This window comes from Pinus tabuliformis, chromosome 6 (assembly GCF_031772625.1).
Source record: "Pinus tabuliformis cultivar Carrire ecotype Pingquan chromosome 6, CPIR1, whole genome shotgun sequence".
NCBI lineage: Eukaryota > Viridiplantae > Streptophyta > Pinopsida > Pinales > Pinaceae > Pinus > Pinus tabuliformis.
In genome coordinates this window covers 1,310,608,941-1,310,897,298 of record NC_142292.1, presented here as the reverse complement: position 1 = coordinate 1,310,897,298, position 288,358 = coordinate 1,310,608,941, and the positions used below count along the sequence as shown (strand labels likewise).

The window sequence follows — 288,358 nt, the reverse complement described above, 5'->3', positions numbered from 1 at the left end:
TCTTATCTTATGACTGGTATTATCAAGCAGTTTTACCGCGGAATTTATGCTCGTTAAAAAATAGAAAAGCGAGATCCGAGCAGTTTTAGCACATAGTTCATGCTCGTTAAAAAATAAACATAAGATTGAGCAAGAGTTTCCTCCAGAGTTTAAGCTCATTAAAAAATGAACCTATTCCGGTAAATAACCATTGTGATCGTAAATTTATTAGCCATAAAAAGCCTTGGTCGTGTTTTGCACCCGCCACCTCCATTCCATTTGGCCAATCGTTCACCTCCATATGATTGTTTACCTATTTTGAGGAACAGCTGCGAAGAGTGATTTCACCTAGCCATCCTTGTGACACTGCCGTGATTGGAAAATTCCAACCTGTACCTGGAATCTGCTGCTATCCCTGTTTATCACTCGTTCCTCAAAAGACGAGCCTTCTTTGAGCTCTTTTCTCCTGACTCGTAAAATATGAAAAGTTTGCCGAGTTTTGGCCTTCCAGCTCGTTAAAGTGACCGGAAGAGCTATCCCTCCTCTAGATTTTAATCTTTTTGGACCTGAGGGATTATTACACAAAAAGGTCGAGCGCTTGTTTTATTCGGCTCGTTAAAGTTATCGAAAACTCATCCCTTCTGTATCGTTTTATACTTTTTCGGACTTAAGGGATTAGATGACGAAAAAGGAATTTTGGAGTTAACTTTCTGTACCTTTTCAGACTCTCTAAAAATGAAAAGGACCGAGTTTTCCTTGTCGTTAGACTCGTTAAAATGATTAAATAGCGACAAACTTGTCTTTAGACGAGAACGAGTTTCCCTATCGCTAGGCTCGTTAAAACATAGCGATGGGCTTGCCCGAAGGGCAGGTTATAGAACAAGCATATGTTATCCTCCTCAAGCTTGACAAAAATAAAGAGGTACTGGTCAGAAATGACTGGGGAAAAATTGGGAGAACCTCAAAGCTTTAATGGTAGCAAGTCGCTCTTGAACATGACACTTTGTCCTCCGTATCACATCGGGTTGGGTTGTTTCATTCACCGGTCTCATCGCCATGGTCTTCGCCAAACCATCCACATTTGGGGTAATGCTACCGATCCATCACATCAGTGTCGTTATATGTTCAAGAGATGTTGTTCAGAAAGAGTCAACCGTGTCCCATCCACTTCCATACATTATCCTTCATCCACCCATGATCGCCACCCTGAATCATATTTCACAGATTGTTTTCACCTCCACTAAAATCATTAGCTCCGTTCCGTGTCACTGATGTGGGATTCATTAAGGCCCTCCTTTGACGGATCGCTTCTTGTCGACTTCAGCTCATTATCCAAGAAGTTGATCTAGGAACAACCCCCTCAGTACTTTGAAGCTTGCATGCCTCAATGGCAAGTTTCTCACTTCCGGCGACAGGTATACATCAATGACCTTCGACCAGAAGATTTTGCGTGGTGTTCGACGGCAAGTCCTCTATTCACACCACGTGAATTGTACTGCAGTACCTTGAGGGTCATTGTCATTATTGGTGATTCCTCTCGCGCTTGTTAACGGTTTATATTATTGACCGGTAATCAAGTGATGTCTTTCCATGTTCGACTTCAGCACAATTCTCACATGGATCGACTTGTACTTGGAGTAAAGATCGAACGAGATTGAAGACCCCGGATCTAGTTTCATCCATCCGGGCTGCGATATATATTCAAGATATAAAAACATTTGATATGTACATCATTGCAGCAGATGATCATCCTACTCAAAGGATGATAATTTCAGCAGAGAATTATCAGTCTACCATCAGACGATCGTCTGTTCTATGTACCAAAATGAATTTATAAAGCTGAGCATTGGAATGCCCGCCTCAGCTAGATCATGAAAGCAGAATGAAAAATAATGTATTGTATTGTATTTTATTACAGGGCGCCTCTCAGCGATTGAATGAACTTCGGATCCTCCTGATAAAGCATTTCACCCGATAAACGACCTCATACTTTAGGGGGCAACTGTTATAGACATTTTTGTGCCTTACAGCATGAAGCATGAAATGTCGATAATCTGAGGGATCCAAAGTCCCTAAACATGTTGTTCCTACCCCTAGAGGAACAAGGTCAGCAAACCACAGCACTAAAAATTAGTTCTCCACCTGAAAACACTCAAAAACAAGCTAATTCTGGATCATGTCAGCTGCTCCACTGAGCATCTGCGCTGAATGTCAACTGCTCCACTCTGTACCTGCGCTGAATGTCAACTCTAATGAAGGTTACCTGCGCTGGGCGAGATTGGCCAAGTGGCACAGTCATTCTGCAAGGTGTCAAATGCCCAGGAAGCTTCCAAAATGACACTTGGATCAGGGAATTCGCCTTGTGATGAGTAAGAGGATCTAGATCTCCAAGTGGAAGCAAGAAACTCCAAGTGGACTCAAGAACTGAAGAATAACTGAAGTGGGAGAGGACACTAGTCAGCTTCATGCCAAGCTCAAGCTGACTCATCCTTTCTCCAAAACTCCTATATATAGAGCTCTCTCATGAGGTCTAGGGAGGCTGGAATCTTGTGAATGTAAGGAAGTGTTGTTGGTTTGAGTATAGAACTATTGGGTGATTTGCTTGAAGGAGGTGAAGAGGAGATTTCTTTCTGCTGGGAGGTGTTGCTGGATTGGGCCTTTTATGGTTGTAACACTCTCAGAACTTTACTTCTTCCATTAATAAAGCATTTGAGGTTCTTCTATATGCATGTGTCTTTGTGGCGTATTAATGCTTGTATATTTGATTTATTCTAATCCTTGAATCAATTATGGATGTATGCTTCTTGTAGTTTCCTTTTCTTGTGATTTTGCAGGATCTTTGTGTAGCTGGGCCAGTGAAAGAGCAAGGAGCTGGGAGCAAGCAGCAAAGAGGGAAGATTGGATCAACCATTAGCGGAAGATAACGGTTAGTGGATCTCTTTCTCCTCTCTCTTACATCTCATAAAGGAGTAATCTTAGATAGCTTTGCATTCGGTTGTTGCTGAGGTACTATCACCCTTAGAGTGGGATAGGGTCATTCCGTATTGGATACTTTTCCCAACAACAGGTGTGTAAAGCTGGTTGGTCGATAGAAGGGTAGAAGCAATGGAAGGCCGAAAAGATAAAACAACGTGGATGATAGAAGAGTTGGTGGGCAAATGATCTAGCTGGGAGGTAAGGAGATGGCTTAGGCAAGGCTGAGAAGGATAAGGAAACGATAGAGTGGTGTTGCGCAGTGTAAATGAAACAAATCACCTCTGTCTTGCACAAAACCGAGAATTCATCAACCTATTCTAACTGCTTTATTAAAAACCAAAGAACAGAAATGTAAGTTTTAGAGAGAAATCGTGCATGGTGCTGAAACAAAGAGTTACTGCTCAAGATCTAAATGCATGGACACTTCTACCAATGGAAATATTACTTTAAAGCTTGCATGAACATGTAAAACTGCGTTTTTTTGGTGGTTGGCACGGTCTACACTCCCAATCTCTAAACAGAGGTGGAAGTGAGTGTACGATCAACCTTTTCTTGGAACTCTGATGAATTCTAATCCTCCTACTCTAATCTAAACTGCTGAAAGCACTTTATCCATAAAACTAACCTACTTAATCACATCAAGAAATTCGAATCAGCAGACTGTGTTTTCCAAATGCATGTCAAGGCAAAGAAATGAAATGCTGAAAGGAAAGACAAGTAACAATACAAAGAAAGGAGGCCTAATGCTCTCAGGTTGGGCCCAAACCTGAGAGCTATAGCTCCTCTAAGAACTCAGAATTGAACTCAAATCTGCCTGCCTTTTATTAAAAGATCATAATCATAAGTCTAACAACATGCCAAAAATGGCTTACAAAGAGCAAAACAGAGCTATAGCTCGTGATTCAAAATCTGCAACAAAGGTTCAAAAGTTCCCATCGAAGGCTACAGCCTCAATATTTATACATTATGAGGGCCAAGCTGGCCTCCTAAATTAGTGGGGCTTGGCTGTCCAACTAAAATTAAACTGTTGTTCCTGTAGAATCCGTTGGTTGCCTTCTAGCTCGGTGGTGATAGCTGTTGGAGCTCGGAGTTGGGGTGGAGATCACGAGGAAGGTCATTCAAGGATGTGGACAACCTTCCTACAAACCCGCAATGCCACCTTGGTTGTCTCCTTGCCTCCATCTGCGTGGTTTTTGCTCCATTTAATGTCAAAAAACCTGAAATAAACATGTATTAGCCACATAGGCATAATGACTGCCCTCCTTCCTATAAATAACATGAATATACTAAGAAATGATGCATAAGTGATAAAAAATGAAGGGTTGAGCAAGGTAAGTAGGCCAAATGAGCCCAAACTGTTACCAAAATTTGGGGCTCATCAGATGGCAACTCCTTGGAGGTGCCTAGAACTACAGATCTCTAGAAAGCAGACAGTGCCTCTTCCATTGGGCTGTGGAGTCAATAACTTCAGCAAACCAAAAACAATATCTTGACTCTGAAACTGACTCAATTACAAGACTGAAAACTGATTTAAAACTGACTCAAACAATCCACACTAAATAACCAAAAACTGACATCAGACCTTCAATTTTATAGCCTTCACTTCGGGCCCCAAACTGAATGAATGATGACAGTACAAACTGACTCTAAAACTATCTTGAAACTGACTAAAACAAAAAATGACTCAAGACTTACTTAACTGAAATAAGTACTTACAAAGCTTTTTAATGGCAACAGACCATCGAGATTTGAGGGTTTCAAATCAGGATGACAACCACCTGCCTACTGATGAAATATGTACAATCATGTGAAGTGGGCCTTCCAATGTAACCAATCCAGCAGATGGCTACATACTGAAATTCTGCTCTCACTTTCCTCGAGCAGGTAGAACGATGTACATGTAGGCAACTCACAATAACAACTGAAACCAAGGCTTATGCTAACGAACCAGGCAAAATTCATCTTCTCTAATGCTTGCAAAAGAATGCCGAAGGGATCTTGAAAATCCTGAAGCACTAGCTTGTCTTGAGATCCAGCAGCAAAAATACAAGTACTCCCTTCATTTCGTCTGAAAGAACAATTGGTTGTTGATTGATAGGAAGGCATAGAGCAGTGTAAGCTTCTGCTATCTAAGTGCTAGCTGTAAATTCCTCGAGCATGAGAAATTCTGGCATGTTGTCTCTCTTAGGCTCATATTCGTCAATTTCATGATCTAGGTCATTCTTAAACAGAAAACAATCTTCAAGATTATCAAACATGACAGCCATATCATCTTCATGAAGGAAAACATTATCTGTTCGCTGATCTATAAACTAATTTCAAGATTGTCATCATTTTCAAAAGAGGAAGAAGTTTCACCAATACCTTCTTGACCATGTGCACACTGCAGACCTGCATTAGCTTGGGCTATAACCTGACCTTTAAGGAGTTGATCTATCTCATCTTCATACAGAGGAGATAATACTTTTTGTTTTCTTTTGCTCAAACAGTGATTTTCTTCATTAATTTCAAGCAAAGGAGTATACGAATTTTCCTCATACTGCTGATTCATTTCATGTAATTCCTGTTCACTATCAAGATGCAAAATTCCTTCATCTTCAAGCAAAGAAGAAGCTACGGTACACTGACTATGATCTTGTGTAACGAAGTGGCCAGTTTCAATGATTTCCTCATCATCATGATCTGAATCTTCTTCATCATCATGATTTGAATCTAAATCTAAATTGGCCAACTTGACTTTATCACATTCTGAAATTGAAACTTGACTTTCCTGCATACTGTCTTCTTCTATGGACAGATCTGAAATAAAACCTTCTCCTTCATCATTTTCCATTGTACTAAGATCTTGATCCAACTGCAAATTTTCCTGCGCATCTAGATAAATATCCTCTAAGTTCTCTTTGTGCTGCTAAAATGGATTCTCGTACAAAGCTTCCATGATCTCATCGTCCATGAAGTCATCATCTTCATAAAATTTTCAAGATTTTCAATAAAACTATAAACATGGCTACAACAGCTCTGAACTAAATTTAAGGATAGATAAGATTCTTTATACCTTTCAAAGAACATGGTATGAAAATCCTTTAAACAGTAAATACAAGCAGGCGGAAAACTTTCATACCAAGATCAGGCTTCACCTTCCAGAGTGGCCATGAATATCTTCATCAAGCAATCTTCAGGAAAATCAACCTTCAACTTGCGAATATGTATGTGAAATCTAACCAGATGTAAAGTAGCATCATTCCTATCATCATCTTTAAATGTAGGCAAATTCCTTTGCCAATCTACCTTAGGAATTTTATTTGGAAACCCTGGAATGTGATCTCGGCTCATGGGAGCATACCTTCAAGCAAACAAATCCATTTTGATAACAATGAATTGACCAAGAAATTCTTCAGGCTACTGGTTCTTGAAGAGTGGAGTTGCCATAAAAACTCTGAACCTTAGGATTTTTCGACATTGGAGTCGCCAGGTGAATGATTTTAGCCTACCTGTGTCTGATTGTTGTCCACCATCAACAATCAGATCTGACCTTGATGAATTTTACTGAAGAACATAATAGTCTGTTCCCCAGTATGGTCACCACCATGTTAGGGCCTAAATCTACCTCAGGCTGAGAAAGGCAGGTCTAGGGTAACATCAAACCACACTTAACCTAGTAACTAGCCCTACCAAGTCGGGAGAGGGCTCTCTCCTTGTCAATATCAATGAAAATTTATCAAAGAAGGCTTGAGATGACTGATATAAAAACTAATTTTAGGATAGGTATGTTTTCTCAGAGGAATTTGATTGATTTTTATGGTTGGTTGCTGGATCAGATGGGAAGGCAACTTTGGGTTTGGGAAATGAACACGAATTTGCAGAGGTTTCTGTGGGGCGAGGTAGGTAAGTGTTTTAGCACTTTGAAAGGAGTGTAATGGTGAGTCTAAAGACTGGTGAGGAGCTAGAGAGGGCATGCAAATATCATGAATTCTCTTCAAACAGTAGAAAACATGTAAAACTAAATAAACCCCAAGGTAGAGCATTGAAAAACCAATGAATTCCACCTTTCAAACTTGATTCATTTAGTTATGTAGAAAGAGAGAGATGATGGAACAAATAAACATAAGATCAACTGAATAACTGAGAAGAAAACTATGCTAATTCACATTACCACAAGAATCCCACAAAACGCTGCAAAACCCCGGTTTATTTCCTTGCCAAACTGCAGAAATGATGTACAAAGTAGCTCAATGCATCCACAAGAGTCCAACCCTGACAAATGACTAAGAAAGTACAAGATATAGGCCTCAAACCACCTATGCTAGCCATCAGGGGTCGAAGCCATGAGTTAAGGAGTTGTTTCAACAAGATCTAAACTAGGAACTGAAATATAGGTAGTGGAACATCTTGCCTCTAAAACCATGGAAACTGATTCATTCACTTCAAAACCACCTAAAAATGATGTATCTACCTCCTTAAGTAATTTTTCATCATTTTTACACCAAATTATATCAATTTACATCATAAATTTGACCATGAGAGACAAAAAATCAACTGGTAGAAAACTAGGCGAAATCCTGAGCAAATAGGCAAAATTGGCAAATTTTCCTCCTACGCATAGCGCCATTTTTCTGTGCGTAGTGCTTTTTCCAAGCCACTTTTGGAAGGCTTCATGAAGTCCAAATCAGGTGTAGGATAGCTCATTGGAAAGCTTAGTGAGTCTACTTTGCATGACAACTTGAATTTTTTGATTTGGAGTCCATTTGCCCCTCCAAAAGTTCAATCTCCCAAGACTGCTTCTTGTGTGGCAAAAAAGTGGTAGAAAGGGCATTTTTGAGGTGTTTTGGCCCCTTTGGAGGTCCAAAACTTGTCAAAACTTCCCAACCATTTCATGCTGATTCCAAATATGCTAGTCATTTTGCAAGAAGATGCCCCCATCAAAAGCGTAGTGCCGATGGCGCTATACACTTGTCAGAAAAACCTGCTTTTTGCCTCAAAACTTCAAAAAAGTCCAAAGCTTCACCAAATTTCTTGAAATTTGGCATGAGTGATCTTTGTTAGGTGTTATGCTAGGCCAATGATGCTTCAGCCAAGATCTTGAGCTTTCTCTTTTTTTCTCCTCAAAGCTCTCTTTAACTTGGCTTTTAGGTACCTTATCCTTGTCTTGCAGATTTTATTCTGGGCAAAATAGTGGTAAGCCATGTGTCGCAACATGTTCTTCTCCTTGTTGGCCTTGTCCAGCAGCTTCTCAAGGTGGACATTCACTCTTTCCAACCATGATTCTCAGTCGGCCTCTATTTCTTTCTCTAGTGAAGTTAGCTTGATTTTCCTTCTCTTTGCCAATTGTCGGTTTTCCCTTATGTTTTGCAGCTCCATGATTATTTGTTTGTCCTCCAATTGCTTGTTCTGTTGCTCAAGGTAATTAATAATCCATTTATCCCTCTCGAGGTTAAGAGATAAGGCTTGGATCTCAGCTTCTTTCTCCTTGATGACCATATCCTTGAGTCTTGAGCCTTGGGAGCCCAAATCAGTGTCCTCATCCTCAAACAAAATGAAATCCCTGTCTTGGCCTTCAGAAGGCCCTTCATCATGCAATGGTTGCTTTCCTCCGTCATGTACCTGCTCTGCTCAAGAAGAAAGAAAATCCCCTTTCACCCCGGGTGAAGATAGCATTTGCATGTTGTCTGGTGAAGAGAACGAGACCCCTTCCACCCCTGGTGGAGATAATACTCATTTGGCAGCTGCAAATAGTCTCCTTGTGCCTTTCTCATAAGTGAAAAACACTGGCACACCTATAGGTTCAGTCTCATGAACATATGGCTGGTTTGAAGGTCCTCCTTCCTCATGAAGCACTGATGGAGTCACCTGAGGGCTTTTGAAGACCTCATGTGCAATGAAAGTATCCCATGAAATATTCAGCAAGCTTAGCTGATGCAAAACAACAATTTTAATCAATGAGAAATGGTAAATGCTACTTAACTGCTGAGGAAGAGGTTTCCTTTGCACATAATGAGCCATTTTCTCAATGTTTCTGCATATGAAATAGGGGAGGTTCATCATCCTCACTCTAGTGAAGTGCGTCAGCAATCTAACATGGTAAGTATACAAATGAGAAAACCTCCCTTCATAGGTGAAATACTTGATAATGAGTTTAATAAGTGGAGCATAAGTGTCCTGTAGATATCTGAAAGGAAAGACCCTACTGATTTGCCTTTGATAACTAGCCTTGATGTAAGGCTCATAATGCTCTCTGCCCACATGCTGCCCCTTATTCCACTATTCTCCCACATTAGGAATGCATGTTGCTGCTGCAATAGTTTCAGGTGTCAAAGTGAAAGAAACACCAGCTAGGTTCACCTGGCCATTGTGAAGATGAAGAACAAATAACCTAGCAAGCTCATGGTGATATTTCACCCTCTCCACCATCTCACAAAATTGGTAACAAGATTGATGTTTAAAACATGTTACTGCAAGAGGGCAAGCTAGTAACTCTGTGAGAGTGGTGGGCTCCTCCCGGATGTGTTTTCCTCATTTATGATGTTTTCTCGGTGTATGAACCTCTTGAAAAGAATCACTGATAGTTTCATCATCCCTCTCATATGCTGAATCTGTTTCCATTCTTACAAATGTGGATTGAAGAATGATGAGTATGAAGAGATTTTCTCAAATATAGGAAGACTGTTGTTTTTCTTTTGGGGATAAAAGGATTGAATGATAGTAGGACTGTTAATGAGGGTTTTGATGGTGGGGAATGTAATGGGGGGAATAGGAAATGGGATTAGGGTTTTGGGAATGTATAGGGTTTATGTGTAGGAATAATGTATAGGGTTTAGGGTTTGGTAATAGGGAGTGAGTGCCAATGATTTTGGGAGAGGGAAAGGGGAAGGGATTTAGGGAAATTTAGTGGCAAGGGAAGGGAATGGGGTGTGGAAGATAATCAAAGGGGAATTAACAGCAGAAAACAAAACCCTATGCAACTTTGGCAAGACAATTTTAGTGATAGCTAGGGTTTGTTTTTTAGACACATAAATCACCACCAAAGATGAAAAAATCCCTTGCTAGACTAGATGTGAGGCTGTACTTACTTGCCAAGAGGTTACTTGTGCATTTGGAGGTAGAGGAGGGTGATAAAATTTGATTTGGAGCTCAAACAGCAGATGTGTAGCGCTGCCTCCAAGGTGCGTAGCGCACGACCAAATTCTAGTTCAAAACCTGCGCCAGGTAGGTGCGTAGCGTCGGTGCCCAGATGCATAGCGCCACCAAATTTTCGTGATTTTTGCCTGATTTTGCCTCTTTCTCCCACAAACCCGATTTTCTCCTTTTGGCTTACTCTCTTTGCACAAAATGAAGACTTTAAACACAAAGAAGACCTTTATATCCCCTTGGTTTTAATTTTTCATTTACAAACCCACTTTTCTAAAGTCTCTTTCACTTTGCTTTTAAAAGCTCTGTTTTGCATTTTGCAGTTTGACTCATGAATTGAACTTTGCTTGATGAATTGATGCATTGATGTTTTTGTTTCTTGCAGTAGCTGGAGTTGGCAAGGTGACCAAGGGAAATAGCTCTGAACTTATTACATATAGAAAAAATTAAAATTACATAAAATTTTATACATAAAAAATAAAACTTTGTTTTACCTCAAAACAGTGTTTTGAGGAAAAACTCACTTATTGAGCATATCATTATTGAAATTTTGATTTTGTGGACTTATTTGACTTCCTCATGTGCCTACTGACCATTTATTTAGCTTTTCCATGACTATGGTGGCAAACCCTAGACCTAATGAGACCTAAAACCCTAAAAATGGCTTTTGCAAATGTAATGACAAAAAATGACTGTAAATGACCTGAACTTGTGAAAATAGGTCATCAGGTAAAGACCATGAGGGAAATTTGATAATGAAACACTTCCATCAGTTGGTCCATGACCTAATGGAATGCATTTGATCGGATGGGACACCTAAAATGCATGCAAAAAGAGAATTTGATCACTGATGGAGGGATGATGATACCGACACTAACACCTGTAAGCCCTCCCTGGTATCTAAGTGAACTAGGATCCTCGCATATCCCATTATGCCAGTGGATAGGTATTATTTTTCATGTTCCAGGTATGTGCCCAAAGAGTTCCCGATGTGCCGAAAGATGTCTTCGGACTAGAATTGCAAGGGTAGTCCTGGTACACAGACCCATAGAGGGCGAGCACCAAGTTGCTGCCTCTCTGGATCGAAAAGGGGGTTCCACGAGTGCAGGAGGACAGGGGCTTGTTCAATGTGCGAAACCAATGACAGGACCCAATTTGTATGCTTGGCTTTGGTGAAACGCAAAGCGAACCATCCCCTGACGGAAGTTTGGATGAAAGGTAGCTCAGTCAGGTGTTGTCCCCAAACTTCTTCCATCCATTGCTTCAGCCGAGCCGCAATGTAATTTCGTCCCTGAGCCCTACCAACCAGGACTCTATCTGTTGTGTCCATAGTGTCTCCCCACTGAATATCCTTGCCCAAGCGGATGATGGTGTCATGTGTCTTGGATTTTACACACCTTTGTTTTTTGCTTGGTTTGTGCCCTGCGTCAATGGAGTCTTGCAGGGTTCCACTCGAAGGAGGGTTAGGTTGAGGGTTTGCAGGGTTTATACCCAGCCTAGAGGGGAAGGCGCCTGAAATAGGAGGAATGCCAGTGAAACTGCCGGATAGGGGGGCTGATATAATCGCCACTGGAGGATACCCTTGTGTTGTGGCGAAGGATTCGCTGGAGGGGGAAATTGAAGGATTGTGAGAACCAGCAGATGGAGGGAAAGTTGGGTAGCCTGAGGAGCAGGCGGCTAGGCTAGGGCCTATGGAACGGGCTGCAAAATGTAGGGTGGATGTCGACGAGGGCGGGGTAGAAGAAGCCAGCTAGGAGGGGGTGGCCTCTAGGAGGGTAACGACAAAGCATGAGGGCCCTGAGATCGAGGGCAATGTCGTGATGGTGTCTGACAAATCGCTGTAGAAATGGAGCAGGTCTGTCGTGTTTGCTTGGGGGTTGTCGAGATGGAGGCACCCTCTAGTGGGTCTTCCGAATAGTCCACAAATTCCATGTCCATAACTGCTCTGAAAGTCTCACTCCAACTGCTGCCGTGAAATTTTGAAGGCTCGTCGTGGTTGAGACCGAGTGCAGGTAAGGGAGGTCAATGTGAGAACGACGGATTCACGAAAGGGGTAAAAACGAAACCGCAACGGGGAAATGGCGGATGGAAGAACGGTGTCAAGAAGGTACAGTTTCAGTAAGGAATAGAATGGATCAGGTGCAAGAGGGTAACCGCATCAGGCGCTGTAGCAGTCGAACCCTAACCCTTGTCGGGCCTCCACAGCAGGAAAAACGCACACATCTCCAGCTTCCAAGTTTCAGTTATTAACATATCATTGATAGTTTAATTTTCAAAATATCATTGCTATTGAGAGATGAATACTCTCTTGTCACTAGTTTGCTTGTGAAAGAAGGATCACATTTTATTTTCTCACGCATCTTCTTGTTTTCCTTTACCTCTTCATCAGTAGCCAGGCGTTGAACACATTCTCCATGGCCTTTCGTATTCTTATTTTGTTGTAAGATGTAGTTTTATAATTCATGTAGTTTCATAATATATGTTGCTTATATTATTTTTCTTATGTTTTAATTTAGTTTATTTTGCAAATCAACAATGCCACTTTGTTTAATGTTGCAAATGTGAGCTTTCAACACTTTATCAAAGATGGTGATTTAGATTAACAACAATTTTTAAGCATTCAATTTCTAATGCAGTTTCTCGCCAAACTAAGATAGATATTGAAAAAATAAAACATGGGTTTTGTGTAGAAAGAGCCAATTTAGTTAATTACGAAAATTTCTTCAAAATAGTGCACAGTTTTTGGGATATTTGAGGATATTTCAAATGTAATTTTTTAGATTTCGTGTTGCGACCAGAAAATGTATCAATAGAAAAAAAGAATTTGAATTTTACATCAAATTAAGAAAGAGATCATTCATGTTGAACCTAAATCAATCTAGTTTTTGAAGACATCACAATTCTCTAATCTTTTTAATTAAGAAATAATTTTTATTTCAATGATCACTTATGATTTGATTTATTTATTTGTTTTAGATGTTTTATTTTCAAGCTTTTAATTCACTTCACTTCATTCTAATTGCAATCAAGCACTTGAGAAATATAAAAATACAAACAAACAAAAAAGATTTAAATTCTAAAACATTTGCACTTGTGATTAGAGTTGTTTTCTTTCATATAAATAGATTTCAAATGTTTTCTAGATTAAATTTACAAGCTTTCATAGATTAAATTTACTCACTCTCATAGATTAGAGATTTGCATACTTTCATAGATTAAGTTTATATGATCTCAGAGGCTAATTTTTCAATGCTTTCCTAGATTAATACTTCAATGGTTTTCTAGATTAATATTTAATTTCATGTCATTTAATTTGTTTTTATAGCATGGAAATTTCTTTCATTGCAATTTATTTCTTTTAGAATTGAAAGCTAAACTCCTAGCATATATTGTGTCATATAATTCACAAGTTTACAATCCCATATTGACAATTTAATGTAAAGTAATTTAAAGCACAATTAAATTACCCAACAGCTACCAATTAACAAAATATAATATAGGAAGTGGAACAAACAACCAAGGTGAATTCAAGGTTTTGTACTACTTACTAAAATATACTTTTGATAAAGGGCTTGATAAGCTTTTGGTTATAGGTGATTGATCGATGGTCATTATTTGGATGAAACGAAAACTCCAAGTATAATACAGTTCTCTCCTCCCATTAGCACAACAATTAAATGAAATATCTAATTAGTTTCTTTGGGTTAACTATATATATATATATATATATATATATATCACAACAATATTATAGATTATCTTTCAAAGGAAGGATTTCATCTACTTGAGCTTATGGCTCCTTAGAAGAAGTATAAGATAGCAATACAATGGTTTTATAATAATTTCCATTAAATGATTTATGAACTCCAATTGAACCTATAATTTGTTAGCGTATGGGACTCTTAAAGTACATTATTTGTTTTCAATTACTTAATAGATAATACATTTGATATTAGGAATGTTGTAACATCCCTTTTTAATCTTAAAAATTTGTAAAATGCAATTAAGACTGATAATGTTGGATGGCCAATATGGATATTGTGCTAGATTCTAATTGATGTATTTAATATATATTGTTGAAACTGAAGGAGAGGGCAACCAACATGGATCTCAAATCCTAGGAGGAAAGCTTAGTTGAGGGGAAGATTTTAATGGGGGTGGGGAAGTTTACTATCTACCTAAATTAAACTGACGAAACCACTAATCTAGCTATTGAACTACTCAAATTGTCAGTAGTTATGAGAATGGGGGAGAGGGTATTAAACTTTTCTAGAGCGTGGGCTACATATGTTTTGGAAGCTTTTGTTGACCCAACATCTCGAGGAGGTATTAAAACTCTCATGCTAGGGTAGCATACGAAAATAGAGAAGAATCGTGTGAGAGTAAAGACCAAAGAACAGACAAAAACAATGTGTGAACAACAGTAGAGAAAGGTGTGTGAGAGAATCAAAGAATGAGTGTTAGTTAAATCGTGAAATCTGTGAACTAAAATTGATCCACACATGGGTGTTGAAAATATTGTTTTGAACAAAGGTGGACTAAAATCCTTTTGAGTCACAACCATTTGTTGTGGTAACCAAATCTTAGTTTAATTATACAAGGAATCATTGCGCAAAGCCTTCAATCTTAGATGTAGGGACTTCTAAGAGATTTTTAATAGTTTGTTTGAATAAGGCATGTAAGGCACTGTGAAAAGGAGAAGTGCCAAGGGGATTCTAGATTAGTGAAAGGCTCCCTTTTGTTTTATATGAGCATTCGATGGCCTTATTTTACTATGTTAATAGGCCATGGCTTAGAATTTGAAGTGCACAAATCTTGAATCCTAAATGTGAAGAGGAGTGACTTTCATGTATTCTTCCTAGCAAGAAACCTTGCTAAACCATGCATGAAGCTTTCCATTAAGACATTGAATATAGCTCAAGGGTGGGAAACTATAAGAATGACTATATTGTAGCTAAGCCAAAGGTTGGGTAGAGAGTTGCTCACCCTTCTTCACTTTCCAATGAGCCTAAATGAATTATATAAGTGTATTTCTTCTTTGTTAATGAAATTATATCATTGTCTAATGCTCAAAGAATATTGCTATGTTAATCATTGTGCTTCTTTGTAATGATGAGTTGAAATTTGTTGCGATGATTTCTCGAATGTCTATGGATGAAGAGATGGAAGTATTGTAAATTTCTTCTTAGTTAATAGACAATACTTCCTTCATGAAATAATGTTGTATGCAAATGTATTTTCTAAAGTATGTTGTTTGTGATGGTTTCGAGAAATATGATCTATGAAGTGGATTGTACATGTTGATTTGAGCCTAAGGATATTATTATATTCTGTGAGTGTGAATGGCCCTTCTCATGTCATTTATAGGATAAAAGTAGTTATGATTGTCTTATTATTTTGAATGAGAAGGATTGAGGTTTCCTCTTCACTTAAGAGGAATTTTTCCCTCTAGAGATAATCCAATATACTAAGCTCTCTATTTTGTAAATGGTCCAAAGTGGAAGTTTATGATGTAGTCCCAAGGGAGTGAGCAAAAGGTCATTCAACTGGGAGAAATTATGAACATCGCCCATGGCCATCTCCTTGTATTTTTTGGTGAGGTTGAGTAGTTTCCCAGTTGAAAACACTATCTTGGATTACCCTTAGAGGTTGAGGAAGACTTCTAAGTCTTTAGAAATTTTCTAGAAAAATTATTGCCCTATCGGAGTCAATTCAACCCTCCAGAATAGGCATAGAATCGATGTCATAAGTGTTACAAATTTTGGGGTTAGAAGGTTTAACATCAACTCTTGGTCATATAGCCAAATAAGGGCCATGACCAAGAGCCAATTAGAAAGGGGCATAAGTCCCAAAAGGGCAATGTACCCAAGTATCAAGATATTGGACCTCGAGTGTCGAGCAATACAAAGAAATAACATTCATAACTTCCCCATAACTTATGAGCCCCAATATGTCAACAACTAACAGAAACTTTTTTTGTCAATGGATTTAATATTAGCCATTAGATATCAACTTATTAACTATAAGTTCAGGAGTATTAGAAATTTGGGGTTCGACCCTTCTTGTCATTGAGAATCATATAACGAAGAAGTTAGAGCTTCTTGAAAATTATAGTCCTTTAGCCTTAACCCCTAATCATATGGCACATTGGGAGTTGTGACTAGGAGCCTAACTGAAAGGGGTTAACAGGCCCTTGGTCATGAAGCACTAGCCTTCTGGTTATGGACTATCAGCAGAATATATTGGTGACTCATGGTTAAAGCCCCTAATACTAACAGAACCCACAATAAATATCATTTAACAGAAGGGTCAAGAATCATCAAAGGATGGGACCAAGGATCAGAGTATTAGGTATTAGGTATTTGGATAATAGAATTTCAAGGTTTCGAGCGTAACACCCATGTTCAACCCTTGGAATGTAAATAACATGTAAATACAAAACTAGGTTGGTGAGTTGATAGCAACTTTTGAGGGTTGTAGTGCCTAGTTGCATGTGTGTATATGTGTTATGGGGGTAATGGTGCCCATGAATGTGTTGTGTTTTGAGGCTCGTATGACCATGTACACATGTTTTATATTTTCAGGCTAGAAGGCATGATAATGTAATTATGTAACACATGGATATTAGTGAAATAAAACTCCTGCAAACCAAAAGATGAAAAGAGAATGGGGGGTTGAGACTCCATGGATGGGTAAAGGAGGAATTTATGATTTAATAATCGTAAAAAGTTCCCATGCATTTAAAAAATTCCATTAAGGGCTTGGGTGAATTCCAAGTGGTAAAAAGAAGCAGGATACGAAAGAGGCATGTTTGGGCAAGACAAAGGGGGATTACATAGGGGATGCCTACACTATGACAAGAGTACGAAATAGTTATTGTTCACGAATCTTGATATGCAGTAATGGAAGAATGGTGACAATGATGAAATGGAAGCCTGAAAGACCTATAAAGGCTGTCAAACTCTTGGCAGCCACAACATTGTTGGATGGAGGCTATCAGGCTTAGTACCTTGGCTATGTGAGCCTGGAAGGGTGCCTAGAAGGTTTGTGAGGGAAATGGAACTCCTAGAGGCCACAAGACTATTGGTTGGATGTTGTAGGTTTGGTACCTTAGATGTGCAAGGCCTAGAAGGGTACCTGGAAGGCCTAAGAGGGCAGTGGAACTCCTGGAAACCACAGGACTACTAGTTGGATGTTGTCAAACTTTGTACCTTGGTTGTGAGGCCTAGAAGCATACATGGAAGGCTTGTGAGGCTAGTAGAACTCCTGGAAGCCAAAATACTACTAGTTGGATGTTATGTGTCTTGGTATATTGGCCTTTGGTTGTTGGTACTAAGTATGTACCAAACTTTTGGCGAGTTGATTCCCATGGATTCAAAGGCTTATCTCAGGGGTGACATGTCGTTGAAAGATAATGAAAAGTGTGGTTTATCATTCGGTGAAACGTCAAAGGCTTGTAACCATTCTCCACAAGTTAAAAAGATAAGTCTATAACTTATGTGTTACTTTCCACTGCAAATGTTATATATCCATATGTTAATGAAATGTGTATATATATATATATGTCTCAATTGAAAGGGGATAATTATATTTAATTACAATTGTGCATTTCTTATGCATTTTAGTATACGTTTCATTATGTAAAATTATGAGGTGAGGATTTCCCATAAGTGAGGAATTTCTTTAGTATATAGGTTACTAGATGTAATATATGGATATTAAGCAAGAGACTGGAATGGGATGTCAAAGGGCCGAGGTATGTTACAGGTGGTATCAAAACCTAATTGTAACATTAGATTTGTATGGTTCAAGCACAAGTATGGTGTACAAGGTTGTGGATGAAGTGTTTGATAACACATTGCTTGGTGGATGCATACCATATGTTTTTCAAAATACCCCAAGGGGAATTAGGAAATTTTCCAAGGAATTCAAGGAAATTTGAAGAATTGGAACAGTGAGTATTACATGTTCCTAGCAGGGGCCGAAGATAGGGGCAACCATGGAAGAATTGGGAGAAAATTTGTGAAAAAAATCCCCAAATTTCCGACCATTTTTGGAAAAATCCTATGAAAAATGGTAAAAAGGAGTACCAATGTAGATTTAATGGGCAGATAATCGTTGATATACAATAACGCGATATCTAATTAAAGAGATCAACTTGGAGACCCCCTCACCACAAAATTTTAATGAGCGAAGGGGGCACAGTGGGTGACATTACTGAGGGTATCATCCGAGTGGTTTCACCCCATAAAAAAATTTGGTTTAAGCCCCTCTCAAATGTAGTGAAATAGATCTAATTGGAATGCATCCATAAAGAAAAGTTTCACCTTTTTGTACTAGGAAAATTGGGTTAAACGGTGAGCAGTTTGCTAGGCGAAATCTGTAGAGCATGAGATCTAATATTTGATGTTGATTGTGGGGCCCCCTTCATGGACAATGGTTAATGGGAGGGAGGGGGATCACGATGGGAAGTTGCACCATATGGGCCATTTTGGATTAACGATTAACTGCCACAGATTGACAGTCGAGATTGATTATGCCTCCGCCTGGTAATCAAAATTTAACAGGGAGGGGGGTGCAAATCGGATATGCGCCAAACTATGTAGTCAAGACTAACAACAGAGATTAATTGTGAGGCTCCTTACCCCAAAATTAAAACCAATTATGGGGTTTCTGCATTATAGGTGATTTGGTTGAGGTCATCTTCACACGACTACATGGTGCACATTAGGGTCGATGTAACCACCCCCTCCCACATGTACCCAATTTCACCAACCTACCAGGGTAAACATGAGACGAAGAGTTACCATGACATGACCTAACCTCCAAGCTTTAGTTATGGAATTGGGGTTGATAAATGATGACTCATAGACATTCCTCAAAGTTTACAGGACAACCAGGTGCCAAAGAACCACCCCGGATGACCTAACCCTAAGTTGGATTTATTTTTCATTGACCTCGGCCCACAACTGCATGAATGACAAGGAAAGGGTGTGGTCATACCACATGCACAAGCCTCATTCCCTGTGGTTATAGCCCAAAATCTTCACTTAAGAGCATGTAGTCCGGAGATCTTAGCCACCTTTCCAAGCCAACCTTCGACCACTACCCAGAATTGCTTGTAACTTCTCAGAATGATATATGACATAATGACAATGCTATTCATACAAAACTTGAACAAGAACTTGATCTAACCAAGCCTAACCATGACAGTCACTACGTCAAAAATATGGTGAACATGTGAGTTAGAGGTCATGAATGCACATCTGATCATAAGAGTTTGAACTTCATCTAACAATCATCAACAAGGTCTAACTCCCTCTCATATTAGTTGCAATAACACTTGTTAGTCCATGCATTCATCAACCATTCATATACTTATCAAATCCTGAACAAGTCATAGTTAGATAACATTACAAATCCATGCTTATAACCAAATTATTAACCATGACAGAACAACCATCAATTCACCATAATAACATGTACAAGCACTCATAGATTACAATAGGAAAATAACTCTTATTAACTTGTGTAAAAGACAACCAAGTCAAGGATTTCCACGTACCACCCTACCATAGATTGGGTTAAACCGAATCTTTCATTTAGCCAATCACCCACGTGCCATATTCCAAGCATGAATGTGGGATCTCAAGACATACACAATCAGGGCTTCCTGAAGGTTAAACCACCTCCACCCTCAGGCTACCACGATCTCGCAAAAACCAGTCAAGATATCATGAAGCCCAAACAAGCTTGGATGCCTTGGAGTTTCTTCACCATTACCTTGGGGAATTTGCTTGTCTCCACCCACCTGTCGAGGGCTTCCCGAAGATTAAACCACCTCCACCCCCAACCCTTGGGAATTTTCCTGAGACCACCTCACTTGGTTCCAAAACCTTCTAGCGATCCAAAGCTCAACAAAGAAAAGCATCCCATCACACCATGGTTATTGAGGAAATGGATAGGCAAGGCTAAAACCATTATCAAATCAGGAAAAACCCATGGCAATGACAAAAAATGAACCAAATGAACAAATGAGTGCACCGTGCATTCACACCTCAGCTAGGAAATCACACATGCAACATGCTATCTGCAACATCCTCATGTTGAAGCTACTTGATCCAACCTTCCTTGATTTTTCTTTATTTCCTTACTTGTCCTCTTCCTTCCTTTGCTTTCCTTGTCCTTCCTTTGCTTTCTTTCTAGATTTTTTTCTCTTGGTGCTTTTATCCTCTCTGAAGAAAAATCCAAAGGAAAAATGAAAAAAGGCCCCAAGCTGATCCTTTAATGCCTCTAATTTCTTCATTTTCCTTCATTTTCCTTCAAATTTCCTTCTCATGTAAATTTGTGACCCTTCATCTTCCTTTTCTCCTTTTTTTCCTTTATTTTCAAAAATAAATGCCAATTAACACCTCTTTACATTTGTTGATGTCTTTGCTAATTTCCTTAGCCATAATAAACTAAAAGTGACACCCACTATGATGTTTTGCCCAATATTAATTTTGGAATACATGTCCCGTGGCCTTGGTCTTATATTTTTTTACATGGAAAATCAACCAGGAGTTGTTATAGTCGATGAATAGGTGGATAAGTAAGCAACCATGGCAGTGTCACATTGCAGCTCCCGGTGGCGGCTGAGTTGGTAGATGAGGAGGTTGGGTGGCGGAAACTAGCGTGACTAGGCACCATCATGTGGATGTAGTGTGTTAAAATGTCATTCATTTCAACACGCAATGTGCACCATAGTTGTTGATCATAGGAAATGTGACCCATTGGATCCATCAAGAACTCTCTACACCACTAAACAACCAACAAGTTTTCACTTGATGTGCATATTTGTTGTTCGATGAGATGGCCTTGAGCCATTAGATCTATTAGGTTGATGTTTCATCATAATTATCCATGCAATTTAGAGTCTGATGTGGTTGTGGACCCTTCATCTCATTTAATCATGGTTGTTAGATATATCGAGGGTGTAATTATGTTTTATTCACCATGCATGTTGGAGCTTGATGTAAATTGTGGGCCCTTGATGAAGAGGATATCTTAACCATTAGATTCATAGAAAGGGTAACTTATCATAAACCTCTATGCATGTTCCAGCATAATATATATTTGGGCTATCAAATTGAAGGAATCTTGGCCATTAGGTTCATTAGGGGGGTAACTTGTCATCAACCTTCACGCATGTATTAATTGGATGAGAATATGAGCCATTAATCTACCCCAAGATCAACGTTTGGATCTATGAGGGAGTAAGTTTCCCATTGTGTGGAAAAGTGGGGAGTGGACCATGCGTGTATTTGTATCCAATTAGTGATTTCCATGTGGAAGGTCCCACAAGGATGATGGGGCCTAACTGTCTACCAATGTGCAAAAAGGAAAGATTGCATGCATACCAAGTGTTTAAAGGAAGCCATGTAGGCCAGTTCACATCCTATGGGAACTAAAACCCAATACATATAGATAGTTATTTTCTTGAGAAAACAAAAGGCGCATGGAGGAGGGCTATATAGGTCTAAAAAAATGATAGGATACATTTACAACTGAATTCACTGGTCCAAGGAAGTCGATGTGAAGACTTATAACTAAGAGGAATAGTATAGCTAAAGGACAAAGCATACAATCACTTTAAAAAAGAATACTCAACAACTTGTGATTAGATTCGAGCAAGAAAATAGTCAATAAAAAGTTGTCAAGGAGGAGAATATGCTTACCAACCCAAAATTTAGATTGAAGTAGGAAAACTCTAGAGAATTTAAAAACTAGGTAGATTCTAAGGAAGAACCAATATGGGGACAGGAGTATGGGGGATACTCATGGGTCTTACACCCATGAAGAACAAGTTAGATCCATGAACTTAAGCATGGGTGATGTTGGAACAAAATGAAATGGGCATGAAGAATATAGGCCAAAGGACAGGGACCTAGTCAAAATTATAAGGAGCCTCAAAATGGAGGTGGTCAACTGTAAATTAGATAATGAGAAGCTTATAAAAGAAAAACAATAGATCAATATCCAAATTTTATAGAGCTTGATCAAATTATAGAGGAGAATGGACCAAGGTTATGATTTTCAACATGCAAAGGAACATGACTTAAGAATTAGAGGGAAAGATGTTGGGGATCCAAGGAACTCTAAGAGTGGTGATAGGCATCATTATTATGCAACAAGAACACCCAATAAGAAATCCCATCTTTAATAAGGGTGAGGAATGCAGTTCAAGTAGGTCATTAAGGAGGTCAAGAAGGAAACTAGATATGGACAGTTCACAAGGGGAGCTCAGAAAAATCAAGCCACCGACCTTTAATGGTGAGCATATGAAAGACACAGAAACTTATTTGTTGGAAAATTTGAGAAAGCACCTCTAGCTACATGATTATTCCTCCAATTTAGAGGCAAACATTGTCATCTAAATCTATGGTGGGAGCATCTCAAGGAAGTAAAACAACTGGATGAAAAGAAAATTCCATGGAAGAATTTTAAAAAGTACTATGAGATAAAAATATAGGAGTTCTTCGAACTCAAGTTGGGGAACAAGAAAATGGAAGAATATGACAGAAATTTCACTGTATTACTAAGGTATGTGGAAAATATTAGAGATGAAAAGTTGAAGATACAAAGATATGTGAATGGATTTCCACCATTATATGGTGACAAGATTAAATTTGATGAATCAAAGACTTTGGATGAATCCATGAGGAAGGTAGAGTACCTCTATGAGCATGGAAAAAATATCCTAGCTTTCCAAAGGGCTTGGGATGGTAAGAAAAGAAGGAAGATGGAGCGAAGAAAGAAGGGTTTCAAACCTTCAACCTTCAATAACAATTCTCAGCCAAATCAACAAACTCAACCAACCCATAGTGAACCAAAAGGAGTTGATTTCTTAAATAAGGGACCAAAATTCCAACCCATTAGTTGTAGGGGATGTGGAGGAGAGAATTCGTATAGAGATTTCCCATACAAAGAAGGAAAAATGAAGATTCTACATCATCTACAAAGAGTTGATACAGTGGAGGATGTGGGCAGAATCATGCCCAAGATCTATACAACGCTAGACAACAAGAAAGTTGAACACCATGCACGCATGGTTGAAGTGGAAGGTAAGTTGAATAATTAGCCCATTGTTATTTTAATTGATTATGGAGCTAGTCATAGTTATTTTGATCCCAAGCTAGGTGAAAAGTTTAAATTGAATAAAACCAAGCTTAGTAGAACTTGGTTAGTTCAATTAGCCACTGGAGAAAGAAGAATAATTGAACTAGTGAAAGAATGTCCCATCAATATGAATGAGCTATAAAGAAATGTAGATTTGAACATAATATCCTTAGGATCATATGATTATCTAATTGACATGGATTGGTTGGAAAAGCATCATCCAATACTAGGCTATTACAACAAAATATTCACTTGTCTAGTTGAAGAAGGGCAATGAAGTCAAGTGCAAGGGATACTAAGACAAATTTCTATTAGGGAGATATTAGTTATACAACTAAAAAGGAATTTTAGGAAGGGGTACCAAATTTATGCATCCCACCCGGAGGAGATGGCTAAGGATCAAGCACCCATTTTGTGGAATCACCCAGTACTTCAGGAGTTTGAAGATGTATTTTTAGAAATTCCAGGGTTGCCAACAAAAAGAGACATTGACTTATTTATAGACTTGGTACCTGGAGCTACACCGATGTCCAAAATGCCAAACAGGATGAGCACACCATAACTGAAAGAGTTACAAATGAAATTGGAAGAGATCTTAGGAAAAGGGTATATATGCCTAAGTGTATCACTGTGGGGTGCCCCAGTTTCATTTGTTAAAAACATGGCACACTTAGGTTGTGCATTGACTTTCGTCATCTGAACAAAGTCATAATGAAGAATAAATACCTAATGCCTCGAATTGATTATTTGTTTGACCATCTTAGGGGAGATAAGGTGTTTTGTAAAATTGATCTAAGGTCAAGGTATCATCAACTAAGAATTAAGGATAAGGATATTGCTAAGACAATGTTTCGAACTCGATATGAGCATTATGAGTTTGTGGTGGTTCCATTCGAGTTATATAATGCACTAGGTGTTTTTATTTGCCTCATGACTGGTGTCTTCAAGAATTATTTGGATAAGTTTATTATTTTGTTTTAGTTTGATATCTTCATATATTATAAATCCGAGGAAGAGCATGAACAACATCTTAGGATGGTGTTACAAGTACTTAGGGAGCACCATATTTATTCCAAGTTGAATAAGTGCTCATTTTGCCATAAAAATATTCATTATGTGGATCATATAATTTTAGAAGAAGGGATCGCAGTAAACCCAACAAATATTAAAGCAATTGAAGAGTTTCCAGTACCCAAAAATGTGACATAGGTAAGGTCATTCATGGTTTTGGTAGGATATTACAGAAGATTTATTAGAGTATTCTAAGGATAGCCCATCATATTACTTCGTTGCAAAGGAAAGGTGCAAAATTTTACTGGTCTCATAAATGTGAAGAGGCCTTTCAAGACTTGAAGAGAATATTTTCAAGTACACCTACACTAAAGATAGCTGACATAGATGAAGACTTTCTTGTGTGCACATATGCATGTACGCAAGGACTTGGAGAAGTTCTCATGCAAAATGGGCATGTAATGTGTTATGATTCCAGGAAACTCAAGGAAAATGAAAGGAATTATGCCACCCATGATTTGGAATTGGAAACCACCATACATGTCTTGAAGATGTGGAGGAATTACCTCATAGGAAGGAGATTTGAGTCCAAAAATGACCACAACGGGTTAAAGCATTTGTTTGGACAACCAATTTCATACAAATCAAATCGTTGAAATTTTAAGTTGATTACCATTTTAAAATCAAGCATATAAAGGGGAAGGAAAATAGAGTGTTTGATACACTCAACAAGAGGGTGCACGAAATGCATGTTACAACCATAAGCACATGCGAATTTGATTTAAAAATTAGAATTTTAGCGGTCGGAAATTTAGACTAACAATACATAAAAATAAAAAGCAACCTACAACAAGGAAAAATACAACCCAAATACAAGGATTGTGAGATGAAAGAAGATGGGTTTATTTTGTATAAAGGCAGGATTTATGTCCCAAATTCCTAAGGGTTGAAAATTTTAGTGCTGAGTGAGATGGATAGAGTGTCTTATGCTTGCCACCTGGGGTATCAAAAGACAATATTACCAATCATAAAACAATATTATTGGCCATGTATGAAGAAAGAAGTGGTCAATTATATAGCCAAGTACTTCGAATATTGAAAGGTTAATGGTAAGACTTATGTAGGAATGCAACAGAATACAGATATAAACATAAACACAGAGATGCAACAGAAATAAATCTTCATTTCATTAATATCAAAGAACTTAAATATGCTTACATACAGAATGGAAATAAACTAGCTCGAGCGATGGTAGTATATCTCTGAGAAGAGATGTGGCAACTACATGCCTCTGAATTGTGTTACAATGAGGCTTCAAGGCCTATTTATTATTGAACAATGGAAAACCCTAAACATCCAAAAACATAGCCCTAGGAGATGAAGTGCCAAAAGTTTGTGGGCCCCGTTGGGTAAATTGGTACATCAACTTCTTGGGGTCGTAACTTTGGCATATGATCTTCGTTTGATGTGTACGATACCTCGTTAGAAAGATCTATTCGAGGATTACAAATTTTGCCTACAAATGTGCATCAAATACTCATTTTTTATCATTTAAAAAAAATGTCATTTAGAGCCTCAAAACGGACCCGAAAAATTGCAAAAAATAGTAAATTATGCTACAATTAATGAGATTAAAAGAAACAATGGTAGGGGTCCAAGTGGTTAAGGTGGGTGGCCACAATATCCACCTAAATTATTCCTACCCCGTTAGGAATCAATGGTCCCCATTGCATTGAGTGCCTCCATGAGATGGGGAACTTCTGCTAAACTTGGTCCCTTGTGAGCCATTTGCCTTAGTGTAGGAGTTGGCCAACTTTGACAATATGATACAGTTGGATCCTCTGTTGGAGAGTGTTCTTGATTTGTGTGTCCATAATCCTACCAGTCATGGTCTATTCAATACAACTTGGGTTGAACTTTGTTGGTGTCAGCTGCTCAACAATGTATGATGTTTCCAACAATGGGGGAAAGTATGGCCGCAGTCAGTCCACATTGAATAATAGGTGAGAGCCAAGGAATGATGGAATGTTGAGCTCGAAGGCATTGTCTCCTATAGCTTTAATTATGGTGTAATGTGCATATTGAAGTGGGTGAATCTTACAGTGGGCCCCAGCGAGGTGCTCCTTCTACAAATGTATCCAATCTTTGTCGCCCACCTGGAACTTGTGTGGAACCCAATGTTGATCATGACATTGCTTGTACTTAGCATTTGCTCTGTTCAATATGTCATGGACCTACTGAAAGATATGTTGAATGTATTCAATGAAACTGGTATCGACGTAAGCTTCTAACTGGACATGAGCCGAATTTGTCTTGGTACTTACAAGTGGTATGGCAACATCAATGGGACATAGTGGTTGGAATACCAACCCCATCTGAAAGGGGTTGTGACCAATTGAGCTATGGAGAGCTCTGTTGTAGCTATGTTAGACATAGGGGAGGATATCATCCCATGTGCATGGATGTTTTGAATTGTACATGCGCAGGATGTGCACGATCATCTTGTTGACGACCTCTGTTTGGACATTAGTTTGGGGGTGGAAGTTCATGGACTTAGTGATCTTGGTATCCAACAATGACCAAAGGCTTGACCAAAATGTACTTAAGAACCTATTATCCCAATCTGAGATAATAGACTGTGGGATCCCAAAATGTACCCACACTCATTTAAAGAATATTTGGCAGTGGCTTCTACTGTGATACTCTTCTTGCATGACACCTAAATGGCCATCTTAGATCATTTCTTGACGACCAAGAAAACACAATCGTTGCCATGCTTGGTAGAATGAAGTCCCGACATGTAATCCATGGAGATGGATTCCCAGGGCTAGCTAGGATTAGGCATAGGAGTATATATTCCTTGCTTCTTAATTGTAGGTATGGAAATGGCATAAGCAGTGCAAGATTTGATGTACTTCCCAACATTCTGTTGAAGGTTCAGCTAATAAAAATACTTCTATAGCACTGCCACTATTTTTTCTAACGCAAAATGTCTAGCAACCTCACTTTAGTGCACCTCCAAAATCATCTTTGCACGCTCACTTGAAGTAACACATAGGTGTCCCAAGTGGCACAACATTGCAGCCTAAATGTGAAAGTTTGGAACTTGCTTTCCTACTAGGAGCATCTAGTATGTGGTGCTGAATTCTAGATCACTCTTGTAAAGATGCATTGATCCCAAAGTCTTGTGTCCACAAGAGTCGAGCATAATGGTCAGCGCCATATCGATGGTCGACTGAGGTAGTCTGCAACATTATTGGTGTTGCCCTTATTGTACTTAACGTTCAAATGGAATTAATGCAAATATGTGGACCATTTCTGATGGCGATTGTTCTACAACTTTCCTTGTGTCTGTATGAACTATAAGGGTTGGTGATCTGTGGATGACCATTTCCTTCCCCAGAATGTAATGCTTCCATTGTCAGCAGACTTGCATAATGGAATACATATATTTTTCATAAGTGGGATAATTTTTTACTGTATCTGAGAGTGTCTCACTATGATATGCCACCAGATGGGTATGTTAGGTAAGAACTGCACCAATAGCATAGTCAAAGGTGTTTGTATCAATTTCAAATGGTTGTTATAGGTCTGGTAATGTGAGAACTAGTGAAGAGCATAGGTGATGCTTCAACTCAGAAAATTCTTTTTGTTGGGAATCAGACCAGAAGAAATTTTCTTTCGCTCCACCCTTGGTGACTTGACTCAAGGGCCAAGTGATATACGATAATCCTAACACGAACCTGCGATAGAAATTGGAAAGACTCAAAAAGTTGTGGAGCTCTGTTAGAGTGGTTGGGGTTGGCCAATCCCGAATAACTTGTATCTTGGTTGGGTCCACATGCATACCCCACTCATCAATAATGTACCCCATATATTGAACCTGGTTCATACCAAAAATGCATTTCTCCACATTGGCACGCAATTCCTATTGTCGCAGGGTTTGGAGGACCTGTCGAATATGGTGTAGGTGCTCTTCCCAACTCTAGCTGAAGGTCAATATGTCATCTAAATACACTACCACGAACTAGTTGGTGAAGGGACGCAAGATGTTTTCTATCAGCCTCATGAAGGTTGTGGGGGCATCCGTCAACCTGCAAGGCATGACTAGCCATTCAAAAATTCCCTCCTTGGATTTGAAGGCAGTCTTCCACACATCAAAGGATTCGACTAGTACTTGGTGATAACCAGACTTCAAGTCAATATTGTTGAAATATTTGGCCCCCATGAGCTGGTCCAGAAGATCATCAATCCATGGGATTGGATACCTATTTTAGACATTCATTTTATTTAGCACCCGATAGTCAATACAAAGCCTCCAAGTTTCGTCTTTCTTCTGTACCAACATGATTTGGCTCCCACATGGTGATGAACTTAGCCTGATGTGCCCTTTCTGTAACAACTCCTGAATTTGCCTCTTGATTTCATCATTCTCTAGAACAAAGCATCGGTAGATCGGTCCATTAGGTAGTGGCACGCTTTGGATCAAATCAATGGAGTGCTTAACCTAACAATGTAGGGGTACCCCTGTGGGTGAAGTGAACATGTCCCTATACTCCTCCATGACCTTGTCCATCTGTTAATGTCGTGCGGAGGAGCCCTATCTAGAGGCTATGGATGTGGCCACAATATTCCTCTTACTTTGAGGGTGAATCATGAGGAAGACAAATTTCTCGGTCTGGGAAATGATCTTGTTGCATCGTTTAGCAGAGATCAAAGAATAGGTGGTGGGCAACACTACCTCTAGTATCCTGTACAATTTCTGACCCAAAGTAATAATAAAAGAATGAGGTCTGGATTCATATACAGCATGACGCTTCCATAGGTATGGCTGACCTAATAAACCATCATATAATTCCAAAGGGAAAACATCGCACAATACCTCATCTGCAAAGGGATTTATGCTATAAGGCAAGTGACATCGTTGGCTAACACGAAGATCTCGCCCTTGGTGGAGCCACCCGATAATGTATGACTATGGGTGTGGCGTTGTTGGAAGCTTCAATCTCTTAACAACCTCGGTCGGGATCAAGTTCTTCTACCTTCCACTGTCAACGATGAATTGCACCGGGAAACCCTTTACCCACATCTGCAAGTGGCATAGGCACTCCCCCTTCTCCGGATCCTTAAGTTCCGCCTTTTGGAGTTGGGTGGTGTCTACAATCACAGTCAATTCACCATCAATGATCTATTTTCCCTTGTCTGGTTCTGGCTCAAAATCAGAGCATGCAACTATCTCTAAGTCTTTTAGCTTGGCCACCAACACCTATTTTGTGTGACATTCATCCGTGTTGTGAGTGGGAGTTTTATGGAACTCACACCACTTGTAAGTGTCCTTCTTCACCTTCCCATTATTTTTGGCTTGCGACTTCAAGGAGTTGTATGGGGGGTTCGCGACCTGGATTTTCCCTTTTCTCTGTGGCTTGGGGGTGCCTTTTCTTCTGCTTAAACTTCTGCTCAATCTTAGCAGCATATCAGTATGTTTCACCAAGTGAGGAGATGTCTAGGAAATTCATTTCCTCTCTAATGTATTTGTGCAAACAATCACAGTACTTGAGCACCATATGTTTCTCAGAATCTTTAATACCCAACTTTGTGCGCATGTTATGGAAAAGATTCGTCATCTCATGCACATCTCAATCCCTTTGTTGCCGCAACTTAGTCCATTGTATATACTTGTTGTCATAGCTCCTGACAGGGTAATATTGTTCCTTAATGGTGTATTGGAAATAATTCCAAGTTAGTGCAACTGAAAACAATGTGGGTTCCCTCTCATCCCTCTACTCACAATAGGTTTCCCACCAGTCCTTGACATGGGGGGTGGCTTTGATGAGTGAAAAAGTAATATTTTCCCTATTAGAAAAATCATGAACCGAAAAATATCCTTTCAACAGATTTAACCATTTATCTACGACAACTACATCTATCTAGCCTTCAAATATGGGAATTTCAAAGTTGACATGTACCTTAAAGGGAGTAGTGCCTCCAGAGTGGTTGTTGGATGAATATGCATTGCCTATGGGCATCCATCGAAGGATCTGGGAAAAGTTATCCATCATCATGTTCCTTTGTTGCTTGAGGGCTTCTTCAAATAATATTTTGAAAGGACTCTTGCTCCCTCATATTTCTTTTCTTCCACCATGGGAGGTCATCAGGGTCAACGAGGACAGCCTTGTAAAGGTTAAACCAATTCAAGCCCTAACTCCTTATACCCCGATCTCATTGGGGACATACATAGAAAGGCAAAGAAAGAGCAGATTTCTCTGATACCACTAATCCAGACTTATATATGAACACAAAAGAATACAAATATAAATATAAACACAAAGATCCAGCATAAATAAAACTTCAATTCATTAATATCAAAGAATTGAAAGAAGCTTACATATAGAATGGAAATAAACTAGCTCAGGTGATGGTAGCTTATCTCTGAGAAGAGATGTGGTGGTTACATTCCTCTAACCTGTGTTACAATGAGGCTCCAAGGCCTATTTATTATTGACAAACAATGGAAAACACTAAACATCCAAAAACCTAACCCTAGAAGATGAAGCATCAAAAGTTTGTGGGCCCCATTAGTTAATTTGGTACATCAACTTCCCAGGGTCGTAACTTTGGCATATGATATTCGTTTGACGTGTACGATATCGCGTTAGAAAGATCTATCCTAGGACTACAACTTTTAAGTCCTGCTTTCCAAAAAAACGTTGTTTAGGGCCTCAAAACGGCTCTGAAAGTTTAGGACCCGAAAAACTACCAAAAATAGTAAATTGTGTTACGATTAAGGAAACTGGAAGAAACAATGGTGGGGGTCCAAGTGGAATAGGTGGGTGGCCACCAATATCCACCTGGATTAGTTAAAACTAATCATAGGCATCTAGTAGGGTAGTTATATGCAATACCCATTCTTGAGTGGAAGTGGGAAATTGTTTCCATTGATTTTATTAAAAATCTACCCAGATCAGTGAAGCAACATGATTCCATAATGGTTGTGGTGGATAAACTCACCAAAGTTGTCCACTTCATTCCAAAGAAATCAATGTATAAGGCAACCAACGTTGTTAAGATTTACTTGAAGGAAATTTCCAAGTTGCATGGTGTGCCTAAGGCTATTATTTTAGACAGAGATCCCAAGTTTGCATCCCATTTTTTGGACATGTTTATTTAATGGATTTGGGATTGAATTAAATTTCAGTACAACTTACCATCGACAATCAAATGGCCAAATTGAAATTCAAGACATGTTAAGGATGTATATGAGGGAAAAACGATTGAAATGCGAGGAATATTTACACTTGGTGGAGTTTTAATATAATAATGGGTATAAAGCATCTTTGGAGATGAGACTATTTGAAGCATTATATGGAAGGAAATGCAACACACTAGTGAGTTGGGATCACCCAATTAGCAAGGTCATTGTTGGCACAACTTTTCTTAGGGAAATGGAAGAGCAAGTAGCAAAAATTAAACAAATTTAAATGCTTCCCAGGATAGACTAAAAAGTTATGCTGACAAGAATAGGTCAAACAGGGAATTTAAAATTGCTGATCGTGTCTTCTTGAGGATTATAGCAAGGAAAAGTTCCCTAAACTTGGGCAGTTATGCAAAGTTAACATCAATATATTGTGGATCATTTAAAATCCTAGAGAGGATTGGTTTGGCTGCATATATGATTGTATTACCAACATCCATGCACATTCATAATTTTCATGTGTCAGTGCTTAAAAAGTAGGTTTCCAGCGATAACCATGTGATTGATTGGAATATGATTCAGGTCGAGCCCAAGAGAGACTTTGAGGTCCAACTAGTGCATATTTTGGACAAGAAAGTCATGGTGCTTCAGAATTAAACCATCATCTTCGTAAAGGTGTAGTAGACCCATTTCAATCCTAAAGAGGCTACATGGGAGCATGAGGAGGTGATGAGGAAATAATACCCACATTTTTTTGAATAAGTTGTTGTATATATGTTTAGATATGTTGCACCGAGGACAATGCCTAAATGGGGGGGGTGGGGAATGTAACACCCATTTTCAACCCATGGAATGTAACTGTGGAACTAGGCTGGTTAGTTGAGATGCATTAAGTAGGTTAGTGAGTCGAGGACAATTTTTGAGGGCCATGCTGCCTAGTTGCATGTGTGTATATGTGTTATAGGGACTGTGGTGCCTATGTGCATGAATTTGTTTTGTTTTGTGTCTGTGTACACATGTTTTATATTTTGAGGCTAGAAGTCATGGTAATGTAATTATGTAACAAATGAATATTAATAAAATGAAATGGTTGCAGACCAAAAGATGACATGAGAATGGGGGGTTGAGACTGCATGGATGGGTAAAGGAGGAACTTATGATTTAATAATCATAAAAGGTTCCCATGCATATAACCAAAGTCCATTAAATGTTTAGATGATTGGCAAGTGGAAAAAAATAAACATGCATACAAAAGAGCCATGTTTGGGCATGACGAAGGGGGATTATGTAGGGGATACCTGCACTATGATAGGAGTATGGAATGGTTCATGTTCACAAATCTGGATAGACGACCATGGAAGCATGGTGATAGTGATGCAATGAAAGCTTGTAAGGGTACTTGGAAGACCCATGAAGGAAATGGAACTCCTGGAAGCCATAGGATTGTTGGTTGGAGGCTGTCAGATTGGTACCTTAGCTTTGTGAGGCCTAGAAGGGTACCTGAAAGGCATATAAGGGCACTAGAACTCCTGGAAGCTACAAGATTGTTGGTTGGAGGTTGTAGGGTTTGGTACCTTAGATGTGTGAGGCTTGGAAGGGTACCTGAATGGCTTATAAGGGCAATGGAACTCCTTAAAGACATAGAATTGTTGGTTGCAGGTTGTCGAGCTTGGTACCTGGGTTTGTGTGAGGATTGGAAGCGTACCTGGAAGGCCTGTGAGGCCAATAGAACTCTTGGAAGTCATAGAACTACTTGTTGGAGGCTATCGAGCTTAATACCTTGGCCTATGGTTGTTGGTACTAAGTATGTACTAGATTTTGGGCCAGCTGATGGCCATGGAGTCAAAGCCCCAGCTCGGGGGTGACCCATTGTTGAAAGATAATGAATAGAATGGTCTATGGCTAGGAGGAACATTAAAGGCCTACAATCGGTCTTCGTGAATAAAAAAGACTAGTGTATAACTTCTATATTTGTATGTAAATTGAAAGGGGATAATTATGTTCAATTATGCCTGTGCACTTGTTATGCATTTTAGTATGCATTGCATTATGTAAAATTATGAGGTGGGGATTTCCCATAAAGGGGGGAATTTTTTAGTATAGGGGTTCATAGGGGTAACCAACACATTATTGGGCCTCACACGAGGCAAGATTGGGTCGACAAAGGGTAAGGGCATGTTACATCAAGTCTCGAGAGATCAAGATCCAACTATCAATATTTCTTCTTGATACTGGTGACACCTAATAAAATATTGACCCTAAAATGCCAGCATGGTGGGCTTACTGATGTGGCATGCTAAGGTGGTGTTGATGTGGCATGTCCATGTGGCAAGTGATCTGTGATGGTGATGTGGCATGAAATAGGTGCCTAGTGACATGGTGTGCTAACATGGCAAGATGACATGAACAAGAGTGTGTAGTGGCACTAGGGTGTGGGCCAGGTGGCAACCAAGATGGAAGATCCATGCGAATTTCCAAACACTAATGGATCCTAATAAGTTTTTCGGTCAACGAAAATATCCACATTAGTTGATATCCATTGATAAGGTTGGGGAAAGTGTTTATGAGTGGAGTTTCCATGTTTTACCATTGGTCCAGGGATTCTGATAATTCAAGAGATAGAAAATTAACTAATGAGAATCAAAGAATGATAGTATAGAGGTTTGTCATCAAGTGCCAAGATTTCGAGAGGTTGGGACCCCCATATAAGGCTTACCCACCCCCCGGATATTAACAAAATCCAAAATGTTTGTTAGTTGCCAAATATTGGTTCCCCATCATTTGACTATTATATGGTTATTATCATCATTTATGAGTATCAAGCATTAGTAGGTTGAAACAAGGGTATCAAGGATTCTTTCCAAAATTGTTGAAATATGACAAGGAATCTTGACATAGCATGTCAAATGGTAGACAATGTGGTAAGTCATCACATTTTACAATTGTGACATCTGGACAAGGGATGCCACATGGAAATGTTATAGATGATATGTGGAATTTGGAGAGCAATATTTGAATGGGCATAACTTCTTACCCAAAGATCTATTTTGGGTGAAATTTATATCATAGAAATCTCTCGATGAGTAGAAGATGATGGTAATTTCATAAATGAGTTTTAAGAGGAATTTTTATAAACCCATATCAATAAAGAAATTTGGAGGTCGGGCCCGAACCCCCTGCATCCCTAATTAAGTATCACAAGTTGGGTGAGTTACAGAGTAACAACAAAGATGTGGTTTAAACACTAGGCCTGAAGAGTTAGAGATACACCATAGAGATGAATATATCATAGCTAAGGTTCAACACTTGGACTTAATGGACTTGTAAGGAAAAGTGTGTGTTGAATCTTTTTATTGTCAAAGTTTTGATGTAGTAAAATTATTGAAATTAAATTTATCAGCATTTATCTAACATATACATGAGTGTGATGTGCAGCAGCAACTGAACCTTAAATTTCAGACTAGATAATTTTAATACTAGTGTAACGAAGGCAAATAGATATGTTGGAATTTTTTATTGTGTTATTAAAAGTAACAAGTGTGTGTTGTTTCAACACATAAGAAGATTTTCTAGTAGTGGAAAAGGATGGAAATGTCCAATGGAATGGTACATTACAACCTAGAAAGGACTTCACATAATATAGAATATGGTTATGATGTGAGAGAGGCAATAGACCCCTCTTGATTGGATGGAAACTCTTAGGAGTTTTAGGGTTGAACTTCAAAGATTCAAGTTAGAAAATGAAATAATTAGTAAATCCCAAGAAAAGAAAGAAGTAAATGTAGTAGTGTTGCAGAGTTTATTAGATTTACAAAGGCAAAGATAACATAAAGTAATTGCTAGTAGTATGGACAAGTGTAAGTCCAAATAAGTTCCCAGTCTATCTGAAATTCAGAAATATGGATAATGAACTAGTAAAGTAGAGGTAAGTATGTAAAAAAAGAGGCATGTGAGTGTTAAAGAGGATACAACTAGTGAGAACACTTAAATAGACACGTTTGATGATGGAACTGATAGTTTTGACAAATTTTTTGGTACAATGACTAGATTAGGGCAACATAAGGAAAAGAAGAAGAAGTTTGTGAGGAGCTTATTGCCTGGAGAATTCAAGAATGAAAAGCCTCCTACCTTCGATGGAGAAATTAGGAAGAAAGAGGAAGTTGAAGCATGGATTTTGGGCTTGAATAAATATTTCAGAGTACACAATTATTCTAGGAATATAAAAGCATGGGTAGCCATTAGAATGAAGAAGATGAAGTGTGGCTCTTGGGCTTGAAGAAATATTTCATAGTACACAATTATTCCAAGAATATAAAAGCATGGGTGGCCATAAGAATGAAGAAGTTGAAATGTGGCTTTTGGGCTTGAAAAAATATTTCAGAGTACACAATTATTCTAAGAATATGAAAGAATGGGTAGTTATATTCAACCTAAGACGTAAGGTTGATATATGGTGGGAATACCTTAGGAATGTCAAGTGAATTTGAGAAAATAAACTAAGTTGGAGTAAATTCAAGTAATATTTTAGGTAGAAATCCCTATTTGAACAGTATTGTCATGGATAAATTTAGGAGTTTCACAAACAAAGTTGGGGAAGCTCACTGTGGAGGCATATACCAATAGATTTATATAACTTTGAGGTATGTACCTTACATTATAGATGGAAAATTAAAAATACAGTGAATTCATTGTGGATTTCCATAGTCCTATCATGACAAAAATGAGTTCGAAGAGTCAATGACACTCAAATATATTATTCGAAAAGTGAAGTATTGGTATGACCAATTGAAGCACAAGATCAAAAAATGTACATAATGGAGATCAAAGGAGAAGAAAATCTTAATGAAGAAAGGATCAAAATCCTCACGCTACAAATAGTCTAGGAAGAGTGTTAAGTTTGGTGTACTAGTTAAAAGCAAGTTTTAGTCGAACTTTTATATTCCAGGTGTGGATAGACTAGTCAGACCAGAAAAAGCAAAGGTAGAAGAGCCAAAGAAAAAGACATTGAAGTATTAGGGATGTGGGAAAGAACGGCCATTAAGAACTTGCCCACATAGACAATGAGATAGCAAAAGGGTATACAATGTCCAAGAGGCTACTATTTTCATTGACATGGCCAGGGTTGTACCTCGGATTCATGCAACTATGGAGAATATCCAAGTGGACCACCAAGCTTCAGTGGTGGAGATGGAAGGTATAATTTCCAACCATCCTATTTGAATTCTAGTTGACCCTGGCTCTAACATCAATTATCTTGCATTTCAAATTGTCAAGGCGTGTGTTTTACATGAAAAACATACAAAGTCATGTATGGTTCATCTAGCCACAGGGACCAAAAGGAAAGTAATTGAGGTTGTGGAATTGTGCCCGCTCAAAATGAGTTGCTTGGTTACATGAGCCACCTTGAATGTGTTCCCTCTAAGGTGGTATGTTGTGTTCATTGGCATGGATTAGCTAGCAACACACGCACGCACACACAAATTGGATTGCTATAATAAAACTTTGGAATGCAAATACGATGAAGTACAACAAAAGATACTTCAAGGACTATGAAACTTGTATATATGAGACATATTTCAGTTCTAGAATTGAAGAAATGTTGTAGAATGGGTTGCCCATTGTATGCCATACATGTAACAAATTAAGTTGAATATACCAAGCTAAAAGTTGAAGACCATCTGATACTATGAGAGTGTAAAGATGTATTTCTTTAGATACCCAAACTGCCTCCCAAAAGTGATATTGATTTTTCAATATAACACACACCTAGAGTAATGCCCATGTCTAGAATGTTTGTAGAATGAGCATGCCTAAATTGGTAGAGTTGAACATACAACTAAAAGAAATGTTGGACAAGGGATACACTAAACCTATTATGTCTACATGGGAAGTACCAACATTATGTGTTAAGAAGAAGGATGATACCCTCGAATTGTGCAATTATTGTCGATAGCTAAACAAAATGACCATTGAGAACAAGTATATGTTAACACAGGATTGATCGTCTCTTTGATCCACGAAGAGGAGCAACAATGTTCTCAAAAATATATTTGATGTTTGGATATCACCAAGTTTGACTCAAGGATGAGGATATCTACAAAACTACATTCATGACTAGGTATGGACATTACGAGTTGGTAGTGATTCCATTTGGACTAACAAATACACAAACTACCTTTTTGTGCCTAATAAGCAATATCCTTTGTAAGTACTTAGATAAGTCTATGTTGGTTTTCATTCATAATATCCTAATGTATTCAAATACCAAGGAGGAGCACAAAGAGCACCTAAAGCTAATAATGCAAGTGTTAAGGGAGAACCAATTCCATACCAAGCTCAATAAATGTGATTTCTTTCAATCATGAGTGCATTATTTGGGTTATGTCATTTCATAAGGAGTGGTAGTAGATCCCTATAAGATCAAGGCAATCATGGAATTTCTTATCCCTTGAAATGTAGCAATAGTAAGATCCTTTATGAGATTATAAAGATATTACAAAAGCTTTATCAAGGTTTTTCAAGGATTGGCCACCCAATCACTTCACTACAAAAGAAAGGGGTAAGGTTTAATTGGACATTAGAATGCACAACGAGTTTTGAATAGTTAAAGCATATTCTAAAAAATTCCCCCATCTTAAATATTGTAGATCCATATAAGGATTTCTTAGACTATACAAATGCTTGCAAGGAAGGGCTCAGTGGAGTTCTCATTCAATAAGGACATGTGATTAGCTATGAACCCAAGAAGTCGAATAAGCATGAGAAGAATAATGTAACACATGATTTAAAACATACAACCATTGTGCATGCTTTAAAAATAAGGATACATTACTTAATTAGGAGGAAATTCACATTAATGATAGATCATAATGGACTAAAGTATTTGTTTGATCAACTATGACCGAATTCCAAGCAAGCTATTTGGATGACCTTTATTGGTGAATTTGATTTTGAGATCAAGCACATTAAAGGCTAGGACAACCAAGTAGCATATGCACTCAATAGGGTCATGCAAGTGGTACATATGGTAGCAATCAATATATGTGAATTAAGTACAAAATAAAGAAGCAGACAAGCATTCCAAGGTGATAAACATTACAACCATATGGGTAAATGCTTGAAGTAGGAACCCAAGGGGACATTAGCAAAAGAGTTCCATTTAACAAAAAATGATTTACTGTTGTACATGTATATACTATACATACCAACTGTAATGGACTTGAAGAATCTCATACTGGGTGAACTTCACAATAGGCCTTATTCTGATCACCTAGGATAACAAAAGATGATAACAACCACCAAAAAGTTGTATTATTGGCCCATGATGAAGAGAAAAATCATTGAATGTATTGTTATATGTTTAAAATGTGAGTAGGATAAGGTGGAACATAATCATCCAACAAGGTTTTTGTAGCCAATACCAATCTCAAAATGGAAGTGGGAAGTCATATCTATGGCTCCATCATTGATCTACCAAGTACTCCCAAGTAGCATGATGTAGTCATGGTGATAGTAGATAATTTGAGCAAGGAATCTCTCTTTATTCGTGTAAATTCTATCCATAAAGCAATTGACATTACCCAAATTTTCACAAAAGATATTTTTAGGCTATATGCCATGCCCAAGAAGGTCATATTTTCTCAAGATGCCAAATTTATTTCAAAATTTTGGAAGTCTTTATTTACAGGTTTTGGAACATAATTTGCATTTAGCATAATCTACCGTCCTCAAACATATAGAAAAATAAAAAGTTTAAATCAAGTGTTATATGACATGTCATGAATGTATGTTATGCATCGGCCCATGAAGTGGGAAGAATATTTACCTATAGTGGAGTTTGCTTGTAACAATGGCTACAAAGAGTCACTAAAAATGAGCCCCTTTGAAGCATTGTATAGCAAAAAATGTGATATTCTAATCAACTGGGATAATCTAGTGGATCAAATCACACATGGGTCATACATATTAAGAGAAATAGAGAAGGAAGTGATAAAGATCAAACATAAGCTGAAAGTGGATCAAGATCGATAGAGGAGATATGAAAATCAAACATGGTTGATAAGGAGTTTCAAGTAAGAGGGCATGTGTATATATGGATAAAACCTAAGAGAAGTTCCTGAAAGTGGGGTCATGTGCCAAGTTGGTACCATGCTAAGGTGTACCCTTGAGATCTTAGATAGAGTGGGTCTAGCAACATACAAGCTTGTCTTACCTCCTACCATAAAATCACATGATGTATTCCATGTATCCTTGCTTAAGAAATGTATGCTTGATGTTAATCATATCATTGATTGGGTTGTGATATAGGGGGAACCCGAAGGAGAGTTCCAAATAGAACCCCAATGCATGCTTAAGAGGAATGAAACCATCCTCCAGAACCAAGTGATTGTGCATGTCAATGGCAATGGAAGCACTTTGGTGTAAATGAGCCAACACGAGAACTGGAAGATTCCATGAAAAAGACATACCCATTTTTTTTATGTATATAATTAGTTCTATGAATGGTAGAACACCAAGGATGGTGTTCCTTTAATGAGAGGGGATTGTAACATCCCCTTTTAAATTCCAGATTTTATAAAATGTAATTAAGACTAATAATGTTGGTCGTCCAACATGGACATTGTGATAGACTCTATTAGATGTAAATATCCTTTTGTTTGATATATATCATTGAAATTGAAGGAGAGGGTAGCCAATAGGAACCCCAACACTTGCGAGGGAAGCTTGGCTAAGGGAAAAAATTGCAAGGGGATGGGGAAGTTTCATATCTAGCTATGTACGTTTTGGAGGTTTCTATGGACCCTGCATCCTAAGGAGGGCCTCAAAATTTCATGCTAGGGAAACATGCAACAACATATTAGAATTATGTGAGAGAGGAGATCAAAGAGGAGAGACCAAAGAATAGATAGAAATAAAGATAAAATGACAACATAGAAAGGGGCGTGGGAGAACCAAAGAATGATTGTCAATGAACCCATTAATTCTATGAACTAAATAGATCCACATATGGTTTTTGAGAATGTGACTGTGAACAAATGGGGATTAAAAGCATTTTGAATCGCACCCATTTGGTGTGGAAGTGAAATCTTTGTTGAATTGTACAAGGAATCAGTGAGGAAGGCTTCAATTTGAGATGCATGGGGCCTGGAAGAGATTTGAATAGTTTTTTTCACAAAGGCATGTAAGGCACTGCAAAAAGGAGAAGATTTTAGGGTTCGATAGATTAGTAAAGGGATCACTTTTATGTTGTGCGAGCCTTAGATGACCTTATTTTGCTATGTTAATAGGCCTTGGCTTAAAATTTGAAGTGCATAAATCCTGAATCTTATATTTGGAGGAGAGTGGCCTTCAAGTATTCTACTCGACTTGAAGCCTTGGTAAACCTTGAGTGAAGATTTCCCTTAAGGCACTGTATCTCGCTTAGGGATTTCTAGATATAAGAAAGACTCTAGTGTAGTTGAGCCTAAGATTGGTGGGAGAGTGGCTCACCCTTTTTTAGTTTTTAACAAGCTTAAGTGAAGCATACAAGTGTGTCTCTTCTTTATTAATGAAATGATACTACTATCTAATGCTTGATGAATATTGCTATGTTGGTTATTGTGCTTTTTTGTAATGATGAGTTGGATGTTGTTGTGATGATTTGTCGTATGTGTATGAATGAAGAGTTGGAAGTGTTGCATAATTGTGATCACTTAATAGCGAGTGATTCCTTAATGAATGAATGTTCTATTCATAGGTATTATTTGAAGTATGTTTCCTATGATAGTTATGGGAGGTATGATGTGTGAAATGTAATGTACATGATAATATGAGCCTAAGCATAATCTTGTATTTTTACAGTGTCACATGGCCCTTCGTAGGCTATTTATGGGGCAATATCAGTTATGATTGTCTCACATTCTGAATGAGAAGCCTTGAAAGTTCCTCTCTTCTTAAGAGGAATATGTCCCTCTATAGATAACCAAGTACAATGGCTTCTCTATCTTGAAAATGGTATGAAGTGGAAGTTGATGATGTAGTCCCAAGGGAGTGAGGAGAAGCTCATTTAGGTGGGAGAAGTTATGAACATGGTCCATGGTCATCCCCTTGTCTTTCCTGGTAAGGTTGGAAATATTTGGCTATTAATCGTTCTTGGTTTTTCTTAACAAGATTTGTCAAGTTGATAGCAATGTCTTGGATTTCCCATACAGGCCATTGAAAACTTGAGAATCTTCAAAAGTTTGAAGGGAAAATTATTGCCCTGGCGGATTTAGTTCAAAACTTTGGAACATGCATGGAAGCATTGTGAGGAGTGTTAGAAACTTTGGGCTTAGAAGCTTTATCCTCTGCTCCTAGTCACATGGTTCGATAAGAGTTGTGACTAAGATCTAATTAGAAAGGGACCTATGTACCGAAAGAGTATAGTATCAAAATAGCAGGTTATTGGGTCCTAGGTGTCATGCATTACAAATAAATAACATTCATAAGTTCCCCAACATGAATGAGCCTCGATCCATTAACAACTAATGAAAACTATTTCCATCAATGAATTTTGTATTTCCCATGGGATATTGTCTTGTGGTTATTGGTCTAAGAGCATTGTAAATTCAAGTTTCAACCATTCTTACCTTTAATAATCATATAACAGAGAAGTTAGAATTTTTAAAATCAAAGTCATTTAGCCTTAGCCTCTGGTCACATGGCACAATGAGAATGGTGACCAGGAGCCTAGTTGAAAGGGGATATCAAGCTTGTTGACGCAAAATCTAGCAAGATTTGGAGAGGGAAACCCTACAAGGAATAAAGTAGACCAAGAGAAAACAATGGGGTAATGGCCAACTGTCACCATAGCCAAAACCCCCTGCTGTTTATGGATTTTCATCAATGGGAGGAGTACCAATATGTGATAAGGCCACCTAATGGATATTTTAAGGTTAGGATATAAGGTGACACAACAAATATCTCTACAAGAAAGGCATAATTTAGGTTCAAGGCTCCAATGGGAGGCAATTCACTTTCTTGGCAGAGGCCTGTTTGATGAGGCACATGACCTAAGGTTTGGTTGATGGGTTGAGTGTTGGAGTAACCAAAGGTCAAGGCTAGGAGAAAAAGTTTCTAGCAATGTATATTGGCAAGGCCAAGGCTCCTGAAACCTTCAAGAAGCCCCTAAGTTGAAGGAAGACAAAACTAGGGTTTCCCTCTTAGGGAAAACAACTAGACAAGAGAATTTATGGATGAAATTGAAGTGGATGCCCACCAAAAGGATATATTTTGTGGAAAATACTATCCTTTTGATGTTTAGGTTCTCTAATCCTCGAAACTCACCTTGCATAGGGATTCAAACTAAACCCTAGTTTACCACCTTAGCCTCAAAGGGATCAAAATTTAAAGGAGAGAGAAAATAGATAAGAGAGGTAGATGATCACCAACCAATTGGACCAATCCCTTGTATCTTGGGAGAATGGAGTCTAGGATGAGATATATTAGCCAAAAATGTTTCCGAGGAGGCCGAAATTTGATGCCCTGGCAACAAAATTTCAAGCATTTACCTGTGCAATGGAAAAATGGAATTTCATGGGAGAGCTACTAGGATTTCGCCATTAAGAAGATTCACGACATGTTATGTAAGAGTAATGCATGAAACATTCATCTAGATAAAATTCAATTAATCTTCAACTAATTAGTGCATAATTTACCATAAACTAGATTCAATTATTGCATACATTAGACACAAATAAACAAATATTCAACAATTAAGTGCACATACAAGACAACATGAGAGATTTCCATCCATTTCACTAAAGAATATCTCCAAATTAGAATATCCAATATCAACTCCAAATATGAAAATGCATCCAAGATATCCAATTCATCCACAAGAGAACAAGTTTGAATTCCTCTAATAAGGCTAAAAATCCAAGAGGTGTGATGATGAGAAACAAATGAAGACCACCTTTACTTATATGAGGAGGCCAAGTTCTATTTTAGCCTAAAAACCCCTCTAAAACATAAAACAATGTGCAAGAAGCACCCTAGGTCACAAACCAACCTAGTATCCTTGACAATAAATATTAATTCTCCACATGTGTAGGTCGAAATGTTGACGTCATGCTAGTGGATGCCCTTTTAGGGCTGAAGTTGAGGGAAATGGGTGTGATCATGAGTGTAGAAGCTCTCTAGGCGTTGGCCCATAGATATCTAACATTATCTCTCTGTGGACCACAGTTCCAACTTTTGGGCCTAAAGGTGGTCTTCATGGGTCTCTTAGTGATCAAATGCCTGACTCTGCTCCAATGTTGAGGCCTCTTAAGATGGTGCTAGCCCTCCCATGTCTCAAGGTATAAGACCATCCTCATTTGGACCCCATATCAATTACTTCACTTTGTGATCACTACTAAGTCAGTTGGGTGCATGATAGTCTAGGTGCATCGTCCCATAAAAGCAAATGATATAGGATGAAGTGTAGGAACGTTGTGGGTGTTGAAGGTTCCCATGGATACAAGTGATGCTCTACAATTTTGTGGATGCCCATGGTTCTCAGTGCCTCACTTGTGGGTATTAATATGTCCCTCTGGAGTACTTGGACCCCAGTTAAGTTTCCCTAACCTATAGACGAAACCACTTGTCAATTACACATGATATCCAATTTTACAACCTACACAATTAGGTACATTTAATCATTATTAAATCTAAGTGAACTGAGCTTGAAAGAAATGGGAAAATTAATGTTGCGTACTAGGCTTATCTTCCAAAATTGTGGCCTTAATCATGTAATGTTGTTACCTCCATAAGTAGGAGTGGTTAATAGATGGTCGTATTAGGTGTTCTCAACCCCCAAGGGGGTGTGACTTGTCCTTGGTATACCCTTTAAGCAATAGGTTCCATTTGAATAGTGATGGAATGGAGAGGGAAAGACTTCATGGCCAAGTGCCATGGTCAAAGGTATTGGCTATGATGGAGGCTCCACATACTGGGTGTATAGATGAGAGGAGGGAGTAATCATAGATGCATGAGTTACCAACTAATTAGCCTTCGTTTTTCACCCCTCTTGTGCCTTTTGCATTTTCTTGATTTTTTCTTTGCATTACTGCTCATAACTCAAAGGGTTAGAGTTTGCTTTGTATGATGTATAGAAATTATTACCCCCTCAAGGACGCGGCAATTCATCACCCATCAAGGGTTGGGACGTGCAAGGTTTCCTTGATTTTTATGAGATAGGGAAACATTGGCCCAAGAACATAACGATGGCCATATGAGTGAGGTAGATCTCATGCTTGGATTTTACCCATGTACGAATATTTATGTCATGACCATATTTTTCATTTTTAATATTCTTTTCTTTTCTTTTATGGCCATAATATGCTATTTCTATTTCTTTTAGCTGCATCAACCTCCTAGGCTACATTTCCAAGCCCTACCCAGGCATATGGATGTGTGGGTGCCCAATCCCAATGAACTAGTGGTGAGTTGAACCCAAAGAATGGAGGTGGATTAGGGGCTTCTAATGTAATATGGAAAGTGGTAAGTATGGAATAGGGAGATATGGGGCTACACTATCTCAATCATGACTTCCCAAGTAGTGCCCCTCTATACCCATTGGGTCATTAGGTGAGGTCCCACTAGACTAGGATTGAAAATTAACCCACCATTTAAGGTGATGGAACAAGATCATGCCCAAGACCATTCTTTCTTCCAATTTACCCCATAATCCATGTCAAATGCCCAAATAAAAACAATAATAATCACCTAATTGGAAAATGAATAATCCAGGTGGCTCTAGAAATAGAAGTGGCCTTGAAAAATCTCAAAAATCAAACTCATCGGATTGAAGTGAAACCAGGACCAGATCGTAGTGCTTGTCATCCTAATTCCAACTGTGTGAACGACACTCAAATATGAGTTTGTATGCCCAAGATATAGCCGCTCAAGCTCCTGGTCAAACTAGGCCAAGTGGCAGTCACTAACGAGGCAAAAATTTGGCAAAGGGTAGGCCGAGTGACCCTTAAAAAATACCACCTAAAATTTGACTATCGTTATCATAAAAATATATATATATATATATATATATATAAAATTTGGGGTGGCAGATCGCCACCCGCCAACAGTTCAACAGCATTGGTTATTAATATAATCAAAACATAATATGTATATGGGTCTGGCCACCAGAGACCAAGGCCCACCCAACCGTATAACAAAAGCCATGTGAAGGGAGTCGAAGGGGGTCAAACCTGCCCGACCTAGGTGGGTCGGCCCGCTAATGGGCGGCTCCAAAAACAAGACCAACCTTAACCACTGAGTAACCAATTCAAAAATCGTTAGAACAGTACAACGATATGTGCCATTTTTAAAATATGACAAAGCCATTTGGGGCATGGCGGGTTTTGAACCTGGTTCGCCCTGTTAGCTACCTATACCAATAGGTTTCATATTTCATGATTGGCAAAGAAAGTTCCAAATATGCTCTGCTTTGGTGATACAAAGATCCCATATTTCCAAAAGGAGACAAGGTGTGTACATAGCTTCATGTTGATTAAGTTTTGATGGGTAGTCCAAAAGCCTAATCTGGATCATGCCATGTTTCAATTTTTCTGTTGCAGAATAGAGAAAGAAGTGTGTCCAAACTGTTTAATCTTGGCAGACCAGTAGCTTAGGTAGAGAAATAAGGTTCCCAACTGCTTAATCTGGGACCTTGGAAGCAATAAGGGTAGCCTTGGATAGAAAATCAAAAGGAAAAAGCCAAAGAAAAGAAAAGGCACATAAGGGTCTGCAAGTCTAAGTGCACCCTCCATGAAGAAACAAAAAATGCTAGGCAAGTAGATGGGTAGGCAGATGGGGTTGCAGAAATGTCATTCCTTACAATTGAATGTGTGCTAACCTATTCACAAAGGAATATCAATGGATTGAGAAGGTCTTCTTCTCCATCATGTTGCAGCAAAGCAAAGGAGCATGTCTAACTTCACATTTTCCCCTTTCACATTCATTACTAACATCCCTTCATCAGTTGAGATTCATGGAAGAATTTGAGGTTTTATGGTGGTTTTTATTCCTTTAAAAGCCACATTTCTTGTCTAAAAATCTTTTCATTTTGATCTACTCCCTAAGCTAAGTTATCTTCACATAAACTTAGTGATTTCACTCCTCATTCACCTCTTCCATCCATATTAACCCCTAAATTCTATTATCTAAATCCCCTATGTTACCCTTTCGCTACTATTATAACACTATGGTGTATAAACCCCAAACATTGTATAAATATCCCTCCCCTTGGCATTATAGCCATATGTTCACTATCAGGGATTAAATTGACATCTGGTCAGATTAAGAGCCCTAAGCCTTACCCCTCTTCCCCCTTCAGAAATCATTTAACCCATTAAACCCTTCATTTGCTAAGAAACCTTGCGATAAACCCCTTTTTACCCCTAACCCGCTTCGTTTGCAAAATACATATAAAAACCCACTTTTTCCATTTACCCAAAGTCTTAGCGCTATCCGCATTTTTATAAAAAAAAACATTGAAAAAACCATGTAAACCGCCAAATTCCCAAGGTTCCCGCCGGGCGCAAATCTCAAAAGATATATTATTTTAATCCCGCCCCCCATCCGTATCGTCCGGCCACCTCGACGATCCGTCGACCGTCGGATTGGGCCCTTTTCATCCGACGACCCTCGTGCATTTCGGACCGGCCCCGACGTCCGAAAGATACTGTCTGAAATTTGTCAGAGGGTGACGTCAGGCCTCTGCCACGCGTCACCCCCACATCGTATCGGAGGCCCCTCTGACAATTCCGCTTCCATATGGAAGGCGGTGCGATATGAAACCGCTAACCACTTCCGGTTTCGGTGAACCCGCCTGCCAGCGTCATCGCCGCGTCGGCGCCCCCGTCCGCCTTTGCTCCACCTGTCTGCCACCTCACCATCCCAGTGGATCTCTCTTATGCCACCACGTCACCCGATGATGTCATGCTGACGTCATCCGAACTTCACCCCACCTGATGATGTCATGCTGACGTCATCCAAAAAAAAGCGCCAATGTTCCAAAAAATCCATATTTTGGCCAAATTTCGCGTTTTTTGCACTTTTTGCAAAAACGACTGTCGTTTTCTCTGCATGTTTTTCACGTCCAAACTCACGCCAACCTGCTGAATTCGACCTGGAGACCGCTGGCGCGCCATTTCCACCTGCATTCGTGACCATTGTTAACAGTTGCCAGGTATTTATCCCTGTAAATCCCTCCTGCGCCTCGTTTTGTCTGTGAATCGCCAAAAATAGCTTAAAACAGTGAAAAAACACATAATTCACCGGCGAATCCCCTGTGCCTAGTCCCCATTTGCACTGTAAGGTCGAAATTCACCAGCTGAGCGTTATATTACCAGAGTTTTCATAAAACTTACATTCTGTTCGCGCAATCGTGGACTGGTAGCCTAAACTGCACCAATTTGCTGTGAAAAAGAGTTTAAAGCCAGGCATTGGTCTTATCCATACTTTGAGCAGTATTTCAATTGCTGTAGTTAACCATTTATTCTCTGTTCATCAGTAATTCACCTTTCTTTCTAAAGAAAAACTCTTTGGTGTTGCTCTGCACAGTAACACCAGTTTATAAACAGCAGAAATCCTAAAAGTAACCATGGATCCACCAGTAGCCCCTGTAGCATTGAACATTGCTCCTTTAAATGCCCCTCAGAGAGAATATGAATGGCAACCTCTAGCAGACCTGGATTATCAAATATCAGAGGAAATGCTGATGAAGACCAAGTTCCACATCCACCTGCTAAATGAATTGAAGGCTAAACATGAGAGTGGAACAGATGTATTGGGCATATGGGACTCTTTTCTCCCTATCTTCAAGCTCCCTCAGGTCAACCAGTTTCCTGATTTAATCCACCTATGTGCCGAATGCTATGACCCTACTCAGAGGGCTGTGCTTGACCCTTCAGGCTCAGTTGTTTTCTATATCACCCCTGAAGCTATCAAAGAGATGCTGAACTTCAAGACTGAGAAGAAATTAGTTCCTTTATCACTAATAGATTTGATAAATCAAGGAGCTAGATTGACAGATGCTCAGGTCACCAAACTCAATCAGCTGTACATTGGCTCTGACTCTGTGAAGTATCCTCCTATTAACCAAGTATACCTCAACCAATTGGGCAGAGATCTTGCAGACATGATTAGTCCCATTTTGGGCTATAATTCAATTGAATTTGTTGATGAAACTGTGCTGGTGATCATGCTCATGTTCGCTCCTGGCAAGTCTCCAATCTGCTATGACTATGCCACCTACATCTCTGATAAGATACATGAGCAATTAATGAACTTGGCAAGAGAAAAGGTGTTCAGATACACCTCTTACATCTACCACTTAATCCTATATTATCAACATGAAAAGTTTTCTTTTGCTGTGAAAAGAGTGGATGCCCAAGGCAATCCAAGGTCAGTGGTCTATTGGTCCTCTGCCTTCCACTGCAAATCTGACTCTCCATATACTTACTGTGAGTTCATAGATCTCTTCATCCACCCAGCCATGTCTCTGATGATGAGCTCACCTCCTCCAAGACTAACTGATGAGATGCAAAGGGTACTTCAGTTGTCTAAATCTTACAGCATTGGGGACTGGTACTTCTACCAGAACCACACAGTTATAAGGATATATGGGTGTGAGTTGCCCCCATACAGATTGCCCAAATATGTGCCCATGAGATTGTTTGCCCTGGAATACTTCAGGCAATTTGGGAATGCTGATGTGCTACACTTTTCAGGCAGAGGCAAGAAAGCACAACTCAAGGTCAGGAACCAATTAGGCCACTTTATCTACAACAAAAGGGAAGAAGGTTGGCAAGAGGCGGATAGAATGTTAGAATCCCTTGGCTTGCAAACCAGTTTCCTTTGGAAACCTTATGACCCCAATCACTTCATAACTTTAAGAAGGGTTAAATATAGGCTGGCCAGTTATGACCACGTAAGGATTCCTCATATAGAAAAGTATGCAAATCAAACAAAGTGGAGGAGAGGAACCTTAGAGGAGCCTATCACACAAGAAGAGTTAAATCAAAGAGCACTAAGAAATCTGAAAAAGGTGGCTGACCTAGAGCTTTGTTCACAGGTGTTTACTCTTCCAAGCACTCAAGTGGGAGGAGCTGCACCTTCCTCCACAGCAAATCAGCAAGCAGCCAAAGCTACTGAGCAAACCTCTACCAAAGGCAAGGAAAAGGAAATGGAACCAGAACAGCCACCTCATGAGGAGGTACAGCAGCAACAACAACAGGTACAATAGCCACAAGAGGGGCAGCAAGAGAAAGAGCAGCCACTACAGCAAGAAAAGGCAGCTGAGGCCCCAATTTTTACTGAGCAGCAGCCACCACAAATTGTGCCTCCTAGGCAGGAAACAACAGATGAAGCCTCAACCCTCCAAACCCCACAAAAGGAGGATATAAGTAGAAAGAGGGACAGAGAGACTCCCCTCACAACAACAACAACTCAATGGGAGAAAAGACACAGAATGAATCCCCTTTCAGAAGAGGAAATGCCTATGGGGCAATCTTTGGGCATGGGCCCACCAAGTATGGAGGCCTCAGCAAGTTCCTTCCAGCAGGAACAAGAGAGGATAGTGGGAGGAGAAGTCAGCTCCTCAAGCCAGCAGAGAGAAGGTGAACTGAGCATCAAACAGCAGTTCATTGACATAAAGAGGAGGAATGAGCCAATAAAAATACAGCTATATAATCATTTGTTGAAAATGGATCCCACTAACCAGCAAAGACTAATGTCTGCATATGATGTTAATGAAGGAAAAATGATCATGAGTCACTTCATGCCAACTGCATTGCAACCACAGTCCCCTTCAGACTACTTGAGGACCAATCTTGAGGTCCTTGCCAAGGACATCCACCCAATGGACAAAATCGAATTGCATAAGCAAACGGGTGAGCTGGTATATGCCTCCTTGGGAGATAAGACATTGGATAACTACAGGCTAGAAAATAACCTAAATAATACAGCTGCCCAACTTGAGTTGGAGAGAGCATCCTCTCAAGCAAAGGACAACAGGATCAGGGCCTTAGAAGATATAATCATAGAGATTGGGCATGACCCCAAGGACATCAAGGGCATACAAGCATTATTGAAATTGAGGGATGCAGACATGGCAGCATTGAGGAAAAAGATCAAAATCCCAGCAACTATTCACCCTCAAACGGAAGAAGTTGCCCAGCTGAGACATGATCAAGATGCGGCAGCTTTGCTGGTGTCTTTATACAAACAGCTGATCCACACTCAAGAAAAGTTGGGAGAATCAGAGGCTGCACAGGCAGCATTGCAAGCAGCATTACAGCAAAAGGAAGGAGGTCAAACATCTCAGCCTCCTCCAGAAATAATTAACCTTGAGGAAGCTCCTCCAACTACTGCTCCCCTCACTCAACAAACAGAACAGACAGCACCTTCTACCTCAGCACCAGCACCAACAAAAGAGCAGGCCCCAAGCCTGGACATGCAAAAGCTGAGAAATGAAATTCAGGCCCTGGAAGCCCAAATGATAGAACTAAATGAGGCCAGGGAGAGTCTAGCCAAGCTCAATGAAAGATATGATAAATCCAAGCAGACTGTGGCAGAAAAGGGCAGGGAAATAAAGGCTCTCAAAGAAAGGATAAAGGAGCTGGAGAAGGAGCTCACACTGGATAAAGTAGTGGCTGAGCTCAAGACAGTGCTATGGGCCAATATTGGCCAATCCATCACTGATAAATGGCAATATATTGAGACAATTCATGAGCAGTTGGAGCTCATTGCAAAAGCACAGAGGGAAATCCAGAGATCAAGGGCCTCTCTAGGCAATATGCCTGAAGTTGCCAACAGGATGATCAATGTGCTTAATAATAGAACAAGTGCTCAGTTAGCAACTATGGGAATCTCCAACAGGACTGAGACTATTTTGTTAATAAAGAGGGTCCTAACACTAAGAAACCTGGTGCAGACACTAGAAAGAAGGACCCAGGACATGCAGACAGAGGTCAATAGATTCATGGACAAATTTGTGGCATTGCAAAACAGAGGTCTCCCTGGCTTACTGAACAGCGCAGGAAGGCTACTTACACATGAGCAGTATGCCAAGAGGGTCAACACATTCGCCACAAATTAGATCACTGAAAGGCCCAGCACCTCAGAGGAAACAGGGCCAGCTACAGGACAAAGTCTCTACAACAGGGTAGAAAACTTATTTTTTATCATGGGTGAGATCAAACATCTGTTTGAAGTGCCTCCCAACTTCTACAAATACACAGAGGCAGATGAGACATTGGAGGCAATTCTGAGACATCAATTGCCCACACAGGAATACTGGACCAAAATGATACAGTTGATATTATAAACCAGAGCCTGTAAATCAAATTTTCATTTTCATAGGTGATCATACACAGGAAAATTTAATAAAATCAGCATGCATGAAAAGGAAAAGTCTGGGCCAACTCAGCAGAACTAATCGGCCAATAAAGCAAGATTGACAGCTACAGGTGACAGGGCCAAAAAGCTACAACACGACAGCCATAAAGGCACATTTTTCAGAGTTAAAGCAGAACGTTCAGACCGACTCAGTGGCCTTCAAAGGTCAAAATATCTTCTGACATACATAAAGAGCACTTATTCTGTATTCAATGATGTAATAACTTTCTTATCTACTATCTTGAAAAGTTGGTGAACGTATTCATTTCTAAAAATGACTCAACGCTCCAGATATTTTGTATGACCGATTGTATATATTCCCCCCTCGCATAATCTTGCAGGGGTTGTTGTTGATCTCTCTTCAAGAGTTTCTTATGCTGTAAATTTCCAGACTATTAATACAAAAGCTGATGGAATTTCCAAAGCTCTGCGTTATCTGAGTCATTGTGGTGTTTTGCTGAATGTTACAGGATTCCTGCGTGTTTCATGAATCAATAAGTTTTCTTCAAACTCTTAGTTATGTGTTTTGTCATCTTCTCATAGCTCATTCATGTTCTGTGTTTTACAGTTAATGGCAAAGAAAAAGAATAGTTCTAGGATTTAATCACATATTACCCTAGACTCAATCTATGCTATTATAAATGTTTTCTTCAGTAACAGTTATAAAGGTGTAATTCTTAATTGCTGCACTTTCAAACTATATACTTTCACAGTGATTGTTGTTTCAGGAATTCAAGTTTGCTCCTGTGCAACATATCTCTTTCTCACACCCAGCTTAGTGGAAAATTCTTAATTGCCTTTCACTGGTTGAACACACCTCATAATCACAATTTCAGATTTGTTCCATGAGATATTTAAATGGCCCTGTAATTTCAGTAACTCAACTCAATATTCAGTCAACCTGTAGCCACAGACTCCATTGCCCAATGGACTAATACTGCCTGAAAACTTACACCTTAGATGCAGAAGACATCCCTCAACCAAAACATAAAACAAAACCCTGAACATTATAGCTAGCCTAAAAAACTATCAAAACAGAGACAAATCATAAAGAGAGAGCCCTCTCTGATTACAGTTTGGCTAGAAACTGTAATCCAAAGATTGGTTAGTGGTTACCCCGGCCGTATTCCCTTGGGAGTCAAAGGGAACAACCTGGGAGTTAACATAATTGGCGACTCCGTTGGGGACAAAGCATATTATTTTTCAACTGTGGTCTATCCAAAGACTGTGGTTCTAAAAGCTTGAGCAGTCCCTTAAAATAGTCCTAAAATATCCTAAAAATACCAAAAAGAAATCCAGAAGCTGGCTCCCAAGAAGAATCCACGATATACAAGGTCAAAACCTGACCCAAATCCACCAGCTGTTTTTGAAAATCCTAATACAATCCCTAAGATCATTAGGAAGCAGCAGGGACAGGAAACTCTTGCTGATTCAAGTCCTAAGACAGCCCATCCAAACCCTGTTCCAACTCCAATCAAGGTTCTATTTCGGTCTACCCTTGATTCCCCCAGTTCACCATCCACACCTCAAAGCCCTCCTTTCACACCTTCATCCACTGCACGTATTCCCTTGACCAACACTCTAGTTTCCACCTTTCCCACTACCCCTGTTGTACCAGTCATTCATGCTATCCCAGTTATCCCTGTCAACCCTATAAATCCTGCAAATATGGCTAATAGATATGCACCCCTGCAGTTACCTGCAAATGCTCCAGCTCTACCTCAGGATTATCAATCCAAGATCTCATATTTTGACTCCACTGGCCCTTTCACAGCAATTCAGCATGCCAGAAGGATGCAAGACCACTTTGAGAACTATGAAATAGATGATGACAGTGTGAGAATGAGAATCTTTGTTCAGAGCCTCACAGGGGATGTAAGAACTTGGTTTAGATCACTGGCCGCAAATATCATTACAACTCCTGATGACCTTTATCAAGCCTTTACTAATAGATGGGAGAAGAAGAAAGATCCCCTGCACATACTTGGTGAATATGACACAATCAAACGAGGTCCTCAAGAGACCGTTTTGGAGTATTGTGCAAGGTTCAATAATGTATATAACGCAATACCACAGAATTTAAGACCTCCCCCTGATTTAGCCTTGTACAAATTTCCTGGTGGTTTTGACCCTGATATGCCATATCAATTAAAAGAAAGGGCGCCTGAAACCCTTGAAGAAGCCCAAAAGGTTGTTGTCACAGTAGAGGTTAACCTAATTGCCAAAAGAAACAGGGCAAGATTGGAAAAGAGAACCACTTCTAAAGAAGAACCCTCAGCCTTTGATCAAAAATTGGATGCAATACTCACTGGTATGAAGAGATTGGGTGATAGAGTAGAATTAGTTGAGAGAAAGTCATCATGGGAAGCACCACAAAATAACCCTATCAGGAATCCAAACTTTAGGAGAAATCAAAACCCAAACACTGGCAAAACCGGTTCTGATCCAGACATAAGGCCTCCTTTCCAGGAAAACTATGCTGAGGCATCCACTTCGAATGAGCAAACATATGACACACACATAAACCTAATGGGCCTGAATGATGAGCAGCAAGTTTTCTTGAGTCAAGAGGATCATAAAGATGATGACATTCAGCAATTCCAAACCAGGTCAGGTGAGTCATTTGACTTTAAACAAGGATATGACACAGCTGTTTATGAAGTTCATAAACAATATAAGCTAAGAAGCAGAACTATAAATGTGACACAGCCTGACAAGACAAAGGACACTACACAGCCTAAGAAAGCTATTATCACAGAACCAAGTGACAAAACTGGTCCAATTACAGATGAGGTAACAGTTGAGGAAATAGCTGAAACCTCTCCCTCAAAACAGCAACCAGTAGATTCATCACCCTTGCAGCCCAATCCAAGTAACACTCCTCAAGAGATGAGTAAGAAGGACAAGCCGCAAGACCGAGATAAGAATCAAGAGGAAGACTTAGTGAACAAGGAAAAGACTGTCATCCACAACCCCAAAATCCAATCTGAAAAGCCCTTTGACTTAGAAGCTGAAATTGGCAAATTGAAGGTAGCTATTCCTCTTTCAGAACTAGCCAAGCATGACATTTATAGACAACAAATCAAGAAGTCCCTTCAAATTACTCGTAATAAAGATAATGTCAATGTGTTGGATGACACCCCAGAATTACTGTTCGGTCCAGAAGTTGATGGAAAAACAGCAGTCACAGGTATCTTACCTTTCTATGTCAGCCTGCATGTTCATGACAAGATACTACACAACGCAATGTTTGACTCAGGTGCCTCTCACAACTTGATGCCTAAATCAGTCATGGAGAGATTGAACCTAGATATTACAAGACCATACAAGGACCTGTTCTCATTTGACTCCAGCCAAGTTAAGTGCTTAGGACTCATAAAAGACCTCTGTGTCTCACTCGTCCAATATCCCAATAAAACAATCCTCATGGATGTTGTGGTTGCTGATATCCCACCCAAATATGGGATGCTGTTATCAAGGTCATGGGGGGCTAAACTCCAAGGCTCCCTACAATTAGACATGTCATACGCAACCATCTCAGTCTTTGGTCAACCCAAGAGGTTATATAGAGAGTCACTTATGAAATACATGGTCAGCAGTGAAGAAAAACCTCAAAATTTTCCCATATATGCTGTCCATTCTGACATAGACTCATACATTCTTTTCAATGACAATACAGGTCTTACAAATAAAGATGTTGAAACCAAAACACTTGAACAAGATCAGGACATTAATGAACAAGTTGCTGCCCTAGAAATAGAGCTGATCCAAACAAGTAATGAGACTGTCCTAAAAGACAAAATAAGTGAAAAACCAGAACTTCAACTCACTATCCCAGATCACAGAGAAGTTATTAAATCTCCCCTAGAGAAAGAGAACCTATGGTTTCTAGAATTTGATGGGTCAGTTAACAAATTAGGGGCAGGAGCTGGGGTTTGGATACATAACAAGCAGAACAATCATGCAGAAGGTCGAGCCTATAGACTAAATTTCAGATGCACTAATAACATGGCAGAATATGAAGCTCTCTTGCTAGGCCTTAAGCTAGTAAAATCCTTACAAGCCATAAAAGTTTCAATTATGGGAGATTCAGACTTGATTATCCAACAAGTAAAGGGAAATTTTGTTACTAATGATAAAAGACTGAGATCTTATAGATCTGCTGCTGCTGAACTACTACAGTCTTTCACTGAATTTCAAATTACCAAGATTCCCAGGACCCATAACCTGCATGCTCATAGCTTGGCCACATTTGCAAGCACCTGCAAGTTACCTTTTGAGCCCCACCATTGCTTTACAGCTGAGGTAAAACACAGACCTTCTGTCCCAAACAATGTCAAAGACTGGCAAGTATTTGAAGATGATGCACAAATAAATAATTTCCTGACCCTGCAACAAGAATTTGCAGGACTAAATATTGACATTGAGAGAGCAAGTCAATCACAAATACTTGAGAGAGCAAGTCAATCACAAATACTTGAAAGAGCAAGTCAATCACAAATACAGGGTGAACAGAATAACAAGCCTCTATCACCCAAGACAGCTCACCAAATCCTACATCCAACAATTTTCAACAAAGACAATGTACAAGAAATTCAACAAATCAGTTGTGAAGAAGTGGCTGATGCTGAGGCTAAAGTAATACAATTGAAAGACAATTTTCTTCCAACAGGCCTAACTCCACTAGAGGATATTTTTGATTCAAATGATGTCCCAAGAAAACCAAAAATGCAGCCCCTTAACTCTGCCATTGAAGAATGCAACATTGGAACCATTGAAAAGCCCAAGATAATAAAATTATCTGCTTCCCTACCCCCTGATCAAAGGCCCAAATACATTGACCTATTCAAATAATTCCAAGATGTCTTTGCATGGAGTTATGAGGACTTAAAATCCTATGACACCTCTGTTATCCAACATACCATCCCTCTCAAGCCAAATCAAAAGCCATTTAAGCAAAAATTGAGAAGAATAAACCCCATGCTTCTCCCTGCAATTGAGAAAGAGGTACAAAAAATGTTTAAAGCTGGTATCATAGCACCAATCAGGTTTTCTGATTGGATCTCGAATTTGATGCCCACAAGAAAGAAAACTGGTGAAATAAGACTTTGTGTTGATCTTAGAAACCTAAACCAAGTTTCCCTCAAAGACAACTACCCCCTACCTAAGATGGATCACATTCTCCAAAGAGTGGTAGGAGCATCAAGGATCTCATTACTGGATGGATTCTCAGGTTTTAATCAAATCCTAGTGCACCCTGATAATCAAGACAAAACTGCATTCACAACCCCATGGGGAACTTTCAAATATGTAAAAATGCCTTTTGGATTGAAAAATGCAGGGGCAACATTTCAAAGAGCAATGGATATTGCTTTTGCCAAGGAGATTCATGACTTTCTTGTCATTTATTTAGATGACCTCACACCTTTCTCAAAATCAGACCAAGAACATTTGAAGCATTTGAGACAGATCTTCCTAACATGTAGGAAATATGGGATTTCCTTGAATCCCAAGAAATCTCTATTTGGTTTGGAAGAAGGTAAGCTGTTAGGGCATATTATTTCAAAGGATGGCATAAGAATTGACCCGGACAGGATACAAGCTATCTTACAAATGCCCCACCCAAGAAACATCAAAGAATTGCAAGCTTTCTTGGGTAAGATCAACTTCTTGAGAAGGTTTATCCCAAACTTAGCAGAATTGATCAGATTACTAAATAACATGCTAAAGAAGGATTCAAAAGTGAAATGGACAGTTGAAGCAAATCAAGCCTTTGAAGGTATAAAATTAGCCCTTACCCAAACCCCAGTCTTAACAAATCCTCAATTTGACAAAGAATTTATCATTTTCTCTTTTGCCTCCCAGCATACCATTGCTGCTGTTTTATTACAGAAAGATGACCAAGGAAATGAGAAACCCATTGCTTTCTTTAGCCGAGCTCTTAGAGATGCACCTCTGAAATATCAAATCATGGAGAAACAAGCTTATGCTTTGGTCAAGGCCATTAAAGACTTTAGGATTTACATCCTTTATTCCCATGTTATAGCTTATGTGCCAAGTCCCATTGTTAAAGACATGCTCACTCAAGAAAACTTGGAAGGTAGAAGAGGAAAATGGATTGCCAACATCCTCGAATTTGATATTGAAATAAAACCTACAAAATTAATAAAAGGGCAAGGTTTGGCCAGACTAATGACAGAAGCAAACTTCCAAGCCCTAGACATAAACCAGCTAGACAATGAACCAGAGCTGGCGACTCCAAAGATCAATGTAGCCTTTGAACAATCCCCTTGGTACTCTGATATATGTTATGTGTTACAAAACCTATGTACTCCACCAGGATTGTCCAGAACTAAGTGTAGGTTCCTAAAAATGAAAGCTTCAAGATTTTGTGTCATGGAAGGCAATTTGCTTTGGAAAAACCATGAGGGTATATTGTTAAACTGCTTGATTGAGAATGAGACTAACAATGTTACCAAAGAATTTCATGCAGGTGACTGTGGTGGACACTTGTATTGGAAGTCCACTGTGGATAAGATATTAAGGGCTGGTTACTATTGGCCCACTGTTTTCTATGATGTCAAGAAATTTACCACCTCTTGTCATAAATGTCAAGTGTTTGAGGGAAAGAGAAAGTTACTGCCACTTCCTTTGAGGCCTATTGCAACAGAGAGACCTTTTCAACAATGGGGCTTGGATTTCATTGGGGAAATTCACCCTTCATCTTCAGGGCAACATAGATGGATTTTAACAACTACAGACTACTTTACTAAATGGATTGAAGTTGTTCCATGCAGACAAGCAAATGATTCCACTATCATTCAGTTCCTTGAGACTAATATTCTTTCTAGATTTGGTTGTCCTGATAAAATAATAACAGACAATGCTGCTGCCTTCAGATCTAAGAAGATGGTGAATTTCTGCCACAAATTTCACATTACCTTGGGCCATTCTACTGCATATTATCCCCAAGGAAATGGCCTTGTTGAATCATCAAACAAAAGCCTTGTGAACATCATAAAGAAGGTATTGGAAGAAAATAAGAAGAATTGGCATAAGAAGCTTGTGAATGCCTTATGGGCAGATAGACTAACAACCAAAAGATCAATTGGGATCAGCCCATATGAGTTAGTTTATGGATTAGAAGCCAAATTTCCTTCATCACTGGGAATCCCTGTCATGAAATTACTTCAAGAGAGTCAAGCTTAGCCAAATGATATGCAAAGAAGGATCAATCAAATAATAGGTTTGCAGCAAACTAGAGACCAAGTTTACAACAGAGTTCAAGTTTTACAAGAAAAGTTAAAGAAAGCCTTTGACAGAAGGACCAAGGCAGAAGATTTCAATGTTGGAGATAAAGTCCTCAAGTGGGATTCAAGAAGAGAAGACAAGGGAAAACATGGAAAATTTGATTCCCTTTGGAGAGGACCATTTGCTGTTCAAGCAGTACAAGGAAACAATACTTACTTCCTTAAAAGTCTTGATGAAGCTAATTTGGATGAAGGTCCTGTGAATGGCAGGATGTTGAAGCACTATTTTGACTACTATCCATAAGTGCAGCCGGAGTTTCCCTTGTACATATTCAGGTGTAAATATTACTTTCTGTTAAAATGTAAAAATGCAGTTTCTCAAGTTTTATTGGTTGTCAGCAAAAGGCTAATGAGTTCAGAGATCTACCAAGATGGGAAGAGTACAATTTGGCATGTCAAAGCAGCATACTTCAAGTTTTAGAAAAAGCAGTCAAGGGCCCAGGCATTCTGACCTGCTGTCCTTGGCCTTTCAAATAGAAAAGCCATCCCCATGTGGAGCCACTGTTAGCTACCTATACCAATAGGTTTCATATTTCATGATTGGCAAAGAAAGTTCCAAATATGCTCTGCTTTGGTGATACAAAGATCCCATATTTCCAAAAGGAGACAAGGTGTGTACATAGCTTCATGTTGATTAAGTTTTGATGGGTGGTCCAAAAGCCTAATCTGGATCATGCCATGTTTCAATTTTTCTGTTGCAGAATAGAGAAAGAAGTCTGTCCAAACTGTTTAATCTTGGCAGACCAGTAGCTTAGGTAGAGAAATAAGGTTCCCAACTGCTTAATCTGGGACCTTGGAAGCAATAAGGGTAGCCTTGGATAGAAAATCAAAAGGAAAAAGCCAAAGAAAAGAAAAGGCACATAAGGGTCTGCAAGTCTAAGTGCACCCTCCATGAAGAAACAAAAAATGCTAGGCAAGTAGATGGGTAGGCAGATGGGGTTGCAGAAATGTCATTCCTTACAATTGAATGTGTGCTAACCTATTCACAAAGGAATATCAATGGATTGAGAAGGTCTTCTTCTCCATCATGTTGCAGCAAAGCAAAGGAGCATGTCTAACTTCACATTTTCCCCTTTCACATTCATTACTAACATCCCTTCATCAGTTGAGATTCATGGAAGAATTTGAGGTTTTATGGTGGTTTTTATTCCTTTAAAAGCCACATTTCTTGTCTAAAAATCTTTTCATTTTGATCTACTCCCTAAGCTAAGTTATCTTCACATAAACTTAGTGATTTCACTCCTCATTCACCTCTTCCATCCATATTAACCCCTAAATTCTATTATCTAAATCCCCTATGATACCCTTTCCCTACTATTATAACACTATGGTGTATAAACCCCAAACATTGTATAAATATCCCTCCCCTTGGCATTATAGCCATATGTTCACTATCAGGGATTAAATTGACATCTGGTCAGATTAAGAGCCCTAAGCCTTACCCCTCTTCCCCCTTCAGAAATCATTTAACCCATTAAACCCTTCATTTGCTAAGAAACCTTGCGATAAACCCCTTTTTACCCCTAACCCGCTTCGTTTGCAAAATACATATAAAAACCCACTTTTTCCATTTACCCAAAGTCTTAGCGCTATCCGCATTTTTATAAAAAAAAACATTGAAAAAACCATGTAAACCGCCAAATTCCCAAGGTTCCCGCCGGGCGCAAATCTCAAAAGATATATTATTTTAATCTCGCCCCCCATCCGTATCGTCCGGCCACCTCGACGATCCGTCGACCGTCGGATCGGGCCCTTTTCATCCGACGGCCCTCGTGCATTTCGGACCGGCCCCGACGTCCGAAAGATACCGTCCGAAATTTGTCAGAGGGTGACATCAGGCCTCTGCCACGCATCACCCCCACATCGTATCGGAGGCCCCTCTGACAATTCCGCTTCCGTATGGAAGGCGATGCGATATGAAACCGCTAACCACTTCCGGTTTCCGTGAACCCGCCTACCAGCGTCACCGCCAGCGTCATCGCCGCGTCGGCGCCCCCGTCCGCCTTTACTCCACCTGTCTGCCACCTCACCATCCCCGTGGATCTCTCTTATGCCGCCACGTCACCCGATGACGTCATGCTGACGTCATCCGACCTTCACCCCACCTGATGACGTCATGCTGACGACATCCAAAAAAAAAGCGCCAATGTTCCAAAAAATCCATATTTTGGCCAAAATTTCGCGTTTTTTGCACTTTTTGCAAAAACGACTGTCGTTTTCTCTGCATGTTTTTCACGTCCAAACTCACGCCAACCTGCTGAATTCGACCTGGAGACCGCTGGCGCGCCATTTCCACCTGCATTCGTGACCATTGTTAACAGTTGCCAGGTATTTATCCCTATAAATCCCTCCTGCGCCTCATTTTGTCTGTGAATCGCCAAAAATAGCTTAAAACAGTGAAAAAACACATAATTCACCGACAAATCCCCTGTGCCTAGTCCCCGTTTGCACTGTAAGGTCGAAATTCACCAGCTGAGCGTTATATTACCAGAGTTTTCATAAAAATTACATTTTGTTCGCGCAATCGCGGACTGGTAGCCTAAACTGCACCAATTTGCTGTGAAAAAGAGTTTAAAGCCAGGCATTGGTCTTATCCATACTTTGAGCAGTATTTCAATTGTTGTAGTTAACCATTTATTCTCTGTTCATCAGTAATTCACCTTTCTTTCTAAAGAAAAACTCTTTGGTGTTGCTCTGCACAGTAACACCAGTTTATAAACAGCAGAAATCCTAAAAGTAACCATGGATCCACCAGTAGCCCCTGTAGCATTGAACATTGCTCCTTTAAATGCCCCTCAGAGAGAATTGGAATGGAAACCTCTAGCAGACCTGGATTATCAAATATCAGAGGAAATGCTGATGAAGACCAAGTTCCACATCCACCTGCTAAATGAATTGAAGGCTAAACATGAGAGTGGAACAGATGTATTGGGCATATGGGACTCTTTTCTCCCTATCTTCAAGCTCCCTCAGGTCAACCAGTTTCCTGATTTAATCCACCTATGTGCCGAATGCTATGACCCTACTCAGAGGGCTGTGCTTGACCCTTCAGGCTCAGTTGTTTTCTATATCACCCCTGAAGCTATCAAAGAGATGTTGAACTTCAAGACTGAGAAGAAATTAGTTCCTTTATCACTAATAGATTTGATAAATCAAGGAGCTAGATTGACAGATGCTCAGGTCACCAAACTCAATCAGCTGTACATTGGCTCTGACTCTGTGAAGTATCCTCCTATTAACCAAGTATACCTCAACCAATTGGGCAGAGATCTTGCAGACATGATTAGTCCCATTTTGGGCTATAATTCAATTGAATTTGTTGATGAAACTGTGCTGGTGATCATGCTCATGTTCGCTCCTGGCAAGTCTCCAATCTGCTATGACTATGCCACCTACATCTCTGATAAGATACATGAGAAATTAATGAACTTGGCAAGAGAAAAGGTGTTCAGATACACCTCTTACATCTACCACTTAATCCTATATTATCAACATGAAAAGTTTTCTTTTGCTGTGAAAAGAGTGGATGCCCAAGGCAATCCAAGGTCAGTGGTCTATTGGTCCTCTGCCTTCCACTGCAAATCTGACTCTCCATATACTTACTGTGAGTTCATAGATCTCTTCATCCACCCAGCCATGTCTCTGATGATGAGCTCACCTCCTCCAAGACTAACTGATGAGATGCAAAGGGTACTTCAGTTGTCTAAATCTTACAGCATTGGGGACTGGTACTTCTACCAGAACCACACAGTTATAAGGATATATGGGTGTGAGTTTCCCCCATACAGATTGCCCAAATATGTGCCCATGAGATTGTTTGCCCTGGAATACTTCAGGAAATTTGGGAATGCTGATGTGCTACACTTTTCAGGCAGAGGCAAGAAAGCACAACTCAAGGTCAGGAACCAATTAGGCCACTTTATCTACAACAAAAGGGAAGAAGGTTGGCAAGAGGCGGATAGAATGTTAGAATCCCTTGGCTTGCAAACCAGTTTCCTTTGGAAACCTTATGAACCCAATCACTTCATAACTTTAAGAAGGGTCAAATATAGGCTGGCCAGTTATGACCACGTAAGGATTCCTCATATAGAAAAGTATGCAAATCAAACAAAGTGGAGGAGAGGAACCTTAGAGGAGCCTATCACACAAGAAGAGTTAAATCAAAGAGCACTAAGAAATCTGAAAAAGGTGGCTGACCTAGAGCTTTGTTCACAGGTGTTTACTCTTCCAAGCACTCAAGTGGGAGCAGCTGCACCTTCCTCCACAGCAAATCAGCAAGCAGCCAAAGCTACTGAGCAAACCTCTACCAAAGGCAAGGAAAAGAAAATGGAACCAGAACAGCCACCTCATGAGGAGGTACAACAGCAACAACAACAGGTACAACAGCCACAAGAGGGGCAGCAAGAGAAAGAGCAGCCACTACAGCAAGAAAAGGCAGCTGAGGCCCCAATTTTTACTGAGCAGCAGCCACCACAAATTGTGCCTCCTAGGCAAGAAACAACAGCTGAAGCCTCAACCCTCCAAACCCCACAAAAGGAGGATATAAGTAGAAAGAGGGACAGAGAGACTCCCCTCACAACAACAACAACTCAAGGGGAGAAAAGACACAGAATGAATCCCCTTTCAGAAGAGGAAATGCCTATGGGGCAATCTTTGGGCATGGGCCCACCAAGTATGGAGGCCTCAGCAAGTTCCTTCCAGCAGGAACAAGAGAGGATAGTGGGAGGAGAAGTCAGCTCCTCAAGCCAGCAGAGAGAAGGTGAACTGAGCATCAAACAGCAGTTCATTGACATAAAGAGGAGGAATGAGCCAATAAAAATACAGCTATATAATCATTTGTTGAAAATGGCTCCCACTAACCAGCAAAGACTAATGTCTGCATATGATGTTAATGAAGGCAAAATGATCATGAGTCACTTCATGCCAACTGCATTGCAACCACAGTCCCCTTCAGACTACTTGAGGACCAATCTTGAGGTCCTTGCCAAGGACATCCACCCAATGGACAAAATCGAATTGCATAAGCAAACGTGTGAGATGGTATATGCCTCCTTGGCAGATAAGACATTGGATAACTATAGGCTAGAAAATAGCCTAAATAATACAGCTGCCCAACTTGAGTTGGAGAGAGCATCCTCTCAAGCAAAGGACAACAGGATCAGGGCCTTAGAAGATATAATCATAGAGATTGGGCATGACCCCAAGGACATCAAGGGCATACAAGCATTATTGAAATTGAGGGATGCAGACATGGCAGCATTGAGGAAAAAGATCAAAATCCCAGCAACTATTCACCCTCAAACGGAAGAAGTTGCCCAGCTGAGACATGATCAAGATGCGGCAGCTTTGCTGGTGTCTTTATACAAACAGCTGATCCACACTCAAGAAAAGTTGGGAGAACCAGAGGCTGCACAGGCAGCATTGCAAGCAGCATTACAGCAAAAGGAAGGAGGTCAAACATCTCAGCCTCCTCCAGAAATAATTAACCTTGAGGAAGCTCCTCCAACTACTGCTCCCCTCACTCAACAAACAGAACAGGCAACACCTTCTACCTCAACACCAGCACCAACAACAGAGCAGGCCCCAAGCCTGGACATGCAAAAGCTAAGAAATGAAATTCAGGCCCTGGAAGCCCAAATGACAGAACTAAATGAGGCCAGGGAGAGTCTAGCCAAGCTCAATGAAAGATATGATAAATCCAAGCAGACTGTGGCAGAAAAGGGCAGGGAAATAAAGGCTCTCAAAGAAAGGATAAAGGAGCTGGAGAAGGAGCTCACACTGGATAAGCTCAAGACAGTGCTATGGGCCAATATTGGCCAATCCATCACTGATCAATGGCAATATATTGAGACAATTCATGAGCAGTTGGAGCTCATTGCAAAAGCAAAGAGGGAAATCCAGAGATCAAGGGCCTCTCTAGGCAATATGCCTGAAGTTGCCAACAGGATGATCAATGTGCTTAATAATAGAACAAGTGCTCAGTTAGAAACTATGGGAATCTCCAACAGGACTGAGACTATTTTGTTAATAAAGAGGGTCCTAACACTAAGAAACCTGGTGCAGACACTAGAAAGAAGGACCCAGGACATGCAGACAGAGGTCAATAGATTCATGGACAAATTTGTGGCATTGCAAAACAGAGGTCTCCCTGGCTTACTGAACAGCGCAGGAAGGCTACTTACACATGAGCAGTATGCCAAGAGGGTCAACACATTCGCCACAAATCAGATCACTGAAAGGCCCAGCACCTCAGAGGAAACAGGGCCAGCTACAGGACAAAGTCTCTACAACAGGGTAGAAAACTTATTTTTTATCATGGATGAGATCAAACATCTGTTTGAAGTGCCTCCCAACTTCTACAAATACACAGAGGCAGATGAGACATTGGAGGCAATTCTGAGACATCAATTGCCCACACAGGAATACTGGACCAAAATGATACAGTTGATATTATAAACCAGAGCCTGTAAATCAAATTTTCATTTTCATAGGTGATCATACACAGGAAAATTTAATAAAATCAGCATGCATGAAAAGGAAAAGGCTGGGCCAACTCAGCAGAACTAATCGGCCAATAAAGCAAGATTGACAGCTACAGGTGACAGGGCCAAAAAACTACAACACGACAGCCATAAAGGCACATTTTTTAGAGTTAAAGCAGAACGTTCAGACCGACTCAGTGGCCCTCAAAGGTCAAAATATCTTCTGACATACATAAAGAGCACTTATTCTGTATTCAATGATGTAATAAATTTCTTATCTACTATCTTGAAAAGTTGGTGAACGTATTCATTTCTAAAATTGACTCAACACTCCAGATATTTTGTATGATTGATTGTATATATTCCCCCCTCGCATAATCTTGCAGGGGTTGTTGTTGATCTCTCTTCAAGAGTTTCTTATGCTGTAAATTTCCAGACTATTAATACAAAAGCTGATGGAATTTCCAAAGCTCTGCGTTATCTGAGTCATTGTGGTGTTTTGCTGAATGTTACAGGATTCCTGCGTGTTTCATGAATCAATAAGTTTTCTTCAAACTCTTAGTTATGTGTTTTGTCATCTTCTCATGGCTCATTCATGTTCTGTGTTTTACAATTAATGGCAAAGAAAAAGAATAGTTCTAGGATTTAATCACATATTACCCTAGACTCAATCTATGCTATTATAAATGTTTTCTTCAGTAACAGTGATAAAGGTGTAATTCTTAATTGCTGCACTTTCAAACTATATACTTTCACAGTGATTGTTGTTTCAGGAATTCAAGTTTGCTCCTATGCAACATATCTCTTTCTCACACCCAGCTTAGTGGAAAATTCTTAATTACCTTTCACTGGTTGAACACACCTCATAATCACAATTTCAGATTTGTTCCATGAGATATTTAAATGGCCCTGTAATTTCAGTAACTCAACTCAATATTCAGTCAACCTGTAGCCACAGACTCCATTGCCCAATGGACTAATACTGCCTGAAAACTTACACCTTAGATGCAGAAGACATCCCTCAACCAAAACATAAAACAAAACCCTGAACATTATAGCTAGCCTAAAAAACTATCAAAACAGAGACAAATCATAAAGAGAGAGCCCTCTCTGATTACAGTTTGGCTAGAAACTGTAATCCAAAGATTGGTTAGTGGTTACCCCGGCCGTATTCCCTTGGGATTCAAAGGGAACAACCTGGGAGTTAACACGCCCCCAACCAAAACCTTAACATTGCTTTCGCTAACCAATAGGTCTTTCGACCATTTTTTGGAAGGTCCACCGCCCAATTCCTATATAAACTCAACCTTCCATTTGACAGGGGAGAGCATGGGGGAACCAAGGATGATAACCAAGTTGCAGGTGGAACCTGGAGCGCATCTAGGCAAGCAAGAAATTCGAGAAAGATTTTGAAGGAATCTTGGGAGAATCTTTTTGTAGGGAATCTAAAGATTCCTCAGAGCTCTAGAGGTCACTTGCTCAGAATATGGTCAATTTTATAGTTGTTTGACACAATTTCGCGCCACGAATCCAATGGTGATGTCTATTTCTACATTTGAGCTTTGCATTTTTCTTCCATGACAGGAATTGGAGGTATAAGGGTCCTTTATGTAAAGTTGATTGTAATTCATTTTTTGTTTTCATTTAATGAAAGAGGCCTCCCCACTTTGAGTAGGGCCTGGAGGCATGGCCTACACTGGCTGAATCTGTAATCAAATTGTTTTGTGCCTTTGATCTCATGGTTGCTTTATGATTTCTGCTTGTTTTCGTGTGTTTAAGTTACTTAGTTACATGCTCTTTTATATGCAATTTTGTATGCATCCTTGAAGTAAAAAGATTTGGATCAAGTTTGGTATGAGAGTAGGTCTTCTTGATGTGAGTTCCATGAGCAAATGCTAACCAAGAACAATCTCCAGAGAGGATAATGAAAACTTAAGTCCTTTGATCCCGAAGTGGGGTGTGCACCTCGAAGACAGAACATGGCAAATGAGGAAGCTCGAATGGAGGAAGAGCGAAATTATTTCAAGATATTCTTCACCATGGCAGAGAAAGTTGACAAGTTGTTTGTAAACTATGAGAAGACAATCAAGCATGAGAAGAAAGAACCAGATGATCATGCTTTGGTAAATAATCAAGGTGGAAGAGGAGAGCCTCCTGAACCTCCCTCTTCATCCTCCAGTGGCAGTTCTTCATCTTCTTCTTCTCATCACTCTAATAGGCATCACAGGAATACATCTAAGAAGTTATTTTTTAAGCTAGATGTCAAGTTTGATTTGCCCACATATAATGGAGAATGTAATGTAGAGAAACTAAACAATTGAATTAGACAGATTGAAGTTTATTGCTGCATTCAACAGATCGAGCAAGATGTGGCCAAGATCCAATTAGCATCTCTTCAGTTGAGTGGCACCGTTCTCGTCTGGTGGGAGAGAAAGTTGCAAAAAGGCAAAAAAAACTAGGGTAATCTCCTTTCTTCTTGGTCCAATTTTGTTTCTGCATTAAAAGGATAGTTTTATCCTTTGAGTTATCGACAAAAGGCTTTAATGGAATGGCAACAAGGAAAGGGTCAAAATGTACAAAGCTTCACATAAGATTTTAGAAATCAAGCTTTGAATTCAGGTATTACACTTGATTCAAACAAAACTGTAACAAAGTATATTGGTGCTTTATATAGTTGCATCAGGCATTCTTTGTTGTTATTCAAGCCTACTACTATTGATGCGGCTAATGTGAAGGCCGTTCATCTTTAAAGCAGGGGCAAGAATGATAAAGAAAATAAACCAAAGAAGTCATCTTTCAAACCTCATAATGTCAAGTTCAAAGGAAAATGCAAGGGAAAGGACAAGAAGGTAGCTACAACCAAGAAAGAAGAAGGAGCAAAGCCATCTTGTACACATTGCAAGTGTAACAGCCCTGGTGAAAAGTTCGTGTAATAAAACTTGATAAATGCAAAAATAAGACCACAGGTAAGAGACACGTATTCCAAGCTGAATGTTGGGCAAAGATATCCTAGTGGGCATCACTGGATGTGTGTTTTGGCTAAGGAAAATTGGCAAAGGCATTAAAAGGAAAAAATGTATTTTGGCACATTTATTTATGAAAATAAAGGAAATTAGGAGAAAAGTAAGGTGAAAGGTCATAGGTTGCATGTGAGGATGAAATTGAAGGAAAATAATGGAAAATGGAGAAATTAGAGACCTCATTCATAAAAAGGATTTTGAGGATCAGTTGGTAGGTTGTTCAGTGTTAGGCTTGCTCAATGTTAAGATTTTTGTCAGCTCAAGTTTGGAGCTCTCTCATTATTCTCTCTCACTCTCTTGGTCACTTAGATTTTTCTTGGAGCATTCTAATTTGGAGCAAGTAAAGGAAAGGAAAAGCAAGCAAGGATCAAGGAATGGAAAGCAAGATCAAGCAACTTCAGCGGGAATACTTGCAGGGAACCTTTTACCTGTGTGATTTCTTAACTAGTTTGGACCTCCATGGCTTTTCATGCTGGTGTATGGTTTTCTTGTTGTCAGTGGCATGGTTTTGCCAGGTTATGATAGTGAATTTCAGCCTAGCCTAGCTTTTTTCCAGATGCCATGGTATGTTGGGATGTTATTTCGGTTTTGAGATTTGCTTTGCGAGATGGATTTCAGAATCTCGGGCGGAGGTGGTCTCAAGGTTCATTCCCAAAGGCCTAGCAATCCCTTGGCCGGTTTTGGCGGGATACGTGGTAAATCCTGAGGGAGAAGTATCAGTTTAGGGCCTAGTGATCCGAGTTTGGATTGTGGTAAACCCTGAGAGACTGATCTTGGTTTAGGGCCTAGTGATCCGGGTTTGGATTGCGGTAAAACCTAAGAGACGAGGAGATGGAAAATTCCTTAAGGATAGTGATGGATTCTGGATGGCATTCCAAGTTTGGTTCAGTTGTGATCAAAGCACCGGTTTTTGTGTGATCACGGTTTGATGAGGGTGGAGGTGGTTTAACCTATGGACTCCCTTGGTTGTTCTTGGATTGGTTGTTTTATGAGATCCCACATTCATGCTTGGAATATGGCATAGGGGTGACTAGTTGAAAGAGAGATTTGGTTCAGCCATGTCTATGGTCGGGTGGTACGTGGAAATCCCGAACCTGGTCGGATTTGCCTATGATTAATAAAAACTAAGTTCTCTTACTTTTTCACTGATTTATATGTGGATTTAATGGTTGTCATATCTCTGATATTTATCTAGTTTTATGTTGGTTATAAGCATGGTTAGATGACTTGTTTATGTCATTGTTATTTCGTGTATTTAGTTGTAACTGTTAAATGGATGGATGCAAGGCCTAATTGATGATGTAGTAGTTCAATGGAGAAGGAGGCGATCCTTTTGGTTATGTTTCATAAGTTGTTTTAGTCATTTATGCTCTGTCTTGTATCCTAGACCTGTAGGTTGCATTAGTTCCAAGTGTTTGATAGAATGTTAGTCCCAGTTGGGGATGCTCAGGCCTAGTCCTGAGGGTGATTTTTTGATTGATCTTATCATGTTTTTAATGAATTCTGAAAATTACAACAAGTTCTGGGTAGAGGCCAGGATTATGGGCTAGAAAAGTGGTTTAAATCTCAGGGTCGTTGGCATAGAACTAGCAATTTTGGTCCACAGTCACTGGCAAGCAGGCTTGTGATAGCGACTTTGGGCTTCTAGTCACTCCCTTGCCCATAGCATGAGAGCGACTATGGCCTAAGAGCTATGGAATCACAATGGGACCCAGGAACAGGCTGTCTACGTGGTTGACTTGTCTCGTGAGGGTTCTATTGATGATGTTGGATGATTTTATGTGATGTTCCATCAATTCCACTTCCTTAAGGTGACATAGGAGGTTGAATCTAATCATAGTAGCATCTCTCCTCATGTTTACCCCAGTTGGCATGGTTACTTTGGGTAGACTTGGGAGGGGGTGTTACAGATTGGTATCAGAGCATGGTTGCACTCTCCTTGGGTGAAGGTGCTTGGTCATGCATGCATGTCAGTTGCATGTGTGTCTCTTACACTTGAATTCCATGTGCTTGTTGCATTGCATCATATTGATCATGGTAGTAGTAAGGTTGTCATGAGGAACTTGATGTTGATTTTATGGAATGCATCGTCGGGAGTATATCATTGGTTACATGAGTATATGCAAATTTATTACATCTTTGTATGTTGGGTTGCATTCTTGATTATTTTACTACATGCATCAGTCTTGTAGGTTGATTACAAGAATTGATCGTTTATGTTAGACTACATATGGCTATGTGTATCTGTAGTTGATTAAGGATTGCTTATGCAGATTGATAGTTGCATGAGGTAATCTGTACAATAGAGTAATGGTTGTGATCATACATGTATGGTCTTGGTTATAGTTATGCATTGATAGTAGGTCAAAATTGCCTTGTGAAGTCATGGTATGCAATTTAGATCATCATGGCACTATTGGTATGTTATGATGCTAATGTGTTGGCTGAGATAGAGCAGGAGATGCAGAGCATCATAATGAGGTTGCATCATTGGAATTTAGGGTAAGAGCAGATTGTGATACAAGTATTGTATGTTTGGCATGCATGTATGTAAGTCAATAATTGTTATATGCATTAGTTTTATATACATTACGTTCATACACGTCTTTTGATGTTATGGTTACATTCATGATAGATGTTATTTGATTAGTGTAATTATATGCACATGTGTCGGATAGTCAAGAATGATAGTAACTTGTAGTTGTATGCATTGTTATTGTTGTTTTATATTAGATAACCTAATGATTATAGTATATGTTGTAGATGAGTATGTTATAGGTTAAATTATTGTTGTTATATGACAATTAGCTTGATGATTAGGTTATATGTTGTTGATGAGAATGATAGTTAGCTTGATAATTAGGGTTATAGAATTTATACCTTGATGATATATGTATCATGTAAAATTGGATTGGCCTATGCAGATGGTTATGGTTACAATATTCAGGTATGAGCCGACATATCTCTGATATGGTTTTGTACTATTCTAAATTGACTTTGCATATGTGTGAATGATAATTGTGTATGAGTTATGATGTGAACATGTTAGCTAGTGACTATCCTGGATATCATGATCTTATTTATGTTTGAGTTGATTGCTAACTAGATTGATTGTGCAGACAAGATAGCCTCCCCTGAGACACGGTAAGGTACAAGTTTGCTTATGTTGTATATTTGGTGCTTAATTGTTTGATTATGTCGTCTAGTTGATTTATTTAACATGGTATGTTGCACGTTGGTTGAATGTTTGATGAATTTCATAATATGAGTATGTGCTCAAATGATCTTGTTTTAAGATGGTTGTGCTAATACATATGACTTGAGATAGCTCGCATGTACTTGAGTATGATAGGTGATAGTTGTAGCATTATATATTATGATTGATGACTATGAGTTGACTATGGATTATGACATGATTGTTAGTCCTGGTAAAGGTTGATTTCGAATTGATAGATATGGTTGTCTTGATATGTGGAACATGTGGTTGACATGTGTGAGAAGTTGCAGGAAACATGATTGGTATTAGCATGACAAGGTAATAGTTGATGTGTTTATATAACTAACAATTGGGTGATGCAACAATGCATAGTAAGCCTCGATTGCAGCAAGGAAAAGGGTAAAGGAAAGGAATTGGGCAAGAATTTCTTTGGCTAGGTTTGGAAACTCTAATTCCACTGAGTGCTTTGCATACACGGAGTCTTCTTAACATTGATTTTGTTGACATTATGTGGGTATATTAGCTAATCTTTAGTTACAGTTGGATCTGTCAAAGGATTGGAGTCCCTTGAGAGATGGCGTGGATGTGTTCAGTTGCAAGCAACGTGCTTGGCACAACAAGATAAGGTAACTGATTTATTGTTATGTTTATTTATGTACTGACATTATGTGTTTATGGCAGTATAATGCAGGGAGTTGCATGGCAAGAGAGATTTCCATGAATATTGAAGAAGGCTTAGGTTGAGCTTTCCCTTGGAAGCACTAGGAACCATGGGGATTAAGCGATGGTGTTTGTTGTTAGTCTTCTGTTTTTGGTATTTTGCGATTGTTGCGTTTGATTTGCGATTGTGCATGTATCTAGTGCATATCTATGCCACTTTGTTGCGGTGTCTCATTATTGTTACGGGTTTTCATGATCTTCTTCTTGTTTGTTTCTTAGGTTGCCTTTTATATTTTGAGCCTTGGGAATTGGTTGGGAAAGAGGAAAGTTAGTGGAGCTCGGGGAGAGTCGTATGGTACCCAATAGGTAAGGTAAGGCTCAGATGAAGCTTTGTGCATGAGTAAGTGCAGTGGAAGGCAAGACTATGACATTCAGTTAGACTAGATGGTCCATAGTGGTAAATGGATGGTGGCAGTACAAACATTTGAAAGGTAACTAGAAAAGGTAAATCAAATGGATCTGAGGTGTCGGATGCCTTGGCTCTGTTGGGAACGATTATTCTCAATGTTATACATGTTGTACACGGATAAATGAAGTTCTCTTAACCTAGACCTTATGTTATCTGGTAATTATTTTATGATCATGATTATACTGATGTTTATATATGTATACATGTATGCATGTATGTCGTTGTCTAAAAGAATGATGATTGTTTATTGCTAATGATTGTATATGTATGTATCTATTTATCTATGTCACTATTTGACAGGGTTGGCAAGGATCATTCTTGTGGAGGAATGATTGCTTACATAGGAAAATGGCATGAAGAAGTTTCTGGTCTTACGAGGAATCAATTGAGAAGAGTAGTCATGACAAATATACAAGGTCAGTATCATATGTTTATGAGTTGATATTATGTGATTATATTATGCCTATGTTATGTTATGATAGGTAACGCTAAGAGATACATCAACGAAACAAAGTAGTGTGGTTGCAGCATGTTGGGACAAGCATGGATAAGACACTGGGAGCAAGGTTTCTTGGTAGAGACAGTGTGCTTTTGGATGTGAGGTACTATTGTTGTATATGTTGTACATGTTGCATCTATGATGTTGTGTGCATGCAGTGTTGTGTATACATAGTGTGTGTACATGTTGTTTATGCAATTTTATGTACAAGATGGTACAAATAGTGTTGTGTGAATATTGCATATGCAGTGTTATGTACATGATGGATATGCAGTGTTGTGTGCATATGGTGTTGTGCACATGTTGGATATGCAATGATGTGTATAGATGATGTTATGTACATGTTGGATATGTAGTGTTATGTACATATGAAGTTCTATGCATGTTGTACATATGGTGCTATGTACATATGGTGTTGTGTGCATGATTGTACAAGTGGTTTTGAGAGCATGTGGTGTCGTGTACATGTTGTGCATGTGGTGTTGTGTACATGTCATGCATGTGATGCTATGTACAAGTGGTGTCGTGTATGTGATATTGTGCACAAGTTGTACAGTGGTGCAGTGTACATGTTGTGCAGGTGGTACCATGTACATGTGATGTGGTGCACACATTGTGCAAGTGGTTGCAGTGTACAGGTGGTACTGTGTACATGTGGTAAATATGGCACTGGTGTAGATGCATGTATTGCATGGTGTTGTATGACATGTGCAGTTGTATGTGTGTGATGCACACTACGTGTATGTGCACATGGTTGAGGAGAAGGCACTGGGTGTTTTTCTGGTGTGGAAATCGATCCAGAGTACGTATGGAATAAAGACAAAGGTGGAAGCTAAGTATCAATATTTTATTTCAATTTTAGTATGCATGTGATTTATGATTATGGTCTATGACGATTACATGTGATCTATGATTGGTCTTATGATGGTTACATGTGATTTATGATTTTGATGGTTATGTTTTGAGGTAACCTATGTGATATGTTTATACATGATGATTTGGTCAAAGATGCTAGTTTGACTTGTTGTGACAGGAAGTAAACAAGATTTCAAATGTACCTTATTGACTAACTAACCAATGAGGTATGATTTGAGGTTATTCCAATTTATTTGAATCTAATGGAAATTATGTGCTTGGAAGAGTAATGCATGAACATGCCCGGTTGGGTGGTTGAAATAGACTACAAGAATTAGCAACAACAACAAAAGAAATTGGAACATTGTTAGGTCCCTATACTACTAGTGTAACCCCTTATTGTTATTAGTACAATCCCCTTATTATATTGATGTGCCCATGTAGTCCCCATATTATTATTATTGTGCCCCATAGAAGCCCACTATTGTTATTATTGTGCCCTTACATTATTATTGTTATGTCGGCTCTAATTATATTATGACCCCTTAGACTCCTATATATAGAAAGGAGGTCTTGTCATTTGTATCATCAAAGAATTGTTCATTTGTGTAATGTAAAGGAGGTTGCCCCTCAAAGAGGTTGGTTTCTAAGACGCTGATCTATCTTTTCTATCTTTTTGTGAGCTGGTTTCATAACATTTGGTATTAGAGCTTTGAAGTCTAGCGTTTCGCTGCTCTAAACAGGTCATCGTGGCATTATCACTATAAAAAAAATTATTCGACGTTTTAGAAGCTAAAAAAAAAACACATTTGAAATGAAATCGCGTTGAACCTCAGGTCTGAATTTCAAATCTTGTCTCACTATATTTTAGGATATATGATTTGAGGAAGTTAGGGTTTTTTCAAGCTCCAAAATTTCATCTAAAACAGGTCATCGTGGAATGTTCACAATAACTTTTTTGCTACGAAGTTTCAGAACCTAAACAAAAACCCCATTTGAGAAGAAATTAGTCTGAATCTTGGGTCCGAATTTCAGATATTTTCTCGCTATCTTTTTGGATATATGATATGAGGAATTTAAGGTTTTTGCAGACTCCCGAATTACATCTTAAACAAGTGACCTTGGGAAAATCGTCATAACTTTCTCTCTCAGCATCAGATTGAAATTTCGTAAGAAGTCACCGAAAGAGGACGGACTGTATTTTTTTTTGGGTATAATTTTCAGAACCTAAGGTTGAAACAGTGACACGTGGAACGTCGTACAAGTTCACTCTACTGAATTAGTCTATAATTAGGTCATCACGGGAGATTGGCACTAAATCTTCCTTCAAGAATCCAATTGCGATCAGACTTACGGAGTTAGAAAGAGGAATCAAAGGGCTATTGCAGACTGAAATTTCAGAACTTAAAGATCCAAAAGTACAGAGTTACAGTCATTTCAAGATCGAGCACCTAAAATAAAGAAAATGCGGGATGAGGAAGTTTGATGGCAAGGATCCGGTAAATTGGATACTACAGATGGAGAAATATTTTGATCTACATGGTGTACCATTGTTACAAAAGGTACATATTGCATCTAATTATTTAGAATCGAATCAATTTTTATGGTATAAAGGGCTTTGTTCTCGTAAACCACTTGTCACGTGGTCAATTTTCACGGAGGAAATGATAGCACATTATGAGGATACAAAGAGAAACACCTTCTTTAGCCAATTGATAAATCTCAAACAAAAGGGTTCAATGGCAGAGCACATTGAGGACTTCCAAAAATTGAATATAAGGGTAAATGATATTCCAAAGAAGAAAATGGTTGATGTCTTCATAGGGACTTTAAAGGATAACATTCAACATGAGGTTCGTCTTTGGGAACCTGATTCATTGGAGAAGGCATTCAGGTTGGCAAGAAAAATTGAAAGCGAAATTATGGAAATAAGGAATCCCACCACTCACAACTATAATTATGGAAATGTTTTTTCTCCTAGCCTTCCACAACCTACAAGGTTTACACCACAACAATTGGAAGAAAAAAGAGACAAAGGGCTTTGTTACAATTGTGATAGCAAATACACTAAAGGTTAAAAGTGTGCTGAGAATAAATTATTTTACATAGATTGTGAAGAGGAGGAAGAAAAGGATCAAGAAACATCAAAAGAATAGGATATACACCAGGAACCCACCCGAAAAAAAAAGAAGAAATGAATCTGACCATATCTTGTAAAGCATTGGAAAGAATTACCACTCCTCAAACTCTCAAGATAGAAGGACATATCAAGAAGAAAAAGGTTCAAGAAGTGAAAGATCACATCGAGAAAGAAGAAATGAATCCGACCATATCTTGTAATGCATTGGCCGGAATTACCACTCCTCAAACTATCAATATAGAAGGACATATCAAGAAGAAAAATGTTCAAGAAGTGAAAGATCACATCGAGCATCAAGAAATGAATCTGACCATATCTTGTAATGCATTGGAAGAAATTACCACTCCTCAAACTATCAAGATAGAAGGACATATCAAGAAGAAAAAGGTAATAGTGTTGATTGATTTGGGAAGTACCCATAATTTTATTCATGTAAGATAGCTAAGGAATTGAATTGCTTCCTATATCCAGCACCAGAGTGTCAAGTGATGGTTGCAAGTGGAGGAACCATAAATTTCTCTGGAAAGTGCCATAATATCAAGCTATCCATGGGAGAATATGTATTGAATATCCCAATGCTTTCCATTCCAATGGGTGGTGCTAATGTTTTACTAGGATTCCAATGGTTACAATCTTTGGGTACGATAGATTTTAATTTTCAAGAACTTTTCTTGAAATTTTTTGGGAAGGAAAGGAAGTTTAATTGAGGGGTATCAAAGGGAAACTGGGAAAGATAATCAACTCTAACAGCATGACAAAGCTTCTAAATAAAGAACAACAGGGCGTAATTGCACAATTATGTTCACTAGAGGATCCCACATCGAAATCATGTATTTCTACGGATCTCCAAAACGTTTTGGACAATCATTCCAAGGTATTTGAGACTCCCAAAGGCCTCCCACCTATTCGTGATCATGATCATGTTATTCATTTGATTCCAGCAAGTGTTCCTCCAAATATCAGGCCTTACAGATATTCATATTCCCAAAGGAGTGGGAACTCATTCAAAAGTTGCAGAAGATCCCAGTTCAAACAGTATTGCGAGAACTTGACAAGGAAGGAAAAAACATATTGGAACCTGAAGCAGTCACAGAATCGAGAAATAGACAGCTACGAAATAGATCAATTTCAGAGTATCTCATCAAGTGGAAGAACTTACTCACTGAAGATTCCACATGGGAGGACAAGAATTTATACAGAAGCATCAAGAACTACTCAAGCGTTGAGGACAACACTTTTTGAAGGAGAGGGGCATGTTAGGTCCCTATACTACTAGTGTAACCCCTTAATGTTATTAGCACAATCCCCTTATTATATTGTTGTGCCCATGTAGTCCCCATATTTTTATTATTGTGCCCCATAGAAGCCCACTATTGTTATTATTGTGCCCTTACATTATTATTGTTATGTCGGCTCTGATTATATTATGACTCCTTAGACTCCTATATATAGAAAGGAGGTCTTGTCATTTGTATCATCCAAGAATTTTTCATTTGTGTAATGTAAAGGAGGTTGCCCCCTCGAAGAGGCTGGTTTCTAAGGCGTTGATCTATCTTTTCTATCTTTTTGTGAGCTGGTTTCATAACAAACATGTAGCAATATGTTGGTAGAACACGTAAGGAGTAGGGTCATTGTGGGACACTGGTACCCAATGGTGTCCATTGATTTCCATGAGCATGTTATGATCGATATGATGGATTTTAGGTAGGTATATGCCTTGGTTTTGTATATTTCAATGCGAGGAATCCTTGCCAAGGATGGATCGCTCGAGACAGGGGATTCCAAGGAATTTGGAAGGTGAGTGACTGCACGGAAGGGGGTGACTAGATTTCATGAGGGATTGTACATCAGAGAAGGGAAGGTCGCGGATATATTGGTTTTGGTCATGAGCATTGCTAGATGGAATCAGATGCACTTTGGGAGTGTGCCTTGGAAAAATGAGTTGGTAACTGTTCGCTTAGGGGACAAGTGGCGCAAGATTGTAGCACTGGACATTGGATGACTCTTTGGCTATGGCAGTGGATTATGGACTTCCTAGAAAGGAGGTGAATCATGGTACTACTTTTGAGGGTGGAGGTGTGATCCTCTGGATTCCCTTGTTGATTGATACGGGCATCGTATCCTTTTATTTGTTGGTTTAGCAAATGTACATATGGGTATATGTGGTTATTGTAAATATTGTAATGAGCTATGTTATAAAGCTCTAGTAAGCAGTATGGTTGTTATCTGGTCATGTTATCATGATGTTTTTCTTTTGAGCAGATAATTCATTGTAAATACCGCAACGAGCTAATTTATAAAGCTTCGTGGGCAGCATGTTTGCATTTCAGCAATTTTGTTGAGGTCATGGTGTGGTTTAACACCGAGGACGGTGTTCCACAAGGGGGAGGGTTCTCTAACAACCCTGGTGAAAAGTTCATGTAATAAAAGTTAATAAAGGCAAAAATAAAACCACATGCAAGGGACACGTATTCCAAGATGAATGTTAGGCAAACATATCCTAGTGGGCATCATTAGATGTGTGTTTTGGCTAAGTAAAATTGGCAAAGGCATTAAAAGGCAAAAATGTATTTCGGCACATTTATTTATGAAAATAAAGGAAATTAGGAGAAAAGTAAGGTGAAAGGTCACAAGTTGCATGTGAGGAGGAAATTGAAGGAAAATAATGGAAAATGAAGAAATTAGAGACCTCATTCATAAAAAGGCTTATGAGGATCAGTTGGCAGGTTGCTTAGTGTTAGGCTTGCTCAATGTTAAGCTTTTTGTTAGTTCAAGTTTGGAGCTCTCTCATTATTCTCTCTCTCTCTCACTATCTTGGTCACTTAGAGTTTTCTTGGAGTACTCTAGTTTGGAGCAAGGAAAGGAAAGGAAAAGAAAGCAAGGGTCAAGGAAAGGAAAGCAAGATCAAACAGCTTCAGTAGGAATACTTTCAGGTAACCTTTTGCATGTGTGATTTCCTAGCTGGTGTGGACCTGCATGGCTTTTCATGCTAGTGTATGGTTCTCTTGTTGTTGGTGGCATGGTTTTGTTAGGTTATGACATGGTATTTCAGCCTAGCCTAGCCTTTTTTGGATGCCATTGTATGTTTAGATGTTATTTCGGTTTTGAGATTTGGTTTTCCGGATGGATTTTAGAATTTGGGGTAGAGATGGTCTTAAGGTTCATTCCCAAAGGCCTAGGAATCCCTTGACCGTTTTGGCGGGGTAAATGGTAAAGCCTGAGGGAGAAGCCTCAGTTTAGGGCCTAGTGATCCAAGTTTGGATTTCGGTAAAGCCTGAGAGACTGATCTCGGTTTAGGGCCTAGTGATTCGGGATTAGATTGCGGTAAATCCTAAGAGACAAGGAGATGGAAAATTCCACAAGGATAGTGATGGATTCTCAATGGCATTCCAAGTTCAGTTCGGTTTTGAACGGAGCACCGGTTTTGGTGTGATGATGGTTTGATGAGGGTGGAGGTGGTTTAACCTCTAGACTCCCTTGGTTGTTCTTGGATTGGTTATTCTATGAGATCTCACATTCATGCTTGGAATATGGCACGAGGTTACTGGCTGAAAGAGATATTTGGTTCAGCCATGTCTATGGTCGGGTGGTACGTGGAAGTCATAGACCTAGTTCGATTTGCCTATGATTAATAAAATCTAAGTTCTCTTACTTTTGCACTGATTTATATGTGGATTTAATGGTTGTCATATCTCTGATATTTATATGGTTTTATGCTAGTTATAAGCATGGTTAGATGATTGGTTTATGTCATGGTTATTTCATGTATTTACTTGTAATTGTTAAATGGATGGATGTAAGGCCAAATTGATGATGTAGTAGTTCAATGGAGAAGGAGGTGATCCTTTTGGTTATGTTTCATAAGTTGTTTCAGTCGTTTATGCTCTATCTTGTATCCTAGACCTGTAAGTTGCATTGATATCAAGTGTTTGATAAAATCCTTGTTGGGGATGCTCAGGGCTAGTCCTGAGGGTGATTTTTTATTGATCAACATTGTTATCTTGTTTTTAATAAATTTTGTAAGTTATAACAAGTTCTGGGAAGAGGCCATGATTATGGGCTAGAAAAGTGGCTTAAATATCGGGGTCGCTGGCACAAAACTAGTAATTTTGGTCCACAGTCGCTGGCTGGCAGGCCAGTGAGAGCAACTTTGGGCTTCTTGTCGCTCCCTTGCACATAGCATGAGAGCGACTATGACTTATGAGTTGCAGAATAGCAGTGGGACCCAGGGACAGGTTGTCTGAGTTGTTGAGTTGTCTCTTAGGGTTCTGTTGATGATGTTGGATCACTGTATGTGATGTTATGTCGATTCCACTTCCTTAAGGTGACATAGGAGGTCGAATCTGATCATAGTAGCATCTCTCCTCATGTTTACCCCAGTTGGCATGGTTACTTTGGGTAGACTTGGGAGGGGGTGTTACAACATGAAGGAAGGTGACGATGATGATGAACATTGTTGGAAGTTGCATCCAGACTTAAAACCAAAAATATTTGGTGGGTAGAACAAGAAAAAGACAGAGGAAACCTCACAACAGGACCTTGGATCCAATGACAAGACATAGATCATAGTAGTGGGAATATAAGCTACTCTTTCTCTTCATGCTAATGAAAATTCTGAATTGTGTGCAAGTACAATTTCTTCAAATAAGTCTCTTGTTAATGAACAAAAGAAGACTGAATTGTTCCACATTAGAGTCATAATTAAACATACTAAAGTGGAAACCTTGTTTGATCTGGTCTCATAAGAAAATTTGATTTTAGAATCCTTAGTTAAGAAGTTAGGGTTAGAAACCAAGCCTCATTTGAAACCCTACCCTCTTGGTTGGGTGTGTGATAAAGTCAAATTACATGTAACCAAGTAGTGTAGAGATAGATTTGTGATTGCATCCAAAATGGTAGATGAGGTTGATCTTGATATTGTATCGTTGGATATCTATGGTATTTTATTGGGGATTCCAGTTTTTGTATGACAAGAAAGCAGTTTTCTTTTGCCATGAAAACAAGTATCATCTCATGAAAGATGAGGTGGAACACAGCGTAAGAGCTCATCGCGCCAAAGTTAGTGTGTTATGAAACCAACTCACAAAAAGATAGAAAATATAGATCGACGACTTAGAAATTAGCCTCTTCGAGGGGGAAACCTCCTTTACATTACACAAATGAACAATTTTTGGATGATACAAATGAAAAAACCTCCTTTCTATATATAGGAGTCTAAGGGGTCACAATATAACCAAAGCCGACCTAAGAATAATAATATAAGGGCACAAAAATAACAATAGTGGGCTTCTATGGGGCACAATAATAACAATATGGGGACAATAGGGGCACAACAATAGCAATAAGGGATACAATGATAATAGTAATGGGGGAATCACTAGTATTATAGGGACCTAACATGCCCCTCTCCTTCAAAAAAGTGTTGTCCTCAACGCTTGAGTAGTTATGGATGCTTCTGTATAAAATTCTCATCCTCCCATTCGGAATCTTCAACGGGTAAGTTCTTCCAATTGATGAGATATTTTGAAATTGATTGATTTTGTTGGTGTCGATTTCTTGTTTCTTTGACTACTTCAGGTTCCAATGTGATTTTTCCTTCCTCATCAAGCTCTGGCGATATTGTTTGAACTGGGAGCTTGTCACCTATAACCTTCTTTAAGCATGAAACTTAGAAAACTGGGTGCACTCGGGAAGCTGCAGGCAGCTCCAATTTGTATGCCATAGTACGTATCTTTGCAACACCTTGTACGGACCATAATACTTTGGTGATAATTTATTATCCTTCTTAGATTGCTTGAGGGACATTTTTTTATTTGGTTGTAGCCGTAGGAATACCCAATCACCTACATCAAAACTTCTTTGACTGTGATGTTGATCTGCTTGTTGTTTCATTCTATTTTATGCCAAGGTGAGGTTATCCTTTAAGAGTTGGAGAACTTTTTGTTGATGCTCGATGTGATCTTCCACTGCTTGAACCTTAGAATTTTCTCTTAAATATGATGTGATTGATGGTGGATGATATCCATAAAGTGCCATAAATGGGGTCATTTTTGTTGCAGTATGGAAGAAAGTGTTATACCACCATTTATCCAAAGGCAACCATTTGACCCATTGTGTCTATTTATCAGACAAAGAAACGAAAATATACTTCCAAACATTTGTTTACTATCTCAGTTTTCCCATCAGATTGAGGATTATAAGATGAGCTATGAGCTAACAAAGCACCAAGACAAGAAAATAATTCTGTCCAAAAATTTCGGTGAAAATGGGATCTCTGTCACTTACAATAATCTTTGGGTTTCCATGTAGCTTTTGAATTGTTTCCATAAATGAGCTAGAAATTGTACTCGCTTTAATGGATGAGATAATGCACAAAAATGTGCATACTTAGTAAGTTTGTCAACTACCACCATGATAACACTCTTTCCTTCGGACTTAGGTAAACCTGTGATAAAATCCGTTGAAACCTCCTCTCAACGTTGGCTTGGAATGGATAAAGGTTGTAATAGACCTAGGGTCTTAATTGTTTCAACTTTATTTTGTTGGCAAACCAAACATTCCGCCACAAAATTTTGAATATCCGATTTAAGGCCACCCCAAAAAATTCCTTCTTGACCCTGTGGTAAGTTTTTAGAAATCCTAAGTGCCCTCCTAAAGGAGAGGTGTGCAATTCCCTAAGAATCTTTTGTTTGAGTTGGGAATTCTTACATAGGTATAACCGATCTTTGTACCATAACGAATTATTTTTCCAACTAAATGTATCAGATGTACTGGGATCTTGTTGTAACTTTTGAATGAGTGCCCACACCTCTTCGTCACTCTTCCATTCATCCCTTGCTTCATTTATCCAATCTGGTTGGATAATAGAAATGGCGCAAAGAAATGCTTCCACATCCACATCCTTTCTTGAGAGTGCATCTTCCACAACATTTTGCTTCCCTTTTTTGTATATGATTTCAAAGTCATAACCCAACATCTTTGTGACCCATTTTTGTTGCTCATCTGAAGATAATTTTTGTTCTAAAAAGTATTTAAGACTATCATGATCTGTTTTTACCTTGAAGTGTCTTCCCATTAGGTAGGGTCACCATTTCTTAAGTGCATGTAGCATTGCCAACATTTCCTTTTCATAAATATCTTTGTGTAAATACTTTCCTTTGATTGGACAACTTTCGAAAGCAATGGGTCTTTCTTCTTGCATTAAAACAACACCAATTTCATTTCCTGAGGCATCACATTCGACAATAAAGATTTTTGTGAAGTGCAGTGTACCTAAGGTCGGTGCTTGGCACATTGCCTCTTTAAGATATTCAAAGGCCTTCATTACTTCCGGAGTCCATGAAAATGCATCTTTCTTCAATAATGTTGTTAGAGGCATTGTTATTCTCCCATAATTCTTAACAAACTTGCGATAATACCCTGTCAACCCGAGAAATCCTCGTAGATGCTTTATGGATGTGGAGATTTTCCATTCCTTAATGGTTTTAATTTTGCTAAGGTCTACCTTAACACGTTCATGAGATACAGTATGACCCAAATATTCCACCTCTTGTACTCCAAAGAAACATTTGGAGCTTTTTGCATATAATTCTTTCTCCTCCAATAATTTGAGAACCCTGTCAACATATTGAACATGATCCTTCCAAGACTTGTTGTAGATTAGTATATCATCAAAAAATACTAACACAAATTTTCTAAGGAAGGGTTTGAAAATGGAATTCATCAAACCTTGAAATGTAGAAGGTGCATTGGTAAGGCTAAAAGGCATGACCAACAATTCACAATGACCCTCATGAGTTCTAAATGTTGTTTTTGGAATGTCTTTATTCTTCATTATGATTTGATGATATCTTGAACGAAGATCCAACTTGATGAAGTAAATTGATTCATGCAATTCATCCAATCATTCATCAATGACAGGAATGGGAAATTTATCTTTAATAGTGAGCTTGTTGAGCTCCCTATAATATGGACACATGCGCCATGATCCATCCTTCTTGTGAACCAATACTACTGGAGAAGAGAAAGAACTTTGACTAGGTTGAATTATACCAACCTCTAGCATTTCTGCAACCATATGTTCAATTTCACTCTTTTGGGCATAGGGATATTTGTAAGGCCTGATGTTTGGAGGAACACTTCTTAGAATCAAATGAATAGCATGATCATGATCACGAATAGGTGGGAGGCCTTTGGGAATCTCAAATACCTTGAAATGATTGTCCAAGACTTTTTGGAGATCTGGAGAAATATATGATTTCGATGTGGGAACCTCTAGTGAACATAATTGTGCAATTATGCCTCATTGTTCTTTCTTTAGAAGCTTTGTCATTCCGTTAGAGCTGATTATCTTTCCCGATTTCCCTGCAATACCCCTTAATTCAACTTCCTTTCCTTCTGAAGAAAACTTCATTAAAAGTTCTTGAAAATTAAAAGCTATTGTACCCAAGGATTTTAGCCATTGGAATGGAAAGCATTGGGCTATTCAATACATATTATCCCATGGATAGCTTGATATTATGGCACTTTCCTGAGCAATTTATGGTTCCCCCACTTGCAACCATCACCTAACACTCTGGTGCTGGATATAGGAAGCAATTCAATTCCTTGGCTATCTTACAATGAATAAAATTATGGGTACTTCCCCAATCAATCAACACTATTACCTTTTTCTTCTTGATATGCTCTTCTATCTTGATAGTTTGAGGAGTGGTAATTCTAGCCAATGCATTACAAGATATGGTCAGATTCATTTCTTCTTTCTCTAGGGTTTGTTCATGGTCTATATCCTCTTCTTTTGACGTTTCTTGTTCCTTTTCTTCCTCCTCTTCACAATCTATGTAAAATAATTTCTTCTCAGCATACTTATGACCTTTAGTGTATTTGATATAACAACTGTAACAAAGCCCTTTTGCTCTTTTTTCTTCCAATTGTTGTGGTGTCAACCTTGTAGGTTGTGGATGGCTAAGGGCAACAATACTTCCATCTTTATGATTGTGAGTGCTAAGCTTCCTTGTTGCCATAATTTTTCTTTCCATTTTTCTTGCCAACCTGAATGCCTTCTCCAATGAATCAGGTTCCCAAAGGCAAACCTCGTGTTGGATGTTATCCTTTAAAGTCCCTATCAACACATCAATCCTATGCTCCTCTGGAATATCTTTTGCCCTTATATTCAATTTTAGGAAGTCCTCAATGTGCTCCATCATTGAACCCTTTTGTTTGAGATTTATCAATTGGCTAAAAAAAGTGTTGCTTTTTGTGTCCTCATAATGTGCTATCATTTCATCCATAAAAATATCCAAAGTGACAATTTGTTTACGAGAGAAAATCCATTGATACCATACAAACTAATTTGGTTCCAAATATAAAGTTGCAATGTGTACCTTTTGTCTGTTTTGCACATTATGGAGATCGAAAAATTGCTCCATCTGTAGTATCCATGATACGGGATCCTTGCCATCAATCTTCCTCATATCGATCTTTGGAACATGGTGGTTCTTCGATCCAACTTTAAAGGCTATGAAATCATGATTAACATTTATTTTGTTCTCATAGTCAGTTTCCTTTACTACCCTTTCACCATTAGTAAGCATTTCTTGTAGAAACTTTGTCAAATCTGTCTTCAAATCTTCCATCTTGGCTTCCACGCCTTTCTTTAAATCATCCATCTTAGCTTCCACGCCATCCATCTTAGCTTCTACGCCTTTCTTTAAACCATCCATCTTAGCTTCCATGCCATACATCTTAACTTCTATGTCTTTTTTTAAACCATCCATCTTAGCTTCCGCGACATACATCTTAGATTCTACGTCTTTCTTTAAACCATCCATCTTAGCTTCTGTTACTTTTTGTGCGAGTGAAATTTGTTGCACTTGGTCTCGTAATTTTGATATATCATGTTGCATTTCATCCTCTTCTTCATGAGTCATGCTAGAGCTTTCGGGTTGCTCACTAAGTGTTTCCATTTTCTTTATTCGGGGCGTAAATTACTGATAATAATGCTTCACTATGCCCTTTGAATTCCTTCAAACTAATTTTTTTCAAACCAAACTTATGAAAAAAAAAAAAAAAATAAAAAAAAAAATACCTACACACCTTTTTTTCACTTTGTAGGAGCTCGATATTGAATTTGTTGTATGTCTGTAATTTTGGATCTCCAAGGTCTGAAAATGCTTCCTGCGGTAACCCTCTGAGTACTCTTTCTAATCCTGCAAGTCTGATCAAGCTTGGATTCTCCAATGAAGAGTTATGTCAAATCTCCCACGATGACCTAATTATAGACTGGTTCAGTAGAGCGAGCTTGTACTAAGTGCCACGTGTCACGGTTTTGACCTTAGGATATGAAACTGATACACAAAAAACTACAACCTGTCCTCTTTCTATAACTTCTGACGAAATTTCAATTTGATGTTCAAAAAAAAAATTGATGATTTTCTTTGAGATATAATTCGAGATCCTGTAAAATCCCTAAATTCCTTGGATCATATCTCCGAAAATATAGTGAGACAAGATCTAAAATTTGGATCCGCGGTTCAGAGAAATTTCGGCTCAAATGAGTTTTTTTTTTTTCACTTTTGAAATGTCGCAGAAACAAAGTTATGGCACTTCCTTGGATCATATCTCCGAAAATATAGTGAGACAAGATCTAAAATTTGGATCCGCGGTTCAGAGAAATTTCGGCTCAACTGAGTTTTTTTTTTTCACTTCTGAAATGTCGCAGAAACAAAGTTATAGCAAAAATGCCATGATGACCTATTTGGAGCAGCGAAACCCTAGAATCCAACCTTTGATACCAAATGTTATGAAACCAGCTCACAAAAAGATAGAAAATGTAGATCAATGACTTAGAAATCAGCCTCTTCGAAGGGGCAACCTTCTTTACATTACACAAATGAACAATTCTTGGATGATACAAATGACACAACCTCCTTTCTATATATATGAATCTAAGGGGTCACAATATAACCAAAGTTGACCTAACAATAATAATATAAGGGCACAAAAATAACAATAGTGGGCTTCTATGGGGCACAATAATAACAATATGGGGACAACAGGGGCACAACAATAATAATAAGGGATACAATGATAATAGTAATGGGGGAATCACTTGTATTATAGGGACCTAACACAGTGCCAGTCTTTTAAGTGCAGGTTAGATGAAGAGATTAACCAATTTCAGTAAAGGGTGCATGCTCATGGTTGTGAGAGTAAAAGGTGCAAAGACATCTGAAGCTTTCCAAGGTTGTGATCCCACTCATAAGGAGGATTTGTATGAAATTGTTTCTACTATAATGGGATTTTTTAGGAACCAAGTGGGTTGCCTCCAAAGTGTGAGATCCAACACAAGATTCACTTGTAGCAGGATGCTCCTTTACCCAACATTGGTATGTACAGGCTATCAACCATTGAAATGGAGGAGATAAAGAATTAGGTGCATGAATTATTGAACCAAGGGGTCATAAGGGCAAGTTCTTCTCCATGCAGTTCACCTATTCTGTTTGTGCCAAATAAGGATGGAACATGGAAGATGTGCGTGGACTACAGGGCACTCAACAAAATAACGGTGAAGAATCGATACACTCTCCCTCGCATGGATGATTTGTTAGATCAATTGAAAAATATTGTCTATTTCACAAAAATGGACTTGTGCAGTGGTTATCATCAGGTCAAGATTGCAGAACAATAAGTATGGAAGACTGCATTCGAGATGAAACATGGGTTGTTTGAATGTCTGGTGATTCCATTCAGACTATGCAATGCTCTGACCACATTCATGAGGGTGATGAATGATATTTTCAAACCTTTTCTTGATGATTTTGTACTTGTGTATCTTGATGACATTCTTGTTTTTAGTAGGACATGGGAAGATCGTGTGAGTCATGTCAAAAAGGTGCTTGATGTTTTACGAAAAAGAAAAAGTGTATGTCACAATTTCTAAGTGTGAATTTGGTAAGACCTATTTGGTTTACTTAGGTCACATTTTCGGTGGTGGACAATTAAAAATAGATCCTTCTAGTTTGTGGAGTATGATGGACACGAAGTTGAAGAGGTGCACGACATTTCATCTGAAAACTGACGGACAAACAGAGGTTGTCAACCGCACAGTGATATATTTAGTCTGAGGCTATTGTGGCAAGCATCCCAAGTTGTGGGATGAGCAACTTCCCTATGTACAACATGCTAACAACCGGCCAGTGCATTCATCCACTCAAAGCTCACCGTTCAAGACATGCTTTGGATATTTTCCAAAGGATCCCTTAGACATGGTATTTGGGAGAGATGAAGGTTCTAGTGGGCAAGATGACAGGGACAAAGCGCGGAAGTTCACTCAATGAATTCAAATGATTTGCGAGGCATGCAAGAGTAGTTAAAGAAAAGTCAAGCTCAATACAAAGCTCAACATGACAAGCACCGAGTCAATCACCAATCCCATGTTGAAGACAAAGTGTGGCTCCACATCAACAAAGACAAAATGAAAGAGGAAGGAAAGAAGTTGAGACCAATCCGATATGGCCTATTCACCATATTAGAGAAGATTGGAGATAATGCTTTTCGTCTCGATTTGCCAGCATTCATGCAGATGTACTAAGCGGTGAACGTTGAAAAATTGAACCTTTATGAGCCTCTGTTGATCATGGAAACCGAAGGCGATGGACAGATTCCTACAGTGGACAACTTTGCACCTGAATACTTGGACAAGCTACCGGACGATATCATTCTCGACAAGAGGACCAAGACTTCACGACGGGGAGACATGGAGTACCTTTGCATTGGTTTCAAGGGAATGCATCTGAGTAAGGCCTAATGGATTGAAAAGGAGAAAGTGAGGGATAAATTCCCTCACTTTCCAATTGACTAATAAAGTTTTTGGCGGCCCAAAATCTCATTAATGGGGAGGAATGATCCAAGTGGCTCCAGAAATAGAAGTAGCCTTGAAAATGCTCAAAAATCAAAGTCATCGGATTGAAGTGAAACTAGGACCAAATCGTAGTGCTCTTCGTCCTGATTCCAAAGGTGTGAACGACACTCAAATATGAGTTCGTATGCTCAAGATATAGTCGGTCAAAGTCCTGGTCAAACTAGGCCCAATGACAATCACTAATGAGGCAACAATTTGGCAAAGGGTCGGCGCACAAAATCCAGTGGTCAAAACGGGTGAATTTGTTTCTTATTTAATTTCCTAGTGAACCTTAAAAAATTGCCACTAAAAATTTGACTATTATTATCATAAAAATTGAAAAAATATAAAATTTGGGGTGGTGGGCTACCACCCCCCAACGGTTCAACGCCGTTGGTTATTATTATAATAAAAAATAATACGTATATGGGTCGGGACACTAGAGACCCAGGATCTACCAACTATATAATGACAATCATGTGGAGCGAGTCGATGGGGGTCGAACCCGCCCAACCTAGGTGGGTCGGCCCACCAAGGGGCGCTCAAAAAACGAGACCAACCTTAACTGTCGAGTAACCAATTCAAAAACCACCGGAACATTACAACGATGTGTGCTATTTTTAAACTATGACCAAGTCATTTGGGGCTCGACGATTTTTGAACCCGTTCTGCCCCCAACCAAAACCTTAACATTGGTTCTACCAACCAACACGTCGTTTGGCCATTTGTTGGAAGGTCCACTGCCTAACTCCTATATAAACTCAACCTTCCATTTGACTGGGGAAAGCATGGTGAAACCAAGGACCAGAACCAAGTTGCAGGTGGAACTAGGAGCACGGCCAGGCGAGCACAAAATTCGAGAAATATTCTAAAGGAATCTTGGGTGAAGCTTTTTGCGGGGAATCTTGAGGGAATCTAAAGATTCCTTGGAGCTCCAAAGGTCACTTTCTTAGAATATGGTCAAGTTTATAGTCGTTTGACATGATTTCACACCATGAATCCAATGGTGATGTCCATTTTTGCATCTGAGCCTTGAATTTTTCATCCATGACAGGAATTGGAGGTATAAGGGTCCTTTATGTAAAGTTAATTGTAATTCGTTTTTTGCTTCCATTTAATGAAAGAGGCCTCCCCACTTTGATTCGGGCATAGAGACGTGGCCCACATTGGGTGAACTACATAATCAAATTATTTTGTGCCTTTGATCTCACGGTTTCTTTATGATTTCCACTTCTTTTCATGTGTTTAAGTTACTTAGTTACATGCTCTTTTATATGAAATTATGTATTCATCCTTGAAGTAAAAAGATTTGGATCAATGAATAAAGTACCTTTTGATCAGAAGCCCATCTTCCAACATGTTATCTTACTATATGGGAGAGGAAACTTATAAGTGATGTAGGTGACGGAGATATAAACACATTGTCATCAACTGCTAGTGGTTGTCAAGGGTTGCTGGCTATAGACTAAAAGAGATGGTAGAAGAAATTTGTCTCCTATGAGGTCTCGCATTTTGGGTGGGTAACATTTGGCTCCAACTGGGACATGAGCTCATTGTAGAGCGCATGATTCATGTGCTTGCATGGGGAGTTCATGAGAACTCTAGCAATCTCCTGGGACTGCATACTTGTAACCTACACACTACAATACAATTGTTTGGGAGCATTTGCACTGGGTGTAGGGTATCACCCATGTTTTTTTATGAAAGTAATAATTTGTACATAAAACAAAGTATATTCAAAAATGTAATTCTAATATGCATGTACTATATTCTCTCATGAGAACACGAGATGATGATGTTAGATCTACAAAAGGAATATGCAAGGCACTTACATTACCATGCAATACCAACATACACTATATAAGATCAATATAGTCATATAACCAATGTAACCAACATAACATTAGATCAATATAACAACTTCTGACCTGTGAATCACAAAGGGATAGGGTAATAAAAAATTACTTACTTCTTCACTAAATTAGCTCGATGAAGGGCAAGGGTGGGAGGCTAGAAAACAAGAAAACCAAACATCATGAAAAGGAGTCATGGGTGGGGAAGAGAATCCAAATTGCACCATTAGATCCTCTCTTGTAATCAAATAATGGAGAATTCAACAATTAAACTCATCAACTTTTAATGAAGAGCAACCTTAGGCATATCATTCTCATCATTGTCCTTAGTGACATGCAAGGAGTGATATGAGGAAGATTGAAGAGGGGCAAGATCGTCATCGATATCATATATTGGATCATTGTCGAAATCATGGCTAATGTCCCACTTCCCCTCTTCTTTATGGAGGAATTCATTAATGTCAACCTCATACAAATCTCAAGGAACCATATCCTCGAGTTTGGCATAGCAATGAAATATAGAGTCTCCAAGGGGGAATTTAAGATGCCTTGAAAGATGCTTGCTCTACCATACAAGCATTGAATTTTAGGGAGAAAAAGGGCTTCATTCTTCGAATGGAGCCACTAGAAAGCATTAATTTTGATGTTTGGGATGAAGGTAAATATTCAAATTTCATGAAGGTAAACTCACTTCATCCCCAATAATGGTGCCAAAAAATTTGTAGCAAAATCTAACAAACTTTTGAGAGGGAAACCCTACAAAGAATAAACTAGATTAAGAGACAACAATGGAGTAGTGGCCCATTATCACCAAAGTCTTACATAACAATCAAATAAGGAGATACTAGAGTAAATTCAAAATGCCTTGAGAGATGATTGCTTCATCCTGCAAGCATTGGATTTGAGGTTCAATGAATAACATTGAATTTATTCTTCTAATGGACTCACCAAATAAGGATCTATATTGTTGTATGGGGGCAAGACACTTGCTTTATGTCCCCAACAATGATGCCAAAAATGTTTCTGAAAAATCTAGCAGACTTTGCAGAGGGAAACCTTACAAGGCATGAACTAGACCAAGAGACAACAATGGGGTAATGGTCCACTATCACCACAACCAAAACCCCCCTTCTCTTTATGGATTCACCGATAGGGAGATAACACAGTTACATGACTAAGGCCACAATTTTTGAAAATCAGCTTTGTATGAAGTGTTAATTTACCCATTTCTTTCAAAAGTAGTTCAGTTAAATGCAATAATCACTAAATGTACCTAAGGTTGAAGGTTATAGCACTGGATATTATGTATAAATGAGAGGTGGTTCCATCTATATGTCTGGACAACTTAACTGAAGTCCAATTCCTATGGAGGGACATATTAACACCCACATGTGAGGAATTGAGAGCCATCGGTCTTCAGATAATTATAGAGAATCACTTGTATCCATAGGCACCTTCAGCACCCATAATGTTCCTACACTTCCCCCTATATCATTTGTTGTTATGGGATGATGCTACTAGACCAACATGCCCCCAACCGACTTAGCAGTGATCACATATGTAAGTAGATGATCCAGGGCCCAAATAAGGATGGTGTCATACCTCTAGACGTGGGAAGGCTAGAAACATTTAAAGAGCCCCTAACGTTGGAGTAGAGTCAGCCATTTGATCATCAGGATACCCATGAATACCACCTTTGTGCCCCAAAGTCAAAATTGGGGCCCACAAAGAGACATTGGCAAAGATCTAGGGGCCAACCCCTATATAGTGATTTTAGAGGGCTTCCACACTCGTTGTGGCACCTATTGCCCTTAACATCAGCCCTTGAAGGGAATCCACTAACATGGCATCAACATTTGGACCTACGCATGTGGAGTTAATATTTTTGTCAAAGGTGTGTGACCTAGGGTGCTTGTTTCACATTATTTTATGTTTTAGAGGGGCTTGTAGGCTAAAATAGAACTCGGCCTCCTCATATAAATAGAGGATGCCTTCATTTGTTTAATATCATCCCACCTCTTTGGATTTTTGGCCTCATTAGAGGAATTCATACTTGTTCTCTTATGGATGATTTGGATGTTTTGGGTGCATTTTGATATTTGGAGGTGATTTTATTTATCTTTAGAGCTATTCTTTGGTGAAATGGATGGAAATCTTGCATGTTATCTTGTAAGTGCACCTAATTGCTGCAATTTTATTTCTCTATGTATAATGTATGGAATAATTGATTATAATTTATGCTAAATTGTGCCCTAATTTGTTGAGGATTAATTTAATTGCTATATATATGAATATTGCATGCAATACTCATGCATAACATGTAATGAATTTTCCTTGTGGTGAAATCTTATAAGCTCTCCCACGAAAAACCATTTTTCCATTGTATAAGTAAATGCTTGAAATCTTGTTGCCAGGGCATCAATTTTTTGCCTCCTTGGAAACTTATTGCCTAATATATTTCATCCTAGACTCCATTTTCTCGAGGGACAAGGAACTAGCCCAATAGGTTGGTGATCATTTTCCTTTCTTATCCATTTTCTCTCTCCTTTGGATTTCAACCCCTTTAACGCTAAGGTAGTAATCTAAGGCTTGGTGCAAATCCCTATGCAAGGTGAGTTTTGGGCATTGAAGAACCTAAACATATAGAGGATAGTATTTCCACAAAATCTATCCTTTTGGTGGTCATCCACTTAATTTTCATCCATATTTTATGTTTCCCTGGTGGTTTTCCCTATGAGGGAAATCCTAATTTTATCTTCCTTCAACTTGGGGGCTTCTTGAAGGTTTCATGAGCGTTGACCTTGTTGATTTACATTGTTGGAAACCTTTTCTCTTAGCCTTGACCTTTGAATACTCTTACACTCGACAAATTTCTCAAATCCTAGGTCTCTACATAGAAAGTGAATTGCCTCTTATTAGACCCTGGAGCCTCTATTGTGTCTTTCTTGTAGGAGGTCTATCAAAATCACCTAATGAATTATACCTATAGTATCATACATAGGTGCTATTTATCATATACCGGGACTCCTCTCATCAATGAAAATTTATAAAGAGCAAGGGGTTTTGATTGTGGTGATAGTGGGCCACCACCCCATTGTTATCTCTTGGTCTAGTTTATGCCTTGTAGGATTTTCCTATCCAAAGCTTGCTATGTTTTGTGGTAACGTAGCCTTTGTTCATCGAGCATCAGCCTTTTGGTTATCGGCTATAGAGAAAATGTAGTGCTGACTACCAAGTAAAGTTGTTGACACTGATAGAAACTGCACGAAATTTCATTTAATGGAAGGTTTTGGAGTTTTTAGACAATGGGACCAGGAATTGAAGTGTTAGGTGTCATGTATCATAGTTTTGGGGTTTTGAGTGTGAAGAGATCGAGCTCTAGCAATTGGGATTTCCTCTCAATTCTAATGACATGTGATAAAATATTAAACGTGGCATGGTGGCATTATGGGTTTGGTGACGTGGCATGCTAGCATTATGGGTTTGGTGACATGGCATGCTAACATGGGCCCTGGGTTTGGTAACATGGCATGCTAACATGGGCCTTGGGTTTGGTAACATGGCATGAAGTAGGTCCCTACTCATGTAGCGTTATGACATGGAAAAGAAAGCATAGTGGCATTGGGGTGGAGGCTAGATGGTAGCCGAGATGGAGGTGACCTGGATATCACATATCAAGATGTCAAGTTATTGGGTGTTGAGCAATAATGGATCCATGTGAATTCTCCAATACTAATGGATCCAATTGAATATCAATCAATCAAGGTGAATATCCTCATCAATTGACGTCCATTGGTTAGGTTTAGGAAAGTATTTGTGAGAAGTCTCTATGTCTTACCATTGGGCTAGGGATTCTAGTAATCTGGGAGATAGTGTTAACCAATGGAGAATTAGAGAGAGGTGGTATATGACCCCTCACTCTATCAAGAAGCTAGTCATTGGGTGTTGGGATTTTGGAATGTTGGGACCTCCGTATTGTGCTTACCTCGCAATACTAATAGAAATTGTATTTTTTATTAGTTGTTGAAGACTAGTTCCCTATCATTTGATTGTTTCATGTTACCTATCATCATTTTTAGGTATCGATCATCATGGGGTTAAAACAAGGATATCAAGATTTCCTCCCAAAATTCCTAAAACCTAATAAGGAATATTGACATGACATGCTAGATGATAGAGGATGTGGTAAGATGTGTTGTTATATGATGGAAACACGTGGGAAAGGGGTGCCACATGTATGTCACATTGAAATGGTATAGATGTTGTGTGGAATTTGGAGAGGAATCTTCATGTGGGGCATAACTTCTTGCCTAGATCTCAGTTTTGGTTAAAATTTGTGTTGTGGGAAAACTCTCAATGAGTAGAATATGATGGTGGTGTCAAAAATGAGTTTTTATGAGGTTGGAGAAATAATATTTTTCATAGCCCCATCTCCATAAAGAAATTTTGAGGTCATGCCTAGACACCCTACTATCTTAATTAGGCAGTAAGCCCTGTGTATGCTACAAAAATTGTGGATCTTTCTAGATCTACAATGAAATGTTCTAAAGAGATATATCTTTGGATGATTTTTTTAGACTATTCTTAGAGGACCCGAGTATTATACTTTTGTTTATCTCAAATAAACATACATTTTTTTCCTAGGGAAAAACATTCAATTCTTCTTTATTCATTTATTTATTTTATTCTAGATCAAAGAAGCTCTCAAAAAAGGAGGTCATTTAAATACTTTCCCCAACATTTTCCCTATGTGGCTCTTGGTAAATTGCCTTAAAATTTGTTATTCCTAGCTCTATAACATTCTAAAAACTATATACCTTGGATCCCTTATATTTTCTTATTTTCCATATGCTATGTATATCTTTTCTATGCTTTGCACAAATGTCAAACAAGTTTGGGCTCTCATCCCCTTCTAATAAAAAATTTGCTCTACAAGTAATTGGCTAGGCTGAGATTGTTATTGATCCAACTGGTTTGGTTGAAGTCATTTCTTATCTAGATATTATTTGGGTGAAGCTTATCAACCCAAAAGATAAAGGAAAATAAAAAGGTGAAGCTAGATCTAGTCCTTAATATTGTGCAAAGATGAATTTATACAACCAAAAGTTGTCTCATCAAAGCAAAGTTATATAAATAGAACTCCTATTGTCAAAACAAAGTGTTGAAACAAATTTTATTAGAGAAACAAGCTTTTGTCTCTAGAATAGGAAGAAACAATGTGAAGTGTCTCATCCATGCATTGTATTATCAAATTGTTTAAACAAATCCCATGTTATTTTTCACTCTGCCAAAAATCCATATCTACTCTTATGTATGTGTTATCTCACCAACTAAGCCACTTTGTTCTCCTTCGAGAGCAACATAACAATGTCATTATAGTAATATTAAGTTGGTTGAAAGAATATGAAAAGGTTGTCTTCCAGTGGTTACCTCATCTTGATTGGAATCCCATTCATTTAAGTTCATGACCCCCCTTAGTTTTCATTCCACATCTTGCTTCCTCTTAATCTAACAACTTCCTCTTATTTCCCTATAATTTCTTGGACATCCATTTTTTCATATTTTGTAAACTTCCTACTACTATTTTGATTAAATGGATGTGCTATCTAGACCTCTACCTCCATTGGGTCATTTAAAAAGTTTTGGAAATTTGTTTTTCCCAATCCCTTATAACTTGATTGACTTGCTTGAAACTCTTTCCAGTTGAAAGATAGCAATCTTCCCATTTTGGACTACACCTATTCTAATTCTATGACTATGTTACTAAATTATCCATTCTCCATCCGCTTTGATTTGAATTTGAAATGTCTTGGTGTTTTTTTATCATCATTCTTTAGTCATAGAAAAATTTTTATCATAGGAACCACCATATCTAATCTAGGATTTTATCCATTTTTCTACTCAATAATCCTTACTACTACCATAGATCTATCTATCCCTTTAGCAACCCCTTCTTCTCGAACCTTGGAGTTTCTCCAAGTCATGACTAGCTTAATTAACATAACATCACATGGTCTAGTTTCTTCAAACATATGTATAAAATAATCTAATGGAGGGTTAGTCCTTGCATTTTAGCTCTATACTTCCCATCTTCCATAGTCAAACTGAGACTCATTCCTAAGATTACATATTCCTCCTTTAATGTTCCTTATGTGAACAAATCATCAGATAATCTTTTTTATCTTAATATGGCCAATATGGGTTGATAATGGAGAAGGATTTACCTAATATCATGGTCACATCTCTATCACCAAAATTTCATAGGAAGTAAATGGAATTATGATATTGAGGTAGGCATTCCAATGATTTAATAACTCCTCACAATTTCCATTGGAATATAAGGTTTTCCAATCTTTTAACAAGATTGATAAGATTCATACTTTATCCCTATAATACATAATCTCTCGTGATAAAATAATCTTAGGGTTTTATTAATTAATTGGTCTTTTCAGGGCTAATTTTTTTATGAAGTCCCCCCATCCCCTTGCATTTGGTTTTTTAATATATGATGATTATAGTTTAACATTTCCTAAATCCATTCTTCATCCAAGAACCCCCCCATATGGTTCATTGCTTGCCTTCTAAATTCTCTTGTTTAATTTCTTTATGTTGAAGACAAAAAACAATTATGACCTACTACACCTAGCTAGGTTTGTTTTGGGGATAACCCTCCTTCTATGCCCCCATATCATGAATTTGATGCTCATATTTTGGGTCTTAAACCATATCTAAGGTTTTTACTTGTTTGCATTTCTAAAATCGAAGCGGAGGGGATGGCTCCTAAAGGTTTGATCCATAAACTGTCGTGGATATTCTACTGGATAGTTCGCCACAACAGATATGATAATATTATATTAAAAATATGACATTCTACACTATTGCAGTTCCATTTAATTTCTAGATCTGTAAAACTAACTGTAATTAGTGCATGCATGTAAAAGTAAATCAAGAAAAAAATTAGAGAACGACAAAATAAGCTCACACACACATAATACATAAGATATGCTCTCTAGGAAACCCTTTCGGGAGAAAACCTAATTGGAAGGTGAGGTCGCTTCCTTCTCTTTCTCTGTTTGAAAATATGGCTGCAGATACAAAGAAGTAATGTCTATGGCCCGTAGGCTGCTACAATGCATAGATACTCTTTGTGTGCTCTACCTCCTATCTCTCATGGCTATATTTTCTCATCTATGGAGCAAAACGCTCTCGAAAGAATGGAATGACTCTTCCTCCTAGTGGCCCGATTATAACACAACATGATAGCCTACTAGTGGTTAATTTTGACTACATCAAATCTTAACTACAGTTATAAAATAGACTCTTCTAGAGTATTTTACATCACAGACACGTTTCTAGCCCCTTTTCCATGAATAATAGGGCTGACGCGGCATCCTCCCAAACTATAGGTGTGAAAACACGAAGGTCAACTTCTGAGTGGCATAACTTTTGCATACGGACTCTGATTGACGTGATTCTTGCACCATTGGAAATATCTGTGTGTGTAGAATAACATGAAAAGGTGCAACACTTAAGAAACAAGGTCTTACCCCCAAAAAATGTCGTTTGATGCCTCAAAATTCTCTCGGAAGGGTTTGGACCCTGTTTTGCCAAGCTGGGTCCCGCCAGTAAAAACGGTCATGTGAGCTGATTCCTCCACTTTTTCCACTCCAAATACATTGAGATGGATGACAAACAATATAATGATACAATTCGGATCAAGTTCTCTCCATTTTCACAATTTTGTCATCCTTTTTAACATATTCCAAAGTGCCTTCTAACAACCTTAGGGATTATTAGGGGTAGCAGGAGTGGGGGGTGAGCATTCATCCTGAGGAACAACAGGAATATAAATTCTCTTGGGGATTTGGGAAAGACGGCCGATAATATTACTGAAGCCTATGCTCTATACCAAGGAATAATGCAAGCTATGAAAATGAATATCACAAAATCAAAGTGATTGGAGATTCCCTCCTCATCTCAGCAAGAATCATAAGTAGAACTCTTTCTCGGGATCTAAAGATTACTCAGATCATTAAACGAATTCTTAATCTTTTGAACTTCATTCCCATAACTCAATTATCTCATGTGTTAAGAGAAAACAACTCAAATGCAGTTGAGATGGATAATAATGGAACATCTCTCCGCAAGGGAGAGTTAGATTGGTAAGGTTATCTAAGAAATGAGCCCCTACCCTAACCCCCTCCCCCCCACAAACAGGCTAAAAAAATTAATCCAAGAGGAAATCAGCTCCATGCAAACTTTTAGTCATCATGGAGAGTACAAGTGCCCTCAACACCAATTTGTTCCCAGAAGCTACGAAAGGATCTACATAAGGCATCATGTAATCATGTATAGGGATGTTTCCAATGTTCTCATCCCCTCACTCTACGGTTTGATGAGCTCCTATTCTAAGTTGGTGAAGAAGCACGAGCCGATTGCACTCCGGAGGAAGTATGTGTACCTGTAGGCGAGGATGGAAGAAACTTATGAGAGGAGAATTATTCATATCATAATGTTGTCTACTGAGGATAATACAAGGGAAAATTATGTCGTTTCATGAATGTTGGGGGTGGTGAGCTCCTATTGATCGCCTAGTTTGGTATATAAATCATCTACATGTATATGCTCTGGGAGATTGTCTATCTTGGATATTTGTCCATCCATCAAGTGCAAACTTATCAATGGTATCTGATTGGAAACCCTTGTTTAGTGTTAAGATCATCTTCTTGGCCCCCTTGTGGTAGTCTGCTTGTCACTCTTGGTTATTTATATCACTTGGCCATTATTTCCTCATGGCCCTATCTTGCACTTTCATCTTTGTTATTCCCTCACCCGTTCAATATTTTGGAATTGGTAATTTCATGGCATTTTTGAATTCTTTGGTTATGTTTCTTTGTCTCCTCCTGGATGGAGAAGTGTCTTTGATGGTCTCCTCAATGAAGTTAAAAAATATATCATATCAAGATGACCTCCTAATTGAGAAGGCCTTGGGTTTTAGGTTATATATGACCTTTGCACGTTGCATCCATGTCACAGTGACTGTGCAGATAAACAAGACTCGTAGGGGCATTTCAAATAAAGATCACACCAATACAAGGACTATTCATCAGTAGAACCTCCTTTATTCTATAGGAATTCATATAAAAAAAAACTTCACAGTTTTGGAAATTTAGGGAAATGTTATGTTTTCTCTCTTAATGAAGTGAATAGGAAAGTGGATAAGCCTGAACAAGAAACTTTTGATGAATACAACGCCTCTAAATGTTATCAAACTTACAAATAGTTTTAAGGATGAAATGTATTTTTTTTTCTATTGACCGCTTTTGGTGATTCTACAAGTGTTGTAGCGGGATAATTAGAATTACGTGTGTAAAAATGAAGAATATGGAAAATAGAAAATATATGAATCTAGAAACATATATCGTGGATAAAGTCTCTCCTATCAATATCAACATGTACTTCTTGAGTTTTCTACTTAGATAATTTTAATATAAAATATCCATGGTTCTTGTTAAAAAAACAATAGTAGGGATTATCTTTGAGATGGCCTTCCTTTTCACATATTAGCGTGGGAAATGCATGGATGGAGATTTATTTTACTCTTTTAAACCTATGAGTTATTCAATTCTATTTGTTCTCTTCAATATTTTACTATTTCTTAAGAAAGGAGAAGAGGGATTCACAATTTTTGTTTGTGCCTTTTGAGTGTAGATCCACTACTTATTGCATTTGCATCCTCACTCTATGCAATGTCTTCTATGTCCTTGTCTTTGATAGAGAATTCTATCCTGACACTACCTTCTTTTATTAACACTAAAGTACTACCTTTATCTATTGTAATCATGTCTTATGATACCCCCATTACCTTTTCCAACCCTCCCATACTTTTATTTTTATCTAATTATTCTTTGATGTGTGAAAGTTTATTTGAAATCCTCTATGCCTCTGTCATCCCCACATTTCTCCATTCCCATTTCCTTGCAAACCAAGTGTAATCTCATAACATACACCCTTACTCATAAAATCTTAAACATAGGAAAGTGATTTACCTCAATTTCCATTTCCTTTAGTAGTCCTTCCCTTGGATATATTTCTACTAGTATTTTTGTTATAAACATGCTAACCTTGGTTAAGATATTTTCTTTGAAGTAAAAAAAACCACCAATCATGTTCCCAATTGCCTCCATTATTGATTTATTCCATAATTCCATGGTGATCCTAGTAATTTTACCCAAACAGGTTGTGTGAAGCTCTTTAACAACATTAATATAGAGCCCAATAACCACTTCCTTTCCAAATATTAATAACATCTTTGTATCTTGGGAATTCAAAGGTTAGCCACCATTAAGATAAGACATGGAAAACTAGCATATATTTCAAATTTTCTTTCCATGCCTTTTGAATCCATCTAAATTAGGATTTATTTGGGACCTCCATACCATAGAAATTACTTTTTAGGGCTTTCCCATTTATCAACATAACATCCACCATATCCATATCCGCACCCAATACTAGCTTAATTCTCTCCTTTCTCACCTTAACATACTTTATTTTCCTTCATTAATGTTTTGCATCTACTTTCCTTGAGCCTACCCTTGAATTCAACCATAGGTCTCCTCTAACTAACTTTGTGGCACTTAGTTAACCAACAACTATAACTTTTTCTAAACTATGTATTAATTTTTAAGCCTCTTTCCTTCCCTAAAATTCTAACATAGTAGAGTATATAATTTGTCACAAACTTTGAAGTTCCAGTGATAGTGATAGCCTTGAATAGATCTTCTATACCTTTGATTACATGTATGAGCTTTGAATTCCTTCAGATGCATCTAAATGGATATTAGTTTGGCTTCTACCCACATAGATTTAACTTATTTGATGTACATGGGATCATGCCTCCTCAAAAACATTGCAATAGCTAGCTTGGACCCTCTTCCATACCCTTGTACCAACCTTTATTTTCAAACTTAACATGATAGGTTTCCTTTATTCCTTCACCTCAATAATTGCCTCGTATAGTTTGTGGAGCCCACACAATGTCATCATAGGACCACCTCGGAGCCAAAGATAGATGTTGTCCAAGGTTTTTCTCAAAAACATAGAATTGAACCCTTTATGTCCCTAGGTAGATCAAGAGGGTTCATAACAACTTAGAATTAGTCTTTTAAGCTACAAAGCTCGCAATTTTGAGATTATGGGACAAGGGAAAATATGCAATTATTATAAATTTGGAAACTATACTTAATCGTTAATATGTATGGACTGTATATCAAAAGACAACATTTTTATGGAAACTTCTTCAACCATTAGTTTCTTGTGGGTGAGAACATTATTCTTAGGGGTGCCTTTAATTTTGTTCCAAGGAATAATGATATTTGCGAGGAGATTAACAAATGGACATCTTAAATCATTTCTTGTTGAAGAATCTAGAGAGCATGCATCTATGTGACCCTAACCTTGTTGAAATGGTCACAACCTAGAGGAATGTAAGGTCAAGGGTTGATGGTGTAGTAAAATATTGGATATATTCATCATTTGATATGATGTCTATTCGAGTGAGGATAAAATGAAAACATGGGTTAGAATTAGAGGACCCTTAGATCATGCCTTGATCTTCTTTCATGCAACAAAAGATGATAAAAATCTTAAGGAGACCTTTAAGTTAAACTCACATTGGTTATAACATGAGAAATTTTCCAGCGTAATGAAGGAAGAGTGAAGACATTTCAACCTTATATGGTGGACTTTGTTATGTTGGAATTCATCTCCAATCTTTAGAGGGTGAAAAAAACTACCATAGCATGGGCTAAACATAAATAGAAGGATTATGAAAATGGCCTACTTATGGTGGAAAAGAATGTATCTCAAATGTTTGAATAGAATATAAATGGTATCTTCTCCAAAGAGTACAAGTTAAATGTGAAGATGTTGGAAGAAAAGAAACAATATTTGCTAGCTTTAAAAGTAGCCAAATTGAGGTAAAGAGTTGGGCTACATGGCTCGAGTAAGGAGATCAAACTATTGGATACTTCCATAAATTATGAAAAAAATAGGAAGAGTTTATACACTATATGGAAGATGCCCAAGCCCGACGGATCCAAGACCTCTACCTTCCAAAACCCAGGTGATGATGATGTTTCTTATTTTAAACAATTAGGGAAGGATCCAAAGAGGGTTAACTTTGCTAAAATTATTTTGGTGGTAGTTCCCTTTCCTAATATCATATAATAAGGCCTTAATGAGGATGTAATAACACAATTATCTACAAATGATCTCAATGACTTGATATATTAATTTCAAAGAGATAAAATCGTTGGTCTGGATGAATGGACCATAGAGTTATATTAGGGTTTATATGAAATGTTGGAAAATGACATAATGGATATAGTGAAAGCATCTAGGACCTCGTGGATAATTGTGGGAACTTTGAATTCAACATTATTAACTTTGATCCAGTAGAAATATGCCTCTGCTTTCTTCAAATATTTTAGGTCTATCTCCTCATGTGAAGCTATATATAAAATTATTGCAAAATTGATCTCTTAGAGAATTAAAACAACCTTATATTTAGTGATTTCTTAAGAACATTGTGGGTTTTTAGTAGGTCGACAAACCAATGATGCCTTGGGGGAAGCATGAGGAGATATTCACTTCATCAATACCAAGGGAATGCCTACCATGTTTATAAACATTGACTTGCCTATGGTTTTTTATTGGAAAAAACTCAGTGTACTTATGACTTATCCATCTTTACACAAGTTTTAATCTTTTGCTTATTAATTGGATTGGGAGGTGTGTAACCTCATCCTATTTTTCTATTCTCATAAATGTGTTAGCCACAAGATGCTTTAAATATTCCCAGGGCCTAAGGCATGGTTATCCCTTGTCTCCACTACTCTTTCCAATCATCATTGAAAGAATATACATAATTATGGAGAGTTCAGGAGAAAAGGAAGGTTAAAAGGAATTATTATTGATAGTGTTGTTTGGATCACCCATATTTTGTTTGAGGATGATGTTACCATAATGGTTGTTTGTTCTCTTAAATAGGTAAGATATATTAGAAGGCTATGCATTTATTTGGGACTACAATTGGAATGGAAATAAAACTATAGAAATCTACCATCTATTTCAATGTGATTGATAAGAGGCTATAGAGATCAATTTAGAAAATCCTTCCATTCAATATTCAACTTTTTTCGCAAAAGGATTAAATACTTGGGATTTGTATTGAAGGCGAGTGAGTGTGGACATCGGGATTGGATTTGGACATATGAAAAAATGGAAAAAGGAATTATAAATTGGTGTTTTCGATGGTTATCATTGGGAAGCAAATTAATCTTTGTTAAAGCAGGGTTAGACACAAATATAGTATGTTGGTATTCATTGGCCTATGTTCCATTTCATATTCTAGAAAAGGTAAGAAAATTATTTTTTCAATTTTGTTGGGAAGTTGAGAAGGACAAAGTAGGTCTCCCATTGGTGAAATGACAAAGGGTTGCCAAGCTTAAAGCCACATAAGGATAGGGGATGTAAAGTATAAAATATTTTGTGAAAAACCTAATTGGAAAGAGCTTTTGGAGACTTATATTTTTTCAAGGTCTGTGGTACAATGTCATTAAAGAAAAATACATACAACTCCTCTCCATTGAAGATAATATTAGATCCATAATACAAATTGTGGTATGACATGAAGACAATGGATTAAGAGGATGAGCTAGTGTGGCCTTCAAAATATCGTACTTGTATACACAATGAGTTTAGGTTATAAGGAAATGCTTATTGTAGAGTGATATGTAAGTGAGGGACTTATAGCCCACTAGCTTCACCAACGTGGATGCTTTACAAAAATGAAATTTAACCTTTGTTCTTGGTCTTATGTGGAGATTTTAGTCTTAAAAATGGCTTATAATACATCAACCAATGGTCCATTATTGTTTAGTGCAACCTACAAAAAACAATTAGTTGGCGATGCAATAATAATGTAGTCTTCAACTCTGAAATATGTTGATGGTCTATTTTCATAATATCCAGGGATTTTAAGTTCCTTTTTTCAACAAATAATATATCTTTATTGCATTAACTCTTCCCAACCTTTACATCAATAGCACATTAACACTTCTTTTCACATTCATCAAATGAATTAATAGATGTACTAGTATTCCATCACATGTCGAACATCAAAATGTAAATTTTTACCTTTAACAGTGTTATCCTCGACTGCTTCCTTAATGGATGGCTAGGCAATGGATGTATGAAAACCTTTGATTTCTTTGAATTGTGAGAGCACTCAAGTAGGCAAAGAGATTGCAAGCGTTATGGGGTATTACAAATTAAATCAATAAATAATTAATTGTCTAGCTAAAAACAAAAAACAAAATAAATATTTGAAACTCAAGTCAAGTCGGTTTGATGCTTAGCCCATTATCCTAGAACAACTTGACACACCCCCATAAGGTGACAAAAAGATATTTATTTCTGCCATGATTTTGGGACCTTTGGAAGATCGAGGATGCACGCTAATGGAAATGGTGAGATAGCACAATAGTAAGAGGTAATTTGTCCACCAAAGAATGCAAATAGAAAGAATGGAGGATTATTTAGCATCACTTATTCCTTAGGAAGACAAACTAGTTAATATTCCAAGCTATGTGAATTAAGGAAAAGTTTGTCAAAGTTCTGTAAATTGCAAAAGAGGTTAGATTGGGGACATATCACTAGGTGTAAATGTTGAATAATATTCCTAAGCGAGCCATCCAATACTTCTCCAAATCACTAAGCAATCATCCAATTATACTAACATGCCCAAGTAGTCGATCATGCAAGACTAGGGAGTAAGAGGCAAGCCAAAGAAGGCATGTACAACCTACATGGTCAATGCAAAACTCTTAAATTAACTTTAACAGATGCGCACATCCCTAGGGAGGATGTAGGTAGTCTCTATTGGTCTCCAAGGTAGCTACAAATAGTGTACAGTCTTTGGAGAAACAAGATAATAACCTCTAATATCCATGGGCAAGTAAGGAAAATTGTTGTGACTTCTTCAATAGTCAATAAGTTTGGAGACAAAAATAGAAACCCTCCATAATATGCAATATCTTTGTAATATCAACCATATGTTTTTTTACTCGAAAATCAATGAACATAGAAGAATGCAGAGTTGTTGGATAGTTCTCTTCCTCGTGAAGACTACAACTTTTGTTGGAAATCCACACAACTGAAGTTGGCAAAGAATCCTTGATTAAACAAAAGAAGAAACCATTAAAATATGGAGCAACTCCATTAAAACTCAAAGACATCAAAATAACATAGCATTTAGCACAAAATGGAGAAATCCATACACAAAGACACAATTTTTTCCCTGAAAACCCAAATGGGAAAACTAGCTTCAAATGGATGCTCAATCTATTTCAACACTCTATGGTTACAATGTTATTCGTGGTTCTTTATCCATCCTCATATCCTTAGCTAGAAGACCCTTTGAAAGTGGAAGTACAAAAATAAATAGAGATGGGGTAATGGGAAAAAAGCCAATAAGCTTGACCCTTCACTTCACATTCCTCGTGCTTTTCTCTCCTATTTGATTTTACCTTTTCATTTAATTCTCTTTTGTCTTTTTCACTTTTACATTTGCATCATTTTTATTAGTTATTATAACCTTCAAGAATCATTAAATTAACTCGTAAGTTTTGAGTCTTACAACCATTCATTTGTTTATATCCATTTCAAATCACACCTCCCCATTAAGAGGTTTTGGTCTCCAAAAATCTCATGGAAATCAATCTGGATTAATGTGCCTTTTGTCTACTTCTCTAAAACATAGCTTTAACTTTGGATGTTGGCTACAACTTTGACTTTGGATTTTTCTTTACTCATGGCTCGGGGAACTAGCTTTGATGCTAGCTATGACTCTAGCTCTAGTTGTTGGGTCATTAACAACCATTCCCATCTCTCTTAGGCGAATTGTGGCCTACCTTCTTTTACTATAACCAATTGCTTCTCAATGTCAAAAGAATTTTCTAGTGTTTTCACATGCTTACAAGCACTATATCTCCGCATTTGTGAAAATTGCTTGACAATCTCTGTGTGTAGTCATAGTTAATCGTTCAACATTATGTTTCCTTTGGTAATTATCATAGAATTCTCCAGAAGTCACCCACATTCATTGAACTTTATGCACCAATATTTGGCACATCTTCAAGAATTGGTTCTTTTAATGCAACACCCAAAATAACCATTGGATTGTGGCCTCCCTTAGCATCAATTTTTTTCCTATCTTATTGGTGTCACTAAGCTACTATGTCATTATAGCTCCTTGGATAGATTATGCTCCTTGGACTGAAGATGCAAACAACTCTTCATCTTCTTCTATCTTAACTCTCCAGAATATTCTCTTATTTGTGTGTATTTTGGGGTGAAGTTATGGATGAAGTCACCAACACTTTGCTTCCCAATGTTCACTCAACTTATACTTGTGGCAAAAATTCTTGGTGTTGATGTATGAACTTCTCACCATGCTCCTTTTCTCCCTATGCCTATGAATTTGTTGTTGGGTCAGGGAAATCTCCTTACCATTCTTCCTCTAGAAGAAATTTGGCTTGTGGCATGTTGCTTGCTTCCCCTAACAAGAGGACAAACAATGGTCTTTCTTCCTACAAAGCAAACATACCACTATTTACCAATAATTGGTAGCATTGTGGCCCTTTTTATTGTAGCAATGATAAACAAAGGATGTTTTACTTAATGCATACACTTGGTGGTTCCTGTTCTTCTTCATCTTGCTAATTGATTGTCTACATCTTTTGAGTGATGGTGTAAGTTGAGTCTTCAAGCTCTTCTCATCACTACCATTCTTCAATCTACCACAAGAAGAACGAGATTGTAGCAAGTTACCACATTTATGTATTACTAGTCTTTATTCTAATGAATAGGTCAACTTTGTCATGTCTTTCACCTTAAACAAAAATGGTCTTCATGGTCATGGGATTCCCCATTGCCAGTGAAACCTGTCATTCATGCTTGATGATTAACGTAGCTACAATGGGGCTGAGGATACCTTGTTTTCTCTTGCATCACCCTTGTCCATCATAGCCCATCTACCTTAATAGTTTTGAACCAACACCCCCAACAAGCTATTCAAATTTAACAAAATGTTGCTAAGAAAAGTCTAAGGAAGGCGATATTAGAGTTGTTTCAATTGTGGTGTTTGCTTCAACAGTGACAATGGAAGGTGTCATTACTTCCTAATGCTATTGGATAATTGTTAAGAGATTTGTTAGGGCATCCTCCTTCTTTTCGAACTCATGTTGCAATTCAGTGTAAACATTTGGATGAACTTCTTTGCCAAGTGTATCGGTTAAATTCTACTCTTATCCCAATCTACCATAATCGCATTGAGGTAGTCTTGGCATTCACCAAAATGATTCTTTAGTAATGGAAATAGTTTTATTAAACTCTCATGGTTCTTATCCATCATTCTCATGCATTGATTAAATATTTGGACTTGTTCCTTCAAGTGCTCATTCTCTTCTTGAAGACGAGCATTGATGACCCTTAAGTTTTCCAACCATTCTTGCTTTGGTTTGCTCCTGTTTCTATGCTCTCTTCAAATTTTTGACTATTGCATCATCGTGAAGGATTCAATTGCTTTGATACTAATACGATTTGTAAATGAGGGACTTATAGCCCACTCGCTTCACCAACATAGATGTTATGCAAACATAAAAAATGATCTCTACTCTCTATCTTTTACAAATATTTCAATCTTCAAAATGCCGTATAATATTACAACCAATGGCCTAGTATTGTCCAGTGTAACCTATGCACAACAACTAGCTAGCAACGTAATAACAATTTGGTCTCTAACTCTAAATGATGTTGAGCATTATATTTTTAGAATTAATATTTGGGGCTTCTAAATTCATCGCACTCATGAGTGCATCTCCCTTGGTCCTTGTTCTCCAGCGGCATAGAAGGATGGTTTTGTTTGTTGTCTTTGTAATGCCAAGGAAACTACCAATCAATTCTCTATGCACGCATAACTACAACTAACTCGTATAGGTGATGTCGACTAGTAATAAATATTTATTACATGAACTCAACTAAACCAATACATTAATAACACGTCGAAACTTCTTTACACATTAATCAAGTGAATTAACACATGGGTTAGCATTCCATTGTATGCCAAACATCAAAATGTACCTTCTCCTTCACAAGAAATGTTATCCGTAATGGCTTCCCTAATGGAAGGTTAGGTAATGGATGTATAAGGATATTTGCTTGCTTTGAATTATGAGAGCACTCCAAGAGCCAACGATATTGCAAATGTTGTGGATATTACAAATTTAACCAACACATAATTGGTTATTTAGCTAAAAACCAAAGATGAAAATAAATGTTTGAAACTCAAGTTAGTTGAATGCTCTACCCATTGCCTTAAAGAGGCTCAACACACCCTCATAGGTGAAACATTCTTTATTATTGCTACCATGATTTTGGGACCTTCAAAAGACCATGAATGTGCTAGTGGGAAAGTTAGCTTTATGTAAAACCAAGAAACACCCTTCGTTGTTGCATAAGAGTTGTTGCTTGCAATTATGAAATGTTCCTTTAAGTTTGAAACCTAAACAACAATGGTAGTCATGATATAGCATGATAGTTATATGCAATTTATGCATAAAAGTATGCAAAGAGGAATAATGAAGGATTATATGGCATGTTGGTTCCTCAAAAGACAAACTAGTTGATATTCCAAGGCATGTGAGGTCAAGAATTAAGGGAAAACTTGTCAAAGTTTACAAAACCCTATATCACAAAATAGGGAAGCTTAGGTGTAAAGGTTAGATAGATTTGTGAGTAAGTGATCCACCACTTCTCTTCTCCAAATCACTAAGCAACCATTCGAGTATACTCACATGCCAAGGCAACCCTAAGGAGAAAGATGCAACCCAAATAAGGCTCGTATAACTATTGCACAACCTTGATCTTAATTTCAATAAATGCATACTCAAGGAGGAAGTAGGTACTGCACATGGTCCCAAAGGTGGCTATAGTCCATGTATAATCTTTAGTGAAGCAAGACAATGACCTCTCCCATCCATGGTAAGCAAAGAAAAATGTTGTGTCTTCTCCAACACTCAATAAGTTTGGAGAAACAAAATTAGAAATCCATTGCAACTATGTAACATCTCTATAATATCGATCATAGATTTTTTGTACTTATAAACAAATAAACTAAGGAGAAAGAAACATTATTGAGATAATTCTCTTGCTCATGGAGATTATAACTTTTGTTTGAAATCTTCACAACTAAAGATGGTAAATAATCCTTAGTGTTTAAAAAACATTAAAAACCATTAATATATGCAATAACTCCATTAAAACCCATGGACACAAAAAGTAACACAACAAAGAGAAATCCATACAAAAAAGACACAATGCTTACCTTGGAAACCCAAATGGGAAAATTGGTTTCAAATGGATAGTTGGCCTAGTTTGGAAATCTTTTGTTAGCTATTCATGGCTCTCCATCCATCCTCATATCATTAACCAAAAGACCCTTTGAGAGTGGAAGTACAAAAATAAATAGAGAGAGTTTGGGTAATGTGATGACCAACATGCAAGAATTTCACTTCCCATTCCTTACATTTTTCTCTCCTATTTGAGTTCACTCTCTCTCTGTCTCCCCGTATATATATATATATATATTTTTTTTTTTTTGATTTTACATTTGCATTGCCTCTACTAATTTACCCAACCTTCATAAATCACCAAATTAACTTGCATGTGTTGACTCTTACAACCATTCATTTGTTGAGATCCATTTCACATCACAAAGTGGAATGTTGATGGTGGAAACCAATCTAGCAACAATATGCGCCCCTAAGGATAAGCTCTTCTTTTGGTTGGCCCTAATTACTAAATCTCCTACTTGGGATATCTTTCAAAAAAGAATATGGTTTGGGCCAGGATATTGCATATTATGCAATTCAAACAAACCCTCCAACACATCCTCATGGATTGTTCCTTTGTAAACTAACTTTGGAAATAAGCTCCATCATTGATATGTAATGTCTAATATTGGGGCTATATCTATTTTAGTGTAGAACTACAAGAATGGATGGAGGAGGCAATGATGGCCAACTATAGAACTCTCCTCGTTATTGTCTTTTGAGCTTTATGCATTACTACGTATTGCACGTCCTTCGAGAACATGTCGTTCTTACCTTTGGAACTATACTTTCAAAGTTTGTATTCCTTTGAGAGGATTCAACTCTATCCAAAGAATAAACCTTTAAGGCAAATTAAAAGGATATAAATAGATGAAGCCAAAGCTTGGGTTTTTCTTAATGGGGCAATCCAAAGAAACCTAGGGTCTAGTGGAGTTGAGGTGTGTTGTTTCTCTCCACTACTCTCAATTTCTCTTTTTAGGAAAATTTGGTATTTTGAAGGAATAATTAGGCTAGATAGCTTGTGCTAAACCACTGTTTCAACTATAACTCAAGAAGTATTTGGGGAAGCTTTGTGGCTCTGGGGATTCAATGTTGGCTTTAGCTAGTTCAAGGGCTCCAACAAGCTTCAAAATTTAGTTTCCCGACCTCTTTTTGATCAAATTATAGAGGTAGTTTGGTGTCGTTTTGAAATTTCTTTTCAACGCATCTACAAAGAGCATAATCATAAAAATAAACGGGCTAAAATAATAAATAGATCATGGTCTTCTTGGTATTAATATAATTGAAGAAGATAGATTGGAGGGGGCTTTTGCCCTCTCTCCATAAATTTGCCATGTTTTTATTTTGCAGTTTTGCTCATAAGACTATTAACTTCTTTTTCTCTTTTAATAAGGAACCTCGGGTAACCTCTCATCTCTACATCCATATGGATGATGTGAGTATATTATTGGATAAGGGGTCTTGGAGTTCTTTTAACACAAAACTTTGAAACATATGTTCTTATTAATAATAAAGGCAAAAACATTTTACCATAACATATAAACAAAAGCAGGGATAAGAGTTTAGCCACTTATTGGCTCTAGTGCTCTTCATTTTCATCGTGGCAAAGGTTCATTCTAAGAACTAAGGTTACTCACCGAAGCGACATATCCTCCATCAATTCCTTTGTTTCATTAGCTTGGGGTTAAGCTCCAATGGGTTTCTGGTGATAGTTTTTTTGTTTTTTTTTGTTTTTTGTTTTTTGTTTTGTCTTTTTTTCTTTGTAAGGAAATATCTGGTGGATCCACCCAAAGGGATCACTTCCCATCGACTTATTAGTAGAGTCGAACCCCAAAAGAGCAAGGAGAATTGACCCCATGACCTCCAAATAGCGAGGTGCTTTTAGCGACAAGACCTCGACCAATGGAGCTAACCCTCAAGGCTCATAGTTTTCAAAACTTTTAGAAGAGTTGCCATAACATAAAAAGTTGTAGATTGGGATTTCTTAAAGAATATATTTGATGAGAAGGATTCTCCATCCAAGGGAGATATATTTGAAGCATGACAATTTGCTAGTGATCAACATGGTCAATTCTAATCAAAACTTATACTTCTAGACAACATAACTCCAACTTTGCTTGCATTAGCACAAATGTTTTATCGTAATTATACTTAGAAAAAAGGAGCAGGTGAAGAATTCCCACATGTCCCATGACAAATATCCTCTTTGCCACCATTAATCATTTAAGGGAAGAAGAACAATTGCAGTGATTCATTTTTGCAATCATAAGGTTTAGAGGATATACAATGGGAAATTTCCTCAATGAATCTTAAAGGTATAAGCCCTTCTCAACCCCTTACCTATCATCATCCATGTACCTCATTTATCTAGCTACATTAAATGACAATTTTTTGGGAAATCCTTTTGTATCTTGCTCCAATCAACACAAAACCATGACATCACATGATAAAAGTTCAATATCTTTCTCATTATTGAAACCTATCTACAATATTGTCATCACTAGACTTTTGTAGAGTCACAATATGTAGGTGACTATTCATTAGTTCATTAATGCACATAAGCATGAACATCACAACTATATCCCTCGCGGATCACATCCATATTTATACATAAAATTATGTATGAAGGTCTAAATGATATATATTTACTCGTTTTGCAAAATAATTAATACATTGTTTTTGTTCGAATGCTTCTAAGTAAGGATTACACCTTGTTGGACTCATGAGGGCATTAATAGCTACATGACCATGACTTGCGAGATATCTATTCATTCAAATTTACTAAAAGACCCCATTTGATCCCCATCTACTTTGAGATGACTCCTTACAGAGTTGACTCAACCCACAAGGAGCAAGTGAGAATTAGTTCCCAAGAAAAGCATGATGACTTGTGAAAGGCATCTGTGCATGGGAATGAACTAGGGTGGGGAGATTATTAATAATGCATATTCACCACCTAAGCCACCCTCCATTGACCTGCCCACATAAATATGAAATAACTTTAATGTTAAAATGATATAATAATACAATCACATGATACTGCCAATGCACCCAAATTTAGCTTTATATGAGAATTATTAGCACCATTTAATTCAGTTGTCTAAATCAAGTAGCCATGAGTGGGAGTTAGGGTGGGGGGTGGGGAGGGGAGGGGGTGGTATCCATTTTGCCAGAGTTGCTCAAGACTTGCCTTTGTCTCCAATTGTTGTTGCATTACTTCATGCATCCACAAGCACTACAGAAAGCACTAGCATGTCGCTTGATAGGACTCAAACCCTAGTGCGTGTTGCGTTAGCTACTTGCTTTCGCTAATCTGATAAGCCATTATTGACAAAAAATTGTTTTATTATCTCATAGATAAAAAATAGTTCAATTGACATGTAATTAGCATAAGCCACATTAAAAACATAAAATATTAGATATCAAAAGGTTAAAATGTGATACACTACAAATGAATCAACAAAGATTTTTGTGTTAAAATTCTTAAATTATTTTGTAAAAGATTGTAATTTACATGTTCTTCGGTGAAAAAATGTAGAGAAATACCATAAAGCTTTAAAAGTGTGCACTTAATTTGTTCACCACATAATTTTTTTTCCAATATATAAATCCAAGGTGCAAAATAGTAAAAAATCTTTCGATCCATACTATCTTTTACAAATTTTTTTAATTTTATATTTTTGATTTTAAATATTATATTAAGAAATAAAATAACAATACTACTTTGTTGCCCTACTCTCACCCTTTCTCATGTTTATTAAATACAAAATGATAATTAATTTTACTAATACCATATTAATTATTACAACAAATAAATTTATTACTAATATATCATTTACTATAAATATTTTTATTTTATTTTATGTATGGATTTTGATCACTGCCCTAAAGATATCCAAAAACTTAAACCCACTTCTGCAATACAAAAATGCAAAAGGATTTAAAGATAGATACTAAACCAATTACTTTTTGATAAAATTCCTTATTATGTTATCACAATTATTGTATAAAAATATTTAAACCTTTTCATTAAAATCACTCCCTCTTTGCCCTCACAAACGCAGCGCGGCAGCTCATGGATTGAACTTCTAACATTTCCATACACAACCGAAGTTAAATTGCTACCCATCTTGGGTTTGGAAACACCTATGGTTGCCTCCCATTTCAGTTTTCATTAATGCCACACATTCTTTGGCCTGGTAGTACACCGTTGAAACAGACTAACCGAGGACGGGACAGAGGAATAACAATGGAGGGATATCTCCTGGCACTCCTGGTGGTTGCTGCGCATATCGTTGCAGCCTCATGTCTTCCGACTACAGTACCGGCCTTCCTTTGGTCCAATGATCCTCACAGGTGAGTACAACCTGCACAAATTCTCCTTTCGGCCCCTCAGATCTTATGCCGATTATGTTTTCAATTTCACAGATCACCGTAAAACCCTGATCCTTGTTCTGATCTAGATCAAATCTCACTTCTTTGCATTTCAATTCTAATTGAATAAAAAACGAGTCGTTTACTAAATGCATTAGCCGTTAATTAGCGAGCCCTTAAAGAGGATTTCTATGGTTTGATGCCGATTTTAGTGTACAAGGTTTGGATAGAAGGAGATATTCCACTCGAGTTATTCTAGTTGAGGTTTTCCCTCTAGGCGGTCATGCGTGCAATTCTTCTCCAGTTATAGCAATTCTTGGGCAATCATGAGTGCCTGATTGATGCTGAGGAGGGAGTAGTGGTTCCGATCAACCGGCTGCTTAATTCATGAGATTTTGCCCAGAATTTCATTTATCTCGCTAGTCGAACTATTTTGCTGTAAAATATTCTGAACCTTGGGAAGGATTGGTTTCAAATAACCAATCCTATTACTGGTTACGTTCTTTCACTGCAGTACCGGTGTTTGCCCACTGCCTGGTATGACCTATTAATTATACGTCGGCCAGCTGTGCGGCACATTGACTTATTGGGGCAGCTGATGCTTCATCTGGTTTTGAAATTTTCAAAAATTGTGTTCGTAAAAATATTGATGTGGCAAGAACAGTAATATCATGATTATGCAGGCGGTTCAGTATTGGGGCAAGGTACTTTAGTGGATGAGATGCACATTTGAAGCCTGTCAATGGTTGGTTTTGCATTTACCTCAGTCCATTACATTTCGTTCAGACATTGCAACGGATTGGTAAATGGATTTTTTTGGCTGAGAAACAGATCTCGAGTTTCCAAACGGTGTGTTATTGGTTCTGGTAAGATTAATCAAACAAGCCCCCTTCAACTGGCACAGGTTTATCAGTCATTAAGGACGGCCAAGCTTATCGCATTAAGAACAGATTCGTCTGGTTTCCTGTAGCTTTCCTAAAGAGTAACAAAAGTAAAACAAAGAATTCCAAAGCGAGATGGAGGAATGATCACCTAGCCTGATTTTCTAAAAGCTGATATGACAGTGAGCAAAAGTGTGAAAAAATCGTGAAATCCATTAAACTCAGCTCGGGAAACTGTGGGAATCAAGGCAAGTGGAAAGCAAGAAGCACAATGAACAGTTTTTGGATTTATCTCAGTTCATTTCTTTTCGCTGGGACATTGCAACATGTTGGTAAATGGGTTTTTTGGGAGAGCACAGGTCTTGAGTGTGAAAAACTGTGTATTATTGGTTCTCACAACCTTAATCGAACAAATCCCCCACAACAGGCACAGGTTTATCAGTCATTAGGGTGCCCAAAAAAATATTCCTCTGGTGTCCTGCAGCCGTCCTAAACAGTAACACAAGTACAATGAAAATAAATTTCCAAAGGGACATGGAGGAATTACCCCACCTTGCCTGATTTTTGAAAAGCTCATATGACAGTGAGGCAAAGTGTGAAGAAATCATGAAAACCATTAAACTCGGCTTGGCAAAATGTGGGAATCAAGGCAAGGGTAATCCAAAAGCAAGAAACAGATCGAACAGCTTATCCATACCTATGGTTCAATGAGATATGGAAGGAAGCCAAAAAGAGCTCCAAACACAAAACTGCCAGCAAGAACTTAAAGGCATATAAACAGGCAATGAAGATCCAAAAGTGTAAGTTCGTAAAAGAAACACAAGAAGCATTACTGGTCATGGGAAAGAACCCAACGGTGTTTTGGGGAGAGTTAGAAGTTATAACACAACCACAAGAAAATGAACTCTCGTTGGCAGGCTAGTGTTGGAGGAGCAAACGATGAGCTCCAATGTTAATATAAATGTTCACTTTATTTATTAGAATGAACCTGTTATATGTTAGTAACACAACATGATAATATTAATCAGTAATAATGTTACATAGGTGGTTAGATGACCTATCTGAATCAAGTATGTATATACAATATAGTAATATACAATGCAATCTATGTTCAGGTACATAAGAGTTCGATGTATATGGGTAGCCAACGTCAGGCTAACCTTATGTTGTTTTGCTGCAACATTATAATATATATCATTTATCATTCTCCCCATCATATTGTGTATTTATGTTCATGTGTATGTGATTTTTATAAAATCCTACACTGGACAAGAGTTCTAGGGCATTTGGGACTTTGAATAAATCAAGGGTGGATGCAAAAACAAAGACAGAAAAAGTCACACATGCATACAAAAAAGATAGGTAGTCTTTTTTTTAAGAAAAAAATTGAGAAAGGTAAATAAATTAATATGTCCAAAGTTTGGAAGTCTTTTGGAATAACACACAATTGTGTCTAGAGCACAATTTTGTATGAAATGAAAAAGAAAAACGGCACATACATTTGTGCAATTTGACCACTGAGTATTTGTTCAAACTGCTGGCTGATTCCTAACAGAGTCATGTATACAAAATGTGGTTGCTGTGTGTTTAGGTGACTCTTCCCAATTGATGGCTAACACAATAGTCCCCAACAGTTTGTAGGGATGCAAACAACCATAAATTAACTTGTCATGACAGATATAACAGGCTCAGTGAGTGCATCTGAGCAAAGACCAAGGCTTTCAGGACATAGATGAATGTGTCGATAGATTGGCTATAAGGTGATGTAGTAAGATTTGATGTATCTGCATTTAGAAAAGGCATATATCACAGGTGTGTGCAATGGTAGTTTAGGGGCACAGGTAAACCTGAAGACCATCGGTAGTGGAAAGCCATATGAAATACCCAAGGAAGGTGCCCAATCTCGAAGAAAAGCATGAAGCTTCAAATACATAATAACAAACTATGTTCTCAATATAACTTCATTTTAGGGTTTAGGGGTGGGAAAGGTTAGCTGTAGGTTTTATTTTAATTTAAAATTCATTTTCTGGTTGGAAACTCCGTGCAGCCACATATTGGTTAGTTTGCTACAAAATTGATCGAATTGGATCAATTTTGGACTAAACTGGCCATTTCAAACATCAAACTAGTTGGTTCAGTATGGAATCGGTTGGTTCAGTATGGAATCGGTTGAAGCACTGGTTCAGAGGGTTTGAAAGCCTAATTGGCTGAACTGGTTGGTTCCAATTTTGGTTTGGCTGGTTTTAAAAACATTGGCAGACATCTGAGTTTGGCTAATAGTGGTGCCAACATATGAATTTGTCTATTAGTGGTGTAGATGTATGATCTGTCTCGTTTTATGTAGTAGATTTTTATGTGTTCGACATAGTAGGATTGACGTGTATGGTGGTGGAATGGAATTGTAAGAACAAAGAACATGTAATTGTTATCAAAGTTAACAATGATGTTATTTGGAATTGGTGCATATGAAAAATTAGAAAAATGCAAAAATGTGAATTTTGGTGATAGGGTTCAGTTAGTATTCATTATGGTGTTGGGCATGATGATGGTTTAAGGTTCCTAGTGATGACAGTGGCGATCTCAACACTATATAATGAATAAGTCCCTTGTTTGATCAACCATTTTCACTTGCATGTTGGATTATGTCAGATTGCATGGTTTGGGGTGTTCTAGTCTAAATGTCTTGGTTAGGTCTTCTCTAGTCTAAAACCCATATTTGTTGATTTTGGATATAGTCTAGTTCAAAGCCCATCTGTAGATTCAAGGTGATCAATGGTTGAAGAGCTTTATTGGAGCTTTTGTTTGAACTTTGAAGGAGGGTGTTGGAGGAGCAAACAACGAGCTCCAATGTTAATATAAATGTTCATGTATCATGTTAGTAACATAACATGATAATATCCATTAGTACTAATATGTATTAGGTGCTTAGACGACCTAACTTTCTTAGAGTACTATATAGATGCAGTCTATGTTGAGATACACGGGAGAGTGGTACATGTATACAATTTACATAGGTAGCCTACATTAGTATAACCCTAAGTTGTATTGCTGCAACATTATTAAATAATATAATGCATGTGTTACTCTCTCCATCATATTGTGTATATATGTTCATGTGCATATGATTTTATAAAATCCTACAAACACATATTTAGCAACTTTACGAAAATGTGGCATTGAGAAGAAATCCCTTGAAAATTACTATCAAGGGATATGTTGTCTCAAAAAAAGTTGAGATAAAAGGCATCGAGATGTGGATGATGGATAAGGCTAACGATATTGAAGGCCTATAAGCAATACATCTCAAATGGGAACAAAAATATATATGCCATCATATAACAAAACCAGTCAATCAAATGATCTGAGTGTTTTCCAACATGTTAGATAATGAGATTAATTCCCCTTATCTTCAAAAGGGGAGAAAAAAAACCCATGGAATTACACAACCATAAAGATAAATGCTGGAGGGATAATGGAGAGGAAACTTGATGAGTGGGTGCAAGATAATGGGGAGAGAGCTAAGGGCAAGATGACTTTAGACCTAAACACTCTATCATAGATCATTGCATCACCTTAAGACACATGGTGGAGAAGACATGGTCTTCAAAGTTGAAGAGTTGTGGTGTCACTTCATAGACTTTAGGAAAGCTTTTAATATGGTTATGAGAGAAACACTACGGGAAGGCTTCGAGAATTAGGTTTCCCAAATGTGTTAGAGCTATAGTCTGTAGGATTTATAAGTAGCTTGATGTCAAAATTAGGACCCAAGAGGGTTTATTACATAACTTTAGCAACAACATTAGGGGTGATATTGGGTTGCCCCCTTTCACTAATGCTGTTTGGTCTCTATATTGACAAATTGGTGGAGTGGATCAATAAAAAAGGAAGTGGAGGGTTGAAAATAGTAGGGATGATGTTACTTTAGAGAAATTGGATACATTTTGCACAGAGATAGGTATGGAAGTAAATATTTATTAGGTAAACCAAGGTGGTTAAATTCTTGTTTAGAAGGAAGACCATCCCTCCTCCAGTAAAGTTCAACAATGAGGTTGTCCAATGGTACAAATACGTGGGAATTGAATTTGATGAAAGATTATGCTGGGATGCATACATAAGAAAAAGGGTCCATGATGGATAGAAGGAGACCTTTCTGCTGCAAAAGATATGTAGGAAAATTGAATAATGGGATTGGGGAACAATCAACTCCTTATTCCAGATAATTGTAGCACCAATGTTGTATGGATGTGAGGTATGGGGTTCAAGCATATCAAATAGTAGATGTAGCCAAATAGGAAGAGTTAATAAACATATGGTGATGATCTCCTTATGAGTAAAAGCATCCGACTCAGTATGAATTCTTGCTAGTAGAATCAAGTCTATACCCTCTTTAATTGGAGGTGATGAGGAGGCTGATTTTATTTAGACACAGATTTGTTGAAATGAACTTAATAGTATACCTTATCAAATTGGCAAGGAAATATTACATGGAAGGAAGAATACATGGGATTTGCACTGCAAAAGCTGGAGAGAGAATTGGGCATCAAAGTAGATTTCCCACATAAGAAACTAAATAATCATGTATGTGTTTGCTATAGGACGGGCAATTGGAAGCGAAAGGCACAAAAAACGACAACTGCATTTTGAACAATTCAATGTCTAAGGTGAGACTAAGGTGGTGGAATATCATAGACTTAATGAGCCATTTAGAGAAAAATATGTTTTATCCCAACTTAAGACAAGCTTAGACAATTTGTGCTGTGAGATAGGTAGATGGAAGATATGGAAGGAAGAGAGGAATTGTAGAACTTTTTAGGTATGTCAACTGGATGGAATAGAAATATCACAACAGTTCCTGATATGGAAGGAAGAGAGGAATTGTAGAACTTTTTAGGTATGTCAACTGGATGGAATAGAAATATCACAACACTTCCTGCTATAACACACAACTTACAACCATATCAAATGGGGTTGGTGTTAGAAGAAGCAAGTCGGTCAATGGTGTTTTGGGGCAACCAACTAGAAGACATATCCGGAAGGGTAGCGGGGATGATGCAAATGCACCAATAGGGCAAGCTGTTAGAGGCCAAATCATCCACTGAAGTTGATCCCCACCTTGGAGACCATTCAACTAAACTCATTATTTGTTGTTTCATTTCATCATTTCTCTCATAAGTCTCAATGCGTTGTCTTCTTTACTCGTAATATACAAAAAAGGGCCTTGCTACTCTCTCCCATGGGGCTATTCTACTTTGTTGTCACACTGTAACTCTTGAAAACGACAGGTACAAGGTTGTGGGTCAGTTGTGCTTCCTTCATGTTTCGTTGGTTCAATGCTTTGGTATTTGACAATTGTCTGACAACTTTGATGACTCCTTGCAGTTCAATTTCTTTTTTAAATTAAATGATATTAACCTGCCTTTCACATGCAAATGTCTACTTCTTGTTTTCAAAATGTAGAGTGCTTTTTCTTGCATCTGCAAACTTCTGTTTGTAAATGTCCAAGGTCATTGGTTTGTTGGAGTACCAGTGCTCTATTATAAAGATCAATGTAGTAAATTACATTATATAAGTGGCTTTAATATTAGAATATCAATGTGTTAGAAATACTTAATAAAAGGACTTTAGGTGTTATTTTTGTGAGGTGGTTAGGTCATATATGATATAGGTAGCTCAACTACCTAATGAACAAAATAAAAGGGGATCAACCATATTGTATCAAATGACTCCATGTTTAATAAAATCCTATATCTTACATCTGTTCTGAGTATTTTTTTCAACATTGTATCAGAGCAATACTGAAGTTCATGAGCCTATGTACTTGTTATCACTTGAATTGTCCTCGAGGTATTTAATGATGCCTCTCACTTTGAGATGGTTTTTGCTAGCCTTAGGGGATCACTAATGATCTGAAGTAAAAATTATTCAACTTTACCTTGCAAAATACTTTAAACCTGCAAGATATACTTGATGAAGCCTCCAAAAAAACCTGCATTTTTGCAATTAAGTGCTTGATTACAATGAGTATAATTCAGATTTACACTTAGGAATTTGAAATCAACACTGGTATCATGTAAATCTGCAATTATTCACTTCAGGTTGGCAAGTGTACAACTAAAAAAAATCATCAAATTAACTTCTAATTTTTACTTGCTTTTGAGAGGCACCTTAAATCTGATGGGCATGGAGTCGAATTAGAGAAAATTGACTGGGCCAGTGATATACCTGAGGCCAATTAATTTAGAAAATTCCACATGAATCTATTGAAATCATCAATAAAAAAAAATTGGCCGCCAAAAGAGTGTGGCATTTATTCTAGAGTCATTAATACAAATCTTGAAGTTGTCAGTTTCATACCATTAGCACTTCAAGGGATGGACTATCACTTCTCAAGTACTTTACTCACATCTGTCTTAGGGATACAATCACATGAATACCATGAGTAAGACCTCCAATACTCACAAATTTAATCAATTTGACATGGAGGAAATTTGAAGTATGGGAATGGAAGAATGAATTGGCTCAATAAATAACTGATGATTGTTTCAATCAACCTTCCGTCTCTTATAGACTGAAAATGGAATTGTACAAAGCAAGAGTCAACGGTAGAATGAGTAAATGCAGGTGCTTTGCATTAGTTAGTTTCGTCCTTACACAAGCTTGGAATCTCCATCCTAATCGAAGTCTACAACAAAGTAGCGAATCATGATTTGAGAAAAGCACCAAGGTCTCTAAAAAGGGTTCTTTCATCCTTTTAAGAATAACCCAGGTGAAAAATAAAGCCCTTCTCCCTCCAATAATAATTGATGTGAAAAAGAAAAGCATTCCAAGAAAATCTTCTCCATGTGCTAGTGCTAATCTTCAAAGACAAGTTGATGAAAGATGATGCCCTAGATAGCCACAAGTGAAGTGCCCTCTTTCTGCCAATAATTCTTGCATGCAAGATAGATAGAAGTTTTTCACAAACTCCCTAAGTGGGAACCACTCATCCAAGCTAAATAAATGTTTGCTTGATGTACAAGCCAACCTATGATAAAAAATTGCTTGGAGATGAGAGAAGATAATTACATTAATCACCCTGAAATAAATGTTCACTTCGAAAATAAATCACCTTGGAGGAGTTAAATTCAAACATTGCTGTCTCAAGTAGGTTGCACCAATCTCTAGCTCATGATAGATAAGGGAAAAACTACAATTCGAAGCTAGAAAGCCTCTATCAACCATTCTCCCCACTTGGAGAAGATTAGATAAGGGAAACCACATGCTAATGATAGTGAATCTCCAAGGAAAGCATGCAAATGGAGACCAAAATCATCCTTCTTATGAATATAAAGCTTTTGCATTGTGAGAAAAGTCACCAAAGGCAAACCTTTTTTGAAATAAAAGCTTGCTTAGAGTGCAAATCAAGTCTCCATATTCAATATTCATATTGGTTCCAATGTTTGAGATAGGATAAGCTAGGCGGGCAAATCAACACTTTTGTAAGTACATCTTCTTTGTTCCAATGTTTGATATTAGGCGAGTTCATTTTCCATAGTTTGTCAAAGTTACACTATGGGATGCCCTATTTAATGTAACATGCATTGGAAGGAGAAGGCTTCAAAAGGGAAGGAGAAGACATCTCATGTGCATATGTGACATGTAATACTTGGCGCATGCATGGGATTCTGATACTTGAAATTTTAGAAACTTTATATTTTTAAAAAGTTCGTAATTTTGGGGTCTAATCATATTACTACATACTCTTTTTAGAGATGTGCTTATGGTTCAATTTTGGTTATGATTGGAGGACATGGAAAATCAAGGTTTTTGATTTTTGTGGAGAGTAACAAGTACCCCAAATTGCCCTTCTTGCATCGAAAACCAAGGTTCCTACATTTTTCTTTCTACTTTTCCCAAGTAGAGCAGATGGGATGCACCTAATTTATTGACATGTGTCATCAGTTTGTGGTCCACCTTTTGATATTGCATATGAGTAGCAAGGGGGTGTGAGGAAGGATCTTACAAGGGATGCCTTGAGGGCTGAAAAATTTGTTGAGAAGATTAGGTAGATCCATATATAGGCACATGAGACATTGTGGAAGTCACAAGAAAAATATAAGGCCATGCATGATCAACACAGAATAGAAAAGTTGTTTAAGGTGAGAGATACAGTATGGTTATAATTGAACACGGAGAGGCTACAGGGTTTTGGTAAGAAAAATCAAGGCTCTACAATATGGTCCCTTTGAGATACTGGAAAAGGTGGGAGATAATGCCTATAGACTCAATCTAACCCCATACATGTGCATTTACTCAGTTTTGAATGTAGAGAATATGAAACTCTATGAGCCTTCCATGTTAGATCAGGAAGAGGAACAAATCCTACCTTGTTTTGAGGATTTGGCACTAGGTGCTTAGGCAAAGTAGACAGAGGATATAGTTTTGCAAAAGAGGTTTAGAACTACAAGACAGGGGCAACATGACCTTTGGCAGATTGGGTTGAAAGGAGAACTTCTAGGCAAGGCTTAATGGTACACCTAAGAGAAGGTGGAGGAAAATTTTCCTCACCTCATTTGGTAGAAGCTTTTGGTGAGAAAAAGCCTCCCAAAATGGGAGCTGTGATCCATATTGGATTGTTATATTGTTTGTCATCCATCTCAATGCTTTTAGAGTGGAAAAAGTGAAGAAATTAGCTCACAAGACCATTTTTACCAGCGGGACCCAGTTTGGAAAATTAGGGTCTGAAACTTTCCACGAGCAATTTTGAGGCATCAAACAACATTTTTTGGGGGTAAAACTTTGCCGCTTTACCATTGCACCTTTTAGTCCTATTCTACACAAGACCTTCCAATGGTGCAAGAATCGTCTCAATCAGAGTCCGTATGCAAAAGTTATGCCACTTAGAATTTGACCTTCTTGTTTTGTCCACCATAATTTGAGAGGATACCACACCAACCTCATTACTCATGGAAGAGGGGCTAGCCACGTGATCATGATGGAGAAGGGTCTAGATTGTAACTCTAGTTAAGAATTGAGGGAGTCGAACCTAACCACTAGTAGGCTATCAGATTGTGTTATAACTGGGTCACTAGGAGGAAAAGGGTTTCCATTCTTTTTGAGAGCATTTTGTTCTATAAATGAGGAGAGTAGTCGAGAGGGTTCGGGAGAGAGCACACAGAGGATTTGTTTGCTGCAGTAGCTCACGAGCCACAAGCCTTACTTCTTTGTACTAGCAACCATTTTCTATTTAGAGAAAGAGAGCGGAGAAACCTCACCTTCCAGTTGGGTTTTCTCCCGAAAGGGTTTCCCACCATGGGATCAATCAATGTGGCCAAACTCTCCAACCATATGAAATGGTTTCTCAGTCAAGCACAATGACCCAAGAGAGTACACAAGGTCCTTCTCCTTGACCATAAACAAGGTCTCTCGGTCCATGACCCAAGGGAGGAATCCCTATCTCAATATCGAACTCCCTGACTATATAGTTTCTCAATCAAATACAATGACTCAAGGGAGAGAACTCCAAAATCAATGGCCTCGACCAAACCCAATGGTCTCTTAGTCAAACCTAATGACTCAAGTGATCACTCCAAGCCTCAAAACCAAAAACCAAACTCTCCAACCACATTGGTTTCTCAGTCAATCTCAATGACCCAAGGGAGTAACCAACATAATCTTCATGACCATAAACCTTGGTCTCTCAACTAAGCCCAAGGAAGATTTTCAATCGCATGATGCTATACAATCAATGCTCCCTCTCAACCTGAGAGGGATTCTCAACAACTCCAAGTTGTTCTCTGAAATAAGCAAACTTCATTCAGGACAATGGTTTTGTCGAAACATCAACAACCTGCTGATTAGTAGGTACATATTCAAGCTTCACAGCGCCTCTCTGGACAATATTCCGGATGTAATGATACTTAATTTCAATGTGCTTCGGCCTGTCATGAAAAACCAGATTCTTAGAAAGCTTTACACAACTTTGATCATCACAATATACAATGGTTGATTCTAACACATGATCAAACAAACCAACAAATAGCTTACGCAACCACACAACTTCACAACAGGCTGAACATGCAACTATATACTCAACTTCAACCGTACTAAGAACAACAAAAGTTTGCTTCTTACTAGACCATGAAATCATAGCAATGCCCAAGCTAAAACAATGACCAAAGGTGCTCTTTCTATCATTAGTGCATCCAACCCAATCAACATCAGTAAAACCATGCAACTGCGATTTTCCATTAGAAACATATCTCAAACCATAATTAATGGTGCCGTGGAGATATCTCAATATATGTTTCGTTGCAACCCAGTGCATATGTTGGGGCTTAACCAAGAATTGGCTCAACGTGTTCACAACATAACAAATATCAGGCCTGGTGTTAATCAGATAGTTCAACGAGCCAATCAATTTGCGATACATATAAGGATGAATCAGATCAAATTCACAGTCACGTATCTTCTTCAAATTTGTCACCATGGGTGTGTGAAATTTTCAACTTCTATTACAACAACTGGAAATTATTCTTCTAATTGTTAATTAATTTAATAATTTATTTGCCCATGCAAACAACGAATAATTCTCTACTGCAATTTTCACCAAATAAAATTTTGCAGAAGATAAACTGGAAACTGAGAAATATACTAGCACACACACACACAAAAGTTAACATAGTTATTTTTGGACAAATGTCCCTGGAAAAACCCAACTTGGGAAAACCAGTGCAGAATCTAAGGGTTTTTATTATTATGCAACAGTGAATTCATCTGAGTACAATCTGAATGCCGAGTACTAGTAATGCTGCAAAGAAAATATTGGCAAAAATTACCCTCACTCCAAGCAATCCCGGTACTCGACTGCCGCTGATAATCAAGTCGTCCACCTAGCTTTGCGCAACTTGTGCATCACCCTGCTGCAGTCTGTTATACGCTCAGCCCAGAGCAATTGAAGATTAAGCCGTCTTGCCTGCTACTAATTGGAAGAATGCTTCTTTGGCCCTCTGGAACTTCTGCTCGACCTCTGGAACTAAAAACGTCTTCCTTCCTTAGAAAATCGAACTGCCCAATGAAGCCTTTGCACTGCCTCTTGGAGAAATTTCGACCTCTTTGCAAATGCACTCGCCAGATTTGAAAATCTTCCTTCGGCTTCATTGTCTCTGCCTGTCTTTGTCTCTGCTTCCTTATTGAAGCTCGAACTCTTCTAGCACTGCTGGCTCTTTGGAAAATCGAGCTCTCCAAGGAAATCAAACTCTCTGTGGTTCTCACAAGTGTGTTCTCCATCCACCCATCAACTTCTTCTTATAATTATCTATTGCACCCCCAACGACCAGGATTAAAACTTAATCATGGGCCCAAATTAATTCCCTGTCGATCTGTTTGAGTTTCTAGATGATTCACACCTTATCTAAATTAATTCTGATTAATTAACCCCTTTTCCTTAGTTTAGACTTAGGAAATATTTTAAAATAGGCTAATAATCTAATTGAGACACTTCTAGGTGGAATTTCCAGAAACAACTTTTGGGTTATGGAGAACTCCTTTGTTTTAGCCCCTCTACAAAGTTTTGAGACTATAAAACCTCTGATGTTACAAAAACTAACACTCTCTCTTAGTGAGGAAGGTGTTTTCTCTATCGCTGCACACTTTGCTACAACACCTTGTCTTTGTACCACCCTCTGTGATGCTGCTGATGTCTGGCCGTTGTGACTACCTGCCATTGCCCACCAACCACTGCGCAATTCTGATGCTGTGTTTGTGCTGCTGCTGACACTGCCATACTACTGCCAACTCTGCATCTGCACTGCAACTCCTTCTCAACTATTGCTGCTGCTACTGCAACTGAGAAGCATCCTAAATACTAAATCAACTGTGTTTAGTATGATGCATCTGTCTCCCTAGTCCTGACTGCTACTAGCTAAGCAATGTCCACCAAGGAATCTGTGTTGCTATTGACTCTGCCATTGTGCCACTCTGCACTGTTGTCTACACTGCACTTCACTCCTCTGTACCTGACTGCTACTAGTCTGCAACTGTCACTCCATGTTAAAATTGGCAACTAGGGCCAAACTCCACATGGGTCATCTTATTTATGACAACAAATATTTTTCTTGGATTCCTCTCTCTGAGATGTATAGGATTGATCTAATGATCATCCGATTCTGACATGTACAAATGAAGTTATGAATTTATTTTGACTATGGTCAAATTGTCAAGGTCGGCCAACAAACTTATGTAGGCTTAGAAGCCCAACCGTCATGTCTATTCATCCTTAACGTTGCATATAAATAGAAGGTGACTTAGCCTCATTTGGACACACTCATCTTCACACTTCTCTCTCTCTCCACACGTTCGAAATTTCAAGACAGCGAAATTGCAGGAGGCCGAAATTTCAGGAGGCCGAAATTTCAAGAGACCGAATTTTTGGATAGTTTGACCAAGCGTTGACCTCATTTGACTGCGTTTTTGTGAGGGCTATCTCTATTTGGGCAGGCCACATTAATGGGCACAAAAATTGAGTCTAAATGTTGACTGTTGACCAGCGTTCACTGCAGCTAGCACTGATCGCAGGTGGGCTGTTTGACCAGACTTTGACTGGGCTGAATTTGACTGTTTTGAGGGCCTTTTATCTCGCTGTTTGGAGGCTGAAGTTGACTAAAGTTGACCGATTTGCTGAGGGTCAAATCTGCCCTGTTGACCAACGTTGACTTTTCAGGTTAGGGCTCTTTGCTGCTATTATAAATTATCAGATTTGTATATTGTATTATCTCTCTCTGTTGAACTATTGAAGACTAAAAGAAGATTTGATCAAGGGTTTCCCCACATTGGGGTTTGTCCCTAGTTGGTGTCACATCTTGTGTCCTCTTGTCTTGGCTTGTCTTCTACTATTTATGTTTATGTTCTATTTGCATTTTACTATCATCTTGATGTGATTGCTAAACTGGATATTGATATTCGAATAATTAAGAAATTGAAGTAAAATTGCTCTAAAGCATAGAACATACCATTGTTGTCTAAAATTAACATGGTATCAGAGTTGAGGTGAAGACAAAGCCCAAGCAAGAGTGAAAGAGAAATCACCAAAGACAGTTGGACAAGGACAAAAGGCTCAATGGGTCCCTCATCCTACTTCCCGGTTGAAGGCAAGCTCCATGATAAATCTGACTATCATGGATGGAAGATGTCTCTTGATTTGACCTTGGAAGAAAAAGAAGTAATGGATTATGTGCAAGGTAAAATCCCCGAGCCTCCTTCAAATGCACCAACTGCTGCGAAGACCAAGTACAATAGGGTTGAAGTCAAAGTGAAGAAGATTATTAGGGATTCCATTGACAAGCATCTGGTGGCCTATATCTTCGAATTGAAGACCTCCAAGGAGATCTACGACAGGTTGGTCGGCATGTTCAAGGTTAGTAATGCTAATCAAATTCTATTTCTCAAGAATAAGTTGAAGGATATTAAGAAGGGCAAGGACGAGGACATTCAATCCTATTTCTTGAGGATTACTGAGATCAAGAATGATCTACTCTCGATTGGAGAAGTCATTCCTGATAGGGAACTTACTCTCACCACCCTTGGAGGACTCCCACCTGAGTGGTATGTATTTAGAACCACCTTCCTCAGCAATGATCGAATTCCAGGGTTTGAAGAATTGATGTCGAGATGCATTCAAGAAGAAACAAGAATGGTGGAGCAAGAAATGCCTTCTAATAGAAGCAACCCTGCTGCATTCTCCACTTATGCCAAAAGGAGAAATAATGTAGGGTCTAAAGGTCATTTCCATGGAAAGCCTGGATCTAAAGGAGGAAGGAAGGGCAGGTGCTTTTTTTGCAATAAGTTTGGCCACTACGCAAGGGAGTGTCCAAATAGAAGGGACACATCGCATGATGATGATCACAATCACTCCAGGGGCAACTTCAACAACAACGATTAAAGGAATGGCAGGTCCAATGGCAAAGGAAAAAGGAATGCGAGACATCAAGGAAATGGTTGATCCTCCAAGAAATCAAGGAACTCTAGGTATGAAGAATCAAATGTTGTTAACAATAAGCAAAAATAGTACTATCTTATATCGGCTCTTTCCACTGCCTCTCCTTCGGACACTTTGGGAAATTGGCTGATTGATAGTGGTGCCTCAAGGCATTTCATCGGATACAAGGAAGCCCTCTCTAATATGATAAAAAAGGGGACAAACTTGGAGATCATCCTTGGAGATGATGCCACCTGTCCTGTGAAGGGAGTGGGGAATGTTACCCTTCAATTGAATCAAGGTAACATTATTCATCTGCAAGAAGTACTATATGTACCTGATCTCAAGAAGAACTTGGTGTCCATTTCAACCATGGAGGACAAAGGATTCAAGGTGGCATTCATTGATGGAAAGGTACATGTTTGGAAAATAAAATTTAAAGATGCTTTTACTCTTGGGTTCAGGGTTGACACTTTATATCAAGTTGGAGGAAGTCCATTGGGAGCCATGTCTTGCGACATATCTCTACAATTTGAACTTATGGCATTGGAGGTTTGCCCATCTTCATTATAAGGCCCTACCCGATGTGAGACAGATGGTTGCAGGTATGCCCGAGTTCAAAGTAGAGCATGAAGGTGTATGTCCGGGATGTGCCGAAGGAAAACTTACATGGGGACCATTCCCCTCAAGTAATAGCAAGCCCATAGATATATTGCAATTGATCCACTTCGACATATCTGGTATGATGCCTGTAAACTCTTTGGGAGGATACTTATATTATCTCATCTTTACAGATGATTATTCTCGTAAGACTTGGATCTACTTCTTGAAGAAGAAGGATGAAGTGTTCACCTGGTTCTGACACTTCAAAGCCTCGATCAAAAACCAATCTGAGAAGAAAATCAAGATATTGAGGACTGATAATGGGACCGAGTACGAATCCAATGATTTCCAAGATTATTGCAGAGAAGCTGGCATTAAGAGGGAGACTACAACACCATACACTCCTGAGCATAATGGTGTGGCTGAAAGGTAGAATCACTCCATTGTAGAAGCAGTTAGTGCCATGCTTCATGATCAAGGCCTTCCGAAGTTCCTATGGGCTGAAGCTGCAAATACCGCCGTGTATGTTCAAAATCGATGCCCTCATCAAGCATTGGACTCCAAGACTCTCGAAGAAATGTTCACTGGTAAGAAACCCAATGTCTCTCATTTTAGAATTTTTGGAAGCTTCGTATATTTTCATGTGCCGAAAGAGAAAAGAAGCAAATTGGGTGCATATGGGAAGAAAGGAATATTTTTGGGCTATAGGGAATATTCTAAGGGATATAGAATTTATGTGGTTGGTCAAAAAGAAATTGAGATAAGTCATGCTGTCACCTTCGACGAAGATATGGCCCTTAGGAAGATCAACAACCTTCCTATCCTAAGGAAGGACAAAGAAGTTGACACCGGAAATCAGGGTGCAAAAGAAGACAAAACGATGCTTGATGTTGATGAACCTATGGATCCTATTGATCCTCCTCCTCGTGAGCCTTCCTCCTCCAAAAGGAGACCCTCATGGCTTAAGGAGACTCTCGAAGATGCCAAGAGACACATTGCACCAAGGGGGACTTTCCCTGAAAGCAAGAAGTTGAATAGGTATCAAGGATATTTGACTGCCATGAGCACTATCATTCAAAATGAGCCTTCATCATTCGAAGAAGCTGTGAAGCATCAAGTATGGAAGGATGCTATGAATGAAGAATATGAGTCAATTATGAAGAATGATGTTTGGGATGTGGTCCCTAGACCCCGAGACAAATCGGTTGTCATCACTAAGTGGCTCTGCAAAATCAAGCATGGTGGTGATGGAAGTGCAGATCCTCTCATTCACAAATGTACGAGGGGGTTGGCTTCTGAATTTGAGATGGACCTAGGACTGATGCACTATTTCCTAGGGTTGGAGGTTTGGCAAAAGCTAGGTGAAATTTTCCCATCTGAAGGAAAATATGTTGTGAAGATATTGGATAGATTTGGGATGGTGGACTGCAGGCCTGTGACTACCTCGATGGATTTTGTAGGTCCAATGTTACAAAAACTAATAGTGTGCCCATGGATTTGCAGTCCATCGTACCAATTTTTGAAGGATCTTGGTAGTGTACTTGCCTTTTCCAACAAAGATTTCATCAGGCTTTTGCCAAATTTCCGATCCCAAATAATAATGCATAAGACCAAGATCCTTCATCTCAAATTCAGAAATTAGCTCCCTCTTACACTGGACAATGAGAACCTCAACCCCTGTTAGAAATAGATCATCTACATATACCAACAAAATCAAGGACTCACCTTCAACAACTTGGAAGTACAAATTCGGATATACATCACTCTTTTTGAAACCAAGGCTCAACAAATAGCTATCTATGCGAGAGTACCATGCACGAGGAGCCTGCTTAAGCCCATACAAGGATTTGTTCAATTTGCAAACATGTCTCTCTCTATCACGAATCTCAAAGCCTTGAGGCTGCTTAATATAAACTTCTTCTTCAATGACTCCATTCAGAAAGGCAGCCCTGACATCTATTTGATACTGTAATAGAAGCAAGAGCAATAACGAATCTAATAGAAGCATACATGGCAACGAGAGCGAATGTGTCTTCATAATCCACGGGTCACAAATATTGCCTTGTACTTCTCAATGCTTCCATCAACTACATGCTTGATTTTGTACATCCATTTGGAAGACACAACAAATTTCCCTTTAGGCCTTGGTGCGATTTTCCATACATCATTCTTCAATATAGATTGGTACTCCTCCATTGTAGCATCTTTCCAAACTTGGTGTTCATCAACTTTCTCATAGGTGGAGGGCTCAAATTCAATGATCTTACACATCATTGCTGCATAACCAGAGCACTTCTTCGACTTCTTGCTTTCCCTAAAGGTCCCACAAGGTGTTGTATGTCCTTCAACTTCTTTCAAGCTAGGCAGGTTCCTTTCTAGTCTCTGGTACAGTGACTCTAAGTGAATCAACAAATTCATGTGGATCATCAGACCCTTCATGAGGTTCTTGTTCTTCAGGTTCAGGTTCTTTGGATTTCGATTCCACATTCTTAGGTGCCACCTGCATCTCATCATCAAAGTCCAAGTGTGATCCCTTGGATTTCTAGAAAGCAACATCCTCATAAAAAATGACATCATTGTAAGTTTCAATAGATCATTGCCTTGGTACATAGATTCTGAAAGCTTTTGAATTTTCACTGTAGCCAACAAAAGTTCCCTTCTTCCCAGAAGATTCCAACTTCGTCCTTTTCTTCTTGGGCACATGAACATAAACAAGAGAACCAAAAATTCTCAAATGTTCAACATTGAGTCCCTCACCTGTGAAGACTTCTTCAAGAGTCTTGTAATCCGAGATTCGGTGTAGACATCTATTTTAAACATTAAGAACTATTTTTGAAGCTTCTCGCCATAGAAACATCGACAACTCTTGATCATGAAGCATGGCTTTGGTAGCTTCCATAATAGTCCTATTTTTCCTTTGTCAATTCCATTTTGTTGAGGATAGTAGGGAACTATCGACTCCCTCTTAATTCCAACATCCCTGTAGAAAGCAACCAACCCCTTGGATACATACTCTCCTCCATCGTTAGACCTCAGTGTCTTAATCCTTCTTCCTGTAGCATTTTCAACCCATGCCTTGAATTCCTGAAACTTTTCAAATACTTCATCTTTTGGTTCAAGAAATAAATCCATGTTTTATGAGAGTAATCATCAATGAAAGTGACATAGTACAAATGACCACCCAAGGATTTGTTAGACATAGGTCCATAGACATCAGAATGCACAAGATCCAAGATTCCTTTGGACCTACTATCACTACTACTTTTAGTACATTGTTCTTTGACATTTTTCACAAGGGCACATCCTTTGCAAACTCCATCATGTTTAATCTTGATTTCAGATACACCTTTAACAAAATCTTTCATTCTAGACAAAGCTTCGATGCGCGTACCTTCGGTGCCATGGTTCACAAAGGCTAGATGTGTTGTGTATCAAGACTTGAATTTGGCGTCTAAGGAGACGATATAGTCCTCCAATATGTACACCAATGACCTTGGCAGATTCAAATGAGTAATCTTTGTTCCATACTAGAACTTGTCTATCAACGAATGTAATACCATATCCTTTGTCTTCAAGAGATGAAATAGACAACAAATTCTTCTTCAAACTAGGAACATATAAAATATTATAATAGAGGCATTACCTCATGATTCCTATTGTAAGGATGATGAACCAATGCCCTTGACTTCATACTTGCCATTGTCTACATGCTCAACCCTTTGAGCTATTTTCTTTTCAACCAATTCAGAGAGAGGTTCACAACTTCCAGTCATGTGTGTAGAGGCACCACTGTCCACCAACCAAATTTCATCATCACCTGCAATGGAACCTGTAATAGCAGAGTAAAATGAATATTCATCATCAAAATCATTCTTCTTAGGTCTCCTCTTATGAGATGATTCATTAAGGTCAATTGCAGAAGCATGGTGTTTCCCTTTCCTTTTTCGATCATCATTCCTTTGAAGATGCCTGTTTTGATAGTGACCATATGCTTGGAAATGAAAGCATTGCACATTTGTCTTTCTCTTCTTTCATGATAGGGAGGAGGAGGTCTTCTTTGTGGAGCAAGTCCTCTTCCAGGAGCAGGTCTCGGAGCAGATCTTGAATTAGGTCTTCCACCTGAACTTCTTTGAAATCTTCCAAAGTTTCTTACCTCTTATATTCTTTGAGTGAGTTGCAAAAGCGCGAGAGACGTCACCTGGATTTGCAATCTTGCCTTTGGATAAGAGTCTTGATTCTTCTTGAATGCAAGTAGTCCATAACTTGTCAAAGGAAGGTGTGTTTTCTCTGCCACTGATGCTTGTTGCAAAAGGATCCCAAGATTTAGGTAGAGCACCTATTGCCATAGCTCCTAATTCTTTGTTGGATACTTCTTCATCAATAGCTTTGAGTTGATCTCTTATTTGAGATATTTTTACGAAGTATGATGCCATAGTATCATTCTTTGTCATCTTGACATCACGTAGCTAGCTTCTTAGACTTATAGATTGATTGATGTTGTTGATGGTGTACATTCAATGAGGGCATCATACATCTCCTTGGAGGATTTGTGATCAACAATATAGGGAATTAAATTATCCCTAAACTTTTCCCAATACAATACCCAAGACCCTATGCCTAGCAAGAACTAGGTCAATTCTAGTCGTCCATGCCCTGAAGTTTGTTGCTCCTTCAAGCTTGTTTTATGTTTTCATGAATAAATTCATGAAGAAGATGACAAATCAAAATAAAAGATGTAGAATCCCAAAGCACTTCAATGCTCTTCAAGGTGGTCTTCAAGGTGATCTCAAGGCTCTTTCCCTTTACCAAAGCTCTAATACCATGTTGATTTTCTAGTGCAATCAAGATTAGTAGAATTTTTGAAACTGATAACTACTTCCAATGATACAATTTGACTTCTTTAGAGCATTTCAATCATCAAGCGATTATACATGAAAAATTTCAACCATTAACAATAGAGCAACAATAGAGATCAGGGTAAACAATAAGATGAGACACCAAAATTTAGGCTAGCGGCCAAGGCAAAACCCACAAGGGGAAAACCCATAAATCTTTCCTTGTGAGAGATAATTTAGTTCATCAAATGTACATAAAAATATTCTAAACAAGATTCCAATTTTCTGACGTCAATAAATGCCAAGTCAAACTAGTCAAATGAGAGAGAAAATAATCAACGTTGTCCAAGTCAAAGTCTGCAACAGAGGGGCTGAATTTTGGCCTGAGATAGTTGAACAAAAGGAGCTGAGATTCGATCAAATTATAGTCAATGAGCCACAATCAAGATCTTGGTCAAAGTGCAGATGTTGACCTGGGGTCAACCCTCAGTGAATGAGCCAAAACAAGAGCAATACTTTGGTCAAATAGAGTCAATGAACCGTTGAAAATTTCGGCCTCCAAACCCAATCGAAATCTCGGTTAAATAGAAGCAAGAATACTCAAGTCATTGCTAGTCAAAGTCATAAACAAGAGAGCTGGTCAACGCAAAAAATTCTTCTTCTCCTTCACATGTGTGGATTGTTCTTCTTCTATTTTAGATCGAATTGATGAGTTGATGTGTGTCCCAAATGAGGTCATTGAACTTCTATTTATACATGTGCTAGGAGGTGGGTTTTTGACCTTGGGGTCAAAGTTTCAAACCCTTTCATTGAGTGGTGCCAACTTGTGCAAATGAGGTCGACTTGGTTAACATATAAATTCATAATTTCTCCTTCGCTTTGCCAATGTAAATACTCACCGAAACTACCAATTTTCAACACTTCCTCTTAGCTAGGGTGGTACTTTTCATTCTCTCTATCTATCTCAAGATCAAGCTCCCCGACCAAACCATTAGTCTCTTAGTAATAACCCGAGGGAGAGATCAGATGTACAAGTCTCATCATAAGGAAAGATACATAGCATCAAATTCATCCCATAAGCCAAAACCCAATGGCATCAAGGCCAATGCCCAACTGGCCATGGGACCAATCAATGAGGCCAATCTCTCCAACCATATGCGATGGTTTCTCAGTCAAGCACAATGACCCAAGAGAGTACATAGGGTCCATCTCCCTGACCATAAACAAGGTCTCTATGTCCATGACCCAAGGGAGGAATCCCTATCTCAATATCATTATCCCCGGCTATCTCCGTCAAATACATTGATCCAAGGGAGAGAACTCCAAAATCAGTGTCCCCGACCAAACCCATTGGTCTCTTAGTCAAACCCAATGACTTAAGGGATCACTTCAAGCCTCCAAACCAAAAACCAAACTTCCCAACCACATTGGTTTCTCAGTCAATTTGATGTCCCAAGGGAGTAACCAGGACAATCTTCCCATACATAAACCTTGGTCTCTTAGCTAAGCCCAAGGAAGACTGTCAATCACGTGATGCTATACAATCAATGCTTCCTCTCAACCTTAAAGGGATTCTCAACACCTCCAAATTGTTCTTTGAAGTAACCAAACTTCATTCGGGACAATGATTTGTCAAAACATTAACAACTTGCTGATTAGTAGGTACATATTCGAGCCTCACAGCTCCTCTCTGGACCAATGTTATCAGAATCGAACCAACGATCGAACCGAAAAACCTTGTGGACCGGGAATTGGTAAAAAAACGGGACCAAAAAACTAGTTGACCAAAAACACATAAAATATTCAAATTTTAAAGAAAAACATATATATACATGTGCATCCATATGAATCCAAACAATTTATACACAAATAAGCAAAAGTTCTCATTTATATAGCATGTAAGGGTGCACATAACCAAAATAGCATTGAGTGCAATCCCTCCCTGAACTGAAAATACATCAACAAATAGGCTCTAGATGGCCTCTAGCATAAACAAAAATTCATGCTACAACAAATACCTACATATCATCAAAATCATTGCCTATATTGGGATCCTCATCATCAATATAACCCTCTAAGCATTAAAGTGAGATAGAAAAAACGTAGTATGTCAAGTCAAGATGTTGTTTGAGTGATGGGTACTTTTTTAGTAGAGTCATGATAGACGAGTTCGACAACCAATGCCACTAATTAAAGTACATAGAGGGATTGGTGCTCTTTATTAAATGCTAGTTCTTGACCCTCGTACATGACAAAATCCAATGGAAACGTTGCAATCCCCACAATCCTGAAATCTTAAAAAATTGTCAAGTCTGTTGGATTTTGAGTGAAATCTAAAATTCTACTTTCTTCGTATGAAATCTCATGAGGTTGGATCCACTCTCAAACATCCTGAGTCATTTCATGGTAATGTTAAAAATTTAAGTAAAAGGATGGAAATGAAAAATTAAGGAGAATGTCACTTTTACTTGCTGGACTAGGGGAGAATTAGAAGTGGGCCAACCAAATGAAAAAATGAAAAAAATAGAAAAAATAGGAAATTTTTACGCTGACCTGGGAAGGTACAAACTGCACGGAACTAGTCTCGTATTGGTCGGTTCAATGCTGAACCGACCGGTTTTGTTACAGAACATGCCTATTTCGGTTCTTAGGTCCAATTTGGACCGATTTTGGGCCAAAAACTGCCGGCCGGTTCCATCGGTTCTGACAACATTGCTCTAGACAATATTCCAGATGTAATGATACTTGATCTCAATGTGCTTTGACTTGTCATGAAAATCAGGATCTCAGAAAGCTTTACATAACTTTGATTATCCCAATATACAATGGTTGATTCCAACACCTGATCAAACAAACCAACAAACAACTTATGAAGCCACACAACTTCACAACATGTTGAACATGTAGCTATATACACAACTTCAGCCATACTAAGAGCAACTAAAGTTTGCTTCTTACTAGACCATGAAATCATAACAGAGCCCAAGCTAAAACAATAACTAGAGGTGCTCTTTCTATCATTAGAGCATCTGCCCCAATCAACATTTGTAACAATGTTTTAAAACTCCGACTCCGACTCGGTCGAGGGTCAACTCCGACTTCGACTCCGACTCGGTATCGACTCGGCCGACTCGATTTCAATGACTCGATCGTTGTAAAAAATACATTAAATATTTATTTTTTATAAAAACACATAATTTTAAAGATTTTCATTCATGTTTTGAAACACACAACATTAGAATATAGATAGAAGACAACATATGATCAAAGTAGGCTCATGAATATATCCATTATATCAAAATGGCACCCAGTGCACTGTCCAATACATACACGATGATGATATAGAGATCAAAACAAAAACACATAACCAAGGAGGCTATAAATGGCCTCTACAACAAAAGTCTGTGACCAGTACTACTGGCTACTGCTAGAGTTGCCAACATCATCTGGCTCAGTGTTACTTGGGAGTGGGAGCGAAAGTGGGGAGCGAGAGCGAAAACGGGAGCGAGAGCGACATTTTCAGAAGCTCCTGGTTTGGAAGCAAATCCCAAAGGAGTTCGACAACCAAAGTCACTAACATCAAGGTACATAGAGGGATTGGTGCTCTTGATTAAATACGAGTTCCATACCCTAATACATGACAAAATTCAATGGAAACATTGCAATCCTCCAATCCTGAAATCCTGAAAAATTGATAAGTCTGCTGGATTTTGAATGAAATCTAAAATTCTACTTTCTCCATATGAAATCCAATGAGCTCGGAACCACTCTCAAACATCCTGAGTCATTTCATGGTTGAATCTTCATTTTCATCCTTTTACTTTAAGAATTTAACATTACCATGAAATTTGAATAGCATATCAATACTAGGAGAGGGGAATGGACCCCAAATAGCACTTAACCAATTTAAAAAACACCTTGGAGTCCCCAACAGTCAGCTAAATGTTAAAAAGTTAATTTTTTTTTTAGAAAAATCGCTGTTTTTTTGGGTGACTGGCCGGATTTAATGACTCGGCCGAGTAGATGTGGAAACGGCCGGGTTGACCGAGTCATGACTGACTCGGCCGTGTCATGCAATAACTCGGCCGAGTCAGTCATGACTCGGCCTCTCGAACTGGTTTTTTTGCCGGGTCATAAAATTCTTCAATGACTCGGATCAACTCGGCCGTTTCGGATTCGATTTCGCCGAATTTTAAAACAGTGATTTGTAAAACCATGTAGCTGCCATTTTCCATTAGAAACATATCTCAAATCATAATTAATGGTGCCATAGAGATATCTCAATATATGTTTCGGTGCAACCCAGTGCACATGTTGGGGCTCAACCAAGAATTGGCTCAACATGTTCATAGTATAACAGATATCAGGCCTAACGTTAACTAGATATTTCGACACACCATTCAATTTGCGATACATAGAGGGATCAATCAAATTACAATCATGCTCATATCTTCTTCAAATTTGTCACCATGGGAGTGTCCATGGATTTGTAGTCTGTCATGCCAAATTTATGAAGGATCTTAATAGTGTACTTGCCTTGTCCAACAAAGGCTCATCAGGCTATTGCCAAATTTCCAATCTCAAATAACAATGCATAAGACCAAGATACTTCATCTCAAATTCATAAATCAACTCTCTCTTACACTGGACAATGAGAACCTCAACCCCTGTTAGAAATAGATCATCTGCATATAGTAGCAAAATCAAGGACTCACCTTCAACAAATTTGAAGTACAAATTCGGATCAACATTGGTCTTTTTGAAACGAAGGCTGAACAAATAACTATCAGTGCGAGAGTACTGTGCATGAGGAGCCTGCTTAAGCCCATACAAGGATTTCTTCAATTTGCAAACATGTGTCTCTCTATCATGAATCTCAAAGCCTTGAGGCTGCTCAATATAAACTTTTCTTCTTCAATGAATCCATTCAGAAAGGCAATCATGACGTCCAATGGATGTAATTTCCAACCTGCAATAGAAGCAAGAGCAATAACAGATATAATAAAAGCATACATGGCAATGGGAGCAAGTGTGTCTTCATAATCCTCTCCCTCTTTCTGTGAGAGTCCATGGGACACCAATCTTGCCTTGTACTTCTTAGTGCTTCGATCAATGACATGCTTGATTTTGTAGATCCATTTGGAAGACACAACAAATTTCCCTTCAGGTCTTGGCACAATTTCCCATACATCATTCTTCAATATAGATTGGTACTCTTCAATTGTAGCATCTTTCCAAAATTGATGTTCAACAACTTCTTCATAGGTGGAGGGCTCAGATTCAATGATCTTACACATTATTGCTGCATAACTAGAGTACTTCTTCGACCTCTTACTTTCCCTATAGGTCCCATGAGGTGCTGCATGTCCTTCAACTTCTTTCAAAGTTTGTTCAAGCTAGGTAGGTCTCTTTCTAGTCTCAGGTATAGTGACCCTAGGTGAATCAACCGTTCATGTGTATCATCAGAGTCTTCATAAGGCTCTTGTTCCATAGGTTCAGGTTCTTTGGATTTCGATTCCACATTCTTAGGAGCCACCTACATCTCATCAATGTCCAAGTGTGATCCCTTGGATTTCCAGAAAGCAACATCCTCATAAAAAATGACATCCCTGCAAATTTCAATGGATTGTTGTCCTGGTACATAGACTCTGAAAGATTTTGAATTTTCAATGTAGCCAACAAAAGTTCACTTCCCAGAAGGTTCCAAATTCGTCGTTTTCTCCTTGGGCACATGAACATAAATAAGACAACCAGGTATTCTCAAATGTTCAACATTGGGTCTCTCACCTGTGAAGACTTCTTCAGGAGTCTTGTAATCCAATATTCGGTGTGGACGCCTATTTTGAACATAAACAACTCTCTTTGAAGTTTCTCCCCATAGAAACATTTGCAACTCTTGATCATGAAGCATGGCGTTGGTAGCTTCCATAATAGTCCTATTCTTCCTTTCGATAATTCCATTTTGTTGAGGATAGTAGGGAACTATCGACTCCCTCTTAATTCCAACATCCCTGCATAAAGCAATCAACCCCTTGGATACATACTCTCCTCCATCGTCAGACCTCAAAGTCTTAATCCTTCTTCCTGTAGCATTTTCAACTTGTGCCTTGAATTCCCGAAACTTTTCAAATACTTCATTTTTGGAATTCAAGAAATAAATCCATGTTTACGAGAGTAATCATCAATGAAAGTGATAATGCAAATGACCACCCAAAGATTTGTTAGGCATAGGTCCACAAATATCAGAATGCACAAGATCCAAGATTCCTTCGGACATACTATCACTACTACTTCTAGTACATTATCCTTTGACATTTTACTGAAGAGCACATCCTTTGAAAACTCCATCATGTTCAATCTTGATTTGAGGTACACCTTTAACAAAATCTTTCATTCTAGACAAAGCTTTATAATGAACATGAGCATACCTTTGATGTGATAGTTCACATAGGTCAAATTTGTTGTGTAGCAAGGCTTGAATTGAGCGTCCAAGGAGATGATATAAGCCTCCAATTCATACACCAATGACCTTCACAAATTCAAAGGAGGAATCTTTTGTCCACACTCGAACTTGTCGATCAACGAATGCGATTCTATATTTGTCTTCAAGAGTTGAAATAGACAATAAATTCTTCTTCAAACCAGGAACATATAAAATATTATTAATAGAGACATAACCTTGTGATTCTAATTGGAAGGATGACTAACCAGTGCCTTTGACTTCATACTTGCCATTGTCTCCAATCTCAACCCTTTCAGCTATCTTCTTTTCAACCAATTCAAAGAGATGTTCATGACTTCCAGTCATGTGCCTAAAGACACCACTGTCCACCAACCAAATTTCATGGTGACCTGAAAAATAAAATGAATATTCATCATTAGAATCATTCTTCCTAGGCCTCCTCTTATGAGATGATTCATTAAGTTTAGCTGCAAAAGCATGGTGATTCCCTTTCATTTTTCGATTATCATTCCTTTGAGGACACGTATTTTGATAGTTACCATATGCTTGGCGACAGATAATTGAACATTTGTCATGTTTCTTCTTTCTTGAGAGGTAGGATGAGGTCTTCTTTGTGGAGTAGGTCGTCTTCCTGTAGCAGGTCTTGGAGCAGATCTTGAATTAGGTCTTCTACTTGAACTTCTTTGAAATCTTCCAAAGTTTCTTCTACCTCTGATATTCTTTGAGTGAGTTGCAAAAGCTCGAGAGCCTTCACCTGGATTTGCAACCTTGCCTTTGGATAAGAGTCTTGATTTTTCTTGAGTGCAAGTAGCCCATAGCTTGTCAAAGGAATGTGCATTTTCTCTGCCACTGATGCTTGCTACAAAAGGATCCCAAGATTCAGTAGACCAACCATTGCCACAACTACCAATTCTTTGTTTGATACTTCTTCATCAATACCTTTGAGTTGATCTCTTATTTGATATATTTTTACGAAGTATGATACCATAATATCATTCTTTGTCATTTTGACATCACGAAGTTGGCTTTTTAGACTTATAGATTGATTGATGTTGTTGATGGTGTACAATTCAATGAGGGAATAATACATCTCCTTGGAGGATTTGTGATCATCAATATAGGGAATTAAACGATCCCTAATAGATTCCTTGATGATGCTCATGGCCAAGATGTCACCCTCATGAAACTTATCCTTTCCTTCTTGATCAACTAGTTCAATAAATTTTCCCAATACAATACCCATGACCTTATGCCTAGCAAGCACTAGGTCAATTCTAGTCTTCCGCGCCCTAAAGTTTGTAGCTCCTTCAAGCTTGTTCTATGTCTTCATGAAGGAATTCATGATGAAGATGACCAATCAAAACAAAATATGTAGAGTTCCAAAGCACTTCAATGCTCTACAAGGTGGTCTCAGTGCTCTTTCCCTTAACCGACACTCTGATACCATGTTGATTTTCTAGTGCAATCAATACTAGTACAAATTTTCAAACTGATAACTACTTCCAATGATACAATTTGACTTCTTTAGAACATTCCAATCATCAAGCAGTTATACATGAAAAATTTCAACCATTAATAGTAGAGCAGTGGTCAATAAGACAAGGGACACGAAAATTTAGGCCAGTAGCCAGGGAAAAACCCACAAGGGGAAATCCCATAAATCTGTCCTTATGAGAGAGAATTTAGTTAATCAAATGTACATTAGAATATTCCAAACAAGATTCCAATTTTTTGACCTCAATAAATGCCAAGTCAAACTAGTCAAATGAGAGAGAAAATAGGCAATGTTGTCCAAGTCAAAGTCTGCAACAGAGGGGCTGAATTTCGGCCTGAGGTTGCTGAATAGAGGGGGTCGAAATTAGGTCAAATTACAATCAATGAGCCATAGTCAAGATCTTGGTCAAAGTCCAGATGTTGACCTGTGGTCAATCCTTAGTCAATGAGCCCAAATAGGAGCAATACTCTAGTCAAACAGAGTCAACGAACCACTGAAAATTTCAGCCTCCAAAACTAGTCAAAATCTCGATTATAGAAGCAAGAATACTCGAGTCAACATCGATCAAAGTCAGAAACAAGAGAGCTAGTCAACGCAGAAAATTCTCTTCTCCTTCGCACGTGCGGACTGTTCTTCTTCTATTTCCGATTGAATTGATGATGTATGTCCCAAATGAGGTCAACGAACTTCTATTTATACATGTGCGAGGAGGTGCCTTTTTTGACCTTGGGTTAAACCCTTTCATTGAGTGGGGTTGACTTATGCAAATGAGGCCCACTTGGTCAACATATAAATTCCTAATTTCTCCTTTGCTTTGCCAATGAAAATATCGATTGAAGCTATCAATTTTCAACACTTGTTAGTGCTAAATAACTTGAATATCTGGTTGGTGGTTTGCTCTTCTTGAAAGTGTTGCTATGAGCCTGCACATGCTCCTTAACATCCCTCAATCTCTGTTTGGGCCATCTCGACCTCATATTGGTAGAACTTGAAGGAATGTCTAACTCATCCTCTGAATCTATTGGCTGTGTCCCGGCTGATGCTATTGGGGTCCTTTCACAACCTTAGGAGCCTCTTGCTCCTTCTCCTCTACCACTGCTGGCTCTCACTCATGAGATCTCATGAGGGTCTTATCTTCATCAAATTTGACATCTTAACTCAAGATCACCTTTCTCTGTCCTAGAATGTAGACTTAGTAGGCCTTTGAGACCTCACTATAGCCAACAAACACACCCCTCTCAAATAAGGTCTCCAACTTAGTCCTCTTCTCTATAGGCACATGGAATTAAACTGGACTATCGATTATGCGTAAGTGACTCACATTCGGTTTCATTCCCATAAACAACTCATTAGGAGTCACGTCCTCCAACACATACACAGATGTATTGCTCGCTTCTGCCCACAAAACACATGCAACTCTTGATCATAGATTATTGCCCTTGCCTCCTCCATGATGGTCCTATTTTTCCTCTCAACAACCCCATTTAGTTGAGGGTTGTAGGGTACTTTGAGCTCCTTCTTGATTCCTTCCTGCCTGTAAAAGTCCAAGAACTCATTGGAGGTGTACTCGCCCCCATTATTTGATCTCATCACCTTCATCTTCCTTCCTATTTGGTTCTCCACAAGAGCCTTGAACTCCTGAAACTGATTGAAAACCTCATCCTTGGTCTTCAGGAAGTAGATCGAAGTCTTCTTGGAAAAATCATCTGTGAACGTCACAAAATATAAAGACCCTATGATTGACGTAACAGACATAGGATCACATATATCAAAATGCATAAAGTCTAGCACACCCTTAGACTTGGTCTCACTACGAGGATACACATTCTTGTCCTGCTTCCCAAGCGCACAATGTTTACATAGTCCATCCTGCTCCACTCGGATCTGTAGAAAACTAGTAACCATCCTTTGCACCATTGAAAGAGCTTTGTAGTGTAGGTGTCTCGTCCTCCTATTCCAAATCTCGCTCTAGCTGTCACTCTCATGGATGAAAACCTTCACTGACCATCCTCGCAACAGATAGAAATCTCTCTCTCTCCTATCGATCACCCACTTCTTGCTGAAATCAATCTGCTTCGGCCCAACAACCACTTCACCTCCCGTAAAGATGACCTCTAGTCCTCTATCTTCCATGGTCGAAACTGAAAGGAGATTCTTCTCCAAACCCAATACATATAGCACTTCATTCACCTCCATGATGCCACTTGAGTCCATCTGGAACTTGATACTCCCAGTGCCCTCGACTACATACTTGGCCTTGTCACCAAGCTCCACATTTACATCTTTGGGCCCCCTGGTCATGCTGGTGAAGAAGTCCCACGATCCCGTCATATGACGAGATGCTCCACTATCCACGAACCAGACACCTCTCGTGACAGTTCCAAAAAGGAAAGATACTAGGGCGAAGTTTTTATCGAACTTCTTCGCCATCTCCTCCATTTGTGTAGTAGCTACCATAGCAATCTTACCCTTTCCCTTATTTTTGTTAGGACATTAATTGGCAAAATGTACGAGCTTATGACAAGCAAAGCATTTAACTTTGATCATGTCCTTTTCCTTCTTCATTTGTGAAGATGCTCCTCGACACTGGTTCTTCTTGGCCTTTGCTTTGCCCTTGTTCACTTGTGCAACAAGAGCAACTTCGTCCATCTCCTTAACGCCCTTTCATTGCCCTCTAGTTAATGAATTTTCCCAGGTCTCTTTCTGGGTGAAATCATCCCATAGCCGACTCTAATCTTGATGAGAAAAATCTCGTCCACAAAAGTGGACCATTGCTTCACGCACCCCTTAAGAGAAACTTTGACGAGCTCTAAATCATATGCACAGTTTCGCCCACAGTTGCAAGCTCATCACGAGCTTGTTGGACCGTGAGATAGGAAGTCACAGTCTCAGATTTGCCATATTAATACTGTTTAACTTTTCCCGCAACACGATTGCTTTGTTCTTGTTTGTACTCTGATAAATACTGGTTAGAGGTACCCACATTTCTCCACTAGTATCCTTCCTTGATATGTGAGGAATTATATGTTCCCTCGCACCATCCAGAATTGTGCAACTTGCTTTCATATCCTTGGTTCTGTGTTTTGCTGCTTGTACTAGATCTGAAGGAACCTGCGCATACTTGCTTACTAAATCCCAAAGACCATTCATCTTTAGAATCAAGGTAATTCGCTCCTTCCAAGGGCTGAAACTTTATATCAAGGTAATTCACTATGAGGATACACATTCTTGGTCTGCTTGCTAAGCGCACACTATTTACACACTCCATCTGGCTCCACTTGGATCTGTGGAAAACCAGTAACCATCCTCTGCACCATCAGAGCAACTTTGTAGTGTAGGTGTCCCATCCTCTTATGCCAAATCTCGCTCTGGCTGTCACTCTCATGGATGAGAACCTTCATTGACTGTTCTCGCAATAGATAGAGATCTATCTCCCTCTTATTGATCACCCTCTTCTTGCTGAAATCAGTCCCCTTCAGCCCAGCAACCACTTCACCTCTTGTAAAGATGACCTCCAGTCCTCTGTCTTCTATGGCCGAAATTGAAAGGAAATTCTTTTCCAAACCTAGTACATATAGCACTTCATTCACTCCATGATGCCACTTGAGTCCATCTGGAACTTGATACTCCCAGTGCCCTCGATTGCATACTTGGCCATGTCACCAAGCGCCACATCTACATCTTTGGGCCCCTTGGTGAAGCTAGTGAAGAAGTCTCGTGATCCCGTCATATGATGAGATGCTCCATTGTCCACGAACCAAACACCTTTCGTGACAGTTCCAAAAAGGCAAGATACTAGGGGAATTTTTTTATCAAATTTCTTCGCCATCTCCTCCATTTGCGTAGTAGCTACCATAGCAGTCTTACCCTTGCCCTTCTTTATGTTAGGACATTGACTGGAAAAATGTATGAGCTTATGACAAGCAAAGCATTGAACTTTGCTCATGCCCTTTTCCTTCTTGCTCTGTGAAGATGCTCCTCTACACTGGTTCTGCTTGGCCTTTGCTTTCCCCTTTTTCGCTTGTGCAACAAGAGCAACTTCGTCCTTATACTCACTGCCCTTTTGTTGTCCTCTAGTTAATGAATTTTCCTAGATCTCCTTTTGGGTGAAGTCGTCCCATAACAGACTCTAATCTTGATGAGAAAGAATCTCGTCCATAAAATTGGACCACTGCTTCATGCACCCTTCAGAGCAACCTTGACGAGCTCTTAATCATGCATAGTTTCCCCCATAGCTACAAACTCATCACGAGCTTGCTGGACCATGAGATAGGAAGTCACAGTCTCAGATATGGTCATTTTAATACCGTTTAACTTTTCCTGCAACACCATTTCTTTGTTCTCGTTTGTACTCTGCTAAATACCGGTTAGAGGTACCCACATTTCTCCACTGGTATCCTTTCCTGATATGTGAGGAATTATATGATCCCTCACACCATCTAGAATTATGCAACTCACTTTCATATCCTTGGTTCTATGTTCTGTTGCTTGTATCGGATCTGAAGGAACATGCACATCTCTGCTTACTAAATCCTAGAGATCATTCATCTTCAGAATCAAGGGGTGGTTCGCTCCTTCCAAGTGTTGGATTTTTATACCCCATCCAACCTATCTTCATATCTCAAACTGTTTAATGATGCCATCTTTGCGGATAAACCACGACCACAAAACCCAACTGCAAAATTTAATGAAATAATTTTGTCGCTGCAAAAAGGAGAACTCTCTGCTGCAAACCCTCATGATCTCAAATCCCTTTTTCAGAGTCTTCTAGATAACTTTGATACCATGTTAAATTTCTAATACCACGGCAATTTAATTTATTCCCAGTTTATTATTTATTTACCCAAATAATAAATGAATCACTGAAAAATAAAATTACTGGTATCTTTAACTTCTAGAATTAAAAATATGTAGTGAAAATGAATCAAAGAGATCAATCACACATTGCAAAATTAATTAACCCACAAAAAATTCGTTGTCATTTCATTATTTGGAAAATCTAGGTTTTTCAACCCACAAAGATACAAGGGAAAAGTACAATCTGGAACCTGCAATTCGACCCCCTTAGAATGAATCCGGCCTAGGTAAATCAACCTCAGGGAAATTTGTCTCCTGATGAAATTGCTTTGAAGAAATCAACCTTCAGCAATCAGATCTTGCGCCCTCTAATAATTTGATCTGTGTCGTTCCAGTGATGCACACTGGGAAAACCCCGACACTCCAACAACTTGGTCTCCTCCTGAGGATGGTGTGATCCCCTTCTGACAACTCAACCTTGCAATCTCCTCCAACTCGGCCCTCTTGGATTCGCTCAAACCCATTCACACTTCATCCTTCTTTGCGCAATGGTCACTGAGCCACTTGCTCTACAGAGAAAATCGCTCTATCGTGATGACTCGCTCACATACTTGTGCTCTTCGTTTTGTCTTCACCACCATTTATAATCTCCATTGAGTCCAAATCCCTAACCCCAATCTCCCCTCTAGAAACATCTTGAATATTCCTTCTAGAAACATCTTGAAGATCAACGGTAGAGATTATTTCTAAGTCACTTAAATAATTAAATTATTTATCCTTAGAAAATAACCCAATAGTCCACAATAATTAATTGACTTTAATTATTGTACTTTTCCTAAGTTAAACTTAGGAAAGAAGACATAAATCACTAGAAGAGGCAAATAATGTCTTCCACATGCTAAGACACCAAGCAATTGTAGAAGACCTTCCGATGCTACTCACATCAACATTCTCAACTCCTTCGTCTAGGATAACTCCTAGCGAAGCCAAGGGGGGTAGTCCCTATGAGAAAGAAAAAACTAAGGATTGACTAAACGAAGTTAAGCAAGCAATATTCTAGGAGTTAAATGAGTTAACCAGAAGCACATTCAACCATCTAAATGTAAATCACAGCATATCACTTCAAAGCATGTAAATGACTTCACAAGTGAAATAATCATAGGCACATATAACCTTTCATAAGCAAGAGATGTAACAATAATGGTCAAATAAATGAAATACTCTTAAGCCAATGATATAGCAAATGGAGACTAGTGCCAAATAAGTACTTGCGAAAGTAAATGCTCAAAGTAAAAGATGATTGTTTGAAAATAAAATGCTTATACTTGGGATTGGAAAGCTCAAAAAGTAAATGCTTGAAATGAAATTTGAAAATAACCAAGTTAAGAATGCTGTAAAGGAAATGTTATGAAGTGTTTTTGGTACGTTTTGGTTAAAGTTAGATTTCAGTTGGATTTAAGTTAATTTGACAGATATGTGGTGACGCATATGAGTGCACAATGTGAGATGTGTGATTGCAAATAAAGTAAATCTAACTAATGTGGGTTTCCTCTTCTACCCTTATCCTTGTTGGGTTAAGGAAAGCTGCAAGGAGATCCAACGGGAGAAAGCTTCGCTTCAATAAGTACTCCTCTGATTTTACAAGTCAGCCAATTTGCAAGGAGATTCAACACTAAGGGAAACAAGCCCCTAGCTTGATTTCACAAGTCAAACATTTACCAATTTCCCCCAATCTCACAATAAGGAGAATAGAAGTGGTTTTCCCTATAAGATTAAGTCAACCAACAAATTCTTTATGATCACACACAAGGATCAAGGCAAGTTTGCAAAGATGTGAGTACAAAGATCTCGATGGGGTTCGTTACTTTGCAAGAAATAGAAACTAATCTAAAGCACATGAAATGAAATCTATTCTAGAGAGCATAAATTGAAATCTAAACTAAGATCAAGAAATTAAACTACTCTAGTGAAATGAGAAGCTAATCTAATGTTATATAGTTAGACTAATCAAATGGAATAATGTTTGACCAATGAAATGAAACTAATTTAATGAAATAAAAGCATACTAATCTAATGTTGTGATTAAGCTAATCTAAAGGTTAATTTTAACCCGAAAGAAATCACACCATGAAAAGAGAAACAACCACACAAGAGATCGCCACTGGGAAGGGGGGGATGCCTAGGAGACTCTCCTAGCTTCCAAGAGATTACAATGCTTAATGAAGTCCCTTATGAATAAAGGGATCCAAAAGGATGGAGTCACTTATGAATAAAGGGATAAAAAATATGGTTGTGATGTTACCATGATGGTAGAGTGATGGTTCTACAAGGTATATGGTTGTAGAACTTCTTTAGGTGCTTCAAATCTTCAATGTTGATGAAATTTCGCCAGCATTTCCCCTTTTAAAAGTGCATGCCTGCTAAAAACCAGCAATCAAATTAATATTACAAGTGCTGAAAATAAGTTTGAGACACTTAAACAACGTTAGTATAGGAAAGCCCAAAATTCCAAGGGAAATGCCCAAGTTAAAGTACTAGATTCTTACACTATTTAGCTTAATGAAAAACCAAGAGGACTTGGCCTTTTCTTAGCTAAAATGACTCCTGTTAGGACAACTACAAGTAAAAGCCTTCAAATGCTAAATTAAATCAATGTAAGCTCATGAAATCAAAACAAGGAACTTTGAATAAATTTTTTAGAGTTTTGATGAGGGGGCCTTTTGAAATCCCCTGGAAACACTTGATGTAGTGGGACTAATGCTTCTTTGGGTGCAAGAAGATGGCTGGTCCAACTGAGGACTTTCTCAACTCCAAGCAAGAGGAACCTGTAAAACACATGATCTTGCAAAAAATATTTATTAGAATTACACAATTACAAGATTAAACATGCCATTCAATCAAGAAATACATGTAATAATCAAATCTAGAATGTAAACTAGCAAGAAGGTAGCAAGCACTTGCTAACCTTCCCCTTTGGACAACAATGCCCCTATTGGGGCCTAAGCTACAAACTTAAAGTTAAAGCAAATTAAAGTTGAACATCAACAAGGTTACCTCAAATGGCTCCAAGAAAACCACTCAATTCTTGACATCAATAACCTCCAAAGCCTTTTGTTAACTTTAGGTATGTTCTATGCTTAGAGCAATTTATTTCAATTTTCACAGTGAGCTCAATATCTTTTCTAGATTAGCATTCACATCAGTGTTAAAGTAAACTACAGATAGAACATAAATATAAATCGCAAAAGACAAGCCAAGACAAGAGGACACAAGATGTGGCGCTAGCCAGGGACAAACCCCAATGTGGGGAAACCCTTCATCAATTCTTCTTATATGTTCTTCAATAGTTCAGCAGAGAGAGAGAGAGAGAGAGTACATTTACAACAGAAGTCACTTATCTAGATAAGAGCATAGATCATCTCTAAAAAGATGATACATGAGATCAGTTGAAGACATGCTACTTCAACTGATTCTCCAAGGTGACTCTTTCACCTATCATTTTGCTGCATACCGTCATCATGCTGCACCATGCTGCACCCATCATCACCATGCTGGACCTCATGACCATGCTGTACACATCATACTGCTGCACCTTATGTTGCATTGCTGTCCCATGTGTCATAACTATATTGTCATATAGCATGTCTCATGTGCTTGCAGCACCATGCTTGTCATGCTGTCCATGCTTGCCACTGTCCTATGTACTTTCGCTGCCATGTCACAACTGTCCCATGTATCTATACAGTACTATGTACCTTGCTGTTCCATGCATCTATACAGCACTATGTACCTTGCTATCCCATGCATTTATACAACACTATGTACCTTGCTGTTCCACGCTTTTATACAGCTCTATGTACCTTGCTGTTCCATGCATCTATCCAACACTATGTACCTTGCTGTCCCATTGCTTGTTGTCCCATTGTGTTTGCAGCACCATGTGACCTTCCTGTCCCATATTCCTTTGCAGCTCCATGTGACCTTGCTGTCCCATCTTCCTTTGCTGCACCATGTGACCTTGCTGTCCCATCTTCCTTTGCTGCCAACCCACCATACAAACGCTGCTGTTTGTCACTTCATTACTGCTGTAATTTTTGGGACTGGTTAGGGCACACAACAGTCCCTAACCATCCTCAAATCTGGCCCAGAATTTCCCTTATGAAATGCGGCCTACCCTAGTGTGAACAGACCTCATTTAGATGACTGCGTTTAGGGTATTCTAGGACTGCAGCTAGGGCTTCCTTAGGACTGCGGCTAGGGCTTCCTTAGGACAACATCTAGGGCTTATTTAAGACATCGTTAGGGCTTCTTTAGGACAGCGTTAGGGCTTCTTTAGGACAACATTAGGGCTTCTTTCCATCTGCGTCTAGGGGCTGCCTTCCACTAGGGCTGCCTTCTATCTGCGTCTAGGGCAGCCTCTTTTCCTCCAACGTCTAGGGCTTCCACTCCTAGATTTCTCTTCCACTAAAACCCAAGACAAGTGGAGAGAAATCAAGATAGAAGTGTGCGTGAGAAATGACTCTCAAGTCATCTACTTTTATACTAAAACATTGAGCACATGTGGGGTTTATTTGGTTGCTGGTCGACCTTGATGAATTGGCTTATAACACAAATAAATTCATAACTCCATGAATACTTATCGGAGTCGGATGATCTTTAGATCAATCCTACACCTTTTGACGAAAGGGATCCAAGAAAAATATCAGCTGCCATAAGTAAGATGACCCACATGGAGTTTGGCCCTAGTTGCCAATTTTAACACCATTTCTTTATTAACAATAATGTATCAGTTATAAAGCAATACTAGTAACACTTCCCCAAGCTCTCCAACCATGGATTACAATGAGAGGAGAGGTTCAATATATATGAAAATGGGAGAATATCCCGATGAAAAGAGAGTTCCCAAGTATTAGGGTGAAGATCCCAAAGCAAAATCAAATTGATCCAAGTGTCCAAGGCAACGGTGCGTATTCCCCTATGTGGCTGGGTGTATCTCCAAGAGTGGTTGTGTGTGTGCTGTTGAGGATAGGATAGGAGGAGTTGCCAAGTGTGGGAGTGGTTGTCTCAAGTGAACTCAACCTATCTTCCCAGTGTAAAACCAACTGTCCAACAAGTGCTGCGTATCTCCACTACAAGTTGATGCATATGGCAAGAGAGAGTTGCATAGCCAACCAAGGAAAGAGTGTATGACATTGTGGATTGGAGGAAAGAGTGTGACATTGTGGATTGGAGTGGGAGTGGCCTGCCACATATCCCACCCAACTCGGCCACCACTTCAAGATTGAATTCGACCCTTTTGACAGCTAACTCGAACCTCAACCTTGTGTCCAATTTAAGCATGGAACTCGACCTCCACGTGGGTACATGAACTCAAACTTGCTGGCTCATTAGTTTGACCTCCAAAGGCAGCCAACTTGTGGGCCTTTAATCACTCATTTCACTGATCCTTGTTGCCAAGTCACTCCACTTGAGTGATTTTGAGTCACTTAGCTTGACTGGAGACATGTTCCCCACATGTTCCCAGTTTATTAATTTATGATTTTCCTTGTCTTTTTCTCACTTTTATGAGTAAAAGTGAATTTCAGGGGGAAATATTATTTTTTTGCACCCTAAAGTGGGTACTAGGATAGTGTTGGTACTTTTTGAGTGCTCACATGCCATACAACATTTCCTAGTGCCACTTTTTTATTTTTTACATAGAAATTAATTGAAAATTTCCATCCTGCGGTGAATTCTTAATTATTAAAAAATCCTACTAGAACCTAATGCAATTTCGTGGTACTATGGGTAGCACAAAGTTCAAACCTCCTTTTACAAATCCATTGAAGGATAATGAGATCAAATTTTTTTTCCAAATCATCTCCCATGCTTAACTTTATCAAACTTCATGAAGTTCACAAGATCTTCACCAAAGCATATAGCCAGGTTTTCAAACTTCTCCACTCACCAATGCTTCATATTTGTCTTGGCCATAATTTGGTGCTTTATGCTTTATGCTTGGCCATAATATACATTGACTCTAGACTCAAAAAACACACTCAAGGCCTAGTTAGTAATCACACTCAAGGCCTGGTTAGTAATCACACTCTAGCTTTGGAGGATGTGAGTGAAAAAACTCAATTAATTATTTATTGCTGAAAAGTGAAAATAATGAATTAAGTAAAAAAACACTCTAGAGTGATGTTCTTACTGACTAGGTCCCAAGGGTCTAAGTCTGTTACATAAGTTCATCATACTAGTGTCATTTTATGCAAGTTCTCCATGGGGGCATGGAATTTGTATAGAGAGAGAAGATAGAAGTGAGGGAGAAGAAAGGGCAAAATTCTCCCTACTAGACTTCTAAACTTTGAAATTTTGATAGGTGCCTTGTACGTTGAGCTGTGAGCTCTTCATTCCTGCTAGGTACAACTTAGTAGGTAACACTAGCCATTCCATTTTTTCTATAAATGAATTACTGCCCCTAGAGTCTGAGTGGGGTACATTTCATGCCAACCATTCTATTTTTTTTCAATAAATGAACATGTAGGCCGAATGATGGACGTCTAGCATCGAAAAGTTTTTGTTGACCAATATTGGGGTTCCGCTAAGGTTCGAACTTGGTTAACTTGCCTAGCATGCTTGTGGGTGTTTGTGTTAGGCTCAGGATTATAGGAGTAGTCCTGCCGACTCGACCCTGGGCATCCTTGGGTGACAAGTAGCAGGTCTATTGATTCTGCTAATATAAAATGTGTTTGTGTGTGAAGTTGTGGTTGTAGGGGTTGGAGGAAATTCGTTTGTAACATAGAAAAGGAGAATCTAATAAAGGATTAAATATTTTAGTTGGGGAGGGTAGGGAGAAACACAAGACGAGGGTTAAAGATATAACAAAACAAAAATGGTAGAGGAAAAGGGACTTAAAATCAGGGGAAAAACATGCAAGTGTATGTTTAGAGGGATATAAATTTATTAGAAGTAGGGTCTTGCATGGGATACAAGAGTAATACAAGGTCAACTAGAAGAGGGATGAATGGAAGAGAGGTTTTAAAAGCTGTGGGGAGAAGAGATGGTAAACGATTGGGAGGAGGAAAGGCAACTGATAAAAAAGTGGAGGGAATATGTCAAAGAGAACTCTCAAGTTAGATTGGAGATAGAGGGGAATGCCATTTGAAATGCAGGGAGGAGAGATGGAAGAAGACAAGGTGGAGGCAAGGGAATTGAGAAAAGTTGGACAATTAAGTTGAGGAGACCCTTCCAGTGAGAGTAGGAGCTAGAAGGGTATGAACATGTCCAACTCAGATAGAAATATTCAATTTAAAAGAACAAAAAGAAAATGTTAGACAAAGTTAGAGGAAATGGAGACAACATACGAGGAAAATCTTATAAAGGGGGAGGGATTTGGTGGACTTTGGTCAATAGATACCAATCCTAGGGTTTATGAGGGTATGAATTGGGATCTTAGAGAAAATCTTTTAAGGGGAAATTAGTCTATAAACTAGAAAAATTCTATGCTGCAAGAAACAAATTAGCTAAGAGAGATTGTAATGTCATAAAAAGGTAAACCAAACCTAAAAATTCAATAGAAATAAAGGTAATATAGCAATATTCCCTTAAATGAAATGAAGGGAGTGGGGGCACTTGTACATCCACAATGGTTTGCATCTCCAAAGCCTTGGATTTACACCTTCAAATCCTAATAAGATTGGAGGAAGGACTTTTTCAAACAAAAAGATAATAGTATTGACAAATAAATATGAGTGAATTCTTAGAAGGGTGGGGGACTCCCATCTTTATAACTGGTAGGGTTGTTATACTAACTGACTAGATGCAATGCGTGACAAAATTTGAGGCCTAGTCACCTGAAGTGGCAATTGAGCCTAGAAATAACCTAATAATATTCTTTAGCCCTTGTGGTTTTTTCCATAGTCTTGAAAATATGGTTTTTATTGTAAGATTATGTACTTCTATGCAGGATAACCCTTTTACATCAATTATGTCAAAAATGTTGTGTCTAAGGGTACAACATGTGATGATTTCTCCAGTGTTCCACGGGGTCGTGTCCCCCCACTTGGGGGTCGAGTTTCCTAGCTCCTTTGTGTTGAAATTTGTAGCTTGGGAGGTACTCCAAGCCCCAGGGGTTTAGGAGTTGGAGGACAAAGCGCCACAAGGGCAGCTTGTGGACTTGGAACCCAAGAAAGGGGTTTTTGCACCAATCGTGTTTTTGGGGCAGAACCATGATGGTTACACGACATGTGATGGATGAGGATGATAGTGCTCGGAAAGACGATTCCAACGCATTGAAAATTGTTCGAATCCGAGTTGTTGTTTGGAAGATATTAATTTTTGAAGTTGACATATGAATTATGAATTTCTTCATGTAGGCCAACATGAGTTTATCAAACATGCTGGCGTGAGAAATTCAAAAGACATGTCGGTTCAATATGATTTCGTGGAGGCTCCTTTTAGTATAAAAGGAGGTCGAATGGGAGGCTATTTGGGCATCCATTTTGGTGCAATACACTCCAAGAGAAGCTTTGAAATTTCGGTGGAGAAAAGAAGCCTAAAGAACAACGTGGAGAAGCCCTAGGAACAATGTGAGGATTTCAGGATTGCTGTAGATGACAACGTGGGAATCTAGGGCTGTTTGGGTGTTGTTCTTGGGCTGGGTTTACAGGATAGAAGTGGAGCTAAACCACAGTGAAAAAGAGACCTAAAGACAGCATGAAAGAGGCCTGAAAGAGCAGCATGGATTCTCTGTTTGTTGTAGGTGACAACATGGAGGAGAAGGTTTGTTTTAAGGTGTGAATAGGGTTGTCTTAAGTGCAGATTAGGGCCAGCGTGAATGGCTGTCTAGGTCGAGGAGAATAGAGGAATAACGTTGTTGTTTGGGTCGGTTGAGGAGACAAAAGCTACAACAAGTTGCTGAGCTAGGTTGAGGCCATAGCCAGAAACTTGAGGCTATTCTAGGTGTTGCGTTGAGGGTTATATAGCCAGCAAGGAGTAGCGTGGTGGTGGAAGGGTCTCACCAAGGAGAACCGTAGTCCAAAGGGTGCTTGGAGGCTGACTGTCTAAAGGGTTAAGGGCTGAAGGTTGTGCCCTAACTAGAGTTGCAGGTACTGCAGACAAGTGTGAAGCAACAACAACATTGGAGGAGTGTTGGGTTAAGGTATCTGACCAATTTGGATCAATTTGGTGATGTGACTGTGGAAGCCAAGTATTGGAGTGGACAAGGGTGTCTGAAAGACTTCAATAAGGAGCAGATTCTGTAGTGGAGGATTGGGTGTCATAGAGTTGTTGGAGGGCAGCAAGTTGACCACCCATATTAGCCCTTGACAAGCTATCTTGAAGGACTAAGAGCAGTTGAAGGTTGGGTGAAGGACAGTGCCAAAGTATAGCACTTTGATGGACAAAAGTTGCTGCTGGCCTGACAGATTGGAGCTTGGGTATTGACCAGCCCAGAGGAGTAGATTGGATCAGCCCAAGTACACCGTGCAGAAGGACGTGCAGTAGTGTTAGAGGGCAACCCTCCTGAAGTTGAGCAGAATGGGTGTGACGGACCGGCAGGACAAGATACGACAAGAAGTGCTACAACCAAGTTTGTCATTGTATCTTGTAACCATAGACTGTTGTATTTATCAGTTTGGATTAATATAACGAAGATTGGTGATTGTACATCATTGTACAATTTTGTTTAAAACTGTGTTCATTGTGCATTGTATGATTTACTGCTTTAGATTTTCCGCTGTGCAAAGTAGTTTATGGTTGAGACTCTTGGTTTGGTAACATTAGTGATTTAAGACTCTAACCTAGATCCAAGGTCACATAATTTCAACATGGTATCAAAGCGTATTTGAGCTACTTTGAAAGCTAGTAAATCAGAGTTTGCACAACAAAGTACAATGTGAGAGGGAGTTGGTCACATTGTGAGTGAAGGAGTCACTACAATGTCAAAGTTGCAGGTTGGTCTTCGGTATGAAGACAGGTTGGAAGGGTTGTCCAACTACACTACTTGGAAAGAAAGGATCAAGTTGGTCTTGCAGGTCAACAGGATCTGGGATTTTGCCGAGAAAGAGATCAAGAAGCCATCTGACCCTAAGGAGTTGGAAATATGGGAAGACTTGGATACGAAAGCGAGGTTGATCATCCTTGATGGTGTGAAGGATCCCTTGATACCTCATGTGTCTGGGAAGAACAATGCACACGAGATGTGGATGGCTCTTCAGAATTTGTTCCAGAACAAGAACGAGAACCAAGTGGTGGTATTGGAGGATAAGTTGAAATCCACCAAGATGATAAAAGGTGAAGGAACGACTTGTCGAGAAAGAGATCAATAAGCCATCTGACCCTAAGGAGCTGGAAATATGGGAAGACTTGGATACAAAAGCGAGGTTGATCATCCTTGATGGTGTGAAGGATCCCTTGATACCTCATGTGTCTGGGAAGAACAATGCACACGAGATGTGGATGGCTCTTCAAAATTTGTTCCAGAACAAGAACAAGAACCGGGTGTTGGTATTGGAGGATAAGTTGAAATCCACCAAGATGATAAAGGGTGAAGGAATGACTTTGTATCTAACAAGGATATCTCAGGTTCGAGATGAGCTTGTTGCCATCAGGGTCAAAGTTTCAGATGCAGAGATGGTAAGGATTGCCTTGAAAGGGTTCACCAAGGAATGGAAACTCTTCATCATAGGAATTGTTGCTAGGGAAAAGCTGTCATACTGGAATAAACTATGGGACGACTTCATTCAGGAAGAGTTGCGAGACAAGGATCTTCATCCTTCCAAGAAGGTAGATGAGGACGTGGCACTTTCAACAAAAATGAAGGGTAAGTGGAAGGACTTGAGTAAAATCAAGTGTTTTCACTGTGGCGAGATGGGTCATTATGCGTCAAAATGTCCGAAGAAGAAAGGAGATGATGAGAAGAAAAAAGGGAAGCAGGCCTCCCTTATTGCCCATCAAGCAAAGATGGAAGAAGAAGAGGATGCCCTTTCACTAATTTCTCATTTCTCAGAAAGTACTATCAAAGAGGATGGATGGTACGTGGAAAGTGGTGTGACGAAGCATATGACAAGGTCATAGGATGTTTTTGAGACTCTAGTTGAATGGGACTCGAAGTTGCACATGGTGTTGGGTGACAAGAGTCAGTTGGAGATCCGAGGATCGGGTGTGGTGCCATTCAGGTTGGAGATAGGACGTATGTTGCGGGTCCAGGATGTACTGTTTGTACCAAGACTCAAGTATAATGTGCTCTCTGTCTCGATGATGGAGAGGAAGGGTTTTGAGGTCTTGTTCCAAGATGGGAAGGTAAGACTCAAGACTAGAGGCTCTAAGTCCAATGGGATTGTGCTTGGAGTCAGGGAGAATGGTCTCTACAGGTTGACGGGCAAACCTGAGGATCATATAAAGAAGCAGGGGCAGGTCTAGGTTCCAAAGGAGCAGGAGCAGGTGCAGGTGCAGTTGCAGTTGTAGGCTTCAAAGGAGCAGGTGCAGGTTCCTGAGAAGAAGGTACACTTTTTCGAGAAAGTCCAGGATCCAGAGGCTCAGAGGGAGTCAAGTTCGAGAGGGAGTTTGCAGACTCAGAGGGAGAAACTACAACCCAAGAAGAGCGCATGGTCAGTGGGGAGCAAGGGTGCTTCCACATCTGGCACGAAGGAACCATGGAAGGAATGGAAAGTGTTGCAGGAAAAGAAAAAGAAGTAGGAGGCTTCGAGCGACAACGACACTTCCGAGGGAGGCATAGTTCATGCTTTTGGGATTGCTACTATTGTGAGTAATAGGAGTTGGGCAAGTGTTGTGAGCAGTGATGATGAAGATGAAGTACTTCTGAGGCATGGAGGTACCTCCCTTGCTAAGAGGGAGTGTTGAAATTTGTAGCTTGGGAGGTACTCCAAGCCCCAGGGGTTCAGGGGTTGGAGGACAAAGTGCCACAAGGGCAGCTTGTGGGCTAAGAACCCAAGAAAGGGGTTTTTGCATGAATTGTGTTTTTGGGGTAGAACCATGATGGTTACACGGCATGTGATGGATGAGGATGATAGTGCTCAGAAAGATGATTCCAATGCATCGGAAATTGTTCGAATTTGAGTTGTCGTTTGAAAGATATTAATTTTTGAAGTTGACATATGAATTATGAATTTCTTCATGTAGGTCGACATGAGTTTATCAAATAGGCTGACGTGAGAAATTCAAAAGACATGTCGGTTCAATATGATTTTGTGGAGGCTCCTTTTAGTATAAAAGGAGGTCGAAGGGGAGGCTATTTGGGCATCCATTTTGGTGCAATACACTCCAAGAGAAGCTCTGAAATTTCGGTGGAGAAAAGAAACCTAAATAACAATGTGGAGAAGCCCTAGGAACAATGTGAGGATTTCAGGATTGCTGTAGGTGACAACGTGGGAATCTAGGGCTATTTGGGTGTTGTTCTTGGGTTGGGTTTACAAGACAAAAGTGGAGCTAAACCACAGTGAAAAGGAGACCTAAAGACAATGTGAAAGAGGCCTGAAAGCGCAACATGGATTCTATTTTTGTTGTAGGTGACAACATGGAGGAGAAGGTCTGTTTTAAGGTATGAATAGGGTTGTCTTAAGTGCAGATTAGGGCCAGCGTGAAGAATAGAGGAATAACGTTGCTGTTTGAGGGTGTTGTTTGGGTCTGTTGTGGAGACAAAAGCTATAGCAAGTTACTGAGCTAGGTTGAGGCCATAGACAACAACTTGAGGCTGTTCAACGAGCAACGTGGTGGTGGAAGGGTCTCACCAAGGAGAACCGTAGTCCAAAAGGTTCTTGAAGGCTGACTGTGTAAAGGGTTAAGGGCTGAAGGTTGTTCCCTAACCAGAGTTGCAGGTACTGCAGACAAGTGTGAAGCAACAACAATGTTGGAGGAGTGTTGGGTCAAGGTATCTGACCAATTTGGATTAGTTTGGTGATGTGATTGTGGAAGCCAAGTATTGGAGTGGACAAGGGTGTCTGGAAGACTTCAATAAGGAGCAAGATTCTGCAGTGGAGGATTGGGTGTCATAGAGCTGTTGGAGGGCGCAAGTTGACCACCCATAGTAGCCCTTGACAAGCTATCTTGAAGGACTAAGAGCAGCTGAAGGTTGGGTGAAGGACAGTGCCAAAGTGCAGGACTTTGATGGACGAAAGTTGCTGCTAGCCTGGCAGATTGGAGCTCGAGTATTGGCCAACCAGAGGAGCAAATTGGATCAGCCCAAGCACACCGTGCAGAAGGACGTGCAATAGTGTTAGAGGGCAACCCTCCTGAAGTTGAGCAGAACGGGTGCGACAGACTGATAGAACAAGATACGGCAAGAAGTGCTGCAGCCAAGTTTGTCATTGTATCTTGTAACCATAGACTGTTGTATTTATCAGTTTGGATTAATATAATGAAGATTGGTGATTGTGCATTATTGTACAATTTTGTTTAAAACTGTGTTCATTGTGCATTGTATGATTTACTGCTTTAGATTTTCCGCTATGCAAAGTAGTTTATGGTTGAGGCTCTTGGTTTGGTAGCGTCAGTGATTTAAGACTCTAACCTAGATTTAAGGTCACGAAATTTCAACACTTGGCGCTCCGGGGACTTGGGGACCACTGGGGGTTGTTTCCCCACGCTCCCCAAAAGCAAGGTACGTGCGAAAACTTGTAAGGGGTCATTTCCTCGATTTTTGGGGTCGTTTCCTAAGCAAAGGGGGTCGTGTGGGGTCGTTTCTGTAGACAAATATCTCAATTTTTTTTAATGAAACAAAAAATCCTAATTTTTATGAACCGAGAAGGGTTTAAATTTTATTTTCAATTTTCATTTCATATTGTTTCATCTTTTTATGATATCGCTTTTTTTAGTTGGATACAGAGACTAGCAGGGCATTACCTTGAGCAATTATGCTCATTTATGATTTATCATTTGATATGTTCCTTATGTTATTAACTTGTTTGCTTTTCTGTTTTATACTTCAATTGTAGGCTTCAGTTTATTTTGAATCTTGATGTATCAGACTTGACTTTTATTTCAATATTCAGTATTCATAGTTGGAACTTCAATATGGTAAAATTACAAAACTTTAAACATTTATTTTCATTGTACATTGTTAGTAGTTACACTGTACAATTACAAACTTACATGTATGATGTATGATTATATGATATCATGCTTTTCGTTTTAAATTTGTTTCAGACTTCAGTTATATGATTCATCAATTTATCATTTATCCTTCATGATGTAAGTGTTATATATTATATAATGATAAAGACAATTACATTATAAATATTAAAATTTCAATGATATATCATATATTTTTATATTTATAAGTTTTTAAGACCCCAACGTCCCCCCACATTTCCTAAAAATTGGTGGGGAGCTTTTGCATAGGCCGCTCCTACATATCCCCACTCCCTCGCCCCCACGTCCCGGAAACTTGATGGAACATTCTCTTACTTTGATAACTGTTTGTGGTATATTTTTACTTTACTTAATTAACTTCCTCTTTCACTTGTTTATTATTAGTGTTTTTCTTCCTCAAAACAACCACCAAACCATAAAGAACAATAAGACAGAGAACACAAGATGTAGGCGATCAGCCAGTGCCAAAACCTCTCCAATTTGAGAGGAAAACCCACAAGAATTATTCTTCTTTTAGAATCTTCAATTGATGAATTCCAAGATCTAGACCCTTGACCAAATGATCCCTCCAAGACCAAGTCACAATCCTTCTTGAAGAACTTGACTTCTAGCAAAGTTAACCCAAGTCTCTTCCTTACATCATGAGTTCGGACCTGCACCTTGAATGTAATTTTTGGCCTCTTCTGACCTGCAACTTTTCGTTCTTTTCTTCTGAAACCCTAGGACAATACATGTGTCCAAAACATGGGTAACCTCATCTTCTATCTTTTTCGCTTGTCTTCACCTTTCTTCCTTGACAACTCGGCTTTGATCATGCTCATGATGTAGAGCTTTTACCCATGAAACTATATGATGACATGACTCAATTAAATACATGCATACATACCTCTTTCCTTCTTTTGGTCATCTAGGCTTCCATCAACAACTTTCTTTCCTTGATTGAGAGTTCTTTAATCATCTTGATCTGCTGCTCTTCTTTGTAATCATACCACTACCCTTCTAACTAATGAATCCCATACAAGATGGAATTCTCAGTGAGACACTTGCTTCTTTGCTTCTTCTAAGAGAGGTGAACCATCTAATGAAGATTCCAACGAAGGATCTTGGTTATCCTGATCCTGCAAATGCTTTTTTCTTAGTGATGTATGATGAATTCCATTCTAGATGAATCTACCCATAAGTATTATTTATGCTTTTAATGAGGCTACCAAGAACTTCCTTCGTGAAGACTGCTATAGATTTCTACTTCAACTATCTTCTTATAATGATGTCATGAGCTCTTACTTCCATTGTGTGCTTGCAATATGATGCCATCTCTAACATGATGCATCCTAGCAGACTTTATTGTGCTTTCTATCTGGCTGTAATTCTTTAACCATGGTAGAGGTCTTCCACCTTCTACTTCTTCCAGATATCCATAATTACATCATGGTTAGTGCCCAAGGGTCCGTATAATTGCCTTCTTCCATCATGCTTCTTAAAACAAAGGATCAACCCATCCATCTTTACTTCTTGTACCTGCAATATTTATTGACAAGCACCCCAAGCAAAGTATACAATACCAAAACATGATGTTAAGCTATTTTTCTAAGGTTTTATGAAATCAAGAGGTCATCCTAGGGTTTCTTAAGTTCAAACCATAGACCATATTATTTTTCTCTTCATGTCATTTTAGTGTTTATCCCATGTCCCAAAATCGTAACAAACCCTAGAGCTCAAATCATAGGGAACAAGTACTTTAAGACTAGGGTTTCTCATCACTAGGGTTTCTTATGAGCCATCTATGGTTCAAAATACAAACCCTAGAGACATAGCTCAACCCTCATGACATCTTTTGATGGACCCTTGAAAATAAAGAAAATAAAAATATTATGCATACGTCATGGATACCTACCTGTAGTGTTTAGTATTTCAAGATGCCATGGTTACTTCACAAAGGTATTGTGATCTTTATTGACCCTTTGCTACCTTCAAGACTTTCTTTTAATGAGGCTTCAACTAGGGATATGACTGCTCTTCTGATGGGACCTGCTTACATACGTCATGGATACCTACCTGTAGTGTTTAGTATTTCAAGATGCCATGGTTACTTCACAAAGTATTGTGATCTTTATTGACCCTTTGCTACCTTCAAGACTTTCTTTTAATGAGGCTTCAACTAGGGATATGACTGCTCTTCTGATGGGACCTGCTTCTATACGAGCTCTTTTTCAGCTACAAGACTTCTTTGCTACAAATCTTCACAGTAGAGATTCTTCTTGTTGTATTTATCTACTGCCTGTAGATTCTTGTTTTCACTACCTTTTGGAATGTATTAAATGATTGTCAAGGCACTTCCATTGGAAGGTTAGCCTTCTCGAATGATTGATCGTTCTACAAAGAACAAGTATATTTGAATTGTTGATGTTTGCACTCTTAGTGCCATAGATGTTTGACTCACCCAAACTTGGGTTTTGCAATCAGTGAAAGGAATATGATATATCTTGACTGCCTTCATTAATTGGTGATTCTGAGGATGCCGAGATACTTGATTCTGAAGTTGCTTTAGAATGATAGCATTTTAGAAAATGTAAACAATCCTTCCTTTCAAGATTCAAATGCTTGATCTTCTTACCAAGGGACTCAGATTGTTTTGAATATTTGAATTATGCTTTCGGCTTCTTGAAACAGTGATTTAATATCCCTCAGAAATCACTTTATTATGCCCATAGTTTGTAGGTCTACTTGCTTGGTGAAGGGCAAATATTGTAGTCAGAACTTTCGTTTGACTTTGGAATGAGCTTGGTTCTTTTCAATGTCTTGAGAGAGAGATGTAGTTCACTGTAACTTCTTTGCTATTTTGAGATCAGACCTTGAGAATTTTGTGCCCAAAATTTTATCAAGCTTTCTTCTTGAACTCGACCCTTAAATATTCTTGAAGATTCAATGTTCCTTTTGATGCTTCTCTTCAACCTGCCTTTCCTTATCTTGCTATCTTAGCTCTTGAAGATCTTCTAATGCTTTGAACTTTGAGTATCCTTTCTTGAGCTTCCCTTTCTTGACTTGTTGCCTTAGCTATGATACCATGTTGAGAAATCTAGGGGTAGCAACATGTAATGATTTCGTTTACTTTGATAACTGCTTGTGGTATATTTTTACTTCACTTAATTAGCTTCCTCTTTCGCTTATTTATTATTAGTGTTTTTCTTCATCAAACAAATACCAAACCATAAAGAACAATAAAATTGAGGACACAAGATGTAGGCGATCAACCGGGGCCAAAACCTCTCCAATTTGAGAGGAAAACCCACAAGAATTCTTCGTCTTATAGAATCTTCAATTGACAAATTCCAAGGCCTAGACCCTTGACCAAATGACCCCTCCAAGATCAGGTCACAATCCTTCTTGAAGAACTTGACTTCTAGCAAAGTCAACCCAAGTCTCTTCCTTACATCATGAGTTCGGACCTGCACCTTGACTGTGATTTTCGGCCTCTTCTGACTTGCAACTTTTCGTTCTTTTCTTCAGAAACCCTAGGACAACACGCTTGTTCAAAACATGGGTAACTTCATCTTCTATCTTCTTCGATTGTCTTCACCTCTCTTCCTTGACAACTTGGTTTGAGAAGGAGACTTTTGTTTTATCCCAAAACTCGGCTAGTGATGATGACTATAACTCGGTCTTGTTGATGCCCTAGTCTCGGTCTGCACGTGTTAGAGAAATTTACCCAAAACAGTCCTTGAGAAATCTTATTCTTTCTTCGTCCTTTCTTCTGCCTTCTTTGCTGGATCTTCAAGTGTCTTTCTACCTCAGATCGAATTCCTTTTTGTGCTTTTTTTGATCCCCTCAAGGATGGTCGACTAGACTTGTATATATAGGCTTCTTGTCACATCAAATAGGCCAACTTGTCACTGTCTTTTAGGTCAACTAGTCTTTTGAGAAGGCCGACTTGTAGCTTCCACATTTGACAAGGTCTTGGAGGGTCTTTTGACTCAACTAAGACTGAAATAAATTCTGTTTACAATATGTAACATGCCCAAATGGGTCTTCAATACATGACAATGACTTTGATGACTTGTAGACTCAATGACAAGCCCTAAGAGCTCACAATGGGAGCTTGACCTAAAAATAAATTTCCTTGAGAATGAAACCCATGCCTCAAGATCAACAATAATAAAATTATTTTTCTCATTACATCAAATACATTAAATCCTGATTACATATGTCATTATGAAGACCGAACGCAGTTACATATTTCAACACAACATGCTTTCCCCGTTTGGGAAGCTTTGTCCCCGATGCTCGAGGACCATAAAGTTACTCCTTCATGAGTTTTCTTTCTCTTCCTTACTAAAGCTATTTGTCTCCAACGCATATGCCCTACATGTTGATTGTCTTGTCATCGTGGGCTTGCAACATGATTAGAAGTAATGTGCAAAGCTTTCCTTAGGATTTGTTCATTGCCAACCTTGTCTAGATCAATGTTGTGAAAATCGTGATAATATCGAGACATCACGCTTTTTTCAAGGCGACGATATTTTCAGCCGATGTTTTCGACGATTTTTTTATTTCTCAATGGAAAAATCATGATATTATCGTAAAAAGCATGATATATTCACGACATGATTGAAAAAATCGGGTGTTCACGCTCAGGTTTGTTTATAAATGTAAATTTTTGTTTCTTTTTCCCTAATTTTGCAAATAGAGGTTACGGCTAGAGAGCAAAGGAGCAGGATACTGAATTTCCTAAGCTTAAAGAAGCAAAAACTGACAATATTTTGGATCCATCTAAAAACAATTGCATTGTGGATCGACTTTCCTCAATAGGCCGCACACTTGCAGGTATGGACATCAAATTTGGCCTTGTTTTTTTTTGTTTTCTCTTAGTTTGTCCTTAGGTTTTAGTCACCCATTTATTTTCCATGATTTTTCTAGGGGTAGGGAGTGTATTTTTTTTCCATTATGTTTCATTGAGTGGAGAGGGTTTTTTGATTGTAAAAATGTTGATTTTACTTTTTAAAATTCTTCTTGTGCCCCAGGTTCAATCTTACATTAAAGAATAAGCATGCCAAGACATTTGGATCCTATGTGGGAATATGGTGAACTCGATGGGGGGTTTGATAGACAAAATTTGAGTTGCAAGTTGTGCGGGAAGCATATGATAGGGGGAATAACACCTTGGACAAATTTTGTGACATGACATAGGACTTTGCCCAAAATCATCTTTAGAAATCATTCATATTGCCTTCAATTCATTAGATGATAAAGATTCTGCCAAAAGTTACAAGGAAGCTATGAAAAGTCAAATTGCAAGGGGAGGAGTGGGGTTAAGTGAGAGTGGTTCTACTTCTTCAACATCAACTTCTACAATGGCCAACCCCACATCTACCTCATCAATTTTTGTTCATAGAATCACACCTGGTGCACAATCATCTATCATGTCAACCCTTAAAAGAAAGGAGAAAGAAGAAGCTAACAAGCAGGTGGGTAGGTTTTTTCTATGGAGTGAAATTCCCTTCAACATTGCCAAGAACAATCCATTTTACGAGGCTATGTTTGATGTTATTGCTATTGTTGGCCCTCGGTCCAAAGCCCTTTCCTATGATGACTTGAGAGGGCCTATTCTTTAAAATGAAAACGTTGAATCCTGATGCACTACTAGATTGGAGTAATTTAGGGCATCATGGGAATACACGGGATGCACTATGATTTCAGATGGTTGGAATGATCAAAAGGGTAGAACCCTTATTAACTTCTTGGTTAATTGTCCCAAGGGGACAATGTTTATGAAATTTGATGCATCCGCTCATATCAAAGATGCACGATTATCATGTGATTTGTTGGACGTGTTCATTTAGGAGATAGGTCCATAAAATGTTGTCGAAGTCATAACGGATAATGTTGCAAATTATGTTGTTGCTGGCAGGTTGCTTATGGAGAGGTACCCTAATTTGTTTTGGACACCTTGTGCTTCATTTGATGAGAAGATACACCAATAACAAGGAGTTTGTGTGTCTTGCTATTACACGGTTTGCCACTAGCTTCATATCTCTTCAATCTCCTCTGAATTCTATGTGGGATTTGAAGAGAATGTTTCGTTTAGAGGAGTGGCGTGCTTTATCTTTTAGCTGCAAACCAAAGGGAGAGGCCATATGCAAGCTAGTTTCATATCAAGAGAGCTTTTGGGTAGGAGTGCAAGAGGTGTGTGCCATTACTAAACCATTGGTAAAGGTTCTTTGACTAGTTGATCAAGACAAGCCCACAATGGGCTACTTGTATGAGGCGATGGATAGGGCCAAAGAATCTATTCGTAGTGATTATGGGGTCAAGGGGGATGAGGGGTTTGAGAAACAACAATTGATATGGAGAGTGATTGACAAACGATGGAACAAGGCACTACATCGTCCCATTTATGCTGCAGGGATCTACTTGAACCCTACATTTTCTTACTCCTTTGGTTTCAGATTTGATGCTGAGGTGATGGATGGATTCTTTACTCGTGTTCATACGACTGTGTCATCTCTGGAAGAATGTGTAGAAATTTCTAAAGAAATGGAGATATATAGGATGGCAGGTGGCACATTTAGCTTTGACATGGCTATCGTGGATAGGAAGGCCAAAATGCCAGGTAAGCTTTAGTTTGTTTCAAATTTCAATTTTCTTATGTTTCTCTTATTTGTTGTAGATGTGTGGTGGACAAGCTATGGTTGCAGAGTATCCAATCTCCAAAAGCTTGCCATTTGACTGCTCAACCAAACATGTGGCTCATCCAGATGTGAGCACAACTGGAGTGTATTTGAAAACATACACACCAAGAAACACAACAGGTTAAACATTTTCAAATTAATTTTTCAAATTCATTAAAAACTCTAATTTATTATTTTTATAATTATTAGTTTATATTTTATGACCCTCATACAGGTTGGAGTCCCAACGCCTTAATGACATGGTCGATGTCTACTAAAATCTTTGATTGTTGGTGAGGACTTCAAAAGACACTTGATGTGGAGGTCATCTCATTGCATGGGATTGACACCATTGCTGCATGGAGGGTTGAAGCTGAGAGGCATGTCATGGAATCGACTCTTGATTGGTTAGAGGAGTAGGCATCAAAGGAGGTAGACGCTATAGGGGAGAGAGAGGTAGAGGAGGAGGAGGAGCGACAGGAGGAGGAGGTGACACCACCTACCATGGTCACCAGTAGAGGACATAGTCTACCTCCTCCTACTTCTTCTAGAGGACATCAATGTCCAATGCTAGCCCAAGGGCCTTCTTCATCTAGAGAAAAAAACCATCACATTTTCTCGCAAAAGGGGCAAAGGAAATCATTAGTTAGAACTCTCTAACTTAGCGGTTTACATATCTAATTTCATTATATATGACTCATGATGTGGGACACATTTATTATATTTTTTGTTTATATTTTGAGGCTGAGTCAGGATTGAGTATTTAGGACTTGATTCATTGTTATGTGTGATGTAGCGCTTGACATCTTATACATTTATTTATTAGTTTTCTTTTCATATTTATTTGTCAATGCATTTATTTTATGTTGTGGGTGCTTTAGATGCTAAAAATATTGAAAAAAAAGTTTTTTTTTGTGTATTTTTTTTTCTTTAATTTTGCCGATCTTTGCCAATATTTCCAAATTTTTCCTGATTTTCCCCATTTTTTCATTTTCTAGACTCTCGCTGGTGTTATCCTGATGCCAATGTTTGCAACAGTGGTCTAGATTCACAAATCCATAAAATTTGTCGTAAAATAGGTTCATATAATTGTAGGACTGCTTCTTTTCCCTTTTGTTGTTGTTGTATTTTTCAATATATTCTAGTGCAATCAGGGCCGAACCAGAATCAGCAAAACTGTTCAGTCGGACTGGTTTTAGGCAATGTTTGGTTGCATCTTGTCTCCTAGACTAGAAATGACCTGTCTCATACAGAATCAATCATTCCATTGCGAGCCAACTAGATACAATGCATGGCAATACTTAAGGCCTGTCACCTTAAGTGGTAGTTGAGCCCTGAAATAACCTAATAATATGCTTTCAGCCTCGTGGTCTTTTTTTATAATAAGTCCCGGAAATATGATTTTACTGTAAAATTATGAGCTTATATGCAAAATAACCCTTTTACATAAATTATGACAAAAATGTTGTGTCTAAGGATACAGCATGCCCTCCCCCTTTGGGAAGTTTTGTTATCAAAGCTCGAGGACCATAGAGTGGCTCTTTCATGAGTTTTCTCCTATGCATATGCCCTACATGTGGATTGTCTTGTTGTTGTGGGCTTGCAATGTGATTAGAAATGTCCAGAGCTTTCCTTAGGATTTGCTTGTTGTTAACTTTGTTTTGATTCACAAACCCATAAAATCCATTTTAAAATACGTTCACATATTGTAGGACTGGTTCTCTGCCCTTTCAGTTATGTAGATGTTGTATTGTTCAGTATATTCCAATGCCAGCAGAGCTGAACATGAATTGGAATTTTTTTTCAGGCAGATTGGTTTTGGTCCATGTTTGGTTGGAACAGGCATCCTAGACTAGAATTGACCTGTTTCATACAGAACCAATCATTCGTGTGTGAGCAAACCAGTTTTCTACTGAACAAAACCCCTTTAAAAATGAACAAAAAAACTAAAAAGCCAAACCATAAGCCTAATCTTAAATCCCTTCCATCTCTATTTAATGATGCCCCCTCCATTTGTCTTACATATAGATACAGGGAAGTGTCCCCTCTCCCCTCCTGCTCCTGCTCCCTAAGCTCATTTTGAAAGGGAGTGTTCTACCATAATGATTTACGACACTCCCAAAACAATTCCTCGTTCTCTCAGAATGATTCCTGTTGCTACTGGACAATGGCAGAAGAAATTACAAGTTGCTTGTTGCAAGAGGCTTAAGAGAGCTTAGTAGATAGTAGAGTTATGTGTTTTTTTCAGTTTCAAATCTAGAGTCTAGAGCTAATTCTATCATTATTATGGTCTATTTTGTAAACACAACGTAACAAATGGAGTTTGAACCTTTGATTGTATATTACAACTCTTTGTTCATGCTGTCCTGTTTCATTTCATGGTGGACATAAATTGCTATGGTTAGTTGGCAATGAATGTTATCTGTTGAAACTTGAAACTTGACATTATGATTGGCCATTCGATGGCAATACTATAACTGCATATAGTTGACATTATTTGTGCACTAAATTGTTGATACTTGAATAATTATTATTAATCTACTACAAAAATCTGTGTTTTATATTTTATGCAACTAATTTGCCATTCTGTGGGTTATTTTTTTTGAATATATATCATTAATATATATTAACATATATATTATATAAAAAATGCTTCCAGACTGCTTGGCTCCCAACAGAGAGGAGTTTTTTGGAAATTGGCATTTTGCGCTCTCTTCCTGCTTAACCCTCCCTGTTCCTGCTTCCAACACTCCCCCCTTCGCTTGATCGATTGTGAGCTTGTGAAGAATTTGACAAGTGTTCATTCACATCATTCTTGTGCTGGATCAGAGTGCTTCTTGGGTGGATTCAGAAGGTTGAATTGGAGCATTTCTTAGGCTGATTCAAGTTCTGAATCGGAGAGTTTCTTAAGCTTGTGCTTTGAAGCAGCGTTTTGCTGTTCTTGAGCTGATCTTCTGCTGAATTGGACCTGCTGTTTTGCTGATTCACAGTTCAGATTTGGATCTGCTGTTGGGGTTGATTTGGAGCTGTTATTGCACTGATTTTTTCGAGCTTGTGAAGTTATGTAAAATTCTTCTTATAATCTTCATTCTCTTTGCAAAAAAATTGTGTTTCTTTTTCTAGAACTTAAGGTGAGGGCTGTATTTGCGGATTTGGATCTGTTATTGCTCTGATTTAGAGTCTTGATTTCGAGCTTGTGAAGTTATGTAAAATTCTTCTTATAATCTTAATTCACTTTGCAAAAAAATTGTGTTTCTTTTTTTAGAACTTAAGGTGAGGGCTGTATTTGCAGATTTGGTTTTGCTGGTAAAAAAATTGTCAGTGGCTCCCAAAGCGAAAATGACTTCGCATGGGACCATTGCTATTGGTTGGTGGGTAATGGTATGCAACCATTGTCACAAGAAAGTTGGTGGGTGAGGTATATTCAGGCTAAACAACACTTAGCAAATGAGAGAGGGAAAATCAAGCCTTGCTTAAAAGGCTTCCTCAAATTAGAGCTGAGATGCAAGGTTACCTTGATGCTTATTAGTGTTGAAATCTGATGTTCTACGCTGTAACAATTACTTATTCCAAAACATCTTTATGCTGCAATATTAGTTAAGCAATTGTAGATAGAACATAAACCAAATGCACAATTGAAGACAACCAAGAACAAGATAAGGCATTGAGAAATCAGGTCCAATGACCAGGGTAAAACCCAAACAGATTCTTCTTCTATTAGATATCAATTGTTCAGCAGAGATATAAAGTACAACGAGAGATCAAGAGAATGAGTATGTTCACCCAAATCTGAACAAGCTGTAGCATGAAGATCACTGGTAGCAGCAGCTGATGCAAACACTGAATCAACCTACAAGTTCTGTGCTTACTCTCCAAGTCTCTCTCTCTCACAATTTTCTTCAAGTCTCTCCAACTCTCTCTCTCAAGTTCAAATCCTTCTTTCACAATGCACAAGTAGTGAGGAGAGGAGATGATATGAAATACATATATAGAAGGAGCAACAAATTCTGTTCATAAAGGAGTAATATGCATGCCTTGGGGAAGAGTAACATATGCCATTTAGGGAGTGTAACTCATGCTATTATGGAGAGGCAACAAATGCCTTGTAACTTATGTCATTAAGAGGAAGGCAATGCATGCCTAGATGGAGGAATCTTGCTTGCCTTAATAACTTATGCCATAAAGGAGTGAAGTACGCATGCAATAACTTATGCCTTAAAGGAGTGAAGTACGCATGCCTTAGTGACTTATGCCATAAAGGAGAGAGTGTAACATATGCATTAAAGAGTGCGCAAGAGGAATCTGTTGTGACATGTCTTTAATGATTGTAAGAGAATGTAAGAGGAGTGCAACAGATCCATTAAGGGGGGGGGAGAGAGAGAGAGTATGTAGTACCTTGTGATTCATCAAGGAGAGAGGAGAACGAAATGATTGAAAGGGTAAGGTGCCTTGAAATACCTTTTAATAGTAATATCATAGTATCATAAGGATAATAATAAAGGTAATGATAATATTGATAATCAAGCCAAAATTGAACTATTAAGATTGATTAAAAGATAAGTTGAGTGAATTTCCATCAACTATACTTGATTACCAATTGATACAAGGTGATTTACTATTTATGGAAAGACATACTTGAGATGCTAGGCATGACTTTCTATTTTTAGAAGGTCACTCTAGAATTGTCAGAAATGAAATTTTATTTAAGGAAATTCATCCTTGAGTTGCCAATTTTCAACAATTAGTAGATACAATTTCAAAAAGAGACAGAGAGGTTCAAGTTTACTTGATACTAAAAACCCTAGTTTTGAAGAATCCTTGCCTTTTTGGTTGATCCCTTTAGAGTCCCAATGATCCCTCCTAGAGAAGAGGTTGTTTTTGGCATATCCAATTCTAGGAGGATTATTCTTGCTCATTTTTTGTACCTTGTACCACCCTTGAGCTCAACCTACCATTGAAACAAATATATGGAGACAAACATTGAGTGGAGTGCATAAATAGAGAGTGGTATTATGTTCGCATATCTTTCAATGCTACTAACTCCCCATATTATAAACCTATGATAGATGTTATAGCTTCATGTGGTTTGGGCTTTGAAGGCCATGGATTTCATGATATTAGGTAGCCACTTTTACAAAAAGAGGTTCAAAGAATATAGATGAACACCCATGGAATTATAGTAATGGAATAAAATAGGTTGTGCCATCATGCTTGATGTGCCAAGTCATCTCTTGTCTAATGGTCTAAGCAAGACATGAATAGGTATTCAGAGAGGACATTTACAATTTATCTGGTTACTGTGATTGCACCCCATAGGGGTCTTGGCCCAAAGATGGCCTTTTATTTTGGGCATTTTCTAGAGTATAAAGATGTCCTTATTATCTAACCTCTATAAACATTTAGACATCAGATGCATGTCCTTAGGAACTCACTTTGATAGTGCTAGGTGGATTGTGATAGACTCTGGGTTGACACTAGTCACCATATCTCATGGTTGGACGAGGTTTCCTAACTCTACCACTTATTAGAGCCGCATGCAAAGGGATATCTCCTATTTTGATGTCCCATCTACTATGAGGTTAGAGGGAGATACTATTGTCTATTTTGGATTTTGTGGAGCTCCCTTTACACCTTTGTTCACTACCTTGACAAGAGATTCCATGCTCTCTTTGTGAGATAAATGTTTGGACATACATCTTAGTCTTTCCATGTCCCGTTTTGATTGGAGATGTTTAGGACAATCATCTTTTTACTTGTTGTCCTATATTATTGGGGCAACAAGCAATAAGTGAAGATTAATGCTACTTCAATTTCTAGATTGGTAAGGCCTTGAGTTTCCTCTTGATCCTCTTGTAGGTTGATTGACCTCCTTAAGAACTTTTACCCTCAAACTTGTTGGGTAATCATAAAGGGTTCCTGAAGTTATCTTGAAGCACTTGAATATTCGAGCATGCTAGATCTATGAAGACAATGTTGTTTTGACAACAGATGGAGAATTCTTTGGGGAATAGAATGAGTGTGTGTTCTTAGTCTATAGGCTTGGTTGTGCATCCAAGCATAAGGATAGAAGTAGTGAAAGTAGTGTTGATGAGGAACCTTGGTTACTAGAATTATCCGGTCCATTCTTATTAGCGCGTGTAATGGATGTATTTGAACACTCATCACATATTTAAATGTGACTACTAGCCTAGGGAATGGTGTAAGATGAAACACCAATAATGGATTTAGACCCATTCAACCCACAAATTCTCGATATCTCTTTCTAAAATACTTGAAACAAGTACTTATATTGGTTCAAGATCGATCCTCCTAAAGACTGTTGTCATAAAAACTATAGGAAAGGACAACAATACTTCAATTATCAGTAGTCTCTTGCAACTTCAGTAGAGAAAGTGCCAGATCATGGCATAACAACAAAGTACAACTATTGGACAAGTTAAAGAGGAGCAAGGTAGATGTCATCAGGGTAGTGGAAGGTAGCTAGATAGTTAGAAGATGAGTCATGCAAGGGTTGAATGAGCCTTGGAAATTGGATTGAAGGCTTATGTACACATCAAATGGGTGTCTTTTGCCCATTTTTGGAGATTTCACCAACTGAATTTGTGGAAGAAAAAGGAATATTTGACGATCATTTAGAGGCCATTATGGTGCTCATGAAACCATCTTTCCATATTGGAGGAGATGTCATACCCTGATCCAGGTGGATATTGGTGGCCACTCACCTATTCCACTTGGACCTCCACCATTGTTTCTTTTAGTTTTTCAGTTTCCTTATTTGTAGCATAATTTACTATTTTTCGCAGTTTTTTGGGTCCTGAACATCCATAGCCGTTTTGAGGCCCTAAACGACGTTTTTTGGGAAAACTGGGAGCAACATGGGTCCATGGACCAATGTTGCTCACTCAAAAGTTGTAGTTCTCGGATAGATCTTTCTAACGAGGTATTGTGCGCGTCAAACGGAGATCGTATGCCAAAGTTACTACCCCGGGAAGTTGATGTACAAATTTACTCAAAACGGGGCCCATAGTTTGGCGCTTCATCTCCTAGGGTTAGGTTTTTGGATGTTTAGGGTTTTCCATTGTTTCTCAACAATAAATAGGCCTTCAAGCCTCATTGTAAGACAATTCAGAGGCATGTAGTTGCCACATCTCCTCAGAGATAAGCATATTTCAGTATTTTACATCAATGAAATGAAGTATTATTTTTGTTGCATCTCTGTATCTATGGTCATAAATATAGAGATGCAACAGAAATAATACTTCATTTCATGATGTAAAATACTGAAATATTCTTACAAACAGAAATTGAAATAAACTAGAAATAATACTTCATTTCATTGATGTAAAATACTGAAATATGGTTACAAACAGAAATTGAAATAAACTAGCTCGAGCGTTGGTAGCTTATTTCTGAGAAGAGATGTGGCAGCTACATGCCTCTGAACTGTCTTACAATGAGGCTCGAAGGCCTATTTATTGTTGAGAAACAATGGAAAACCCTAAACATCCAAAAATCTAACCCTAGGAGATGAAGCGCCAAACTATGGGCCCCATTTTGGGTAAATTGGTACATCAACTTCCCGGGGTCGTAACTTTGGCATACAATCTCCGTTTGACGCGCACAATACCTCGTTAGAAAGATCTATCCGAGGACTACAACTTTTAAGTAAGCAACATTGGTCCATGGACCCATGTTGCTCCCAGTTTTCCCAAAAAACGTCGTTTAGGGCCTCAAAACTACTCCGAAAGTTTAGGACCCGAAAAACTGCCAAAAATAGTAAATTGTGCTACAAATAAGGAAACTGAAAGAAACAATGGTGGAGGTCCAAGTGGAATAGGCGGGTGGCCACCAATATCCACCTGGATCATACTCATTAGGGGCTTGTGCACCCATATTGAAGGAGCCTGGAGGATGTTTGATGGCAGATTTGAAGGTTGCTTGAAGAAGGAATGCGATTAAAAGGCCTTTGGAGGCCGGATGCTATGCCAAAAGCCCCTCTATTACTCTTATTTATGAAGATTGGTCACCCTAGAGGGCTCATTCTCTTTTAGAATTGTACATATGGCATGATAATCCCTTTGATATTGTATTTTTGATTAACTAATTATAAAAGAGGGCCTTTCCCCCCCCAGGCTAGAGTAGGGGGGTTTTAGCCTTAAAAATTAGTATCTTAATGTAAAGGAAGTTCAACACCTCCTCTGTAAATAGAGGTGCTCTTCCTCTCATTTGCTCATGGTTGGATTGGGGGAGAAATCCCTTAGTAAGTTTGAAAATTCTGTGATTCTTGTCTTATTATTTGGTAATGGATGGATGAGTAGAGCGATCTCTTTGGAGGCCTTGTTGATGTGGATTTTGATCTCTTTTCATGGATGATTTATGGTGAAGCTTGGATGAATGCATGGTAAATCTAGTAAGTGGACTTCGTTTATCTTTGCTAATGTTTTATTGGATGAATTAAATCAAGTCTTAAGTAAGTGGGCATAATATTTGTTCATTATCCTTGTTAAACAAATCCTTCTTCCATGTCTTTGAGGAACTAGCAAGGGGCTCGTTCCCTTAAATCATTTGTGGAAATTTAGAGCCTTGATTCAAAAGCCTAGGGTAACTAAGTGGATATATTGTGGTCTTTTGAGTCTTGTATCTACTCCAAATTCTTCATGTGAGTTGTTTCTTGACTCCATATGCCCCTTAAACAAAATTAGCAAGCTAGGGCATTGATCTTCTATCCTCCATCACCCTTTTTCCTTACAAATCATTTAAACCATTTTATTTTGGTTTTATTCTCCTTGTTTTTCCTTGGTTGTCTATGTTTGGAGACCTTCCCTTTGAGTTCAAATCCTGGAAATTACCCTAAGACCCTAGCAATCCTATCTCTAAGATCCACCTTAAACCACGATTGTTCAAATCCTTTGATTAATGGTAGTAGAAGTAGAAGTTTTAGGGGGCTCTTGACTTGGTTTGACTGGGCCATTTGATCCTTAAGATCTACTAAGCAGAACCTCCCTTGAGTTGGAGGAGAGTTAGCGATATTTTGAAAGTTGGGCAACGTCGGGACGAATTTCCCCTAAGGGATACCCTAAGCCCCAAATTGTAAGTCCTATGGTTAATGAAGAATATCATTTTGAACAAGCAAATATTAAAATAAATAAATATATTTTAATTCAATTTGAATTTCCCTCCAAATTAAATGGTCGGCCTCACTAAAAATTCAAGGGTGGCATCTAAGTCACCGAAGTATATAAATAAGCATGTTGTGAAAGGATACCACATTGTATTAGATGTATGGTTGATTATTCTTTGAAGTTTCGATTGGTTCAAATTCGATGAAATAACATCACATCTCTTGTGATTGGGCATCGCATCCCTCTTTTGACTGGGCACCGCATCTCTGTTCTATTCAAGGTTTTCACTCTTGGTTAAATGGTTCATCGCTATAAGGGTTTCGACGACTCGCTATCATATGCTTCTTGCTAGCCCAAATTTCTCGATGGCATAGCCTCTCTCGGCACATGACTCGCTTGGCTCAGGTTTCACTATGGTACAAGTTTTCTATCTTGGCATGGCACAGGTCTTTCGTATGGGACAAATCTTTTGCTCTTGGTCACAATAATCATCTATAGGACTCTCGCTTTGCATGGCACTCTTGCATTAGTCACAGGTATCTCACAAGAACTTTGGCATAGGTACAAGTTCTCTCGCGCTAAATTCACATCACAGTATGGTCTCTTTAGGTATGTATATATAGCATCGAATTCACATCTCTCTGCGATCTCTGCTATTTACACTGTCGGCGATGAATGGTAATACAAAGGTTGTGCAATATATATGTCTTACGATGGTTTCATGATTAGTATGGCTCTGTAATATTACAACAGTAGTATATAGACGTCACAGGTATCTCACAAGAACTCTCGCATAGGTACAAGTTCTCTTGCGCTGAATTCACATCACAGTATGGTCTCTGTAGGTATGTATATATAGCATCGAATTCACATCTGCTTGCGATCTCTGCTATGTATACGCTCAGCGATGAATGGTAATATGAAGGTTCTGAAATATATATGTCTCGCTATGGTTTCATGATTAGTATGGATTTGTAATATTACAACAGTGGTATATAGATGTCTCGTCTCTATTGAATGTATATGAATTCCCTCTCATAGCAGTATGTGTATACGTATGGTCCAGCAACAGTGGCATTGATCATCGCATTTATATACATGTGGAAGGCATCTCAATTGTATGGCATCGCAGGTATATGTATGGTCTAGATCTCATTGTTATGGCATGGCACATAGTTTAGTATTGGCATCTCATATTTGTATATAGATTCATCGACATCTTAGTTCAGTTCTGTACACTATGGTATTGACATTATAATGGTATTGGCATCACAGTGGTTGTGGTATGGTTAATCTCTGCTGTATACGTATTGGAACACATCACAGTTGTATGTATGATATCACATTCACATTACAATGGTATGCTTGGAATTTCAGTTCAGTGATTTGTATGGCATCATTATAGTCCAACAATAGAGATAATATTTATATGAAGCGACCGTAATGTTAAATATGGTAGGTCATTGATGAAAGTATGTGTAGAAGCATTATCTTGTTCACAAACGAAGTTGTGAACTAGATGTATAGGCCCTAGACAGTCTGATGTATTGATGGACATTTGTACCTTGTACCTATCTGTTGAACTTTCAATGACAATCTAATAGAAGAAGAAGAATTGAATTCTGGGTTTTCCCCCTTGTGGGGTTTTGCCTTGGTCTCCGACCAATCCTGGTGTTTCTTTGTGTGTATGCTTTTCTTCTGATGTTCCTTTTATAGTTCCACTGCATTAATGATGATGTTGTTCTTTCTACATAATTGCATATGACGTTATGATGTTAAAATGTTGTGGGGTGAATTCAATGTAAATAATGTAATGCAATTATCAAAGCAAAGAACAATATAGCCGTAAGAAAAATTGACACCATAAGCGAGAGGAAGGTTGGTAAGGTGATAGTGGCGCCCCCTTGAGTATAGTGGGTCTCGCACTTGAGCTTTTGGACTTCATCTCTAGAAGTGTGAGGTTTTGTTGTAATGAGGCATTTTCAGTCTAGGCCATAGGACAAAAATCATAAATCCAATAGAGGGACCAACTTTAGGCAATCCCAAAGTTGGGCTCCCCTCATTCAACACTCCACCTTAGGTTTGGTTGAGTCTCTATGATTCCATTCTAAGTTTATTTTTCTTGGCCTAGGATGTTATGAGAGCTAGGCTTCCTCACTTTTGTGCCGCCCCTAGGATCATGCAATTGCCCCCCCACTTAACCAATCTGTTAGTGCATTGACTATTTCATAGTGATTGCTAACTCCAATGAGGAGCATGCCTCTCAGTCCCCTCACTTGTTCTTGGTAGTTAGCTCTAACATACCTTCACATCCATTCTTTTGTTCAACATTGAGTTTCTTTAGCTTCTAGCATCTTTCTTCTACATGCATCTTGTTTTATATTCTCTCTTAGCTAGATAGTTAGATGTTTCTATCTTTTTTCTTTTAGCATTGATATAGGAGTTACCTTCATAGTCCTACTTTGTACTTATACTGAATGTACTCTTTTAGTGCCATTGACATATCTTTGTTGTCATTTGTTTGGACATTAATAAAATTATCTTATCTTATCTAAAAGTAGAACGTCTGTTATTTCTTGTAGTAGACCTTAGGAATATGTTCGTTGGTTATCGTCTCCTTAATTTTTGTTTTTGGGAGTTTGACAAGAGGGTAGAAAGTGGTGAAAAGTATGTGGTGTGGGGGTTATTTGTAAGGGTCTTCAAATATCTCGTAGGAAGTATGGGTCCACTTGGAAGCTTGAAGATTGTAGGGAATGGAATGACGGAAGAGGGGTTGTGAAGGATACACCTAGATTAAGAGTTTGAATGGATTAAATATTTAGAGACTAGTTGTTCCAAACATAGGCTTCTCAAATGAATATAGAAATAAAAGATTCTATATCAAACAGATGGAGAGGATTTATCAAATGTGTTGTCTATAGGAGATTGAGGTTGAGGAGCATTTCAACTTTAGGTGTTCCATTTATTTTGAGCTCGAAGGGAGATACCATTGTCTATATTGTGAGTTTGGTCCATCTCTTGCTATTCATATTATAAATGTTTGGTTCTCTCTCTATATGTGAGGTGATTCCTCACAAATGATAAACCTTGAGGGAGCTGTAAAAAATTCAAACGATGCCGTACTAGGTTAATCATCTCTTTGTTTAAGCCTATCTCAGTGATTGAAGGTGTCAGGTGCCATGCACATGTCCCAAGCTTGGACATATGTGATACTAGGTTGATAGACAACTCACGCACACACATCAAGCCATTTTGTTGATAGACAACTCACTTTTGTGAGGACACAAATATGTCCCCTCTTTTAGCATAGAGTTGTGCCTAGGTTGAGCAAGTGGATGCCCATCACACTATTTCTCTCTTCGTCCTTAAGTGTTGGGAGAATATCAACTTTCAACTGAGTATTCTGGTGCACTGTTGGAATTTGGGATCACCTAGATGTCCTTTAGCCCCAAGTATTCCCTTGAGGATTGTAGTTTTTAACCCTGTATAGAAATTACCTGAAGACAAATTCTAAAAATAGAAAATAAACAATGACGAACATATAAAACAAATACACGGAGATTTTCCCTTGGATCCCAAAACCAGGTCTACCAGATTGATTTTTCATTATGTTCCTTTCAATGTTACAATACATATATATACATGCCGAAACATTCATAAACCCCAATCCATTAACCCTGAATTAAAACATAACCATAGTTCCCTTGACCGGATCTACAAAATACCATGGGCAGAAAACCATCATGCCCAAAACCATGTGCAAAACCCATGCACAAAACCATAGTTAGGTCTGCCCACCTAGTATAGGGTCCAATTTTTTTTCCTGGGCCGCTGCCTCGGACCCAGTACAGGAGGGCTACTGCCCCCCTGAAACCCCTCAACAGGGGGGGGGGGCTATCACTTCCCTTGTGACCCCTCCGCGTGTGCGACTAGTTGTGTAAAGAATATAACACACACCCAACAAGGATGTTATTAGGATTTGTATTGGTACTTTCACAAGCAGTCTTGTGCACTATTACTATTGCTAGTGTAGACTCTAGAGTAGGGCCTTTTAGGGTTTACCTTCTTGCTGCACCCTTTCCTACTTATTTTCTTTTTCACATGTATCTATCTATCTTTTAGTTTCATGAGTACCCTTGGCACTCCCACATTTTATATTGACCTATTGTATTTTATAGTTCCAAGGATCTACTCTTTTGGTGACATGTGGATGTTAGTAAAATTATTTTATCTTATCTAGGGAGGTTTTGGTATTTTCATTCAAAGGAATTTTGTCACATTTCAAAATAGGGGTGCTGTTTTTACTTAGCGAGGGCGAGGGTTCAGAGAATATGCAAGAGAGCTGTAAAGGGCCCAAAAGAGGAGCTGGAATTTGGGCGACAAGATGGATACTTGCAAAAGAAGTTAAATGCCAATCAGTTTATCGTGAAAGAGTTGAGTGGCCTGAAGGCATCTCTTCTTGCTGACGTGACTGGACAGAAAACTGTGAGCTGGGGAGTTCCCCTTTTTCCTCGCTGCAACCATTCAAGTTAGTGAGAAATTAAGACAATATCTACTGAGGATAGGACATGTGGGAAGTTTCTCTCAATGTTCAACTGTTTGAAAGTCATTTTTGGTGAAAATTCTATATTTATATTTGCATTATAGACAGAAGTTGGTGTTATAGAAAGTATAAAATTTATAGGATAGAGAGCCTTGTGAAAAAAATGTTAGTTTGGTAGCAGTAAATGTTAGCAGGATGATGAAGATAGAAAACTGTGAAGTGGGAAGCTGTTTATTTATTGTTAATATGGTGGAAGGCATTATCATATATTTATCTTTTTACTTTTCAACAAAAACACTTCATGTCATGTTATATGTAAACCTTGTTTGCACATTATAATTGTATAGATTTTTGGCTAAGCCTCTATCTCATTGCCAGTCCAAAGTACTAGTTCATGTAATACCATGGTTATGATCTGCTTTGATCATTGGTGTGTAGTCAGTAAATTACTGAAGTCAATTCAAGTATCCAGCTAATATTGCAACACGTGCCTGTTATGCAGATCTTTGAGTCATTATGAGCAAGGATCTGTAAACTACAATGTCATTTCCCCCAGAGACCTTGCCAAGGACGTTTTTAATATGGCAGGCTGGTCACAACTCTTGGTAAGGCATTTGTTTTTGTTCCAAAATTTCAATCTTGTCGAATTTAATTTTGTTTAGGCTGCTGAGTTCAAGGTTGCCTTATTTGTTATAGTTTAATAATTTGGAGGTGTTGCTGTTGTAAATATTTGCTAATGAAGATTCCATTCTATTTGCATTTTCTCAATCTTCTTGTATTAAATGTATTGAGTCAAGCTGTATTTTCACTTGAATTAGTTTACTAGTGAGATGCTATGTCTATTGTTTCTTCATGTCTAAGCAGTGTTCTGGGGAAAAGAGAGAGCAGGCAGCAGATGTTGCCTTGGTATTTATAGGTAACAAGGTATGGCATTCATTTTTGTATATTAGTAATCAGTTCTTTAGAGATTTACATGGTGAGAAAAATACTAATATGTGGTTGCATTTCTCAGCTACAGTCTCCTGATATTTCTCGTAAGAGAGAGACAGACTCGGAACTCATTGAGTTGCTCAAGGTATGCACCTCTAAATTATGTTATGTCATCCAGAGACAAGTTATTTTCTGGTTGGAAGGTTCTGACAAATTAAATGTTTCTCTGACATTCTTATTTGGATTAGAAACCAGGCTTTTTTCACTTTTTCTTCTACTGTTATTAATATAGCAATCAACTGCATTCTTATGATCATACATGTACATGTGAAGATTGTCCCACACCCCTTTGATCTTATCACATGCTAAGCTGAAACCAAATAGTTAATTGATTTCATTAGTAAAGGAAAACAAGGAGTTCTAAGATGCAATTGTCATATCATTTTTCTTCCATGTTTAAAAGATAAGATAATTTTATTAATGTCTGGCAAATGACCACAAGAGTAGGTCAATTGGACTAAAGAGTACAATCAGTATGAATACAATGTGGGAGTGCCAACACAACTCCTAGAAAATACTGAAAATAATACAAAGAAAGAAACATACTTAAGTATAATATTAGAATATATGTATAAAACTGTGACAAAGGTACTGTGATACAAAACACTAAGTGAGTTTGTCCAAGACTAGAAAGATGGACAAACCAATCCAAGAACCTGTCAAGAGAGAGAAAGAGTGAGAGGGGGAGATCGGATGATTGGTTCATTGATGTCAAGGTCTCTTGAGTTTGATGGCCAAGAGCGAGGGGTGTGAACTGGGCATCGCCTTGTTGTGGGAGTCTTCTTGAACCATTGAGGAGCCTTGCTACACAATTTAAGGGGGGTGATGTACAGGCGAAGAATATTCCTAACATCTGAGGTTGAAAGAAGGAAACTCCGAATGGGTCTATGTTTGCTCCTTTGGATCTAGGATGTAGTCTAATAGGCAGGGGCTTGCTCTACTTTGGATTCATTTGGAGCTGATCTCTCTAATGCTCTAAGGATGTGTGGCCTGATGTATGAATCGACACCTTCGCACTGATCTCAATAATATCGGGTGGTCTCCTGGGGGGGTTGAGGTGAAACTTGGGGTCTCACCATCTGGTTGTTTGGTGTGCATTGGGACTTTGCCTACTGTTTGTTGATCAATAAGGAAGTATGAGGTAATCGGTTTGGTCATCCCAAGTTGGGGCATGGTGTGTAGGCGCTGATATTTGTGGCTAAAAATCGCATCCTAGCATGCTTCTAACCATGCCAGCTCTATTTTACAAAAACTGAAAAGAACCTGGTGAAGAAGATTATCTCAATCATAGTAGAGATATTTTACTGCTTCCTTCTTTGACTTCTGCTTCTCAGCATCTTCCATTTCTTCAGTGATATGGACTTCTTCCCTTCCTCTTTTTTATTGTCCTTCTTGAGCTTGGAACAATCTCTCTTGTAGTACCCATATTCTTGATATCCATAGCAGTGAACCTTTGCCATATTTTGTTTGTTTGTTTGTTTGTTTCCAAGGACCAAACTTTCCTTTCCTCTTAGCCTTGTCAACAAATGCTTGTGCTTGCTTGTTTGATCCTACATCACTTTTTGCTTTCAACCCGGTTTTGTCAATTTTGCATAATGACCATAGTTCATTGAATGGAGTAGCTTCCTTTTCCCATAGATGCTTGACGTAAAGTTACTCCATTTCTCTGATAGTGCATTGAGCACTATAGTAGTCATTTCCTTGTCAGAGATTATTTATCCTGATTCCTAACTCTTGTAGTTGGTCCCTTATTTCAGACACCCTAATATAGTATGAGGCTATTCTTTCTTCTTTTGATATCTTCATCTTATAGAGTTCTTGTCTTAATGAGATTGCTTTTCTTGCAATGCTTACATAGAACAATTCTATAAGTTTGTCATATATTTCTTTTGATGTCTCCAACTTTCATACATAAGGTATGTGGGGATCATTGATGGATTCTATGAGAATCCTTTGAGCCCTTACTTCCCCTTTCATATACTTTGTTAGAGCTTGAGCTTCTTCCTTTGGAGGCTTAGTGTTTGTACCCTTAACATGTTCAACGACTTCATTCTCTATGAAGATCAAATTTGTCCTCTTCTTCCATGCAAGAAAGTTTGATGACCCAGCCAATTTGTTGCTTTCCTTGCAAAATGAAGTCATTTTAATAGATTCAGACATACATATAAAGATACTTACTTGTCAAGTGAAGATGCTCCTTGATGTTAATATCTTCAACTTGATTAGCCTCTTCTTTTACTTAATTATTATTAGTGTTTTTTTATCATCAAACAACTACCAAACAATAAAATCAATGAGACTATAGGACACTATGTAGGTGATCAGCCAGGGTCAAAACCTATCCAACTGAGAGGAAAACCCACAATAATTCTTCTCTTCTTATTGAGCCGAGAGGCTCATTCTACAACCCAGTATGATGTGTAGCACTGTCCGTCCATAATCAAAGTTGAAATTTTGGTCATGTGGGCCAATTTTTTTTTTTCAAATTAAATCTAAAAGTAAAAAGAATTAAATAATTGTACAAAACATTTAAATAATGTGGGGCTCATAAAATAATTTTCATATGAAGAAATTGGATCCCTCTCGGCTCATGTTAGATTCGTATTTAAGATGGATCTATGCTAGTAGAACTTCAATTGACAAATTCCAAGACTTATGATCCTTGACCAAGGCTCTCCAAGACCAAGTCAAACCTTGCTTCCAAAAAATTCTGCAATTTCGACTTACCCAACAAATTCTTCTGGAATTTCGACTTGCCAAGCAGATTCTTCTGCAGCTTCGACCTATCCAACAAATTCTTCTGCAGCTTCGACCTGCCCAGCAAATTATTTTTCCTAGCAAATGTAGATCTAGTTCTTCTCCTTCTTTTTTGTCCTTTTCCAACTTCTATCTTGTGAAGATCGAACTTGCTTGAGTGAGTCTCCAAATGAGGTCGAGTTCCTTCTTATTTATAGGCTTGTGAGGGGTACAAATTGCTATCTTTAGGCCGACTTGTCCCTTCATGTAGGCAGACTTGATCTTTGCATCATGACGAGGTCTTGGGGGGCTTTTTGACTCTATTTTGACTCAAATAAATTCTTTTTACAATATGTAACATGCCCAATTGGGTCCTTTTTTTTTTAAACTATAACGGTTATATTAATTATTTAAGCTTGGTTGGGCCGAGGCCAAAAACAACCCTCATTACAATATTCAGAACTACTTTTAGTTGCAACTATCCTTTCCTTACATAGGTGTAGATTTACTCTAGATTACGGGATCGGGATCCATGTAGATTCTTCATCATTCTTGCTGAAAGCTCCTTGTGGTAGGAGGCATGCCTGGTTTGCTTTTGCGTTTGCTTCCTTATTTGACCCATGTAGAATATGGAAAAGAAGGTAGGAGGAGAAATCTTGGAGCATGTATCTCAGCCTTTGAAGTGTCTTGTTGAGCGCCAGATTGCTGAAGTGGTCCTCCGAGTTTAATATCTTTATCAAAATTTTTGAGTCCCCGAATACTTGTATTTCCTTATTGCCTTTTTTACGTGCTATCTGACAGGGTTTTAGCAGCCCAAGGATTTTTGCCTGGTTGTTGGTCCTCTGTCCAAGGCCCCAGCTGAACCTATCTTTTTGGATTCCCTCTGAGGAGTAGATCACTCCGCCTACTCCTGCTATCCCTGGATTGCCTTTGGAGGCACCATCAAAAAAGATTGTTGTTTTACCCTGTTTCCTCCACCAATCTTGAAAATCTGAGTCCGTTTCTCGTAATCTCCATACAAGAGTTTTACTGGGGCAAGTGGTGTTCTTTATCCTGTCTCGAAAAATATATGTTCCCATCCATTTCTTTTCTTCAGGGAGAAGCGTGTTATCATTTTTAAGGGGGTGATTGGCCACAGTCTCGAGGAGTAGTGCTTTTGCTTTTGCTGCCACCTTCAATGGGGAATTCGAAATGCTGTTGAAGATCTTATCATTTCTGGTGAGCCATATTTTCCAGCAGACGTATTTAGGAACTGCTTTCTAGATTCTGTTCCATGTTGTCTTTCTTTGGGTCCTGTGAGGATATCGCATTCTCCAGGTGCTGAAAAGGTTAGCTATTTTGACTTGTGATGGGGCAGAGACATTGAGACCTTGGAGGATGCAGTCCCAGACTTCTTGAGCAAAAGTGCAATCCACGAACACATGCTCCATGGTTTCCTGAGCTTTGTAGCAGAGAGAACACCAATGTGGCCCGTGAATGCCTCTTTTACTCAGATTGTCGCCAGTTAGCACTTTCCCATGCATTAATACCCAGGTGAAGAAGTTTATTTTGGGAAGCCCAAGAGGATCCCAAATCTGTTTCCACACCGATGCAGTGTGGCTCGAAGCTTGTTGTGCTTGAAGAGAGGCAAATCCATGCCTTACCTTGTAAATTCTAGTCTTTCCCCATCCCCATTTATCTGTCGAATGCATGTGAACCGGTGCCAGGCCCGTTAGCGCTTCTTCCAGGAGAGTCTTTTGACTGCGCAGTTGTTCAGGAACTCGTGGAATTTCCCAATTTCTCCATTTTCCGGAGTCGTCCCAAGTCGAAATATCTGCCAGGGTGAGGATTCCTTGCTGCATGAGGAAGTTCCTGATTTCTTTGATTGCTTCATTTTTGCTCAGAGGCGACTGTCCCATTATGCTGTCTTGCCACAACATCGTGTTTTTTCTGTTGCCTGGGATGCGATACAAGTGATTTTGAAAGAACTCGAGCCCCCGGCGGTAGAGGTGCCATATCGACATCCCTTTGATGCTGTTATCTATCTGAACGTTTCTTAGCGTTGAGCCTTTTAGATATTTTTTTTATGGCCTGGTTGACATTGCGTTTGCTGTTTGAGAAGAGGGTCCAGAGTATTTTGCCTCCAAGAGCCAGATTGGCAAGGCCTGGGTCTCTTATTTGCAGGCCTCCTTCATAGATGGGACGTTTAACTGTATCCCAATTCACTAAATGGAATTTTCTTTGATTTCCTCTTCCTCCTCTCCACAGAAAATCCCTGATCATTCTGGAGATCTATTCTGTGATCTTCTTTGGAGCCAGCAGAAAGGAGGCCTGATAAATTGGCAGGGAGGACAAAACAAATTTTATAAAGATGAGTTTGCCAGCATTGGTGAGCCATTGCCCTCCCCAAGCTGTAATCTTGGACTTAATTTTGCTTATTACCTCTTTCCACAACGATAATTTGTTAGAGCCTAGGGTTATTGGTAACCCGAGATATTTGATTTTATCCCAAGAAGCATATCCCAAAAAGCCTAAGGAGTAGGCTATTCTCTGAATTGCTTGTTGATCCACATTCCACCCGTATATTGCACTTTTCCTTTTATTTATAAGAGCTCCTGATATGCTGCAGTATTTTTGAAGGATTCCACTGTAAACTTTGGCTATCTTGATGGAGGCTTCGCCTAGAAGAAGAGAATCATCTGCGAATAATGCATGGTTGAGAGGCTCTAGCCCTTTCGTCAACTTGACACCTGGAGCTATCCCTGCTTTCTTTTCAGCTACCAGTTTTCTACTTAACGAGTCTGCCATCAATATGTACAAGAAAGGGGAGAGGGGGCAACCTTGCCTTATTCCCCTCGAGGCTTGAAAATAGTTTCCTGGCCTGCCATTAACTAAAGGTGCTATCCATGGATTTACAGTACAGGCTTTAATCAAATTGACAAAGTTAGAGCTGAAACCAAAGGAAAGGAGGACTTTGTACAGGAAAGAAAGATTTACCCGGTCGAATGCGTTTTCCATGTCGAGCTTTATGAGCATACCTTGCTCCTGCTGAAGGTAACTGGAGTGTATGACTTCTTGCACCTGTATTACATTGTCTAGTATGTGTCTCCCTTTGACAAAACCTCCTTGGGTGGGAATAATGAGTTTCCCAAGCAATGGCTTGATTCTGTTTGCCAACAATTTTGTCAGTATTTTGTATGATGCATTGTAGAGCGAGATTGGCCTAAACCTGTTAAAAATGCCCGGATTCACTTCTTTTGGTATTAATGCAAGGAAGGTAGAGTTAGTACTGCCTTCCACTTTGGCTTTTTGATGAAAAGCTTTAATCATCCTTAGAAGATCAGTTTTTATGATTTCCCAGCGAATTCTATAAAAATGAATTGAGAAGCCGTTAGGTCCTGGTGCCTTGTCTGGTTCCATGGACCATATTACTTTATAGATTTCTTCGTCGGAGAAAGGTTTCGTAAGACTAGTGTTGTCCTCCTCCTTGCTTACCAAAGATGGAATGTGGGAGAGAAATTCCGAGATGACTTCTTCATCCCCATTCCCATCCTCTTTATACAGATTTTGGAAATGATCTTCTGCTGCCTTTTTTAGTGTTCTTGACCTTTGAGCACAATCCCATCTTAGAAGTGATTTCAGCGATATGATTTCGAGATAACCGGGCTCGATATTGCCTGTGGAAGAAAGAGGTATTTCGGTCTCCAGCTTTAAGCCACGGGCTATGAGACTTAAGCCTCCAAGTCTCTTCTTCATGGCAGAAAGCGCGAAATGATTTGATTTGGGCAGCTTGTTCTTTTTCTAAATCTGAAGCAGAGATATCCTTACTTTCCAAATCCATTTGCAGATCTGATAAAAACTGAACTGTCTCCTCTTGTTGCTGGTAGGAGAATTTGAGGGTTCTTTAATCCATTTTTTCAGAGCTCTCTTGGTTATTTTTAGTTTCTGCTCCCACACGAAGCTGGGAGATCCTGTCACGGGTATGGACCATGCCTCCAGAACAATTTCCATGAACCCTTCTTTCCCTGACCAAAGCGGGTTGAATCTAAAGGGGATAGGGCCCAAATTTTCTTCCTCTTCCAGCTATAAGAGAATAGGTTTGTGATCTGAGGCCAGCTTTGGGAGAATTTTCGAGGAGATCAGTCTTTTTCCTAGCAACAAAGAGCTCTGCGCTAGGAAACAATCTAGGCGAGTAGAGATGTGTTCTGCCCCAGCTCTATTGTTTGTCCAGGTGTAAAGACCTTTCTTCGGTTTGAAGTCAAGAAGATCCCAATGAAGTATTAGCTCCTCTACTAATGGAAGCATTTGGTCCTTGCCACTATTGCCACCTCTCTTTTCTTTTGGATCAATGATGAGGTTGAGATCTCCAGCCACTTTTATATTCTGAGGGGAGTAAATGTCTAAGAAATCAGACAAGGTCTGCCAGTATTCTTTCTTCTCTGTAAGGTGGATTGAAACATAAAGATTGAAGAGAGAGATGGAAAGCTTACTAGAGAGGTGCCGAAGTTCAGTGAATATCCAATGTTGGGTCTCAAAGGAGCTTTCTAGTTGATACTTGTCCTTCGACCACAATGTTGCTAGGCCACCAGAGGAACCTCTTTCACTAATGGCCTTTCCTGCATTTTTTCCCCATTTTAATTTGCTAATCTCAAGAAGGGTTTCCCCTTCAATCTTAATCTCTTGGAGCATGAGGATCTCAGGATTTTCTATTTTCAGAAGATCTTTGACTACTTCAGCTTTCGAAGGGTTCCCCAAGCCTTTGCAATTCCAAGAGACTAGTTTCATTATTTAACGGGATTGGAGTGAGTTGATCCCCCCTTAGAGGGCCTTGTTCTGGTGTTTCTCCCGATAGACATTTCAATGGTGGATTGGCTGCCTTGCATTTTTTTCATCTCCGCCTCTTCTTCCCTGGCTTCCTTATGAGATTTCCTTTCAACTCTTTTAGAGGGTCTCTCGAATGTCTCGTCTTCCGATGATCCAGAGGTTTCCGGGGGTTTTTTTCCTTGTTATTTCTACGTATGTAGGTGAGGAGGAGGTTCCTGCTGGGGAGTCAAGTTGGGTTACTTCTATGTTCTTCTTTTCTGCTGCGACTGAAGGAACTTGGTGTTCAATTTCCTCTATCTCTGTTTTTGGAATTTCGATTGAAGTGCTGAGGGTTTGGAATGAGTTTATTGAGGCTGTTGTCTTTGGCTGTTCTCCTCTTCCTTCCGTTTGAACCATTCCTGTTAAGGGAGTTCCAGACTCCATCGGTACCTCTTTCCCTTTATTCCTGTTACTCACCTTGGCCTGGACTGCTTTCTGCACCTGGATCCATTTTTCTCCTTTCAACTTCTCTAGATCTTCCTCCTTTTTTTTTGCAGTATCTTGCGAAATGCCCATATTCATGGCAATTTCTGCATTTGAATGGTAGCTGCTCGTAGTCTAACTCTTGGATATAAGACCAGTCTGCTATTGTTAACTTTATGGCTTCAGGTAACCCTATTTCCAAGTCGACTTCGACGCATATTCTTGCACATGAATACTGATCCCTTCTCTCTGCTCTGTCTATGTATTTTCCTAGGGTGTTACCAATCATTTCTAGTGACTTCGGGTTCCAGCAATGCAGTGGAAGATGAGGGAGGCACACCCACACTGGAACTGCTGACGACACATCTTGTGTCGGATCGAAATCTGGTGACCATGAGTTTAGATACAGACCCTGAGGTCCCATGAAATATGGTCCATTCCTAAAGATGAGATTTCTGTCTTCTACTGAATCAAAAACAAAGACAAAAAATCCCTTACCAACCAGGAAACTTCTGATGCCTTCCTTTACTAGTGGTCGCCAGTTCCTCTATACCCACGCCTCGACAGCCTTGGGGGAAGGCCATAGCCCTGTAAATTGACCAGTGAGCCCTCTTTCAGCGAAGTTCAAAGCAGATCTACAAGAATCTTCAACGGGCAGGACGAATGTGGGGATGCTGTCAAGTTTCTTTACAAACTTGCTGAGTTTCCCTTGCTGGGCATTTACTACTATCGCTGATCGGCGTCCTGAACACAAGGATCTCTGGTGGAGGAGGCGAAGGAGGAGGTGCCTCAGGGCCCCCTCTCGGGGCCATGGCGATGGAGGGAGTACTCAGTTCGCACCAGGCGTTGCTATGTGCGCGAAGCAGAGGTTTTCAATCACTTCACTAATGCAATTTTGTTGTGTTCACAAAACATTTTGAAACATATGCCCATTCTGTGGGCCTTCCCCAAATGGGTCTTCAATACATGACAATGACTCAATTGACTTGTAGACTAAATAACAAGCCCTAGAAGCACTCAATGGGTGCTTGACCTAAAAATAAATTTCCCTTGAGCATGAAACCCATGCCTCAAGAATCAACAATAATAGATTTATTTTTCTTTTCATTAAATACATAAAATCATGATTAAATATGTCATTATGAAGACCAAACCTAGTTACATATTTCAACACTGAAGGCTGCCAAGGCCTTGGCAACTGATGAAAAGAATGGAAGAACAAAGCAAGCTTGTGACAAGAGGACTTGTATTGAGAGATATTGTACTATGTGGGATCTGATCTCAGGGGAGTAGAGAAATTAACAACATTTAAGTATGTCTTGATCTATGCTGAAAAGAAGTCAGCGGTGACTTCCAAGATGAAGTATGCAATAGATGGCAACTTAAGAAAAGGTACAAAACAAAGGATTATCCTAGTAAGAGGGAGAAGACTATGAGGTCAGGTACAAGCTTATTATCTTTATGATTTTGTTGAAAATTACATTAGATGGATGTAGAAATCGTCCTCCTTGATGAAAAAAGAAGTGTACGTAAGAGCTACCTGAAGCTTGTGAGGGACATGGAGAAGTCTTATTCTTGCAAAATAGAAGAAGCCTTTGTATAAGCTCCTCAAACTTGATACGCTTAGATTGATGGATCAAGGTTGATTCTATATGGCTCATCTCTGACGAAAGAAAAACGACTCATGTGTCAGAGGGAGTAGCTATGGTAGAAAGAATTGATTTCGTAACAAAGGGAGCAATAAGAGAGCCTTGTTTTAGCTTCAGAGGGAGTTGATCTCTGAGTGCGAGATGATGGACTGCCATTGACATAGTTAGACTAGATAGCTGATATGTTGAAAGACAATAGTGGCAGAGGGAGTCGCTAGAATTACCACAACAGGATATGTTTTAGTGTGAGAGAGAATACTCAGTCAGGGTGACAAGCAAGCAACTGTGATGATGGAACCAATGAATGGAACCTCATTTGTTTTATGAGCTAAGGTTTGTTGCTCAACATTGGTTGGAGTACCAGTGTGGTACAGTTGGTCATGGAAAAGTCAGTTATGATTTGAGATTTGCCTCAAACAGTAAAGTACGGTTGTAGATTCAGATTGTGCAGACAGTGCTCATGACAAAAAGAGTTCATCAAGGTATTGGTTCCACTTGGGCTCCGTTATGACAATGAGCATGAAGGAAACATCTACCACACTTAGTGTTGCAGTGGCTATGTATATTGCAGTTGGATTGGCAGGTTGAGAATAAGTATGGCTTCAGAGGCTACTTGCAAGATTAACTTGATCAAGTGCAGGTGACGACCATGATGATAGGTCAAAGCACAGTGATATGCAGTATCAAAGGAAGCAATGTGGCTTTAGTATTATTCTATAGTATAACAGATTGCTGGCAAAGCCTTTGTCCCTTATTGAAGTCTATATATATACTTTAGGGACAAACTTGTACTTGTTGAAAATGCCAGTCTCTTTGAGAGAGAGTGTTGATGAGATAACATTCTCCCTATGTCATATATGACTAGAATTAGGGAGAATGGTCCAGCAGAGGACAATCATTATCCTTGTGTCAAGTATAATCACAAGAATTAGGAAGAATGGTCCTAGAGGCGCAAAATTACTCTGATAGAGTGTGGCCTTCTAGCATCAAGATCATTTGCATTAGGTCCAAAATTACTTAGATAGAGTCTGGCTTTTGGGGATTCACCATGTGTCAGGTACCAACTAGAATGATGGTGAACCAAGAATAGTTTGTATACCATGTGTTAGATAGACCAAAATTATGGTGACTAGTTGATGCTAATGATGTGCCATGTGTCAAGGGTATCGACCAAAATTATGGTGAGGATATACCATGCGTTAGAGGTACCAACCAAAATTATGGCTGATCTACCACGTGTCAGGATTACCAACCATAATTATGGTGAGAATACACCATGTGTCAGAGGTACCGACCATAATTATGGTAGCTTGTTGATGCCGTTGATTTACTAGGTGTTAAAGATGTTTCACTAGATTATGGTAATTGGTTGCTGTTATCAATGTACCATGTGTCATAATTGTTGACCCGATTATGGTAACTTGTTTTACCATGTGTCACAATTGTCGACCCGATTATGGTACTGGGATTTTCTTTAACCTTTTCTTAGAGAAATCTTTCAACATGAGAACATCTAGATAGTCATTATTTATACCTTCCTAGTTAAGAGGGAGTGTTGAATTTTGTAACTATGGTTGGTCTTCATAATTATTATTTTTACCCTTGATGTATTTGTAAAGCATGTTCTTCATGCATGGGTTAAAATAAGAAATTATAAAGCATGTTATTCATGCTCTTTTCAAAAGAAGAATAATTTGAAATTTTAAAATTGATTTTTTGGCTCCAAATTAGCCAAGTCGGCCTCCTCCTAGTCAAGTCGGACCTAGCCTATGATGGCACCCATTTGGCATGAAAAATGGCTATATAAGGACACTCGTCCTCCCACATTTGACACACAAATTGGATCTTTTTTGTGGAAGCAAGTTCTGATCTTCTGAGGCCAAGTGAAGGGCAAGTTTGAGGCTAGCGAAGGGCAAGTTTGAGGGCAACAAAGTGCATTGATAGTAGCAGATCATTTTGAGGAAGACTGAAATTGTTATCTTTGTTGAAGGACGAAATTCTGTGGTGGAGCAGAGTTGCACGACCGAATCTATGGATGAAGATGGAGGCCGAAGTTTGCCCTAGGAAAATTGGTTGAATTGAATTTATTGGGCAGACCTATGACTTGACTAGGAGGATGGACTAGGTTTGACCTAGTGTTTCACTTAGATTATCTCTAGTGAATTAAAGAATTTCTCTAAGGAAAAGGTTGTTGGGTTTTTTCCCCATTTGGGGTTTTTCCTAGGTAAATACTTGTGTTATTGTGTGGCTGTCTCTTTATGATCCTTATGGTATTTTTGTTTTATTGTTGAACTCCTTTGTGTAATTGCTTTATGATAAAAAGTCTACAAGAAAAAGATTAACCCAATGTAAAATCATAAGAAGTAATTATTAGTTTAGAGGATGCCCAAAAAATCAACACGCACATGGCTTGAGGCCTTCTCGCCTAATTTACATCATCATGATCCTTATGGTATTTTTGTTTTATTGTTGAACTCCTCTGTGTAATATTGCTTTATGATGAAAAATATACAAGAAAAAGATTAACCTAATGTAAAATCATAAGAAGTAATTATCAGTTTAGAGGATGCCTTGAAAATCAACATGCACATGGCCTGAGGCCTTCTCGCCTAATTTACCACGTTTTGGCCCTGTTGTCGCGCATAATGTCTAGGCACCACGACAACGGCTCAGATCGGGGGCTGTCACCCTGATCCCCAATCTCTCTGTTTAAGTTGTCTCCCTACAACAGGCAAAGGGGGGTAGACCCTATGGAAAAATGGAATGAAGAAGAACTAGTTGGGAACCAACTAGTTCGGGACACACAGTGAAGCAATCAAGTACTTGATTAAGATTTAGCAAGACTTATAGGATTTGATTACATTTTAAATGAGTGATACCAGTGCCTTATGGAGTCAACGATCTTGCTAAGGAAATTAAGACCAAGTAATCGATTAGCAACTGCTGCTTAGATGAATGACTATCTTATATGAAATGCAGATCCTAAAGTTAATGTGAGATGCAAGATTCTTGGTTAATTTTAGTTAAATGCCTATTTAAATGTGAATCCTTCGATCCTTTCTGTGTTGAGCCTGATTTCGTAGTAATTGGCAGAGAGAAGGTGAAGCACTCTAAGGTGTGATTAACGATACCTCTCCTGAAAATCTAACATACCCGATGCCTCCGGCGCCGCGGAGAGTTGTGGCTTTGACAACTGCAAGTTCACTGTTTTAAGTACTATTAAAAGCAGGCTTCTCAAGCAAAGATGGATGGATACCTATCTCTCTATCGACCAAGCTTATGCTTGGAAGTAAATTTTACTTATGCAAAGCTAACTTATATGCGAATGCACTAGATGATGAGATGAAGTCAGAGTCGAGGATTAAAAACACTTGTCTCGCTAAAGCCCTTAATCACCAAAATAAAATGTTCGCTTTATTGGATGAAGACTTCAAAATAAACCCCTGAAGATATTACAATTAAACCACAAGCTTATTTCAAATCTTTTTGATACAATTATAGCTCAAAGAGAACAAGAAAAACTTCTTTGCAATTAATGTCAACAAATGCTCAAAAAAAAATACTCAGCTTAGGAAACAAAGATATGCAATCTATTACAATTCCACAACAGAGTACTTTAACAATTACTTGAAAACATTTGTAAAATATCTATAACATGTAACACACATCAAATAATTCAAGCAATGACAATCAATTTCAATAGATGCAAAATATTATAGTAACTAAATTTCTAGAGATCCAAATACTTTAAAAAATTGCTAATCAATTCACAATCCTAGAATTAAAATGTTTTATGCTTAGTGACCCAAATCTAGGAAAATTTACCACTTTCCTATAGTCAATCTTTAGATACAAAAAAATTAAGCGTGTTTAACTATAGAGAAATGAAAAATGTTAATACCACAAAAGTTTTCTTTAGATTTTACCCTTAGCCCGAAAAGACACCAAGAAGGAATTTTAAATTGACAATTTAATTAGTCCTTAGGAAAAATTTTCGATGTGCTAAGTTTTATGAAGCAAGACTAATGCGGTAAATGATCAATTAGGATTTTTTTAATGTGACCAAAATAAATCAAAAGGATTTAATAACTTAATTTTATTATTATTATTATTATTTTTTTTTTATGGGCTGAAGGCCACAATTTTTTTTTTAATCTTTAAATGTGAAAAATTAATTTCGATTTAATTTTTAGTCACTTAAAATGAACCTTTTTAGGTTTTTTAACTGTTTAGAATTTTTTAGAATTTTTAGATTTTAGATTTTAAATTTTTTTAAAATTTTAATGGAAGTTGAAAAATGTTAAAAAAAAAACAGAAGTAAATTCAAAATATAAAGAAAAATCGAAAAAACCATAAACAAAAAAAATCGAATTGCAAAACTTTTATTTGTTTGTTTATGTTTTAGTTAGAATTTTTAAAATTTTGATGAAAGTTGAAAAATGTAAAAAAAAAAACAGAAGTAAATTCAAAATATAAAGAAAAATAGAAAAAACCATAAACGAAAAAAATCGAATTTCAAAACTTTTATTTGTTTGTTTATGTTTTAGATTTAAAAAAGGAAAGTCGAAATAAATCAAAACCAAAGGAACATCATAAAATGAAAATACACTAAACCTAAACCTACCAATACACAAAAGCTAAAAAAAAAAGAAAACGCAAAGTGAAATTACAATGGTTGCTTGCAGGTTTGACGAGAGTGAAAGAAGCTGGACAGCGACGAAGCGTAGCTGTTTGGGTTTGCTGGTGATGCAGGTCCGACGGATGTGACAAGGAGACTGCAGGTCGATGGAGAGATAAGAGGTCACGGTTTGCAGGTAGAGGGCAGCGTTTGAGAGCCGCGGAGCTGTAGTAATGGGTTGGTGGGGTTCAAAAGGAGGAAAATGCAGGTTTAGAACCGCAACAAGAAGGAAGAGGGTTTTGGAGGATCGAGGAAGCGGTGTGAGGACGACAGAAGAGAAAAACGCAGAAGGCAACAATGTTTGAGGGAGGCTACAACGGCGAATGGAAAATAAAAAAATTTCGAAATCTCCCAGAGAATAGAAAAACCCAACAAGAAAGAGGAGTAAACCCAAGGGAACAAAACGATTTCGAAAAATTTTCAGAGAAAAAGAAATTCCGATTCCAGCAGACGGTAGCTCAATGAACCTTAAAAACCTTCCGAGAAACTTCTGATTTAGTTGATATATTCTGCTTCAGATTTATCAATAAAATCCTTATAAGATTTTTTCCAGAAATAATAAAAAAATTTAAACCTTTGGATGGGAAAAACAATGCTCCTACAAAAATGGTTTTTGAGGCCAAATCTTACCCGTGGGCCGCCAGGGCCTAGATCTGGCTTCAAATCAAACCTCACCTTCAAATCTGCAACCTGTATCTGAAAATAAAAACATCCAGAACCCGGATATACAAAAAATAAATAAAACCCAAGAAAACCAAGTTAGAAAACCCAAAAAATTTACAGATCTATGCACAGGAATGACAGATCTATTAGATTTGAGGAGTGTGAGTCCAACTCTGCTCCCAAATCTGATAATCTAAGGCTCTCAACAACCAGATTCATCAATTTCGCACATAAAAAATTAAATTTTTAAATTTTAAAGGAGGTGCTTAGCTCAAAACTCTTCATGCATCACCAATAAAAATCTTATGATAAGCTCGGGATCAAATTAAGTTGGACTCTTCCAAAAATACAGATCGGGAGTTGGCTGATTCAACCAAAGAATTCCCCCAACGCCGGAGGATCTAAAACTCAATTCAACCATCAAAATAGAGCGAGAAAATAATAATAAAATTCAGATATATAGAGATACCTACTATTACATTCAAAATTTAAATTTTCACTTAAACCCCAACGACTGAGCAAGATACCTGTACTGAAATCATTCTTCAGAAACTATTATCAATGGCTAAAAAAAATTATGCATGAAAAACGACACATCTTACAGTATTTCCATGAAGAGTAACACTGACAAAGATTAACCCCATAGTCTTTCTTTATTATTCAAAAAAGATTACATGAGAGCTTTTTGCTTAGCACACAACTCAAAGATCGGATGGATCAATTGACAAATGACCTCCTATTTAAAGATAAATCTTCCAACATCTAGTTCGAGTGATCCTCGTCATAGCAATCTCGACCGTTGATGAAGATTACATCCGTCGAAATATTATTTTCTTGAGGAAATTCGATTTTTTCATTTAAATGCATTTTAATTAACTCAAAAATAAAATTTTGAGTTAATTTTCTCAAAAATTTGACTTTGTTTTAAACCCCAGGGACCAAAGGCTTAAAATTTAGCAAAATAATTAATTTACCTTAGTCTTGGGACCTTTTAAATTTTGATTTTTAAGGACCGACGAATTTTGCCTTGGAGAATTTAAATTTACCTAGGACCTAGAATTAATTAAATTTCTGACTTAGGATTTTAATTAATTTTTGGCCTAAATATTTAATTAATTAACCTATGAGGGGATAAATTATTTTTCCAACCTTCAAGACACTTTACATCATGATTTTCATATTTTTTACATCATATGGGGGAAAACCCATTTGTGATAGATCCTCATAGACTGTACCCATTTCTACGACACAAATATAATCCAACAGATCAAACAATTTGTAATAAAATAACCTAACCAAATAGTTAGGATTATTCCCAAATCACTTTTACATAGACTCGATTTATAATACTAGGACTCGCCTAAGATCTAGTGACAAGATGCATTTCGGATTGGGGTGAGACTGAAGGAAAACTTTGCCAACCATTCGAGAATGGATCGGTAAGACAAAAAACCTCCCAGAATGTAGATCGTAACCAGAAAAGTAGGTTTACCTAGGCCATTACATACATGACACAGTTCTGTTGAGATTATTTACATCATATACATGCAGAATGGGTTTACATTATAACATGATAATTAGGCTGATGATAATAGCTGAACGACACAGACACATCGATCAGGTGCTATCCCTTTTGCGAAAAAAGGGGGTGTACTGCTATGGGTCGTTAACACGTAGAGGTCAACAGGCCCCTCATCTAATGGCCCCCTTTTACATGCCTATAGGCTACTGTATAAATAATAACAAATACAACAGGTTTAGATCATTATATAATCTTATCCTATTGGTATTAATACATAAACAAACCCTATCAATTTCAATGATCTTCGAGGAAATCTCATCCTTTCTGCCATGCTTCCACGTCCTCACCTTCTGGAAGATTTGAAAACTCCATTTTTGACTTGGGGGTGTCTATGCTCCTGCATCAGACTCTCGAGGTAAAAAAATTTATGACCTCCTAGTCATATGATTCTTGGTCTTCTTGTAACAACTTTAGCTTGTGAGCTGCAAGAAAACCTCTGCAATAGCAAGTCTCCGCTCTAGCTACACAATACCTCACCAAACTTCTCTCCTATGAACTCAGTCTTTTGGCAACTTCTTGGCTCTCTCCTCTGGAACCATTTGAGCACTCCTTGCTTGAGGTTGTTGCAAATCTTCTCACCTTCTCTGTTGCTGTCTACACAAAAAAGAAAGATCATGCGTGTAGCAAACCTCAACATATTTGTACTTCTTGTTGCTCCTCAAATCTTCACATTCTCATCTTCTTCACATAATATTTCTTGCTGTAATACCACTTGATGAAAGAGGTTTCTAGGGTACATCAATCTCATTTTTATGTTTCTCGATCCTGGACCTGTGGGTTATGGGCCCACAATATCTCGCTTTTGTTGCATAATAGTGGCAACAAGCCATTAAAACTCCAATTTCCTTCCATGCAGGCATTACCTAAAACCATCAAGTCCAAACCTAAGTGTAATAATAGCTATTGAGACCAAGCGCTAGTCCGTCTTTACGCGAGCTTTTAAATGATAACATATAACATGCGCGGCCCCACTAATATTCAACGCCCTATACTTAAAACCCAAGGCTCATGAACTCTTCCCTGTGACTTTTGGGCCACGGAATCCCGGACCCCAACATTTTTTTTCTTCTGAGTGCAAAGGCCTGCCGTTGAAATCTTCGAGGAGACAAACTTTGGGATAGAGATTCTTCTCTGTTGGTTGCCACTTCAATTTCCTGTCAAGTGTTGACCCCGACGATAAAAGTTTGCCGCTGCGTTTAAATGTCTGTCTCAACGATTTAATCCAAGTTACCTCAGCTATTTAAAACCCAATCTTATTTGGAAACCTCTGGGGTAGATTCTTCTAGGGAATCTCTTTCACTGCTTAGCGTGGTTCTGCTCCTTGGTTTCGACATCTTGAACTGATGGTCCTCATCTCTCCCATTGATCTGATGGCTATGACCATCTTGGAACTTCGCCATTCCCCTGCGAAATTTTGTTCCTTCGTGCTCACATATCTCCTCTACGCAAGATTCCAATGGCGCCTCACCACTGGAACACAACCATCTCGTTGCCCATTCCAGATTTTTTTATCGTTGATCCCTGTGTGTGATCAACGATCAATCTCTCATCCTCCTACGAATTCTCATACATTTCACAAAAAGTACACATTCAAGCATGATATCAAAACAATGCCAATTATCAAACAATGACAGGGTTGAAAAGTTTAACATACGGACTATATATATATATATATACATATATTCGAAACACAAGAAGAATTACACATGCAACTGCACAGGGCTTGAGGCCTACTTGCCTAATTTACTTCGCTCTGGCCCCTCATCTAATGGCCCCCTTTTACATGCCTGCAAGCTACCATACAAAAAATAACAAATACAACAGGGATCGGATAATTTCATTTCTGATCTAATCTTATCCTATCACTATTAATACATTAACAAACCCTATCGATTTCAACGATCTTCGAGGAAATATTGTCCTTTCTGCCATGCTGCCATGTCCTCACCTTCTGGAAGATTTGAAAACTCGATTTTTGATTTGGGGTGTCGATGCTGCTGCATCAAGTAGTCTGCACTCTGTGGACTCTTGAAGATGGTGGTTTTCATCCCTTGCAACATAACTATTGGTGCATCCGAACCTTCTGAACTCTTCCTTTAATGTGTCTAGAGCCTATTTGGCTTGTTTTTTACCATCATTTCTGATCATGAGTACAAATTTCCCAATCACTTTTCCAAATCATTGTGGAAGCATTTAGGCTGGCATCTTAGCATTCTACATATTTTAACCACAAGTCAGATGGCCAAACTGAGGTGGTTAATCACACTTTGGTTCATTCTCTCAGCATCTATCATCAATGAAGCCAGCGGTGGGTTCAGTACCTCCATGTATTGCAAGGCAACTACAAGGCGAAGCATATCTTTACCAGGGAGTCCCTTTGAGGTTTGTTTTGGTTTTCAGCTTCTTAGTCCTTATGAGGTTCTCATTGCTTTTCTAGATGCATCCACATCCCACCAATAGGAGGAACAGGATAAACCTTCTTCTTTTGTGCGGAGCTTAGCCAAGATCCACAACAGGGTTCAAGATATCCTTCAGCAGAGACAGTCCAAGAACAAGGCACTTCATGACTGACATCAGTTGCTCCACAATTTCAGGTTGGTGACTGAGTTTGGGTGCATTTGGATAAGTACTCTCAAAAAACATAGCAGCCTCACAAGCTTAAGTCTACTTGGTATTGTCCTTACACCATCACAGAACAAGTGAGTCCAAATTCCCTTGAGTTGGACCTCCCACCTCAGTTTGGCATCCATATGTGGTGAATTCCAGCCAGTTAAAGTTATGTGAGCCACCTCACTTGGAGGAATCTGTTTCAGTTACACATCCAGAGGTCACCATTCCAGATTTTCAGTATCCTGTTCTTGATGTCTGCACCATACCTACTCGGTGTCATTGAATCAACAGATATGGTGCACTGCAGATGCATTTTTCCCACAAGTCAAGTGGGCTGTCCTATTCAGCATTTGAGTAGCACTTTCCCCATATTTAACAGAAATTGGGGACCATTTCCTCTCAGCAGGGAGTCGATTAGACTTGGTCTAGTGAACATGTATTATTATATTTGATCATTCACACTATTTTATCATATCAGAGTCTTGGTCAAATTTATTATTCTCCCCGCAATTTTGTATTCTAATACTTATAGTAGGACAAATGAGTGTATAGCATGTGTACAGTTCAGGCAATCTCCTCTCATACTTGCACTTGTGTTTTCTTGTGTGAGTATCTTTTCACATTGTTGGTACTGTAGCTATATCAAGTAGGCAATCTCAATCTATAATACAAAGTGCCTAGTGAATTCTTATCTGTTTTCAGGAGGAAGTACTAATACTACTCACTGTACTTGTGACAGGCATCTTTTACAGATTCTAGCTTTTCAATGGCATTTCCATATGTGACTTTGTCTGGGGACGGTGAGCCTCTCGCAGATTCATTGCTCTCAGGATTTATGGAAAATTGTGACCATGGCTTTAGAAATAATGAAATTGCTTTTGTGGAGCCATGCTTTGTGGAGGGTGCCAATATTACGAAGGTGGAAAACCTCGAGGCTATCAGTGTAAGGCCTCTTTTCTTAAACTGTTTCCTTTGTTATGCGTGATACACATTTAGGAGCTAACGTTTAACTGCTTATATCAGGATTATGTAAATGCAAGGAAAGAAATAAGAATGAGAGGAACAACAGATTTGATCTTTATATGCAATGATAAGTCCTCGGTGTTTGAAGCTTCTGGAAATACTCAAGTTGAAGGTATACTGCTTAGATATTTACTATTTATTGTGCTTATTTCATAAACCATATATTACGCGTTTAAGCTTATAGTTAGGACTCGACAAAAGATCCTGATTCCTATGTGGGTTTCTAATTTTAGATTATAATCTATATTGCAGGCAAAATGCTAGCTGATATTATCAAGAACCTGCAACAAGATGGGATTATATACACTGTTTTGTACACATCAGAGCCCTATGAAATGGTTCCACTTGGTGGATTTCATAAATTGGAAAGGTTTCTTATTTCAAATGATTCTGGGAATGGTTCTGCGAATTCGACTTACTGTGATGCTGTTTGTAAATCAAAAGCATCGATATTAGAAGGCTTTCTTGTTGTAAGAGTCTTCTTCCTGCCCTACCCTTGTATTTCTCTGCATAGTGTTTGTTCTGTTTGTAGCTAAATAGGTAATTACTTGAATAGAAAACTGGGATAATTATTTCACTAGAATATTGGGAATGCCCTTAGCAGTACCAATACATCTTTTACTTTTAGGCTTGAGCTAAAAGATTAGATTGTTGTTAAGAAATATTCATTCCTTCAAATCTTTCATTTTGTTCGTAAAAGAAAAACTAGAATACTTCTATTAAGGAGAGAAGATACAGAGAGAGCTTGCAAATCCTCATTGATAGACTCGGCAGAAGGTAGGTCGCCACAAGCAACTGTATAGTTGGCTTAAAAACAATAATATGTGAGGACAAGTTCCCCATGTTCCCTCTTGAGTTTGCCTTGTAATTTTCGGTAAAATATTAAAATAAATCAGTGTTCTACAAGCCCAGGAAAATGTTTATCCATTTGGGCTCTAATTAAATAATATTACCTTCATTCTAGCAAAACTTCAATTCTATCTATAGCTGTCAGGCAACATGGAACTTGACAACCCATGGTAATTTGTCCCATAACATGGCAGATTTCCATGATAGATGTGTGGGAAGAAGCTGGCCACAAAAGTCTAAGATCTGCTTCCAGGCATGCTTGGCAAAATGTTTGAGGTTTTCAAGCTTACCACAGAAAAAGGCATGAGGGTTGCAGAGTTCCAAAATGGATAATATGGCCTACAACAAGCCCATTCAATAGAAGGAACCAAGCAAAAAAAGCCACTTTTGGCTCCACAAAGGGTTTCCACATACTTCTAAGGCGAAAGAGTTGGGTGGATTACTTATGTTGATTTTCAAATCCCCAGCAACCGGGCCAATTACTACCTAGCATATTCCTTGCAGTAATATGTAATTATTATGCAGATCTACTGAATACAAGACAACTGGGATTTTAACATGTAAACAAAATAATCAGTAATAGCAAAATTATACACCAATCTCAATCACATCCACACAAAGATTTCTGTCTTTCAAACTAGTTCTTCATTCAAATAACTTCAGAGCTTACAAGGGCTCCCTTCTTGGGACAATGTCCCACTGAGGAAAATACAAATACAACAAAAAACCTGGAGTTATCCCAACTGATCAAACTCCTTTGCAGATCTGTCCTTTGATTTTACTGTCTGATCTGGATCTGTCTCCCTTGCTGCCCCTTGCACTCTTCCTCGAACCCTGCACACTTGATTGTAAGTCTTTCTCCACCCAATCACTGAGATGTCACTCTCACTGTCTTGTTCTCAAGATGTGTGTTCTCCCTTAGCCTAGCCTTTCTTTTATAAGTTTGAGTTATTGACCAAATCCATAACCCTAAACTCCGAAGTGATTGATGGTTGAGACTAGATCTCAACATCACTTGAGATCAGTAGTTGAGATTCATCTAATTCACTAATGCAAATAACCTTTGCATTTCACTAGTTTAGGGTCAAATAGGCGACTTCCACATGCCTAGACACTTAGGCTTGTGCAAAAGTACCTTCCCAAGCTACTCTCATCAGCATTGCTTCTTAGCAAAGAAGGTACTTCCTGAAGAGTCGCTTGGAATTAGTTGTCTCTCTAGTCTTGGCACAATATCCCATGGATCATCCTTCACCTTGCTTTCCTCCAAACCTCCTAGTTTGCTGCCTCTTCGTTTGATGCTGCTCATCAGTGCCATGTAGTTGGGAAACATCTTCAGAGGCCTGCTCTCCTTGAATGTGCTCCTAGGAGCCCCCACATGCTCTTGAGAATCCCTCAATGTCTTCTCAAACCACCTAGGTCTCCTAACAAAATTGGAACGAGCTACTAACTCCTCCCCACCTAAAGGTTGAGTCCTTGAATTGCAAGCCTTTGCATTTTGCTCTACCTTCAGAGCCTCTTGCTCCTTGTCCTTTGTCACTGGTGGTAGAAACTCACGAGACTTTCTAGATGCTAAGTTCTCCTTGAACATAACATCTTTGCTCACAACTGTCTTTGTGTTGGAATGAAGATTTTGTAAAATTTTGAGGTCTCATTGTAACTGAAAAATATGGCCTTCTATCTCGAAGGCTCTAACTTGTCCTCTTCTCCACAAACACATGGATATATATTGGACAAGTAGAGATCATGAAATGTCCTATCTCTGGCTTCACCCTAGTGAATGCCTGCTCTAGAGTCTTGTCCCCCAATATCCTGTGAGGACTCATGTTCTGCACATATATTATAGTGTTACACGCCTCTACCCAAAGAAAGATAGGCAATTGTTGGTCATGTAGAATAGCCTTGTTAAAACCGATGATGGATCGATTATTTCTCTCCACAATCCCATTCTGCTGAGGCTTGTAGGAGATCATCATCTCCCTCTTGATCTTTGCCTCCTTGCAGAAATCGTTCAAGTCGTTATAGGTGTACTCTCCCTCATTGTTTGACTTCAAGAGTTGATCTTTCCTTGTTTGATGCTCCACTTGGGCTTTGAACTCCCCGAACCAACTGAAGGCCTCATCCTTGGTCATCATGAAGAAGATCCAGGTTTTCTAGGAATAGTCATCAATAAATTCTTACATAATATAGTGCTCCTTGTACTGATGCCATTGAGATCAACCTACATACATTTGAGTGAATGAGATCCAAGAATCTCCTTGGGTTTACCCTTTCTACATGGAAAAGTAGCCTTGGCGTTATTGCCAAGTGCACACCCTATTAGCACGCCTTGTTGCTCCATTATGAAATCTTGGAGACCAATGACAATCTCCCTCAGGATTGGTAACACCCTACAGTGCAAGTGTCCCTTCCTCTTGTGGCATAGCTCACTCAGGTTGTCACTGTCATCTATAGATGCCTAAATAGGTTTTCCTATCAAGTTACCCTATATAAGTTGCTCTCTATAACCTCGATAACCACTATTATGTTTGGGCTAGACTCCTTTGGGTGAATGAGCACTCGCCCATTCTTGATCATAACCACATATCCTTTGTCCTCCATCACTGAGACTGAGAGCAAGTTCTTTATTCTTTGATACAAACATGTCCTTGGCTTCCAATGCCCCTCATGACTCTAGTTGGAACTTAATGGTTCCAACACCCTTCATTGTATACCTGGCATCATTACCAAGCTCCACAAGTAAATTTGAGTCTCTCTCTGTCAGATTGCTAAACAACTCTTGTTTCTCTGTCATATGACGTGATGCATCCCTATCCAATTACCAATCACTCCTTGTGATGGTGTTGGTAGATAGATATGAGACAAATTAAAACTCCTTCTTGAACTTCACTACAAAGTAATCAAGTTAAACCTTCGCTGATGTTGTTATTTGCTGCGACATCCCCTTCCCCTTCTTCTCCAGACATTATGATGCATAACGCCCATTCTTGTGGAAAATCAGACACTTGAGCTTGCTCACGTTCTTCTTCTTCCCTGGTTGAGAGGTTGTCCTCTCACTATTACCTTTGGAACACCTCCCTTTGCCCTTCTTGGCCATATTGAATAGGGCTAGGTTCTCCTGTCCATCGCGCTTCTTGCTAGCTTTAGACTCCCTCTGAGTCTCTTCTTGGATGCGGTCATCCCAAAGCCTCTCACAATTGGGAAGATGTTCTTGAGCACAAATCCCCTTGACAAATAGTTCTGTTGATTTTCTAGGGCACTTGCTAGAATTAAGTTTTTCTTCACCTGATAACTACTTCAATGATCAATTAAACATTAGTTTTACATAGCATTAAGTTCAATATCACTTAGGCGGTTATATAGAAGGAAAACATCAACTAATAAACATGAAAGAGCAGTAAAGTAACCATGAAACAAAGAGACAAGAGACACAAAAAATTAGGCACATAGCCATGGCAAAACCCACAAAGGGAAAACCCAGTAAAAGTTCTTCCTTATGAGAGAGAGAGAGTTTCCAGTTTTATTAATACATCATAAATAACAAATAGCAGAATAATAGCCAAACAAATAACCAAAATCCTGATCAAGTGCCCTGTCAAAATCCAAGTCCTGGAAATTTTGGCCGTCCCTAGAATTTCGACCTCTTCTTGAAATTTCGGCCTTCTCCTAAAATTTCAGCTCTCCTATAATTTCGCTCGATCAAAGATGCCTGAGGCCAAGTTGATGTGCCCAAATGAGGAGAAATGATCTCCTTTATATAACATTCAAGTGGGGGTTGAATGGGTGCATCATAGGGGACCAACTGACCTAATAAATTAGGAGGCAAATTTAAAAATTCAAATTTTCATTTCTTTTTCAAGATGAAAATACCGACCATGGATACCATATTTTCCAACTCTCCCTCTTATCTAGGGAGGTACTTTTCATGCTTGCTCTCAAGATCAATCTTCTCGACCAATCATAGGTCTCACAGCCCACAACCTAAGGGAAAGATCATCATTCTCATCATAAGGAAAGATACATAGCATCCATCTCAAATCATCTCCTCGACCATGAGGTTTCACAACACACAGCCTAAGGGAGGAACCAACAATACATCTCTTGGACCATAAGGTCTCACGATACACAACCAACAGAAGGAATCAACAATGCATCTCCCGGACCACGAGGTCTAAGGACACACAACCTACAGGAGGAATCAACAATACATATCTTGGACCACAAGGTCTCATGTCGCACAACCTATAAGAGGAATCAACAATACATTTCTTGGACCACAAGATCTCATGGCACACAACCTACAGGAGATGGTCCATAATATGATGCTATGTAATTAGTGATCCCTCTTCAAGGGGATTCTCAGTGATTCTAGTTTCATCCCATAAGCATTAACAACCAGTTCATCATTAGAAATGTAGCCATGGTGGATCTTAAATATTTCAACAAACAACGACATTCAATTGTTCATCTAGCTTCAGCCGGGGCTTTTCTCAGAAGCACACATCAACAACTATCAACAAACAATTTTAGTAGTGGCTTCTCATAGAAGCAATAATCAATAACCACAAAAGTGAATATTAGTATCCATAGTTGAATCCAGCAGATAATAAATGGCTTCTCTCAGAAGCAGGCATCAACAACCATAGTAGAGTCTAGTGGACTATAATTGAATCCAGCGGATAACAAGTGACTTCTCACAGAAGCAGGCATCAACAACCATAGTAGAATTCAATAGACCATAATCGAATCTAGCAGATAACAATAGACTTCAGCAGAAATAAACATCATCAAATAGATCAACAAACCAATTAGAGAATCAACCAAGTCAATATCAGAGTCTTGCAGCTTCTTCAAATCATTCATCAGGGAGATGTCGATGGACCTGTAGTCCATTGTGCCAAAGATATCACCAAGCTCATGCCTTTACAAAAGCAACTCCCTCTTACACAAAAGTCCTCTACATAGCAAAAAAATCACGGGCTCATCTTTAGCATATCTAGATCAACATCGGTCTTGAAAACTTCTAGCCACCTTCATAGATCAGGAACATGCTTCAATCAAGCTGATCTTGCCTGCCCCCTTTGAGTACAAAGCTCATCTAGTCACAAGTCTTCTTGTCACATTGTTCTTCCATCCAAAGATTTGTCACACCTTGGCAATCTTCATTATGTATCTGCAATCCTCACGAAGAGACAATGGAAGAACAAGGACAACCAAGAAAGGCAAGAGACTCATATAAAACAATCAATAGAAACAATCAAGATAATACTTATCTTTTGAGAGTGTGTCAACTGCGTCTTGATCTTAGACTTCCTAGGAGTCCATACCATCATCAAAGAGTTCATATCACCATTAAGGAGTTCTTGTCATCAACAAAGAGTTCATGGAGTTCAAGTCATCAAGGAGTCCATATCATCATCATCAAGGAGACTACGTCATCAACAAGTCCACATTATTATCATCATCAAAGAGTCTACATTATCACCGAATCCATATCTTCATCATCAACAAGGAATCTACATCATTAACGAGTTTATATCTTCATAACATCAAGTAGTCCACATCATTAAGGAATCATCATCATCATATCATCACATAGTCCATGTGATCGTCAGGAAGTTGACCTCGTCCATATCATCATCATATCACCCTCAAGAAGTTGACCTCGTCTATATCATTATTGAGAAATTCATTCAAGGAGTTCAATCTACATCATCATCAAGGACTCCACAACAAGGAGTCCTCTTCATCATCATTAAGGAGTCCATATCATCATCCATATCATCAGGAAGTCATATCAGCATCAAAGAATTCACATGGAGTCCATCACCCATATCTTCACATCAACATCAACTAAGAGTTCACATCCACATTATCAAGGTGTTCACATCATCAAGGAATTCATCATTAAGGAGTTCATCATCAATGAATCCATTTCATCAAGGACATCAAAGAGTCCATATCATTAAGAAATTCACATCATCAAATCATTAAGAAGCCCAATCCATATCATTGACCTTGTCAACATCATCATCAAAGATTACACATCATTAGTGATGATGAAAGGAATAAAAGAAATACACGATACTTATCATGGCAGCTCCCTCTCAATCTTTAGCCTTCTTACATTCAGCCTTTTCAAATCATACTCATCATCAAGATGTCAGATCTTCTAGAAGCTAGGGTTTCTTCTTTTAAGCAGAAGCAATCGGATCTAGGGTTTGATCCATAAGCCCTAAGCTTTCTTTATCAAACTCTACCCCGGGTTACAAAACAATCCAAGACTTGTAGCCTTTCAAATTCTTTGTCATATTCAATATTTCAGACAACAATAGATGGCACATTCCATGACAAAGTTTAGAAACAGTAACATTCTAACCTCAAACATTAGCATGGCATCAATTCCTAGCAGTCATCCATTATACTATGGTGAGTATATACAAATTTACTCAGTCACCAGGACCCAACAGGGTTATATGACAACAATACAAAACATCTTGCTTAACTCAAGAGACAAATAAATCATTATCCTTAGCTTTTCAAACCTTCTTTAGCTATCAAGATTGTCGATCTGTCATATAGTACCTTTTGTTCCTCATGGCAATGACCTACACATCAGCAATCACTTATGCACAGGTATTAGATCAACCAACTGACCATAATCATGTGGCTAGGGCTTATGAGAATATTAGCAGCAAAACCGTAACAAACCTCAAGGCTTTCAAGCTTCCAAAGTATCTCCTACAGTATTAAAAGTTACTGCATACAACTTGAGGCAAAGAATCTCATAGATGATTTCACAAATAAGTATAAGGGTTTATTTAGACTCATTCTGGTAGGAAGCTTGCCATAACCATAACCAGGTCATTTCAATAAGTGCACACAACGGATGTGGAAACCAGAAATATTTGTAGCACAGTTACTGATGGAATAGAGATAACAATATATCATTTATATCATGAGCAATAATCACCCTTGTATAAGAAGTTGGCTCCTTAGAACTCAGTATTGGTTCGGACAGGAAACATCTCATGGTGCTTAAACAATGGACCAACATACTCCAAAGATAATGAGATTATGTCAGGTGCCCAACACTCCTTATAGCTAAATGTTACACTGAGGATTTCTCATGTTGACATATGTGACTATCCCATTCACTGGCAATTCAGCCTTGACAACTGTTCCATCCTTCCGATTTGGCAGCTTGCAACAGTCAAAATTTGTTGACCCATATCAACTATCTCCTACCTATCCACATGAAACAATTTTCCTGTCCTGCTAAAAAAAACAAGTCATGCAACAAATTCCATTCCTGCACATCTCAGGCTCACTGCCATTAGAGTTGCATATTTGCATAGAGAGGGTGTCACTTGACATTAACTCCAAGCATACCAAAAATGACCCCATCAATCCCAACTCCAGAATTGCGATCACATGTTGGTTCAGCAGTATCTAAATTGCAATAGGGTTGACCTTATTCTTAATGCCACCCTTCAATCTAAACAGGTGGCCTTATTGAAATTTGAATCACAACCTTCCCCTTTAATTTTGAGTGTCCACCATACGATAAAGGAACTTTAAAATTAAAATGCCATACTTCTAGCAGCTCAGCTAAGTCACATGACACGAGGACACGAGACACGGAGGACACGTAAATACGAGTATTCAATACGAAACGCAACGACCCGGAAACAGGACACGGGGGACACGTTTTATATATATTTAATAAATATATATATATATATATATATATATGTATATGTATATGTATATATACCGAAATATAGTTTCTTATCCATATTAAATTGCAGGTTGCAGCTTATCTAATCAAATTAAAATAGTAATTACTTCTCAAAGTTCATAGTTCACTTTAAAAAAATAAATAGAATCAAAATTTACAACTTACAAGCACATAAGAAACTAAGTAGTAAGTACTTACTACTAATTATAAATTTAGAACTTAAATATTAAAACCATAAAATGCATATTTTCCATTAAGTCATCAAAATCAAAATGTATCACTGTTCAGTGTTTACAATGTACATAGATAGATCATAGATCATAGTAGATACTGACTCCTGAGAGAATGCCAATGGAAAATACAAAAGAGTAGATACAAAATAAGTAGGAATATCATAGCTCGGTACTGGTCCATGAGTCATGACTCATCACTCTATCAATAGTCCATGTCCTCTGGCTCTATGTCATAGTCACCATCACTGCCACTGCCATCTGACTGTACTCCATCCTCCTCCTCTATGCCCAATCCAGGATCTGTTGCTGCATTTGTTGGTGTGGAGGATGACCCCTCAAGATGCTGTGTCTCATCATCAAAAGTCACTGGCTCTAGCACTAGGTCATTAAGATCCATGTTGGCTAATGCCAACTCAATACTGTCGTCCAAGCCCATATCATCAGGAAACACATCCCACATCTTTGCTTTTCCCTTCAACCACTCCTGTCTCTGCCTGTAAATAAGACGAAGGTTGGTGTGCACATACACCATTGTCTCGGCCCTGGATTGCTCAAGCTTGCTTTTTTTCAAACTATATAGATTCCCGTAAGTGCTCCAATTCCTCTCACAACAAGATGATGAAGTAATTTGAGAGAGGACCCTCAAGGCTAACTGTTGTAGAATAGGGCATGCTGCCCCATGAGTTGCCCACCATGCATAGGCACTTTTGACCCCCCTATCTCCAAGTACATCATACGCCCCAAATCTCCTGGTGCCAGTGGAGAACTCTACAAAGCCTTCCTCCACCTCAAGAAAAGATGTGTTATCCTGAAATATCCTTCTGAATGCTATCTTCCTCCCCTGTGAAATCTCTCCATCCATGTGAGGAGGGTATCTGTGTGAGGTCCCACCACGGAGCCACTCTTGACTGTAGTACTTGGGATTCAAAGAGTGAGCTAAGCAATGCAAAGGTGTGCAATTCTTATCCCACCTAGAGATAAGAATATCCTGTATGGTGGACCATAAGCTCTCTGCTGATGTCTCATATGCAGGGCACTCATTCTCCATAACAATAGTCTTCACAGTCTCAATCATGGAATCCCAACCCTCATAAACCTCTCCTAAGATGGGCTGGTCCGTGTCTGCAAACTGCAAGAAAGAAATGATAGGGTTCATGATCTTTATGGTAAGATCCACCCTTTCCCACCAACCATCATCTAACACTATGTCCTTTACCTTTTTTGAAGCTGTTTGATCCGTCTTTCTCCAAAAAGACCAAAGATCTAAAATAACCATGGCCCCAAGAGCGGCCTTCACCTCCTTCAACCTCTTAAGCATGATGAATGAGGAAGCAAACCGAGTATCTGCAATCTTCGACAAGGATAGATGTGTGTACTCTTTATATATTGTGAGGGCATTGGTATGGTTTTGCACAAAATTTCGGATATGGCATGCATCCTCAATAAGATTGCCAATCCATGTCATATCTGAAGCAATAGATTTGAGTGCTAAATTCAAAGAGTGAACAATGCATGGTGTCCAAAATATTTGTGGAAATTTAGTTTCCACAATCAAGCCAGCTGCTTTGCAAACAGGTGCATTATCTGTGATGATTTTCGCACAACTTTCAATGCCTACTTCTTCAATTACTTTAATAAACAGCTCACCCATATATTGTGCATCCTTGTATTGTCCAAGAGCATCAACTGCGTTCAAGAAAACCGGTCCATTTTGAGAATATACCATGAAATTGATGAGAGGATGGCGTGCTGTATCTGTCCATCCATCAGAAACAATACTGACACCAGATGAGATCCATGATGATTTAATAGGTTGTAGAATTTTATCCACCTCCTTCTTTGCCTTCACCAACAATGTGGTTCTAAGTTTTTCTGAACTTGGAGGCACATACCCAATTGGAGTCCTATCAACTAGAGCTCGGCACATCTCAATAAACATAGGAGACCGTGCAACACTAAAAGAAATGAAGTTGAGATAGAAAAAGAATGCCAATGTAAGATCAACCTCATCTCGCTGCTCACGCCGAAAAATCTTGTCCATTGGACCACCATAAGTTTGGGCTGCCCTCTTTTTTGTTGGCTGAATTTCTTTTCTCCCAAATCTACTACTATCAGAATTCCTCAAGAATGGAAGAGGATCTTCATTTTTACTAGTTTTCCTGCTTGCTGCCACCACATTCCCAGAGCCAGCTGCATCCTCCCTTTCCAAATCCATTTTTTCTCTAGGACTGATCTTTTTGCATGCTCCAATTCCACAAGGAAGGCCCAACAAATGGCCCTTAACTCGAAAGTAAGTGCTCTTAAAATTCACCCTTGCAGAAATTACAAGACCAATGCATATTCCCTCCCGTACCAGTCTTTGGCACTTGCTTCTTGGTTACATACTTCCAGAGAGGGTATTTTTTTAGTTGTGCTTGTTGTCTTGCTGCAACAGCATCATATGTTAATGTTGGCTGAGAAACACCTACAGCTTCACTTGAAGCACTTGGGGCACTATGACCAAGAGAAGGTGAAACAGAAACACTTGGAGGGGGGGGACCACGAAAAGCACCGCCCTTCCTTTGACCTTTGCCTGCTGCTTTAGATGATTGAGCCATTAATCTTCTCACTGTTATAAAGTCCACACACCTTCACCTACAAAAAAAACAATTAAAGTTAAACAATTATAATTTATAAACTTATAATTTATAATTTATAAACTTATAAAGTTAACTGAAACTCAGAACTGTTATATGATTCAATATGTGCACACAGACAGTGAATGGGCAGTGAGTAATGGTATATCCACAACACTTAAATATTGGGGAAATATACCAGCCTTAAGGCTCATTTTACCACAGTAATTCAAGAGCAGATTTGTAATCAATGACATGAGTGAGCCACTGAGCAGTGAACTAATACAAGCACATTTACCACAGTAATCTAGGACAAATTGTTACCATGAATAGTATGTTATCAAGAGTGTAATCACGACAATTAGTCAGTGATGTAATGATGAATTTCCAGCAGTGAAAGGGCCAGAAATTTGGTACATGACTGAGTTGAAGTAAAACAGTTCTGAAGGGTAAAAAGTTCTGACTTATGGGCCAAGTTCTGTTTTTTTGAGAGACCAAGTCTATATCCGCATCAAGGCTTTATTTACTCCTGGCTGAGCGTACTCTTATTGAAGGGTCCAAGTTTGAGTTTTCTCTTTGGTGTGAGGGACATATTACAGATTTGGAGGCTGCCTTGAAAACAAACAGGCCGTGATACCTCTGCCTGGGTGTGAGAGCTGATATCATCCTGTTACCTGTGCGTACATCTCCCTTATCAGTGCCAAACTATCTCAGATTTACTGGAGGAGTTCTGGACGTGTTGTGGAAGAGGAAGACAGAGATTAGGAGGGTTTTCTTCCACTTTATACTCTGAAATTTTGCAAACAATATAAGACTGTCCACTGCCTTAAGAATTCACTGTGTATTTCAGGTTCTCTTTACCTCTTTTATTTTGTCTGTATGGCTGAATTAAATGTAAGGTCTGTGTCTTCTTAAATCTGATATCAGTCTCTTTCCTATCAGTTTTTGGAATTCTGGCCTAATATGTATATCAGAACAGCTACACCATAATGTGTATATTCGGAAAAGGGATCATGTAGCGCTACACCTTAAGAAGAGCCACCATTCTATCAATATATTTCCCACTGATATGGACCAGGTTCCTTTTTCATTTCTGTGCAGTGTGCACTGTACAAGAAAAGGTAAATTCGCAGTGTAGATTTTTTTAATGGTTAAAAGGATAAAGGAACATTTAGTTACCTTCTGGACGAGGTCGTAATGTAACGGGGATGCTTACATGCAGCATGCAAATAATAATAATATAATTTAACATACTTATCAAGGTAGATATTAATAAATTGTTGTATGATGAATCAACACTGAACAGAGCTTACCCACGGGCCACAATGAACGCTGCACCAGTGCACCGGTTACGGGTCGGTCTTGAACGCTGCAAGTCCACAGCAATCGCACCAGCCGCACCACAATCTGCTCCAGACTCCTCCACACGACAGCTCCAGACAGCACAGGACGAAAATAACCCGCAAAAATCCATCGCGCGGCCTTTAAATTACACTTTTTGCAGCATACGTATTCAACCAGACGAAATACGTTAGGGCTACGTTTTCAACAAATGAAATACGCGTTTTCGAAATTTCAGGACACGAAGAAAACCATAGAATACGTATTCAATTTTTAGGACACATTAAAAAACGTATTCGACACGTATTAGGGCTGTTTTCGTGTCCAATACGTAAAATACGGGACACGGGACCCTTTTGGACGTGTCCTGTGACTTAGCAGCTCAGAGATATGCCTATTTGTCACTGATCCTCTGGAACAGCTTAGACAGATTTATTCCATAGTAAACTCGGATCACAGCTGTAGCTTACCTCGATTCTTCAATACATAACTCAAATCTCAATCAAATATTGTCACATCCTTACTAATACAGTCATATAGAACACAACCATCAATCTTGACGGATGGGATCTCCTTCCGAAATTCACTTTAAGTCATCTTCAACGATTTTGATCTAGCTCAGGTTTGATTTCAAATATATCAAAGTTAAACAATGTTGGCACGAACTTGGAAAGCCAACACTCAGATCATGAAATACTGAGCTGCCCATTTCAAAGTGAGCATGGTTTGGAATTTGCAATAAGGCTAACTTTTGATAGACCCCTTACCAATAGACCTTCAGATTGTAATTCAGGTCGGCTTTCATGTCAGCTCCTTTTTACTTGTAACTGTACTCCTTCTTTATGTATAGAACAGGGCACCAGTTACATGTTCAAACTAGGTCTTCCTTTGGGGCGGATCTTCTCAGAAGATTAGGATTGGATGCTTCATGGAGCTTGGATACCACTGCAAATTTTGCTTTGTCATAATTCATAGATCGAATTTTAATGGACCCAGAATTAGTGAGAAGACTTCACATGAGATTACAGGAGAATAGATTCAGATTTGCAAATGTCTTTTGGATGTTTGTATAATCATAAAAAATAGTGCCATAGTGATTAGCATAGAAGGATTTTCTGTATCCACTTTCTAAAACAATGAGCCATTAAGTCGTAGAGAAGAAGTGTCATATAATCTTATTACAGGAGGTCGCATACGGATGAAACATTAAGAATAGGCTGCACAAAAATTCACATATGAACAGAGCCTTGTATAGGGTGCCACAGGATTCTCAAGATTTCAGCATGGAAAAACTTTCAAAATAACTTGATGCCACAGAATCACAGAACATTCGCATAAATAGAGAAATGGGATCATACCTTATTCGTATAAGACAGAGAATCTTGCTTGTCTTAAAGGTGTCACAGAGATGCTTACACAACAGAGAGTTAGCTCGCACAAATCCACACAGAAATAATGATCCATACCTCAGATTCAGCCATGTAGTCCACACCTAAACAGGCCTTTCAAGCTACAGAACTCACATTCCAAGGAAGATTTGGACTTCAACTGCTCTTTGATGCCCCCTAGCTCTGATACCATGTTAATTTTCTAGGGCACCTGCTAGAATTAAGTTTTTCTTCCCCTGATAACTACTTCAATGATAAATTAAACATTAGTTTCACATAGCATTAAGTTCAATATTTAGGCAGTTATACAGAAGAGAAACGTCAACTAATAAACATGAAAGAGCAGTAAAGTAACCACGAAACAAAAAGACAAGAGACAGAAAATTAAGCACACGGCCAGGGCAAAACCCACAAGGGGAAAACCCAGTAAAATTTCTTCCTTATGAGAGAGAGAGATTCCAGATATATCAATACATCATAAATAACAAATAGCAGAATAACAGCCAAACCAGTAACCAAAATCATGATCAAGTGCCATGTTAAATGCAAGTCCCTGAAATTTCGGCCATCCTGTAATTTCGCTGGATCAGAGATGCATGGGACCAAGTTGATGTGTCCAATGGAGGAGAAATGATCTCCTTTATATAACCTTCAAGTTGGGGTCGAATGGGTGCCTCTTGAGTCTTAAGGGCCCAACTGACCTAATAAATTTGGAGGCAAATTTAAAAATTCAAATTTCCATTTCTTTTTCAAGATGAAAATACCGACCATGGCTACCATATTTTCCAACAGGGAAAGCCATTCAGTGCCACATTTACAAAAACTCTATGTGCTCAACTTCTCCCCAATGGTTGCAAGCTGACTTGTGTCTGGGTGATCCTTATAAAGTAACTGGTAATGTTATCAGCTTGTTTTTCAAGATCATCTTCTTGTTCATGTTGCCACTATGTAATAGGTCTACTAAAGCTTTAAACATCTCCCCGGTTGCCTTCTTTTCTGCAAGGTGCAGGATCAAACGATCTTTTACAGCATCCATGATAATCCTCTAAGTTCTGATGAAGAAAAGCCAGATCAAACGATCTTTTACAGCATCACATGAGTTGCCTTATTTTGTTGGATCTATTGGTTCAAGAACAACTTTTTATGCAAACACCCAAAGATTATGCTGTTGAAAATGTAGCTATGGTCAGTGTTCATGAAATATTTATTTTCATTGTAACTTGAATGAAAAATGAATTATTATTTCCTTCTAGCATGTTCTTCATGGTCAAAATAAATTTTGTATGCCATAATTTACATGGCATTGAAAGAAGAAGAAATTATATTTTAATTAAGGAAAATTATTATTATCATTTCGTAATTTACGAAGGCTCCACAAATGCAAGTCGGCCCTTCTGGATGGTCAAGTCGGCTTGCCCTCTTTCACACTCGTTCAGATCACTTTGATGGCTATATAAAGAGGCCTACTCAGTCTCCTTGGCAAGCATTCACTTCTCTCAAGCATATCTATTCATCCTACTCAAGCGAAGGTAGTTTAAGGAGCAATCTAAGGTCTAATCAAGCAAGAAAGTCTTCTCTCTCGCTTTTGCTGAGGTCTACTTGTTGAGAAATCTAAGGGCAGAAAGATAGTTGATTTCTCTTTTCTTGATCACTGCTTGTGATGTCTTTATATTTGGCTTCCCTGGCAGCCCTAATAGGCCAACATGTCCTTCTAGATAGACCAATTGTTCCTTTTGAAGGCCGACTTGTTATAGCACTTGTGATGAGATCTTGGAGGGTCTTTTGACTCTAACATTGACTCAAATAAATTTCTTTACAATATGTAACATGCCCCAAATGGGTCTTTCATAAATGACAATGACTTTAATGACTTGTAGACTCAATGACAAGCCCTAGGAGCTCACAATGGGAGCTTGACCTAAAAACAAATTTCCTTGAGCATGAAACCCATGCCTCAAGAACAACAATAATAAATTTATTTTTCTCATTATATCAAATACATAAAATCATTATTACATATGTCATTATGAAGACCGAACCTAGTTACATATTTCAACACTCTCTCTTAACTAGGGAGGTATTCATAATCCATACAAGGTACTTGGAAGTTGGACATTCTCAATTTGAAAAGTTCTCATAAGAAGAGTCGGATTGGTAACCCATCTGTTTAGCATCATATCATCCAACATTGTCACATAGCAAGGCCTTGACTAACAACTCTATCTCTCCACAAGATCAGAGCACAATGCTGGCGAGACCAATGATTTATAGACACCATCATCATTGTCTCTCAAGGAACATACCCCACCCGGGTTTTCACAAGGTATGTCCTTCTAGGACTATTCTTATCTTGGATTCCCAGTCCTCAAAGAATATCGGTCCTCTATGACTACTCTCATCTTGGATGCCCTTCCACATCCCCAAAGAGTATCAGACACTAGATGCTTACCCAATCCTCTGTTCTTTCTTCCCAAAATGAAGACAAGAATGATGTGTCTATCTCTCCCTCTTAACTAGGGAGGATATACCCATTCCTATGAAGGAATGTACCCATTCCTATAAAAGGAATTGGGCCCAAGTTCCCTCTTAACCATGGACTTGACCAAGCTCCCTCTTAACCAGGAACTTGCTTCCAACAAGTTTCTGCTCTAGGTGGAGATAATGGGACTATCGGCTGCTTGTAGGGCTCCTCCTTTCGATTTCATGAAGTTGACTTTTAACATTTTGGACCCTTCATCTTTTGGGACTTCTTTGTAGGGCATCGACCATTCATCACTTTCCTTCACGAACCATGTCAGTCATGTCATCCTTTTCTTTATCGGAAAGTGATCTTCTAATCCACATCTGGCTTTTCTTCATACAACTATCTTTTCCAAGTCATATTTCTTTTAGGATCTTTTATCCAACCACATGAGTGCTAGTTGTAGGTGACATCTACAACTCTCTTTTCAGTAGCTTTGTATCGATTCATCCAAATGTTTCTTAAAAATTAGAAATGAACATCAAATCAAAGTTACCTTTTGTGATGGCCTTTCATCATGATTCATGACATCTTGTTTGTTCACAACATCAATATCCTACACACATATATTGACACATCTCCAAGATATTCAATGTCAAGGGTCTCCTTTCTTTTCAGACTTCACTAGAGTCTTCATACATTTTTTGTGGAGATGTCATAGTCAATTCTTCTAGTCATCGGATGCTGATTTCCTTTTCCATAGTTGCATCTTTTACTATCTTTTTTTCTTTCTTTCTTCACATGTTGCTTCTCAGGAACTTTCATCCATGGTTCCTTCATCTTCGTCAACTACCTCATATTCCATATGAGGACATATTATGCTGATTTCATCTTTGTCAATATGTGAATCATTCCTTTATGCACCTTTTCAAGGGAAGATATATCCTTTTCTCTGACTATGCTCATGATGTAGAGCAATTACCCATGCAACTATACGATGACAAGACTCAATTAAATACATGCATACATACCTCTTTCCTTCTTTTGGTCATCTAGGCTTTTTTCAACAACTTTCTTTCCTTGATTGATAGTTCTTCAATCATCTTGACCTGCTGCTCTTCTTTGTTATCATACCACCATTCTTCTAAATAATGAATCCCATACAAGATGGATATCTCAGTGAGACGCTTCTTCCAAATGAGGTGAACCTTCTAATGAAGATTCCAACGAAGAATCTTGATTATCCTCATCCTGCAAATGCTCCTTTCCTAGTGATGTATGATGAATTTCATGCTAGATGAATCTACCCATAAGTACTACTTATGCTTTTAAGGAAGCTACTAAGAGCTTCTTCCTTCTTCTTGAAGACTGCTATAGATTTCTACTTCAACTATCTTCTTATAATGATGTCATGAGCTCTTACTTCCATTGTATGCTTCCAATATGATGTCATCTCTAATATGATGCATCTTATCATACTTTACTGTGCTTTCTATCTGACTGTAATTCTTTAACCATGGTAGAGGTCTTCCACCTTCTACTTCTTCTAGGTATCCATAATTACATCATGAATAATGCCCAAGGGTCTGTATAGTTCCCTCCTTCCATCATGCTTCTTAAAACAAATGATCAACCCATCCATCTTTACTTCTTGTACGTGCAATATTTATTGACAAGCACCCCAAGCAAAGTATACAATACCAAAACATGATGTCAAGTTATCTTTCTAGGGTTTTATGCAATCAAGAGGTCATCCTAGGGTTTCTTAAGTTCAAACCCTAGACCATATTATTTTCTCTTCATGTCATTCTAGTGTTTATCCCATGTCCTAGAATCCTAACAAACCCTAGAGCTCAAATCATAGGGAACGAGTACTTTAAGACTAGGGTTTCTTATGAGCCATCTGTGGTTCAAAATACAAACCCGAGAGCCATAACTTCAACCCTTAAAACATCTTATGATGGACCCTTGAAAATAAAGAAAATAAAAATATTATACATACCTCATGGATACCTACCTGTAGTGTTCAGAATTTCTGGATGCCATGGTTACTTTACAAAAGTACTGTTGTCCTTACTGACCTTTTTGCTATCTTTAAGATTTTTTCAGGAAAATTATTGCCATTCTGATGGGACCTACTTTTCCACAGGTTCCTTTAAGACATAGACTGACTGTAGCTCCTCTCTGCTACCATGATGGCTACAAGACTTCTTTGTAACATAACTTTATTATGGAGATTCTGTTTGTTGCACTTATTTTCTGTCTGTAGTTCCTTGGTTCAACTGCTTATAAGAAATGTGTAAATGATTATCAAGGCAATTCCTTTGGAAGGTCGGCCTTCTTGAATGCCTGATTGAGTTATATATGATTGGTGCCTGCGATTGTAGTTCCACATGGATTCGATTCACCACAAGTTCGGGTTATGCAATCAGTGATAGATAATATGGAGTTCTCGGTCTTCTTGAGGAGATCTATCCTTCTTAGGCTCTGTGGTTGCTACCGATGATTTTGAGATGCAAAACAATCTTCGCTTTTCTTGCTAAATATTTGAATTATACCTTCAACCTTTTGAAATAGTGATGTGGTATCACTCTAAATTTGGAGATCTACTTACTTGGTGAAGGGCTGAGATTGTAGCTAGAACATCGCTTGACTATGAAATGAGGTTGGGTCTTTTCAGTGTCTTGAGAGAGAGATGTAGTTCACTGCAACTTCCTTGCTATTTTGAGATCAGACCTTGAGAATTTTGTCCCCAGAATTTTATCAAGCTTTCTTCTTGAACTCAGTCCTTAACTATTCTTGAAGATTCATTGTTTTTCTTTGATGCCTATAAATTTCTTGATACTCCTTTTGCTGCATCTTTTCAACTTGCCTTTCCTTATCTTGTTACCTTAGCTCTTGATGATCTGTTAATGCTTCGACCCTTGAGTGTCCTTTGAGCTGCCCTGCCTTGACTTGTTGCCTTAGCTCTGATACCATGTTGAAAAATCTAGGGGCAGAAAGATAGGTGATTTCTCTTTTCTTGATGACTGCTTGTGATGTCTTTTTACTTATCTTAATTAGATTCTTCTTCAACTTGATTATTATTTAGTTCTTTTCATCAAACAACTATCAAAACATAAAGAACAATGAGACAAGAGGACACAAGCTATAGGCGATCAGCCAAGGCCAAAACCCCTCCCAATGAGAGGAAAACCCACAAGAACTCTTCTATTCTTATAGAACTTCAGTTGACAAATTCCAAGACCTACGACCCTTGACCAAGACCCTCCAAGACCAATGACCCTTGACCAAGACCCTCCAAGACCAAGTCAAACTTCTTCCTTCTCTTGCCTAGTCAATCCAAGTCAACTTTGTCTTGATGCAGCTGTAGTTTCTACTTCATTCTTGATTTCGGCTCTGTAATACTAGATTGTAACTTCGACCCTTCTTCTTGCACTTCTCGGCTTCCTGTCCCCTTCTGCAATTTTCGCATGTGTGACAGGTATGTGACAGTTTGCATACTTTTACTCCTTCTCTTGACTAGACTTCTTTTCTTCAAGGTCTCGACTTGCAACTTAACTTATTTTGACACCAAGTTTTGACACTTGAGCTTGACTGTAATTCGATGCTTCTTTTGTAGTGAATGCCCTAGTTTCTCCCACGTGTGAGAGGAGTTATAGCCCATAAAACAATCCCGATCTCTTCAGTATTCCTTCTTCTCTTCTTCACTATCCAAGAGGCTTCTTTTCTCTTATTTTCGTAGTTCTGTCCTTTCACTTGAATGCTTGATCAATGATCTTTGGAATGAGGTTGAATGCGTCTTTATTATAGGCTTCCTTGGCAGCCCTAATAGGCTGACATGTCCTTCTAGAAGGCCAACTGCTCCTTTTGAAGGTCGACTTCTTGTAGCATTTGTGACGAGATATTGGAGGGTCTATGACTCTATTGACTCTAACATTGACTCAAATAAATTTCTTTACAATATGTAACATGCCCCAAATGTGTCTTTCATACATGACAATGACTTTAATGACTTGTAGACTCAATGACAAGCCCTAAGAGCTCACAATGGGAGCTTGACCTAAAAATAAATTTCCTTGAGCATGCAACCCATGCCTCAAGAACAACAATAATAAATTTATTTTTGTCATTATATCAAATACATAAAATCATGATTACATATGTCATTATGAAGACCGAACCTAGTTACATATTTCAACACTACATATTGTGACACCTGTAGCAGTGATCCGAGAGCTTGATCTGAAGTTTTGTGGCATCCATTTTGAGTTTTGTGGATCGATTCAGGTCTGAGGCATAGGTCAGAATCCTTTGGTGACTTGATCCGAGCTCTGTGGCACTAATCCGATGACTGTGGCATAGATCCGAGTTTCTATGGTAGGTTGATCCAAGTTCTGTGATACTATCCAAGGTCTGTGGTATGGTCTGATGTTTGTGATACCAATCTGAGTCTGTGGCATTGGATCCATGTTCTGTGGTGGCATGATCTGAAGTCTGTGGTCTTGATCTGAGATTGTATCTATCGGTATGAGATCTGTGGCATACGTGCGAGGTATAAATCTTTCTCTTGACTTTGATCTGAGTTGGTTCTCTCTTATCAGTCCAAGATCTATTCATTGGTTGAAGTCTGAGCTCAAGGAAGGGTACATTCCAGCCTTGTTTCTTTGGTATAGTGAGAGGATCAACCTCTCCTTGGTGATCTTTGTTGGACATTCAGTTGTGGAGACCTTGCACTTGTGGAAGCCTTGTTGGGTCAGTATAGTCCTTGTCTTAATGATTGTTGAAGGATCTCTCTAACAAGGATTTGTTGGGGTTTCCCCTTGTGGGGTTTCTCCCTAGTCTTTGATCTAATTCTGGTGTCTTTGATTATTGTGTATGTCGATCTCTTCTTTCTCCTTACCATTCATTTGATTTTCTGAAGTGTAATGAAGTGAATTAAAGTGCAAAGAAGCTTTAATATTTTCACAAATAATTATCAGTAGTTTAGAAATTCTATTGTACTTTTTTTTCACCATTTTATTCAATAACAAGGTATCCCTTTACTTCTAGGGCAAGAATTTAGATGCTCCATCCAACTTATCATCAAATCTAAAACTGGTTGTGGCTATCTCTATATCTGATAAATTTCCACCTTGTGCTAAGTCCTTCTAACACCCACAAGAATAAAAAACCGCTATTGGTTTATAGATATGCAAAGATCGGATCTGTGTTTCGGTTCTTTGAAACATCCATTAACAAGGTAACCCTTTCCTTCTAGGGCAAAAATTTAGATGCTCCATCGAACTTATCATCAAATCTAAAACTGGTTGCAGCCATCTCTATATCTGATAAATTTCCACCTTGTGCCAAGTCCTAACACCCACAAGAATAAAAAACCGCTATTGGTTTATAGATATGCAAAGATCTCTTTGTGGATCTGTGTTTCTGTTCTTTGAAACATCCACAAAAAATAATATTTTGATTGGTACGGTCTCCCTTTCTCCCTTAGAAGAGTGACCTCTGCCAATCACTACTGGAAAATTTGGATAACCTACCTTTTGCACTGCCAATTCTGCCAACTACACGTCCATGCATCACTTGTGCTGGTTGTATGACTGTGTAATCGATTCGTATATGTCCTGTATGTTGACCCTGCACTTAGCTTGATGGCTTTGTTGCTGTATGACATTGACTTTACCTTGGGGGTTGGTTCTTTGCACGCATTTGGCTATACAACCATGTATGACTGGGGTCACGAATTGTCTCTGTGTTGTTGGCTTAAAAAAATAGAGGCTTACACGTTGCATACTTGCTGCAACTTTGACAGACTCATCCAAAAATTGTTGTGGCTCTCTCTACTCAACTGCCCTTTATCCTCTGTGTCTGGCAATTGAGCAACTCTTGTTTTTTTTGCCCCTCGCTGCTGCATCAGATAGTCGTGAGTCTGTTGACTATGGCATTTGGCCTTGGAAACTCCCCATGACATGGCTACGACTTTTTCTCTACCCTGTGTTAACAACTCTAACATCTTGTCCCCGTTACCTTTTCAACTGGCGGTATTCCTATATGGCTATCGTCTCATGAGATGTCTAGTGGCTCACTTTAAGTTTATCATTTTTTTGACTCTCTTTGTCACGATTATGTACGGTTCTGCACATTGTGGCTATATGTGTACGATCAACTCCGATTCATTGCTGGTCAAGTTTACTCGCTTAATGTATGGTCTTGGCTTCCCTATGCGCGTACGGTGGCTATTGGTGTGCAATCTTTGGAGATTGGTCTTCAAAAGAAACACTCTGATGCCATGCTAATTTTCCTAACCCTAGGAACTTGGCCAATTACTACCTAGCATATTCCTTGCAGTAATATTTAATTTATACAGATCTATTGAATAAAAGGCACAACTGGGATTTTTACTTGTAAACAAATAATCAGCAGAGGCAAAATCATACACCTATTTCAACTGTACGCACGCAAAGATTTATGCCCCTCAAATCAGTTTTTCATTCAAATAACTTCTCAAAGCGATGATGATTGAGATTAGATCTCAACATCACTTGGATCAACGATTGAGATTCATCTAATTCACTAACCTTTTCATTTCATTAGATAAACTTGCATTATCTAATAAAAGTCAATTACTTCAATAATTAAAGTAATTGCTAAGGTTAAGGGTCAATTAGGTGACTTCCACACACACCTAGAGAGTTAGGCCTATGTGGAAGTACTTGCCCAAGTTCCAAAACAAGGTAATAATTCAATAACCTAAACCCATTGATTGACTTGTACTTTTTGAATGCTTTGGACACATTCCAGTTTAGTGTTCCCACCATATTTGGGGAGATTAAAGCCCCAACTTTAACAAGAGAAAATTTGGAATGAGCTTTTATACATGATCCAATAACAACTTGTCAAGGTTCAAAAGTCTAAATCACTCCAATTTATGCCAAGGGATCTGTTACCCACCAAAAAGTGGATAAACCCTACGAGAAAAATTGTCTCCTCTTTGGCTAGCCAGCCAACTATCAACTCTATGTGATTAACACATAACATGATGCCAGGATTCTCCACCTATTGCTTTGGTCAGATTTCTCTCCTATCTAGCATTTCTTCTTGAATGAAGGTGGGTCATTATCGATACGTTCTTTAACCATTTCGTAATCATGTGCTTTCATTTAATGTTATGGGCATACTAATATGAATCACATGGAAAACTTAATAATTGATCGATCTTGATTGTATTCTTGTTCCCTTACTTCACTTGGGAGGTTAGTCTTTCACTCTAGTAAGGTGGGACCTCCTTTGAGGCCTTAGAATTTAGGAAGGGCACTACTGGGGAGGCATTGATGTAGCATGTCCAAGGCAATGCATGCTTACCACTATCCATCTCTCTTTCTTATTTATCCCCATTCTTCGGGCTGGTGGTCATTGGTCATTGGGATTGGCACCCTTTTGGGCCCAGAAACCTGGCCCCAGAGGTTGATGTAGCTAAAAGAAAGATAAAAGCATAGAAATCCAGAGTGAAAGAAAAATGTAAAATGCAAAAGATGATTAGGACATTATTTAGTGTGTGGGAAGAAGCCTAAAGTTGTACCCACCTCATTAGCCATCACCCAGTTCCTAAAAAATTTAATGCTTTATCTAAAGAAAGGAACTCTTGTAAGTCCCAACCCTAATGAGCGAGAAACCCCTTCATCTTAAGGGGGAATGGAAAATTTCAAAATCAAGCTTGGGCCACTAAGGTATGCACTTAATAAAGACAAATCATAAAACCTAAAAGGTGCACCAGAAGGGTGGAAAAAGTAGGTCAAGGAAAGGGGCAAGTCATGCGTCTAAAATTGCTCCCTCATTACATCTATACACAGGATGTTGGATCCCCATTAGCTAGTCACATGGCTATGCCACATATTTAATCCATAACCATCATTATCACACGCATCTATAGATTGATGGGCTAACTTGGGATGTGACTGCCCTTGGTGGGTAGAAACACCTAATTGGGGTTGTTAGTGTCGGTCTTGAGCCCTCCATCAGTGATCAATAGCTCTTTGCATATGCATAGTTAGGTGTCTCATCAATGTCAATTTTGCATCCCACTAGGCATGCCATAAAATTGAATGGAGGGCTAGTCTTTGTTCCCTTCTTGGCTTTGCTGGATCAGGTCATACCACAATGAAATTGAGTCATGTTTGTTTTTATTTTTGTCTTGAGGTCCCAGGTCTTAGGTCTAGGATTCTGAGTCAAAATCACTGTAAGGTCATGAGTTCAAGGTCAGTGAGTGTCCAGCAAGCCAGAAGGAGGTATGTACATATGTTTCATTATTATTTTTATCATCTACAGTTCATTTTATGCCTTGGATTTAAAAATCCTGTTTTTAAGTCCAAGGTCATGAGAAATTTGTGAAAATAAAGAAATTTTCAAAAGTTTGCAAAAGTGCCGGCAACAACCCTGGTTCCTTCGTCACAGTCCATCAGATGGTCAACCTGCAAAAAGAATGAAGTCAAACGCCTCAAAGAGCTAATTTCAGGACAAAATGACTCCAAAACAGTGTTAAAAAAGAATGTCAAAGTGGAAACATTATAAAGTGGGTTTTTGAGTTAAATTTTTTCAAATGAAAGCATATAAAGGTAAATTCCCTCTTTGAAGACCCTCATTGTGCATTTGGGAGCAAGAAATTACAAGGAGAGAAGCAAGAGAGCGATTTGGGCAATTTGCAGCAAATTTCGAGCTTTTGGAGGGTGCGCGACCACTCCATCAGGGTGCGCGACCACCTGGGAGGTGCGCGACCACTCCAGCGCAAAAATCCTTTGTTATTTTGGTCAGGCGCGACCACTCGAAGGGTGCGCGACCACTCGAAGGAAGTGCGCGACCACTCGTCCAGCAAGCCCAGAAATTCATCAAAACTTCAAATTTCTTCTAAATTGCTTGCGGTTTCTTCAAGGTAGGCCTCCCAAACAACTTTTATGATTGTGTCATGGATGAATAAGGAGGGTTATGGTCATAAATATCATGCAAGAAATTAATGAAAAATAGGTTAAGTGATTGATGTTTTTGCAAGCTTATGCTTTGATGGTTTGTTTGTTTTTCAAGGCAACTTTTTCCTTAGTCCCTCCATTCATTTTCCCAAGATTAAATTACATATGTAAATGTGTCATATTTGTTAATCTCATTTGCAAATTAATCATACCAAACCCTACCCCTAAATCCTATCAAACCCTAGTTCTTTCTAACCATACAAATCCTACCTTTTCCCCATGCTACATGATTAAAACCCTATACTCTCTACACAACAAATTTGCATATGTTAATACACAGCAAAGTAAAAAAAAAAAAAAAAAAAGGAAAACATTGTAAAAAACAAAAAGAAAGTGATGACAAGGCATGCACACAAGAAATTGTAAAAACAGTGAAAATGCCATTTGCATAGCCTTATAAAAAATAAAGAAAAATGTCATCTTGCTGTGTATATGTCAAAGGTTGCAAGCTATGTTAAAGTCATGATAAAAATCCATTAAATGTACAGCTGCATAGCTATCAAAAAAGATCAGTTTTGTTGTGATTAGGGTTTTGCATTAACATGGTATTCTTCCCCATCCTTAAGACTCTGTTTTTCCCTATATATTCCCCATATGAAAACCTAATTCAAATTGCATTTCCCTTCATACAAAGCTCCTTATGCAATTGAATTTCCATCCCCAATGTCAAAGCATACAGTGAAACCCTAATTCCCAATGACAAATGCAAAAATGAAACTACCCCTGTTTAAATGAACTGCTGTTATGAAAATTGATTGGCAGTGATTATTAAAAAGGGTTTCATTGTCCCCCTAAACCTAATTCCTAATATCCTCTCTTTTCCCTAATTCCCAAATTACCAATTCCCTCTCCCTTCCATTGTAACATAATCACAGCAATCCCCTCTCCCTTCCTCTTGCAATCAAATACTCTAACTCCCTGTTTCCCAAAGCATCAAATGGCCAGTCCAAAAGTTATAAAAAACAGAGTATGCTCCTCAAGGACATGCAAAAGCAAAATGAAATGAGCTGCCTGTTACTTGTACATAAGTGATGCTGCCCTATCCCCCTATGCCCATGACATCCTCCCCTCCATCATGAAGATTTTCATTGTCCTTTCCCTTGATGCTTAAAAAACACAGTTTCCCTAAATAAAGTATTGATTTGCAAATGTTGAAAGATGGAATGACATGTTTAGCATTATGCGATGTTTTCCTTCAGAATTCCCTGCTTATATATATATTTTTCCCTTTCCTATATGTAAATTCCCTCCCCTAACATATCCCTCATGATGTTTCCCCTTGAAAACAGCATATTTCACAGCATTTTGCAGGCAGGGCAGCGGTCATTTTGACTTGTTTATTCCACCTTGCTCAATAACACCATGTCAACCACTGAGACTAATGAGCAAGGTGATGACCGATCTTCATCCACGGAGGTTGAGACACAGCGGAGGCCTCGTAAGGGTGGCAAGAGTGGTCATCACAAGAGGGAAGAGCCCACATCATTGGCAGAGTTGCAGGCTTGCCCATTGGCAGTGACTTGCTTTCAGTACATGTCATGCTATCAGTTTTGCGAGAGGCTTGCACAGATTCAGCATCATAGAGAGCTGGCCCGGCTATTTGTTTTACACCTTCATGACGGGCAGGTCACTCTTGCAGGAGTGAATTTTGTGTTTTCTCCAGAGGCCATCTCACAGGCTACCGGGATACCCAATGTGGGTGAGGTGTGGCCAAAGCGCAAGTGGCTGGATTTGGTATACTTTGAGCCATATGTCAGGCCAGCATACATACACAACTTGTCAGGGAACTTTCCTATCAGGTTCCTCCGAGAGGAATATGCATCTATCATGAGGCTTATTATGCACTATTTCACATGCGAGGGGAGGTTCTCACGAGTATTTGCTTGTCACATCCGCATGCTGATGCACTTCACCAGGGTGAGAATGATGAACATCCCGGCTTATCTCTTTCATGACATTCAGAGGATGGTCTCTATCTTCCAGAAGCAGACCCCAGCTCAGCAGTTCAGGAGTTTGTGTCATCATGGTCTCATCCAGCTGGTTGTTTCCCATCAGCTGAGCCAGCAGGGTATTCCTTGGGCAGATTTTATCTCCCGTGAGTTCTTTACACAGCCACAGCCAGAGCCAGAGGCAGTTCACGAGGAGGGAGGGCCATCACATCAGCCCGAGGCTAGTATTCCGAGACATATGGCTTCTTCTCCTCGGGTCACTTATCAGAAAGGTCATAGGACCTTATTTGCAGCAGCTCGACGAGTACTTTCTCCACAGCAGGTGGAAGGGGCCTCGCATCCTTCAGTAGCAGAGGCAGTACGAGAGGGCAAGCAGCCCATGGTTGAGGATGAGGCAGTTGGCGAGGCACATCCTGATTTCACTGATCTTGATGCTCACTCTCCTTCCTCTTCAGATTTCTATGAGCTCATTAGGCAGAGAGAGGAGGAGAACCTTGTGTTGCAGCGGAAGCTTGAGATGGCTCAGTGGACTATCACTTATTTAGAGCAGCGGAACAAACAGTTAGAGACGGAGAAAGAGCTGGATGAATTATGGAGAATCCGCGGTAACAGAGGCTTGAACCGCAGGAGGCCCGGGGACCCATTGCCCGCTGATAGGGAGTCATTGCTCATCCAAGCAAATTTTCGCTTGGAGAGATTGTTGGAGAAGGCAAATCATGACAAAGAGCTGCTACGCAACATGAAAACACATTATTGGGCCAGATTGCATGTTTGCAAGGCCAAAATGAAAATTCTCCAAAGGAAGCTGTCTGAGGCCCGGAAGAGGAAGAAAAGGACAAACCCACTCCGTATCTTGGCTGAGGCATCCCTCACTCACCATGGTACTCATCAGCCTTGATCCAGCATTAAAATCTAAAAATTTTGAGAATTTTGGAGCATTTTGGCAATTTTTTGTAAATTTACAGGTTTTTGCCTGTGGAGTGGTCGCGCACCCCGCGCGACCACTCGTGGGGACAGCTCAGAATGAGGAAAGGTTTACATTTTTGGAAAGGGCATGCAGAGACTAAAATTACCTATACTTGGGAGAAGCTTGATTTTGAGATTTGGGCCTCCAAAAGCTCAAAATACATCAAAAAAATGACTTTCTGCCCACTTTTTGAGTTGCAGAAAGTGACCTTGGGAGAATTGACTTTTGAGGGGTCAAATCAACTCCAAATCCAGAAATTCCACTTGGGATGGAAAGTAGACAGACCAAGCTTTCCAATGAGCCATCTTGCACCTGATTTGGACCAGTGGAACCCACTCAAAAGTTGCTGCAAAGGGGCGCGACCACTCGAGCAGGGGGCGCGACCACTCGAGCTGAATTTGGCAGTTTTGACTTTTTAGGCCAGAAAACACTGTTTTCACCTTGGTTGATGATTTTTACTTGTAGATGATGGATGAATGTATAATTTTCATGGCACATTGATAGATTTTATCTCTCTTTACCCTTCTAGAAGCTTCCTTGATGTAAAAAGTGAATAATTAATGCATGGATGAGTTAGCTAAGTAATAGAGGCAAGTTGTTGGACTGCCTATTATCTAGTGCTTAGTTTAGAATTAGTTCAAACTGCTCCTAGGAAGCTGAGCTCGACCCCTAGAGGTGGGGAAAGGAGTTAGATGGTCTATATTATGCTCTCTCTTTCTCATTTTCATGGTTGGACTCTTGTGGAAGAAAGCTTTCATTGTATATTGTACATCTATCTCTGCAATTTAAGGAAAAGGAAGGCCAGGGTTTTGCAGACATCATTGTGGATTCTTGTGGATTGTTGTGTTGATGGTGTGTTCTCTACATGTTCTTGTAAGTTTTGTTTATGTATTCCACATCTCTCTTTTGCTTCTAATTGGACAGATGAAGTGGTAAAGTTTGAATTCATGCTTTGACATGCTCAGCTTTTTAGTTTGTTCAATATTTATGTTTTCTACTGTCTAGAGAGGATTCAAATTGGTTGTTTGCCCTCTTTAGCTCCTCCTCTATCATTCCTGATCATCCACCTCAGATTAAGGCATCAGCACTCACTCCTACCTTGCCCCTAAGATCACCCTGCAAAAACTGTGCTCATTCCCCGCACCCTGAATTGCACTTCCACCAATTGCCACCAAAAACCCCAAAAATCATTAAATCAACCCCCCTTATCAATTTACTAGCCTGAAATCTTTATTCCTAATTGGTCAGCTTATCATATTGAAAGATCTATCGAATCTGACCCGAGAGAGCCTTCTCATACCTCGTAGGGCTAGCTACGATGTGAAATGGTTTGATGTAGCCTTGAGAGTTTGTCTATATCAGCCTAGGTGAATTCCAAGCGCTAACAGGGGTGTTGACCTAATAATCCCTAATATAAGTGAGGTAACTTGTTCACATGTCTTGATCTAGTTAGACATTTGAAGGTGAGTTGTGTGAAGTATTCTTGTGCCTCTAACATTAGCTATGGTCTACTATGATGCATTAATGGTTATTGTCCCTAATGTTTGTTGATTTCACTTGATCTTGAATGGATTTTGTTAGGCGGTGTTATCACAATAGCAAAGACCCCTTGACAGTTGGTCTTGATTCCCTTCAATAGCAATCTAGAGGTTGTTGTAGCCCATCCAGAGAGGAGTCTCGACCTTGATGATACAACAATGCCCCTTTATAGAGGAGCGTTGGGCTATGAGATGATTCCACATGTTACTTGACTCCCACGAGCATCCCTAGATGTTGAAATGTAGAGCCACTGAGGTTTGGTGTTGGGACTTATTGATGATGTGCCTAGATGGACCCAAGACACCCCCCGACTAGCATTGACACTGTTTGATGGGTGTTGCTTGCTCTAATGCGTAAATGATGATTGGTTATCCTTGAGAGACATGGGAGGGCTAGCACATCATTTTTGGGCCCCAACACTTGAGCATGATGGTGCCACATCATTACTTTTCCCCCTAAAAGGGTGACGCAGGGCACAATGGTGATGATGCCATGGTTATGGAGGAACTTTGGGAGGCATACCCATTGCACTTTGAGTTTTCCCTGGAGTATGGAGCACTCATGGTCCAGTTTGTCACTTGCTTGTGGCATATTGATCATTTATGGAGGTTGATGTCATAGTGGAGCAGATTATCTGCCAATGTGCAGGTTATTTTGGCATTTATTGTTATGTTTTTGAGCTATATTGAGGTTGGCTTGTGACCTCACACTTGTTGTGTTGGAAAATCAATGAGTTTGTAGATTAAAATTGATTCTCCTTACTTGATAATTGCTTGTGATATTTGTTGGCTTTTTATTACTTAGTTTTACTTCTTCATCAAGCAATTACCAAAACATGAAGATCACAAAGACACAAAGAACACAAGGTATAGGCTCTAAGCCAGGGCAAAACCCCACAATTGGGGAAAACCCGAACAATCCTCTTCTTATAGAATCAGATCAAAATGAGACCTCCAAGACCCAAAGACTAAATCTCCTCCTAGCACAAAGTCAACCCTCCAAAAGTATTTTTTCAATCAAGTCAACTTTTTCCAAGTCAATGATGATCAAAACTCACAAATTCTGCTTCATCTAAGAGTCTCGACCCTTTACTTCAAGTCTGCAACTCAGACCTACAATCCTCGATGCTATAGCTTGCAGAAACACAAGCATTCTCACACATGTGAGCAAAACAGTCCAAAATTCGAGTTGTCTACTTCTTCCTTGGGTTTCTCTTTCTTCTATGCCCCTCGCACTTCCTTCCTTCTTGTCTTATGCACAGATCAAGCTTGCTTGTCATGATGTCAAATGAGGACAAGGTCTGCCCTGTATATTGTCATTCAGGAGAGCCAAAAGGTGCCCCAACATGGCCGACTTATCATGGCAGGGGCGACTTGGTGTTGGAGGACAAAATGACTCAAAAATTAATATTTTTATTTTGTTACAAAGAGTCCAAATGGGACTTTAATATATAACAAATATTTGTCATGACTCAACAATTCCTAGAAGCATGAAGAACATGCTTAAACTAGACTTGAGAATCAAACCCATGCTTGAACAATTTTTTATTTTTTTCTTTTACATAAATTACAAATTGATACGAGTACAAAGATAAATATGAAGACTGAACCTAGTTACTTTTCCAACATGTTGAACATTTTAGCAAACTTATTTTAGGGCTTTGCTTGTAAAGGCAAGTTAGTACTCATATAAATAGACAAGGTCTTATTTCACTTTTTATCATCACACATTCATCACTCTTCTCTTTTTAAAGAGTGGGAATTAGTCTCTTGTCTCTATTTTGGGTCAAAATGTGATCTTTTCATAGTGCAAGTTCTCTTGGAGATGTTTTCCTGGGATTGATTGCACTGTTTCTCTTGGAAAATTTTATAAGTTTAATGCATTTCTACATTTTGCATCTTGTGTTTGAGTTGTATGGTTTCTAATTGTGCCATGATATAATTGCTAAATTTATCTTGAAATATTGCTACTTTATGACATGCAAAATTGTTTTCCTGGAAACAATTGAGGGAACTCTAGGTGTGCATCCCTTAAATTTAAAATCTCCCCTCACAAGGAAAATTTCTAGGGTTTAAAGTGAATGTCCTAATCATTTCCCCATACACCAACAAGGTCGTTCTCATTGATATTTTCCCTAGAAGACTCCATTAAGTCCATTCAGGACAAGGCACTAGTCATAGAAGTGTTGATCAACCCTCATTATTATTAAATTTCTCCTCCTTTCTTTTTCCTAGATACCTAGGGTTTTATGTGGACATTGCTAAAAAGTAAATTTATATTTGATGTTTTATGATTCCTAAAGTAGTAAGTGTGCATAAGAATTATATAAAAGCAGAATTTAGCATTGTTGCATGTCAAACCCTCCTCTTTAGGGTTGATGTCATCATTCATTTGTTGTTTATGCATGATTTCAGCCATAAAACCCCATTAAAAACCCTAAATCCTTGGTATTTATTTGAAGGTCTTTCCTCCTTTGTTGATTAACCATTGAAAGACCTTTTCTTTAGGCTGTTATATGAAATCACATGCCTTATCATTGAAAATATACAAAACCCTAACTTATAACAACCCTCTAATTGGTCTAGGAATAGAGTACCTAAACTTTGGCATAGATTATTTAGGTCTTCTAGGCTTTGCCAATACTATATCCCAATTAGTAGATTGCATATCACTCACCTTGAACCCTTCTTATTGAATACCTTTAGGTGAACATTTAAGGAAGTATCTCTTGTGGTCAAATACCACTAAAGAGTAGGAGAAAGGTTGCTAAGGTGAGAATGGAAATTGATCTCTTATTGTGCTAAGGTCTGGTTTTGCCTAGTGGGGCTTTGCACTAGGCTCACTAGATTTTGTCGCAACAAGAACCAATCTTTGGTATGGGTCAAAGATGTTGCGTATAGATCTTATTTCTCTTTTGAAGAGTCTTGGGGTTGGGAATCTTGGTGGTTCAACCATAGTATTGCTTTTGTATAGGAGGTTAGGCGATTAGCAAATCCAATGTTTATTTAAAGAGAGGCCAAATTTGAATCCTCGACCTCTCCAATTCAAGAAGGAATTAACTGTTGAGACATCTAGGATAGAGAGAGGAGATGATTTCTCTAGCAATGATAACTTCTTGTAAATACTTTTTACTTTTCTTAGTTAGGTTCTTCTTGACTTGATTAGTATTATGTGTTCTTCTTTATCAAACAACTACAAAACCATAAAGAACACTAAGACAAAAGGACACAAGATGTAGGCTATCAGCCAGGGCCAAAACCTCTCCAAGCTTGACAGGAAAACCAAATGAATTCTTCTTCTTATAGTATCTTCAATTGACGAATTCCAAGACCAAGACCCTTGAATAAGAGCCCTCCAAGACCAAGTCAACCTTGCCTCTGATATTTTCAATTTCAATTCAATTTAGATCTTGACTCTAATTTGACCCTGCTACTGCACTTCACCTATGCAATTCTGAAATTTTGGATCTACAACATGTGACTGTAATTCGTATTGCAGAAACCCTAGATCAGTTAGATTATGGACAAAACTTCTTCCTTCCTCCTTTGCTTGGATATGAGTTGCTTCCTCTTCAATTTGGCTTGCAATAATGACCCTTTTCTTGCTTGATTTCAGCCTTCTAGGATAGTTGTAGTATCTCGGTCTAGACTGCAATAAGGAGATACCTTAACCTTTCGCACGTGTGAGAGATTTGATCCAAAACAGGCCCAAACAATTTGATTCTTCCTTCCCTTATACTTCTCCTTCCTTCGCTAGGATATGAGGCTTCCTTATGTCCCTTGATCGAACTTTGTTGTGCTTGAGTGAGTGCTCTTCAAATGAGGTCGATGGCTCTATATATAGGCTTCTTGACACATCCTTTGAGGCCGACTTGAAGTATCCTTAGGTTGACTTGTTGCTCCATGAGGCCAACTTGATGCTTGCACATTTGACATGGTCTTGGAGGGTCTTTTGACTATAATAATTTTTCTTACAATATGTAACATGCCCAAGAAGGGTTATTCATACACGACAATGACTCTTTTGACTTTTATAGACTCAATGACAAATCCTAGAAGCTCTCAATGGGAGCTTGACCTAAAATAAATTTTCCTTGAGCATGAAACCCATGCCTCAAGAACAATAACAATAAATTTATTTTTCTTTCCATTCAATACATAAAATCAACATTGCATATGTCATTATGAAGACTGAACCTAGTTACATATTTCAACATTAACAACTTCCCAAACATTGCAAACACTTTGAGCAATAAATATTGATTAAATATTAAGCGTTGTTGAGTTCATAATTGAGGTTTGTAATATCCCTTGCTCATGACTTCTTGACAAAAGGAGCTCTCAAATTGATGCAATTATGTAAGAGCATCTACCATGCTTTCGATCCCTTCAAAGCCTAGCATTGTTGAATGTCAAACCCTTCTTTTTAGGTCTGATGTCATCATTCATTTGTTGTTTATGCATGATTTTTGCCATAGAACCCATAAAAACCCTAAATCCTTGGTATTTATTTGAAGGTATTGCTCCTTTGTTGATTAACCATTGAAAGACCTTTTTTTTAGGCTGTTATATGACATCACATGCCTTATCATTGAAAATCTACAAAACCGTAGCTTATAACAACTCTCTAATGGGTCTAGGAATAGAGTACTTGAACTTTGGCATAGATTATTTAGGTCTTCTAGGCTTCACTGATATTATATCCCAATTAGTAGACCACATGTCACTCACCTTGAGCCATTCTTGTTGAATACCTTTAGGTGAACATTTAGGGAAGCCTTCATTGTGTTCAAATACCACTAAAGAGTAGGAGAAAATTTGCTAAGGTGATAGTGGAAATCAATCTCCCTAAGGTCCGATTTTGTCTAGTGGGGCTTTGCTCCTGGCTTGCTAGATTTTGCCACAACAGAAACCAATATTTGGTATGGGTCAAAGATGTTGCGTATAGATCTTATTTATCTATTGAAGAGTCTTGGGGTTGGGAATCATGGTAGTTCAACCATAGTCTTGCTTTTGTATAGGAGGTTAGGCGATTGGCAAATCCAATGTTTATTTAAAAAGAGGTCAAATTTTAATCCTTGAACTTTCCAATTTAAGAAGGGATTAACAACTTCCCAAACATTCCAAAATGCTTTGAGCAATAAACATTGATAAAATATTAAACAATATTGAGTTGATAATTGAGGTTTGTAATCTCCCTTACCCACGACTTCTCAACAAAAGGAGCTCTCAAATTGATACACTAATGTAAGAGAACCTACCATGCTTCAATCCCTTCAATGGAGCAATTAATCCATTGAACACACTTAGAATATGCCTAGTGTTTGAGTTTTGGAGCACGCTTTGGCCTTGGTTTTCACACTTCTTTCCAATTTCGAACTGCCACATTCCCATAGATGCTCCTATGTGCCAGAACCATGTTCTTGGGTGCTCTGATCATGCCCCTTGCGTGCTCCCTTCGCTGGCTAGATGCTTCCATTGGGACCTCATATATATATTATTTTTTATTTTTGAGTGGAGGTGGGTTCGAGGGTAGGTTTAGGGTTTAGGGGAAAGTGAGGATGAGATTAAACACCTCTTCCCTCTCTCTTTTTATCATTCTTCTTGTTTGCTTGAGCTTGGAGGAGAGAGCAAAGAAGAGAGTAGACTTTTGGGGAAAGATTTGTGAGAGCTTGGAGGAGAGAGCAAAAGAAAGCTTGGAGGAGTGAACAAAGAGGAGCTTGGAGAAGATAACAAAGGCAACCTGTTGGAAATACTGAGAGGGACAATGAATCAATATTTCTTTTACAATTGTTACTTTTATGCCACTTAAGATCACTTAAAAACAAAACACAAAATTAATAACAAATAAATAATTTTATTAATCAGAATAACGAGAACTCCAATCCTCTTCAATAAGTCAATTTCCAATTTGTACAATCACACCTATGATTCCTTCAGGGCTCCAACCATTGATGAAGACTCCATTCTTCAATTCCACTAGGCTCCAACTTGTAATTCACCAAGCACCAACTTGGTCTTCTTGAGGACTCTAATCCCATAGGGCTCCATCCTTCTCAACTTGTTCAGGCTCCAACCTAGTCTTCTTGAGGACTCCAATCTTCTAGGGCACCAACCCTATGCTTTTGTTCTTCAAAATAGGATCAATAGTTCTTCAAGGCTTCCAATGTCTTCTGCAACAAACCTTGACAATTCAAGTTTTGCCTTCAACAATGTCCTCAATTAATCTCCAAAGCACTTAGCTCATCAATGACAACTTTGACAACCACAAAAGTTGTCTCCAAGACTTTCAATGTTCCCTAAACAATTTTGTCCAAGATTACTTCATGAGAGCTTCGACAAAGCATCATGTCTCCAAGATTATCTCCAAGATCAACTTCTACTAGTCTTCAACAATTCTTCCAGATGTCTTTAATGGGCCATGCCAAGATATTCTCCAAGATGTTCAAATGCTCTTCAAATTCAGGGCCAATATTTGGTCCAAGATCATTCTTCAACCAAGCCTCAAAGTATGCTTCAGGGAGATCTTCAAGACAATGCTCCAAAGGGGTCTTCAATTGGTTTGCATACTCCTTTTACAGTGGTCTGAGCCTTCTCACATATCCACAGGTATGAAATAAAGTACACATCAGTCCAAAAAATCTCCCACAGATCCAAAGAGAACTTTTTTCCACATGGTCGAGAATCTTCACAAGTTAGGTCTTGTTGTAGGTCCACAATAGAAGTACTTCACTTCAGAAGATGCCTAGAGACCTTGTCCACTAGTTCGAGTTGCTAGAAGTTACACACAAGATAACTGCCTCTGATTCTAGATTCAATAGATCTGAGATACTTGTCTGAGGTTACATGCCATAGATCCGAATTATAGGCTCAGGTTTCTCCATAATTCAAGTTGTAGTTTTTACCACAGGTACGAGGTCCAAAGAATAAATTTTTTCCCCACAGATTGAGCTGCATTTCTAAGGAATGCCATATGTTCGAATAGCATAGGATTAAGATCTGAATAGGTCCAAAGGTCCAAGTTCATAATTTACCGCAAGTCCATATCTTTGTGATGTAAGGTGCAAGTAGTCTTGCTTAGATATTATTTTTTTTAAAAATTTTCGCTTCAGACTTCGTCCCTCTTTATATCTCCTTTGCTAGGCTCCTTTTTATTTGTGGCTATCTCAGTTGATTTGACCGAATTGAATGAACTGGAATGGGGAATTCGAGCCAAGTTTATAGTGATTTTATGGTTCTAAACAGTGACGACTTTATGGAGAGTCGACCTGTATGAGGGAGGCCAACTTGAGCTAGCTTATAGAAAGTGTATTTTTGGCTTTTACAAAATAAATTCTCCTTAATGATAAGGATTTAGAAGGTGAGAGAATACTCATTAAAAAGGTCTTGAAGTTTTCTTCAACTTGGAGAAAGAGGCATTTCAAGATATTGATATTATTGTCAAGAATAAACTCTTTTATGACAATTTTTTAGAATTAGGACAACTTCATCATATAGGATATATATAGCTAGGGTTTCATGGGCCACTTTAGGATTTGGATATAGGAATCAAGGCTAAGTTATCATCATCATGGGTCTAGATATAATGATTTAAGGTATAGGGGTATAAGGATTAATTTATTAAGGAACGAACAAGGATTAGGGTTTCAATAGGACTAGGGAGCTAGGGCTTCTCAATAAAGGGCTAGTCTTCAACAAGGCTAGATATGACATCATGGGACATGAACTAGAGTGCAAAGGCTTTTCAACAAGGCTAGATTTGAAGGGTTTCATCATCTTAATGGACCTAGGGAAGCTTTTTCATCATAGACCTAGGACTTCATTAAATGAATGAATCATGTTAGGATTTCATTGTTCTTTTATTAGAGCTTCAACAATGTTAGGGCATAGCATCTAGGGTTTTATCATGTAGCAATATCAATTTATATGTCATCATGTGTCAAGGAGGGTTTTATGGAAGGGGTTCCTTCATTTATTCATTATTAGGCCATGCTTCAACAATCTAAGGCTTGCCATCATATAGATAGGGATTTTCTTCTAGGGCATGCTTTAGTGATGCACCTAGGTTGCCATCTTATTGACATCAATGACAACTTTGTCCAACAATCTCCTCTTTTGTCATTGATGGCAATACTCTCCCTCTTTCAACATTCTCTCCCTCTTTGACATCAATGGCAACTTCTTCATATGATGCTCCCCTTGTCTTTGTGCTGCTCCTCTTGTCATCATGCTTGCTCTTTCCGTCATTAGGATGCTTCGAAACATTCAGTTTTCTACATGAATGATGGAGCATACTTTTTGTTGGTAAATGCATTGGAGTATCTCTTTGCAATCATACTTCTGAGGAACTGATGGGAGTCTTCATAGATATCTTTGTTATATGCCTTGCAATCCCTTGCCATGTGCCCAAAATTTGTACAATAGTAATGATAACCAAAGAATATAGATTGATACATGGAATTTGAAAATTGTTTTATTGCAATTCTGAAGTTATTCTTCCTTGAGATTCCTTGATGATATTTATTGCTACTTGTAGCATCAACATAACTTCTTCGAGCATAGGTTCTTCCAAAGTTATTTTGATTCCTTTCCTTGCTTCTTTTGGAGCTAGGGATGCAACTTTCAAGCTTCATATTCTTATCCTTAGATGTATTAGGGTTTGCAATGCTTTTGCTAGAAGGATCCCCTGCATATCCAAGACCAAACTTATCAAGGGGTGATCTCTAACGACTTGGGATGTCATCCATGGTTTGAGAACTCTTTAGATTCTTGTTTAGTGGATCAACTTCTTTCCTTAGAGAAACAATCTCTTCTTTCATCTTCTCACATTCTTCATCTTTCTTTGCTAGTTGGTTCTCCATTTCTTTCTTCATCCTTGTTGCTTCACATGTTTGGACCTTAAGAGAGATGACATCATATTTCAATTTGAAGATCTCTTCATCCTTTTCCTTTAGTTGGCATGACATGGTATTTATTTCCTTCTTTGATTCATCAACTTGTCCTTTGAGGAGGACCAATTGTTCCTTCAAATTCTCGTCTTCAACTTCTTGAATTTATTTCTTTGCTTCTTTTAGTTGAGCTTTTAGGGAGGAGACTTCTTTATATTGACCAATTTTTGCTTTAAATTTGCTCAAGTCCTCAGATCTTTGATCGAGATGACTTGTCAAAATGTCTTCCTTTTTCTTTGCTTCTTCTAATTGAGTTGTCATGCAGATGACTTCTTCATTATTCCTTTTCTCGATCTGATGCAATTCTTCCTTAATCTTGTTGAGTTCCTCATCTCCTTTTTGTACTTGAAGCTTGAAAATGACAACTTCCTTTTTTGTCTTGTCGAGGATATGATTAGCATTTTGTACATGCTTCCTAAGTTCCTCATTTTCATTATTCAATCGGCTAATCCTTTTTAGAACAACTAGAAGTTTTGCCTTGAGATCTTCTTTGAGGTCTTCTTCATTTTCCTCATCTTCTAGGTCTTTTTTGTTCTTTGTGTCTTTTTGTTTTAAGTTGTCCTTTCTGGTTCTAGATTATCTTTATGCTCTTGATATGAGGTTATAACCTATGTCACAAGGTTCGTCGAACTTTAACTTTGAGGTTTGAATTTTGGCGAACCTTAAATTTTTTTTGAGGTTTGGACAACCTTATCGAACCTCATAGCCATTGACCAAGTGCATAGATCAAAACTCATAACCTCATGTCACAACTTAAGCTTGTAAATTATCCTTATAGTTTCCATGTCCGTGATAACATTTTTGATGTTTAATGCTGTTGATTTCTTACTATCTTATCCTATAATTCGTTATATATATATATATATATATATATATATATATATATATATATATATATATATATCTATGTTGCCAGGAAACGTGGGTTCGGGGACGGGTACGGGGACGGGGACGGGAACGGGGACGTCATTTTTTGAAACAGGGTGCGTGGGTTCGTCGGGGGTATATTATAATTTATATATATAATATATAAATATTATATTTTATAAATTATAATATATGTGAAATTGTATATTTTTCAACTTTAAACAAGAAAACTAAAATACTTGTGATTTAAACTTTAGATATTTAAGCATGCACATCATTGAACATTCAACATTCACAATGAAATTTCAAAATTTCTAGTGTTATATCAAGTGTGAATTGGAGTTTACATATTAATAAGAATCATGATATATGTCCATTGTCATTCTACATTCAAAATTTGCCTTAAGGCATCTCCAAACAAAAACTAGGAAATTTTAAAATACTAAAATAAAAATAGCTAATAGTGAACAATGGCTTCCTCAAGCCATGTCATCAACATCACTCGGATCTTCAGTTAGCATGCTCTCCAGGTAGGAATCACTCTCATCTCGAGGCTCTTTCTCATCCATAGCAACTGGAGGTAGCTCAATAAGGCCATCTGGTTGTATCTCCTCACCCACACACATAACATCATCTGTGTATTGGTCCCATCTCTTGAAAGGACCCTCCTTGTAACGAAGATCTTTTCGAGATATGAGACAAAGTGTGCTATGAATGTACACTAAGTTCTCTGCCTTCTTTGAGCCCAACCTATTTCTCTTTACTGAATGGATAAAGACATAAGTACTCCAATTCCTCTCGAAAGATGCAGAACTAGCTACTTGGAATATTAGGGGAAGCCCATTAAATTAATTAAAAATTTAAAAATTAAAATTAAAATGAACTCCAAAGAACCCGATTTTGGGGTTCCAAGTACCCATCATCACGGTTCTTCGTACCTGTCAAGACAAAAGAACCCAATTTTTTTTAATGGAGAACCCGGTTCTTTATAGAAGAACCCGGTTCTTATGGGTTCTTCTCAGAAGCACCCATCCAAGAATCCGGTACTTGGGTTCGAGAACCCGGGACGGGTTCGAGAACCCCACCCCCGGGTTCGGGAACCCGTGCAACATAGATATATATATATATATATATACGAACCTAATGGCGAACCTCATCATAAAATTCGAACACAAACCGAAAATATTGTCCTTCGCTGATGAACATTTCTCCAGTTTGGCCTTTATAGGATTTGGTAGGCCATTCAAGATTGCCTTTATTGCTATTGCACTTTGTTTCTTGGACTCTTCTTCTTCCATTGTGCTTCCGGTGACCATTGATTCCCAGACTTCAAAACCTCGAGCCATTAAAAAATTCTTCATTGTTACCTTCCATATTTCAAAGTTTGTTCCATTGAATATGGAGGGCTTTGCACATTTGATTGTCTTCTAATTTCTTTACTGAGGATGAGACATCTTTAGAGGGCTTGGAGGCTTTCTTCCTTGGCTTTGCTATTTGTGTTCTAAGGATCTACCTTCTAGCTGCTAGGACAAGATTGAAGGTACTGTGTTAATTTTAGGTATGTTCTATGCTAGAGAAATTTATTTCAATTTTCACAGTTAGCTAAATATCTTTTCCAGATTAGCAATCACATTAGCATTAAAGTAAATTGCAGATAGAACATAAATATAAATCGCAAAAGACAAGCCAAGACAAGAGGACACAAGATGTGGCGCTAGCCAAGGACAAACCCCAATGTGGGGAAACCCTTGATCAATTCTTCTTATATGTTCTTCAATAGTTCAGCAGTGAGAGAGAGATATATAATACATTTACAACAGAAGTCAACACTTTGACTTTCAAGATAAGAGAATAGATCATCTCTACATGAGATCAGTTGAAGACATGCTGCTTCAACTGATTCTCCAAGGTGACTCCTTCACCTATCATTGCACTGCATCTCGTCCATATGCTGCACCTCACTGTGTAGCACCATGCTGCACTCATCATCACAGTGTTGGACCTAATGACCATGCTAGGCACTTCATGCTGTTGCTCCTGTCATTGTGCTGCTCCAATCACTGAGCTGCTCTCATCACGGATCTGCACTCAATGCTGCACTCATCACTGATTTGCACTCAATGACTACTATGCTGCACTTCACTGCTGTCTCTAATACCATGCTGCATTCAATTGCTGCATCTAGCCAAGCTGTCTAACACGTTGACCACACAAGCAATCACATCAACCTTCAGTCCTTATCCTTGTGCAACCCTTAACACAATATGCTACTGGCTATGGCCTGCGGCCTAGCCCAACAACAAGCAAGGTTATCATACAGTACCCAGCTATTACCCTTGAAGAACAATGTCTACCAGTCAACCTTATTGTTGCACAATATGCCCAGAACAGATCTCAAATGTGTCACGCTATCGCCTACAACGATATGACTTTAACGTTGATGAAATACTTCCTTTAGCTGCGGCATAAGACCACTTCTTGCTGTGTCGTAGGTTTTTGTATGCCGCTGATTAGGGCATATTCTATTGCGGCTAATAACGCTGCGTATAAGACCTTTTTCATGATGGCAAATAGGAGCTAGATGAGGGCTGCCAATTAGGTCTCTAGATTGATAGTGTAATACATCTTCCTTTCAGATCTCCTCACTGCTGCTAGGGCTTCATGACCTTCCACTAGACAACATATAGAACTCTTCTCAATACAGTGGCTGGAGTCTCCATTATGACAGTGAATTAGGATCTTTATGGATAGCGTTTAGGAGCTACTCAAACATCAGATGAAGGTTATTTTTTGCTGCGTTTTGAGGGTTACTTGTGACAACAAATCATGACCTGCGGCTAGGGTATTTAGGACAGCGTATGAGGGCTTATCCTTCAGCTGTGTGTAGGCTTCTTTTCACTGCGGCTAGGGCTCCCTCTAGTACTCCTTAGATTTGCGTTGAAGCTCCTTAGACTAGAGAGCCTTTTCTTGACAGCGTTGAGGGCTTATACTTTACTTCCTTCCTTGACTGCGGCTAGGGCATGTATACCTGTGGCTAGGGCTCCTCCAAGATTCCTCCTTTAGGGCTGCGTAGAAGGCATCTTGACTAGTTGCGTAGAACCCTTTCTTCACTGTGTTAAAATCTCCTCCATGATAGCGTTAGGATCTAGGGCATCCTCTAGGGCAGCGTATCCTCTTTAGATTTCTCCTCCCACCAAAACCCAAAGACAAGTGGAGAGGAAGAGATCACCAAGAGGATGTGTGTCCAAATGACTTTCAAGGCACCTCTATTTATACTAAAATGTTGAGCACAAGAGGGGTTTATTTGGTCGCTGGCCGACCTTGACAAATTGTCCCATAACACAAATAAATTCATATCTCCATGAATACTTATCAGAATCGGATGATCTTTAGATCAATCCTACACCTCTCGATGAGAGGTATCCAAGAAAAATATCAGCTGCCATTAATAAGATGACCCACATGGAGTTTGGCCCTAGTTGCCAATCTTAACAAACTGGCTCTGATACCAATTGTTGGAAATATTGAGAGGGAGGGTGAATCAATATTTCTTTTACAATTGTTACTTTTATGCCAATTAAGATCACTTAAAAACTTAACACAAAATGAATAACAAATAAATAATTTTACTAATTAGAATAACGAGGACCCCAATCCTCTTCAATAATTCAATTTCCAATTTGTACAATCACATCTATGATTCCTTTAGGGCTCCAACCCTAGATGAAGACTCCAATCTTCAATTCCACTAGGCTCCAACCTGGACCTCACCAAGCACCAACTTGGTCTTCTTGAGGACTCCAATCCTCTAGGGCTCCAACCTTCTCAATTGGTTTACGCCGGAACCTGGTCTTCTTGAGGACTCCAATCCTCTAGGGCACCAATCCTATGCTTATGTTCTTCAAAATAAGATCAATAGTTCTTCAAGGCTTCCAATGTCTTTTGCAACAAACTCTGACAATATCTTCAAGTTTTCCTTCAACAACGCGCTCAATTAATCTCCAAAGCACGTAGCTAATCAATGACGACTTTGACAACCACAAAAAGTGTCTCCAAGACTTTTCATGTTCCCAAAACAATTTTCTCCAAGATTACTTCATGAGAGCTTCAACGAAGCATCATGCTTCCAAGATCAACTTCTACTAGTCTTCAACAATTCTTCCAGATGCCTTCAATGAGTTAAATGCTCTTCAAATGCTGGTCCAATATTTGGTCCAAGATCAGTCTTCAACCAAGCCTCAAATTATGCTTCAGGGATATCTTCAAGACAATGTTCCAAAGGGTCTTCAATAGGTTTGCACACTCCTTTTACAGTGGTCCTTCAACAAGATATGCTAAGTTCCAACAACTTCTTTCACTGATGTCTTCAGAACAAGAAACAAATTCATACACAGGACTACTCCACAGGTCTGAGCCTTCTCACATATCCACAGGTTCAAAATAAAGTATAGAATCTAGATCAATCCAAAAACTCTCCCACAGATCCAAAGAGAACTTTTTTCAGGGCCAAGAACCTTCACAAGTTAGGTCTTGTTATAGGTCCACAATAGAAGTACTTCACTTCAGAAGATGTTGAGAGACCTTGTCCACTGGTCTGAGCTGCTAGAAGTTACACACAAGATAACTGCTTCAGATTCTAGCTTGAACAGACCTGAGATACTTATGATACTTATCTGAGGTTACATGCCATAGATCTGAATTACAGGCTTATGTTTCTCCATAAGTCAAGCTGTAGTTTTTACCACAGGTCCGAGGTCCAAAGAATAAAATTTTTTCCCACAGATCGAGATGCCTTTCTAAAGAATGGCACAGGTCCGAATAGCATAGGCTTCAGATCCAAACTGTGTGAAAATATTTGCAAAGGTCTGAGTTCAGAATTTTCTACAAGTCCACAGTATCTTTCTAATGCCAGGTGCGAGTAGTCTTGCTTATATATATATATATATATATATATTTTTTTTTTTTTTTTAAATTTTGCTTCAGACTTTGTCCCTTTTTATATCTCCTTTGATGGGCTCCTTTTTTTATGGGGCTATCTCAGTTGATTTGACTGAATTGAATGAACTGGAATGAGAGAATTCAAGCCAAATTTATAGTGATTTTATGGTTCTGAACAATCACGACTGGAGAGCCGACGTGTATGAGAGAGGCTGACTTGAGTCAGTGTGTACAAAGTGTATTTTCGGCTTTAAAAAAAATTCTCCTTAATGATAAGGGTTTAGAAGGTGAGAGAATACTCATTAGAAAGGTCTTGAAGTTTTCTTCAACCCAGAGAAAGAGGCATTTCAAGATATTGACACTATTGTCAAGAATAAACTCTTTTATGACAACTTTTTAGAATTAGGACAACTTCATCATATAGGATATATATAGCTATGGTTTGATGGGCCATTTTAGGATTTGGATAGGAATCAAGGCCAAGTTATCATCATCATGGGTCTAGATATAATGATTTAGGGTTTCATGGGCCACTTTAGGATTTGGATATAGGAATCAAAGCTAAGCTATCATAATCATCTGTCTAGATATAATGATATAGGGTGTAAGGGTATAGGGATTAATTTATTAAGCAAGGAGCAAGGACTAGGGACAAGATTAGGGTTTCAATAGGACTAGGAAGCTAGGGCTTCTCAATAAAGGGCTAGTCTTCAACAGGGCTAGAGATGACATCATGGGACATGAAATAGAGTGATAAGGCTTTTCAACAAGGCTAGCTTTGAAGGGTTTCATCATCTTAATGGACATAGGACAACCTTTTCATCATAGACCTAAGACTTTATTGAATTAATGAATCTTTTAAGGATTTCATTGTTCTTTAATTAGAGCTTCAACAATGTTAGGGCATAGTGTCTAGGGTTTTATCATGTAGCAATATCACTTCATATGTCATCATGTGTCAAGGATGGCTTCATGGAAGGGGTTCCTTCATTTATTCATTATTAGGCCATGCTTCAACAATGTAAGGCTTGCCATGATAAATATAGGGATTTTCTTCTAGCGCATGCTTCAATAATGCACCTAGGTTGCCATCTTATTAACACCAACGACAACTTTATCCAACACAACCAATGCTTCAATAATGCACGTAGGTTGCCATCTTATTGACATCAATGACAACTTTATCCAACACAACCATCTATCTCAACTTCTCAAGAGCTAAAGAGCGAAGCGCAAGCCCCAACTCCCCCCTTTCCTTGTATTATTTGTTTGTGCTTTTTTCTTCTCCTAATCTTTCCTTTTCTTTCTTTTCCCTCATTTATTTCATGTTATTCATCTAATATTTGAGAAAATGGTGTTTTTGTGATTTAGCATTTCATTTTAGGTTCTCATGGTGTTGGTAGGTAAAAGGCATCAAAGGGAAGAAATGGAAGAAGAGGATAGTGGGCACACTCATACTGATCTAATATATGACGATGGGGAAGGTTTTGAAAGGGAAGGGGATGAAGAGGGAATGAAGGTGGAAAAAGTTCATTGACACCCTTGTGGAGATATGTGACCAAACATGAGGGGGGAGCGGTGGTGGAACCACCAAATTTCTATTCCCTCATGATTGTTGTCAAGGAAAACCTTATACTAGTTCATATATTAGTGTGATTAGGCATCTTTGTTGGGTAATGGATAGTGATGACAATAAGGTTTCCATTGGGATTTCAATTTTCCCTAAGATGTCAAAGGAAGAAATGAAAAATTACATCAAAATAGGGGAGGTTGTAGAAAAAACATGGTAAAAAAATGCTTCAATTCAATGCAACATCCGGATTTGGTGGCCACACATCTCCATCGCCTGATGGAAGCTCTGAATCTAGAAGAGAAATAGTAGATTTCCTTAATATTGGTGGGAGAAATGAGGTGGGTGCAAATGTGGTGTGATTTCTTTGTGGTTGCGGTATACCATCCAATGTGCTTTGCTCCCCTTATAGGAATGATGTGGTTAATGCCATCAACAAAGCCCCTATGGGATACAAGAGCCCTAGCTATGAGAAAGCTAAAACTTTGTTAGATAGAGAGGAAACAAAAATTCAAAGATCTTTGGCATGATTTATAGATGAATGGGGGGACTTCAATGTATCCATTGTATCAGATGGTTAGACAAATGCTAGAAACCAACATTTGAGAAATGTTCTTGATGTTTTTGCTAGTGGTACACTGTTTCTTATAGCACATGACTTCCTTTCAATCGGTGCATCTTCTCAAAACATTGCAAATCTCCTATTGATAAGTTAATGATTTTGGTGTTGCTAATGTGGTTCAAGTAATTATTTATAATGCTAGAATTGTAAGGGAACAAGAAAAATAATTGAGCGTGTTTATTCACATATCTTTTGGTCCAGGTGTTTGGTGCATACACTAAACCTTTTGATGCATGATATTGTCAAGCATAAAAAATTTGGATGGATTAATGAACCGCACAAGAGATACTTTAATGGGACTTGCTGTTGAAAATAGTAGCGAAGAAGGGTTCCTTGATTTGTGTCTTAATCAAAGGGACCACAACGAGTTTCTCCTTAGCATGCTCGAGTTCCCTATAAGTTAGGACAAATTCCTATGATTTAGGATGAGTCCTTACAAATTAGGATGAGTGATGAAGCAGTTAACTAATGCGTAGAAGTGGAAGTTCAAGTTTATTGTCTTCTAGTGCAAGTTAATTTGGGAAAAGGACAAGTGACTGAGTCTCAAGTTCTAGAATTGAGATGAGACAAGTTGCATGAGTTAGTTCAACTCAGTTAACTCATCAATCACAAAATCAATTTCCTAAAATATAATTTGCTAGATTTAGCCATTTGAATTGCTTAAAAGGAGGAACAAAGGCACAATTGTATTCATTATTGTATGCACAGTTTGTGTGTGAGCTTGTGAAGAGAAAGAATGTGCAAGAGAGGCTTGTGCGAGATTTGAAGAAGGAAGAATTCCTTGGGAAGTGATCATAGAAATAGGAGGAAATTCCCATTCAATAGGAGCTCCTAGTGCACACATATTTAGGAGGCAGGATCAGGGATCAAGTAAGAGTGTTTCAACTTAGTACAAGCAGAGAGAACAAGGTCATTCTCTAGGGAAACTATATGTATTGTAAGAGATCTATTGCTCATTCTTCTTCAATATTATGTGATTGTGTATTTATATCTTTTCCTATTCCACTACAAAATAAATAGAGAAATTTTGTGCCTACATGAAAAGAAATTAGCTTCAGATTGTTCATATTAGCAATTGTAGAATTTTGTTGATTTTCTACACTTGCTCTAGGTTGCAACTTCTTAATATTGCAAAAAATAGATTTACTAGCTATTACCTCATCTTTAGGCACCTATTGAAGGTGAGACAAGCTTTGGGTGCTATGGTGATGAATGGTGCATGGGATGAAATGAGTGTTGATGTTAGTAGCTCAGGAAGGTACTTTTGCACAAGCCTAAGTGTCTAGGTGCATGGAAGTCACGTAATTGACCCTTAACCTTAGCAATTACTTTAATTATTAAAGTAATTGACTTTTATAAGATATAGCGAGTTAATCTAATGGAATGCAAAAGTTATTTGCATTAGTGAATTAGATGAATCTCAATTGTTAATCTCAAGCGATGTTGAGATCTAATCTCAACCGTTAATCACTTTGGACATTAGTGTTGTGGATTTGGCCAATTACTCAAACTTATAAAAAGAAGGCTAGGCCAAGGGAGAAGGCACATCTTGAGGACAAGACACAATGAGTGAGATTATAGTGATTGTGTGGAGAAGAACTTCCATTCATATGTGCAGGGTTTGAGGACGAGTGCAAGGGGCAACAAGGGAAGGTTCTAGGTTAGCCAACAGATCGAAGGATAGACCAAGGGCTTGGTTAGCAGGATCTCATTCTAGGTTTATTGTTGTATTTATTTTTCCTCAGTGGTCTATAATCCCAGGAAGGGAGCATTTGTAAGTGTTAATGTTATTTCAATGAATAATTGATTTGAAGGGCAAAAAATATTTGTGTGCATGTGTGAGATTAGTGTATTTAATTTGCTTCCACTATTTATTTTATTTACGTGATAAAATCCAAGTCGTGATTTTATCAGTGTTCCATGGGGATGCATCCCTCAGGGTGGGGTGTACACACCTCACACTTCCCACACACTCGGGACATGGGGATGCTTGGGGAAATGCTTCCCCACATCCCCTTTTGTGGGGGATGCGAGGAGACGTAGGGGAAAATGTTTCCCTAGTGTGGTGTATGCATTTCCCCAAAAGAGGTGCTTTTGGGCATCCCCCTTCAAAAGGGGGACGTGGCCCCCCTCAAAAGGGGTGCTTTTGGGTGTTCCTCTGTTGAGGGGGGACACGTCCCCTTCAATTTTGTCTAATAACCCTTAAAATTTAAAAAGATTATAAAAAACAAAAAAATTAAAAAATAAATAAAAACTAAAAGGAAAAATACATAAAAAATATCAAAATGTAAACTAATTTTCAATCCCTAACTCACTCATTCGACTTACCAAGCTGACCTCTAAACAACTTCCTCGCGGGGCTATCTGACTTACCAGTTAATTGTTGCCTCTCCTCCCCTGTAATGCTACTTTAGTGCTCATTGTCCATTTTTAATTTTCAGTTTTAACTTTTGAGTCTTGACTCTAGATATTGATGACCTCAGATTGATTCTTTGACTCATCACCCTCTACTATTTTTAATTTTGAGTTATATCAATTTACTGTTCCAGTCTTCAAACTCCAATGTCTACTATAATCTATTTTGCTTTGTACTAATTAGATTCTAGAATGATGAATGATAAATTTAAATTTTAAATCAATTTAGACTCTAGAATGATGAATGATGAATTTAATTTTTAAATCATTGCAGATTTTAGAATGATAAATATGGATCATTGTATTTCGTTATTGAATCTCGTAATGTATGGATGAATGATGAGCATGAATGATGTATGTATCAATATGAATGATGAGTATGGAACGGTGTATTTGTTGAAAATTTGGCAGCTCAGGGATGAATGTCTACAAATAGAAATTCTAAAAATAGAATTTCTAGAAATAGATGGTCTAAAGTCAGAAAATCTCAAGATAGTAAGTTACCTTGCATCAATTGGTAATCAAGTATTGTTGATGAAAAATCACTTATCATTAATCAGTCATAATAGTTCAGTTTCGACTTAATATTTTATCATCAATATTATAATTTATTATTACCCTCTTTATGATATTATTATTAGTATGAAAAGGAATTTCAAGATACTCAATCATGGCTCTCAATAATGTTCTCCTACACCCAAATTATTGGCATGGCATATTCCTCTTACACTCTCATTGATGCTCTTACACTCTCTTACACTCATTAAAGCACGTCATGAAAGATTCTCTTACACTCTCTTACACTCAATAAAAGCTTGTCATAAAAGATTCCTCCTACGCACTCTTTAATGCATATGTTACACTCTCTCTTAAAAGCATAAGTTAGAAAGGCATGCATACCTTCTTAATGGCATGAGTTACATTTCCTAAATTGGCATGAGTTACACTCCTCTCAGAATGCGAGTTACTCCTTTATGGCATGCATTTGTTGCTCCACTTGTATATATGTGCCTCATTCTTTCTCCCCTCACTACTTGTGCATTATGAAAGAAGAATTCGAACTTGAGAGAGTTGAAGAAGATTGAGAGAGAGAGACTTGGAGAGTAAGAGGAGAACTTGGTTAGCCAAGGTTGATTTAGTGCTTCAGTGTTTCATTGTTGATTCAGTTGAAGGGAAGGTTGATTCAGTGTGTGCATTTGCTGCTGCTACCAGTGATCTTCATGCCACAACTTGTTCATATTTGGGTGAACTTACTCATTCTCATTGGCGCGGTCTTCCTTTCAGCCCATGACTACTTAGATTGTTACAAGAATGGTACTAATATTGTAAAACCCTTAATTAAAACCATTCAAGAGATTGGGTTGTACAATGTCATTTAAGTCATAAATGATGATGCTACTGATTGTAAAGCAACAATAGCAATCATTGAGGATATGTACCTTAACATATTTTGGTTAGGGTGTTTGGTTCACACATTGAACCTCTTGATACATGATATTATTAAGATGGAGGACTATGATTATAATTGGATTGGTGCATTGTACAAGAGAGGGATGCCTCTACATTGTTATTTCAAGTCAGATATGTTTTATCATTCTTTGCCACCTCAAAATAATGGGACAACAATCCTTTTGGCATGAATATGATTGATAAACCATATGTTTCAACTTTCTACTACTGTTTCATGAAAGCACTCTCATTGCCAATAGCAGTGTTAAAAACTCTTCTGTAAAGCTCTGCTCTCAAAAGATTTTTGAAAATTGTGCTTCTCACTTCCACTCCTGCTCCCGCTTCCTGCTCATTATTCCCATCACCCTTGATCTATCTTTCTATCTATTTATGTAAGAAACCAGGAGACACAAATTTTCAGAATACCATCCATAAATTCCAAATTTGGAAATAAAGACAAAAAAGAGTTATTATTAAGAGAGGCCCAAGCTCTCTATTTATAACTCGATTTATAATAAATTAGCTTGAGCATTCTTAATGAAATAATTTTATTTTGTTTTGTTCTGTTTTAGTAACCCAGAAGCTGGCTAAAACACTGCTGAAACATTTCAGCAGTGTTTTGGAGGAGTTTCATATGAGAAACATTTTCGAAATGAGTTTCTGGCACTTCAGGTTGGAGTTTCCAGTTGTAGAGCTGGGTGGTCATGTTATTTGCAGAGGAAAAAGGTTTGCAAGGCATTAATGAAAAGAGGGACTGGCCAAGGAGTCACACCCCAGGCAGATGACAAAAAAGTCAAAATCATTTGCAGATTACAAGATAAATTCTTCAAGGATGTATCATTTGTATTCAAGATGAATTTCACTTCTATAGTCTATATTAGCAGAAAGGTTTTGCCTTTCTGCAATGTGAGATTGGTCCCTCCTAGTAATGTTGGCTATGCATGTTGTCCTGCCATTGTTGTTGATTTCCTGATACTAGGGATGGCTACTACTGGTTGGTGTGTCATAGTACAGCAACCAGAAATGATTCATCTCAGGCATGTGCATATCCTCATTCAAAGACCAGATATTCTAGATGTATTCCTTCACATAAAAATCTCCGTCTCCCTCAAAACAAATTGAGGCATGCTCCAGTAGATCCATAATAGTCTATTAAAATACACGAGTATATAGTTCAAGGAGATTTTGGCATGAAGCTTGATTATCAGTTTGAGTTTTTTGAAGACAGGCTCTTAGAGTCTACAATCTTCCTATTTGACAACCATGAGGTTCAGTTGACATCTGAAAGAAGAAAAATTGTGGAAGACTAGAAACACTGATACTGAAAAATGGAAGAAAATAATAAACAGTGGACCAAAATGAGTCAGTATATGTGTTGTGAATGAGTACTGAATCTTTTCATGCCAAAGCAAACCTTTTTTTCCATGTACAAGGGAATATCTGTATGACAAATTGAAGGGACTACCCTTACATGTGGGTCTTAAATACATTTTCAGTGTTGCAAATCATCTCTTATAGCTCAACATTTCTATCCTAGCTTCTTAACTGAATAGTGATATGATCATGTAGGGTCCACTTATTTACTCTGGTTACTTTCTAATTCAGCCACAAGGCTGAGAGAACATCATTAAATTTCTCGTCTCTATTTGGGAAGAGCATATCTCACATCTGAAACAAGTACTGGACAGACTGAAGAGACATGTGATTGGTGGAGGAGAATTGAAGATATAATTAAAGTATAGTTCTTAAATATGACAATATCAAATCTACTAGTCTTTAGTTGAATGCAAGGTTATTAAAATGAAGTGCATCCTAGTTTAATTTTAGCCATTTCTCAATCAAATCAAGAACAAAAGTATCTTCATGATTTGCAGGTGCTTGTCCTTGGGAAAAATGTGTCCTTTGGCTTTGATATGAAATAATGATTTATTAGTGTCTTTTCTTGTGTGTATGTTCTATTTGGGAGATTTACTAATTTATTGGGCTAATCATCTTCCAAATTCTGTTTAAAGTTCCTTATGGTTTAAAACTTAGATTCAGTGGGTGCAATTATCTGATAAGTAACAATTGTGTAGGTAGAGATATTTTGGTAATACATCATCGTTTCTGTTCTGAATATCTATTTGGCATCTTCCAATTGATTCTCGTGGGAAACTTGTAAAATGACCATTTCTGTATCAGACTTCTATTGGTCTCTTCAGAGTGGGCTTGTCATAAGCATGTTATTATGAAATCTAAGTGGGAGAATTCCCTGTGTGAAATGTAATTGTTCCTGAAACTTTTACCATCGACGAAATGGGTTGTGATGTTGCCTAGGATATTTTTGTTTCATGCCATTTGGGAACATGTTATGGAAGAGCATTAATTGTTAGTTCTGAGTAAAATTTTCACACCTATTGCTGCAGGGCCTTGTTCTTCTGATAATTCTGCTCTCAGGCCTTTGCTGTATGATGGGAATTCAAACACCAACAAGGTTTGAGGCACCACATGAGTCTTAAACTTGCTTGATTTCCCTTGGAGCACATTTACAAATTCAGAAATGACCTGGAGTTACTGCATTATATGCTGTCACTGTATCCTTTCAGCTTCACAGTAGGCCAAAGAGCAAATGGTTCCCAATGTGAATGTTGAATATGATTTCCCTACTGTTGCAACTTTAATTGTTTCTGATTCCATGAAAGTTGCCATTTGTATTTAGTTTTGGTCGCTGTTTTTCACTTTGACAGAAGATGTAAGTTCCTCCAAGTTTTGGAGTTGATTAACTGGTGGCTTGGTATGGATGTACTTAAGGAATGAAAGCAAAATCTTTGAAGAATTTGATGATCACTGATGCATCTATTGCATTATTCTTCATTATTTTTTCTAATATTGGATTTGCATATAAACATTACCCATAATGTTTTAGACCTGGCAGATGTGATCTCCTGTAATTTTCTGATATCATAGTTCGATAATACTTCACAAATATATTGTGAAAATCAGACGAACTGTTAAGAAAAAAGATTCTGTCCTTATGTTTCAAATGGAATACATTTTAGTCTTGGCTTTGTGTAACTATTTTCAATAGCCATCAGTTTGCAAGCATTAAGGCAAGAACAAAGCTTTACTTTAGATATATCTGCTTGCTCTTTCAAAATTCTATCCATTTTTGGCAACTATTTTATATAGTTTGTGGAAATTTATATGTTTTCTAAGATATATGCCTTTTAAAGTTCCTGGAAGTGTGATGGTAGATAGGCACATTCATGTTATTCATCCATGGCTTGCAGAGCTTTGATTTATTTGTTGCAGTAAAATTGTCATGGAACTTTCCTAATAAATGTGATCATGATGGCTTTTGTTTGGAAGAGGTTGACCTCAGTTTCTCAACAATTTAAGATTCATATTCATGAAAGATAAGACATTTTATTGAAATGGTGGGACGAAGAGGAAATTAATGGTGGAAGGAATCTCCAGAGATGGAAAGTTTACCATTTAGATGCTATGATCAGATATGGGATGTTCTGTATGTTGTGGACTGTTTGTGGTCACGAGGTTCATTGTGCATTCGGGTGCTTGGTATAATTTTGCTTTTAATGTAGCATGTTTTCATGACTTTGTGGTTGATATTTGTTTTATGCTGTTTATATTTATGTTAGTAATAAATGAAGACTCTGTAACCATTCTATCCTGGGTAGTGCTGTGCTGTTTTCTTCAAACTTTGTTATCATTATTACAATACCTTGGTCTCTGTCTTTGTGGTCATTCTATGTTGTATGCTGTTTATAGTTGAAGTTGGTAAATAAATACATTGCTCTATCCTGTGTATTGGTGTGCTGTTTCTTTCAAACTTTGTTATCGTTGTTGCAATACCTTGGTCTATGCTTTGTTAGGGCCAATTTTTGTGTTTGATGTTCCATGTGTATGCATGCTGACTAGCATGAATCCGTGCCAAAATAATTGACATGATTTCTGTCTGCTGTTATCCTTTTTTGTAAGATGGTGACTGGACCAAATATAGCCAGGTACAAGATGAGTTTTGGAGGCATGACATTGTGTATATATGTATTGTAATTGCCATACGGTGTTTTGTGCTGGTGTAATGATGTCTAAACTCGACCTAATACCCTCATTCATGTCATTTATGTAAAGTATTAATGGTCTGCTATTATTGTGGTGGGTAGAAGGTGGCCTAGTGGTCTGTACTTAAACCTAAAGGTAATCACTACATAGAGGAGTTTTCTACTCCATTATAAATTTATAACCCACCATGGAGGCATGTAATGAAAACGATTGTCCAGAGTGGATATTTTCTGTGAGGATTTCTTCCATCCATTATACATTCGGTTTAGTATCATAGATGTGTATGATGTGCTTATTGTGATTGGGTCTTTCTTTGTCCCATGTTTTTCAACCTGGTATCAGAGCAGGCAATGTGCTTTCTGTTTACGATGATGCTTTCTTGTGAGGATACTTGGAAGCTTTTGTTTGGAACTAATGGTGATTGCTGTTACTGTGCTTGACATCCTGTTAAATCAAGAAACATTTTAGATATTTCTCTTGGGAGAATATTTACTTTACGCACATACATCATGGCCTAGATCTCTCTTTTTGTAATGTTACAGCCACAGTCAATAAAGATTTGGTTTGGAGCATGGTTGACCTATCAGTGAAAATTGAGTTGCAGTCTGTTTGAAATTTGCATCAGCATAATTGTCCCTCCAGTGTGTGGGCTTTATTTATCGCCAGATTTTGAATCAGAAGTTTTCCAATATTATGTACCCTCTCCTAATGTGCATATATTGTTTCTATGTGGATTTGAGGATGTTTTTGGATGGACTTTAGGTTGTACTATTACAAATGCATCTATCCTCCCAAAGGTGTGACCCCAATAGCACACCTGTCATATGCATATTTCATAATAAAAATTGATGCCTGAATTAAATTTCATATAATAAAATCAAATCCACCTTTGGGGTTTGATCATCATGTTACTTTTATTTTTGGAAACATGATAAAAAAGGTCGTTATTTTTTTCTAAATTAATCCACGAGGTTGTTGAATTTCTTTGAAGTGAGGAAAGAAATGTTCTTTTGGACTGAGAAGGGGGCCCAACTGTTGGAAGGAGGAACATTTTCTTGCTTTTCTCCTTTCGAGGGGAAAATATTACATTTTTGCAAGTTTCATTTTCTGAAGGAAGAGCAAGTATATTTTTTCGTTTTTTCTAGGAGCTCTCACATTTTGTGTGTGGTGCTTATACGTTCTACATCTTTTTTCTACCATATTAACTATGACAAGAGTACTATATTTTTTTCTGCGATGGATGATCTCGATGAAGAATTGTTCATTCATTCAAAAACATTGCCAGGAAGACAGATTGCTTAATAAATGTCCCAAGGTCATTTTCTTGTTGGCCACTAATGATAAATTGTAGGAAATTATAATGTTGAGGTTGCTTATCTTTAGGACACCATTGACAAACTTAATGAACAGGATTCTCTGTTGCAGGATTCTAATGCTGAGTGTTGTGATGAAATTGTTTCTTTGCAAGCTATTAAGCCTGTCAGTAACACTCTATTGCTCAACTTCATGCTCAGTTGGAAGAGGGGCAAAGCCATCTAGAATTTGGATGACCTCAATGTGAATATTGTCAAAAGTAATGAAGCAAGTCAATTAAGAGGCACTGAATATTAGTTAATGGATGATGTTTGAAACATGTCTCTATTTTAATAGAGATTCTACTCTTGTTGCTGGTCTTTCTAAGATGTACCATGAACGATTTGATAATTGGGCTTTTCCTGATTTTACAATATAAAAGAAAACATGAATTTTGTCTATGAAAAGTTTATGAATAAATTAGGAGAGAACGAACAGACACTTGACACGTTGCAAAAGGATATTCAATGTTCTTTTGATGCATTCTTATGCACTATGGCTACCCATGGTCATTTTTCCCATGATTTTGAGCATCATATTAGAGCATTGGCTCTAAATCACATCATATTTGAACACTGGGTCTAAATCACTTCATCAAATGAGAGAAACAAGAGGTGAACTTTGTAAACACAAACATGGTATTGTTACTACTATTAAACTTGAGATGACACCGACAAAAACAGATATCTTGAGACTATATGTCTAGATGTGAGTGAGCTTGATCCATGTGTAGTGATTGTTTTGTAGGAACTAAACCCTGCATCTTTTGCTCCTTCAACTAATGTTTTCAGCGACTAAAATTTGTGTTCTCCACCGATTCATCTAGTAATGATATGTTTGAGCATCAATATGCTATTTTAGAGAATTCTAATTCTTCTGCTACAAAATCACATGAACCACGTCTTGCATCTTTTGTTCAACTTGCATTTGATGAAAAATCTTAGATTGATATCACCTAGTCGGGTTTATGATTGTTGAATTGATAATGGGTCACGGTACAACTTGTGAACGTGCTGGAGGACCTATCAACTTGTGTTGAATGTACAAGACAATCTTTTTATGTATTTATTTATGGATTAGTCCTCATGCAATCCTTTATCTTAACAATTTTTAATGCTATTGTTTATGTGATGTTTCACTTTGGCATGTGTGCCTTAAATGATGGGAAGACCATTTTATTGCATTTGGTGTTTGGAACACTTGTTGAATGTGTTGACCTTCATGACATGGGTTTCTTTGCCATTTACTATGCCGTTTTGAATCTTGCTGCTTGATGATATTAGGGGATTTGATTGCTTTGGCCATTCATGCATATGCTTCTTTAACCTATGTTTGAATTTTCAAAGAAGATTGCATGGAGGTGTTTAGGAGGTTATAGTTCTATAGGTTGTCTCTCCTTTGAGAATTTGTTTGCACCTCACCGTGGTTAGAGGGTTGTTGCCATTGGTTATTCTTGTATTCCCCACCCGTTTAAATATTAGTTGGAGATTTTTGTAACATAGATATGGTCAAATTCTTTTGCACCATATCTTTTCCCAGTGCATACTAAAGGGAGATTTTGGGGTAGCGGTGTTTAAGGTTGACTTAGTTGCCCCTTTAGTGGCCATTAATGTAAGGTCCTAATGGTCTTTAATTAATGTAGTGGTTAGAGGGCAACCTTAATGGTCTTGTATTAATATAGTGGTTAGAAGGTGGCCTAGTCTCTGTGATTAATTAGCCTAAAACTAATTGCTATATAAAGGGATTTTATACCTTATTGTAATACTTTGTGGAACTAGAGAATGAAAGCAATTGTCGATGGAGCAGTGTTTGTACTGGGGGATTTTTGCACTATACATATGATATCATATCATTTGTGTGTGATGCCCTTATTTTGAGCCCTTTGTCCCATGCTTTTCAAGATATTGTGGTAATTGAATATATTGTGGCAAATATTTTGTATTGATTAACGTTCACACCATCATTGTGTTTGTGCATATCCCCACATTTCTAATTAGATGTCATGTTGCCATTGTGTGCAAGTTTTATGATACTAGAACTCTAACACTTGCATGAACTATAAAACTTCGCATTTGCCACAAACTGAAAAAAATTAGTGAAGTGTGAGTCTTCAATCGCCATAAATTTTATTTTTAATGTTTATGTAATGGACCATGGAATAATGTCATAAACATTTGGTTGCATATATTGTAACCTTGGAAATTTAGCTTCAACTGATCAAGATTAAACAAAGTTCTTTGGTGTACATATAAGACATGAAAAAGTAAGTTATATCTATTTCTCAAATTGAAGGATGCACACTTATCCCCTTTAGTGTTTTACCAAGTTTTTATGCATTATAGGATTGGTCTTTTAAAAACTTTTTATTTATGGTATACGAGAGATTGCATGATGTGATAGATTACAAGATGGCACACATGGGTTTCTTCTTATAACACAGTATGTGTAGAATCTTTAGACATTATTAACTAAATCATGGAAATTTGAAAATACTTGCACATTAATGGGCTTTGATATAAAGAATAACAATTATTCATCTTATGAAAAATAGCATCAAAGGTAACTTCGTTGAACCTTGCGAAGTAAAATGAAATGCTTTTATTGTACCATAGTGGATTCTTCTTCATAGAGTCATGACACTACCATTTATTATAAGTATAAATCACAAGAATAGTGTTATGAGAAAAAAATGTTAATTGTGTGAGGTTGATTAAAATATGTAAATTCTTTTAATTTAGTTGATCCGTAAATTGTTGTGGATATTCCATAGTTCATCACAATATATTAGATAAATTATATTTAAAAATCCAAAATCTACACTGTGAGGGTTTATTTCTCTGTAGATTTTTGGATTTGTAAATCACTGCGTATTGCATATGTATGCAAATTATATTTATGCAGGAAATAGAGAACAATGAAATAAGAACTCATAAACCACAATTGACATGATGTCTCCTGGGAAACCCTTTTAGGAAAAAACCCAACTCGAAAGTGAGGTTGCTCTGCTATATTGATCTAAATAGAAAATGACCACGAGTACAAAGAAGTAAGGCTTGTAGCTTGTGGGATTCTACAATGAACAAATCCTCTCTGTGTGCTCTTTCCCTATCTCATTCCACTCGTCTATGGGACAAGATGCTCTCGAAAAGAATGAAACTATTTTTCCTCCTAGTGGCATGGTTATAACACAACCCCATAACCTACTAGTGGCTAGGTTTAAGTACTTCAACTCTTAATCTAGAGTTACAGTATGAACTCTTTTAGAGTCTTCTTCATAATGGTTACATGGCTAGTCCTTTTTCCATGTGTAATAAGGGTTGATGTGGCATCCTCTTGAATTATGGTGAACAAAACAGGAAGACCAACTTTTAAGTGGCATAACTTTTGCACACAAACTCTGATTGAGTCGATTCTTGCAAAAGGTCTCTATGTGTAGAATAGGGAAAAATGGTGGTGTGCTAAATTGACAAAGTTTTACCCCTAGAAAACATCATTTGATGCCTCAAAATGCTCTTGAAAGGTTTCAAACCCTAATTTTCCAATTAGGGTCTTGTTGATGAAAATGGTCATGTGAGTTGATTCCTCTACTTCTTCCACTCTAAAAGCATTGAGATGGATGAAAACTAATATAATGATCCAATCCGGATTACCCTTCCCAATTTTAGGAGGCTTTTGGATCCCAAAAGCTTTTATTGCACGAGGGGAGGAAATTCTTCCTTTACCTTCTCTCGGGTTTACCATTTAGCCTTGCATGGAAGTTGTCATTTCAACCCAATTTGCCAAGGTCATGCTGCCCCTGTCTTGTAGTTTTAGACCTCTTTTGCAAAACACATTCCTTTGTTAACTCTACCTTAGCATTTGGTGCCAAATCCTCCACAAAAGGTAGGTCCTGTTCCTCTTCTTGCTCTAGCATTGAAGGGCCATAGAGTTTCAAATTCTCCACATTCACCACTGAGTAAATGCACATGTTTGAGGGCAGAATGAGTCTATAGGCGTTATCTCACACCTTTTTCAACATCTCAAAGGTATTGTACTGCAAAGCCTTGGTTTTCTTACTAGGACCCTATAGTCTTTCATTGTTCAACTGTAACCATACTCAATCTCCCACCTTGAATGAATTCTCTATTATGCGCTAATCATTCTTGGCCTTATATTTTTTTCTATGATATATGTAGTGTCTTCAACACCTGTATATGGATCTGCCTGATCTTCTTAATAAAACTTTCAGCCTTCAAGACATCCCTTGTAAGATCCTCCCTCACTCCTTATTGCACATATGCAATATTCCATGGTGAAGGTGGTAGATATAAAAAACAAGTTTCAAATGGGAACTTATTAGTAGATGTGTGGATTGCTCTGTTATAAGAATGTTGTATATATACCAGATGTTCATCCCAGGCATTCAAATACTTCTGATTGTAACCCTTCAAAAGATGCACCAAAGTCCTATTGACCACTTCTGCTTGCCCATTTGTCTATGGACAAAATGATGTAGACCTCTTTAAATTTGTGTCCATCTTCTCCCACAATGTAATCTAGAATGCGCTAAGAAATCTTGTGTCCCTATTTGAAATGATGTTCCTGGGTATTTAAAAGTGCACCTAGAACTGTCCAAAGAACAATTTTGCTACTTCTTTCCCACTGATGGTCTTTTATAATGCATTAGAACATACATCGTGTTGAACCGGTCAATTACCATGAATATGTATTCATATCCCTTCCTAGTTGTTGGTAAATCTCCCATAAAGTCCATGGAAATACTTTCCCAAGTACAAGTGGGTATAGGTAAGGGACGATATGAACCTCATTTCTTGTTACTAGGCTTGCTGGTACAACAAAGCATGCATCATCTTATGAACATAGCAACCCGTTCTTGTATCTTGGGCCAATACACATACCTATGCAAGTTGGCCATTGTTTTCCATTTACCAAGGTGCCTTGCGACCTTGGAGGTGTGAGCCTCTCTAATTAGCTACAATCGCTCACCTTTAGGAATATATAACCTATCCAACCTATAGAGTAACTCCTCTTGGAGATGGTAGCCAAATGTGTTGTCACCATTGTGCACATGACTTTGGCTATGCAACTATTGAAACACCTCCTTGAAGTTCTCATCTTTTGAATATGCCTCTCTGTATGCATCATGGGGGAATGGATCCATGTGCATCAGAGCTCCCAAAGATATGGTTTTTGATGTGGGTGGCCTTGAAAGCATGTCATCGAACTTGTTTGTGTTGCCCTTCTTATACTTGATCACTAAATGAAATTGATGTAGAAAGCCAATCCACTTGTAATGCCTAGTCTATTGTAGATAACTTTGGGCCTACAAGTACTGCAGTGACTGGTGCTCAATGGAGATTACTGTCTCCTTTCCCATCAGATAATGTTTCCACTTCTTCACATCTTGTGCCAGGACAAAGGTCCTTGTCATGGGTAGGGTAGTTAAGAACTACCCCATGAAATACCTTTATTTCTACATAAAGGTTGCTTCCATATCATACCTACTTGTATCTATTTCCACTTCGAAGGGATGTTTCAAGTTCGATAATTCCAGAATTGGTGCCTGATTGATCTTCTTTTTTAGCTCCTCAAAGACCCTTTGTTGACCCTTTCCCCGTTGGAAACTCTTACCACTTCTCGTTATGGTGCGGAGTGGCGTTGCTACCTCTAAAATGAGGCTATGAATTTCCTTAGGTACCGTGCCGCCCCAACAAAACTTCTAACCTCAGAAAAATTAGTAGGCATTGGCCATTTCATGATGGCCACCCTCTTGGCGGGATCTATTTTCAGCGCTCCTCCACTTATTACACCCTAGATACACCAAACACTGCTGTGCAAACTCAACACTTCTTGAAATTTTCTACTAGCTGGTGCTTCTTTAATGTCTCCAACACCTGCATCAAATGTGAGATGTCCTCCTCCCAGGTAGCACTATATAACGATGTATCATCCAAATAGATAATTAAAAATGAATCTATAAAAGGGCACAATATATCATTCATTAATCTCATTAATGTAGCTAGTGCATTACATAGACCAAATGACATGACTAACAACTTATACAAACCTTGTTTGGTGGTGAAGGCAGTCTTCTAGGTATTTTCTTTTTTGACATGAACTTGATGAAATTTCAACTTTAAGTCCATCTTGGTTTAATCATTTCCGAGTTTTTGCAATTGATTCAACATATCATCTATTCTAGGAAGGGGGTATCTGTTCTTGGGCATGATTTTGTTCATGCCATGTAATCAATACACATCTGCCAAGTCTTATCTTTCTTTGGCACAAGGGTGGTGGGTGACCCACATGGTGATTTTCTTGGTCGAATGACACCTTGTTCCAACAGCATTTTCAATGAGATTAGTTTGTGATCCCAAGTCAAACATAACGTTGATATGTGTCTTTGTAACCTATATATTTATATGGAAGAGCTTGGTCTTTTCATTCATTTCCTGTTGCTGGAAGCTACTCAGATTCATCTCCTTCTGTATTGATGTACACGCAATATTCTCATCGACATTAGATCTTCTTTCAACCTAGTTACTTGAATGAGTGGCGATGAGATTCTTCTTTTTATTATCTTTCTTTTTTTTCTTCAGGTCAAGCTTTGGATGCAACTTCCAACACTTGTATTTTATATAACCATCAATGTTACATTGGTTGCTGGGATTTTTACACTGGTGTACCGTGGCATTCATATTTTTATCTTCCCCCCCTTTCCACTTCTTCTTCCCCTCCTTAGAAACATCCTCGTACTCCTGCTTCAATCCACTTGATTGTGCTTTCTTTTGGCCTATGTTCTCTAGGTGCTTTGCCTGTACACAAGCCTCGTACACCAATATGGGCTTGAACTGCATCACTTGCTTCCAAAGATGGCTATGTAAACCCCCTAGATTATTGAGGAATATATATGGGTTCTTTAGGGAGATAACTAACATTATGGCCATCTTTCTAAATTCTATGGTATGCTCCTACTTCTTCTTGAAGTAGTGCTATTGAATCCACTGGTCCTCAACATACATGATAGAGTAAAATTGTAACTTTATGAGGGTTTTAAAGTCCTTCCACTTAGTCACTAGAGGATCTCCTCCAACCCCTAGGTCTCTGTGTGACTTTCCCACTAGGCCGGGGCACGACCCTCTAATTTTAGTTATGTAAATGAGATTTTCTGTTCTTCCTCAATATGATGAACATTGAAATAAGCTTTTAATTGTTGCAATGTGTGATTTAACCTTAGAGCATTGATCTCACATTGATACAACTTGATATTTACATCTTCCATTTTGAATAGAGATTCACAATACTTGAACTAGGTTGATTTTTCTGGGTCCTTTCTTCGGCTCGTCTCTGTTTCTTCTAGATCCGTTGATCTCCCCTCTGATTGGACCTCAACATTAGAAACCCCCATATTTTTTGAATAGACCCAACTTATTGGTCAGGGTCGCGATGAGGAGATTCACATTACGGTTTATATTATAACTTGTGCTCCAAATCGCGGAAAAATATCCTTTGTAGGATTGCAAGGGTTATTTACGAATTCATTGGCCATGACTAAGGTTTATGATTTTTGGCTTAGTCGATCTAGATCCCTAGCATATATCCACAATATACCCAAACAAACATTCTCTCATACTAATATGATTTGTAAACTGCCGTGGATATTCCACTAGACAATTTGTCATAGCAGAGTTGATAAATTATGCTTAAAAAACCAAAATCTACACTATTAGGGCTTATTTCGCTTTAGATTTATGGACCTAAAAATTATTGTTTATTGCATATGCATGCAAATTATAATTATGCATAAAATAGAGAACAATGAAATACGAAATCAAAAACCACAGTTGACACAAGATAGAACCCGAGAAACCTTTTTGGGAGAAAACCCAACTAGAAGGTGATGTTGCTCTACTCTCTTTATTTGAATAGAAAATAACTTTGAGTACAAAGAAGCAAGGCTTGCAGGCTACTACAGTGTAAAAATCCTCTCTGTGTGCTCTCTACCTATCCCTCTTGGATATTCTGCTCGTTTATGGAACAAGATGCATTCGAAGACAATAAAACCCCTTTTCCTCCTAGTGGCATGGTTATAAAATAGCTTGATAGCTTACTAGTAGTTAGATTTGAATCCAACTCTTATTTAGGGTTACAATATGGACTCTTCTAGAGTCCTCTCCATTGGTCACATGGCTAGTCTATTTTCCATGTATAATAGGGTGTAACATGGCATCCTCTCGAATTGTGGTGGACAAAACAAGAAGCTCAACTTCTGAATAGCATGAATTTTGCATACAGACTCCAATTGAGGTGATTCTTGCACCGCTGGAAATCTCTCTATGTGTAAAATATGACAAATAATTCCATGCTATAGAAATAAGTTTTACCACCCAAAAATGCCATTTGGTGCCTCAAAATGCTCTTGAAAGGTTTCAAGACCCAATTTGCCACATTGGGTCCCACTAATGAAAATGGTCTTGTGAGATGATTCTTCCACTTTTTCCACTTTGAAAGCATCAAGATGGATGAAAAAAATATAATGATCCAATCTGGATCACACCTCCCCATTTTGGGAGGCTTTTGGTCCCCAAAAGCTTCTACTGCATGAGGTGATGAAATTTTTCGTTCACCTTCTCTTGTGTGTACCATTTAGCCTTGCTTGGGAGTTGTTTTGTCAACCCAATTTGCCAAAGATCATGCTGTCCTTTTTTTGTAATTTAAAAATCTTCTGCAAAACTATATCCTCTGTCAACTCTACCTGAGCATATAATGCCAAATCCTATACAGATGGCAGGACATGTTCCTTTTCGTGACCTGACATGGAATGCACATAGAGTTTCAGAGTCTCCACATCCACCACTGAGTAAATGCCCATGTATGGAGGTAGACCAAGTCTATAGGAATTATCTCCCATCTTTTCTAGTGTCCCAAAGGGACTGCACTATATATCCTTGATTTTATTACCAGGGCCTTGTAGCCTCTCCTTGTTCAACTGTAACCATACTCTGTCTCCCACCTTGAACGGATTTTCTGTTATATGTTGATCATGCCTAGCCTTATATTTTCAATGTCACTTTTATAATATATCTTGTACTTGTATATGGATCTTCTTGGTCTTCTCAACAAAATTTTCAGCCCTCAAGCCATCCCTTGTGAGATCCTCCCTCACTCCTCCTTGCTTCGCATATGCATTAGATCCAAAGGGTAAGGTGGTGGATATCCAAAACAAGTTTCAAATGGGGACTTACATGTAGAAGTGTGGATTGCTCAGTTATAAGAGTGATGTATATATACCATATTTTCATCCTAGGTCTTTGGGTGCTTTTGATTGTAACCCCTCAAAAGTTGTAGCAAAGTCTCGTTGACTTCTTCTATCTACCCACAGGTCTGTGGATGGAATTTTGTAGACCTATTTAACTTCGTGTCCATATTCTTCCATAATGTAGTCCAGAATACATTGAAAAATCTTGTTTCTCTCTTTAATGACGATTCTTGGTATCCCAAAGTGGCACACTCAAATGCATCTAAAGAACAAGTTTGTTGCTTCTTACCCACTGATGATCTTTTTACAGTGCATTAGAACACACATATTGTTGAACATGTCAATTAAAAAGAATAGGTAGTCATGTCCCTTCTTGGTTGTTGGTAAACCTCCCACAAATTCCATGGAAATACTTATGAATACAAGTGGGTAAAATTAAGGGATGACATAAAACTTATTTCCTATTATTATGCTTACTGGTACAAAAAAACATTTATCCTCTTATGAACCTAGCTACCTATTTTTGTATCTTGGGGCAATACACATACCTATGCAAGTGGGCCACTGTCTTCCCTGCAATAAAGTGCCCTATAGCCTTGGAGGTGTGGTCCTCTCTAATAGTTGCAATCACTCACCTTTAGGAACACATGACTGAGTTATCTAGCTTGTAGAGTAACCCATCCTAGATATGGTAGTCAACTGTGTTGTTATCATCGTGCACATGACTCTAGCTCTACAACTATTGAAACACCTCCTTGAAGTCCTCATCTTCTGAATATGCCTTTTTGTATACATCATTGGTGAATGGCTCTATGTGCATTAGAGTTTCCTAGTTTGTTGTATCTTACTATGGGCCTGCAGGTACTGTAGTGGCTAGTGATCTGTGTGGATTACTATTTCCTTTCCCATCGGGTAGTGTTTCCACTTCTCCTAAGCTTGTACTAGGGCATAGGGCTCCTTGTCATATGTAAGGTGGTTAATAACTTCCCCATGAAATACTTCATAATGTTAGCATATAGGGATTCCTCCCTCCGTCAAGACTGCTCCCATAACATACTTGGTTGAATGAAACCATGTTCCAATAGCTTCTTCAATGAGATTCACTTGCGATCCTGAGTGAAATTGAGGATCGTTCTTTATCTTTTAACCCCATATCTTTATATGGCAGAGCCTGGTCTTTTCATTCTCTTCATGTTACTAAAGGCTACTCAGATTCACGTCCTTTTGCATTGATGTAAAATGATTTTTTCATCTACATTTGAGCTGCCTTCAAACCGATTGTCTGAATTAGTGGCCATGAGATTCTTCTTCTTATTTCTTTCTTTTTGTTCTTCGAGTTAAGCTTTGGATGCATCTTCCAACACTTGTCCTTTGTATAACCGTTAATGTTACAATGGTTGCAGATTTTGCTGACATCTTTTCACTGGTGTGTAGCTATTGTATTTTTATCTTTTCCCGATCTCCACTTCTTCTACCCCTCGTCAAAAGAATCCTGGTTCTCCTTCTACTTCAATCCACTTTATTTCCCTTTCTTTTGACTTATGTTCTCCAAGTACTATTCTAGTACACAAGTCTCATCCACCAATTTGGGCTTGAAAAGTATCACTTGCTTCCGTTGATGGACGTGTATATCCCCCATATTATTGAGGAGTAAATATGGGCTCTTTGGGGAGATACCAATATTATGGTCATTCTAAATTCTGTGGTGTACTCTTGTATGCTCTGCCCCTGCTTCTTCCTGAAGTATTGCCACCGGATCAAAATGTCCTCTACATACCTGATAGGGTAAAATTGTGACTTCATGAGGGTTTTAAAGTCATCCCACTTAGTCGCTGGAGGATATTCCTCTAACCTCAAGGTCTCCGTATGGATTTTTCACTAGGTGAGGACATGACCCTCTAATTTCAACTGCACAAAAGAAATAATATGTTCTTCATGTATATGATGAACACTTAAATAAACTTCTAGTTGGTGCAATCAATGATTTAGCTTAGAGCATCAATCTCACCTTGATACAAATTGATATCGACCTTCCCTTCCATTTTGAACAAGGACAATGAATGGATCGCGACACTTGAATTAGATTGATCTTCTTCGAGGACTTTCTTTGGTTCATTCTCTGATTCTTTCAGATCTCCTGATCTCCCCTTTGATCAAACCTATGTGTTAGAACCCCCATCTTCTTCAAATATATAGAGTTGATTGGTCAGGGCCGCCATGAGGAGATTCACATTACGATTTATAATTGCAACTTGTTCTTCCAACCATGAAAGCCTCTCCTTTGCAGGATCACAAAGGTTATTCACAAATTCATCGACCATGACCGAGGTTTTCTGACTCTTGGCTTAGCTGATCTATTTCCCCTGCAAATATCCATAATGTATCCAAAGAAACCTAATCTTATACCAATATGATTCGTAAATTATGTGGATATTCCATTAGAAAAATCGTCATAATAGATCTAATAAATTATATTTAAAAATCCAAATTCTACAATATGAGGATTTATTTCTCTTTAGATTTCTAGATTTGAAAATTACTATCTATTGCTTATGCATGCAAATTATAGTTATGTGGAAAATAGATAAAATTAAAATAAGAACTCACACACCACAATTGACACATGATATTTGGGGGAAAACTCAGCCAGAAGGTGAGGGCACCCTGCTCTCGTTCTCCAAATAGAAAATGACTACGGGTCCAAAGAAGTAATGTCTTTGGATCGTGGGATACTATAGTGAAAAAATAATCTTTTTGTGCCCTCTCCCTATCCATCTCGGCTAGTCCGCTCATCTATGGAACAAGGTGCACTTGAAAACAATGAAACCTCTTTTCCTCCTAGTGGACCAATTATAACACAATCTAATAGCCTACTGGTGGTTAGGTTTGAACCCTACTCTTATCTAGAGATACAATATGAATTCTTCTAGAGTATTCTCCATCATGGTCACATGACTAGTCCCTTTTCTATGTCTAATGGGGGCTGGAGTGGCATCCCCTCGAATTATGGTGGATAAAACAAGAAGGTCAAATTTCGAGTGGCATAAACTTTGCATGCAAACTCCGATCAATGCAATTCCTTCACTGTTGGAAAGGTATCTATGGGTAGAATATGAAAAAAAGGTGTCACACTAAGGCGACACAGTTTCACCCCCCAAAAAATGCTTGTTTATGTCAAAAAAATCTTAAAAGGTTTTAAACCCCAATTCGACAAATTGGGTCATGCTAATAAAAATGGTCATGTGAGATGATTCCTCCACTTTTTCCATTTTGAAAGCATCAAGATGGATGGAAAACAATCTAATGATGTAATATGTATCACATTGGTTCATTAGTTTATTACATTTTTTGAGAAGATATCTTTGAATATCTTTGTGCAGCAAGAGAGCCTCTTCTCAACAAGGGAGGATTTAGAATACATTGTTTCCAACTAATTACTTGGATAAGAAGTGTTATGTAGGACATGCCCATCATGTTAAGGTTTCCCATGACTTGGAACTAGCCCAATTGTGTGTAATACTATGTTTACATGGAGAAGATAATATGATGGCACAAATGTGTTCTTTCTTATAACATGGTACATGTATAAGCTTTAGACATCATTAATCAAATCATGGGAAACTTGAAAATACTTCCACATTAATGGGATTTGATCTAAGGAATATAAAGTATTCATGTTATGAAAAATAACTACATCAAATGTAGCTTTGTTGAAACTTGCAAAGTAAAATGAAATTATTTTATTATACCATAGTGAATTCTTCTTCATAGAGTCATGATGCAACCATTGATTTTAAGTATAAATCACAAGAATAATGTTATGAAGAAAAAAATTTATTGTGTATGGTTGATTAAAATACTCAAATTCCTTTAACTTAGTGGTTTATTACAATTTTTTGACAAGATACTTTTGAATATCTTTGTGCAACAAGAGAGCCCCTCCTCAATAGGGGAGGATTTAGAATGCATGGTGGCAAACTAATTACTTGGCTAAGAAATGGTAGGTAGGGGGTGTCCATTATATCAAAGTTTCCGATGACTCATACCTAGCCCCAATTGTGTGGAACACTATGTTTTCATGGAGAAGAGAAGCCACTAGGAATGAAATATGTCACTTGAAGGATTTGAAAATCAATGGAGGCACTATCACCACCTTCACTTAACCACTGAACCAAAAACCTATTGATAATGGTTAATTGATTTTAATGATATCCTTTTTAGAGTTGTACCCAAAAACAAACTTTTGCTAAGGTTTGAGTATCATGTTCTTTTTATTTTTCTTCTACATTGGAAGGTATTATGTTTGGGACAATTGGAGGACATTGGAAGAATTTGTGTTCATGACAAATGGATGATTTCACGAGCATGTAGCTTATGTTATATTATTTAGGTACCACTCTTTCATTAGAGTGGATTGTACAATATTTATAAATGTAATAGATGTGATTTTTCTATCTTGTTTTTGATAGATCTATCCCATCCTTTAACGTATGTATTTTCATTGAAACACTTTGCATCATTAACCTTCCTTGCATAAGTGTGTGTGAAATCTTGTCTAGATATTCACGTGACTTATTATTTTTTTTACTATAATTTACCTTGTGAGTGCTTGACTGATTGGAATTATGTTTACGATTTGGATGACTCCTAATTTGATAAGAAATTTGTTGGTAGCCATGTCACCTCTTTTTGTTCCAAATCCTTGTGTTAAACTTCATTTGTTTAGGTATCATGAAACATGTCAATTCTTGTTGGCGGAGCACTACCTTGTATAACATCAACATAATCTCCTCTTTGGCCCCATTTCTTTCAATAATGACCCTTCCAAGCAACATTTTCATCCTCCAATAAAGGTTATTTGTGAGAAGGTATTGATTTTTGTATTCCTTTGGTGTGCCTAGGATCAGACTCCCACTCAGTGATGTCCATTAAAAGCTCCAAATTTGAAATACAACCTTGTTCCACTCATACATCAACCTCAAACTCCTAGATCTTTTCCATAACCACTATAGGGACCTGTTCATGAAATGAACAAGTATATTACTCCTCCTTGGATTGAACACAAGAACCTATCATTCCACCTTGACTTCCAATCCCTCAGGGACATCGCGCTCTCTACCTAACCAACTTTCCAACCCTAGGGAAACATACCAATGATATCATCTATGCGATATGAAATGGACCTGTAAACATAATGAGAACCAGGGCCCATATAACTTGCAAACACTCACAATGGATATTGCAAGGTCAAGAAATCTCACTCGTAAAAAATGAATACAAAGAGGGACAACTCAAGAATAATAATGATGGGGGAAAAAACCACCAAAACCACATCCTTGAGGGCCTCAATGTTTGAAAATTCCAAGTGAGGTTGAGAGCAATGAATGGCCTATGCTAAACCAACATCGAAAATGATGTTGAATTCATTGTATCTTCTGATTTCCAGGCTTTCCAATGTGTGAGTTGCAATGATTCCCCATAGCTAGTTCTCATTCCGCGTACTTACCACCTTCGGAAATGATCCCATGCCCATCACATGTTGGTAGGTAGGTAGCATTTCACCCTCGCTGATTGCATGGGGTGAGTGTTGTCTTATAGCTTCTTGCCTCACCTGATTTAGGGGTGATTTATATGCTCTCTTGACTTAATTTTCGAACATACATTTCAATGGGGTTAAGCTTGCCCTTTTTTTATCATAAAAAACATAGGAACTTGATTAATAATAACAACAATCATCATAGAAATTCCATACTTTTCTTGGTTAATTTACTCTTTCTTATTCATACCTTCAATTTAATGTCTATGCTTCTCGCTGCAATTTATTTGATTTATTTGTTTATGTTTTGGTTTTCACTGTGATCAATTCTCTAGTACTTAATATTTTGTGCAAAAAAATATGAATATAATTTGTTAATTTTGAAATGACCACTTCCAACATAGAATCAAACTTGTTACATTAGTAGGCCAAACTAAATGTCACAACAATAACATACATAATTATTTTAATTCATACTTTTGACATCTTATGACATGATTTTTTTTTAACACCATCACCTTTTTTTATAAAGAATATCCATCTCATAAACACAAGGACATCTCAAGTCATCCCCTTTAAATGGATTTCCAAATACCAATGACGATGACTTGAAATGTGCACAAGCATCATTATTGTGTTTCAAATACATCAAAACCTAAGATCGAGTGGTCATAATACAAATTTGGACATCAACTGACAAAGATATCTCTTTAAAACTCCCTATATGTGTCATATGAAATTCATCAATGCACCAATGTAAATAAAAAAATGTGAATGATATTTTAAGTAATAAGAAAGATGGGTCAAAACTTTGAAAAATCCATTACGTAACGAGTCAATGTAAAGTTGTGCAAGGCTATTATGCGATTAGACTCAAAGCACAACAAAATCCCTTACAACAAAGTTATGAATTGTAGAAACAAAACTCTTAGTTACCTCCCTTTATCCAAGAGATTTAATTTAGCATTTTTTTAGGATACCTTTTGCAATATAACCATTCCTTAGAAATTATTTGCAAATTATGATGGATTTAAAAAGAACTTGAAAAAAACAATTTCTCAAAAATATTTCACATTGAGATATATTATGGATATTTAGAATACAAATGGTTATGACATAATGATGCAATTTTCTTCAACAACTACCAACACATCAGTTAGGCATTGCATCTTAGTGCATTATTTTGATCTTTTTCTTGCATCATCATCCACTAAAGTCTCCACTCATAAATGAGACATAACATCCACCTCTTCAACTTTGTAACTATGAGACATAAAATCCACATTGACATGCCCCTCTTACTTGTTGTGGGATGGCTAACTCAAATTCACATGTTTTATTTTAATTACTCTAACATCCATATCCCTAATCGAGGAATTATTCCATATCTTCAAATCTTTTTAGCCTTCAACATAGTCACACTAATTGGCCTATAGACACACAATGCATACAATGCACACAAATCATAAAGAAACAAGGAGGTTAGGCATATATAGGTTAGGTAGGAACTTGAGGAGTGAACAACCATTAGATTTCCATGTATCCTCTATCTTTGGTCCAAGTTATCTATCTTCTTGAATTTGAATTTCATATTGGTCATGACTTTTGCATATATAGAATTCTTGTTGGGACAAGATCAAAAAGTGAATTTTCTCACATATAAGCCATGCCTGAAAATAATCTTAAGATAAGAGAACATGTAAATACTCACAAGTCATTAGAATAAAATTTGAGTACAATTTTCAACCTTTCCTTTTGTAATGCAATGTATTCTGCAAAATTTGGATGCTAAGACTCGAAACACCATAATACCACATCCTCCATGTGTGAAAGAAAAATGTTTGTATCAAGGGAGAAAATTACACACATGCACTTTGACTTTTGCAAACATATTTTATGATGATGTAATAAATTACATTTAACTCATCAATGCACATCATCGACATGTCATAGCCAAGAGGTTCAACACACTTAACAAGTTGGTGATCAAAGTTAACAATCATAGTTTGGGTATTGCACCAATGATTATATTGGACCTAGTTGATGCACATACCAACTAACCTAATTCAAAGGATTGACCAAGGAATTATTTTTGTTCATTTTGCACAATTTTGATGATTAGGGATCATGTCCATTGATGCATTTGATCATTAAATCTTGTATAAATATGTACCATTTGTACTTGTAAATGGTGAGTTTGGGAAACTAGCATTTGTTGTTTGTGTTCATTTTGTTGCTCAACTAGGTCGAACTCCATATTCGTCCTGAGTATACAACTCGAGTAATGATGGTTTCTTACAAGACTTTCAATGTCATCTAGTTTTGGATATATATATATATGTGTGTGTGTGTGTGTGTGTGTGTGTGTGTGTGTGTGTGTGTATGTATGTATATGTACATATATATATGTATGTACATATATATATATGTATGTACATACACACACACACACACACACACATATATATATTGCACATTTGAGCAATCATTGCATCTTCGGTTGCATGATAAGAGGTACTCGAAACCCCAGGGCACAAGGTTTTGGAGGAATGGGCACACAAATAAGGTTTGCGGGCTTAGAACCCAAGATGGGGGTTTTTCACCCAAAGGAATTGGATCAAAACCAACATGAATTTTATTGGTTTGACTGATGGAGATAGATAGAGGACCTCTATAGGAACTAGGGGAAACATAAATAATCCAAATTGGAGGTCTAAAAGTGGAGAAATGAATTTATATGTATGCTGGTGGATTAATTTGTGAACAAGTCAAGTCAACTTGAGTTAAGATAATCCCACAAGGGAAATTTGTTGACACCCATGGTTTGCATATAAATAAAGGAGGATGTGGAGGCTAAACGACATATCCAAAGTGCAAAAAAAAACATAATAATACATCTTTGAGGAAACTACAATAAGGAGAGAAAAAAGTTGTGGGATCAAAGGACTGTTTGAAGTAGGTTTTGTCTCCATTTGTAGGACTAAGATTGCAAAGGGTCGTCTAATGTCATAAGGACGGTTTTGGGTCTTGTGTATGGTTTTTGGTGTGGTGTTTTCTCCTTGTTTTGGTAGGCCAAAACTCTTGAGAAAGTGAAGAAGGGCCGAGCACTGTTTTTGAGGCAAGAAAGGGTGTTGTGAGGCCTAATTCTAGGCTAGAAACCAAGCCCAGATACCAAAGAATGGGAGCACGAGGTAAGGGAAGGAAGGACACAACCAATGGTGGAATGTCAGAGCATTTTGGGAGGGTTGTAACAAGTTTTTTGGGTGCCCTAACCAGTGGATGAAAGCTACAACAGTATACACACGAATCAAAGATATGTATGTGATATATTTAAGTCGTTTTGGTGCTAGTGGATGAGGTCCAAATTGGAAAATTTTGGTTGAACATCCTAAGAGAAATACACACCATTAGTTGCACATGTGCCAAGGTCAAGAAGAGCAGCAGGAGTTTGTAGGACAAATTTTTCATATTCTTGAGTTGATGTGACTTGCTAGAGGATGTTTTCCTAGTGTAGGAAAATGGTTGGAGCAACCAAAATAATAGGAGTTAGGAGGGTCTTAGTGGTTTGATCCAAGCCCTAAGTACATCCTCTTGAAGGACTAAGAGGATTGTTCGAAGAGGTAGAGTTGGGTGAGCTCAACACTGCTTCTTGAAGGACGAAGAAAGGAGGTCAAGGGAGAAAATCACATCAACCCAAGTTCATTATTGAATAAGGAAATTTGAAAATGGTAGGTGGAAACCTTCTGTGCCCTAAGTGTGTCTTTGTCAGGAAGCACATGAAGATACTAGTGGGAAAAAAGTCCCTAAGAGTTGTGTCCTTGAAGGACTAAGGGGAAACTAGTGGGAAAGAATTCCTAAAGGAGTTGAGGAGTAGCAGTGGGTAGTTGAGAGTTGTTCACAAATGGAGTTAGGAACAAATCGATAAGACTCTCGATGTGTTGATGCGTCAAAGGACTAACAATCAAATAGAGAAGTGGGGGCCGTGTTCAATGACCTAATGGAGTTGGTTCATTGATAGAGGTAGAGTTGTGTTGTTGCAAATAAAGAGCCAAAGGACTAGGCAGGTGTGTTTAGGGTACAATCGAGGGGACATGAGAGAGCGTGCTACATCAACTAGATGGTTAGTGTATCTTGTTCTGGCAGTTTGGTTGTCATAATTGTTGACACCAAGTCCTAGTTGTAGTCTTGTATAAATGGATGTATGAGGGCTATTGTCCCCGGTACATGAGCCCTAGACTATTGTATTATTAGTTTGATTAATATAACAAAGTTGGGTTGTTGAAAATTTGTAAAAATTTGTTTATATTTGTGCACTAGTAGATTTACTGCTATATATTGTTCTGTTGTGCAAAGTAGTTTGTTATTATACTTGGACTGGTAGCGTCAGTGCTTGTTAGATTATATCCTAGACTCTAGTATCATGGAAAAACAATAGTTTAATGGTAGATTGATGGATATTTATATGTTGATGTTCATTCACTTATCACTTAAGTTTTCATACATTAAAACACTTGATTAGTCATTAGCATAATATATAAAAAATAGTTTAATAGTCACCCAACCTTAAATGCTTATGCACTCCATGGTTGTGTTGGAAATACTGGGGGGGGGGCTGAATCAGTATTTCTTATTATTTTTTAATTGTTCTAGTGATTGCCAAAAGCATATATAGATATGTATATGTATACACAGAACACAGAAATCAACAGCTGGAATAAATGCTTTTATTAAAACTCAAGACAGAGTAATAAAAAAAATACAATATAAATATATATCTGACTGTGAATAGTTGCCAAGCTCCAACTTGGACTTCAGCAAGGCTCCAACCTCCAGAGCACCAACTCTGATGCAGTGGTTCTGTACTTAGGAGCACCTACCCCTAATGACTTTAGTCCTGTTCAGTTCTGAGGCTCCAACCTCTTGGGCTCCAACCCAACTTTGGTATACACTGGTATGCTGCTGCATTTTGTTTAGCTGAGGTCCTCTCACTCCTACTCTCCTACCTCTATTGCTTATGTTGCCTCTATAGCCTCCGCTGCTTTTGCTGCCTCTTTTGCCTTTGTTGCTTCCACTATCTCTCGCTCAGGTTATTCATCACAACAACAACACCAACAGTTCTATGTTTTTACTGTTTTATATGTATTTCAGATGCTCTGACTCTTCGTTTCCGCTTTCCACCGCCTCTTTGGCTTCCTCCTCAGTCGTTGTCGTTTCCTATGACTCGCTTGATCTTTCAGCTTCCCTCCTTGGTTGCTATGGCTTCCTCTGTGTTGGCTTTCCATGCAACTTCTTGGCTTTACGATCACTGTGTGTTAAAACTGTAACACAGGCCCGTTTTTTTCAATGATAATAGGCATCCACCGAGACTGTTTTGTTTAACGGACGTGTTATGCTCCAGTCGTAATCTCCATCAACCTGATACACCCCATGTAACTGACGCTCAGCCTCCTAATTCATCAGAATAGTTATCATAGGCCTTTTGGCCCAAAACCCCGTGCAACACAAAAAACTTGATTACACAGGAAATATGTGCACAACAGTTGAAAAGACTGAAGGGGCAGACTTTAGGAAATATTACACCTGCATTTAAACAACATCAGGTCTGCTCCTCCACAACATTATCGCAATCGGCAATCCTGGCTTCCCGGAGTTCTTTATATAGTGACCTCATGACATCGCCGATGGCCAATGGGCCGATCCTCCTGCAGACGCGATATGGTATTAAATAACAGTTGATATTCTCGTTGGGTCCGCAACCATTCATCGCAATCAGGGTTTGCCCTTGGCGGAGGTCCGATGCGATATTGCTATTGGCGACCGCAAGTCGCATATGGTCAGGGCCTTACACTGTATTACCTCCGCTCCGATTTCCCGATGCGATAATCGCTATCGGCGATCGCAAAGGGGCCGCTTGACACACTGTAACGCCCGCTTCCGAAGTGCCGATGTGATGTGCCGGACCCGATAGGATCCCAAATCTCCCGTGCATATATTTTCAAGTCCGGTTTCCACCTACGATAGTGTAACAACATATATACGTGAGTTTTGGCCTCCGATAGTGTATTGTCGGGGATGCATAGCTTGCCTGCCGATAGTGTTAAGGTTGCTCCCGATAGTGTTTAAATGCATGCAAATATATATATATATATATATATATATTTGCATTCATTTAAACACTATCAGTTTTGCCTCCAATAGCTCCTCATCTTTGGCATATATATATATATATATACATATATATATATATTTATATGTTATATATATATGGCTCCTCCGTTTGCTCCTCGAATATTTCCATATTGACATCAATGACAATCTGTGTCCAACAATCTCCCCCTTTGCTATTGATGGCAATATTCTCCTGCTCTCCTCCTTTAACATCAATGGCAAAGGAATGCATATGGATTCCCCCTGTCAAACTGCTCCCCCTGTCCTGCTGCATCTTTTGAATGAACTTGAGTGATGATAAAGAAATAACCCCCATCTTTTGACGCAGATGTTCGAATGCTTCTCGAGAAAGAGGTTTTGTGAAAATATCAACTATCTGCTCTTTGTACTGATATACTCCAGGACGATGTTTTGTTCAGCTACTTGCTCACGGAGGAAATGATATTTGACTGGTATGTGTTTGGTTCTTGAGTGCATCACTGGATTTTTGCTGAGACTGATAACACTTGTGTTGTCACGATAAACGGTAATTGGTTGATCTATACATATTGCGAGATCTTTTAGGGCTTCCTTCATCCATAGTATCTGAGAACAACAGTCTGCTGCAGCAATATACTCAGCTTCGGCTATGGATAATGATATGGATGACTATTTTTTGCTGAGCTAGGATACCAAACAGTCTCCTAGGAAGAATGCATTTCCACTAGTGCTTTTCCGATCATCTATACATCCAGCCCAATCAGCATTGGCGTATGCAGTTACAGTCAGTGTTGAGTCCTTCGGATACCAAAGACCGAAATCAGAAGTTCCCTTCAGATATCTGAGAATTCTTTTTACAGCTAAAAAATGGGATTGTTTGGGAGCAGATTGAAATCTTCCCACCATTCCCACTGCTTGCATTATGTCTGGTTGTGTAGCTATTAAGTATAGAAGGGCTCCAATCATTGACCTGTAATGAGTTGCATCTACTAGAGGGGAGTCATCATCTTTTCTCAGTTTGCAGTTTGTGGTCATAGGTGTGCTCATGGGTGCACAATCCTCCATTCCATATTTTTTGAGCACGTCTTTTAGATATTTGGTTTGAGATAAACACAATCCTACTCTGGTTTGAGATATTTGAAGTCCAAGGAAGTGGGACAGCTCTCCTATCATTGAAATCTCAAACTCTTTTGACATGTTTTGAGAAAATTCATGGCTCATTTCATCATTATTACTAGCAAAAATCATATCATTGACATAAACAAGAGCAACTAGTAACTTACCTTGATCTGTCTTTATGTCTAGATTACTTCCAACCACTCCCTTTTTGAAGCCTTGTTGTTGTAGATAGTGATCCAGTCTTGCATACCAAGCTCTAGGAGCTTGTTTCAACCCATATAAATCCTTTTTCAACTTACAGACTAAGTCCTTTCCTGCTGTTAGATCAAAACCTTTTGGCTGCTCCATGTTGACTTCCTCCTTGAGTTCCCCATTTAGAAATGCTGATTTCACGTCCATTTGATAGATTTTGAATCCTTTTGAGCAAGAAAATGCCAAGAACACCCTGATAGCTTCCATACAGGCCACTGGTGCAAATGTCTCTTCAAAGTAAACTCCTTCAATTTGTGAATAGCCTTTGCAGACAAGTCTTGCCTTGTTTCTGATAACCTGTCCTTCCTCATTCATTTTATTTTTGAACACCCATTTGGTTCCTATTATGCTTTTGTCCTTTGGACGAGGTACCAACTCCCATGTCTTGTTCTTCTCAATTTGGGGCATTTCTTCTTCCATGGCTTTTACCCAATGAGGATCCTTACTTGCTTCTACAAATGTTTCTGGTTCTATCATAGATAGGAGGGAAATGACTTTTCTCTTGGGTGTGATTGTCATCCTTATTCGGGTCTGCACACCTTCATCTCTATCTCCAATGATATGCTCTTCTGGATGATGTCTTTGGACATACTTCATCTTTGAAGGGGTATTAGGTGGTTCTCTTTCCTATTCTCCTTCTTCTTCTTCCTCATATGTTTCTTCTTCTTTAGGTTCTTCTTCTTCAATGAGAGAGTCATCTTCATGTTCTTCAATTTCCCTTTCTGGAAGATCTTCATCAACCTTTACATCAATGCTTTCCACTATTTTCTTCAGTCGATAACTGTAGCACTTGTAAGCCTTGCTCCGTGTAGAGTATCCAAGAAATATCCCTTCATCAACCCGAGAATCAAACTTTCCAGGTGAGCCATCATTTATTTTTATGAAGCACTTGCTTCCAAAGATCTTGAAGTACTTCACCGAAGTAGGTCTTCCTTTCCATAGCTCATAAGGAGTTTTATCACAATTTGGTCTTAATTCAGTTCGATTTAGTGTATAGACAGTTGTCCCTACTGCTTCTCTCCAGAATCTAGGCTGTAAGTCTGCTGCTAATAGCATAGTTCTTGCCATTTCTTGGACTGTTCGGTTTCGTCTTTCAACTACCCCATTTTTCTGAGGTGTTATGGCAGCTGAGAATTCCCTTTTAATTCCATGAATAGTACAGAACTCACTAAACTCGTTTGATGTGAATTCTCCTCCTCTGTTTGTTCTGAGGCACTTAATTTTTGAATCTTTTTCATTTTTTACAAGGGCTTTTAGATTCTTAAAACACTCAAAAGTTTTAGATTTATACTATATGAAATATATCCACATCATTCTAGTATAATCATCAACAAATAACACAAAGTGCTTTTCTCGTTGGAGTGCTTGATTTCTAGTTGGCCCACACACATCAACATGGATGATCTCCAAGGGCTTCGATGTAGAGAGCTCCTTTGTCTTGTGGCTGATTTTGGTCTGCTTTCCACGTTGACATGGACCGCATACTGCTTGATTTGGTTTGGATAGCCTTGGGATATCTCGTACATCTTTAATCTTGCTGATATTGATCAAATTTTCGAAGCTTGTATGTCCAAGTCGCTTGTGCCACAACCAACTCTCATATGTCTGACTCAAGTAGCATTTATTTTCTCGAATATTGTTTAGAATGTAAATGTTGTTTGGTGTTCTTACCCCTTTTGCCACAAGTTTCCCTGAGACAGAGTTCCTTATTTCACAGTCTTTGGTGCTGAAAACAAACTTATGTCCTTGATCATAGATTTGGCTGACACTTAGGAGGTTGTGTTTGTGTCCGTCAACCAGCAGAGCATCTTGAGCTTTTCCTTTTCCATTGATCAGAGTAACTGTTCCTTTTCCTGCAATTCTGCCAGATCCGCTTCCAAAGGACACATTCACTTCCTTTTTTTCAATGAGAGAAACTTCCTTCTGTCTCCTGTCATGTGTCTGGAGCACCCACTATCTACAAACCACTGGTTTCCATTATTTTGAGCATATAGAGCCAGGGCGCACTTGTCCATGCTGGAGTTCTTGCTACTCGTCTTTCTTCCTTTGAGTGGGCAGTCTTGTTCATAGTGTCCATTATTGTAGCAGAAAGAGAAAATCAGATCAAATTGGGTCAAGGGATCAAATGAATTGAAGGTTTTGATTTGTCCCTGCCTTTTGGGGGCATATGAGTTGATTATTCGATCATTTGGCTTTGTCTTTTCACTTCTGCGACCCATAAAATGTCTGGCTTGATGACCGAAGTTTTTACAGTGAAAGCAGTGTCCAAGAAAGATGGTTTTGTGCTTGTTGAAGCAACCACAGTTTGAGTCGATTTCCTTCCTGGGAATTACTCCTCTCTCGTTCTTTGGATTTGCGATGGGCCCTTGGTGGAGTACAGGTTTGCATTTGCTGTAGTGTCCATGATTCGACTCCACACTCTTCTTTGGAGTAATTCTCTCTTCATTCTTGGGTGTTGGCATTATGAGACAAGTATTGTCCTTGATGGCAAATCACACTGATGACAAATCATAGTGCAGAAGGATAGCAGCAAGGAATTGATGGTCAGTCTACAAGTATGAAGAAAAATATATACACGCTGGTTCACTATATACCAAGTCGCGTATACGCAGGTTCGCTATATACCAAGTCACGTGTACACGCTGGTTGGCTTCAGTAAAAGTGCGTGTATGTGGAAAACTTATCTTTGGTCCATGGCGGTTATTCCTTGGAAGTTGTGGCTATGGTTTTGGACCTTGGTGTCTCGACGGACGTGTTGATCCCTAGTTTTGAAGTTGATGGTATTGATTTCTATGGTTTTGGCCCTTGGTATTGAACAAGGCCTAAGGCTATATAAGGAGAAGGAAATCATTAGGCGAGTGTATCTGAAAAAGTCTTGAATATCTGATGAAGTATTAGATCCAGTATGCAGGTTATTGGTTGATGATGTATTGCTTGATCTGAGCTAAGGAGAGATCACATCGGTTGATGGAAGACTAGATCTAAGGACAGATCGGGATCTAATGGTTTGAAATGCACTATTATGATATGGTTGATTATGCGTATTTCTAGATCTGCATACTGACGCAATGTTATGTTCTGGGTCTAACTGATGTCTGGTACAACTGCAAGTTGAGAGAATTTATTTTTAGATCTGTACGCAGGTTGTCTTCGGTAAAAGCGCGTGTATACGCGGGTTGCTCTCATTGAAGTAGCGTATATCTTTTGAAGCTTGATTTTTGGGTTTGCAGTTGGGTCTGACTGTTATTGCAGAGTTCTGTAGTCTGCTCTGTGTTCTGGTGACTGGTGTTGACAGGGTTTCAGTGGTTCAGTGATTCAAAGATTGATGATGCTAGTATTGGTTGTTTTATGCTTCAATGATTTGTGAATGAATCATGGTCTTCAGATTGTAATGTTGTGCTTCAGGAGTACCCAGTCTGAAAATTGATGAAAAGTGGTACCTGAAGGAAAGAAGATTGTAGGCCTGCACCTACGTACTAGTATCTTAGCTAGTACAAGAGCAAAGGGGGTTGGAGCTCCCTTCCAAGGAAGTTTGGAGAACGAGAGAAGGTTGAAGCCTTCTGCAGGTTGTAGCCTGCGTACTGGTATAAGGCTGCACCAGTACAAAAGATTGTAAACTGAAGTTCTTATTAAAGAAAGATAGAGACGACTTGCAGCAGGTGGTTTTCACCCACATTGGGTTTCCACCTTATATCATGGTGTTCATGTGTGTGGCTTTTGTGTGATGATCTGTTCTGTTATACTGCATCTGTTTGCTCTGAATATGGTGAATAATGTCCTAATGCATTTAACTGAAGATAAACTAACTGAAGTATAAGTTTTATGGTTATACGCTGGTTTCTTTAGACACAGTAGCGTGTACACGCTGGTTCACTTAACTGAAGTAGCATATATGTTTCTGAGCATTGAAAAAGTTTTATTGATCTGATAATACTGATTCACCCCCCCCCTCTCAGTATTATTTTCAACAATTGGTATCAGAGCAGGTCCTTCAGAGAAGCTTGATCGCTTGAAGGTAGATCGTTCATCATGAGCAACTACGAGAGAGAAGCATCAATCAGGCCACCGGTTTTTGATGGGACAAACTTCAATTATTGGAAGGTAAGAGTTACTGCCTATCTTCAATCTCTTGGTACAGAAGTTTGGGACATCGTAGAGACAGGCTACACTTTTCCTTCAGCTACTCCTACAGATGCAACCGAGAAAAAGAAATATGAAACAAATGCGAAAGCAGTCAATACTCTATTGGGATGTATATCTCAATCAGAATTCATGAAGGTAATGCACTATAAATCTGCAAAAGAAATATGGGACAAAATTGTCACGAGCTATGAAGGAGACGAACAGGTAAAGCGTGCTAAACTTCAAACTCTCAGGATTAAGTATGAGACTCTCAGAATGTATAATGATGAAAGTGTGGCTAACTATTTCCTTAGGGTAGATGAGAATGTTAATTGCATGAAAAACTTGGGTGAAGAAATAAAAGAGGCTATTGTGGTTGAAAAGGTTCTAAGATCTTTGTCCCCCAAGTTTGAATCTAAAGTGTCTGCCATAGAAGAAAAGGAAAATCTGCAAATTCTCACTATGTCTCAGCTTCACGGAATTCTAACCGCTTATGAAATGAGAAAGGGAGGTCCATCAGACAGAAGAGAAGCTGCCTTCAAGGCTTCAGGCAAAGAAGATTATTATGAAGCAAGTCACGTGCCAGAAGATGAAGAAGAGGAATCAAATTTTGTCATAAATCTTCAAAGGGGTTCTGGAAGGTTCAGAGGTAAGTTACCTTTTAAATGCTTTTCTTGTGGAAGAGTAGGTCATTATGCTGCCAGATGTCCTCACAAAGATAAGAATGACAAGGGAAAGGAACCTATTAAATGGAACAAGAAACAAAATGAAAAGAAGAAAAGCTATTACACTCATGAAGATAGTGATGGTCTTTCAAATAGTGATGAAGATGAACAAGGTAATAGATATAAACTTTTAATGGCTTTTGAAGATGATGACTATATGGATGTTATAGATGTAGAAGGTTTTTGTGAAGAAATGAAAGATCTCAAAGTTTGCTTAGAAGAGAAGAGTGCTATTAATGATTCTCTACAATGTCAACTAGCTGAAAAGGAAAAACATCTTGAAAAATTGGAATGTGAGATTGTTTGTCTTAGAAAGGAGATTGAGAAAACAAAAGCGATTAATCTTAAATTTGTTAAAGGATCTGAAACCTTGGATGAGATTATCAATGTGCAACGATCTCCTCTGATCAAGACAGGTCTTGGATATAATGGAGAAACATCTCAAGCATCTACCTCTAAAAGCTATCTTGATGCAGCAAGGAGAAGCGAGCAAAGGCCAAATAAAAGTCATCAGGTGAATCAGGGACAGTTTACCTCAAGAACAAATAAAGACCATCAAGAAATTCGGGGACAAACTGCCTTAAGGACAAACAAAAGCTACAATCAGCCTCAGGTAAAATCTTCCCAATTTGCTCCAAGAATGAATGTGAATAGAAGCTACAATCGGTTGGATGATAGATCTGATTATCGCAGAAGTTTCTTTAATGGCCAATGCTTTTCTTGCCATAACTTTGGTCACAAAGCAGCTCAATGTGTTTCCTACAAGACAATCATGACTAGAGAAGCTCAAAAGCAAGGGAGAATGACTGGAACCATGAAAAGGACTTATAACAACCTTTCGGTTCTTGAAAATGAAGTTGAATGCTCTATTTGTAATAACTTTGGTCATCAAGACTCTGAATGCAGGAGCAGGTTCCGGAAGACAACTCAGAAGGAACAAACCTCAAATGTTAGAACATGGAGAATAAAGGAACCGCAACCAGAAAGATGTGGGATAGCCTTTTATGCAGAAGGTCAAGAAAGTCTATGGTACATTGACAGCGGATGTTCGAAGCATATGACAGGGGACAAAGAAAAGCTTGAGTCATATACCGCATTAGAAAAGGGGAAGAAAGTTTCTTTTGGAAACGATATCTCTGTAGCCATAAAAGGAAAATG

The 288,358-nt window shown here is 38.5% G+C and overlaps 1 protein-coding gene across 1 annotated transcript; it reads left to right on the top strand.

Moving 5' to 3' along the window:
- Positions 1-114,802: 114,802 nt before the first annotated feature.
- LOC149263431 (uncharacterized) lies at positions 114,803-257,682 on the top strand. Its single transcript, XM_089426279.1, has 8 exons — positions 114,803-115,057; positions 183,027-183,129; positions 183,389-183,448; positions 183,537-183,599; positions 203,437-203,640; positions 203,721-203,832; positions 203,973-204,190; positions 257,031-257,682. Exons 1-8 carry the CDS (start codon positions 114,879-114,881, stop codon positions 257,121-257,123), a joined length of 1,032 nt encoding a protein of 343 aa, XP_089282405.1. The 5' UTR covers positions 114,803-114,878; the 3' UTR covers positions 257,124-257,682.
- The last annotated feature ends 30,676 nt before the right edge of the window (positions 257,683-288,358 follow it).

Bases quoted from the DNA above. Each gene is read 5' to 3' on its own strand.
- LOC149263431 (XM_089426279.1), top strand. From the start codon at position 114,879: ATGCCACACATTCTTTGGCCTGGTAGTACACCGTTGAAACAGACTAAC. The intron at 203,641-203,720 runs GTAAGGCCTCTT...TGCTTATATCAG, and splicing joins AAAACCTCGAGGCTATCAGT to GATTATGTAAATGCAAGGAA. The intron at 204,191-257,030 runs GTAAGAGTCTTC...CTATTGCTGCAG, and splicing joins TATTAGAAGGCTTTCTTGTT to GGCCTTGTTCTTCTGATAAT.